General features: G+C 45.3%; 16 protein-coding genes, 1 long non-coding RNA gene and 1 pseudogene across 52 annotated transcripts; 10 read left to right on the top strand and 8 right to left on the bottom strand.

Annotated features, from left to right (window-relative positions):
• Positions 1-5,745: 5,745 nt before the first annotated feature.
• Positions 5,746-22,826, top strand: LOC133489420 (homeobox protein Mohawk-like). 2 transcript variants are annotated; one of them, XM_061798460.1, is made up of 6 exons: positions 5,746-6,298; positions 7,162-7,321; positions 7,416-7,569; positions 8,509-8,775; positions 20,224-20,257; positions 20,364-22,826. In XM_061798460.1, the coding sequence occupies exons 1-6, from the start codon at positions 6,126-6,128 to the stop codon at positions 20,695-20,697; spliced, it is 1,122 nt and encodes a 373-aa protein (XP_061654444.1). In that variant the 5' UTR covers positions 5,746-6,125; the 3' UTR covers positions 20,698-22,826. The 2 variants fall into 2 exon arrangements, with proteins under 2 accessions (XP_061654444.1, XP_061654443.1); XM_061798459.1 differs by having other exon boundaries at positions 5,747-6,298; positions 8,470-8,775.
• A 1,553-nt stretch (positions 22,827-24,379) lies between these two features.
• LOC133489174 (ras-related protein Rab-18-like) lies at positions 24,380-29,375 on the bottom strand. Its single transcript, XM_061798007.1, has 7 exons — positions 29,163-29,375; positions 28,771-28,826; positions 28,615-28,676; positions 28,222-28,294; positions 27,867-27,985; positions 26,094-26,160; positions 24,380-25,544 (listed from the first exon to the last, which is right to left on the bottom strand). Exons 1-7 carry the CDS (start codon positions 29,228-29,230, stop codon positions 25,369-25,371), a joined length of 621 nt encoding a protein of 206 aa, XP_061653991.1. The 5' UTR covers positions 29,231-29,375; the 3' UTR covers positions 24,380-25,368.
• A 1,262-nt stretch (positions 29,376-30,637) lies between these two features.
• Positions 30,638-32,206, top strand: LOC133489217 (patched domain-containing protein 3-like; annotated as a pseudogene).
• A 58-nt stretch (positions 32,207-32,264) lies between these two features.
• LOC133488471 (ATP-dependent zinc metalloprotease YME1L1-like) lies at positions 32,265-39,198 on the bottom strand. Its single transcript, XM_061796348.1, has 18 exons — positions 39,025-39,198; positions 38,030-38,161; positions 37,773-37,953; positions 37,186-37,278; positions 36,993-37,102; positions 36,447-36,597; positions 36,127-36,210; positions 35,830-36,003; positions 35,557-35,709; positions 35,341-35,473; positions 34,991-35,053; positions 34,790-34,902; positions 34,526-34,681; positions 34,262-34,413; positions 34,054-34,180; positions 33,914-33,987; positions 33,716-33,802; positions 32,265-33,624 (listed from the first exon to the last, which is right to left on the bottom strand). The coding sequence occupies exons 1-18, from the start codon at positions 39,055-39,057 to the stop codon at positions 33,481-33,483; spliced, it is 2,160 nt and encodes a 719-aa protein (XP_061652332.1). The 5' UTR covers positions 39,058-39,198; the 3' UTR covers positions 32,265-33,480.
• Positions 39,199-39,847: 649 nt separating this feature from the next.
• LOC133488474 (acyl-CoA-binding domain-containing protein 5-B-like) lies at positions 39,848-46,202 on the bottom strand. Of its 3 annotated transcripts, none has more exons than XM_061796355.1 (14): positions 45,711-46,200; positions 45,429-45,549; positions 45,026-45,149; positions 44,736-44,808; positions 43,767-43,914; positions 43,635-43,667; positions 43,313-43,468; positions 42,996-43,211; positions 42,464-42,555; positions 41,556-41,709; positions 41,229-41,431; positions 40,754-40,801; positions 40,540-40,655; positions 39,848-40,457 (listed from the first exon to the last, which is right to left on the bottom strand). In XM_061796355.1, the coding sequence occupies exons 2-14, from the start codon at positions 45,511-45,513 to the stop codon at positions 40,445-40,447; spliced, it is 1,461 nt and encodes a 486-aa protein (XP_061652339.1). In that variant the 5' UTR covers positions 45,514-45,549; positions 45,711-46,200; the 3' UTR covers positions 39,848-40,444. The 3 variants fall into 3 exon arrangements, with proteins under 3 accessions (XP_061652339.1, XP_061652340.1, XP_061652341.1); XM_061796356.1 differs by having other exon boundaries at positions 41,556-41,685; positions 45,711-46,199; XM_061796357.1 differs by lacking the exon at positions 40,540-40,655 and having other exon boundaries at positions 45,711-46,202.
• LOC133488472 (abl interactor 1-like) lies at positions 46,050-65,800 on the top strand. 6 transcript variants are annotated; one of them, XM_061796353.1, is made up of 11 exons: positions 46,051-46,514; positions 52,619-52,786; positions 55,111-55,287; positions 57,110-57,124; positions 57,387-57,493; positions 57,818-57,958; positions 58,813-58,923; positions 58,986-59,245; positions 60,648-60,734; positions 62,645-62,830; positions 62,930-65,800. In XM_061796353.1, the coding sequence occupies exons 1-11, from the start codon at positions 46,206-46,208 to the stop codon at positions 63,103-63,105; spliced, it is 1,737 nt and encodes a 578-aa protein (XP_061652337.1). In that variant the 5' UTR covers positions 46,051-46,205; the 3' UTR covers positions 63,106-65,800. The 6 variants fall into 6 exon arrangements, with proteins under 6 accessions (XP_061652335.1, XP_061652337.1, XP_061652333.1 ...); XM_061796349.1 differs by having other exon boundaries at positions 46,052-46,514; positions 58,813-58,913; positions 59,030-59,245; XM_061796352.1 differs by lacking the exon at positions 46,051-46,514 and adding an exon at positions 46,553-46,763 and having other exon boundaries at positions 58,813-58,913; positions 59,030-59,245.
• A 2,387-nt stretch (positions 65,801-68,187) lies between these two features.
• Positions 68,188-76,261, top strand: si:ch211-252f13.5 (uncharacterized). The gene is made up of 6 exons (XM_061796291.1): positions 68,188-69,092; positions 71,087-71,292; positions 71,377-71,535; positions 71,720-71,872; positions 71,999-72,065; positions 72,500-76,261. The coding sequence occupies exons 1-6, from the start codon at positions 68,477-68,479 to the stop codon at positions 74,068-74,070; spliced, it is 2,772 nt and encodes a 923-aa protein (XP_061652275.1). The 5' UTR covers positions 68,188-68,476; the 3' UTR covers positions 74,071-76,261.
• An 809-nt stretch (positions 76,262-77,070) lies between these two features.
• Positions 77,071-87,725, bottom strand: LOC133488448 (annexin A13-like). Of its 2 annotated transcripts, none has more exons than XM_061796292.1 (12): positions 87,389-87,725; positions 83,518-83,714; positions 82,334-82,409; positions 81,966-82,060; positions 81,716-81,886; positions 80,887-80,920; positions 80,601-80,680; positions 80,325-80,393; positions 78,915-79,016; positions 78,745-78,820; positions 78,483-78,595; positions 77,071-78,087 (listed from the first exon to the last, which is right to left on the bottom strand). In XM_061796292.1, the coding sequence occupies exons 1-12, from the start codon at positions 87,549-87,551 to the stop codon at positions 77,968-77,970; spliced, it is 1,296 nt and encodes a 431-aa protein (XP_061652276.1). In that variant the 5' UTR covers positions 87,552-87,725; the 3' UTR covers positions 77,071-77,967. The 2 variants fall into 2 exon arrangements, with proteins under 2 accessions (XP_061652276.1, XP_061652277.1); XM_061796293.1 differs by lacking the exon at positions 87,389-87,725 and adding an exon at positions 84,349-84,490.
• LOC133488445 (metabotropic glycine receptor-like) lies at positions 85,042-121,514 on the bottom strand. The gene is given in 14 exon segments (XM_061796284.1): positions 85,042-88,835; positions 88,919-89,076; positions 89,079-89,474; positions 90,012-90,255; positions 91,090-91,236; positions 92,599-92,704; positions 93,920-94,058; positions 95,749-95,987; positions 96,552-96,661; positions 99,641-99,709; positions 100,457-100,668; positions 102,816-102,918; positions 114,321-114,426; positions 120,358-121,514. Coding segments are annotated over 14 exon segments (3,738 nt in total). The 5' UTR covers positions 121,128-121,514; the 3' UTR covers positions 85,042-87,896.
• Positions 121,515-123,300: 1,786 nt separating this feature from the next.
• Positions 123,301-134,787, top strand: dis3l2 (DIS3 like 3'-5' exoribonuclease 2). 6 transcript variants are annotated; one of them, XM_061796286.1, is made up of 20 exons: positions 123,301-123,388; positions 123,748-124,521; positions 124,585-124,715; positions 125,221-125,274; positions 125,448-125,549; positions 125,689-125,821; positions 127,751-127,812; positions 127,924-128,153; positions 128,231-128,404; positions 129,214-129,293; positions 129,399-129,511; positions 129,671-129,778; positions 129,918-130,151; positions 130,301-130,380; positions 131,489-131,672; positions 131,797-131,883; positions 132,047-132,436; positions 132,779-132,883; positions 133,285-133,389; positions 133,564-134,787. In XM_061796286.1, exons 2-20 carry the CDS (start codon positions 123,765-123,767, stop codon positions 133,663-133,665), a joined length of 3,231 nt encoding a protein of 1,076 aa, XP_061652270.1. In that variant the 5' UTR covers positions 123,301-123,388; positions 123,748-123,764; the 3' UTR covers positions 133,666-134,787. The 6 variants fall into 6 exon arrangements, 5 of the variants coding, with proteins under 5 accessions (XP_061652270.1, XP_061652271.1, XP_061652272.1 ...); XM_061796287.1 differs by lacking the exon at positions 123,301-123,388 and adding an exon at positions 123,395-123,639; XM_061796288.1 differs by lacking the exon at positions 123,301-123,388 and having other exon boundaries at positions 123,395-124,521; positions 132,047-132,194; positions 132,306-132,436.
• A 1,132-nt stretch (positions 134,788-135,919) lies between these two features.
• Positions 135,920-158,047, top strand: LOC133489060 (unconventional myosin-VIIa-like). Its single transcript, XM_061797748.1, has 50 exons — positions 135,920-136,046; positions 136,235-136,264; positions 136,401-136,502; positions 136,595-136,747; positions 137,906-137,974; positions 138,050-138,165; positions 138,274-138,401; positions 138,540-138,682; positions 139,410-139,523; positions 139,783-139,936; positions 140,348-140,424; positions 140,524-140,643; positions 141,074-141,216; positions 141,317-141,527; positions 141,605-141,740; positions 142,364-142,530; positions 142,603-142,743; positions 142,842-143,000; positions 143,361-143,453; positions 143,678-143,772; positions 144,023-144,107; positions 144,207-144,308; positions 144,738-144,854; positions 144,928-145,149; positions 145,237-145,455; positions 145,542-145,697; positions 145,974-146,036; positions 146,117-146,241; positions 146,389-146,515; positions 147,895-148,014; positions 148,118-148,291; positions 148,412-148,639; positions 149,215-149,382; positions 149,518-149,635; positions 150,251-150,377; positions 150,461-150,612; positions 150,711-150,892; positions 150,989-151,098; positions 151,326-151,441; positions 151,768-151,921; positions 152,005-152,160; positions 152,337-152,442; positions 152,512-152,625; positions 152,725-152,812; positions 152,892-152,989; positions 153,065-153,250; positions 153,346-153,462; positions 154,808-154,891; positions 156,241-156,360; positions 156,452-158,047. The coding sequence occupies exons 2-50, from the start codon at positions 136,253-136,255 to the stop codon at positions 156,542-156,544; spliced, it is 6,360 nt and encodes a 2,119-aa protein (XP_061653732.1). The 5' UTR covers positions 135,920-136,046; positions 136,235-136,252; the 3' UTR covers positions 156,545-158,047.
• A 1,403-nt stretch (positions 158,048-159,450) lies between these two features.
• Positions 159,451-179,393, top strand: LOC133489056 (serine/threonine-protein kinase tousled-like 1-B). 4 transcript variants are annotated; one of them, XR_009791803.1, is made up of 23 exons: positions 159,451-160,036; positions 161,185-161,306; positions 161,867-161,935; positions 162,888-162,963; positions 163,045-163,088; positions 163,181-163,270; positions 163,354-163,428; positions 163,546-163,638; positions 164,001-164,111; positions 164,273-164,436; positions 164,523-164,714; positions 164,798-164,864; positions 165,225-165,322; positions 165,423-165,504; positions 165,596-165,687; positions 165,764-165,853; positions 166,340-166,509; positions 167,007-167,142; positions 167,233-167,344; positions 168,144-168,251; positions 170,282-170,556; positions 173,653-173,763; positions 179,254-179,393. XR_009791803.1 is itself a non-coding variant. In XM_061797735.1 (21 exons), the coding sequence occupies exons 1-21, from the start codon at positions 159,940-159,942 to the stop codon at positions 170,432-170,434; spliced, it is 2,235 nt and encodes a 744-aa protein (XP_061653719.1). In that variant the 5' UTR covers positions 159,451-159,939; the 3' UTR covers positions 170,435-173,624. The 4 variants fall into 4 exon arrangements, 3 of the variants coding, with proteins under 3 accessions (XP_061653719.1, XP_061653718.1, XP_061653720.1); XM_061797735.1 differs by lacking the exons at positions 173,653-173,763; positions 179,254-179,393 and having other exon boundaries at positions 163,187-163,270; positions 170,282-173,624; XM_061797734.1 differs by lacking the exons at positions 173,653-173,763; positions 179,254-179,393 and having other exon boundaries at positions 170,282-173,624.
• Positions 174,943-182,029, bottom strand: gorasp2 (golgi reassembly stacking protein 2). Its single transcript, XM_061797740.1, has 10 exons — positions 181,559-182,029; positions 180,855-180,935; positions 179,619-179,822; positions 179,462-179,548; positions 179,236-179,366; positions 178,280-178,412; positions 178,077-178,203; positions 177,524-177,628; positions 177,103-177,228; positions 174,943-176,577 (listed from the first exon to the last, which is right to left on the bottom strand). The coding sequence occupies exons 1-10, from the start codon at positions 181,619-181,621 to the stop codon at positions 176,372-176,374; spliced, it is 1,263 nt and encodes a 420-aa protein (XP_061653724.1). The 5' UTR covers positions 181,622-182,029; the 3' UTR covers positions 174,943-176,371.
• A 1,245-nt stretch (positions 182,030-183,274) lies between these two features.
• Positions 183,275-197,306, bottom strand: LOC133489057 (glutamate decarboxylase 1-like). 2 transcript variants are annotated; one of them, XM_061797738.1, is made up of 17 exons: positions 197,170-197,306; positions 196,506-196,614; positions 194,908-194,964; positions 193,702-193,839; positions 193,150-193,392; positions 192,538-192,628; positions 189,312-189,424; positions 188,994-189,109; positions 188,205-188,284; positions 187,405-187,459; positions 187,195-187,311; positions 187,054-187,118; positions 186,538-186,616; positions 186,272-186,421; positions 186,083-186,190; positions 185,915-186,004; positions 183,275-184,851 (listed from the first exon to the last, which is right to left on the bottom strand). In XM_061797738.1, the coding sequence occupies exons 2-17, from the start codon at positions 196,579-196,581 to the stop codon at positions 184,678-184,680; spliced, it is 1,752 nt and encodes a 583-aa protein (XP_061653722.1). In that variant the 5' UTR covers positions 196,582-196,614; positions 197,170-197,306; the 3' UTR covers positions 183,275-184,677. The 2 variants fall into 2 exon arrangements, with proteins under 2 accessions (XP_061653722.1, XP_061653723.1); XM_061797739.1 differs by lacking the exon at positions 194,908-194,964.
• A 1,734-nt stretch (positions 197,307-199,040) lies between these two features.
• On the bottom strand, positions 199,041-204,947 carry erich2 (glutamate-rich 2). 8 transcript variants are annotated; one of them, XM_061797745.1, is made up of 6 exons: positions 203,747-204,947; positions 200,279-201,143; positions 199,770-199,852; positions 199,618-199,691; positions 199,491-199,548; positions 199,041-199,425 (listed from the first exon to the last, which is right to left on the bottom strand). In XM_061797745.1, exons 2-6 carry the CDS (start codon positions 200,302-200,304, stop codon positions 199,133-199,135), a joined length of 534 nt encoding a protein of 177 aa, XP_061653729.1. In that variant the 5' UTR covers positions 200,305-201,143; positions 203,747-204,947; the 3' UTR covers positions 199,041-199,132. The 8 variants fall into 8 exon arrangements, 6 of the variants coding, with proteins under 6 accessions (XP_061653729.1, XP_061653731.1, XP_061653727.1 ...); XM_061797747.1 differs by lacking the exon at positions 203,747-204,947 and having other exon boundaries at positions 199,041-199,290; positions 199,354-199,425; positions 200,279-203,712; XM_061797743.1 differs by lacking the exon at positions 203,747-204,947 and adding an exon at positions 201,235-203,706.
• Positions 204,948-212,051: 7,104 nt separating this feature from the next.
• On the top strand, positions 212,052-217,085 carry LOC133489243 (kidney mitochondrial carrier protein 1-like). Of its 6 annotated transcripts, none has more exons than XR_009791846.1 (9): positions 212,052-212,215; positions 212,299-212,446; positions 212,598-212,692; positions 212,788-212,873; positions 213,726-213,821; positions 214,144-214,268; positions 215,238-215,483; positions 215,790-215,870; positions 216,237-216,251. XR_009791846.1 is itself a non-coding variant. In XM_061798129.1 (9 exons), exons 1-9 carry the CDS (start codon positions 212,152-212,154, stop codon positions 216,276-216,278), a joined length of 861 nt encoding a protein of 286 aa, XP_061654113.1. In that variant the 5' UTR covers positions 212,052-212,151; the 3' UTR covers positions 216,279-216,415. The 6 variants fall into 6 exon arrangements, 5 of the variants coding, with proteins under 5 accessions (XP_061654113.1, XP_061654110.1, XP_061654114.1 ...); XM_061798129.1 differs by having other exon boundaries at positions 215,238-215,361; positions 216,237-216,415; XM_061798126.1 differs by lacking the exon at positions 214,144-214,268 and having other exon boundaries at positions 215,238-215,361; positions 216,237-217,085.
• A 2,552-nt stretch (positions 217,086-219,637) lies between these two features.
• Positions 219,638-229,885, top strand: LOC133489315 (uncharacterized). 5 transcript variants are annotated; one of them, XR_009791872.1, is made up of 3 exons: positions 219,638-221,088; positions 221,251-221,447; positions 222,262-229,885. It is a non-coding gene; the product is annotated as an uncharacterized LOC133489315 (long non-coding RNA). The 5 variants fall into 5 exon arrangements; XR_009791871.1 differs by having other exon boundaries at positions 219,638-221,447; positions 222,262-227,183; positions 227,293-229,885; XR_009791868.1 differs by having other exon boundaries at positions 219,638-221,447; positions 222,262-227,505; positions 227,985-229,885.
• A 3,392-nt stretch (positions 229,886-233,277) lies between these two features.
• On the top strand, positions 233,278-244,874 carry ednrba (endothelin receptor Ba). 2 transcript variants are annotated; one of them, XM_061796891.1, is made up of 9 exons: positions 233,278-233,606; positions 235,536-235,982; positions 236,975-237,087; positions 238,608-238,812; positions 239,303-239,452; positions 240,370-240,503; positions 240,570-240,678; positions 241,353-241,517; positions 242,025-244,874. In XM_061796891.1, the coding sequence occupies exons 2-8, from the start codon at positions 235,569-235,571 to the stop codon at positions 241,488-241,490; spliced, it is 1,263 nt and encodes a 420-aa protein (XP_061652875.1). In that variant the 5' UTR covers positions 233,278-233,606; positions 235,536-235,568; the 3' UTR covers positions 241,491-241,517; positions 242,025-244,874. The 2 variants fall into 2 exon arrangements, with proteins under 2 accessions (XP_061652875.1, XP_061652874.1); XM_061796890.1 differs by having other exon boundaries at positions 233,284-233,606; positions 241,353-241,534.
• The last annotated feature ends 1,881 nt before the right edge of the window (positions 244,875-246,755 follow it).

The raw sequence follows: 246,755 nt of genomic DNA, 5'->3' as shown, positions 1-246,755 counted from the left end.
TGGCACAGGTGATCTAACGCGATATTGGTGAATTTGATCGGTGCACATGCAGGCACACCGATATGCGCGCTCCTTGGACGTGTGTGGTGGATGACAGACTTATTTCAAGAGCGGGCATCGAACACTCTGAATCATTGCAGAAATCAATTCTTTGCGTGCATTATTATTATTGTCATTTTTCTTAATCATCCCACGTACTGGCTGGTACGCAGCTAGGGGGGTGTGGGGGGGGATGGGGGTTGGGGGTAATGGACACGAACGAATGATAGTTGGTTGGGATGTTCATGTTTGGACGTATTAAAGTCACCAGCTCTGTCTGTAACATTGTCTGTTGCCACACGGCCAGAGCGGTGACAATGCTCCAGTCGCACACAGATCACTGCGTCCTCTTCCGCATATTGAGAAGTCTCCATGCCATACTATTGCGCTGCTTTTAAAGGGAATGACAGAAGCTGCTTCGATTGGACGGGATTTAAGTTGGCTGTCAATACGCGCAGCCGTCCAGGTTTTAAATGTGCTGGGGGTACGCCGGTCCACAAAATGACCAAAACCGGGTCCAGCCCGCCTCCTCGCAGAGTTTACGCTGAACGCAGCGCTGGATTTAACCTAGTCACAAAAACCTTCAGTATTTAAGTGGTAAGAAAGATGGCGGGGTAGCGATACATTAGTTGCGCAATATGTCTGATCCCCAAAACGCTCCAAACAATCTGTCAGAAGAAAAATCTCTCAGCTGCCAGACGGAAAGTCCGATTTCAGCGCAACGTGGCAGCGTAAGTTCATCACGACACTGACAATCTGCAGGCGCCCTCTGAGATCATAACGGTGCCATGAAGACAGCGGCCCCATCCAGTGAAAAGCCGCTGTTGTATGTTCGCTGCAGCTCCAACTTCAAACACTACACAGAAAACTATGATGTCAGTGGGTTTCGGATCATTTGGCTCAATCCTGCTCAAAAGTAGGAAAAAACAAACAAGATTAATGTTAAACAATACGTTCACCATTGAATGATATTAAACACAACTTACGACAATGGGGCCTGAAAGTGTAAAAGATTTTCTGTTTTGTGTAACAGAATAATAAATAGATTAACATGAAAATGTGTAACCGCAAAGGAGAAGAGCCTTATTCCCTTCTGCATATTCTGTAGTTTTACCGCTGAAGTTTGGCTCACAATTGGGCCCGTCAGCAAACTGAAGATAGATGCTGCTGTATTAATGTCACTGCATTAGTTAGGACTGCATGTCTCTTGTTGCATTAATCACTCATGCACAGAAAAGAAAATCATGGCTCAAATGAGCACTGTCGGTCGCAGCAGCTTGGCAGGCAAGCTACAAGAACTGAATATGGAAGAAAGAAAAATAAAAAAGAAAAAAAGACAACTTCCACTACTCTGGAAATACTTTTTACAAGATCTCAAGTTCTTCCACACCAAACTCATCAAAATGCCAGGCATGTGCACAGACATTTTTGGGGACAAGTGCTAAAGCCAAAAAAAAAGGCCTCCATCACCAAAATTATTTGTACAACTAAGAAAAGTGCTGCCTTTAACTTGGGTCAATAAGTGAATAATGCTTTGGACAACTTGGAAGCATAGAACTATCCAAAAAGTATTGTGAAGGTGCAAAATGGAGATTCAGGGAAAAACTAATTCAAGAATGTTAAGCCTGACCCATATTTAATTTCAAAGTTGAACAAGAGGGAGCGGCTGAAGAATTGTGTCCATAAAGTGTAAAAACACAATTCATCAAAATGAAGGTAAACTCACAATAAGCAGACTTTCGCCAAAACTCCTGTAATATCTCCTGAGATATGAGATTGTACAGAACCCAAGTTGTTGTATTTTCTTTTTTTTTTTGTCAAAACATACAAAGCCTGATCCACACTTTAATCTCTGTTTGCCAAAAATATGTTTTCCTATAACCTTCCCCATTTTTTTGTAATTTTGACAGTCAAAAGACAGCAGAGGAAAGTACGATGGTGCTTTTGCATAAATGTGCTGACAGATGTGCACAAATCTCAAGAAAAGCTAGAAAAAAAATGAAAGCTCTTTTTGAGGGAGGTGTAGCGACAGAAAACTGACAATTGCGCAAATACAACATAAATGAATCCGTTTGAAAAGTAAACCCTTTAGCCATTTCTCAGTGAACATGAGAACAATTCTCAGCAGCATTGCAATATCAAACGCAATTATTTGAAGAATTTCATTTTTGTGAGCTGAATGTCAAAATTTGCAACAGGTGCTTGATCCTTTATTCGACCAATATGTTTCCAATGACTTGATTCTATGCCTTTCTGTGATTCTTCGAGTCTCTCTCTTGATCTGCTTGTTAGAGAACAGGTTATGCAAATATTTCATTTTAGGTTCCTCCAGAAAATGTATCCGAAAGCTGTATATCCGCCACCTCCGACATATATGTATATAAGTCAAGTACGTTTTCATCAAAGTAGGCGTGGAAGAGGGTCTCGCCCAGCTTCCAAATGAAATTCAGGTTTGTAAACCCGCGGTTATGACTAACAGGTCCCAGTAGATGGCGGCGTTGCATTGCCTTGAATTTGAGATCAGCACAGCTTTTGAGTAGAAGCTAAAGATTAGGGTGTGAATCTCTGCTTGTCACGTCAATTATGAGGAGAAATGTAAAGTCGTTTCTGGCACCTTACACTCGAACGGCGTACGAGTATGGTATAAAAAGTACACGTGTATATGTGTGCTGGTATATGAGTCTACGGTCGGTAGTAGAACGTGTGTCGCGATCGTGAGAAAAGATCATGCAGCTTACGGAGTGAATAGCGAACATCGTGTAAAAAAAAAATAAAAAAAGCCACCGACATTCAGCTCGAGTCAGCGTTGGTCGCAAACCTATTTTTATTTTTTTACGTTGTAAATAAATGACTATGCTGTCATCAAAAACCCTTTCTCAGTCTTGTTTTTGTTGTTTGACAATTTGAGGTGTCACAAAAGCAAAGAAATATTCGCGTCAAAGTCACTCTTCTGTTATTCTAGGCTTTTTGGTCCGAAACCCATGTTCTACTGCTGATTACTACGTTTGCATGTTCTCCCCGGGCTTGCATTGGTTTTCTCTGGTTACTCGAGTTTTCTCCTCCATTCAGAATAGAATCGAGCTTTATTGTCACTGTCACAGGAATTACGAAAATCACTTGGGTATCTCCATATTTGCAGCATTGAGGTAAACAAAAAAGTACCCATATAAACAAAAACATGCATTGAAGACTAAAAGGTGTTAAGGATGAACATGAGTACTTGTTTCGGTGCCCTGCTATTGGCTGGCATCCAGTCCAGGGTGTACCCCACCTCTCGCCCGGAGTCAGATGGCATCGGCTCCAGCGACCGTAACAAGGATAAGCGCTATAGAAAATGGATGGATGCTGAAATCTCAAGTACTGTTATAAACACAAAATATGTTCCAAATAAAACTGTCTCCTGTCTTCTGTCCAAGTTTTTTTCTCATGCGAAATCCAGAAATCTGCATGCAAGGGAAGTTTCAGTGCAACTTTTATCACTCAGTGATTTTCCTCTGCTGAGATGAAAAAATATATGCTGCAGCTCAGTTATAATATATTCTTTTGTCAACTAAGAGTTTCTGTGTGTTTTAAAAAAAAAAAAGGATTATCCGCAACCGTGTTTGTGAAACGAACACCACGTACACGTTGCATCCTATCCAGACAAGAAGAGATTCTGGATGTCTTTGCACAGCACTTTTTTTTTTTTAAATCTGTCTCTGGGCTGTTGAAGATGGGTGTGTTCCCTGCTAATATCAACACACAAGCACAAGCCACGGAGCGTGTCACAGAGGGACGAGACTAAATGGTGCGGAATAGCATGTAGCAGTCTGACAGCTGCAGAGGAATGCGAGTGGAGGAATTTACAATTTCCCGAACAGGGACGGGATGCGCCTGGCTGGTCCATGTGTTTTTCAGCTTTGTTCGCTATCACACCTGGAACTGGAAATACCGCTTGAACTGTGAACCACGACATGAGTCAAGTCAAATTCATGCAAGTGCTCGCTCGTATTAAAACACAACTCAAATATTGTCATGCTGAATTGAACACAATTAAATTATTATTTTTTACGCTATCTTCGGGCGAGAGGCGGGATACACCCTGTACTGGTCGTCAGCCAATCGCAGACAGTGACTTTCTCAAAGTAATATAGCTCATTACATTTTGCTGACTTTTTGTAATTTGCAATGAATGCTGCAGCAGGACTCTTGGATGTTTCCTCTAAAAATGTGGACTCAAACTACGGAATTAACCACATATTTGTTCTTTAGACAAATAATAAACTGATAATGTAATGATGAAACGTAAATACATAATAAAAAAACGTGTTTGTTGCGTTATATGTGTACAGCATGTGGAAAACATGATACCATGTTGACCTAATGACAAATGTGCAAAATTGAGACAATTAGTGAATGACATAGAGTCAAAAATTATTCCGATGAAATTGTTCAAAAGTCATCGTTCTTCAATGTGTTCAAAAGTGTAACCGAGTCGAACCTTTTCAAAATCTCAGACAAGCAAATAGATTGCACCACAAGGTGGCCCTTCAAGGTCATGTTTGAGACTACGGCGGAATGGCACAGAGATAGCCAATCACAAGCATTGGCTTTAGAATGAGGAAGTGAAGTGGAAAAAAACAAAATCTGAGCTTTTGTGGCTATTTTTCCAATTGTAATTAAAATTGTAATTATGGAAGACATGTTTAAGTAAGAATTGACGTGCGTGGCCGTAGCACAATTAACCAAAATTATTATTATTACAATATATGAGGATGGGCGGTACGGTGACCGACTGGTTAGCACGTCTGCCTCACAGTTCTGAGGACCCGGGTTCAACTCCGGCCTCAGAACTGTGTGGAGTTTGCATGTTCTCCCCGTTCCTGCGTGGGTTTTATCCAGGTACTCCGGTTTCCTCCCACATCCCAAACACATGCACGATAGGTCGATTGAAGACTCTAAATTGCCCGTAGGTGTGAATGTGTGTGCGAATGGTTGTTTGTTTGTATGTGCCCTGCGATTGGCTGGTGACCAGTTCAGGGTGTACCCCGCCTCTCGCCCGAAGATGGCTGGGATAGGCTCCAGCACGCCCGCGACCCGCGTGAGGATAAAGCGGTACATGTAATTAGTTACTCCAGTGCCCAGTGTCTATCATAATAAATTAGACTCACTTGTTTTAAAGTGTTAGGTTCCTCTTCTTGATTGAATTCACAACGTGTCGCACCGCTATGACGTCACACTACGACACTACTCACCTATCCCCATTCTACCTACGGACCTCGATGCGGTAACACAAACCAAGTCGGGGCTCCACGTCCCAAATCATACTGAAATGATATGTCGCGCTTTATGGAAACAGCTCAAATGCCCCCCCTCCTCCCCAAAAAAAGAAAAGCCACATTGTGCAGACTGCAGACAGTGCAAAAGATTCACGGTTCCTAAACCCCACTGCACATGGTCGCACACAAAATAAGCAGTGTTATTTTCCAGTGCTGGTGTTGACATTACAATGGCCCAATTTGTTCTGAAATTCAGGATTCACCGCCTAGCACGAGGCGCTGCTTGGTGGTTTTGCTGCTTATAAGGAAACTTGTAATTCCAGCTCCCGAATCCCCCGGTACAACATGCGATGTTATTTGCTGACACGATTGTTGGTCAAACCGCAAGCTGCGAGAGGCTCGTGTGCCTCATGTCGAAAATATGAGCTCATGAACAACTGCTCCACAGCAGACAAAATCTAATAAGCACGTTTGCCGTGCAATAGTTTGCATATCTTGGGTTGCTCCTGCTACTGCTCAGTGAGGGTTCCCTCAGAGTGGCGATTGGATGGTGGGAGGACCAATGGGCAGGAGTGGAACAGGTTATTTGAACTCTCCAAAGTGCTGCTCAACAAAACCAGACAACATTCTCTGTTACTTTTCAAACATTTTTCACTCTGTAATTGGAACTGAAGTCCTGCCACCATCTTCAGAGAAAAGACGGAGGACTATTTTCACCATTTTTGAGTGACTTTCAACTTTATCCAGAATGGGAGTCTACTGCATCTATTTATTTCTGTCAAACCTCCGTTGCACCTGTTGATTTGGGAGAAACCTGCTTGCTTGAGAATGGACTCGGTTGTGGGGATGGCATCTGATACGCTTCTTCATTTGGAGGATGAGCAGAGGAGTAGACTGAACTGTGTCGCTCACAGCAGTTTGGCAAGTGCTCAGAATGCAGAACTGCTCCCGTACCAGCCGACCACTGAAGACGGCTCCTCCATCAAGTACAGAAGATATGGGTACGTCCCTTTTCTTTTGGAATCACAGTTTTTTCTGCGTTGCACGATTAAGATTAGTATTTCACCAACCTCCTCGGAGCCAAGCCACATATTTTTTCATTCAAACCAACTCACGGCACACCACCAGACAAAAACGTCACACAAAATGTACACAATGGTTAATTCCCATCTAGTGCACAGGTGTCAAACTCAAGGCCGGGGGGCCAGATCCGGTCCGCCACATGATTTTACGTGGCCCGCGAAGGCAAATCATGCGTGTCAACTTCCATGATTCTTGTTCAAATCTGTAACCAAGATTACAAATTGCCATATTTAGTAAATAACATTGAGATATTGCAAGCATTTTTGTGTTACCAAATATGAACAGTAGTTGAAAAACCCATTACCATTGATTTCTGATTCCAAAACTAGTTTATAAATTTCAGGTGCAATAATATGATGAGGTGATTCGCCTTTTAGGCTGTTACAGCCGAAGAGGACAAAAAAAAAAAAAAGGAGGTAATTAAAGTTTTTGATGGTTTCACAGTCATACTGGCCCTCTGAGGGAAACCGTAACTACAACGTGGCCTGCGACAAAAATGAGTTTGACACCCCTGATCTAGTGGATGAAGTTACATTTTTCTGCCTGACACTGGCGTAGATAGATGAACAAAGATACATTATTTGTAGTAAATAAAACATTTTGGGCCCAATCAAGTGGAATTGGATAATTTCCCGCAGCACAACTGTCAGGGCACCCTGCTGTGCGACTGCACTCTGGTTGGGAAGCTCTGGTTTAGAATATGGAATTGTCCTGAAAATGCACGGCTGTGTTTCTTCTATATTCGATTTTGTTGTGCACAACTACTTCAAAAATCCCCCAGGTCTCGCTTGGGTGGGGTCAAAGTTCGCCACAAGAGACAAGTGCTGCAGGACATGGCCCGACCTCTCAAACATTGGCTGTACAAACACCGGGACAACCCGTATCCCACCAAGACTGAGAAGGTTCTATTGGCTCTGGGCTCTCATATGACTCTGGTACAGGTGAGGCAAGAAAAGCAGTCAAGGGAGAATGTGGGAGAACGTCCGGCAAGATGTTGGCGTTCATTCACTTTTACGATCGTCCAAATCTGTTTAGGTGTCAAACTGGTTTGCGAACGCCCGACGAAGACTGAAGAATACGGTGAGGCAGCCAGACTTGAGCTGGGCCGTAAGGATCAAACTATACAATAAATACATCCAGGGAAACGCCGAGAGACTGAGTGTATGCAGCGATGACACCAACTCAGATGGTGAGGACAACTTTTACCGTATCTAATCGAATTGATATACTTTAGCCAATGAGATGCAGTGACATCTGGTACTGGATAAACTATGATGACACCCAGTAGAATGCTTATGATGTTCATGATAAGAAAATACTATTCCACTTCAAGAAAAATAGGAGTACCGATTCAACTCCTTTACTTAAGTACAAAATGTTTTTACTGTCAATTATACAGTATACCATACCTGCTTTTAAAATTTGACAAAATGAAAACAAAACAAAAAAAATTTATTCTCTGCACATAAAACAGTTCCAGTTGTTTGATGTTCTTGGCAAATTCTCTCAAATAAGGCCCCAAGAGCTCAATCAATAAATCAATCAAGACCACGGTTGTCTTTATCGCTCTCTATTTACACGTCGTGCTGCCCTCTAACGGAAGTTGAAAAAGGTTCCCAGCCTGTTTTGACCAAGGTTTGAAAAGTACAGATGTCCGTTTTGAAATGTAGTCAGTAAAAGTAAAACGTCTACAGAAAAACAAATATGAACAGATACCTGAAAAATATACTTTAGTACAGAAAGAAAATATTTGTACTTTGTTACTTCCCACCACTGTGTTAAGCAGAGGTAATAATGGCTAGCTATAATTAACAAAGTACGCAAATGATTAGAAACACGTCTCAATATGAGGCAGCGCAGTTCTACATCACTTCGAACAGTCACAATAACAAACATGTTAAATTATGACCTTCTGAAAACTGAGCAATATTTGTAAACATTGATATCTGGAATTGGTACTCAATAAATCCTGCACGTGTACCTAAAGTTGTGGCTGCTGAGTGCATTTGATAATGTGAACAATTTCATATGAAACAAGTGCCCGTAGTCAACCCTTAGGATAGCTTTTTGTCTATGTGCTTTGCTGCAGATGACGAGTGTCGCTTACAAACGCCCATCTGCTCGTCAGACATGTGTGGGATGAAGAACCAGGCCGGCGTTCTAACAGTGGCCGACCCGGCCAACGGCGCCTCGCCTCCGTCAAAGTACAAGAGCAGCTTGCTGAATCGTTACTTGAACGACACCTTGCGGCACATGATGGCGGCGGGCAAAGCGGAAGGCGTCGCCCTGAAGAGGAGGAGCCACTCGGAGTCGTTCAGCTCAAACGAGTGCGACCGAGACGCAGTGTCCCCGGCGTCCTCCTATGACGCGGAGACCAACTTTATCTACCAAATGGGTGAGAGATTCCACAGCGTCACGCATCATTACCATTTCATTCACACTCAAGGATTTCTACGGTAATTGCTAGGGCTGTAACGATACACCAAAGTCACTATTGGGCACGTATCACGATTTCTGACCCACGGTTCGATACACGATTCGATTTTTTGAGTGTGTGTGCGTGTGTGGGGGTTAAAAATAAAATGAACAGATTGTCATAAAAACAATGGACTTTTTATTACAGCCTTTGTAATTCCAGTACAGTATCCAGCATTTTCCACAAAGTCCCGGGCAGTCAAAAAGTAATGAGCAATGAATTTATTTCAGACATTTTCACCATTTGTAGTTTAAATACTTTTTTGAAGGTTTAATTTAAAAAAAAGTTTTGTTTAAGCCTGTCCTCTTCCGGCCAGTTATTTTGGAACTGTCATTGCTTGATGTCAATCAGAAGCAGAGAGTCGTGATTGAATTTCTTGCTTTGGAAGGGAAACCACAAAATATTTTCAAAAGCCTGAAAAATGTGGATGGGGACGCTGCAATAGGCTAAATGACAGTCAAAAGGTGGGTGTCCAGGATCAAAAGGGAAGAACAAGAGCCTGCTCCGAGTAACCTCCGTGACAAGCAAAGGAGCGGCAGACCGTCTTCAGCGGTCAATCCTGGGAATAGTGCTCGGGTCCAGGCCCTGATCACAGAAGATCGTAGAGTCACCATTGAAATGATGACATCACCATCATGCGTCATCATGACATAACCCTAGCCCCATATATATTTTGCAGCCTTTTGAAGAAAATGGTTAGTGGTGGGGCGGAACGGTGGACGATTGGTGAGCACATCTTTAGTTCTGACGCCCTGGGTTCAAATCCAGCCTCGCCTGTGTGGCGTTTGCATGTTCTCCCCGTGCCTGCATGGATTTTCTCCCGGCACTCTGCTTTCCTCGAGACTTTACACCGATCTGATCGGTATCGGCCGATAATTACCATTTTATGCTGATCGGCTTTAATGTCATAATTCGCCCATCCGATCAATGACGTCATTGATCGGCTCCGCAAAAAGACATTTACTCCGCGTCGCCATCGTGTACAGTATATTTGAATCCAAAAGCTGCTTTATTTTTAGCCTTGTCGCGTGTCTTTTGACATAGCACTGTAACTGTAAATATCTGACAGCCAATAAAGTTATTTAAAAAATAAAATAAAAAAACATGTCAGGTGTGGGACAGACAACACGCAATGCCCGGATCAGACCAATTTGGTCTTTCACGATTGCACTATGTCAGACTACTGCAATAAAATCTTGTATTCCAATACCACTACATCCCGTCTTTTACGATCACTGGGCTTTATCGTTCTCACCTCAAACGCGACCGGATACACTCGTTACCACGACAACAACAATCGATGGCGTCGTGTGTATAAGAACAAAATGGAGAAAAACATGTGCTGGTGGTCACCGGTGCTCGGGAGAGGACTTTAATTCAAGGCTTGCTTGAGGTATGTTCACGTACGGTACTTTTAATACGATACAGCTCGCAAGCAGGCAACAAAATGTAATGTAGCCCAGCAAGCTAGTGCCAGCACTAACGGTTGTAGCGTCGTTCTGTCCAATCATGCTCTAAAGTTTCGGTGTGTGTGAAGTAATGTAATGACAGTAAGTTAGCAGCCGTTATTTCTGTCATCTTGTAATGTTGGTTTGACCTGACTGATTAGAATACATGACCTGAATAAAGAATACTCTTGTTAAGGATACTCAGTATACAGTACAGAAGTATTTAAATAGACACATTGCTCCATCTTGGAATCGGATCGGTGATTTATTTATTTTTTTAAACTCGCTGATCGGCCCCAAAAATCCTGATCGTGTAAAGCCTACTTTCCTCCCACATCCCAAAAACATGCATGCTAGGTTCATTGAAGACTCTAAATTGCCCGTAGGTGTGAATGTGAGTGCGAATGGTTATTTGTGTATGTGCGCCCTGCAATTGGCTGGCGACCAGTTCAGGGTGTACCCCGCCTTTCGCCCAAACGTAGCGAGGATGGGCTCCAGCACGCCCGTGACCCGCGTGAGGAGAAGCAGTACAGAAAATGGATGAAATGGGTTAGTGGTGGTTCCCCTTCCAAAGCAAGAAAGGGAATCAATGCTCTCTGCTTCTGCAGGGCTTCCAATGATGACCTCATTTCCAAAATTTTAAGTACAAACCATGAAAATTTCAGAATTAAAAAAAAAATAAATAAAATAAAATAAATAAATAAAAATCTATATATTAGTAGGTTAAATTAAATTAGGCATTTTTTTATTAACATTCCAAGATTAAATTATATCAATAATGATCATAATAATAACTGAAATAAGATTTTTTAAAATATAAGAATAAGCTCAAAATATAACAATTAAGCTGTCATTTTACCTGGACATTTTTTGCAATATTAAAGAACAAAATCATAACAGTGAAGGCATCAAAGTAAACCTATGTTATGTCTGCTTCCTTTAGTGAATCTATACCAGTTTTATCAATAAAGTGCAATTTTGCAGACATTTGTATCTACAGTATTCAATAATCAACCAGAAGTGTTGTAGTTATTAGCAATGGTGAATATACGTCAGGTGTCTAGAAAGAGACAACACCGATTTTAGACGCTTGCATTTTTCTCCACAGGAAATTTGGCACTCAGTCATGAAAGTTACAACATTTTGTCTTAAAAAAGGAACATTTCCTCACAAGATTATGCCTTTTTTATTGTGCATAAGTTTTAATGAGTTAAGTTTTCTTGAAAATGACATTTTCCTTATATTTTTTTTTAAAGACGTACGTAATTTGATTTTTTCTTGCTATTTAAAAAATATATTCTCCTAACCTTTTCTTAATTTTGCCATTTTATTGTGGCCCTAACACTGCTTTGTTCACACTTGACTCATGCTTCTAAGTCTAATGAAAGTTCACCAAGTCTATAAGAGCAAAATACTGTAGAATTTGACTCCTCATGGTTCCGTGGCATTTGTATATTCCTGGTATTCCACTGGAAGTCAGTAGCAACGCAACAATCATTAAGTTTGAACAATTCTGACACCTTGGTGCCCTTTATGACGAACCGAGTCCTCAAAAAGGCAATTCTTTTTAATAAACATTACGAATAAAAAAGTCCTGCAAAGGCACAAATCCTTCATTTTACATTTGGCTGGAGTTGATGCTGGCTTCTTCTACTGTACACTGCAAATATCCTTTCCATACACGAGAATGTGCCATTTGTTCCGCATCAGCTTCTTGCCATGGTGGAAATGTCCCGTTGGGCCTCAAGGACAATTACACAATGTCTGAAATTTTATTTTTCCCCAGAGTGAGAGGTGAAAAAAACTCAGCCAAACTATCAGAAAATGGAGCAGTTTGTCAGCAGGGCACACAAACGTCTCTCAGAGTGACAAGTCGGTTTTGAAAGAAAACAGCTTGAGAGTATTCATCTCCATTTGGCTCCATCCCATTTGAGTTCGCCGCTTGAGTCGTGTACACGTTGGCCGCCCGTTCCTCTCAGTTCTGCTTTCCGACTCACTCGCATTAAAAAGCTACATTTCTGGAATTGTGAAACCACTATTCATTGCTTACAACAATGCGTTAAGTTGCGTTTTTATTACTCTCGGGCCCGAAACACCCGAAAACAAATAAATCATTCCAGCCAGAGGACTGTTATTTAAGTTATGGTCGGTGAAAACACTTCATCTTCAGGAAACCTCGACTTCAACCTCAGATTTACACTAACTGATAATGTGAAATATGGACAACATAATAAAAGGTATGCAGAGCCAATAGGTAAAATGCAAAAGTGTACCATTTGCTGCTTTTATTTTTATTTTTTTTAACTAAAATGTCACTCTGTAAATTTGGATCATCACCACATTGGACTGAATTAATCATATGCTGCATGTCCACCACCCTCATCTGTTAATTACAATTAATTAATTTCTGCGCTCACAATGTTTAGGCAACTGTAAAAAAATAAAATAAAAAAAATTGTGGATCAGTACCAAAACAAAAGAGTATGTTTTTTTCCTATCACTTAGTTTTCAGATGTATTTTTAATCATTGTTCTTTATCTCAAACATTCAAATAGCTTCTTAGAAGTGCAAAAAGGATCAAGTTCTGAATAAGACCATTTTTAGAATATTTAGTCATTTTCGCATCATTCTGCTACCAAACAAAAATAAAAACAATCCATAGAAGAGGTTATTAGACACTTTAATCCACTATAATCATACTAATGGGAATATGTTTTGATAAATTAGACATTTGAGAAACCAAATGATGCTTTTGAAATCATTTATGACTTAATGTTTGCTGTAAAAAAAAAAAATTAAAATTAAAATAAATTTTTTTTTAAAAAGAGGCTAAAGTTAGCAACTGAACTACTTAGCCTGGTAAAACTGAAAGTCAATCACAATTTTGTAAAAGAACAAAAGGAACAGTTAAACATTTAAACTCACACGTTTTGGATAATAAAGATGCCAAATAAAGTTTTTTCCCCCCGACACAATGCTAAACTAAGCTAGTTAGCTCCTGGTCACATAGCTTCATAGCAACTCTGCACTGAATCAATGGTAATACGTAAAAGTATTCCCCTAAACGTCAACCTCAAATCATATTTCTTTTGGACTAGTCTGTGCTTTCTTGAACTCATTACCCACTGTGGCAGCACTGTTGAAATGTTTATGAACACTTTTAATGTAGCCCTGCTGGTCGTGTTTTTGACTTTTTGCAACCTAGCGCGGATCCTCTACGGAGCTGAAGTTGAAAGTCAGCTTGCCAGATTCATGACACCATTAAAACACATCGGTAGCTCGAGAAGGCTAAAACGGTCACGAAACGTGAACAAGTGATGAGCGTTAAAGTGATGGCACTACTGTACTCACAAGGTCACTTCAAATATTCAATATGTCTGGATTTCACAGGATGGAAACATCATGTTACCTCACATTTCCATATAACAACTAAGAGTGTTTATATTACTGTGCAAGATTTGGGGCTTACACCACGGTTAATGCCTCCGCTGAAAAAGCCTGGAGGGTCGTCAGTGTCACTGGGATTGTGTTTTATAAGACAAGGAAAAACCTGTTTGGACTAATGCCTGGCAGCACAATGCCCAATTTTTTGTTGAAAATGAAAACACGTATGCTGAGCGGGGAGTTTCTTGCTCACGAATACAAATACATATGCACTTTGAAGAATTTGATTCCAGTGACATACCCAGAACAAGGTAATAGTTGGACAAGAAAAGAATTGAATGCACATTTGATAGTCCAGGCATCCATCCATTTTCCTCCGCTTGGTCAGGTCGTGGGGGAAGCAGCCTCAGCAGGGAAGCCTAGACTTTCCTCTCCCCAGCCACTTCCTCCAGCTCTTCCGAGGGGATCCCGAGGCGTTCCCAGGCCAGCCGGGAGACATAGTCTCTCCAGAGTGTCCCGGGTCGTCCCCGGGGTCTCCTCCCGGTGGGACGTGCCCGGAACACCTCACCGGGGAGGCATCCGGGAGGCATCCGAATCAGATGCCCATGCCACCTCATCTGGGTCCTCTCAAGGCGGAGGAACAGCGGCTCTACTCTGAGCCCTTCCTGGATGACTTAGCTTCTCACCCTATCTCTAAGGAAGAGCCCGGACACCCTGCGGAGGAAACCCATTTCGGTCACTTATATCCGGGATCTTGTTCTTTCGGTCACGACCCACAGCTCGTGATCATAGGTGAGGGTAGGAACATAGATCGACTGGTAAATCGAGAGCTTCGCCTTTCGGCTTAGCTCCTTCTTCACCACAACGGACCGATACAAAGTCAGCATCACTGCAGACGCCACACAGATCCGCCTGTCGATCTCCCGTTCCATTCTTCCCTCACTCGTGAACAAGACTCCGTATCAGGACTCCAAAAAGGGTGGGTACTCTGAACTGCTGTTTGGTGCATAGGCACAAACAACAGGCAGGACCCGTCCCCCCACCCGAAGGCGGAGGGGGGCTACCCACTCGTCCACCGGGGTGAACCCCAATGTACAGGGAGGCAATAAGTATACCCACACCTGCTCGGCGCCTCTCACCGTGGGCAACTCCAGAGTGGAAGAGAGTCCAACCCCTCTCGACAGGACTGGTATCAGAGTCCAAGCTGTGCGTGAAGGTGAGTCCGAATACATCTAGTCTGAATTTATCGACCTCGTACACCAGCTCGGGCTCCTTCCCTCCCAGAGAGGTGACGTTCCAGGTCCCTAGACCCAGCTTCTGTAGCCGGGGATCGGATCGCCAAGGTCCCTGCCTTCAGTCACCGCCCAGCTCATAATGCACCCGACCCCTATGGCCCCTCCCACAGGTGCTGGGCCCATGGGAAGGGGGACCCACGTTGCCCTTTCGGGCTGTGCCCGGCCGGGCCCCATGAGTGCAGGACCGGCCACCGGGCGCTCGCCTTCGAGCCCCACCTCCGGGCCTGGCTCCAGAGGGGGGCCCCGGTGACCCACGTCCAGGCAAGGGAAACCTAGATCCATTTGTTTCTTTCTTCATAGGGGTCTTTGGAGCTGTGCTTTGTCTGGTCCCTCACCTAGGACTTGTTTCTCATGGGTGACCCTGCCAGGGGCATAAAGCCCCAGACAACTTAGCTCCTAGGATCATTGGAACACACAAAACCCTCCACCACGATAAGGTGACGTCTCAAGGAGGGGCATTTGATTGTCCAGTAAGTTGAATTCAAACACCATCCATCCATTTGGTATAGCGCTTATCGGTTGTGCTGGAGCCTATCATAGCTGACTTCAGGTGGACACCGTCAATTAGTTACCAGCAAATCAGTGGCGTGTAAAGGGTGGGAGGGTGGTGGAGGGCGCGGCAGTACATAGGGTCAATAGGGTCATGGCTGATCTGGAGCCTATCTCAGCTGACTTTGGGCAAGAGGCGGGGTACACGGTGAACTGTTTCTCAGCCAATACGTAGAAAATGCCCAGACTAGGCATCCTTTAAATGCCTTCTGGCTTTGCCCTAGTGCTTTTTATACCCTCCTATGTGTTAGCATTACAACTGTTAGCATGTCACAATTGTACCAATTCTCATTTACAGAGTAATGTAAAAAGAAGAAGCGCCCGGGGAGCATTTCGGGGTATCGGTGTCTTGCTCAAGGACACCACAGCCGTGAGTCCGGAGGATGTTGGCGGATGGTCCCGTCGGGGTTTTGAACCTAGGTCCCCCACGGTGGCAGGCGATGATCTTAACCATTGGGCCACGGCTGCCCTAGACTAGACTTTACGCCGATCTGATCGGTATCGGCCGATAATTAGCATTTTATGCTGATCGGTTGATCGGTGTTCATGTCATCATTCCCCGATCCTATCAATGACGTCATCGATCGGCCCCACACAAGACATTTAACACCGTGTCGCCGTCGCGTATGAATCCAAAAGCTAGTTTATTTTTAGCCTTGTGGCGCAGTACTGTAACTATCTGATGGCCAATAACGTTTTTTCAATCTTGTCGGTGAAAAAACACGTCGTCGGTGTGGGACTACTTTGCGGTGTCTCAGACAAACGACACGCAAGTTATTTGCAGTCTGTGCACAACTGAAGTACGTCATGGGGAACGTCATCTAAATCAACGGCAACACAACTAATTAGATCGGCCACCTGAAGAATGTATACGGGGAGGAGCATGCCGCGTTCAACTGACGCAAACTCTGGACAACACCCGTCCATATAGCCGGCACAGTGAGAAAGTTAAAGTAAGCATGTCATGAACAGTATTTATGAAAGTAATTTAATTGCAATAAAGTAATTTTCATTACAGTAAGTTAGCACCCATTATTTCTGTCATGTAATGTTGATTTGACCTTAACTTATGTCAGAGGCCAATCCTTGAATGCCCCCTAGAGGTCATTGATGTTTTAACTTTTGTCTAAAATGCTAGAGAATAATTTTGAGCTGGGATGGGCACGCGGTACAGAAAATGGATGGATGGATACAGTACTCAATATAAAGTACACAAGTATATACAATAAATGAACAAGTCATGTAAATGGACACATTGCTCCATCTTGTGATCGGATCGGTAATCGGTTATCGTTTTTTTTAAAACTCGCTGATCGGCCTCAAAAATCCTGATCGTGTAAAGCCTAGTAAAAACCTTCATGAATGTACCTCTATTATTTCATCACTCAGAATGTTATCTTGCCATATTTTAGCCTACCTACTATATTAGCATGCTATTGGTTCTCATTAGAAATAGTATGCAACCATGGGGCACAATGTAAAATCCTTATCTACGTATCTCAGAGTTGTCTTAGCTCCGATTGCTATATTGCTAAATGTTAGCATGCCAACTGTTTGCATGTTGGCATTTGTCCAATTCCACTATATGCAGATTGTCACGTGACCAAACCCAGAACCCAGGTTAGCTGACAACCGGTGTATGCTACGCTAACGAGCGTGACTACAGGTTGATGACACGATTGTTTGAAGCCGAACTTGCTAAATAATTTTCCTTATGGCTAGTATCTTTGGACAAAAGTTAAATATATAAAATGTATCATTGTATGATATGATATATGTAAACATGATTGAAGCCATGTCATGTGGTGACTTCTTGTGTTCAACAAAATACAATGTAGACATTTAAAGTTACTACGGGTGCTCTGTCCCAGTCCCATTCTGCCAATTAACCGAGCCAGGAGGAAGTGCTTTTACCTGCTTTGCCGAATGTGGATTTAGGTTTTGCTTCGCATACTGTATAAGGGGACAGAAAATGACTACAGGGCACCAAGCCCCCCTAAAATAGGCCTAGCAATGCCACTGGTATAACTGAAGTAGTTTCTGTTCACAGAAAGACGTAGAAATAAAACAAAATACAATTGTTTCATCTGTTTGATTCGCAAAAAAACAACAAGGCATAAAAGGATAAATCATAACTACTGTTTTTATTTCAATTACCTTGTCAAGAAATAGCCTGGCCAAATTCAGAAGTTGTGAAGTAGTTTTACAGCGCTACGGGACAATTTACTATATAAAAAACCAGCGCGCCCTTTCATTACCCTTGCTGCAAGTTCCCCATGCAGTAAATTTCAAACTGGCAAGAGGTAGAACAATGTTTTCTCGCTGTATAAAATAAGAGGTTCAGAAATAGTTTCTTGGAAAAGGATGTTGTGGCTAAAGAGAAAAAAATGCTTGAGGACATTCAGTAGCGAGAAGAAAAAAAAAAAACAGCGAAAATTATTTACTGTCAACTGTTACTCTTGACAGCTGAAGAGATCCTCGATGGAATACTTTGGGATGTGAGCACTTCAATGTTTGATCTTTGGCCTTAAGGTGAGATTTGATCATCTTATTTGGACTTTAGCTAGATGTGGGGAGCAGCGGCTGACCTAGTGGTTAGCACGTCTGCCTCACAGTTCTGAGGTCGTTGGTCCTTCCTTCCTGTGTGGAGTCTGGAGCTTGGGTAGGTTTTGTCTGGGTCTGCCGGCTTCCTCCTACATTCTAAAAACATGCACGTTAGGGTCATGAAAAATAAATTGTCCGTAGGTATGACGGTCAGTGTGAATGGTTGCTTGTCCATACTGTTTGTGGCCTGCGATTGGCTCGCGACCGGTCCGGGGTGTGCAGTGCCTCTTGCCCAAAGTCAGCTGAGATCAGCACGAGCCGAGCGATTCTCAAAGTGTACTACGCGGGCTCCCTCTAGTGGTACGCGAATGAATCACTGCCCAAGTACAGTTCAGTTGTATTTAACTTTTAAGTTCAAAACATTTGCCTTAACAGTTTGCTTTAAAATGTGTATTAAGGTACAATTTGTTTTCATCTTCTGTGCAATACCTTTTAATTAAATCATTACTTTGGTAGAGCTTTTTCCTAAAATTCTCAAGTTGTTGCTTACAACATTAAACATAACTTTGTCTCATGTTTTGACTTTATTCTCATAAATTACAAAGGTTTTTAATGTAATATAGCAAATTTCTGGTTGTTTAATTGGGATTTTTTTTCTTTTTTTCCATTTGTCATACATTTTCCTTATATTTCTTGTGGTATTCCATCTTTCGTCTCAATCATTTTTTTTCATATTTTTGAACGCGGTTGGATATTTGGAGGTGGTCAGCGGGGTGGAGGTGTTGAAGCGTATTTAAGGATGTATACCATTATTACTAAAGCAAGAAACAATTAACAAGCAAGCAATTAATCCTTTACCTCCCAGCTATCTTCGGGCGGGAGGCGGGGTACACCCTGAACCGGTCGCCAACCAATCGCAGGGCACATATAAACAAACAACCATTTGCACTCACATTCCTACCTACGGGCAATTTAGAGTCATCAATTAACCCACCCTGCATATTTTGGGGATGTGGAAGGAAACCGGAGTGCCCGGAGAAAACCCACCCAAGCACGGGGAGAACATGCAAACTCATAAATAATAAAAGTACACTGTACTCACCAGTGATGCGTATTATTTATAGACAAGCTCCATAATCTTTTGCTCCTCCTATTGTGTTGGTTCGTCAACGCTACCTAGCTAGCTAGCTAGCAGTCACAACTAGCAAGTTTGTGCTGCTCTCCAGGTGAAGCGAATAACCTCTTTGACCGGCTGAAACAAGCTAGCCGCACTGTCCTCACAATTTTCACAATTTTTAATCATGTCCAATATTCGTCCGTCTTTATGGCACCTGTGCAATTATTGCAACTCAATCATTGCATTCGAGGAAGGACGACATCTGGTGTTGTTCCGATCAATCAATCAGAGCGAGGACGGGAAAATGCAGCCAATCAGAGGACGAGAAAATGTAGCGTGACTTCCCGCCCCCGCGCTTTGGAGCAAAAGATGACAGCTAACAAAACAGGTGCACGAATCCAAACGAACATTTAAGCAATACAAGTCATGAGCACCCAGTCACGATTCATACAGAAAGGATAAGATAAAGGGAAAAAAATATTAAAGATGGAGAAGGTTATGCTAGATACAGCAACATGCAAGGGGCGTGAGTATTCATATAAATACATTTAAAGGAGTGCAAGTTTTAATTGTATTCAAAACCTTTTGTTTGTCAGAGTACTTGAATGACAGGAGGCATTTTCGGAACTCCTTTTGAAAAGCAGTAAAGCACAGCTTTCTTCCAAAGCATTTACAACAATCAATGTGATATTTTGACGTCAATAATAAAAAGATTTATTAACCAGAATGTCTTTTCTTTTTATATCTTCAAAGAGGCCAAATAATACATTCTTCCAAGCAAGCGCGACAGTCCTTTGAACATTATTGTGAATAAAATCAAAGTTTTTGACCCCCCCCCCGACCAACACACACTGCTGTAATCACCAATTAAATAAAAACATTATTATATGTCAAAATAATAAAGTATGATTGAGGTCACAAAAGTTTTTAAATGTGTTGTAATGTTTTGAACAGTGCCCTATATAAAGTAATCAATCAAGGTGAATGTACGGTAAATTGATTCATGTAAATGTCTTCTTCTATCTTGTAGAGACTTTGGACTATACATCATCGAAATGTGACAGGTAATTATTAATTGCACTCAAATCATCAGTCTCAGGGTTGTCAGTCAAAGCAATCCAGTTTTGTTCTGTTTAACTTCATTTAGTTTTGTTTCTTGCATTTTCACAGTGGTCAGCCTCACGAAAGAGCTCAGCAGAGTGAAAACAAGCAAGACTGGCGAGAGATCAACGCCGCCGTGGCCCTGACCAGCCTGGCCCACGGGCAGAGCTGCAGGAGCAACAGAACGCCGCTCGGCACTGCCGCGGGGCTGAGCTGCCGCAGAGAGCCCCTGTCCATCACCGGGACCAACATCCCCCGCAGGATGCCCGTCACGGTGCCCGCCTCGGCCCTGAGGCAGAGCCGCGGCGCCGAGCGGTCCGCTCTCACCAGCCGCATCATCCGGAAGTCGTCCCACATCTCCGAGGTGCAGACGATCAAAGTGGGCCTGGCTAACAGCGTGTAGGAATTCAACGTCACCGTGTGAGAATAACGGATGCCTCAAGGCAGCCTCTCAGACTATTCCTTTGTAAAACTGTATATATACATATATGTATATATATACACACACACACACACACACATATATATATATATATATATATATATATATATATATATATGTGTGTGTGTGTGTATATATATGTGTGTTTGTATATGTGTGTGTATATATATATATATGTGTATATATATATATATATATATATATACACACACACGCACACACATATGGGTGTTTATTTGATTACGGGCCTTTTTGTGTCCTTGATGTTAAATTTAAAGAAAAAATCTATTTAAATTGATTTTTTCAATAACCAGCAGTGGGCGTGCCTAATTCTTGATTTTGATTCTGATTTCTCATCATATATACAAAACATTTCAAATTCTGTCTTTTATTTTTGCTAAAATATGTGTGTCCCTTAAAGTTGCCACATTGACCATTTTCAGATCAATAAAGATTTATTCAAAATCTGATTCTTTAATTCTCCACGTCATTTTGTCTTGTCACTCAAGCGCATGCTCCGGCAAAGAGAAGTCAGACATTTTCATAACTGGTTTTTCCTCATTTGTACCCTTAAGTCACATAATATTTTAATTGCATGTCATTACCAAACGACTTGTAGTGTTAATATGTTTAAAGATTTTCCTGTAAAAACTTGATAATCATATAAAATGTTGTACAGGACTAGCTAGCTAAAAGAAAAAAATTAAGATAACTCTAGCAGCATAGCACAGTTAGCTAAAAGCTTTGAAATGTCATTACCATCACAAGATTAATCAATTTTGAATCAATATGCCATTGTGGCGTTAATGACATCTCTCGAGGGTATCTGACAAAAAGACAAAATTTAAAAAAATTAAAATCTTAAATCAATATATATGGACATGAACAGATTCTGAGTCACAGAAAGATGACAATTAAGGTCAGGTACATATAGTTTTTTTTATGTTATTTTTGAGAAAAATGAAAATCAAAAGTGCCCGAAATCAAATAAACACCCATATATAGTCTACAATGTTTTTGTACCTTTTTTTTTTTACAATGTTGGTCATGTATTGTTATTGTGTTCTGTTGTAGTAATTTAACTTCTTTGAGACTGGATCATCATCCAATGCCATTAATTTGTCCGCAACTTTCTAATAAAGTCATTGTGAAGTCTCGTCATCAGTCGTGATTTACAAGAACCATTACTTTTACAATGTTGTTATCCTTATAGTACTGCTCCATCGCATCATCTGGAAAACTGTCCCACACCATACAAAGTTATTCCAAATTCATCACGAATTTGGAATCCATTTTCTCGAAGGAAGTAACGGAAGCATGTTCAATGGTCTTCAAACTAGCTCAAAAACCTCTTAAATTGGGGCTCTCGTACAGAAAGGTACCCTGTACGTGCATGAGATCTGGTTTGGTTTATGCAAAGATATATTTTCTGCAACTGTATTTAAGTTCCCCGTTAAGAGCAACCTTTAATTTAATAAAGTCCTGGTGTATTACCAAAAATGAATGTTCATTTCCATGGAAAGTTTCCAACTTCAACATTGCAAGTTACTTTCCATATTAATAAATTGCACACTTAACACTAACCCGGTAATGAATGCGTGAAGGGAGATTGCTGCTAGTGGGAGGTGAGTTGACCTCTTGACTAGGCATCTATTATTATTGTTACCTCTCCCTTTGCGATCATTAGTTCCCCTCTGTGGTGGGCTCCCAATAGAAGTCTTAAGAAAAAGCAAGGACCTTTAGATGCTCACTGAGCTGAAGTCTCACAAAATATGGCGGTGAGAACTCCTAATTGTACAAACTTCCATGTTTTCACTCCCCTGAAATGTATTGAAACCTGGTTGGGAGCTCGCGTACTTAAGGTTTGTGATAGCGGCAATTTGGAGGCTAAAGGTCACGTGAGAGATCATCATGGCTGCCGCGGGAAATTAGCCACTTTCACTTTATGTGTCCGAAAATGATTATCTGTTAAAAATAAACATATCTCCTATCTTTGCTCATCTATCAATATGTGTCGTGTCGAGGCAGAACAACCAAATGCTCTTTTCAGTAGATAAGTTGCATAAGTTAAAATAAATCTGTTACCATTTATACATAAGAATAAGTCAGTTTTGGATTTAGCTATAAACACCCACAGCAAGTTAAGTTGTGAGTAAATTGAGACATCCTCGTCATTAGTTCAGTATTTGTCATTTTTGTGCCATTTTTTGTTTGGTGGTGTGCTATGAGATTTTGCGAATGTCAAATGGGTGCGTTGGCTTCGAATCAACACACACGTGGTGAGCACGGCTCACAGTTCTGAGGTTTGGGGTTCGAATCTCAGCTGCCGACCTCTTGAGTGGACTTCACACGCTCTCACCGTGCTTGTGTGGGTTTCCTGCCGGCTTCCTCCCACATTGCAAAAACGCGCGTTTGTCTAACTGAAGACTCGAAATTGGCCAAAGATGCGAAGGTGAGTGTGAATGCTTGTTGGTTTATCTACGCGCGTGATTGGCTGGTTACTGCTCCAGGGTGTACAGTACTTCACTTGTCGCAAAAAGTCAGCTGCGATGGGTTCCAACTCACCTGCAATCTTAATGCTGAAAAAAAAAAAAAAACGCCTCAGAAAATGGATGGATGTTTTATTTATAGATATGGGAGCCCTACTTTGTTGCTCAGCGGACCATGACAGTAACTTTTCTTTTTTTTGATTTAGAAAATAACACCTTTTCATTTCTCTACATCAGGGGTGTCAAATCCATTTTTGTTGCAGGCCACATTGTAGTGTGTTACAAATGTGGAACCATATAAATGTATAATCGCCTCATGGTATTATGGCGCATAAAGTGAAACCTCGGTTTTCATATGCCCTTGTTTTCAAATGATTCTTTTTTTTTTTTGTGCCTAAATATTGTCCCAGTCATCCTACAATGCTTGCTATATATCAACGTTGTAAAAAGTGAAGACAACTTGAAATTTTGGTTGAGAAGAACATGAAGTAAACTCACGTGATTTGCTTACACGGGCCATGTGAAATGATACAGCGAGTCGGCTCAGGCCCCCGGTCCTTGAGTTTGACACGGGTGCTCTGCATGCATCCAGCATACAAGTAAACAATCAGTGCACATAGACATGCATCCAAAACAGAGGTAGATTGAGGGGGCTGAGGAGTTTAAGTGCCTTGCTCGAGAGCAACGCTGTTGTTCTAAGGAAGCATCACACCCAAATTCCTTGACTTAGGGCTGGTAGCTGTTTGGTCTGCAGCAGTCGTCCGGACCTTATTCTCCAACCTTTTTCTGCCTACTACCTGATGCTTGATGCTACTACGTGACGCCGGCCAACAATAAGACGCTGCCACGGCTGATGACAATGGAGGAGGAAGAAACGCTCGCTACGCTGCGTGCTCCTCGAGTGCATGCGAGCACATCTTGACGGCAAACATCAGCTGGAAATCACACATCAACCACCGCAGTTACTTGACTAAACATCATTAGCAGGATCTTTTCCACTCACAACCTACTTTTTTTTTTTTTTTTACATTTTGTACGAAGAACATTCGCAGACGTGTACTCATCAATTCAAGCGAGTTGACTGTGGAACGGCAGCCCACCTGCTCGTCATTAGGTGGGCCTTGAGAGCAAATGGAAAGTACATGACAACTAAATAATAGTGGAGCATGACTGCCATTTATTTCTGTTTGAAACAGTACAATCTTGACAACACTGCAACACTACAGCGAATGTCAACCTTTGTTAAGGCAGGATTCATTGTGACATGCTTGCTTTTCAAACTACGATGCAGACGGCGACATTCCCCGAAAGGTTTTGGGATAAATGAAAACAAAGTTGACAAATGTTTACACAGCAGAACAACAAAGCGCTTGGGAATGATCTTCCATCGTGTCCGAACCCGTCACCTGGAAGACTAATGTGGACCACATCACACACACAAAAAAAAGTCCAATCTAATTCAATAATGATTGAATCTACTTGGTGAAATGATAAATAAGAAAATAGTAAGCTAAGCATTTGTAATAAAGCAGTTGAATGCCATTGTTTCAATACATGTCTTGTATCGTAAGGTCCATATTGCACAACTAACAATACAGTTGCACACAAAATTTTTTGTAAGACCAAGATGATTAACTAGTCTGAGGATTCGATACTATACAAAAGAAGGGGGGAAAATCAATGCATTCTGATATTAATAATCTCATGGATAAGGCCATTAAATGAACATTAACTGAGTTAACAGTAAAAGGTGTGTATGTATGTATGCACAGTGTTATGGAAAAGATGAAAGCTTTTCATGGCCAGAGGTGAAATGAAGGTTATCCAACCCCGGACAAGGTGCAGCTACGCACACGCGAGGATGGGCGACGTCACCGAAACATCGGTTCAAATGATCGGCTACGCTGCCACATTCGCCGTCGTGTAGCGCGACCACGCGTGTTCCACACCCGCTGGCGTACGTTCATCTTTAACTATGCTTTCGGGTCCCAAAGGCTACGTTTACCAGATCCATTGAGTGAAACAAAAACAAGTGTCATGTGCAAAGAGTCCACCCCTGCCCTCTATCTTACCAACTCAGGTGATTTATCTAGTTGTTGGTTCTGGACTGCAGTCCTTTTTTGTTTGTTTGTTTTGTGCACTTTCAAGGAATGGAGCAGTATCCTCCGCACGCCCTGCCGGCGCCGCCTTGCTCCTGCTTCGCCAGCCGCAGCGTCTGGCCCTGGCCTTCGCTCTCCCAAAGCCCTGGAGTTTGGAGGATCTTCTCCACAAGCTCCTCAAAGGCACACTGGACGCCATCTTTGGTCTTTGCACTTGCCTCTGAACAAAAAGGAAGGAGGTTACCGAGAAATCAAAACAAAACAATCTACGTAAGCCTTTAATGACAAAACCAGGGAAACTATTCCTTCAATGAGCAGGTTTTAATGAAAATGACATTTAAGGAATGGTTAAAAACGAGACATGATGACTCAATTTAGGAAGCAAGAGACATGCGGCGGATCAAATCAACAACATATTCTTGCCTGGCTGGGCCACAGTCACTCATTAATGTTGCCGCACTAAAATGGAAACTCCAAAGCAAAGTTAACCTAATTTCCCACAGAGGCCAAGTTTGGATATGAGAATTAGGAATTCGGGAACGCGTGCAGACATGTATTTAAAGAAGAAAAGAAAAAAAACATTGAAATGCTAATCATAATGCAAATGATCTGGCGAGGCTGCATCCAAGCTAAAGGTCAAAGCAGCACAAATCAGGCCAGAAACACAAATCAAGAGCACGACTTGCTGAGCGATATATCGAGCCTTTTCCAACGGACACAATTAGACAGGCCTGCAGATCTATTCCTGAACTCCAAAACGAACACTTACCGATAAAAAGCATTGAGTGTTTTCTCGCAAACTGCAGGCCTTCATTTCGATCCACTTCAGGGTCATCCTAGAAACCAAACACAAGCGATCCACATAATTGCCTGAAGCTACATTTTTTAAACACTATCTGCTTGTGAACAAAAGGCGCCAGGATGCTTCCGGGTGGCAGAAAAGTGACTGACTACCGCTGACCTGAACCAAATATACCTTGAAAGGGGTAGGGGTTTTTTGTGGGGGTTTTTTTCCTCCCCAAAAAATCTAAATGAATCCAGTGGAACGTGCGAGTGAGGAGGCTGTGGTCGCAACATTTATACACAATTTGTGAAGGGAGACTCCAGACCTCTTTCATTCTTTTCATTAATGGATGTTTTTATGGTTTCGTTTTGTATTGTCCTCCCATGGGCTCACCACCTGTGGGAGGCCCCCCCCCCGCCCCTCGATCAGAACCCGAGCGGTGTTCTTTTATTGGACTTCTGTGCTCACCACGGATTGTCCATAACGAACACCATGTTCAAGCATAAGGGTGTCCACACGTGCACTTGGCACCAGGACACCCTAGGTCGCAGTTCGATGGTCGACTTTGCGGTCGTGCCATCGGACTTGCGGCCGCATATCTTGGACACTCGGGTGAAGAGAGGGGCGGAGCTGTCAACCGATCACCGCCTGGTGGTGAGTTGGCTCCGATGGTGGGGGAAGATGGAGTCCTATCGGTCCTGTTTGGCCTGCGGGACTCCTGAGGCAGCTGATGGGTACCGGCTGGCCAAGCGGAATGCAGCTTCGGTGGTCGCTGAAGCAAAAACTGGGAAGAGTGGGAGGAGTTCGGTGAGGCCACGGAGAAAGACTTCTCCGGACGGCTTTGAGGAAATTCTGGTCCATCATCCGGCGTCCCAGGTGGGGGAAGCAGTGCAGCATCAACACTCTGTATAGTGCGGATGGGGCGCTGCTGACCTCGACTCGGGACGTTGTGAATTGGTGGGGAGAATACTTCGAAGACCTCCTCAATGCCACCGACACCCCTTCCCATGAGGAAGCAGAGTCTGGGTTCTCTGAGGTGGGCTTTCCTATCTCTGGGGTTGAGGTCACCGAGGTGGTTCAAAAGCTCCTCGGTGGCAAGGCTCCGGGGGGAGGATGAGATTCGCCTGGAGTTCCTCAAGGCTCTGGATGTTGTGGGGCTGTCCTGGTTGACACGCCTCTGCAACATCGCGTGGACATCGGGGACAGTGCCTCTGGATTGGCAGACTTGGGTAGTGGTCCCCCTTTTTACGAAGGGGGACAGAAGGGTGTGTCCCAACTACAGGGGGAATCACACTCCTCAGCCTCCCTGGTAAGGTCAATTCAGGGGTGCTGGAGAGGAGGGTCTGTCGGGAAGTCAAATCTCAGATTCAATAATGATTATTCATAATTTTGGCCCGCTCTATGCTCCTCATACAGTATACTGAGGGCTGACAATAAAAAGCTACTACACCATAAATCAAGTGGATGTCTTTTTGACTGACACTTCACAAATTCAAACTATGGTGATAAAGAAGAAGGCTAAAATCTTATTCTAGCCATTTACTCTTTTTTTCAATTGCTCTATCTTGGTCAAATGAGATGTAAGGCTTTGTTTACTAGTGGTGCCATCGGCGACAGCTCCGGCTTTTGCCACCCGGAAGTCCATGTGACGTCAAGGTGAAATGTCCTGAATAAATATGCTTCCATATTTCGAAGTAGAAGTGTCCTAACATCATGCTTACACACAAGCCAAATGTGGAAGTTCATCTTTACACTCACCCTATCAATCTTGTTGCCGACAAGCATTTTGACAATATCATTGCGAGTTGTGTAGGTTTCCAGTTCATTCAGCCAGTTTTCCAGCCTTGTGAAGGTGTCGCGCTTTGTAACGTCATATACTGTCAAACCAAAAGAAATAATCAATAGAAACAGACAGCCAATCCATGACATTAAATTTGGACACGTCCTGAACTTTCCAACATTAAAATGTATATATAATAAGAGTGACAGTATAACAGTATAACAGTATAACAGTCCTGTTATGCAAAAAGGATTCAACATCAACAAAATGCTATTAAACAAATAAGGCATAGGGATTGCTTGAGTGGGATAACAAAAAAAAAAAAGTACTTACCAAGTATGACTCCCTGGGCACCGCGATAGTAGCTGGGTGTTAGCGTTCGAAACCTTTCTTGTCCAGCTGTGTCCTTTGGGAAGAGGGCAAGATAAGAAAAAGACAGGTACACACCATCCTCTGTATAGTAGTATTATTCATATTGTAGCAAGATAAGAGTCTCTCGCTGCAAAATAAAAAGGGGGAGTAGTGACATTCTAAGGTATACGGTCTGATGTTAAAAAAAAAAAATCCTATCAAGAATATTCCATCTCTAAGTGATGAAAGTTTTGCTCCATTAATGTGTACAGTACTGTCCGATGTCGCCACCCAGTGGACAGATGTTGCGTAGCATCATGTTTTTCATGAGGTTACATTTAAATAAAAAGATGACAACATAACGATCCGTCTTACCCATATGGCGAGTTTTGCTCTATTTCCATCTATGGCTAGTGTCTTCACTTTGAAATCCACACCTTAATCGTTCGGCGTGAAACAGGCATAAAAAGAGGGCTTTAGACGAATCCGAAATGTTAACTTATAAACATGGAAAACGTGAGTGAAGTTTACCTATTGTCGCTGACTGCTCTGGATCAAATGTGTCTTCTGTAAATCTCAGAAGAAGACTGTCAGTAAAGGAAATACAGGTAATATGAAGACAACGTACTAAACCCTTTAAATGTCTTATGTAACAGGTGGCGTTCCAACATGTTGGTTGTGGGTAACCATGAGGACCATCAGCTAAAATAAACCCGCAGTTTATATTTAATAAAAACAATAATAATAAAAATGACAAAATATATGTTTGGATCTTATTATACCTCAACCACACTTTTGGCCAAGTTAAATGAAAAAGAATAATATAATAGTATCAGTACGTGTATGTCGAAACAGCCGCTAATAAACTAATGTCAACAGACTTAACAGGCTAAGCTAACAAGCTAGCTGAGGCCACAACAAACCTGGACTTCCCCACTCCACTTTCGCCTATTATCAAAAGTTTCAGAGTTGTCAGCACGTCGTCATCCATAGTCCGATAAAACGCTAGTTAGTCAGGCGAACTGCTACGCTTTTAAAAACAATGTACGGTGTGCTTGTCTTTTGTTTGGCAATTTCTCAATTCCGCTGTGGATCTTTTGACAGTCTGAAGACAGCGTGCGTAACTTCCGCCCAACGTTTGCCTCTGACGTCACCGATAAACGTCGATCACACGCAACGGTCCCCGATTCCCCCACAGAAACATTCTTCTGGAATTCACAATTAGATGAGATTAATTGGCGCAAAACATAATTATGCCCCTTCCAGTTCAGCATTTCGAGTAAAGTAAGAGAACTTCAATTGAAATACTTCAGAAATACCAACAGTTTGCAATAGCACAATTTCCAGGTTCAGTGCCTTGGATACTAAATGCACCTTTTGTAGGATTGAGTCAGAGACAATTACACATTTGGTCTGTATCTGCCCTGTGTCATTTAAATTTTGGAGGGATTTTGAGAAACGTGTAAAAAAAAAAAAAAAATGAACATATCATCACAGTTGGTCTAAAGCAGCGATTCTCAACTGGTGTGTCACGGACCCATTTTAGAGGGGTCGCGGATAGCTAGTTAAAAATTACATGTATTCATATTCAGTTTTTTTTTTTGGGAGGGGGGGTGGGGGGGGGGTACTGTACAGATGCATACCAAGTTTCCACATGATACATATTTGGTAAGCAAGAGGAAATCTTCCTCAGTAAACCAATACAGTGCTGCTGTGGGTGTCATGGCTAGCAATATGCTTTTGGCGGTATGTCAAACTAATTTGAAATGTTTTTTAAAAATATAACATGCTGTACATCTGTCTTTAGTGGCTTTTTAAAAAAAAAAAAAAAAGCTTTATTATTCTTTAGAATTAGGTCACGACTTTGCAACAGTAGGAAAATGTGTTGATAACCACTGGTCTAAAAGATATTACAAGATTATGCATTCAATCTAATGTTACTGATTGACAGATTTTACTTACACAGACAAAATGAGAATCTCCAAATCTTCCAATATTTTTGGTACAATTGAACACAATGTTAATTGTCACACACTGGGAGAATCACCGGTCGAATGTCCGAGAGGCCCAAACATGGAGCAGTGAAGTGCAAAGACCCGAGGGCCAAAGCGGCGACAGTAGCAAGCATTGAGCAGACTCACTGAGGCGTACTGCACCTACCGCCGCTCCCCAACGCCCACTTTGATTGAACTGCCCCCAAACCTTTTCCCACTGTTATTCATTTCAAAGGAGTACAACACTGTTATCACCTAAAAACAAACAAACAAAAAATAGCCCGCTGCACCATAAATACAAGTGCTAGTGAGTTTGCACAACCCAATACTGTAGGTTAGAACTCAAACAGGAAAAGTAGTAGTTTGTAGGTTTTTTGTAAGCTGTTGAACCAAAGTCAGCAGCAATGGCCAGATGCCACACGGACTGCATAGAAAGACCTTTACGCACATGTTTTGGGATGATGGGCGCTTTTATTGGACGACATCCTCGGTGGTTCCTCATCGCCCCACTTGTTGTCTCGGCAGGTTCGGGTAGTGGGTTTCATTTTCTCAAGGAGAGGCTGTCCAACAATATTGAAGAGCAGTTTACTTCTCTCGACAGCCAAGCCAAGGTGGACAGGAAATACATCCGAGAGACGTTTGCCGGAAACGAGTCCATGTTTTCACCTTTAAGACTCCGCACAAATGGCCACGATGCATCAGTTATCGCAGTGTGTGACAGGAATATTCTGACAGTGGAGACGCTTCAGGACATCTTGGACCTGGACTTCAGAATTAGCGGAATGGTCTTTTGTGATGGGATCCCGCTACTCTAACGACCTTCTGGAAATCATCGTATACAACGCTATCAACAGAGACAATGTCAACTTGCATTATCCTTGGCATCACACTCATTTGAGGGATGATCCCTTGCACCTCAGTTTAGGGGGGGTGGACATTTGAAGGTGCAGAGTTCACTTGTTGAAAGTGCAAAAGCCATTCAGCTCCGTTATTATTTACAAGAGGACGACAAAAGCAAACTCAACCTGTGGTTGGAAGGTTTCATCAACTAGCTCGCAAATGAATCGTCTAGCCAGCAAAACATCATTGGGAACACCCACCGACCCTAATGACAGCCAAAGAACAGGAAGCTGCATTCGAGTTTTATCTTGACAAACTTTATAATGCCCACATTCGACTGACATTTCAAAGAAGTATTCATTTAACACTTTTTTTTTTTTCAACAATCTCAGCATAGGATCTCAAGAGGCTTTCCAATCCAACCTATCCCGTTTCGTACAAGTGAAGAATGAATTCGGTCTCGATATCAACCGGACGATTCGGGGCATCGCGATTTTTCATTCAGACGCTGAACAAAACCTCAGCGAAGGACATGATGGCCGGACTCGGGCAAAGAGCAGAAGAGTGCCCAGTTGGGCTTGTGGCGTACCACCCGGCTTTCATTTACTTGGACCAATACGCCGTTATTTTCGACAGCACCATTCAAAGCACCCTGGTAGCTGTGTCGGTCACGCCGCTGGTCTCATTCCTCCTGATCCCAAGTGCCTTGTGTTCCGTATGGGTGGCGTTCTCCGTCTGCTCGGTCAGCGTCGGTGTTTCCGGCCTCATGTCTCTGTGGGCTGTCAATCTGGACATGTGCGTCGGTTACTCCGTGAATTTCTCTGCACATATTTCTTACGCATTCGCCTCCGGCCCCAAGAGAAAGCCACGCACGCTTTGGCCCATTTAGGCTATCCAATCATGCAAGGAGCTTTGGCGACTGTTTTAGGGGTGGCGGTGACCTCCTTGTCTGCAAGTTATGTGTTTAGAACTTTCTTCAAGATTGTGTTCCTGGTGATTACATTTGGGTTGATGTTCATTCCTGTTTTTCGAACAATTTTCTGGAATTGGTGTGTATGAAAGTTAAATACATTTTCAGTATTTTGTATTTTCATGTCTGCAAAAACAGTAAATACATCAAGAACACATTTTCTTCTTTCTGGGCTTTTGTGTGTCATTTCTTGTAGCCACATCAATTCCATCAATCAAAACCAGTGTGCACACGGATGTTTTATTTTTCATACATCTATTTACAATTCTCTTCTTAGATCCCACTCTTATATACAGCTCATCATGGGCAAAAGCCCAGAAGCAAATGCACCATCCACACTAAAGGGAAAAATGACAAATAAAACAAAAATGGACATTTCCATCCATCCAATTTCCATAGCCCTTCTCCTCACGCGGTTCACCCTCAACTGGTCGCCAGCCAATCACAGTAAACATTGACAGATTAACCAGCACCCCACAAAATGAATCACGTTTGTAAAAAGCTAAAAGTGGGCAGAAAAAGATTGTGCTAATATTGGTTGCTACTCACTGAAACAACAAAAACAAGCAAAGCCTTGCTTTTGCCACGCAGCACAATTAAGTTATTGGTTACATGATAGTTTGGTTGACAATGCCATTTTCCAAGTAGGCTACCAGTAACTACTGATTACTTTCAAGATGTGTAGCGGACTACAAAAACATACACAGTTGCTTTTCTTACCACTCAGCAGCACTTTTAAGTCCCATCTGGACACACAACCTATTCTTTGTGTGCATTTTAAAAGTGCTGTGATGAAATGTGATTTCATAAAAGACAAACCATACACACAGTGCATTCCCCCAAAGGCCACCTCATTGAAAAAAAAAAAAAAGTAGAAACAGTTGTTGAGTTGATGTTAAGCCAATCATACATGAAGCCATCGAAGGTAAAACGAGGAAATAAGTACAGTACCAATCAAGAACTGGATTGGCTCCCGATGCGAATGTTAAATGCACATGGAGCTGAACTTAAATAAGGTCATTCTTAAACAATAATTTACAAGATAATCACATGCTCAGCAGCTTTTCATGATTGTTGTGCGTACTTATTTACATTCATGTGCCAACTGAGTGCCCTGAGCATGAAAATGTCGTTATTTACTATTGCGCCAGCACGATGACTCAGTGTATCCAGGAGGAGCTCTAAGCACATGCAGCAGACACTTTTTGAATGCACGAGTTTAAAATTGAGCACACTTAAAGCCTTGAAGTAAATGAGCATTTAAGCACTCACGTGGGGATATTATAACATTACGTAACAGTAACAGAAATCAAGATGGGACATCACACCACACTAAGATTTTCTAACACGTAGATTCACATCTCGTTTCCACAAGCCCCGAGGAGTCCCTTAGAAAACCAAAACCAGGCCCACGTCTTTGTGTTTCCCTGGTGGCTTTCATCTGGTCTCCAGGGTCTTTCCCTCCAAGACCAGCTGAATCTCTTTGGCATCCAGCGTCTCATACAAGAGCAGCGCATCAGCGAGGTTCTTGTGCTCTTTGGCATGAGTCCTCAAGAGGACTTTGGCTCGCTCGTAAGAATCCTGGTCAAAAGACGACGATGGCAATTTAGAAAAGGTAGTCGGACATTCTGGTCAGATTTGAATCAGCTTTCTTAAAACAGAAAGTACACACCCTCAGTAAAACTCTGATTTCATGCTCCACAGCTGCTTGAGTCTCTGGACTTTGTTCTGTCATGTTCTTGTAGGTCATCACACCCAACTGCGATTCAGATGAGGAGGACAAATGAAAACACATGAACACGCATCACAAATGTACAATCGGGCAATAGCACAGCCTTCACGTTTGGGTGTTTCTTTCAAATCAGCTCACCTTTTCACACATTCCAAATCTTGTCACCATCATCTTCGCAATCTTGGTGGCACTATCAAAGTCACTCGATGCTCCTTGACAAGAAAACAAAGCAATGAAGATGCAACTTTGTCTATCAGTATTCTGATTGCTATTCTAACCAGTGGTGATGAACTCGTGGCCAAATATGATCTCCTCTGCGACTCGCCCGCCCATGCTGACATCCATCTGAGCCAGCAACTGAGAGCGCGTCTCACTCCAGCGATCGTTCTCCGGCAGCATTGACACCTACAAGCATGATGATGATGATGGCGAGGAAATCGGAGCTATTTTCATGCAGAACATAACTGTTGAAGCGTATTTTCCTACATGTCCCAGACTGGGGCCCCTTGGCATGATAGTGGCTTTGTTGATGGGCATGGCGTCTTTGGTGTAATAAGCCACAATAGCGTGGCCCGATTCATGGTATGCTGTGATGATCTTGTTTTTCTTGTCGATTTCAGCACTCCTCCTCTCGGGGCCTTAAAGGATAAAAAGTTGAGAAATGAAGGACAAACAAGCAATGGTGTCACGGGCAAGAAATGTGGCACATTGTCTTCTACTTTGTCGTAGACCCCCGATAAGTGGACTCACCCATGAGGATTTTGTCCTTGGCAAACTCCAGCTCCTTCATGGTGACCATGTCTTTACCATCTACTGCTGCCTTCAGGGCAGCCTGGTTCACCAGATTTTCCAAGTCAGCGCCAGAAAAACCCACAGTGCCGCGTGCGATAATCTTGGCCTCGATGGCTGCAATAGAATTCCATTGGTTAAGCTACAAAACCGTTCCAAGGATGCTCGATCCCTGACAGCGCCTGCGTAAAGTAATACAAAGACTTGCTGATTTTCATTTCACACCTGTATCCACTTTAATCTTTCTGAGGTACCAATTGAGAATCTCCGTTCGTCCTTTCACATCTGGTTTGGGGACAGTGACCTGCATGTCAAATCGTCCCGGGCGGATCAGAGCACTAAAAGAAGACATTTGGCAGGTTATAAATGGTTCCTTTATGCTCGACCTCGACAGGCGACAGGTTTTTGTATCGATTGCAAACATACTTATCTAACGCCTCGGGGAAGTTGGTGGCGCCGATAATGATGACTCCTTCATTGGGTTTGAACCTACAACATAAGAAGAAAATAGAATTTTTTTTTTTTTTTTTTTTTTTTTTTTTACACGACTAGGTCACTATGGTAAATTCATGCGAGATGTTTATCTTTGGCTACTTCTTCCTTCAAACAAATCTGACAACCATCTACAGCAATGCGTATCATTCCAGTTTTATGACGCAAGTTGCTGAAGCCAAGAATTCAAGTTAGCAAGAAGCAGAATATAAGCTTCACAGTTTTAGACTGCCTCTTAAAAACGACAGCCATTCAAATGAATACTTGACTATTCAAGCGATTACCCATCCATCTCAGCAAGCAGTTGGTTGATGGTTTGTCGAGAGTAAGGATGCATGGGAGACTCAATCCTTTTCCCACCCACACTGTCCAGTTCATCAATAAAGATGACGCATGGAGCATTCCCTTTCGCCTCTCCTGGACAAGCGCAATAGGAAGAGTCAACCGTTGAGTGTGAATGACGACGTAAGAAATTTAACATCTTCAGTACGAAGACATACTGAAAAGATTCCTGATGCGGCTGGCTCCGACTCCAACAAACATCTCATCGAACTCAGACCCTGAGGCATAATAGAAAGGAACATCTGCTTCCCCCGCCACCGCTCTGGCCAGTAAAGTCTTTCCAGTCCCTGGTGGGCCAACCAGAAGGACGCCTAGAGGGAATTATGTGGAAAGATGAAGGAAGGAAAAGAAGGGAAATACAGATATGATCCACAAGCACCCAATTCACTGACTTGTGAAGCCATTATAATGGACAATGGATTTTGTCTGACCTTTTGGCAGTTTTCCACCCAGGTTCGTGAACTTCTGGGGGTTCTTCAGAAACTCTACCACTTCCTGCAGCTCATTTTTTGCTTCCTCGACACCCTTGACATGCTCGAAGGTCACATTTTTCATCTGGACAGGATCCACTGAGGAGTCTAGGCCTGTTGTGGTTCGGAACCGCACTGTGAAAAATGGTAAGTTTGAAAATCACACTGCACGACATGTAGTCATTTTATTTCAGTTGACTTATTGGATATTTTTAGGGTTAATATGTTGCACGAGTTTGAAAATGAGAGACTCTTTACCTGATATGAAGGGGATCTTGGAGATGCCATAGAGCCCAACAAGAAGCACGGCCAACAAGATGAGTCGATTCCTTCTCAGGGAGTCTAAACAGTTGGATGCATAGAGAGATCAACTTTCCACACGGTTTCTGTGACATTGGCGCAGACAATTATTCTGCTGTGGCCGTCACACAGTATCCGAGGAACCGAAACATCGTGTGTGCGCGCGCGCGCCTACACAGAAACGCAGCTTCACACAAACAGATAATTCGATAACGGGCTATGAAAATGACTATTCTGCCTAGAAAAGAATTTCACGTGATTCATCAGTTGCAGCTTGCCTTGTGTGCGTTGAGTCAGGGTTTGGGCTTTCAGAAAGCCATCCGCAAAGCCCCTCTTAAAAGCATCCTGCTGTCCATCGGGAATGTTCACCATCTTCGTCAGACTGTCAAGACTTTCCATATCGATGCCCTTGTCACGTGTCAGGAAGCCCTATTAAAATTAAACATTTACAAATAAATAATACTATACACATTTATTGGATCTTACATATACTGCAAGTTGACTTCACATGCAGGAATGAAACTTAAATGAGAAGATAATAGAGAAGAGGGTTGCTATTAGTACTAGGAACACAGTTAATTAATTTGACTTTTTTTTTTTTTTTTTTTTTTTTTTCCTCCAGCAGACATGCCAGGACAATTTTCAGGGAGTGCCCTCACAGAAAGAATTACTCTATTGGAGAATAATTTCAACCCGGAACGACATGCTTCAAACGTGCGCAAAATGTTTGCATCATTGTCAATTGTAACGTCATTGAGAATATGTTGGTGCGGAAAGGTAAAAGTCCATCATTCATAAGAAGACAGATCTAAGTAGCGTTTTACCTTCATGAAAGATGGAGGGAAACCTTCTGGTTCGACTGGGCGCTCAACAGCAGACTGCAGTCTTTTGGTTTTGCGCCTTAATGTTTTAAAGCCTCTGTGCTGGATCCACACTTGGAAAATAACACAATTCACCAGGTATAGCTACCTTCTTTTAAACAGTGCTATTCTGCAGCAACTGATGAGGATGTGTCACCTGAACAGTGTTGCAGCTCTGTGCAGACTGACTGAAGAGGAGAGGGCCTCTGCCTGGAATCAACTGGGGCTGACATTCCAAGATGGGGAAAGCCTCGCAACAAGCACAAGTGCTGATTAGTAACATAACACGGCCTTTCTGTGACTAGAACTTCTGGAAATGGAGGTGAACTTCAAATGTGTGTGCTTGTCGTTTGACAGACCTCAAATTCTATGATTTGTAGCGATACACATCATTTACCATATTTACATTTTTTAATAATTTTTTTACTCTTCTTTACACATTACAGTACAATAAAGTACACTTGGGGGGGGGGGGAGTACTTCATTTTCAGTTGCGCACGATTAAAATGTGGTAAACTAACAATTTTCCCTTCTTTTCCTCAAAAATAAATCATAGATATTAGTTTAACACATTTTGATCATGTGCAGCAAAGTACATGTTCAAATAAAGAAAAGTCAAAGGATTTCGTTTTTTATTTTTGAGTGTAGAATTTGCATATTTGAAAAAATATATATATATAATTCCCTAATATGTTGTTCTTAAGTGGAACAATGTGAACAGTGATCAGTCAATTGAAAACTCACCATGCTTGTTTCCAAAAAAGGAGTGCGTGGAAAGGTGGGACGTTCGCCACATTGTCCGACTAGCGACGACAGCGGGCGGCGCGTCCTGTAAATTCAAACGTGGTAACACCCGAAGCGCCAAGTCATTGAGCTGCCGTGTTCCCAGGTCTGACAGGCCGAGGTCCCGGAGGTTCCACAGGGGCTGCGCACATCACTTGCATCAAAAAATGTCATACTGACCAACACGTCAGCGTCCGACCAAAAGCGTACGGTTTTACCTCGGGGTAACGCGGTTCCGACTGAGAGGCGTGCTCGTGGGGTGCTCTCGGCCTGCCGACGGCGCCGCCGCTTCCAACGGAGATCTTCAGCGAGTGGACGACGTTGACGAGCTGACTCAGGGGAACAGTCACCTGCCAGTCAAAGAAAACAAGAAAGTTGAATGTTTGACCATTAAAAGAAAAGCTAACAACTCCACAAGAGTGGTTCCTCATTCACCCTCCCGGTTTGATACAATCGGTATACACAGTAGCTGCCTGTCAGTGGCAGGGAATGTGTTCGAATAGGAAATAAATTATAAATAAATAAAATAAATTGCGCTTCTGTCTGGCAGACGGACAAAAAAAAATGGTTTTAGGGCTAACATGGAAAGAACATTTGAAACCCTTGATATTTTAACGTCCATATACTAGTACACTCTTCGGCCACACTGGTAAGACAATTCCACGCACTAGTAGAACGATTAGGGCACATTAGTCGAACGAATGTCAGAGTAGAAACTTTTTATTTTATTTTAAACCACTACTATGCCCTAATTATATGAAATAAAATCTTACAACCGCTGTGTCACACTAGTACCAATACTAGGCTCGACTAGTAGTCATGTGTCACACACTAGCAGCCTCCTGGACCCTTGTAATAGCATCAAAACACTTGCACTAGTTGATTTGCCTCACGACGACATGATTTCGTTCTACTAGTGTGCAGAAATGCCATACGGTTTTGGGAAAAACAAACTAGCAAGACAAAGTTGTCGCTTTATTAGTGAGGACAGAGCGTTCGCGTGCGTGTACCAGAAAGACAACTGTGCTCGCGTACTTTAGGCCATTAGCTCATCTCGCTTCTCTCACGAAACCGCACAATCGCAGCAATATTCTCATCATGTGAATAAAGCGCTTTGAATGAGAATTCAACTACGCAGCACAAAAATGGAAAGCTACGGTGAAGGTTAGCTGGCTAACAGGTTCAACTTGGGAAAAGCTGCTCGTTTCCTTACCTGTGGTTGAACGGCCGTCGACAAGGAAAGCATTTTAGGCCACCAATCACCGCCAAAGCAGACAAATGAGCTTTCTTCACACTTGCTGTCTCTTGAACTTTCACAATTTGCGTGCAAGCGCGACAGCTAGCATGAAACATGAACAGCCGGATATGACGTCACTTATTTTACTGCAAGGTTTTTGGGGGGGGGGTTTTACCTTCAAGTTTGACATATGGCTTTTTATTCCCCCTCAGGTCTTCACATATTCGTCAATAGATGAACACGATTATTATTGGAATTACAATCAATAAAGGCTCAGAAAATAATATTCTTCTCCTAAGCGTTTACAACTGAAGGTACACTTGTTTGAACAAATATCATGACAACAAAAAATAGCAAAAATAAAGAGTTTAAGAGCCTGATATCTAGCCATTTTCTACGATTTGCCTGATAGTAATCACTGCTATACAATGAAGCTTAAGCATGTAAAATAGGACATCAAGTATTATGGAATCTGCTATATTTTGTCACGTTCATTCTATTCTTCAGGTAATATACCTAAACATGGTGGTCTAATCGTTTCCCCCCATAACAGCATTTGTGCAGCAGTAGCTGGCCTACAAAAAAAAGGCAAAGTAGAGTAATTGAGCAGCAAATATAAACCATCATCTATTTTGAAGACCGGCAGAGAACCATTCCCACTCCCGTTCCTAAAAGTGTAAAATGAATAAATAAATTTATAATCCATGTTCAAATCAAGAGTCAAGCCCACCCGTTCTTGCAGTGGCGAGAGTCGAATATTAGCTACAGTACATGGATGCTTTACAATAGTAAAAGAAAGTACACGCAACAGTTTCTCTTTATTAATATAATGTGTTGTACACACTTTTATAAAGTCAATGAAAGTGGTCCATTGCCAGTTAGGATACCCAACTCAAACTGGCAAACACAGCCACTATGTTACTTTAACTCGGACCACCTGTGTAAAAAGCATGAATCAACCAGAAGACAAAACAATTGATGATGTATACGTGTTCACTTTTGACTATGCAACTGACAATTAAACAAGATGTAAAATTGTACATGAAGATTGTCTTTACTTTCTTCCATTGAACATAATCATAATCTTATATAGTTGTTTACAAATATGTCAGTGTATGGTTCCCTTGAGAGAATTGAAAGAATACAAACAGGTGATCCTCTAGGACAAAAGAATTTATCGTTTTTTCTCTGTTCCTCAGATAAGCGATAATGTGCTGTGGTGCTGAAATTGAGCGATGATTCATCAAGCACTCACAAACTTTTCAAATCTGAACTCCCTCCCCCCCCCCCATGTTCACTTCCTAACCCTATTTCCTCCATGACGCTTCATCAGGCAGAGAAAGAAGAGTGCAGCTATTTCACCCAGGCGTCATGATGATGAAATGCAATGATTCATTCAAGTGATTTTCCTGGAACAAGAAAGCAGAGTTTTACAATGCTGTAAAGCAAAAACAAAAGACCAATACATTATAGTCTATTAAAATCGGTCACCGTCTCTTTCGCTGTGATAAAAGCTGGACCAGACCATATGCAACTGCAGGCCAAAGTGCTGTCACCACAACGGTAATTGGGGAACGGTCAAACGGCCACCAAGATGGTGTCAAAAACTGTAGCGACAACCAGAAAAATGTACTAATATGTGGTCCCAGCCACAACATCCCCTGACAATCTTTTACTTCGACACTGGCAGAAAATATCTTCATACCTTTTGTGCTGCAGGTGGAGCATCTGCACACCTTGGTGATGATCTTGACTTGAAATGTCAATAAAGAGAAATGTAACAGTAAACAAATACACCAATTGGGCACGTGGCCAATCCAATGACATCCAGCGCGCACACACACACACACACACGCGCACAAAAAAAAAACATTTGTCAAAAATTCAATCACAATGATACAGTACATAATTGTGTTCAGTTCTACAACACTGCAAACTACCACCAAAAAAAAGCATAACAAAATTAAAGTTGAATACCGATACTATACTATCGGTTGTCTACTGACACAACATATAATATATACATTCTATTCTGATTGATGACAGGACGATTAAGTGAAATAAAGTCAACTCATTGAGTTATCAAGTTTCCCCCTTATAACGCGGCCGTAGTATTTGTCACCGACTTTGTGGAGCACCACAATGGACAACACATATTGGTTAAAGAGTCCGAGCTTTACCTGTGCCGCAGTGAGGCCCTCTAAAGCGCGCAGCCGATGCAGCACATCGGCCATGTCGTCCTGCAATCTCACAAGAGCCGCAACTATTTGCTCGTTGACGTTCCCCCAAGAAGCCTTGCTGCTGGGACGAGTGCATTGCGACACATTGTTACAGGCGCAGAACCGCTGCTGAGAACTGCCAGCGGTCTTTGGTGACTGACGATCTGAAAGCGAAGCCAGAAAGTCATAGCTTAAGCTACATGTGCAGGCTCGTTACGATGCTGTGAACTGGGATCTAGGTAAAGTCTAGGCCAATTATATTGTTTTGTTGTTGTTGTTTTTTTTTACCTCGAACAAACTTGTGAGGTTCTCTATGGTAAGAATCTCCTCGGAGTGAACAGTCTTCTGCTTTAAGGGTGGAGGAGCTCTCAAACCAAAGATCTTGCTCCTTCACCAAAGCAGGTGTTGATCCACCTGACTGGATTTTGGGTGCAGACACAATCTTGTTGGAGAAACGTGACATAATGTCAATCACAGTTTAAGTTGCCTTTAGAAGCCAAAAGGTGCTCAACAGCACCAAATCAATTTGACATTTGTCGGCATGCACACAGCGTTGTCCCAAAAGCTGAGGAAAAGATGACAAGTATTCAGACTGTGTGGACATCTTAGTTTATCTTGACACGTCCATCCATCCATCCATTTTCTGAGCCACAAGGGTCACGGGAGTGCTGGAGCCAATCCCAGCTATCATCGGGCAGGAGGCGGGGCACACCGTGAACTGGTTGCCAGCCAATCGCAGGACACATATAAACAAACAACCACCCGCACTCACAGTCACACCTCCGGGCAATTTAGAGTCTTCAATCAACCTAGCATGCACGTTTTTGGGATGTGGGAGGAAACCGGAGTGCCCGGAGAAAAGCCACGCAGGCACGGGGAGAACATGCAAACTCCACACAGGCGGGGCCGGGGATTGAACCCCGGTCCTCAGAATTGTGAGGCAGACGCTCTAACCAGTCGTCCACCGTGCCAATCTTGACGGGTATTCAACTCAATTTATTGTGACTTTAAAGTTCCTTATGTGTTACAAGTATCTCTGACCTGGTGGAGCATTTTCATATCGCTGTGGACTGAGCTTTAGAAAGAGCATGGTGCGCTATTAGCTGTGAACATTCTCAACTCATTTTCAGACCTAAGAAAAAAAAACGTGCAAATTTCCCACATTGTGCAACATAATCCTTTAATGTGGAACAAACCTTCTCGATGGCGGGATGATCCATTGAATCACAGAACTCCTCATTATCGGAGTCTGCCAAGTGGCAGCTCTTCTTACCAGCATCAGTGTGATCTAAAACATAAACATATCACACTGGAGTTCATCACGTGAATCTGATCAATCGGCAAATCAATCCGAAACTGTATGACAACAATACATGAATTAAAGGAAGCAACAAAGATAAAACAAACATTATGCTTTCTATTTGTTTATTTATATGAAACAGCTTTTAGTAGGATACAGTGCCAAATAGAGCCATAATCAACATAATTGCTATATTTATACCTGTCAGTCAAACCTGAGAATGATTTACATTATATCCAAGTATGTGAGGCCAAATTTTGGCTATACTGTAATTGGAGCTCTTGTATTGGTTGCTGTAGCCATTTGGTCTATCAGCTGTCATGAATATGTTCAATGCTGCAAGAATTTAAAAACAAAAAAACAAACGGCACAGGAAAACGATTTGTTGATCCAGTTTATCCTAACATTATATGAGAAGGAATTGTTACCCGTCAAGTGTCCATGAAAGTGCTTGCAGACGGGGCTGCACGTGCTGAGCTCCTTGGAGTAGGCCAGCTCCTCCTCCTCCGCCGCGCTGTTCAGGGAGCTGTGAGTCCCGTTGGTCAACGACGACACGCTGGGCTCCGAGCTGCCGCTGGATCCTCTGGCGTAACGCCGCCACCCCGTGTCCTGCGCTGTGTGCCGCCTCGACCCCGGGCTCCGCTCTGGGACAAGAGTGCCAAGGAAAGCCGGGAATCATCGAAAAGTATTTCGCGTAAATCCCCTTTAAGCTACAAATCCGCTAACTCTGGCATAGCGGTGATACCTTTTCCATCCGGCTCGTCTTCGTCGTCGTCACTACTTTCATTTTTTCTCAGATGTTCACGACCATCGTCGCATCCTACCGCCTCCTGTCTGTTAAAGCTCATGCCACTTTCTTCTTCTTGAAAGTTTTGTATATCATTCCACAGATCTCCGTAGCCTGTAAAGGGACACGGACAAACTTCTGATTAGAAGAAGCCCCAACACGATGCATATCGTTTCCGGGTTTCCACAGTTGGTTTCACGTCTACATCTAACTTTTGGCTTTGTGCACCAGTTGATTGTTGACTTGACATTGACATTTACTTGACACTAAAAATGCTTGCCTTCCATTGCAGGTTTCTTTGGCTCGAACAGCTCTGCAGTTCAAAGAGAAATTTGGGAAGAAAAGAAGTCACGAGTAAGTGGACCGAATGTGAAGACAAAGGAGGTATTTGCATCCTGAGGAAGTTTGACACCTGCTTGCGCTGCGAAAGCTCTTCTGTCCAGCTCATTCTCCTCAGCGCCATCCTCTTCCTCCTCCTCCTCGTCCTCTTCCATGATGAAGTCGCCAAGCTGCCGCACCAAGTCAGAAACCTCACTCGAGATTGGCATGGTCTCCAAAATCTGAAATAGTGGTAGCAGTTGTAATCATTTTACAAGTGGAGCGAGTATATGAATCGTATTAAACTGTGCTTAGTAGATGTATTGGGCTACCACCGCCCACTTACATGACGACGTGCTTAAATGCGGACTCTCTGTCGTTTTCAGTAAGCTCTCGACATGCTACCATTTTGACCAGAAATGAGAATTTTTAACTGAATTCATCCTTTTACACCCAAATCATTCAAAACATCAAATTCAACTACTATCACATGTTTCTGATCAGGAATGCAAGTCAATAACTGTAATTTGACATCTTAATCTAGTCTTATGTTTGTTTGTTTGTTTTTTGTGAAACAATAGGCTACATAAAACTCATGGTTAAAAATAATAACCATACTTTAGCATTTAAAAAAAGATTTAAAGCTTCTACATACTGGTGTATTAACACGACATAAACAAAATAAAGCTGGTAATTACCAACGGAGTTAATGAAGGGCAGCTGTAATTCATTTAAGCACTGTATGTGTATAGAATTTCTTTTTAAAAAAAAAAGCTCATTACAAACCATGAAAAAAACTAAATACACAGCTCTCACGTAAGCCAATACAATTATTAAAAAATATGGACATGGAAAACAAATCTATAATCAATCTTTGTTTTGGTTAGTCAGTTGACAACAATCTTTGGTTGGAAACTGACGTTCTGTTTTATAAACTGACATTTAAAGAAGGCTAGAACTTGAAGACACATTTGATGATTTAAGGCAATGCTGAACTAATATTATTGTTTTTATTGCTACCGTAGCAATTTATGAAAATTCATGAAAACAACAAAATGTGTACCAGCTGGATGTTTTCAACATAATTCTTCATGGCTTCCTCCTTTGTCATGTTTCCTAAAGCGCTCCATGCATCCCTGGCAAAAAAAACAAACAAAAGCAAGGTTAAATCTCATCCAGCTAAAAGTTGTACTTATGATCATTTTCTCGGAAGCCAAATAGCGGCCGCAGGAAAAACTAATTCCACTTTGGTGCAAATGGAAAGCGTGTTCATGCAAAGTTGGTGGATACTGTATACATCAAATATTGACTTAACTGCATGTCAACTGAAACGTCAGTTTTAAAAGTGCTTACCATTTGTCTTTTTCACGTGACTCCCAGAAACCAGTTGGTCTCGTAAAGGTGCAAGGCCCCACGGTGGCTTGCTTATAGTAACTACAAAACATCAGCATCATGTCGTCTGACAGTTGGAAAGGACCTAAGAAAAATCAGTGCAAGATGGACATTGTGAATTCAAATCAAAGTCTATAGCAAAGATACAACACGCGTGCGCTCGGGGAGTTGTGATTAGACTTTTAATCAGCTTGATACACAAAAGGCGAGCTCACTGAAAGTGCATGTAGGTCAGTTTGAACCGCCTACTACTACTACTACCACCGGTACTGCTGTTTACATAGAAACAACTACAGCATGTCACTCAACAAACAACAATAAGTAATAATGTCAATTGTTTCCCATGATGTAGAGAAAAGCCAACCTTGTTTGGGCAAGCTCCGGATCACTTGAACCGCAGCAGCAAATTTCGCCCGCAGGGTTTGTCGGTCCTCTCCGTCGGGCGCCATGGTGACCGTCGACGACAACGCGAGCGTCCTCCTCGCCTTTCAGCGAGAAACCCAACACGGACAAAACAATGTCATAAAGACGAACGGTGCCTTTCATTTGTCTATAAATAACCTCCTAATCAATACCTCCTATTTGAGAGCCGCTTTGTCGAACTAAAAAGCTCGTAAAAATGTATGTGACCTATTTTGTAACTCACCGTAAAATGTACTCCTTTACTCCTTGAATATTTGCAAAATGTTCCAATGAATCTCCGCTCGTAGGAACCAAACTAGGAGACGTACAATACGGCACCATCAGCTTGGGAAACGTAGTTCTTTCTTTTTTCTTTTATTTTTGCCTTGGGAAAAGGGGCTTTAAACCGCAGTCATTTATGGGAAATGTAGTTCTTTTTTCTTTTTAGCAAATAAGCTTGAGTCCCACAATGCCTTGGGGTAGGGGGCTTTAAACCGCAGTCGTTTATGGGAAATGTAGTGCATTGACGCAGTGCTGTTTGGGAACGCCGGCGACACGCTATATAGTTCAATTAACTAAACCAAATCAAACGGCATTACGATCAAAGGCAAATTAGTATTGTTATTATTATTATCTGAGCCAATCTTTGCTGTTTTTTTTTTCTTTGTTTTTGTTTTTTTTAACGTAGTTGCTCCGACTTCGTAGCGGCTTTCGTGCATCGCAGGCTTCGCCCCCCCCAATGTCAGGCGGGGGTGGCCTTCCTCCACCTCCACCTCCACCTCCTCCTTCCTCCTCTTCTTGTTGTTCTCTCGCTCGCTCTCTCCCTGCCTCGGCCGCACAGCAGCAGCAGCAGCAGCAGCAGCAGCCCCGCCTCGCCGAGCAAGCGGGCAGCAGGCAGCAGGGAGAGCAGAGCAATGCAAAGGGACGTAAGATGGCAGAGCTGCAAATGTTGTTAGAGGAGGAAATCCCCGCCGGCAAACGAGCTCTCGTGGAGAGCTACCAGAACCTTTCTCGGGTGGCGGAATACTGCGAGAACAACTACGTTCAGGTAAATATGCATAAATGCTGACGATGTTGGCGGTGCTGCTCGAAAGAGGAGCGCGCGCCGGGACAGGAAATGGGAAAGCGTCCTCCGAGCGATTCGGCGGCCTAATGTGGTGTCAGTGAAAGCAATACGACCTTATGGCTCCCGTGGTTGTGCCGAAAGCTGCTTGTGGAGGGCGTGTCGTCGTCGTCGTGGCCGAGCGTTTGACGACCCAACGTGCTGCTCCTGCTCCCGTTCGATAGATACAATAAGGTGCGAACAGGTTCCCCTTTGCCTTATTGTAACGTTATCTATCGTAATACAGCATTTTGTTGCGTTTGAAAATGCTGAGCTCGCATCTGATTGTTGCGGTACACGTACGCGAGCAAAGCTGAGATGCGTTTTCGCCTCACGATTACACACCGAATACCCTCACAACAATAAATACATGTCTGATTCGGATCTCCTGCTAGTCATGGACGTAGTCTGCCACTGTTGCGAGATTGCATGTTGATTGTGAGGGATGTCCAGTTCGTGAGAGGTCTGCTGCCCATTTGGTTACGTACACAGATGTACTTCTTACTGTATTTCATGAGCCAATGCCAAACGGCTTTTGTGTAAGAATACGACGCATGTCTAATCTTTTTTTTTTTTTTTTGCCCTTTTTGAGTTTCAATGAGCTAACCGAATACCAGGAACACGTCACACTGTGATGGAGTGCGGTTCCACAGCACTGCGAACTGCAGCCACAATGATACACGAATGAAAGAAATACCGCTTCGACAATATCACTGAGAACTGAGCATTGTCATCATCAAAGCATCAGTACACAATTTGTTTTGGATCTCATCAGTGTTCCTAATGTGTGCACGGCATAAATGAATGGCGTGGACATGTTGAAATCAAATGCAGTTGATGCTTCAATTTCAAGTAATATATTTAACTTTTCATGTATAGAACATTTCCAAAGTACAGTTTAGTTGTATTTAACCTTCAAGTACAATACAGTTTGTTCCGATCTATTTAGGTAACATTTTTATTTGACTTTTCTGTGCAATCTAATTGAATTGAATTATTAAAGTAAGTTTAAGTCTTCTTACTTTCATATATTCGCACATTGCGTTAATGTCAAAACGGTTACAGTGGCTTACAATAATATGAAATATACTTTTTAAGAAAGAATGACTGAACACTTAGGCCTGCTGCACTACTGTCATTTATTTCTTGCTCATAATGGTGACATTTGGACTAAAAATGTAAAAAAATAGGCCATGACTCAACAAGAGATTATTTTAGTGAAATGTGCAAGTGTAACTGTATGTGTCGCCCGTCCCTGGCGGGTCTTTATGATGTCGACTTGATAGGAGGTGAGTCCAAATACTGCACAGCAGCAAATCTCAAGAGTGACCAAAAAAAAAAAAAAACACCACCTACTCAAAACCACAAACTCCAAACACTTGGAGGAGCTAAAATAAACTGAACCCTCAAACAAAAGGCAAACACGATCAGTACTCCAAATGAAATTGTTAACTAAGCCTTTTGCTTCTTTTGCGTTTTCTTCTCACGTTGATGATGTAATGCCTGGCCTTCCAAGACGAAAAAAAAAAATCATTATCTGTCTGAATGTTGATGAATGCTTTCATATCATCAAGAGGAAATGTCAAATCCCTGACAATCCATTCCGCCGAAGAAAAATATTTTCCTTAGATCTTTACATGATACTTTCTTTATTTATTTTGAAATGAACGGTAAAAGAACACAGATTTGAAGTCGGTCCCTTTCAAAGGCTGTAATCCAAATATAGCAACACTGAACGCATTTTTTTTAATATCGACTTTGACTTCTTCTTGTACGAAAGTATCTTTATAATAGTGTTCTTTTCAACTTTTTTTTCATCATATTATTGGATGCTGCACCAGCCATTAATCACAAATGCATATTTGTGACACAAATGTGCGGGCATGTTTCTATAAAAGGAAATAATCCTTCTGATTGGCTCCCATGATCTCTTCTGACTCACAGGGTTTCCACTTACTGACTTGCAAACTTCTCACATGATCTTCCCTTGTTTCATTGGACTCGACCTTCTATTCTAACTGGAGCTCCCACAAAAGCAAGAATAGAAAGCGAAAGACCGCACTGTGGGGCGGTGGTTAGCACGCCAGCCTCAGGGTCGAGCGGTCCCCGGGTGGGTTTGAGCCTCGAGGTTCGATTCCTTTTGACTGGTCAAACGGAGCCGGGCAGCCACGACCGCACGCAAAGCGAAAAGTGACTCATTTACGTGAGCGGCACGGTGAAAGACTGGTTAGGACATCTGCCTCACAGTTCTGAGGACCGGGGTTCGAAACTGTGTGGAGTTTGCATGTTCTCCCCGTGCCTGCGTGGCTTTTCTCCGGTTTCCTCCCGCATCCCAAAAACATGCGTGGCAGGTTGATTGAAGACTCTAAATTGCCCATGGGTGTGAATGTGAGTGCGAGTGGTCGTTTCGTTCTGTGTCCTGCGATTGGCTGGCGACCGATTCAGGGTGCGGCCCGCCTCTGACCTGAAGATAGCTAGGATGGGCTCCAGCGCGCCCGCGACCCGCGTGAGGAGAAGCGGTATGGAAAATGCATGGATGGGCGGATCATTTATGTGAAGCATGTCGGTGTGTGACTCGCAGTGAGACTGCTGGTGGCTTCACAGACGATGAAAAAGAACAGCTGGGTCATGTGACGTCATCTTTGCCCAAGATTGTCCGTGATTTTTCTCGGTCCGATGGTGGAAAAAATACAATTCAAATAGACTTAAGAAGAAGGAAAACCAACAATGTGCGCTAAGCATCAGGTGTCGGTGCTGTGAAGTGATAATGGGTGAAAGCGGCTTATTTAGCGTTCATGAGTCTGATGGTAGGGGGCAAGAAGCTTTTCATGGGGCGGAAGGTTCTGGTCAGGGTGGATCGTAGCCTCCTGCCTGAGGGCAGCGGCTGCAACAGGCCGCGTCCAGGCTGTGCGGGGTCAGCCGTAATTCAACCCGCACGGCCCGGGGTCCAGGAGACGGACAAGTCCTGAACGGATGGGAGCCAGCGCTGCAGTCTGTGCCCGTTTGTCCCGGGCAGCGGTGCCAGCGTACTACCCGGCGATGGAGGAGGTCAGGATGGACTCGACGTAGAACAGCACCGACATCTCGGGCGTAGGAAGAACAACATCCTCCGCTGGGCCTTTCCTGAAAGCCACGATCGCCACGATCGTCTTTGTTGTTTTGTAGCTGCGAAGCTCCAGGTTGTGGCGGTCGCTCCGGGACACCGGCCACTCCGCCTCCCTCCCGTAGGCCGACTCGTCGTCGTCCGGGATAAGCCCGATGAGGGCGGTGTCGTCCGCAAACTTGATCACTTTTACTGATTGGTGTACATGGAGAAGAGCCGGGGGGAAAGTACACAGCCTCTAGGGGATCCGGTGCCGATCCGCACGGGTGGCTTCCGGTCCGTCAGGAAGTCTGTGATCCATCTGCAGAGGGAGTCTGACACGTTGATCTGGGAGCATGAACTTGAAAGCGTTTTAGTTGACAAGAACTCTCCTTTGAACTTGTGCGGTGAGCGTCAACATCCATCCATCCATTTTTCTGTAGCCTCACATTGACCAACTGACTTTGGGCGAAAAGTGGGGCACAGTTACAAAAAGAGTTCGTTTAAGACCATTTCTTGTGGCTGAATTTGCCCTAGTTTGTGTCACTTCAAAATCAGTGTTGTTCAAAAGTCATATTCTTGGGAAATTTGAATTTCCATATTAAGTTCCACACCAGTTAGCTCAGTACAGTAGTTTGTTCCCCGATTACTTTTATTCCATTAATTATTTGGAAGTCGCCAATGTATTCTTTTTGCTTTATTGCTCAGTGAATGTTTTTTTTTTTTTTTTTTTTTTTGTCAATGTCTTTCTGTCTCCAAAGTGTTCTCTGTCAATTGACTTGACTGTTGTCGTACTCGAGCGGCTCCAACTACCGGAGACAAATTCCTTGTGTGGTTTTTGGACATACTTGGCAAAATTCAGATGATTCTGATTCGAATGGACTTTTACATGGTTCATATTATTCTAAAGTAACATGACTCTTACTTGGGTACAATTTTGGGCTACTCCATCTCTTGCCCGAGGTGTTAGTGGGCGTGCAAATGCCATATATTTGCCAGAAATAGATAGATGTTTTTAGTAGATCCAAACAAAGTCGTCATAAATGCAATGCAGCGGAGCGCTTTTCAATATGATATTTATCCACAATTGGGGCATGGCATGCAACACAGCAGTGCTGGCGTCAAGAGTCCAAAAGTCTGTCTGGCAATGTGACAACCTCAACCTTAATGCCCAACGAACAAATAATGTTGATACCATTAGACTGACACACATTTCAAATGCCGATAGATGATTCGTGATTCGTTATGATTTTATGGCATTTAAACAACACTGATGGGATTTTAGATTAGAGATTGAAAATGAGGCACAGGATAATCCCTGAGCCCGAACAGAATAACATCAAATTCAAGTGTTGGAACCTTTTACAAAACAGCAGGAATGTTGGATAATATGTTCATTTATTCTTTTTAGCTGCTGCAAAAAGATGAATTGGTTCTTACCCTCACATACTTCATGTAACGTAGCATATGGACGAGTGTCTAGCATATAAATGACCACCAAGGGTTCTTCATTGATTAATTCATGTTGGTACATTGATTTACTTTAAGTTTGCTAGAATTGTTCAAGCTGTATATTCCTATGCTTATGGTTGCGGTTAACTAACATAAGAAAATATTCCCCAGGCTTTTGTCTGATTATACTCGGAAGTCGGCGCAGATATTTTTGTGTTGAGCCATCAAACGCGTCAGTGATGCATCGGTGTGGCGACCACTGCAGAAAAAGGCCAATCGATTTTTGAAATGCATTCATCCTGAAGCCAGCAGTCAATTAATGTGTCATGACGGAAGAGTAGATTGTTGTTGTTGCAGTTCCGAAGGTTATTTAATTCAATCATCGCTGTCTGATGACAACCGTGCATGTTTTTTTTGTTTTGTTTTTGTTTTTTTATAGAATTGCTGTGTGGTGTTTAAATATATTGAAGTGGACAAAATCATAACTCGTGTTTCCACAACATTGCCTCTCTAGCACTGATGTACCGTATGAGTGTTTGTAAAAATGTGTCACAAGATAAAACGGCGTGTTTCCACAAATCTCTGGTTGTCAAATCAGTGATTTGGGGTTCGGGCTTTCCATGGATTGGAGGGGTGGGGGGTTGAGGGGTTAACCGTAAACCTCCATGAACTCGAGGGTTTCCATGGGACAACATCTTAATGTTGGCACCTTTTATGGCTTGAAAGTATCAAGTTCCTTTTTTTTTGTCACCAGCGATCTAAATGGTAAAACTATTAACATTTGCACATTTTCCTTTGGATTTCCTGTGTAATTTAAAAAAACAACAACAACTTATTTTTAATATTTGTGGCACTGTGGCTTAATTGGTACAAGAATAGGAAGTGATTCATGAACAAAAAAATAACAACAAAATTGTCGTACATTGAACTTTGCAGTCCTGCTGACAGTTCCCAAAGTAAAAAAAACAAAACAACAAAAACCCCTCAAAAGAGTAGAAGAGTGTGTATTCTTGTTTTGCCTTCAAACTATAAATATGTCTTTCAGTTCCTGCAGCTATTTAAAGGCACACGGAAACAGATGGTTGAAGGTTGCGATTCTCTGCAATGTTTTGGCATTCCGGCTCGCTCGGCTCGACTCCCACCGCGCACCTGCCCCGTGTTGTCCATCTGGGAGATTCTCAGAGTAATTGTTACCACTCACATTCATCAAGTCGTGGTGCTTGTGAAATCTTGACGGGATTTTCCAAGTAAAACAAATAATATACCGTCTACTCGGACACCGGAACACTGGAAACGTTCCTTGCGCGCACGCAGGACTTTCACTTCATTTTCTCCCATCTGTACCCCTTGTTCGTATTCAATCACTTTCCGTACCGCTTCCCCTCACGCGTGTCGCGGGCGTGCCGGCGCCTATCCCAGCTATCTTCGGGCGAGAGGCGGGCTTGCACCCTGAACTGGTCGCCAGCCAATCGGAGCCCTGGCTTATTTTCTCCTTTGCTTCCTTCTCTTTGTTGAGGCTCAAGACAAGAGGAAGGCCCTGGAGGAGACCAAGTCCTACACCACCCAGTCTCTGGCCAGCGTGGCTTACCAAATCAATGCCTTAGCCAACAATGTGCTCCAGCTACTGGACATTCAGACCTCGCAACTACGACGCATGGAGTCCTCCATCAACCACATCTCCCAGGTACATGCACCGCACCTCCCTAAAGTATGTATTTATACGAGCAGCAAAAAGACACCGCTTTTATTAGTTTCCTCTGGCAACTGTATTCACAGTATGTTACTGGCGACACCGTTACCAGTAAGTTCCAATTCACGTTCGCACACTATATGAACTAATTCATGAACTTTTGTTGATTGAACTGGTTCAGGTACAACACTGCTTATCATGCTCCAGACACTTCAGTCTCAAGGTCTTAGCTTGTATGTATCGAAACACAAGGATGCCCGTGCCCCCCCCCGCCTGGCAAGCAGTCAAGGCCCCCTCCCTGTGTGCTTCATTAAGCCTGTCAGGCATGAAGTGAAATCCCGGCACAGGCACTCTCGCTTGCTTCGCATTTTCAACTGCCGTTTGACACCACAAGCTTTAATGGCAAAATGTCTTTTCCACAGATGCGTATTGCTACAAAGCGATAAAAGAAATGGCTAATGTATTTTACACTTCTGCTGGCTGGAATCTCAGCCTCATCGTATTTCTCTGCTGGGAAAAAAAACCCACTGGATGAATAGTGAAAGATATAGCCAGCAGTAACTTTCAAGGGATAGGGGACACATTTCTCAAGGAGTGATTCGCTTCCAGCGTATGCCACATATCCTCACGAATACATTGAAATGCTGGCTGAGCTGCTCCTAGAAGACATCATCATCCTTTGAATGGTCAACGAAACGTCTTGCGAAACCCAATACAGAGAAAATGAAGTTTCCGAGGCAGATTTATCAGTCGCGGCTCCCGACAGCTGCACTGTACCTTCTGTTGCCACAAACCGACTGCACCGCTTGAGCGCTTGATGACCAGCTGTTAATTAGGGTGCAGAGATGACAAAAGAAAAGCAGCTTCATTTGAGAGCATAGAGGGCATTGGTTTGTGTGCGTTGCAAGTTTGAATTCAACTGCAGTGCAGCTGAAATGCCGACAGAATCCCGTCCTGACCTCCAGAACTGGAGCATGGATGCAGTCCTTCTGTTTCTCGTTTTACCTGCCCCCCTCGCCTCTTCTTGCAGATCACCAACAGGATACGGGATCTACTCAACCTACAGTGGATAGAAAAGGTCTACACACCCCTGTTTAAATGCCTTGCTTTTGTGATATAAACAAATGACCAAAAAAAAAACATAAATGAGACCGAGATAAATCATTTCAAAACTTTTTTACACCATTAATGTGACTTACAACTTGTACAACTCAATTGGAAAAAAACAAAAAAACCTTTTTGAGAGGGGGCGTAAAAAAAATAAAAATAAACTGCGATACTGTGGTTGCACAAGCGTGCACACCCTCTTAAAACGGGCCGTGGCTGTGTTCAGAATGAACCAATAACATTGAAACTCATGTCAGCACACACCTGCCAGCATTCAAAGTGATTGTATGAAAGTCAAGCAATAGGGCCTAAAATTCATATCATGATCAAATTTGAATTGCTGCCTATCCTCGTTGTGTTGCTTGGTATATTTTAATGTCTTGGAAATTTGTTGGTACCCTTCTCCTGACTGATACCTTTGAACAATGAAATCGCTCTGATGCTGCGGAAGCTCTCGGCAGACCATGACGTCTGACTACAAAAATGTCAGGAAAGGCATACTAGAACATCTGAGCTTTTGGGGGGTTAATCAGAAGCATTGGTGTTATTGGTGACAGGTGTGTACCGACATCCATTTAACATGAATTTGAATCTGATTCCTAGTTATGAAGAGGGTGTGCAAACTCTTGCAACTACACCATCCCAATTGTTTATTTTGACTTTCAATTGAGTTATAAAAGAGTTATACTGTAGGTCATATTAATGGTGGATAAACATTAGGTCTTATTGTTTATATCCCAAAATCTTGGCATTCAAACAGAGGTGTGTAGACCTTTTCTACCCACTGCATCTTGATGACAGTGAAAGAGGAAAGGGTTTTTGTAGCACACAAGTTCTAAGGCACTAAGACACGCTAAGTCCCTCTGCTTCCAATACGGACCTGAGCTCATTTATTGCGGAGATGGAAATGCATATCAAACGTCATCTTTTTCCTGCGCTCATAAGTGCCAAAGTAAGTGACGGAGAATATAGACGTCACTGCGGTGGCGGCAAAATTGGTGATTCAGGTTGAAGGTTGCTGGAGTGTAATAGTTAATTGTAGAGACCCAAGGTGTGGAATATATTGAAATAACAGCAGAATAGGAACAGGAAATGAGGAGCGCTCTTCTTCAAACACATTATTGAACCGGCGACATTAACGTGGAGAACACGAACGGACTCGTTGAACGGCTTTCCGGGTCACTGTGAATTTCCTGCTTTCTCTCCCGCAGACGGTGGATATTCACAAGGAGAAGGTGGCCCGTCGTGAGATTGGCATCCTGACCACCAATAAAAACACCTCTCGCACCCATAAGATCATCGCCCCGGGCAACATGGAGCGGCCTGTGCGCTACATTCGAAAACCAATTGATTACACACTGCTGGATGATGTGGGCCATGGAGTAAAAGTAAGATTCCTTTGGCTAATTCCCATCTGAATAAGGTTAATGATATTTCTTTCCCCAAAAATCCCACACTTCATTTTCATACTGAGAGGCTTTTGATTTAACACGCTAATAAATGCGCCTCACAATCGGCCTTCACAGTGTGTCGAGGAAAGAGTCATCTTTGCCAAATGTTACCCATCCGGAGAAAATGTTCTGTCGACTATTTCCTGCCTCATGCTTGATGTGTATTCTCTCTCCACATGATCCATCTGCTCCCCCCCCCCCGCCCCCTTTGCTCATTTTTGACAAAACTGTGTGTGTGAGTGTGTCCTGTGAATGTGTCGGCACAGTTACGTGCATTGACTGTTGTGTCATTTTGTCTTTCCCCCGCGGCGCGTTTAGTTGGTCTCATCATCCGGCTTTTTGTGTCTTTGGTTGTCAGACTTTCAAATCAGGGGCTTTCATTTCGCTCTTGGGAGAGCTCACCCTCAGACGGATTTGGCATCCCTCCTTTTATTCAAATGGATCTAGTCGGGACTGCTGCAAATGATCAATCTAAGCAAAAGATTTTTCTTACCATGCTACTATTTACAAAATATTGCCAATCTGGGCTGGCATGTTTTGTGTGTGGCGCCATCAGTCTGTAGCATACACGTGTGTTCTTTTCCTTAGCTACACTATCTTTTTTTTTTCTTGTTGTCTTCCACTTCTACGTTTTGCACCTTTTTTCTCTGATTTGTTGGCTGTTTTATCGGATGGGAGAAGTCGGGGAAACTACCGCGACAAATACGGTTGTAATGATAATTAAAATTCAAATGAAGTAAAATTAGAAGTGGTAATAGTAACATTCTGAAATGTTATTATGGTTTGGCCGGCCTGGCAGCGCCGCGCATGGCAGCAGCCGCCCGTTGGCGTCTGAATGTGCGCGTGAATGTGAGGTTTTGTAAAGCGTTTTGGGCACCGTCCGGTGTACATAAAGCGCTAATGACTGTTAGTCCCTTTACCATTTTCATCGCGAAGAAATGATTTTGCAAACTAAATTTGTATCAGATTATTTGATGGAATAATCAATAGAAAATGCATTCTGAAAATATGAAATATTGACAGCCTTCGTAGAAGCGCACCTTTTTTTTTTTTTTTTGCTGGAGGTTGCCAGGGTAACATAAGTAGCGGCACCTAAGGGTTCCGATTGCTTGCTGTTCTGAACGCGTCATTGCGTCGCTCGGGACCTCACTGAGCTTTACTGACGCAGTTTATTTTTTGTACTACTTCTAACTAGTGACATGACTCACATTGTGTCTGAAGATATCATCAGATCGTGATCCTGATCGTAAAGCTTCGTATGGCCGTACCCGTTAGTTTAATTCAGTTTGTTTAGTTGCACTCTTGAGTTGTTGAAATATTGTTGGGAAACTGGAACAGCCACTGTACTTTGTTCCTTTTTTTGGCAGAACAGGACAATCAGTTGTCAAGTGCCACCCCAGGGTTCTTGGCACGTAGAACGGGAGGCCGATAAATCGAGGAGTCTTTGAGAGGCCAACCTTTCCCTGCCAAAAAGAGAAACGATTTGTTTCCCAAGTTTGTGCTTGAGTTACTGAGACAGCCAGACATGATGCTCCTTTTTCCTTCAGTTTGTTAGATCCAAACGTCACTGTTTTAATCGGCGTCACTAGAATGGACCTGAAGCTGAACATGCTGTCGTATAGCAACGCATACCGATTTGCCTGCAATTATTTTATCACGGCGCCTCACTGAATATTGCTGAAATAAATGACCTCATAAACCATCAACCAACGAACATATCCCAATTTCTGTCTTCTCTCCTTTTTCCGCTTGCATTCAGTGGCTTAAAGCCAAGGTAAGAGATCGTTACCTTCATCTTCTCTTTATCTATTGAAACTGCATGCACTCACAATATTCATACAAGCGTTGCATGTACACTTTATAGGGGCATTTTGTTCATGCAGTAGGCTCCTCCCTCCTAGCCTCTTTGCCTTTTTGAATAACAACTGTATAAATGAAATGTTTGTTCAGCGATTATAAGATGATGCGACCGCTCAGTGTTAATAGTCACAGACGAGGCACACGGAAGTGCCATTCAGAAGTGCCTTTTTCTTCAGCAAAACGGGAACAATGCCGCAGGACGAGGAGGAGGGACGCTGTCGAGGACCACTCCACCAACCCAGAAACCCCCGAGCCCCCCGATGGCCGGCCGCGGTACCTTGGGGTAAGAGTTGAGACAAGAAATTGTGTGCTAATAATGGAAATGTTTTGTACATTCTGCGTGCTTGCTCATGAATGATGATCCATGCCTTTGTACTGCAGCTTGAGGTAAATGAAAGGTTTGCGTAACCAGGAGCAGCTATCAACAAGTACGTAGTATCTGTAGCAGCTCTTTAAGTCTCCTTTCCTACGTGTGGGTGATTAACACAACATACAATATTATTGAGACTCTCTTCTTAAAACAATGAATTGAAGGATGGATCACCTTCATATTCATTTACTGCAGAAGGAGTTAGTTTGACCTCCGTAAGCGTTTTTCTTTGCCTAGGCGGAACACGCCCTACAAGACACTGGAGCCGGTCAAGCCTCCAGTGGTGCCCAACGACTACATGACCAGCCCGGCCCGGCTGGGCGGCCAGCAGAGCCCCGCGCGCACGGCCTCGCTCAATCAGAGGCCCCGGACGCACAGGTACAAGTGACGACATGAGTCGACTAGCCGCCGCTATGGCGACGATCAACTGATCGCAGTCGTCAACAATCCAAATTTTGGTTTGTGGCAGAGCTGACCACATCATTCACGTGTGTGTTGGTTTACACGTAGAATGTTGGTGCAGCATTGCATTGCATGATGCCAAGGGGTTATTACATGAGGTGGGCTAAATATGTATAATAAAAAAAAAAACACCTGGTATTATACGATTATGTTCCACCATCCAATCTGTAGTGACAATAATGGCGTTTGATTGACATTAAAAAGCAAAGGCGGCATAATGGACTCGTAGTTAGCTTGCGCCTCACAGTTCTGAGGTTCAGGCTTCGAATATGAGCTGTGGATGTCCCGTGTGGACTTTGCACGTCCTTCCTGCGCTTACGTGGGTTTTCTGCGGGTACTCTGGCTTCATCCCGCATTCCAATAAATATGCATTTGAATTCAATTGTCCATAGGTGTGAGTGTTATTTTATTTTTTTTTCAATGTGCCCTCTGATGTACTGGTGACCAGTTGAGGGTGAGGCCAGCATCTTGCCCAAAGTCAGCTGGGATAGGCTCCAGCCCACTCGCGAGCCTAAAAAATGCATGGATTCAAAAGTGATTCCTTTGCCAAGATATTTTAAGCTACAAATGACCCTTCTTCAATTTGGTGACACAAAATCTTTGTTGAGAATGGCAGGAGCCCAAACCCGATTCATCATCTGCCAAAGCCGAATCTTTTGCCACAGTGACATGTGTGACGGCAGAAAGAAAACGTTGTGATGGGCTGGCTAACGTAGTCTTTGCATTTTGGGTCACACATCCTTGAAATAGTTGTAATGCTTCACCTGCAGTGGCAGCAGCGGCGGGAGCGGTGGCAGGGAGAACAGCGGAAGCGGCGGAGTGGGTGTCCCCTTGGCGGTCCCGACACCTTCTCCTCCCGGTATGGGCCAAGGTGAGTCCTTGTGACTCTTTGGAGTCTACTGAACGCGAATATGCCAAAGATGCTCTCCGACGTAAACGAAAGAGCGCAACCTTCCGGCTGTACGGCTGCTATTCGTGCTCCCGCAGCGGCGACGTCTTGCGCCTCCGTGCCGCAAGGCCCCGGGCTGGGGCCCATCCCCATGTCCCAGTTTGGCACCATCTCCCGGCAGATCTCCCGTCACACCTCCTCCACCACCTCCTCGGCCTCCATGGTGTCGGCCACGGGGACGTATCGCCGCGCTCCCTCCGCATCCTCTCAGCAGCCCCACATTAACGGGGGTCCGACTTTCCTGCAAAACTCCGGTAACTGGGCCTTTCATGCTTTTTTCATTAGCAATACTTAGTCACTGTGTGTTTTGCCAGAAATTTGGTGTGGAGAATTTCCTGTCCTGCAAACGAGCTCAAATATCTGATGTTTGGTGTTTATAATTGCTGTTTCCGTTTGAAATTTGAATTGGCTATCTGTTACAGCAGAGAAAGGAGGCAGTTCAGGGCATCTGCTAAAAAAAAAAAAAAAAAGGAAACTCAGACATTTTGTTTTCTTTTTTCCTCGGAGAAGAGCACAGTTTATCTTGGCAACATCACTCTGAGCCATTTCCCTCTAATGGCTTGTCTTGCAGGACAACATAAAAAGGACAGGGAGGAGGTTTTGTATCTCATATGGGAAGAGATAGTGACCCAGTGCTGCATCGGCGGCCTACCAAAACTGGGACACCCTCTTCGAGATTTGGAAATGTCTTTACAGCTAACAGACACACACACAATACACACTTGCAGGTGAAGTGTGCAGTTTTTAACCAGGGACTGACCCAAATGGATTTTTGGAGGCGGATGCCGATTCTGATATTTGGCAGAACAAATTTCCAATAACCGATTAATCGGCTGATTCATTTAAAAATCGAGAATCTATACATAAATGCTGAAATTGACCAAAAACCTGCTATTGTTGTTTGTTTGAATGTCTTATGTTGTAATGTGTTTCAAAGAAATATATGTTTAAGCGGTGAGCTGATTAATCGGTCTGGTCCTAGCTTTTACAACACAAACGCTCAGCTCAATGATGTTTCCTGACTGGAGCTGTTGGTGAATGTTCCTCTACAGGGATTATGTTCCATTTTTCATCATTTATTAGTCCATGCATGTGTGTGTGTGTGTGTGTCACTATCTTTGCGTGGCGATCGCTGTTTTGTTTTCACTACCCGTAGATTTGTTTGGGTTTGGTTTGTTTGTTTGCAGTTTACTGTCTACGTGATCCAAGTATGTTCTCAGTCACGACATTGGGATCTTTTTAAATGTCGATAATGTTTCAGAATGATCTTTCAAAACTATCTTTGTCCAGCCCCCTTCAACGACGACGTATTTGTATGTGTATATGATCTGATTAGATTTTGATGTTTCGGATCCAGAAGAAAGTCTGGTGTAACTTTTAAAGCTTTTACGTATTAAATTGCAGTCATTCACTCACTGATTTTGAAATGTAGTTTGTCACCATGTAGTCACTCTGCAAGGGTCTTAGACAGAATAGCAGCGCTTCCTGCGCTCACATGCTTTTATTGTTGTGACCTCACCATGCTTCACCGTTCACCCTTTGGCGTTCCGTCGCATTCACGTGGTTGCTTCGCTCCTCACTTGTCCTGTTCTCTGTCCACCGCATCGACATTCTATTCGCTGCTGCCTCTTCTCATCTGTTGGGTTGCCGCTCTAGTGTCGGCCGCGCCTCCGCCTCCTCCGATGGTCCAGCTGACACCGCAGATCCCTCTGACCGGCTTTGTGGCCAGAATGCAGGAGAGCAGTAAGTACTCAGTCAAGATGTTGCCGCTGGCTGTTTGACTACAGTAAACATGTACGAGCAGACTCACTTACGTGTCTACGATGTACGGTGGACCCGCGGTCAGGTACCTTCCCTATCCCCCGAGAATAACGAAAATCCGTGGATAATTGACGGCCATTAAAATGTCACTGAAAAAACAACAACAAAAAAATACATATATATATATACACGCACACACATAAAATGGCGACACGGTGGTTGAGGTTGCGGGTTCAAATCCGGCCTCGCCTGCGTGGAGTTTGCATGTTCCCCCCGTGCCTGCGTGGCTTTTTTTCCAGGTACTGCGCTTTTCTCCCGCATCCCAAAAACACGCATGCGAGGTTGATTAAAGACTCTAAATTGCCCGTAGGTGCGAATGTGAGTGCCAATGGTCATTTGTTTATCTGTGCTCTGCGATTGGCTGGCAACCGGTTGGGGGTGTACCCCGCCTCTCGCCCAAAGTCGGCTGAGATCGGCTCCGGCACGCCCGCGACCCCATTGAGGAGAAGTGCTTTGGAAAATATAGATATAAAATCATACCATTTTAAAATTGAAAAAAATCCCCAGATGGGTAAATCCGCAGGTGCCGAGTATGCGGGGGTCCCCTGTTGATGGAACTGGAACACACGCTTACTTACCGGCCACAACATGCAGAACAATGCAAACTTGAAGAAAAAAAACGAATAAATAAAAGCCGGAAGCAACATTTGAACCCCAGATGAGCTAAGTGCTCCATTTTCATGCTGCTCTCTGATAGCTCGTCATCATTGAAAACATTGAAACTGTGTTGGAAGTTGCGGCCGCTGCGAGTCGGCACCTTGCCGCCGCACTCTCTGTGCGTCCAATGTTTCTCACTATCCACAAGCTGCTTAACTTTGACTCTGCTTGCTTGGAAACGTTTTTTTTTTTTTTTTTTACACTCATACCTTCGTGTGCTGCGTCCCTGGGATGTCTGTCTGTCGCCATGGCGATGGATCACATAAAGCTGGCGACCTGCTCTATCTCCGGCGAGGGCTGGAAATGTGGCCAGAGGCCAGTGCCCCGATCCACCCTCTGCCTGTCTGTTGAAATACACTTTTCTGATAATCGTCCCTGGTGAGCATTGCAGGAAAACAAATATAATACAACACGGTACACTGTACATCTAATAGACTCCATGAGTATCTGCTTTTTATAATGGGAAGCAGTGTGTTTTGTTTCACAATGTCGGTGATGTATTCATTTTACAATATTTTCTATTGTGTAGTAGTGTACAGTGCATGATACTGGGAGGCACCAGCACTAGTGATGCTGTAACATGCCCCAGATTTGAAATCAATTCACTTTGTTTCCCTCTAGTGAGCAGAACCATCACTGCATCCTACTTCCAATTTGTCAGTCTGCCACGAGGTTGCTGCAGATTTTGCGGGGGTTTAATATTGTGAGACTAAATGGAATGTGATATAAGGGCTTACTTATCATCAGACAAAATATGGACGTATGGACTTTTGGTATCTTTGCCCATCCTCAATGCACTGTTTTATGATGCCTAAAGTGCTGTTAAATGACTTTGACAATCAAAAATCCATCTCTCCATTTTTTATGGCGCTCGCCCTCATTGGTGTCGCAGGCGAGTCGACTTTGCGCGAGAGTCGGGGTACGCCCCGGACTGCTCACCTGCCAATCGCAAGGCAAACGTGCACAAAGTAGCATTCGCACGCCCGGGCCGTTTAAAGTCCTCCATTGACCTAACACGCATCCTTTGGGATGTGGGAGGAAGCCGAAGAATGTGGAGAAGCAAGAAAAAAAGCTTGCAATCCGAAGGGAAATGGATGAATAGATTGGCTGTAATGCGAGACAAAGCGCGTGAAAACATTGACATTTTCTGTCCTTGTGCTCTTGTTCACCTTCAGTAACAGACAGCCCAGCTCCACCGCCGCCGCCTCCGCCCGAGGACTTGGGCGTCTTCGAGGAGCCCTCGCCCCCGCCTCCTCCTCCGCCTGTCGACTATGAAGAAGAGGAAGCCGCCGTTGTCCATTACAGTGACCCCTATGCTGATGGAGATCCCCACTGGGCCCCTAAAGTCTATTTAGAGAAAGGTACCCAGAAACAACTTGTAGGTCGGAGCCAATACGTTTTGGTGAGCGTTCACTTCCTTTTGTTATTTAGTTTTTGTTTTGTTTTCTGCCGTTTTGTAGTCGTGGCCATCTACGACTACAGCAAGGACAAGGAGGACGAGCTCTCCTTCATGGAAGGAGCCATCATTTATATTATCAAGAAGAACGACGACGGCTGGTTCGAAGGCGTCTGCAACGGCGTCACCGGACTCTTCCCGGGAAACTACGTCGAGTCCATCATGCACTACGCAGATTAAGGGGGGGGGGGGCAAAACAGGCTCTGAGGTAAAACAGTGAAGATGTACAGATGGAGGAGGTTTTCCAGCTCTCATCTCTCCGGTTCGATGAAGTGTCGTGGCAAAGTCTTTGGAAGATATCATTTCTGCTTGATAGAAGCACAACGGCTGCTGAAGTTTTGTTAGTTTCCACCGTTGACGCGAAGGGAGGAGATGAAAGCATTGCGCACGGTGGCGGTCGGCGCCACTTTTGATTCCAAACTTCAGCTCTTCGCCGCACGACAAATGACAAGGCAGAATATTTGAAAGTGTTTGTGTTAATATGTTAGTGCAGCACAGCCAGTATGTTATTTGCAGTGTTAAAACAAAGTTCTTCCCCAAGGTGCTGCATCACCGAGAAAAACAAAAGAACATCTTATCATGGTGTTGCACTGAAGACCCTGCAGACTGGCCAAATCCTAAAGCTTTTCCTTCTACTCCCAAAACATCCATTCTACCTTATCAAAACTGGGAGGGGGCGAAGCATCACTAAATGCATTTCACACACGACTGAATGGCAAAACTGTTTCGTCGGAATCAAGAAATGTTAGAGGAAAGAAAGAAAGCTCACCTTTCAGGGATCAATGGGATATCACCTAAAACACGCAAAACGTTATTGGGAGAAAATCTGAAGTGGAAAAAAAAAATCATCCATTTTGTCGTTGACTTTTAGGAGAGAGGCAGGATGCGCACAGGACTGATTGCCAGCCAATCACAGGGCACAGATTGACAACCATTTGCATTTTACATTTAACCTAGCACACGTTTTGCCAAAGGGAGGAAATCTAACTTCCCGGATAAAAACCACAGAAATGTAAAAAGCACAGAAATGTCCCAGCCCAGAACCTTGCCAGGCAGATGTGCCACTAATGGGGGGGGGGGGGGGGGGAATGTTTCACCGGGCACCAAATCGTTTCAAAAAGTATTTTTGAATGTTTTAGAGGATATTTTTCAGATCCCTCAAAAAATGGTCAACTAGGTTTATGTAGAAATACAAAAAAACAACAGCTCCTTATTCTGCTCTCTAACTTGTACATAAAGTGTAACGTGAGAAGCTAACAGTACAGTAAAGTGCATTCGTCTGTGTTTTTTTTTTTTCCCCCCCCCCCTTGTGGTGCCAAGAGTAGATTATCCGTTTTGTTGATTTTTGACTTGAATGTGCATTGAGTGCCGTCGAACGTCGACGGTGGAAAGCGTCCTTCATATTGCTTCATCATCGCCGCCGCGTAATATTACTAACGTGCTGTCCAGCCACTGTAGCAAAGTTGTGTCTTGTCTTGAAGTATGTGAAGGAGTCAAGTGTGTGTGAGTGAGATCACCACGTGTGTTGCATCTTCCACGAGCTACTTGTTGCCTGCTGGTTGAATGTTTGCTGCTGTGGTGCTTTACATCGGTGCTTAACAGTAATCATCAAGCCAAACGACCTCAAAAATCTGAAGAGAAATGGAACAAGTTCAACAAGCCTTGCCTTTTTTTTTTTTTTTTTTTTTTTTTCCTCTCTCTCCAGGGGGTGAACACTCAACCATTTTGATTGTAATCTTCTCTCCATTGTCGCGAATGACACAAACTACACATTGCGTGGACAAAGGTTTTTGGGACACCCTTTTCCAAACTATTCCCACCCACTTGGATGTGTCTAATTCACTGAGACGTTTGTCTTTGCCGTGTCACGAGCTGCGCAAAAAAAAAAAAAAAAAAAAAAATCCCCAACGCATCACATAACATAAGGTCTCTTTGCATAGTTGCTGCGATTCAAAACAAACAGAAATGCCTGAGCTAACTTGCTTGCAGTGCTGAGCAATGAGGAACAGAGTTGCCTTTCATCAATATGATTACCTATGACATACTATACTACAAAATACTCACACAAATGTGGACCTTTGATTTCAAATAAGATTTGCACATCTGTGTGTAAAAAAAAAAAAAAAGGAACACAGTGACCCTTTGCAAAGCTGGATTATGCTTTAATATATATATATATATATATATATATAGTCACGGGGTTTCAACCTCCAGTGAGTCTAATCATCATCAGAATTCTGAAAAACATTCTAATTCTGGATAAAAATGTTACTTTTCAAGGGGGTGAGGGGCTTAATTGTGAACTTTTATTCATAAAATGAGCAAAAGTGGAATGCCTTTTGTTATGAAAAAACAACAAGAAAATGCTGCCAATTCAGTATTCATTCATTCACATGCATGCATGAAGGTTTCTAAACATTGACACTGATGCATCCCATTCATGATTGTATTTTTCCATCATGCGGTGACTTGTGTGAGGGGGAAAAAAAACCCAACAACTTTTCTATCTTTGTCTTTCTAGCTTTGCATTCCACTTGTTTTGACGTCCGCTGTATGTTTTTGAGCAGCGGACAAAGGTTTGCTCACACTTTGTATGTAAAGGATTTATTTATACTTTTTCATAGAGAAATCATGGGACAACCACTAATGTGCAGAACTTTGTAATGTTGATCATCTAACATCATCATCAGGTCCAGATGGCGATTTTTCATTTTATTTATTTGTGTGTGTCTTTCGTATGATGGGGGGAAAGTGGCAACTTTCGTGTTCATGAGAACTGAATATTTGTCTTCTCTCATTTTGTACATAGGATGTGTTCATTGAAATTCGTGTACAGTCTTTTTGTAATAAATAGCTGACTGCAAGACGATGTTAATTCTTGAAAAACTTTGACCTCAGTCATTTTATTCGCATAAATGCATCGTGTAGATTGGAATGTAGAGAAAACTATGAAGAGAAGTGGAACGAGAGGACAGTGGCGCATTTTGACTGCGCCAGGGCCCGTGGTCAAATCCAGATGCGGTGACCTCGCATCAGTGTGTCAACCTGGAGTTTTTCCATCTCAAAAAGGGGAACCGGCCCATTCCCAGATTGGTGAGCTACGCTCCAAGCCATTTGCCCCCATGGCCTCTTGCGACCTTCTTCATCTTACGTGGTCAGATTTTGAGACGGAATGACCCATGCGCTGCCATGCTTGCATATTGATGAGAACTGTGGCCCAACAACAGCAGAGCAAAACTAAAAGATATTTAAATATGCGTTTTCACAGAACTAATTCATAAAACGGTTAAAAGTGGGACGGCAATGAGCTCCATTCCATTTCGGATTAAGAGGAGCGGGTTTCTGCATTTGCGCAAGTGTAAGAGTGCATGTGAGCCGCAAATGGGATATTTTACAGCATTTGCTATTTCTCCATTCAAAAAAGCTCAAAACAGAGTTCAGTGGTGGCACCAATAAGACAAGTGGAAAAAAAATCAAGCTTTCAACATGTGGAGCCTGCTGACAATCTTGCAGGGTGCACAGCTGTTTATGATACAAACTTTTTTTTGAAGCTTTTTCAGATTTATTTATCGTCGGTATCCCATGAGGTCATAACAACTCACAGACAATGAAAGGACTCTAGAGATTCTAACGTTCCGCTATTGATGCTTATGACTTACAAAACAAAGTAACGTGTCAAATTCATGACTTTATTGTAACGTGTCCTGCCAATATATTTCACAATAGTGGAATTTCTGTTTATTTTGCTTTTGAAACACGCATTTGCGGGAAGAGCACAATCGTGGCCACAGATTCACCCAAGGAAATGTATTCTGCTTTTTTTTTTTGGGGTGGACTTGATGATTGAAGTGTTATTCTTAATCGAATCATGAACTTTGGCCACCCTGCGAGTGTCGGCGATGGCGGCCCACGCTATCACGCGGCTTTCACCCAAAGGTGTTACTCGATCGGTGCAGCAATCCGCAAGCGTTCTGCCCGTCTCCTCCACATTCTTAACAAAAAGGTCTTTACGTATCAACAACGCAACACATTTTTGGGCATAGGCAGTAAAGATTTGTCATGGGTGCAAGTTGGCACGCGTACACGTTCTGTCGTGCTGCTTATGCCACAAACGCGTGTTCCTTACAAATAGGGCTTCGTTTCAAAGACTCTCCAACGGCATAAGAAACTTGCCGAGGAGAAGCTTTGTTAAAACAGTGAACGAATCTGCCAAACACACATTTCTGAATCGTTTGTTTCACGTTTGTGCCGCGTTGTGCTAAAAATCGCATCGTTCCCTGAATACGACTCAAGTCACGTACAGCCTTGAAAATGTTCCCTACCTTCTTAGGGCTCGCTGTGTTTACATACACTATAAACACGTGGCCCATTAAACTAGAAGATGGTCTGATGAGATCCATATGAAAGCAGCATATTTACATCAGTCAGATGAACTTTCACCTTTCAAGTGAATCCTAGCTGTGTTTTCTTTCATTCGTCACCTGTCTGTGAGCAGCGGCAACCACCGACCACGCTCGCATTCAAATCACGCCGATGTTTTCCCTTCGAATCGTTCGGCTACTCGGCATGTGCGGCCTGCTTGCCCCGAGCATCAGCTCATCAAAGCGCGTTGCTTATAAATCCCGTGCTCTCATTAAGTAGATTGCTGCCGCTCTCTCGCTCTGCGGTCTCACACGGGAACCGACAACAGACGGACGCCAAAGAGCCGAGAGCCTACGATTGAGGAGGCCCTAAGTGTTTCCTGCACTGCAGTCAAATCAACATGTTTTGCCTTTTCTGCAGTTGCAAGCTTCTCGCCGTTTTCTCGTGAACTCTGCACTGGCTGCTACGAAATGTTGCTGATGGGACCGAAAATGTAACTGTCGCTAAGCGAGAGAGAGAGAACAAGAGTGACAGAAGAGAAGAGAAGTTTTCAACATGACCAAAAAGATTGATTCTTTTTTTTTTTTTACTGAGAAGTGTAGGTCAAGAAAACAAATGGTTTGACCCTTCTTCTGCTCTTTTCCACGAAGAGTGCAGGACAAGCATTCAGGAGTGTTTTGTGTGAGGTATATGGGAAATGGATTGAGTTTACAGCAATCTTCTGGAATAAAATGTAGAGTTTACGAGGAAGGTATTTAAAAGGTGATTTCACCGCCGGATGTTTTAAGATTAAAAACCAATCCGAGCGATATTTCGTCTTGAGGACATTCTATGCACATCTCTTCACCAAGCGCAAAAGGCGTCTCTGAGTGTTTTCTGTAATCTGAAGCAGAACGGCCCCAAGCGTACAGTATGTTTTGCGGTGTGACTTGGCAGCGCGGCATGTCCGGGAAAGCTACGGGTTAATTTAAGACTGGAAGCAAAAGCTGTTGCCAATTAGGAGCAGTGAGCTCCACATGTGGGCCATGCGTGCGGCTTTCTCCAGAAGGAGCAAAAGGGGGCAGAGACCACTGAGTGCAGCGGAGCTCCAGATCACTCGCCGTTACCGAGCCAAGATAAAAGTCACCTGAAGGATTAACGGAGAAGACCGAGATAACCTTTCGCACGGTCTTCCTTTCGGCACCTCAACATGGCACGTGTGGCCGCTATGTTTTTACTCGGTCTCACTTTTTTACTGAGCAGAAGTGAAAGCGCTTCCGAAATGTGCCGGGGGCCTCGGTGCCTCCCTCGCCGGGGCCGGAGCGCGGCACAAGGCCCGACGGACACTCGCGCGCCAGCCTCCGGACGGCAGCTTCGCCTCTCGACGCAATCCGGGCAAGGTCGAGCTTACCCCAGTTACCGCCGGCAGGATGCCCGTTACGGTCTTCACCAAACCGACGCCGACGTCCACCGTCAACACGGAGGCTTCGCGCAACCGACCGGTACCGACGCTACGAGAAGGACCGACCCGAGAACCGTCACAGCTGAGGTGTTTCATCCCGGCTGCGCGGGCGGAACCTGCCCGACCGCTCGTCGAGCGACAGCCGACGGCCGGGATGCGTCACGACAATGCAAAGGGAACGAGTGTAACCTGGATCTCCGCACGCGCCAGAAACCAAAGCCTTGCGACGGCTGCAATACGCACAAGGGAGAAGACGGGAGACGGAACTCTTCGCCGCTGCACGTAAGAGACGGAGCGACGCAATTTACGGAGGAGCGGGCAGAAGGCGGCGCACTGATACAGTTGACGTGTGACATGAAATCAGGTTTGTATCCAAATGATCGAGACACCACACACTTCATCGTATAAGGCCACAACAAAAAATGCGTCCTTCGCAAACACAAGAATGTTGACGTTTGACTGAAAGTGTCAGAGAGTTATTCATTTAACAATGGAATTAGTGGTAAATAACTGAGGATTGCGACCTTTGTACAGGGAGAGCGTCCATTCAAAAAAGACACAGATGGGTTAATAATTCAATTGGAGACGAGACCGTTCCGAGAAAAGTAGGTTTGTTCCATACTTTCGTTGGTAAATTGGTTCATGATCAATTTGAGTGGGAACTGATGGAAACCTGTCAGAATGGTGCTCTTTTGTTTTGGGATGAATTTCATAGGGAGCTCTCGTGAGCAAGGTGGAGGATTAAGAAAGGAGTCAAAGAGTATGTTTCAGGTCTCTCAGGAACTCAGAAGGATTCAACATTCCAGTACACTTCAAACCTGGTAACTCCCTGAGACAAAGACTGGACACTCCATACCCAGAAAAACAATCTGGTTTCAGTGAGTCATGCGCTACTAATATTGGAAAGCGGCCAAGCAAGCACTGAGTAGCCGCATGTCACAATACAGACGGGCTAACGCTTTAGGTCAAGACTTCTTCCAAGAGAAACGGCACTCCTTTGAGGAGACAAAATGTTCACTTTATGGAGAGAGAGAGAGAGGACAGATGGTTTGAAAGCGGAGTGAAAGAGAGGCCGTCCACGTGAAGGTTGAGAAACCATCTCGAAACCGCACCCTCTACCTCGCGCATACAATGCCGTCCTTTCGCCCCTTCCCAAAACACTCAATAATTTAGCCTCGAACAAATCCCACGGTCGCTTTTGACCTTTCACAACCGTTGTTACAACTGAATGGGATATTAACGAGGGCGGGCACAGGCCTTTCATCGTAACGACTGTTGTTTCGCCTCCCAAAAAGAGTGACGCCCTTTGTGGTTGGGGGATAAATAGTTGGCTTTTCATACCAACACTCAGGCTAAAGATGTCCAATCTCGCCGATGTGCATGAAATGATGAAGCCCGCTCCGATGAGAGGTGAAACGTCTTGTAAGACAACCACAGTTGTCTATTTCGGTATTTTTTTTGTTTTGTTTGTTTTTTGCAGCAGCAGTTTTCAAAGGTGAGGTGCAAATTGAGGAAATAGTCAAGTCGGGTTTATTTGTAAAGCCCTTCATCACAAAAGAGTCTCAAAGGGCTTCACAGGGCCACAGGTGGCAATGATTGGTGACATCCCATAATCAGGCAAGGAAAAACTCAAAACCTCATTTGGGGCATGGGAAACCTTGAGAAGGGACCCCTGATGGGCGGATCACCCTTCCAGGACGGCCGGGCTGCGATGGATATCGTGTGGGCAACATTTATCGCATGGTCTGGTGCTGTACAATGTTCATAAAAGTCCATTTAAGATGAAGTGCCGCTGGTAGAAAGTGGTTGGTTCTGCCTCTGGAGCCGGCCCGCTCGGTCGCAGCGGAATCCTCCAGAACGACGACTCCGGGGAAGTGGTCCACCGCAGATCTTGGTGCAGAAATACAAGCCCAATTCCAATGAAGTTGGGACGTTGTGTTCAACAGAAATAAAAACAGAATACAATGATTTGCAAATTGAAAAAAATGAAATCTAGGTTGAACGTGATTTGCAGATCATTGTATTCTGTTTTCATTTATGTTTAACACAAAGTCCCAACTTCATCGGAATTGGGCTTGTAAAAGAAAACTTTATTTCACTGCTCAGAAGCAAAACTGATCACTAATTCCTTAATTCCTCTCACGCTCACTTACACTTTGCAAAGCCCCATTAAACAACATTGTGTTCACAGCGATGTTTGATGCCTTTTTGTGTCATGAATTTGTATGAACTTGTTTGCCATCAAAGACTGACAGAGTAGCGTACAGACTGATCAGTTGCGGCTGATCAGTTGGGTGTATCGTCTGACCACATCGGTGGGAAAACCCTCAACGGGGACCCTTCCCCCTCTTGCTGCAGGGAGCAACGTTGTTCCTTCTGACGACGCCGTCATCCTGCAGCTGCAGCTGTCCGAGGACCAAGACGAGCTCGTCGAGGCCTTCAAGGGTCAGCAGGAAGAGGTCAAAGTGATGCATCGACTCCTCAGCGAACAACAGGTGGAGCTGGTCCACCAACAGAAAAAAATCCTGATGCAACAGAAGAACATGCAGGACTACATGGAGCAAGTCAGAAGTTAAATCGAGCATGTTGTGATACACGCCGGAAGGACATCACTTGTGTTTGCTAGATTTGTTCTTTATGTGTTGTAGGTCAAGGCACAGTACAACATACTGTTGGACACAATCAAGCAAATGTCTATGCAGAACCTCCAGGAGGAGCTGGACGGTCACAGGCAGACGGTCCTGAGCGAGTCGAGCGGACCCCGTCGCGTTCAGCACAAGGTGGACATGGAAGCCAGTGTCATGGAGGTCAACGTTTTCTTCTTACATTTATTTTTGAAGAAGTCTTCGTCTTATTATAGTCTAAGTCTTGTTTTCTGTGTAAACGCATTCGTTTGGACGAGAAATAAGACAAATATTCTTGGCAGGTTTTTGCAGTGTAGTCGTAGTGAGTTGCAAATTTGGACCAATGTGTTCGTTCGATGGCCACCAGGTGGGCCGTTCCCTCGTGGCCTGTGGGAGCTGCGGCCCTGAGGAATACTGCGATTTCGCCAGCGCTCATCCCCGCTGTGACAAATGTACCGTCTGTCCTGCCGGCTTCTTCCTGCTCGCGCAGTGTTCCGTCCACGCGGACAGAATCTGTCAGGTGAGAGCGAAGCGGTTTGCGGGGCGGGCCGCAAACCGTTCAATGGCTCCGAACAGAAAGAAAAGAAACAAGTTTTGTTCATTTGGGTTCAACGGCGCACGGCTGAGTTTCCTTTTGTTGTTCCAGGACAGAGATGAATGCCTTGAGCTAGCGGACCTTTGCGAAGATCAACATATATGTGTCAACACACCAGGTAACGCTGACAAATGACCGACACGCAGAAGGCACAATTTATAGAATATGTATAGAAATATTGCCATATCAGATATATTTGGTTGTTTTACTTTTAAATAAGGGAGATGAATTTGATGAAGTATTGGTAGGTCTGTGTAAATATTTTTGCCACATCTGTGAATTAAATATTGGACGGTCATAAAGGGAGAGTTTCTGCTGCATTTTTTTTTTTTATGAGATTGCCCGGATACAACCAATGAAATGTCAGCTCACGTAACGGCAATTCATTTCTTTTTTTGCCAGCGTGTTGTTCTGGCAGATATCTAGAACGCCCGCCTACCATCATGCATGTTTTGAAATGTTCATAATCGTTTCCTATTGAGGCAGGACTTTCACATCAGCTTATCCATAAATGTTTTGAATGGTGTTCCTTGTCTTCCATGTTATTCCCAGGTGGATTTAGATGTCAGGGAATGACAGCGCGAGAGGCCAGAAGCGGCATGTGCGGCCACGACTACTTCTACAACTTGGACATGGATGAGTGTCAGGCCTGTGCCGAGTGTGAAGGACAACCAGCGACATCACCGTGCACATTCACAACAGACACTGTCTGCTCCGGACCTTCTACTGGCGACAATGTCCTCTCTCTGTCCTGGACTGGAGATGTGAGCCAACCCGTCGCCAAAGGCCACGCTGTGAATCTGGCCTCGCCAGGCGTGAACCTTCACATCCGGGCAGCAGGCGACGCGGGCCCGGCGGCGGCCGAGGACGGACGCCTGCGGCTGAAGAACCACGGTCTGCTGTGGCTGGACGAGAGCCTCTCGGTCGACCACGGCTGCCGCAGCTTTGTTCAGGCGTGTTTGCGTATGAGCGTCCCCGACGGCTCTGAAAGTCGCGACCTTAGCGGCGTCAGGATCGAGCAACAGGAAGCGAGGTCGCTCCAGGGCGTCAGCCTCAGCGGGGTGGCGGAGGTCGCCCCGGGTCACGTGATCTCCACTTCCCTGTGGAGTGCTAACCACCACTGCAACCAGAGCGACGGTCTGCGGCTTCACGAGCCCTCGGCTGCTTCTCTAAGCCTCTTGTGGCTCTCCCACGACACCGGGGCCGTCGCCGTGACGGCACAGGCCGCGCTGTCCGCTCACTACCACACAAACCATCGCCCTAGCTTTCGTATCACCTCCACTTCGGACGCTTACGTAGTTGTGCCGACTCACGACGGCCGTGGGATACGTTTTGCGGAAGGTGGTAGCGTGCGCTTCGTATTTCAGCAGGCGTTGTACTCCATGGGCCAGGCGTGTGTGAGTGAGGGTTTCCAGGTGTTGGCCTACCTCAATCGTAACGGTACGGCTGCGGAGCTGTGCCGGTCCTTCAAACCGGGCGTCCACTATCGCGACACATCCATTTCTCTCTCTGGAGCGACGGAAGTTGGTCCCGGAGACACACTGGCCTTTGAGGTTCTGTCTCCTGCCCAGTGCAACGTCCGTTTCTTCAGCGATGACACCGGCATTAGTGGCCTCAGCTTGGTTTGGGTTCCTGCTGCGATCTCCTCCTCCATGTATGCCTCTGTGGCTCAAAGCGGTCTTCCTTCAGGAGCCGTCAGAAACAAGCCTCTGTTCTTCAGCCGGACCGGTACCGAGGTGTCCCAAATGGGGCTGGCCGGGAAGGGCTCCGCAAATTCCAGCCGAGATTTTGTCTTCAGAGAAAGCGGCACTGCCAGTGTAGCTCTGGACCTTAAGCTGATTCACTCCTGCAGCCTGGTCAAGGTGACTCTGCTCAGACTAAACGACCCACAGACCCCTGGGGCGGCCTGGGAGGCGGGGGGCGCGCGACCCGTCCCGCTGGCCCGGCAGGTGGGCGGACGGATGCCCGATGGTAGCCGGTGGGCCGGTGTAAGCCTGCGGGCGTGCTTCCAGGTGCAGAATGGAACCACAGTGTTCTTCACGCTGGACTGCGTGCGAGGACGAGTCAACCAGGTCAGCCACCACGCAGGAAGCGGAGTGTCACTTCTCTGGGTGGCGGCGTAACATCAGACCTTCTACCCTCTTTCAAGTCACGATAAGATCTGACAAATTTCATTATCAATTCCATGTTTGTTCTGCCTTTCCTTTGCAGCTATACCAGCTTCAACTCTAGACTGTTTCAATGGGATTTTTGTTCATTTATCCAGAAGGACATTGGTGATGTCACCAATGAATGACGACGATGAAAGTGTTTAGGGGGGTTTAGATCAGGGCTCTCAAATTCTCCCACACTATGCTCGTACAATGAAACAGAACACAAAAGGGTTTTCGAGAAACAACTTGTGCCTCCGAAGTTCATGTATGGAACCGTTTATGAATCATTTGATAGTGACACCAGAATGCAGGCAATGAATAGATGAGCGTTGTACTTTTTAGCTTTATACTGTATGTTCATGCCCAGGTGCACACAGGTGGACAAATTGAATTGATTGGATCGATGATAAACTGTCTGCATTAAGATCCATCTGTCCATTTCGAATACAGGCTTGTCCCGATAAGGGTCACGGGTGATCTGGAGCCTATCCTTTAGGCGAGAGGCGGGCCAAATTCTGGACTACAGCCGCTAGTCAATGGCAGGACGCATACTCGCATTCACACCTTTGGGCACTCTGTAATTGACTTAAGAATCGAGTTTTGGAAATTTGGGAGGAAGCCGAAGTACCCGGTGAAAACCCCGAGTTGGACGTCCAGCCACTAGCTCACTGTGCTGCCTGCCATTAGATGAGTGATTCTCACCTGGTGGATCCAATTTAATTTAGACTCCATTTTGGGTCCCGAGTCCCCAAAGAAAATTTATTCGGATTTGGATTTTTTTTCCAGTACAGTACAGAGGTGTGCCAAGCTCCCACATGGAACGTATTAGCTAAGCCACAGGAAGTGTTACTTCCTTGTTCTCTAGCCACTAGTTGACTCTTTAAAGAAGATTGCTTCCTCACTTATTCTGTCAGAAAAAGATTTCCCAAAACAACACACACACGCACACACACACACACACACACACACACACACATTGCTATCACGTGCAAAGGACGGAATCTAAAATGGAAGGAAACATCCATTTTCTTTTACCGCTTATCCTCACGTGGGTCGCGGGCGTGCCGGCGCCTATCCCAGCTATCTTCCACCAGCAACCATTCACACCTACGGGCAATTTAGAGTCTTCAATCAACCTACCGCGCATGTTTTGCGGATGTGGGTAGGAGAAAAGCCACGCAGGCACGGGGAGAGCATGCAAACTCCACACAGGCGGGGCCGGGGATTTGAACCCCGGTCCCCAGAACTGTGAGGCACATGTGCTAACCGGTCAAGGAAACAGAAAACTTTGATATTTTGCTCACATTAAGCAAACACAATTCGAAAAACATTGTGATGAAGCCCTTTTGTTGCCTTTAGGCTGAGGCATGCCACCACTCCACTCTCGGTTTCTGCGTTTGTTAGCCGCTATTACGTTGTCACTTTAGCATGTTTCAGGAACCGTTATAAGAAATCATGCTGTAGCATTGTGTAACAAGAAGGTGGATTTATCGTCTTGTATTGAAGTAATATAGCCAGAGAACCTTTCCAATGTTCTGGCCACATTTCCCGCTGTCACATACATTTGTCGTGAACATGCGTTTCACGTTACATGTCACATTTTCTAATCTACTGCACGCCTTGCTTAATGGCTGGTACCGTCAAAATGCAAATGTCATGGGGAGGCAGCGTATTAGGCCATGTTAAGTTGTACCCATCGTTTATCACAGCAAACATGTATTAGGTTTATATTTGATAGGGAGGGAAATCAAATAAATCCATTTGTTGTACCCGTTTCCCGCCACTACGCTTGGGAGAACATTCCAGGTGGTTCCAATGAGACAAGAATTTAGTTGCCAAAATGATATTTCTCAAAGCCCCGGTGGCCCTCCGACAAGCTCCGCATTCCCACGGTGCTAAATCGCTTTGGCACAAAATTCAAAATCAAACGTTCTCAGGCTTATGAAAACCAGCGGTGCAGTCGATGTTGGCAAAGACCCCCAGGTCGGTGTGTGTGTCCGTGCTATGAATTATTCAATAAATCCAAATTTATTCGAGGTGCATGAATAGAGCCACAGGGATAAGAATAGTGCTGGCCAGCTAATTGGCCCCTCAACTTTGGAATTGGAGTTGTTTTAACGGAATGTTCGGGTCAGAATAAAGCTTTTTTCCAAACAGTTAATGCATCCAAAGAGTCAGTGCGCGTGTAAGTCAAAACAGGAGACAAAAGCCAAGGTGGAGTCAATCACTCCTGGACAACGATGGCTGACCATTTCATTGTATGACAAAGTAATGGGCCCCCTAAACCTAAGAACTGGTTGGGCCACCCTCAGCAACAACTGCAATCAAGCGTTTTCTAGAACTGGCAATGGCAATGAGTTGCAAATGTTCGTCTCTTCAGTCCATAGAATATTGTCCCGAAAGTCTGGAGATTCATTCAGATGTTTGGTTTTTTTTGGGGTTTTGAGAACGGGTCCAATATTTTTCCACACCATCGCAGCTTTTAAAAACCAAACCCTTGCAGTCTTTTGCTTAGCACGTTTTTGGAAATGTTATTTTAAAGCTAAAGGAATGAATACCAATGTATGCACGCCGCTGTTTCTTCTGTGTAAGTAACAAAGGAACATTGCATGATAAAGTAGGAGAGGCTGTGCTGCAAATACCAAGTCAAGAAGTCCACGTGCAACTAACTTGTCCATCTGGTCGTCATTCTGATAGTTGCCATTTTTAATTCCAAAAGCACTGACATCTAATTGATGACGGTGTCATAGCTGCAATGAAATGACGGACCGCCACCGAGATTGTGTTCAAAGTGAGAGGCAGACTGACATAAGAATGATTTATTCCTTTGGACTTTCCAACCCTGCAGGTTTGGGTTTTAAATGCGCGAATTTCTGCTTTCATTTCATATTCCGCACTCTCATAAAAAGGAAACGCGTAATCCATTTCAACAGTGTCAATACTAGAGGGTGTAAAGAAAACAACTTAATATTTAGTTATTCGTTTTTATTTTCTTCATATATTCCACATTTTGCTGCAACAGAATACACCAACATACTTTCTATCGACCAGGGAGTGAATTAAATGTGTGCCAATGCAACGGTCCATTAGAGCAGCCACAATCATTTTCGATTTAAATAAGATACAATTGCAAACGTAGACGTTCACGTCTCGCTCAGAGTTGTCGCGGCACTGTCCCGAAAGCACGACTTCTCCTCGGTTGTTCGGCATTCGACGTGAAGCTCAGCAACCGTGTGGAAAATTGTTAACGTCCAATATAGTGAAATGAGGTCAGGAAATTGAAATTTGTCAACTGTGATTAAAAAGATGCCAGGCGTCTTAAACGACACACTGTGCACCGTTTGGCAGTTCGAGCGGAGTTACTGTCGTACGGGATTCAAATCGGCCAGGTATGGGACGTGATCATTCCGGCGTCCGTGTCGAGCGCTGCGGCCGTCAATCGTTTGCTGACCAATGAGAGACAATCTTTGAGGCAAATTGCAATTCATTTGTACTGCAGCAAAAATAAAATGGCTTCCACACAGATGGCGAGACAAACGGAACTGACGCATATGCTGGATGGCAGATGTATTGACTGTACTTTGGTACTTACTAATACATGTACGGTTCGTGTAAATATTTATTCAAGTTGCCAAAAGCTACTTAATGCATGTATATAGAATGACGGCAGTACGAAACTTTCCACTGAATGCAATAATGTCCGAGACCCATTACACGGCAGAGTGCGTTTTTTGGTCCGTGCTGCAAAGACACACGAGAGTGAAATGTGAAAGCGAGGACGATGGCGATGGCAAGTGTGCGGGAGTGAAAGCGAGAGGCGGGTGCATGACATTGTTAAATAAGGCCAGAAGGAAGAAGAAAAGTCGTTCAGTGCAAGATCTCCAGGAGGAGACGCTTGAAGTCTCCGGCACACTCGGCATCCAGGGCCTCTTTTAAGGTGACGTCGTACTTTTCCAGGTACACGTCCTTCACCGTCTCAAGGTCAATCTGGTGGACAAAGGCGTCGTCAGCATCGTAAGCAAAGCGGCGAGCCGCACGACCGCAATTTGTACACGCGACCTAAAAAAAACGTTGTCCGTTTAGTTTTTCCGAAGGTTTTTTTTTTGAGGATGATGGCCAGATGTTACATTCTGGAAAAGATCCATTTTCCAAGGGATGTCAATGTAAATTGGGATTTCCACCAGCCTCGCGGAATAATTCAACCTTTGAGGCTCCACTGATAATTCTACTGGCTTTTCAACAAAACGACTTCTGCTGATGCTGAGCATATTGGCTCCTTGGGATTATTCAGTCGTGTTAATAAAGCGACGCTGCAAACCTGCATCATAAACGTACTCATATTGTAATCGCAGTGCAACGTTGACGCAATGTTGTAGACGCACCTCCGAGCGACCCACGATCATGCGGATGAGTGTGTCCTCATCGGTGCCGAGTCCCTTCATAGCGGCATTAAGGCGCCGGGCGAAGTACAGCTGAGGGTTCTTGGCACACCGAACTGGATAAGGAGACATCAGTATCACCGTTGTCGTATTAATTAACAGACATAAAGTGCTCAGTTTTGAAAATGCGATTGTGCTTTCAGCCCTAGGTCTGGTCTTGAAAATGACTTGCAGTATATTCACCGCAGCTTTAGTACTTGCATACCTAGAGTGACATAACAGTCCTTCAGAGTTCCTGTGGCCTCCGAGTCAATCGTGTCCAAAATATCCGTCCCCGATAGCTTGAATCGAAAGACAAAAATGTGAGACTCGACTGAATCGGTATTAAGATCAAGTCAGGTCCCGGTCCGGAATGCGTGTTTGTGCGCTTCTTACCGCCTCGTAAGCCTTAAAAGTGGCCTGAAGCTGCACGTAGTTCCTGTGTGTGAGGACGTAGCTGAAGGTCGACTCGTCCGTGCCAAACATGCCTTCTCCTGCCTGGTGGTTACAAACAGACGACAGCAGGAAATCTGGAGCTCATTAAGAGACTTTGGCCCGTAGTGCTCGGGGTTCGAGCAAAAGCAGCACTTCCGGGTTCATTTGGGGGCAGTGGGAGTGAGAGCAGGTACAATCGGGCCCCGAGATCCCACATTTACGGAGATCCCAAACACATCATCTACGTAGATTGCCATCTTTTCTTCCGGTCCAAATAGCCGGCGCTAAATTCTGCCAGACTGCACACGTTGCTGGCAACAGGTGCAAAAGTGGTGGGAGACCACCATATTGGGGAAAAAGGTTTTGCGCTTGAGGTAACTGATGGTTTTCACCATGAACATTTTGGGGGAGCGCTGCAAGCACAAAATGAAGTGATGGAATTGGAAGTGTTAGTGGAAGAGGCAAACTAAGGAATGTATCGCTCTGATCATTTTTGAGGTAACCGGAAACCGTATAAAAGTCATGTTTTGTTTGTTTAAACATGCTCCGAGTGAGTGGCAACTGCACGCATCTGCCCATCCTTTGTAAAATAGAGTTCAAAAACTGGAAAGAGGCCGACAACAATATGTATGCATTTAGCGACATAAAATCCGCCACTGCAGTTCCTCCAGTGCTAAATTCGTCTATTTGCTTAAAGTCTTCCTAAAACGCACAAATTGAATTGCGATCATTTTGCGCATTTGGCGGACAATTTCGGGTGCGCCCGGTTAGCACATTAGCTTCCATGCGTTTGTTTGAGCAATCGAGTTTGCGCCCGTTTTTGCACGTGCAAACCGTAAGTAAATCAGACCCTTAGTGAGCAGTGCGGCTACAAGTAGTTTGGAGGCTGACAAACTAACGTGCTAGCTTTCAGATGCTAAAAACATTTATTTATCCATTATTAGTATAAATAAAGTAAGGCTACTCTCCTTGGCTTTGTAATGATTTTTTTCCCACTGCAACCGCCATTTTGACAAACATTAGCTTTTTTAGGTTCTTTTTGTGATGGTTTCCGTTCGTGTTCTCAAACTTCAAGTTTCTACTTGAACATTTTTAGCCATATGCCGTATACTTAGTACATCGTGATAACATTTGTCTGGAATCTGGTGCCGGAACATACAATATTACTACTTCTTATTCGATGACCCCTTTATTGATCCTTTGTGGTGGAGCGCTGGCAATGTCGGCGTACCTAATGAATTGGCCGGCGACGGGAGCATTATTCCTCACCGTGCAATTCCCCCTCGGCAAAAAGCAACACTTCGTCTGTCGTGGAATCGCTTTGTGATTTCAAAATAAGCCGAGTGTTCTTAACGCGTTTCCAAAATGTACCTCGAACAAAGCCGCGGCGTCCTCTTCGGCTAAACCGTCGTCGGCCTCGAAGCCCTCGTCTCTGCTCGCCTGCGGACAGGTTTCGTGATGAAGATCCAGACAATTAGTGAGAAGCGCAAAAGCCAAAGCTGTAGATTTGACAAACACTCCCACAAAGTCTGTGGGATCGGCGTCGTCATGTGCAACGCGTTATTCAAGGCGCGGCTCCGTGGACGTGACTCACGCTGTGCTTGTCCCCGAGTCGGTGAAGAAGGGGAATAAAACGTGCTCAGCTACCTGCAGGAGTGAGATGAGGAGGTTCCTCACGTCTCCGCCCGTGTCGTCCTCGATGTCGGCCTCCAGATCCCGTCCGTGCACTACAACATTACGCTTGATTCTTAACAAATAGTTACTTATCCTTGTAAAATACATTCCAAAACGAATGGCAACATCAGAGTTATACTACAGACGTGTGGAATACGCAAAGGCGGCCAACGTTTGGCCTTGAAATCAACACTCTTGAGCGGCGTTCATCATCTGATCGGAAGAACGTTCGCACAGTTGATCCGACGAGAGAACCTACCCTGGGCGTAGGCCTCTTTGTAAGCGACGATGTCCTGATGGGGAAAACGAGACAGAAGATTTCATCAGAAACATTCCAGCTGTCCAAGTCCATGTCCTGTAATCTTTTGGGAGCTTTACTAGCACTTGTTAACTTCTGGTTTCAATTAGGACGAGTCTCGGATTGTGCCATTTACGGCTCTTTCCGCCGCATGACGAATCGTGCGTATTCGCACTTTCGCTTGGGAAGAAATCTTATTTAATCGCGCTTGGACAGACGCTATTTACGCAAGCATCTAAGTGACATGAAAGCCTGAGATGACCGTCACACTTCAAATAAATTCGTTCCAATGTGTTAATATTCTTGTCCAATTTTAGGAGGGGGGAGGAGGAAAAAAAAAAAAAAAAAAAAAAAAAAAAAAAAAAAACTCATATACCCACAGTATGTTCCATTTGTCATTAAGACCTTGCAATGTTTATATAGGACAAATCGTTTCTGCATTTTCACCAAAATCAAACTGGTTGTTCCCAACCCCAAATAGTAATACATGCAATGCTTTTTGAAGTCGAAATTCTTTGCTGGAGCTAACAAATAGCTTGACATTTAAACAAAAAAGGACATTTGACTTAAACAAAAAGTACGATGCTAGCCTCTGGAAATATGACGAGTCGGTATAAAATACTATTTTGCTACTTTTCTACTGCTATTGAGTGATTTGTAACCGCAAGTTATTTGGATCCCACTTCAGTGAGCTTGCAAGAGATGATTCGTCACGTTGTAAGAAGCCCGAAAGGATACTTGTGCAACTTTAGTGCAATGCAGAAGTGCTTGGAGCATATTTTTGACAGACCTCATTAGTGGCCGTGCACAGGATCTCCACCAGGACGGCTTCGTCTGTGCCCGCCCCCTTCGTGGCCTTCCTCAGCTCCTTGGCGAAGTAGACGCGAGGCGGGTCCAACATGGCCGTCGCGGCCTTCTCGAAGCTGCCGGTCAACTCCTTTTTCAGGACCTCGTCCAACTCCTACAGGAAGAGTACGAGAGCAGCCGTTGCACGACGCGCCGCTGTCGGCGCCGGATGAGGACGGCGTGCGGGCACTCACGTCGTCATACTTCTCAAAGTAAGCCCGCTTGATTTCCAGACGTTGGACTGACGAGCGATTGGCCAGTATTTGAATAATGGCCTCTTCATCCGTACCTGGAAGGCCGACATTTGTTTGTGCAAAATATTGCCTATAAATGACTTTGAATAAAATGACACTTTTTTTGAAAACATCTGAAGCGGATCTTGCCAAGCGCAAGATATGTTTGCTTTCATTGAAGAGCGTTCAAATGAACCGAACGTGAGGAAGCCGGAGTACCCCGAGAAAACCCGAGCGAGCACGCAGCTCAAAAGGCGTTGTCTATTTTTTTTTTTTTTTTAACACTTGTAAATATGTTTTATATGATCCCCATTCCAACACATACTCACCTAAACCTTTGCATGCTTGTCGAATAGCTTTTATGTCAGCTGTGACGTCAAAGTCCTCAAATGGGACGACTGTAGGCTAGAAATGAGAAAGGGACCAGAGAAATTGTATGAAAAAACAGGATTCATTATTGGCAGCTGGGAAGAAAAGAAAAAAAAAAAAAAAAAAAGATTTTATAGCATCTAACATGGACCTGAACACAGAGCGCATTTGCAAAGACAACGCTCACTGAGAGAGATTCATTTCTAGATATTGCGAATACAGTCGAGAGACCAGCGAAAACGCCCATTATAATTGAATAAGCTGGGATAAACCACCAATGGGTTGATTCCGCTGAAAAACACTTTTTTTTTTTTTTAAATTCAATAAATGGCCGCATGTCAAACCTGGAGAATGCCAGGTCAACTGTATTGTGCAGATGTCTACAACGGCACTGCATCATTGTTGGCATGAGCTCAAAGAATAAATACATAAATACACATTTAAAAAAAAAAAAAAAAAAACACACCTCTCAGTTTGACAGCATCCCTTAAAACTGAATATGATCATGTTAGTAAAGGTTGAGGGTTTTTTTTTTTTTTTTTTTTTTTTTGGGGGGGGGGGGGTTGCTATTCATCTCAACTTCAAGCAAGTTGTGACTGGGCCGTGTACGAACTTCAAGTCAACAACAGAAGAGTAAAAGCGTTGCTGCCTCTCGTGAGCGATCCTCATCCCGAATGAAACCGGAGCAGCTCGGGCGCTGCTGAGTCATCGCCGGGAGGGGCGCCCGCCCGCCTCCACCCACCCACCCACCCATCTCTCCTCTCCGTCCATTCAATGCAGCGTTATTGATTGGCCCTTCTCACAAATTCCAAATGATGGCTGCTCTGCGTCACCTTTGCAAGAAATGTGCATCTTTTGCAAACAAGTCATTTTAAGAGACGATCCAGCACTAAATAGAACCACGTTTGTTGCTGTAATAAGGTAGAACACTGACCCCATGCAACTGTAGCTGCAAAAAACTAAAATACAATCCACTTCTCCGTGCAAGTGCAGACGTCGAGCACATTTGATAAGCACCTTCATATTAAAATACTAAAAAAAAAAAAAAAAAAAAGTGCAACCAAAGCTGAAAAGTACGACGCCCAAGTGACCCCCTGAACGCCCCCCGACGAGATCGAGTTGACATCAGACGAAGTTTTCCTACCTGCACGTTGCCCATGTTGTGTGTTGACTCCCAAAACACAAGGCGAAAGGTGTTGCGTGTGTTTGTTGGGCGTGTGTGGTTTCCTGTGCCGAGGAGGAAGAGGAAGAGGATGATGATGATGATGATGACGACGCCGGGGAGTGCCAGGTCCCGCAGAGAGAGGATCTGCCCTGTCCGGTACTGCAGGACTGACGTCACTACAGCGTATTTCAAAATAATAATAATACCAATTTTTCAAAAAGTGCAACAAAACAGAATATGATCGCCGCTATAACGGATGACGACTGTACTTGGGCTGCTTTTGTCACAAGCGTCATAAATACATGGGCTCGTTCTATTATTCCACCAGAGGGCAGCAGAGCGCCTCCAAATATTTGGAAACACTTTGAATGGAGCTCAGATTGCTTTGGAGGAAATTGACGCAGCAATTTTTGGGGCCCAGAAAGAAAGAAAACCATCGAATTCGCTCTAGAAATGAAGAATTAAGATTATATCCTGGCAGAATATCATTCATATCTTCCTGTGCATTGCGGAGTACTTGTGCTTCCTGACCTTTTTGGAGTCAAAACTCAAAAGGACAAATTTCGGGATGAACTTCAAATGCACTGGCGACACCTTGCAGTTGGAATTTATTTGAATTTGCCGTTCAGTTGCGCGAAACGTCGAACAGTTGGACACGTGCTTTCAAATGTTTCGAGAAAGCCAAATGAAATTGGCGCGTTTTAGGTTCACCCGGAAATTTCCCCCAAAAGCGCAGTAGCCTCAACTTTTTGTGAGGAGTCTATTTGCCATTGGAAAAACCATCACGGCGCAAAGCTAAAGAAGAAATACCTCCAAAAGTACGGCAAGCATTCGCGACAGGAGCTTCAGAATTGGAACAAGGAAAGCTCGACAGGTGAGCGACATGTGAAGGATCTGATTGGTCGAGGAGCAAATGCACACGCCAGATGGAAAGGTCAACAGGTGCAACTTATAACGAGCTAAACAACAATTAGCTTAGTTCACGTGAAAGTGAAGGTCATACCCGTGCATAAAAGTCAACTCAACTCGAAGTCGGTGGGTTATAATTACAGTCGATATTTGTTTGAAAGACACTTGGAGGCCATACATGTGAAACAATCAGAGGTGGGAAAAAGTATACACATACGCTAATTAAGTAGAAGTTAAAAAAAAAAATTCCAATTCTGGTAAAAGTAGACGCACTGATTCAAGTAAAATCAGCGGCGTCCAAAATGGACGGATGGATGGATTTTCATTTTAATTCATAAGTGAGACAGATCAGTGAACACTGAGTTTTAATAGAAATATTTCATTCTGAACTAAGAACATTGTATATACATGCAACACAATATGAAGAGTCACATAGAAATACTTCCACGTGGGTGCTTGAAGAGTCTGGAAGCATTTTGGGAGTGAAACCAGATCACAAGCAGAAAATACTGAGCAAAACATGGATTTAAGGCCCGCTTTAGAAAAACATGAGTGAGAATTCAATGGTTATTTGGTTGCAGAAACACACAAAAAGTGAGTTTGCACATTCAAAACGACGAAAAGTCAATGAGCAGTGAGAAATGAAATGACATTTTATAGAAACACCGACTTTGATTTGAAATATAACTCCTCTTGCACATTCTCTTCATTTGTGGATGTTCGGTGAAGTGGCTCTCGCGTGAATCATTTAGCGTGACGACGGCTAGCGAGATTGACTCTTGATGATGTCACAGCGACTCAAAAAGAACTACGCCATGTACAGAATTCAAATGTAGGCAAACAGACTTAACAAAGTGCAATCGGAATGTGAAAAAGTGATAGAAGTCATCCAGTATTCATCGTATTTTAGTACTTGCACATCGTGAATGGTTAGCATGTGCGTCTGAGATTGCAATCCTGGCTGGGCTCTCCCTTGTGCTGTGTTTTCACGTTCTCTCCGTGCTACGATCCTAATGAGGACAAGTGCTAAATTTGGTCAAAATGTACCATAACGGAGCGGAGGGTAGAAAATGATGCGGGACGTTTTCAAGAAGAGGGCACAGTTACGACATAAAAACGCAAAACAGACCGTCGCGGATGCGTTCCACGCTCGTTTATAACTGCAAGTTGTCTGCAATATTTGTGTATGTCATCAATACATAAAACATAGTAAGTGCACAAAAGGTGTGCATTTCCCGTGGTGCACTAGGAGACAAATAGCGTAACAACATGAATAATTCCACACTTGCAAAAAGTCAAGCCGAATACACTCGGATGCGCCGCATGCAATTGGGCTTTTCCAAGGTGCCAACGGACTGTAGAAGAAGACTGGACAACAATATTTTCTTATTGCCGTGTTCTTCTAAGCACACACACGCCGTCATCGTCATGCGATGAATAAAGTTGTTGGGTCTTCTTTCTAATAATGCTTTTTTTGTGTGCAGTTTTAGGATTTAATGGACTGAAATAAGCTCCCGCTAGGACCAGTGCGTCATCAGCTCTTCAGGGAAACCTAAACATCGAAGTCCAACAAAAGGATCGGGCGAAGCATTCATTGTTGTGTCAACGAGATGAAAACAATGCAAGTACGATTCCCGTTCCCTTGAGTAAAAGAAATGTGGGCTGCGGAAAAGATGAACAGTAGCAATGTGGCAGCTTAAAAAGTCCACTGTGATACAGTAAAACTGTTCCGTGCTTGACCTAACGGCCAATAAGGACAAAAAAAAATAAAAAAATAAAAAAATGAAACGAGGAAAAACCGGCGCTCGGGAGTCAGCTGTCCATTCAAGAAGAGCTTGAGGTGTGCTCACGTATTTTTAATGCGACACGGCTCGCAAGCGGGCAACAAAATGTTCTGTAGCCTGGCAAGCTAGTGCTAAGGCTAACATTTGTATGTAAACATGCCGGTGTTCTGTCCAATCATGCTCTGAAGCTTCAGTCAACATTGGTTCGCGCGCGAGAATAAATGTTAGAGAATGGGCAACCGAGTATGTTGACAACGGCAAGCGCAGGAGGCGAAGCGCCGGTCGCAATCGCAATCCTATCGGTCGACACCGAGGTGCGCTGTCGGAAGAGTTTTCGTTAAAATGTTATACTACACGGAAGATAGCCCAAAAATCGAACACGCTAGACTTCGCATTTGGGCGTCGTAGGTCCAAATCGTTGGTCGTGGATTATGTCACACTGCAAGAAGCTTTGTCGTGCCGACCAAATATGACGGGTCCAATCCGGGAAATCGCCCGCGATCGTTAATCGGGCCAATATCGGGGATCAAATCCTGTAGTCTGATCTCGGCAAATCGGCAACTTGCAAATGTTTGGTTCGTTTTCATGGACATCGGTGGGGCTCGGTCAGCAATAAGCGTAACTGCCAGTTGAGCTAAAGGAAACATTTGTGGCCCTGGTCCCTGCTCACGCTTTGAAATGAAATGAAAGAATGTGCTGAATACAATTTAAAAAAAAACAACAACAAATTCATACAATTAATAAATGCCATGAATGAATAAATACAGTGAAGCAATTAAGACAATATAGCGTGCTTGCGTGTGTTTTAAGTGTGCCCCTCTGACAAAACCCCTGGCCCCGCCCCCCTTTTAAAATTGGTCTACAACCGCCACTGTCTGAGATAAGAACAAATCGCATTCAAAAACCTAATGCACAAATAATGTAAGCGCTGACAAAATTGTTTGTCAAAAGCGGTAGCCTATTGGCCTTACATTAATCCGTCACTCATATAATGTTGTTGGATTCAATTCTTTCTCAGGACTTTTTAAACAAACTTTGTTTGCGTGCGGTCGAGCAAAATATTCCATGATTTGTTTTTCATTTACGTAGTAAAGAAGTGCGCTGCCGCTGCTGCGAGTAAAGAAAAGACATTTCACTCTCACTCCCTGTGGCGTTACCTTCAATTGAGAATGCTGGATGATATTCCGATTGGCAACTGCGCCACGGCCTTCCTATTAAATTGCCCCGTCCCTCCAACTGGGCTCCAGTCTCATGTCCCGCTCTGTCGAGCGTGCAACGTTTACTAAGAGTTGGGAGCATAACCAATACGCATTGATGCATTGTCACGATTCGATGGTCCTAATTGAAGAAAAAACACAAAACAAAAACAATTGTCAAAGCACTTCCGCTGCGCCGCCAGCCACTTTGGATGTGGCTACGGCTACGGAAACATGCGTGAAAAGTGCATGGAAAGCAGTGACGCAACTTATTGGTGACCGCACAACATCCAAAATAGTTTTGCTCGAGCACGTCGCAAACACTTGTGCTGAAGAACGTACTTCGGGGAAATGCCACATTCCCCGTGAACGGTGTTGACGCCTTTGGGTTCTTCGCCAACATTCGAAGCTTCGCACGGTCGTGCGCTGCAAGTCTGTGAATACAAATAGGAAATAATGACAGCGGTCATCATGCCCTCTCTGCGGGGTCTTGGTCCTCAAAGTCCCAGGGACACACGTCAGCCATTTTTGGACCGCTGCCGACTGCAGCTTTGTGATAGCGCTCTTTCTTCCTGTCGCTGGAGGTTTTAGTCTGAGCAAAAGTGCCGTTTATCTCTGCCCTCCTGACCTCTGCCTCCTCTGGGTCTCTGCCGGAGCTGCAACGCCGCTCAGAGACCGCCCCGCCGCACTCGGATGACTGGCTAACACGCCTTCTCTCTGCCGGCGGCTTGCTGGAGGAGCTCCGTCGTTCCCGGGTTTTCTCCCTCCCTTTGTCCTTGTCCGCTTTATGGTTGGATGAGCAGGAGCCTTTCCGTTTCTTCTTGCGTGCGGAAGGGCTGCTGAAGGTCTTCTCCTGCTCGGGCGAGGCCGCGCCGCCGTAATCCCACGGGCAGATCTCGACCATCGAGGAGGGAGGCTGCAGTAGGCTTCCCGTGGACTTGGAGTGGTCCGAGCGGAGCGCCTTGGGCTTCCCGTCCGTCGGTGTGACGCTCTTTTTACGGCGGATTCTGTCTGGGGAAATGGACTCTGAGACCCCGGCGAGCATGGGCTGCACATCGAAATCCCAGGCGCTCACATCCGGCTTGAGGGGCAGAGGCGACCTGGGTCCACGAGATTTCCGTGTTTCCCTGCTCTCCTCCCGTTGTCCTCCTCTATCCTTGGAGCGTCGTCTGTTTGAAGGAGACTGCCCGCTTTTCTGCTTCTGCTGAGACCGACTACATTTTCCGACGCCAGAGCTGCTACTTCCTCTTCGCCCTGCGTCGGTTTGCTCTGGGGCGATGGACACGTGCTTCTGCGTCTTGGCTTCCGATGGCGTCTGAGGCTCCTCCATCTCCCAGGGACCGACTTCGGACACGTCGTACAAGTTCCTGCCGGTTTCAGAACAAATGGATGGCTGGCTACCGCTCACCTAAAATCAAGCAAAAAGAGAAATCGGCATGCAAAATATGAGCGCCCCAACTATTTGTGCCCTCTCACCCGTTTAGAAGGTACCTGCTGCTTCATGATGCCCATCTTCATGGGTGTCTTGGAATACTCCACGGACTGGCTGACGATCATTTTGGGATAATGTTCAGGAGTTTCGTCCACCTCGGATAGCGTCCTCCCCTCCTGCCCCTTCAGACCTTTTTTGCTGGCGTCCTCCGCACTCGCGTCTTGTTGCCCAGCCCCGGCATCTTCTCCTTGGCGCTGGCGATCACACTGAGAGACTTCTGCATGATGGAGGTCCGCAGGTGCACGGGTTTCTTTTCGTGCGTTAAGTTGTGAACGCTCGCCGACTTCCAGAAGAGCGGAACCGACTCGGCGGATCGGGCCGGTTCCAGCTCGGATGGCGGGGCGGCCGGTTCCAGCTGCTTTTTGCAATGTTTGCGGCCAATGAGAGAACCGAGAAGAGAAATCTCTGCGCCGTTACCCACTGGCGTCATTTTGTCCCCTGCGGCGGAGCCACTTTGACTTCCGGTTTCATCATCTCGGTCACAAACATGATCATAGCTCAGCGACTTCTGCAAGCTTATGACTTTGTTATTGAGTGAATCTTCTCGAGGTTTTCCTAAAGGGAGATTGAAAGCAAGTCAAATTCTTGACGTTTGTGAAAAATCCTGCTCTCACTTATGATGTCATTTATAGGTTAATGTAGGAGCAGCAAAACATTTCAGGGGATCAGTTGTAGGTTTTTGAATCATCCCATACACTGGCCATCACGCAGCCATGGGGGTCGGGCGGCGGAAAAGAATGATGGTTGAGGGCATATGGATACAGAGGTTCGCGGACATATCTTAACACGCTTCCATTGGACAGCGTTGAATTCGGCTGTGATGACTTTAAAATGCGCCGATGTACGCCGGTCCGCAAAATTAGCGAAACCGGGTCTAACCCATCTGCGTGCAGAGTTGCGCCACGCGCAGCGCTGGATTGACAACAGTTCCGAAAATAGAGCTTGAAATGATTACTCGTTCCAGTACTCGCTTGGATGAAATGATTTTTGACGATTACCACGTGTACTTTTCCCTATTGTATTGTTTTGCTAAACCTAGCTAAGATGGATTGTAAAGAAGCCTGCAGTAGAGTTGGAGCAGCGAGATCTCACCGTGCTGACTCGTCTCCGTGTGGTTTCTCCTCAAAGTGCTGCGGTCGCTGCCGTGTTCGCTGCCATCTTCTCGGCTGCACTGGCGGTGTAGGTGCATGGTCTCGGGGATCTCCGTGATTCTTTTCATCAGGGTACGGCCGAGGCCCTTTTTGGAATTGCGTTTCTTTTGGAGGTGAGGGTTGTTGGCCAGCATCTTCTTGCGTTTGTAGACTTCCAGCTGGGCGTAGAGCTTTTTCAACTCATCCTAAATAAGAAAAGGAAATGTGGATCAATCCAAATTCTTCTGTACATATATAAAATGATGCTTATTTTGGAGAACTATTACTATTGCAACGACTATCTTTGATGTCGTAAAAAATGCCAAATGATTGCTTTTTTTTTTTTTCAGATCGCTAACGTTTGAGTAAAACTGCATTCAGTCCACTTGTCTGACTTCCGTGAAGACAGTTGGTTCAGTTCCCTCTCAGTGATGGTTATCTGTCTCTTTTTGTGCACCGAGCATCTGCCGCCTTTCACCCAAAACTCAGCTGGGATGGGCTCGAGCATCCCCGTGAACCTCAAGAGGATAAGCGGTGTACAAAAGGGGTGAATGAATGAAAGTACGACCGTCAATGGAACGGCGGCGAGAAGAACCAACATTGCTTTTCCACTAATGAATGGCATCAACGACATTGCTGATACATAGCAAAAGGGATCCAACACAAGTGCTGTAAAATTCTAAGTTCTGTTTTCATTCAGCTTGTTGGTGAGTTATTAATTGACAAAGACTACATTTACTGTATTCTGGTGTATATACTGTGCACTGCTCTAGAACTACGCTGCAACCTACTGGGAGCAGTTTCTAATTTTATGGTCATCTACATTACAGGTGAACATTTTAGAAGCATCTCACACTAGGACACATGGAGACTGTCACCACGGCAACATACAAAACATTAGATTGCACAGGCGCCGGTGTTCAATCCCTACTGTCCTAAATTAATTGTCTGCAAAGATCCCTTACTTGTGACCTTCTTCTGCATTTTGAAGCGGCAGACAAAGTGTGCGAAACCAACTGCAGGCGGACGCGTTTCCTCACCCGTATATCGTCGGGGTCCAAGCTGTGCTCACTCCAGGCCGAGGTGATGCTGTTGTTGAGGTAAGAACCAGATCTTCCCATGTCCAGCTCCTCCTCATAAACCTCAGTGGCAACATCGTCCCGAGCCTGAGTCCCTTTGGACAGAAACTAAGACAGATAGGGAGTGCCACAAAACTAGAAGCACACACTTCCAAAAAGAAAACACAGGAGCACTTATTGTACTTAAATCGTACATCGTCCGAGAAGGTAATCTGAGGTGAGACGGCCCTGCGCAAGCGATCATTTCCTGCAATTAAGACGTTACGGAGATAGATCTTCGGAAATTACAAAGCTGAAATTGAATTTGCTGAATTTGGACAAATGAGCCATTTCTGCCAATTATTCGGAAGCGCAGAATGAAGACAAGGGGCACAGACAATATTCATTTGAATATTAAAATGAAAATAGCGAAAGAAACATTTTGGCCTGACTGAAGCACAACAGTTTTGTTTTTGCCATGTGATTCGATAAATATAGATTCTGAAGTGGCACAGAGGTATGCCGCTATATTGCATTATTGTTATGGTATTGCTGGTTTTCGTAAGTGCCACGTGATGGTGGTGGTCTGCCTTAGGTAAGCACGGGAGCGTGGACTTCAGTAACAGAAGACGCCACTGCTGAGGAAATCGAGGGGCGTCATTGGCAGAGCTTGGAAAAAAAGAGATGACTCTTTTGGAAAGGTTGCAGATCGAGTAACAAGCACTAGTGTTGTACTCATTGAGATTGCTTTTGATCTTGGGATCTTTCTGCCAATATGAAGTCAAATAGGAGAGACTTGGAATAGGAGATGTCTATTACTCTCTTAGTGATATCCAAATATGTGGCGATGGTGACGAAAGCTTTGAAATTCTATTATTCATACGGCGGGAACTTCAGAAATGACCTAAAAGGACGATTTTGTTTTGCTTGAGCAGTGAAAGCCACAACAAAGGCAGGCCCACTATTTGCAATATTTAGGCCAGACTGAGAAAGCGAGGCCGCGCGAGCGCAACACCCTCCCTCCCGTTGCGCATCGTTATCCCGGCGTACTCGACTGACTCCGACGTCTGAGGAGCCTAATTAAGACCGAATGAAAGAAGCGGGAACGTCGACGGGGTTCTGCTTTCATCACACAGCGGGGACGATTAAATGTTTTCCGTCAGACATAAGAGATTGCGTAGAGAGACGCCCACGGGAGTGCTTAGCGAAATTACAATAATGACTAACGCTGTCTGAATAGGTTTACGGCACAGGCTGCAAATGTGCTTCTCTATACTTTTGTGAGCGGATCTTTCAGATCGCTCCTGTCGCATGAGCTCAAGCCGATGCGCGAACTGTTGCGATTGATTGGAAAAGTCATTACACTTGGGCAGGGAACTTGAGATGATTCATGTGCAATAATGAGCCAAACTCTTCCTTCGAGCTTGGAACAATCCGCCGAAGCGGAGGTGGTGGACAGGGGCTGATGAAGTTCAGATAATGGAGCGATACCTTTGGAACAAGAAGAACTCCCACGGTCACGGTGACGGTGAGATGAGTGTGAGCGAAGATCAGCATCAGCATCCAGTCAGGGTGAAGGCCCGGCGCCACGGAGAACCTGCAGCAGCGCAACGCAACGCAAAGATTCGGTTCAACCGCGCTGTCGAAGTTGAAAGTGGAAAGAGTCGGAGAATTCCAACAACGGCGCACGCCGTGTTTCTCCGTCTGTACGGGATGCTTTCGGAGCTTACGTACTGTTCATTTTTTTATTCGGGGTTCAAAGGAAAGGTTAAGGTTTAGGCAGCGGTTTGACTACGTTTGTTTTCAGCGATTATTATTACATATTATGGTATTGAAGTGTATCTAATATGTAGATTTACGTTAACTACACACTATGACTGTAAATTAAGATTTTCATCAGTAATAGTAGTAGCAGTTTTAGTATTTACTTTTACATGTATGTACTGTATACAGCATATGTGTATATTAAATCATTTGGGTTGTATTGCACTTATTATTTTCAGGTTATTTGGATTGAATTGCACTTTGAAATAAACAGACACAAGTTGTGGTTCCCTCGGATCCAGACCGAGCATATCCCCGTGATTGTCGTTTATCGCCGAGGTTACGATGCAGACCACCCCCAAAATGGATGAAATCCGTCAAGTAGCGACCGAGTACTGCATTTCTACACATATTTTGAAGCGTCTGCAGTTTCCGTGATGTGAATTTAAAAGGCGGGCCTGGCCCGCTGAGTGAGAACATCCAGATGGTCGGCTCTTTCCCGGCTTTAGTTGAGGCCGCCGGCAGGTTGGCAAGAATGCGCTCGTGTTTACTGTATTTTCTGACCTTTTGTTCAATGAAACGATTGAAAGAGCCATTTACGCACATACAGTATATTCTATCTGGCTTTGACTGCAGATCACAATGTCACCTGCGAACAACGCGGTCCACGGTCCAAAACCGTGTTGCCCGAAGTCCGATGGTGTCCTGACACCTGACGACTTTGAAGCTGATGTTCCTGACTCTGTAATGGTAGAAAACTCTACAGAGGTTTTTCATTTCATATGTGAAACCTGATTCTGACACCTGAGGATGTCTCAAAACGTCCACCGTACTGAAGAGATGGCGAAGTCCAGACTGCAAAACCTAGCTGCCAGCACGAGTCAGTTACTCGCCGACTGGCGCTGAACAAATCTGAGGTCGACCAGCTTGTTGGAACGGATTGTGTTTCGAACGCTGCCGTTTGACTGTACGGTCAGATTCTTTCGCAATGTATTGTCCTTCTTCTAAGGGTGTCTGGTGTGGTTTCGTGACAGTTTTCCGCACTCACCTGATGAGGTGGAAGACGGCCGATAGCAGGAGCTCATTGTAGATGGCCACCGTCATGTAGCGCGGCTCGTGGAAGGCGGAGTGAATTGTTCGGACGGCGTAGCACAGGTAGACGCCCCAGAGCAGGAACAGCAACTCCGCTGCGAAGCAAAATCGATTTCAGGGAATTGGAACGCTTGCGCTATGTTGACTGTATTGTGCAAATGAATTCAGTTGCTTGACAAATATATTTTGTTCTCGCTGACTTTGGACAGGTTGCCAGCCAATCACAGGGCACATACGTATAACGCAATACGTATGGGCAATTTCAAGTCTTCGATTCATCGAAATTGCGTGTTCCCGGAACGTGGGAAGAGGCCGGGGTACCGGCAGAAAGCTCGCGAGCACAGCAACTTGCAAACTGGATTTTATTCAGCTCGATTTGAGCACGAGATAGAATGTAGATTTGAAAGCTCCTCGTTTGTAGTTCCTGCATTCAAACTACATATCGAGTCATCTGCCAAAGTGAATGAAAACAGCCACAGCGCAGGTTATAAGGTCTTGATTTACGCTTTACAGAAGACAAACGGCACTATTAACTGTGCCAACAAAAAAGTATTTTTCAGTGCTTCGGGTCTATTAATAGTGAGGAATAGATCAGGTCTCCATAAATCCATAAATTGTATGCTACTTTGTCTCAGGATGCCTCGGGAGCTCCTTTTGTCGGATGCCAAGCACAACAAATTGTTGTTGCTTTGCAAGTTGCAAACAAAAGATTTCTTTTTAGACGCATGAGTGTTCCCTTGTCGGCAACATGACAACAGAGGCAAAAATCGTTGAGGTCATTTTCCGGGTGGGACATTTTGCGAACGAGCTTTGCAGGGGGGCTTCCTGTTTATAGCCTCGACCCATGAGTGCGTGCTGACTGGTTGTCATAGCAACTCGCAGCTGCCCTCATTTCCTGCCCGGCGCACACTATGCGCATGCGAATTACGGTGAGATTGTTTTTATTTCACGCCAGTCGTTCCAGTCCGAGGCAGCCGGGGTGTGAGATTCCGACAGCTTCTTCCTTTCCATCTGCAGGGCTTCGCTCTTCTCTTCTCTTTCCTCTCCGATACCGTAAATTAGCGCAAGTGAGACATGTATTCGAGTTAGCAGGATGATCTGACATTTTTGCACAGGCCATGCTTTTTTGGAGGAACACGACGTCGACTTGGAAATATAAAACGAGACTTAGTTGGTGTTTCCATCCGACTTGTCCTCGATGGAGCCGGAGCCCGTCGCGGCCGGCATTGAGCGAGTGGCGGGTGTAGTTTGGACCGCTTGCCAGTCAATCGTAGGGCGTACGGTTCATCCTTCGTGTCCTCGCATTTAGTAAAGATACATATCGAGGGAAAGGAGAGCCACAGTCGCGAATATGCTTTTCAGCACATTTCTTGAACGGCAGGTGAACAGGAAAACACAAACACAATGGGTACGCTCCCTCAGGAGCCGCTGTTGGCCACAGCTCATGCCCGAAAACTCACACGCAGACTCATGGACGTTACACTCAATGCCACCAGGCCCCGCCTCTTAAAGGCACAGACACTAATATGCACAGTATTTTCGACACATTCTATGATACAATAATACATTAACAACTATTTAAAATGTGTTTTTTAAATGGGTTTAAGTCTGTTTTAATATGTTTAAATGTGTTCAAAGCGTGCGTGAGGCGGGGTAAACCGATACATCCATTCATTGTGTGGCCTCTGCGTTGAGGTCTGGAACATATTCTCCGCAGTAAACAAGAGGTTGAAGCGACCTCCGACCTCGCGATTGCTTCTCCACACACATTTTGAACTCACTCACCGAGAGCCATCATGTAGTCCCAGCGGTCCAGCAGGCACATACTAAACTGCAGCCCCTCCGACGAGAGGCCGGCTGCGATTAAGGCCCGACTCGGCTCGGGGTTCTGGCACACCGCGGACGTCCAGGCCACCAGAAACCACAACACCACCGACAGGATTATGGTCAGCATCCTCAGGACCCGCCAGCTGGTCACGTAGGACGCCCTTTGCGCCGTACGTGACAAGAACACCTTTAACACTCTGCGTGGGAGCGAGAGGACACGGCGGCAGTGACATTTCTATGGATGTTCTCTTGAATTCGTGTTTTGTGTTGAAACAACAAATAGGGATTACTTGTTAAAGGAGGAATTCAAATTGCTTTTTGATTAATAAGGATTTTGCTCATTGGAAATTTCACATGGGGCTCAGCCGGTGTTTTCTTGATTTATTTTGTCATCTTCGCTGATCCACATGATGTTCATACATCTATGCAACGACACCCCGGCCAAAATGAAGAGATCGGAGTCGGAGATAAGCTCGTCAAGCGCAGCAGATAGACAGATATTCAAAGGCATTGGGAGCAGCTTGCAAGAGGTCTGCCAGCTCGGGAGATTGTCAAATTGGTACATTGGCCGACCGGGCCGACCTCTCGCTCCTTTCTTAGAAACGCTCGCGCAGAAATAAAGTCTGTGTCTGAGGAGAGACTTCGTCTGCCAGCAGAAGCTCAACACGATGCGAACGGAAATGTAAACGTGCTGCTTCGGTGCGGGGCCGGCAAATGTCGCGTCATCGGAAATAAGACGAGAAGAGCTTCCGGGACTTTACCTGTATAGCTTGAGGACGACGGTGCCGTACATGATGGCGAAACCCAGCAGGCGAACCCATCTCAGGAGAATGCAGCGGAACACACTGGGGTGGAAATACAGTATCATGACCTGCACAGAAGTACAACACACAATCCGCACCGTCGAAGAAAAAACACGCATTAGTGTAAGAAATTAAGCAATGCTCTACAACACATACAAATCCAGAGATGGAAATGTTCATTTTTTTATTGACTGAGGAACACATTTGCAATCAATACATGGATTTTAGGTTTAATAAATACAAGAAATGGGATGGGAACGTCGTTCTCAGAATTTTATGAGCACTGCTTTGGATGCTGGTGTCGTGCTTGGCAAAATCATTTTTCTTTAGAGGCGTTGCCATGGCGCCGGCACGTTGGACGACTAGTTAGCATAGCTGCTTCGCAGTTCTCAGGACCGGAGTTCAAATCCAGGCCCCGTGTGGAGTTTGCATGTTCTCCCCGTGCCAGCGTGGCTTTTCTCCCGGCGCTCCGGTTTCCTCCCACATCCCAAAAACATGCGTGGTAGGTTGATTGAAGACTCTAAATAGCCCATAGGTGGGAATTGCGCGTAGTCAAAGCAATAAATCAGAATTTCATTACTGAAGGACCACGTATAACGTAACAAACTAACGTTAAAAAAAAAAAAAAAAGCGACGACAAAAGGGGTGACATTGAGAAGTTAACAACTATGTAAGGATTTAGCAATTTAAGGATGTGGACGGCACCACGGTGGAAAGGCAGACGCCAAAACAAAATTAAATCTCCCCACTGAATCGAACCTTCACCAGGAACGAAACGAAATCGCAGAAGTACTTAATAATAAAGTTAAATAAAAAAAAGACTCCGGACAAATGACCAGGAAGAAACAAAACCACGGTGGTACGCAAAGGAATAATGCCACAAGTCCCTCCAGCCACGGCTGCGCCCACAAACCTCGCTGATTAACATTAACGCCCAGGAAACTGAAAAACAAAACACACTCAGGCACAGCAGCAGGAAAATATAACAGACTGAGCCCCACAGGGAACAAAAGAAACACCAGTCCCAAAGAGTCCAAGTCCGTTTTTGTGCTTTCTGCGCATCCTCTTTGTGAGCGGGGGCCTCATGCTAGTCTGTGGTTTGCATTTGCATCTTTTGCGCTTTCTCTGTCTGTCTTCACAGCTGCCGTCCTTCTCGCCAGACGACGCCCCATCCCCCCATCCCCCTCGACAATAAATCCTCTCTGCAAATAGCAGGCACGACGAGACCGCTCTACGCCTGATGCCTACAAAGTATGAATCTTTACAGCCTCTTTAAACGCACTCGTTGGCCAGCTTTCATTCTGTCGACTCGAAACAGAAAGCGTGTCGCGCCCTTTCCGCAGCGATACCTCCATCCACTAAGTCACAGGGGACGGCGCAATAAAAAGACACATTTTCATAGCACCCAGAGGGAACGGGGGCCCTCTTCGGTTTGCAGCCGACCAACCGTGCCTCCCGCATCAATTAATCAGCAGATGTGCCGTATTTTTAAAACAAGCGGCGCTCCAACTTGATGGGACTTTTTAAAAATGCATTGAGCACCAGAAGGGAGCAGCTGCACCGCTCTCGGCTGAGGACGCTTGTGACGGCAGCAGACGAGAAACAAAGGGTATTTTCTCGTACTGTCAAGCCGGTATCTGGTGGCAAACGTCAAGGTGAGATGAAAAGGGAAATGCTTGAAAGGAGAACGTGGGCAAAGAAAGGTAGAGGCATACTTAAATGGCATCAGGAAGTGTAGACAAAAAAGCACAGAAAGGAAGACACCCTGCGAGTGGGCACACACGAGAGTGGAAGCAGATTTGGGGGAAGCTATTTCTGGTATCTTTTATGCAAGTGGGGAACAGAACGGATGGATGCAAAGTCCAATCCGTCTCCAATCCAATAGGCAATATGCAATACTTGTACTTCGGGAGGTATTTGAAGGGCGACAATCCCCAGTTTCCCTCAGATCTATGTTACTGTGTGTGCAGATTCCCTCCATCGGTTTGCGAGCTTCCGACGCAACAAAGCAGGTTTAAATGTGAACTCGCGCCTTGAGACGTTCTCATGTCGTCGGATACTGGCTTGACAGGAAATTCCTTTGCATTCACCGTAGTGGAGCGCATGATGATGTTTCTGATTAGCGTTTATCTTCTCCAGCAATCACTTCTGACATCTATGTTAATGCGACAAGAAACCCAGTACTCACTACTGCGTCTGCTTTAAATGTTTATCATCATGGTGGTGAAATACCAGTAGAGTATTGTAAAGAGGTGACAACAGAATTGTTCCTCAAAACAATGCAAGTATGAAAAGGACCAATACATGAGTCTGGCAGGAAAATCAACAGCAACAACAATAACTCTGTATTCTGTATTCTGACTTGTGAAGGCCAAGTACGCAACACAGACATCACATCATCAATTGCTGCATGCGTCCGAATACGTCCGGCAAACAGCATGTTTGCCTCAACTTTGCGTTGCTTGGTTACAGTTTTCCCTGACACGCCTTTTCCAAGCAGCACATTACACTGCAAAAAAAAATCGAATATCTCAAATCTTTTTCTGCCAAGATATTTCTTCTTACCGGGCAGTGCAGAGTAGTAACCGAGCACTTGCTTCATGCGTTTTCCCCTTAAAAGATTATGAGTAAGTTTAGCATACAATCATTATTTCTTGCTTGTAAGCCCATTTTTTGCACTGTTGTTTCATGAAGTCGCCTCCCCGGTGAGGTGTTCCGGGCACGTCCCACCGGGAGGAGACCCCGGGGATGACCCGGGACACGCCGGAGAGACTACGTCCTTCGGCCTCGGGATCCCACCGGAAGAGCTGGATGAAGTGGCTGGGGAGAGGGAAGTCTGGGCGCCCCTGCTAAAGCTACTGCCCCCGCGACCCGACCTCGGATAAGCGGTAGAAAATGGAGGGATGGATGTCGTGGCAGCAGTTTCACACTGTCAGTGTAAAAACAGTGAGACGCCATACGCACGTACAAACCCACGCAAACAGTCGAACTTTGGGCAAATAATGAAAATAAATCGCAATAGCCGACTGGAAATGACATCTACTTACAGGGAAGTAGAGCAGCAAAGCCCCAAACAAGATTGCCTCCAGCAGAATGAATCCAGATGTGCGGATACTCTGAACGTGAGGAAAGACAGAGTTGGCTCGTCAGGAGCAATAGTTCTAATAGTTATTGCACAGTATGATATAAAGTACATTCCGGATGAAGGTCGGGTAACTTGGGTGGCTTTGTAGGTCGGTAGGTGCTGAGTAGTTAGATAAGTAGATGGGTTTAAGTCGGTGGGTTGGGAGACTCGTGACTGGAAAGTTGGTGTCTGGAAACTGCTAGATTCATGCTAGGTGCATTGGTGGGAAGGGGGAGGTATGTCGGCAAGTAGATTTGGGGATAAGTAAGTCGTAGTCAGCGGCAGATATAGGCAGGTAGATAAAGTATGTGGTTGTCGTAGGTAGGTGGGAAGGGTATACCGAGTAGTATGTGCACTGAAAAACAGAGTCCTTTACGTTTACTTAATTTGAACATGTACATCGGTTGCACATGATTGGAATGTGGGTAAATTACATCAGTGGACCCTTTCTTAATTATGTGCAACCGATGTACAGTGCGTATGTGTGGAACGGACGGTAGGTCAGTAGGTCGGTAAAGACGGTTGAGTATTTGTACATACGTATATGTAAATAGGTAGGTAGAAAGCTAAGTATGTGTTTGAAAAAACAAAAGTAGGTCGGTGGGTTCTAGGTAGACGTGTACAGTATCGAGGTATTTGTAAGTCATTATTGGTAGGTCTGTTGGCACCGGTCGGCCCTTGCGGCTACGCAGTACAGTTGAAGGAGTCTTGACAGCGGGCATGTGATTGATCCGCTTACCTTACTTCTCCTGAAGTGGTAGAGCGCCACCATGCCGGCCAAGTCCAGCAGCACGCACAGACCTTGGAAGGAGGCGGCAGCCAGCCGCAGGCCGCCGTCCTCCCGGGCCACGCAGGGCGTGTCGTCTCTGCAGTAGGGGCAGCCCGCCCGGCAAGGGAGGCACTTGCCGGCCGCGTCGGAAACTTCGTCTCTGCGAGAGCCCCGCTCCGTAGCTGGCGACGCAAGACGCCTCGGTCAGACGCTAAGATATTGATGGCGAAGCTCGTGGACGCCCTTCGAGGATTTCTCCACGCTCCTTTTGATTTATTTGTCCGAGTAGAGTCATTTGCGTTTGCAGTGACACTCGGAACGAGTGGATTAGCTTGAATTGATACGTTTCACGAGTAGCAGTCAACAGTGCAATAAATCCGAATGTCACCGCAATTATAACGACCAAAATAAAAGCTTTAATTAGGGAGATTAGGGAACGATGAGCGAGAAGAGACGAAAGCGTTGTGACACTGCGTTCCGAATGGATTCGTCAAGTCTGTTCACCCGGATTGCGTTTGCAGCATATCTGAAAGTGTTCTGGGGGTTACTAGACTTACTTCTAATGTAATCCATTCGAAAACAAATGAAACCGATTCCTTCGGCAACACGTCTGTTGAGGCCAGATTAGGAGTTAGCCTTATTTGCTCGGACATAAATCCTCCAATTTCTTCACTGACCATCTGCAGCACTAATGTACTTTTCCTAGTTTGTGGGAGCAAACTTTCAACTTCAGTACTTTTGACCTTTTCCGTGGTGAATTCACACTGCAGGGTATACAGTACTGTATATTTCAAATATATGTATGCATTTGTTGAAACAAAGTGGCTGACTATTTGAGCAACACGCGAGGTTCTTGAGCACATTTCTTCTGTTCTTGTGTGTCATTCGATTTCACATGCGGCATCATTCGCACGTGATCATCTCTCGCGTCCTCTCGTCCTCCTGGCCTGTTGCTAGGGAACAATGCAAAAATCGTTTCCCGCACCAGTATTGTGTCTCTGCACTTCAGGTGTGTACAACAGTTTCCAGGACCTTAATAGAGTGTCTCTTCACAGTAGCCTGAGGACCTCTGGGCTCATATCATGCTGCATTAGAATAAAGTCCGCTTGCTTATACCCCGTTCGGGGTCGCGGGAAGCTCCCGGATCATTTCGGGCGAAAGGCCGCCTGGTTGACAACCTTTAACACGCACGGTCACACCACCGCTGAGTGGGAATTGAACCCCCCGCCGGACGGACGCAAGTCAGGCGAATGAAGCAGTACACCGACACAATTGTTCAAAGACAGTGTAAGCAAGATGTGTTGTCAATTTGTGTTGAAATTGTAGTCGAAGCAATTCCGATGATGTGTAAACGAACAGAGGAATTCGGACTTCCTGTGATTCCGATGCCACCTGCGGCTCCCGCTCATCAAAAATGGTGGAAATACGTCCAAGTTGCTTCGTTGCCATTATATACAGAAGCCAAATCTGCGCTTAAATAAAACATTCAATATGACTTCATTTAGGCAAAATTATCTGCCGATAGAAGAGGAAAACTTGATTTGGGAGGATTAAAAACAAAACCAACAATGTCTTCAAACGAGTGTTTTTAAACTAAACTTACTCATAACGAGTCATAAAGTCTCAATGCCAATTAAACAAATCTGAAGAAGGGGTTATAAGAAAAAAATGATGACAGCAAATAAAATGTTCGTCCACAAAAACTGCCTGGGAAGAAGAAATATTTTGGCAGACAAAGAGCAAACATATTTCACCTTGATTTCAGATATTTCATCTCAGTTCAATTTTAAAAAAAATGTATTGTCTACTAACGCAGCCCCCATATACATATCTGACCCCCAGTCAACACCAGGTCATCTTCCGCAGTTGAGTAGATGAACGTCCTATTCCGAATGATGAGAGCACAGCGTAACAAATCAGTTGTGAACAAGGTCGCTTTTGCATTTTCCTGATGATAAAGATGCTTACAAACTCAAAACGTGCATAAAACGGTGGGTGTTTGAGATGCTCAAGCGGTGGTTAAACATTTTCCGTGTTTTGAGCTGTTTGCAATGCCATCTACAAAAAAAAAAAAGGATTTCTGTTCAGGGGTAAGACATCATAGCTTCACATTTCCGCAGGAGCCAGAACAGGAATGACTGCATCCTGAATTTTCTAACGTCATAAACCGGCGCGATGTCCCTTCCAAGTCGGAACAAGAATATCAAACAAAAATGTATGACTATCAACAATTAAAGGAGCAGTTTTCCCACAAATCCTGACAGGCTTGTGATGGAATAGAAATGTGACCCGGAGCTATTGTAACAGCAAAGAAAGATTTGGAACCTACTTTTAAAGCCGTTGAGTGCCACACGGCTCGGATGGTAAAATCCTCTCCTGCATTGGCACTTATATTTGTCCAACACAAATCCGTGGCCAGCGATGGGCGTGCACTGTGGGACGACAAAACACATGCAAATGCTGATCACACTTTCAGGGAACGACGCTTATCCACTTCTTTCGTTGCGGTTGCAAAAAAGCAGAGAAAACATACAACCCCAATTCCAATGAAGTTGGGACGTTGTGTTAAACAGAAATAAAAACAGAATACAATGATTCGAAAATCATGTTCAACCTATATTTCATTGAATACACTACAAAGACAAGATATTCAATGTTATAAACATTGATAAACTTCATTGTTTTTAGCACATCATGAACGTAGAATTTCATGGCTGCAACACGTTCCAAAAAAGTTGGGAAAGGTGGCAAAAAAGACTGAGAAAGTTGAGGAATGCTCATCAAACAGGTGTTTGGAACATCCCACAGGTGAACAGGCTCATTGGGAACAGGTGGGTGCCATGATTGCTTCCCTGAATTGCTCAGTCATTCACAAGCAAAGATGGGGCGAGGTTCACCTCTTGGTAAACAAGTGCCTGAGAAAATAGTCCAACATTTTAAGGACACTGATCCTCAACGGACAATTGCAAGTAATTTAGGGATTTCATCATCTACGGTCCATAATATCATCAAAAGTTTTCAGAGAATCTGGAGAAATCACGGCATGTAAGCGGGAAGGCCGAAAACAAACATCGAATGCCCGTGACCTTCGATCCCTCAGGTGGCACTGCATCAAAAAACGACATCGATGTGTAAAGGATATCACCACGTGGGCTCAGGAGCACTTCAGAAAACCAATGTCAGTAAATACAGTTCGGCGCTACATCCGTAAGTGCAACTTGAAACTCTACTATGCAAAGCAAAAGCCATTTATCAAAAACACCCAGAAACGCCGCCGACTTCTCTGCGCCCGACCTCTTCTAAGATGGACTGACGCAAAGTGGAAAAGTGTTCTGTGGTTCGACGAGTCCACATTTCAAATTTTTGGGGGAAATTGTGAACGTCGTGTCCTCCGGGCCAAAGAGGAAAAGAACCATCCGGACTGTTATGGACGCAAAGTTCAAAAGCCAGCATCTGTGATGGTATGGGGCTGTGTTGGTGCCAATGGCATGGGTAACTTACACATCTGTGAAGGCACCATTAATGCTGAAAGGTACATACAGGTTTTGGAGAAACATATGCTGCCATCCAAGCAACGTCTTTTTCATGGACACCCCTCCTTATTTCAGCAAGACAATACCAAACCACATTCTGCGCATGTTACAACAGCGTGGCTTCATAGTAAAAGAGTGCGGGTACTAGACTGGCCCGCCTGCAGTCCAGACCTGTCTCCCATTGAAAATGTGCGCCGCATTATGAAGCGTAAAATACGGCAACAGAGACCCCGGACTGTTGAACAGCTGAAGCTGTACATCGAGCGAGAATGGGAAAGAATTCCACCTTCAATGCTTCAACAATTGGTGTCGTCAGTACCCAAACATTTATTGAATGTTGTTCAAAGAAAAGGTGATGCAACACAGTGGTAAACGTGACCCTGGCCCAGCTTTTTGGGAACGTGTTGCAGCCATGAAATTCGAAGTTGAATATCTTGTCTTTGTAGTGTACTCAATGAAATATAGGTCGAACATGATTTGTAAATCATTGTATTCTGTTTTTATTTCTGTTTTAACACAACGTCCCAACTTCATTAGAATTGGGGTTGTACAAAGATGTCGGCAGATATGTGAGAATAACAAGAAGGAGGCAAGGGACTGATCGGCAGATGACAAAACTTGGAACATGTTTTGTGCCTGTTAACAGGAGGAAGAAGTGTTTGGAAATGTCATCTGACACAAAAAGATGACAGGTTTTAGTCATTTATTCATATATGATGGCAAAAATAGCAATTTGCTGAGCCTGAGCATGCTCTCCTGACAATTCTAAAGGACAGCGGAAGCGCTCGACACCCCAGAAGACAGAAAAAGGTCAACATTTGGGGCAAAAAATGATTCATCAGGCATGGCGAAACCACATATCTTTGGTATTTTCTTTGGCTTTTGGGGGCCCGTTTGAGTGAACAAATCAAATGTGTAAAATGAAATGTATTTTTGAGCGCCCCTAGGCAAAGTACGACCCGTGGGCCACATCCGGCCCGTCCGCAGTCTCTGACCGGCCCTCGCAACCTTAATGAAGTCAAAGTAAAACGTGCAGTATGGGCCGCTTTTATTTTGAGGCGCCCGTGTGTCGGCAGTGCACGCGAACAAGAGCAACTACGTGTCAGTGTTGCCAACTTAAGAGATATTGTCGCTGGATTTATTGACTTTTCCGACCATTTAAAAAACAAAAACAGAGTGGCAACGCCAACTGTGGTCCTCAGGTTAGCAACATTCTGATTTCCTGCGTGGCGGAGGGACAGTGGCGTGCCCCCAACGTGGTTAGTTTGATGAACTTGCTAAAGTTGTTATTGAGTCATCCAAATTCTGCTCTTCTGCAGCTATAACATGCCTGATGTCAGGGGAAATCACGGAGCTTTGCCAAGTAACAGGGACACTAATTCCTATCTAAATGACGAATTAGGGCTCGTTTGCACAATTCGAGCTTCTGCATAATCGCAGCGCGGTTTCCACCTCTACAAGCTTACGCAGGATCTGGAGCCCAAACACTCACGTTGGCTTGAATGCGCAAGTTGCAGACATGCAGTCAAATTAAAGCTGCACTAAATTTGGCATGAATGTTCATAAATACTGCAATCCTTCTCTGCGGGGAGGATGATGTGGGCAACTAAATTTACACATGAAGGCTTGCTCGACATACTGTATCACTTCATTCTGTGTCCAGATTTGTCCTCTGCTGATTCTTGTGCTGTGGCCAATTTGAAAAGGTTAAATGTTTGCGTGTCTGGGTGCACGCCACATCGTTTGCAATACCAGCAATGATTCCAAACAAAGGATGAATTGGACAGATGATAAATGGCTGCGATTGGCTGGAAGGATGTTAAACATGGATAGCTTTTCAAAACATTGGAATTTGCCTGGCTGACATTGCGTTGCGCAAGTGTTCAGTGAAATTATTATTTAATTTTTTTATTTTATTTTGCATGTTATAAGCATGTCATTGCGAAAACACAGTGTTTAAAAAAAAAAAAAAAAAAACGCTGTTTTGAGAATAGAAACGTGTGGACAAAAGTCCAAAAGGCATCGAAAAATGTGTGTTTTAGAAAACATGGCCGCATAAATTGAAAATTGTAAGACGTTTTTTTTTTTCAGTAGGTTACTTCTTTTTACACTTTTATTATGGTGCCTGATCATTATTACTCTTACTATCAAAGTTAAGAAGTGTTTTGTTTATTGTATTTTCATTTTAATTGTGACGTTAAGAATGGTCAAATGTGACTTAAAAATTGACGGAAAAAAATACTTCACTGCTCCTCATATTACATTTGTGTCAAATGTTATTGTTGACAGAACGGATTAATAGACTGCAACATAAATAATAATAATCATAATAATAACTCAGATTTATATTTTGCCTTTCAAGGGGCCCCCTTGAAAAGAAAATCAAAACCTTTACAAAACAAAACACCAACAGATATTGCACAGAGAAGTGAGCCCAGATCTTGAGGGGATCGTACTAAAAACATTTAGGTGACAAATAAGATGCTGTGTTGGATTCATACTAATATTAATGTGACTGAACCTCTAGAGTGCCTCTAAAGCAGGGGTTTGTCAAACTCAAATTCACGGTGGGCCAAAACGAAATATTGGGACAAAACATGCATTCAATTCTGTTATATTCTTTGTTATAGCCACGTTGCTCCGCACACGACAAACAGGTTTGTTTTTTACTTGAGTGAACAGATAATCTGCCTGTCTTGGAAGTGAACTTTCATTTGGCCATTTTTGGGAAGGGGGATGTGTAAATTTGCTCGAGGAGACCGGTAGCATAGTTGCTAACGACTGCACCAGAAAGGGAAGGGGCGCCCGCCGGTCGAGACTGATGGGCCAACACACTAGCAAAGCATTCTGGGATTTGTAAAATTAGTGGCGCATGTGCTCTCATACATATTTGATATGGTCTTGCGCTCCAAATATAATGACATCGTTGGCCAAATTCGGCCCCCGGGCCTGAGTTTGACGTGTATGCTTAAAAGCATACAATGTTCGTCGTCTTATCACCAGGCAATGCCACGCTTCCCTTCAAGACTGTACACAAAGCACGCGCATACAAACGGGACAGCAAATGCTTGTTTCCAAGGCTTGTCTCCTTTTTCTTCAGGCGCAATGAAAAAGCTATAAAACGGTCGTTTTAGGCAGTTCCACTTGATGGATCCCCTTAATCAGGTCAGGTCGCACTCGGAAAGTGAGATGTGAATTAATCATTGCACTTTGCATACAGAGGGGCTTTTAATCCTTAACTCTCCAACTCTTTGCGCGCACGCTGTAAGGCCGTATTGTTATTAACACCTAGTGCAAAAGGAAACTTGTCTGAACGTAACGTTTGCTGCTGAAAAGACAAAAACAGGCGCTTGTCGCCGAGAAGTTGAGCACTTAGGCATACAAAAAAAGTAAACGTGTTGATGTAAAACACGCGACATTAAATGCGGTTACGCATACAACCGGTGTCCGAGCGTCCGACAATCCGACTTTCCCCGTTTCTGCTCTGTGTCGATCGTGGATCTTCTTCTTGCCTATGTCTTTTTTAGACCTTCAGCTCAGTTGTAGCAAGCCAGTCCAGTGTTTCATTGTCCTGGTTAAAAAAGCTTAGATCGCCATATGGTGGCCGATGTTTGGGGCAACTGGTGATGATGTGTTCCACGGTCTGCAGGGGGTCTCCACATTCACACACTGTACGTGTGGCCCCACCTCTTCATCGACACGCCAAAACGTCCCACGCCTCTCCTCGGGCGATTGAGTGTTGATGGATAACTATTTTTGAAATCAGAAATCAAGGATAATAGTTTGTTTAGTTATTGCTCAAGTTAATGTGAAGAGGGGTTCAGTAAGCAAAAAGTGCTTGAAATCTTGGTGAAGATTTTAGCAAGAATCATGGAAGTTGCACCTGATTTTGAAAAAGGTTGAGGGTACGTGGACCCAAATGCAAACACCAGGTTGGGTTCGGTGCCCAGATTTCCAGTCAAACTTTGCGAAGAAAAACGTGAGGGGAAAAGGCAAGGCCAATAAACGAAGAGGATCAGCTCTTATGTGAGGAGCGGTACCAGGTAAATTGTTGGGATGTGATGTTGAAGGACAACAAAGACAAGTTTAAATACGTCAGGTCATCGGAAGAGGGACTCTTCTGTAGTTGGGAGAGCGTTGTATTCGGAGATACGCTAAGGTTAGCTCGTTTTTTTTGTTCGAGAGTGACTCACAGTCATGGCTGCATGTTCTTGCTTTGCTCAATTAAAAATGCAAGATAGTCAAGGAAAACGAATCAAATAACTCAAACTAAAATTGGAAAAACAATGTCGTTAACAAAATACAAAAGACAAAAAGAAATTAAACGTAACTGTAATGGGAAATGCAAAACTATTGCAAGTCCGGTCACCAGCGACAGGCCTCTCGTTATTGCCTGACAATCAACGATTGCGAGTTACGATGTTCTATACTTTTTTAAGTTTTTCCAACTCAAATTTAATGTCAGTAATGAATGTTATACTATTTCAACAAAGATACTGAATCTGCCCCCTCCCACTACCATTTCGGATCTGAATATAAATGTTCCCGTTATGTTATCAAGCTAAATCAACTTTTTCCAAATTTAAGAAGGATAATTAATCGATCTTTTATTTTATGATGGGTTTTAATGGGAAATAAATGAAATAAAGTGTTTTGTAGAAGGTGAAATGACAAATATCAGTCAAGCGATCAGCAAGCAAGCAAGCAAACATCGGAGAAGCACTGATGTGAATTGCTGTTGTTTTCAACTGCATGAGGTTGCCATGGTGACAGCAACTGCTTTCGCATTTCCCGATTGTGACAAGGATCTTGCTGAGAAAGCGATCTTCCATCATCCCATGGTAGTTCCCTCAAAAAGATTGGACAACCTAGAGGAGACGTTCCTCGCATTTTATGCACGTGACACAATCCGTCGCCCGCTCATCCCATTTGGAATTTCTACATTTTGAAGTTGAAGTCCGAGCCGTTCGACTGCAAAGCCAATCAAGGTCCGGCAGCCCTTAAAGATCTGGATATTGTATGTCGAACGCGGACTTGTTCAAGCGACAGGAGTATCGCTAGTTTCTTGCAGCGGTGCGGGAAAGAGCCACATATGTATAGGTGATTAATTTTTCAGATTCAAGAAACTCACATCACTAAAAATACTTGCTGAGCTGTCGTCGGAATTCATTAAATGCGTTGCTCTTTGCACCAGCGTTGCACCTCTTTGTCGGAATCGAGTTTCCAGTGAAGGAAACTCCTTAAATTAGGTGTACTAGGACTGGAAGGAAATGTTGATGATAACTTTTGACTTTGGAAATTTAAATGTTGTTTTAAATTACAAAATACATGTTATAAAAAGCTCCTCCTTGAGCTGTCGCCTTATGGTGGTGGAGGGGTTTGTGTGTCCCAATAATCCTGGTCGAGAAGTTCCGAATAGATATAGTCGGGCTCGCCTTCACACACAGCTTGGGCTCTGGTACCAGTCGAGAGGGGTTGGACTCTCTTCCGTTCTGGAGTTGCCCACGGTGAGATGCGCCGAGCAGGTGCGGGTATACTTATTGCCCCCCGACTCGGCAACTGTACGTTGGGGTTCACCCCGGCGGACGAGAGGGTAGCCTCGCTCCGCCTTCGGGTGGGGGGACGGGTCCTGACTGTTGTTTGTGCCTATGCACCAAACAGCAGTTCAGAGGACCCACCCTTTTTGGAGTCCTTGGAGGGGGTGCTGGAGAGGCTCTGCATGTTGTGGGGCTGTCCTGGTTGACAAGCCTCTGCAACATCGCGTGGACATCGGGGACAGTGCCTCTGTATTGGCAGACTGGGGTGGTCCCCCTTTTTAGGAAGGGGGACCGGAGGGCGCGTTCCAACTACAGGGGGATCACACTCCTCAACCTCCCTGGTAAGGTCTATTCAGGGGTGCTGGAGAGGAGGGTCCGTCGGGAAGTAAAATCTCAGATCCAGGAGGAGCAGTGTGGTTTTTTGTCCTGGCCGTGGAACAGTGGACCAGCTCTACACCCTCGGCAGGGTCCTCGAGGGTGCATGGGAGTTCGCCCAACCGGTCTACATGTGTTTTCTGGACTTGGAGAAGGCGTTCGACCGTGTTCCTCGGGGAGTCTTGTGGGGGGTGCTTCGGGTGTATGGGCTACCCAACCCCCTGATACGGGCTGTTCGGTCCCTGTACGACCGGTGTCAGAGTTTGGTCCGCATATCCGGCAGTAAGTTGGACTCGTTCCCGATGAGGGTTGGACGCCGCCAAGGCTGCCCTTTGTCACCGATTCTTTTCATAACTTTTCTGTTCATAACGTATTCCCGGACGCTTCCCTAGTGAGGTGTTCCGGGAACGTCCCACCGGGAGGAGACCCCGGGACGACACACCGGAGAGATTATGTCTTTCGGGATCCCCCCGGAAGAGCTGGAGGAAGTGGCTGGGGAGAGGGAAGTTTAGGCGTCCTTGCTAAAGCTACTGCCCCCGCGACCCGACCTCGGATAAGCGGAAGAAAATGAATGAATGAATGAATGAATGAATGTTACAAAAAGCTGTGATTTTAAAGGGATTAAATCACATGCTGACAGATGGAGAAATCCGTCCTGCCGGGCTTCTTCTCTTTTCTGAGGAGTTAATTGCCTTTCAGAAAATGCAGTAGGAGTATTCAAGACCACATGAAAAGGAGAGTGTGATAACCGAAGACAAAAACCAGCGAAGGAAATTGGTGCATAAATAGTCATGGAAACAGAAAGCGAGGCAGCGCGGGGTTTAGAGTGGGTAACCCTCTTTGGCTGTCATCGCAGTTTACACTCATTAGCAGCACTCGGCCTCTGAAGCCCTTTTATCTCCAGCGACACATTTTCTCGAATGGGCTGAGACAACAAACACACGCATGCATATGCAAACACACGCGGCCCCTTTTGAAGCTCACCGCACTCGCGCATGATAGAAACCCCTTATTCGGCTACTCATTCGACTCGTCGAGTCCCGATCGCCAGAACGAATCATGTCCGAGCTGTTGTATAATTACAGGAGTAATCACGTAAGAGACGACTCATCCATAAATGTATGAGTGAGTGTTTAGGTCACGTGACACATCCCACTTCCTCCACAGCCTTTGCTGGAACAAAGAAATAAGAGGGGAAAAAAACAACAAGGCACTGAAGAGCTTGAAAGAAAAAAAGGATCATATGTGGTACAAAAATCCAGCCAAACCTGAGCTGACGCCAACCTCACGTCATCTATTTTGATGTCGGTGGGCCGGCTGCGCGATTTCTGGTTGCCCGGTTGCGTTTGCGCTCGCGTCAGTGTTACTATGCAGAGTTGTGTTTTACATGCAGCTCCTTTGTTGCGCCAACAAAGTTATTCAATTGTAAACACTGAACTAATAATGCTTGACTCTTGCTTGACTTGCAAATGTACTTACTCAGGTGGTTACACAGGTTTCAGAGCATTTCATCGTTCTGCCTGTCACTATTGTCTATGCCCTGGAAAGCTTGTTGACTCCAACCGTTTCATAGTGGGCATAATGGCGCGTTTACGACTTGCGACGTTGCCCTAACGCTGCCAAGCAGAAGAAGTGACAAGAGCTCGCGGTTCAATGAGACACCATGTCTCGAGGACGAGGCCAAGTCACACTTTCTCGTCGGGAGACGTTAATGGAACTTGAGTGAGGAGTACGTACTGTGCAGAGCTCAGATGCGCCATCGCGTTCAAAAGAAAGACCGCATTGTTATTCATTCGCCCTGGGAGACTCGAAATGAGCCTTGAATTGACTTCTCAAACAATGTATTTCATGAGAAAGAGGCTTTCTGTTGCTTTGCTTGGCTCAGAAGTTGTTTTAACCGAGCAAAGTTCCACCGAAGTTGTTTACTAGTGCGCTTGACAAGAAAAGTGTCTCCCACACGCCTCGCTTTCTTTCCAGACTCGGAAAATCATCCAGTTCGGGCTGTTGGAATTTACAGATCGTTTGACCCGAGAAGCAAGCGATGGGAACCCGAGAGAAACATAAGCGGGAGCGACACACAAAAAAGTGAAAAGACGAGCTAATCCCCATCTTGAAAGCAGCCCTGCAAGCAAGAGCTGAAACTGACGCGTTATGATGAGGAGTCATTATTTTGAGTAGTTTGCCTCGGGTGTCCATTTCACAGAGTGTCTTTGCATTTACGAAAAGCAAACAGGGAGGCTCATGTCTCAGTTGTTTGGAAAGCAAACTTTCACTTGGCATTCTGACCGGCTTGTTTTTTTTGTCAATTCCTTTCATGTAATATCAAAGAAAATTCAAACTGAGACACTTCCTCATTTAACTGACATTTCAACCTGTGTTTCCATCATCGACAGATACCAGAACACAGTTAGAATATGACGTTATCAAATCAAAGTTAATGGGCGCGTTCATAATGAAAATATTATCGGATCTGCTTTCGGAGTCTAACCTCTTTGAGGGCAACCTGAGAGATGAAACTCCACGTGCGGTGGACAGCTGCCATGCATCTTAATTCACCCCGGCTGGAAACAAATCATCTGCCGGCTTTGATTACGTTACGAAATGAAATTATCCGTGGCAAAAGTCAAATTCGTGGTATTGTCGATGTAAGTCCTCCCTGACAAAACATCTTTGGCTACGTTTAATATTTGAGTCAAGCACAAAGTCTTGAATCTCGCCTCCCACGTTTCTACTCAAAAAAAGATTAACAACAGTGATGACTAAGTTGCCACTGAATCACTGCAAAACGTTGAAGCATCATCATCATCGTCGTCGTCATCGTCGGGGGAGGAGGAGGAGGAAGAGGAGCGTACCAGGTGGGAAAACGTGGAATGTGGTCCTGCATTCTTCCAAAGCGACTCCCGCCGGAGCGACCCACAAAGCTACAAACCAGCCAGCCAGCTCGGTATGAAATTAATATGTATAAATACACATTTTAAAAAGCATGACTCATAATACCCTCGAAAGGGATTTTGGTCATTTGTGTCTAAATACAGAACATGAAATATGTTTGAAGATAAGTCCTGAACATACTGAGAACAATCTAGTACTCAATTGTTGAGATAAAGCTGAAGCATCTTTTCACCATTTCAGTGGTCCAGATTTTGGGGGCGTGGCTAAAACCGAGCCCAAGTACGCGCGTTGGCTTCCTGGCATGAGTCGGCCCTCCCCAACTGTAGAAGTACTGAGCGCCTTCATTCCATCAGTGGCAAATCGCCACAATTGTTATTGAGTAATAATAGCTTAATCCATTTCCACCATTACAGCATGTAGTTAGTGAGCTAAAAACAAAAAAATGCATCTTCCCTCAAGCGTTATGTGTTTTGTGTTATTTGGGCTAAAGTGTCTCTGTTGTGTGGACCCACGGACAGTGCTAGCTCCCGCTAGTTAGAGATATAACCTACTACCAATCAGAGCAAAGCAGGCTAACCCATATTTAAATTGAGGAGAGCAGTCATCCGGTAAGAGCAAAGCTTCATTTACAAAATAGAATATTAATGAGAAATTCAGTCTGCCAGGTGTCTGGGACCAATTAGAATACGTTGAAAAAGGGCATCCTGGGCATTTCCAACCCAAATTATCGAGCTCGTACTTGCTACCCGCTCTAAAAAGCAGTGCAATTGCATATAGATGCCACGAGATGGCGGCAAATCACTACTTACTATTTGTGGCCATAAGAAACTCCTCAACTCACTTCAACATATTGCCACCAGGCAGCGCCAAAGCAATACTGCTATTGTTTTGGCCTGAGTTTTTCAGCAAATAACTGAGGGTGGGCTCCAAAAAAGAAAATCTGCAAATATGCAGCTGAGCAGATCAAAACATAAACTGCCCCACGAGCCAAATGTTAAGACCAAGGAAAACGTAAGGCGGGCACACAGACGAAGAGCACGGTCAATTATTCAAAGCATCTTGACGCAATCCATTACACTGCATTTATTCTACATCGCATGGCCAGCGACAGAACTCCTTATTCTCCTTATTCAGCTTCCCCACACTCCTATTAACCTCTACCATATTCACAAACACTTTCTTAAACACATTTGAACTCTTAAACATAAAGTCATGCACAGTAATACTTCTATGTAATATCTGTTTGAATAAAACTTTTCTTTTGTTTGTTTGTTTACAGTGTTAATGTTTTAGGCTAGAAAGTGTTTATTTTACCACAACGACAAAATTACAGCATACACTCAAAAATCACAAGATATGGTTAATTATGAGCAATATGAATTTTCCCAAAAATCTACAACAGTGCACAGTGACTGTGCAATATAGCGAGGGAAGACTGTAATCGGGGTAACTCAAAACAAAATCAGGAAAACGATCATTACAGGAAACGGCACCTACTTCCATACTGGTAAGATTGCAGCGATGTGTCCCGGCAAACCAGCCGCGGTCGGAGCACTGGTCGATATCCACGTCCTGCAAGTTGACGTCCACGCGGACCGCACCCCTGCCGAGGCGATAAGAGCACACGAATCATGAAGGAAAGAAAGAGGACGACAGAGTAGCTGTGTCAACGAGTGAAGGAAAAGAAGCATCGAATTAGTGCGACTAATGAAGTGTTGGAAAAATACATTTATGAGGAGAGAACGTTAGCCTCAAGTGAAGTCATGTCAAGAGTGTAAGAAGGAAGCAAAGAAAGCGTGGAAATTAAAAGTGTGGGGGGGGGCAACAAAGGGAACAAAAGGAACGCTTGAGCAGCCTGAAATCCTTTTCAAAATTCAAATACATCTTCCCACACGTGGGACTTTGTTTTCTTGTCAGTACGACACTGCAGTAGTATAAAGACATCTTCATTCAGGCAATATGTTACTATAAAGGCTGGGACAAAACAAAAGGTACAAAAAATCAACTTGTTGACAGTCTCGGCAGTGGCAGTTTCCGGTGTGCGCAACATGTGCGGCGGCACAGGCTGGCAGCGCCCACGTGCCGGAAGATGATGCGGTGCGCAGCCAGCCATCGAACGCCGCCGCTCACATATCTTCGGATTGCAACTTTGCCTCAAGCTTTTTTCCCCTTTTTTAAGATTTGTCTTTCGCCAACAGCGGGTCTCGCTCAGGGCGCCATTCAAGCTCGGACTGGCCGTTAGCAAATATTTTTTTTTAACTGGAGGCCTGCTGTATCAAACTAGGAGATTTTGGTGATAGGTCATCTTATTTATCTGCATGAGTGTCAACATAATATTGACAGGTCTCAGTATGATGCCACAATAATAAACATATTGTTCAATTTATAACTGACAAGCTCGATTAAAACAGCATTTTTATCTTTGCGAGATTTTTTTTTTAATTCAGCTCTTATTTTAGATCGTATGACATGGTGCAGGAATACGAAACGTTGTTGTGGTCAGTGAATGTTTTAAACCAGCCGTTGTATAAGTACAAAGTGACGTCATTTCGTTTGGCTGCTCAGTTGTGACTTAGCTGTGCTTAGCGTCCATAACAAGGCCCATTTAGCACTCCAGCGTGCGGTTAGCAAGCTAACGATGGCGACACCCCGAAAATGTCACAGAACAGCTCGGTGACGTTTTTTTAAGCTCCCAAAAAAACGAGGAAATAAACAAGCGATGGACTGACTTTTTAAAGACGCGCAGATGGCGAACTGAACATCAACACCGCCGGCCGACTCCGCAGTGCGCGTTTTACGCCGGATAGTTTAGTAAAGTTTCACCGGAGACAACACGGGTAACTTGATCCAAGCGAACGGGGCAGTGGTGAGCGTCTAAGTACCCGGGCTCCCTCCGACCGCGCCGCCGCCGTCGTCGGGCGCCGTGTTCGGCTGTGTCATTATGTCGCCGACAGACAACGGGGGTAAGTTGACTTGTGTGCTTATTTTCATGATTTGACTTGCTTCCTTTTGGCGCATCCCTTCGACACGCCCGCAGCGTCTGAGATCTTCTTATTTTGAAGCCTGATTTTATATACTTAGCAATTTCTTTGTATTCATTCAAATTTGTCAGGCTTGTTAACATTACTCCTCTCTGTGGTTTGTCGAATTTACTTGCCACTTTTTTGGGGGCCTGCTTAGTCCCACTTTAAAAAGTACTCATGTGTCTTCGTGTTCCAAAAAAAAAGTCCTTGTGTGAGGGTTTGAAACGGGCCTTTCTCCTTTTGTCTTTAGTGTGGCTGTGGATGAGCCTGACACCCGCTGTCTCCATCTGCCTGCGGGGAAGTGGCACAAACAAGCATGGGGAGAGGATTTCAACACCACCTCTCCTCCTGAGTACACAAGCAGACAGAATGAGATGTGACCGCTTCATATGCATCGCTCTCTGTCATCTGTCAAGAGCTTCATGTATTGGGAATTCTTCAATTCAAAATGGCCTGTGCGGACAGTAAAAAAAAAAAAAATACAAATGGGGACATTTCACAAGAATAAGAAGGGAGGCTTGAGCTTTTCGGTCCAGACGTTCTATTTTTAGAAACGTCATCACACCGCTGCCATGTCCGGAGGAGGCGGGCGAAACATTTCCAGCTCACGCGAGAACATGAGAAGGGAAGACATGAAGTGTGCTCCGAGCGGCGGCGCTTCAACCAACCAACCAAAGCTTCGTTTTCATTGTCAAACTGCTGCAAATCGCCATTACTCGTAATCATTAGGGAAGCAGGGGCCCGTGAAAATAAAATACCTTCTTAAAATGATCTTATGACATTTATAGAGATCGTATGATTTCACTCAAATGTGACTGAGGCCTTTATCTACCGAAACTACACAGGATACGGGACCTTTTGTCTGTAATTCCATCTGTTTCACAAGTGCATTTTAATAATACTGCTTAATTGCAATATTCAAGTCAGGCGTCCCTCAGGGTCCATCAAAAATTAGCAAATTTAAAAAAGGTTGAGCACCACTGCATTAGGGTACACAAAGCCCTCCTTGGTGGCGCTTGAATAATAACTGCTAAATTGGCAACGTTAGAGGCGTACACGTGCAAACTTGAACAGTTTCTCGCATGTTTTAAACATAAAACAGCCCGATTCTTTATTTCAGGAGACAAGTGTCTAATAATACACATGCAAGTCTAACTTGTAACCAGTGTTGGGGAGTAACTCATTACATGTAACGAGATTACATCATTTAATGACAAAATGTATGTCATTGTGATCCATTACATTGCTGGGAGAAACTGTGTATTTAAATTGCCGACACTTGTGATTGGCTCTCTCTGGTCATGTGCCATTCTGAAGTTGTCTCAACCGTGACATATTTTTCCAAATATGACCTCGCAGCGCCACCTTGTGGTGTCATCTATGAGTTTGTCTGAGATTAGGAAAAAGATACATCAAAGAACAGTAACTTTTGAACAGTTTTCTCTTTATAATTTTGGACTTGTTCTGGAACATTCTGGGTTGTCGTGTGAAGCCATATTGTCTAAATTGTGCACATTTGTCATTGGGTCAATGGGGTATGGTATGGTGGTTTTCCTCATGCTGTACACATATAATGTACATTTCAGCATGTTTTGTTATCAGTTTATTATTCACAAATTTGTGGTTAATTCCCAGTTAATTGAACCACTTTGTTCGAAACATCCAAGTGCATGCACTCAAATTAAGAAAAGTCATCCAAATGTAAATCCATTGTAATGAGTTATATTACTTCGAGAAAGTCATTGAAATAGTTTTTCAGGAGGCTCATTTGTAACCGTCAGCAGCTTCTCGACAATCGGATGAAAGATTTTGTTTGAAGTCGCGGATGGCGAGTGAGTGCGAATACTTGGTAAGGGCAAAATCGCACGTTTCAGCTCAGCAGGTCGCGACCCCGGTGAGGAAAAGCGGCTCAGAAGATGGACGGATGGATGGATGGAAATCATCATTTGGCCACAACAATGTAGCAAATATGAAGGAAGACCTATACTGCCTTTCCTTCAGGCTTCCTTTCGGATCAAACTGGACCACAAGCTGTTCGATACACTTCAACTCACGCTGGCATCGGTGGCCAAATTGCCGCTCTTTATCTATCATCCATTATTGTTTGCTCACACTATTATCGATGCCTGCGCCCCTCTTTGCCAGATGAGTGTTTAGACATGCATAATTGCCATCCACTCACACAAAGGCCGCTGGAGGGAGGCATAAAAAGCCTGCGCTGCTCCCCACAAGTGGCGCCATCATGAAGACGGGCCCAGCGGTGCTTTGACACGAGAGCATTTGAAATGAAAAAGGTTACCGCTTCTTCTTCACCGTCATATACTTCAGTATTTGCACTCAGCTCATATAATAATGTTCACGTAATATACAATGTGGTGTCTTATGGCAGTCATATTGCTACAAATTCTAAACTTTAACACCATAGCATTGTTGTAGTACAACCCCAATTCCAATGAAGTCGGGACGTTGTGTTAAACACAAATCAAAACAGAATACAAGGATTTGCAAATCATGTTCAACCTATATTTAATTGAATACACTACAAAGACAAGATATGTAATGTTCAAACTGATCAACTTGATTGTTTTTAGCAAGTAATCATGAACTTGGAATTCCATGGCTGCAACATGTTCCAAAAAAGCTGGGACAGGTGGCAAAAAAGACGGAGAAAATTGAGGAATGCTCATCAAACACGTGTTCGGAACATCCCACAGGGGAACAGGCTCATTGAGAACAGGTGGGTGCCATGATTGGCTAGAAAAGTGCGTGACAAAATAGTCCAACAGTCTAAGGACAATGATCCTCAACGGACAATTGCAAGGAATTTAGGGATTTCATCATCTACGGTCCATAATATCATCAAAAGGTTCAGAGAATCTGGAGAAATCACTGCATGTAAGCGGCAAGGCCGAAAACCACCATTGGATGCCCGTGACCTTTCGATCCCTCAGGAACACTTCAGAAAACCAATGTCAGTAAATACAGTTCGGCGCTACATCCGTGAGTGCAACTCGAAACTCTACTATGCAAAGCAAAAGCCATTTATCAACAACACTCAGAAACGCCGCCGGCTTCTCTGGGCCCGAGCTCATCTAAGATGGACTGACGCAAAGTGGAAAAGTGTTCTGTGGTCCGACGAGTCCACATTTCAAATTGTTTTTGGAAATTGTGGACGTCGTGTCCACCGGGCCAAAGAGGAAAAGAACCATCCGGACCGTTATGGACGCAAAGTTCAAAAGCCAGCATCTGTGATGCTATGGGGCTGTGTTAGTGCCAATGGCATGGGTAACTTACACATCTGTGAAGGCACCATTCATGCTGAAAGGTACATACAGGTTTTGGAGAAACATATGCTGCCATCCAAGCAACGTCTTTTTCACGGACGCCCCTGCTTATTTCAGCAAGACAATGCCAAACCACATTGTGCATGTGTTACAACAGCGTGGCTTCGTAGTGAAAGAGTGCGGGTACTAGACTGGCCTGCCTGCAGTCCAGACCTGTCTCCAATTGAAAATGCGTGGCGCATTATGAAGCGTAAAATACGACAACGCAGACCCCGGAGCGAGAATATACATCATCGAGCGAGAATGGGAAAGAATTCCACCTACAAAGCTTCAACAATTGGTGTCCTCAGTTCCCAAACGTTGATTGAATGTCGTTCAAAGAAAAGGTGATGTAACACCGCGGTAAACGTGACCCTGGCCCAGCTTTTTGGGAACGTGTTGCAGCCATAAAATTCGAAGTTCATGATTATTTGCTAAAGACAATCAAGTTTATCAGTTTGAACATTCAATATCTTGTCTTTGTAGTGTATTCAATTAAATATAGGGCAAACATGATTTACAAATCATTGTATTCTGTTTTTATTTATGTTGAACACAACGTCCCAACTTCATTGGAATTGGGGTTGTACATGACAGTATATGACTTTTTACTGAAGCGACTTTTTTTCAAATCTTGAAATGATGATATTTATAGTGTTGCTATCCCGGGCAGCACAACGGTGCACGTCGTTGGCGCGGAAACGGAATCTGTGAGTTTGCGGCTGCACCCTGTGAATTTTCTCTGGCTACTTCCTCCAACATTCCAAGAGCATGCACGTTCGGTTCATCGAAGACCCGAAATTGCCCAAAGATTTGAATGTGAGTGCGAACGGTTGTTTGTCTACATGTGCCCTGTGATTGCCCGGTGACCACACTTTGGGTGGAATTGATGACAGAGAGGGGAAAACAACAACAAGGCTTTTTTCGTCCAGGGCAAGGGGGCAGGTGCTGTAGCCCCACTTGGGTTCTGTGTGTGCACGTGCCTGGGTATACTGATATCATGCTGATATTGACTGTATATTCACGATGATGACGAAAGTCACTCCAGTGAATGCAATGCTTCAGATAGTTTCGTTTGTTATCCTCGATGTTATGAGTATGACGCGTGCACATGCAGACACTCTCCTCTTTGTTCTTTGCGTATTTTGTGGTTCTCCGGTGCCCGATCCCTCAGCAACGTTCTCTCACCTGAATCGGAGGCCCGAATCTCTCTCGAGTCCGTAGAAGCCGGCAGACAAGGTGAGAAGCCAAAAGGGCACGAAAGCCCCGCTGTCGCACTCCAGGTAGGGCGCAGACCACTTGATCTGCTCCTTGTCCAGAAGGTGAACTCCAGTCTTGGGGTCCGCCCTCCTTCCGTTGACCCAGCCGGACCGATCGGGGCTCCCGCTCTCCTGCAGCAGCACCTCCTGCTCGCTCCTGGTCGCCTGCAGCGAGACGTGCGTGCCGGGCGCCGGGGAGTCCCCGCGGAAGCTCACCGCGGCCCTGTGGATTTTGGGGTCCCCCTCGAGCATGCTCCGAACCAGCGCGCGATACCACCGAAGGTCCCGCTGCCAGGTGTCCTCTCGGGAGCTGTTGGCCTGCAGGATCGTGTTCAAAAAGTTGGCGGCGTGCGTCACGGTCTCCAGGATGCCGTGCAGCGAGTAGTGCGAGGCGACGCGCGCGCCGCCCCGCAGGCTGCTCAGCTCGTACCTCCGCGAGCACTTGACCTGCCTCAGCGCCGACGAGTCGCCGCTGTGGAGGAAGGCGGTCACCACCCTCGGGAGGTCCTCCTCGATTTTGTGCGCCACGACCGTGCGCTCGGTCGCCGGCCGCTGCTGCTGCTCGGATGCGTCGATGCTTTGGGCGCTGCTCAACGCCGGAGGGTTCTCGTCTCGGTGGTTTTCCGACCACTCCACGTAGCCGTAGTTGGAGCCCATAACGAGCCCCGTTTGCAGAAGCAGGACGAGGAGAGCCATCATCCTCCTCCTGCTCCTCCCCCTCCTCCGTCTCCTTCTCCTTCTTCTTCTTCTTCTTCTTCTTCTTCTTCAGGGACCGCGAGGAGTAAGTGTTGCGAGCAGGTTTAAGGAGCGCAAACAAGAGGATGTGCCCTGCACGATGACGATCCCGCCGCCAGTATTTGCCCACTTTGCATTGCGCTCGGGATCTCCTCGCGATTGCTCCTCAAGCCATTCGCGCTCCATGTGAGAGGAGCGAAGAAGAGGCAAATTCTTCTTCGAGTTCCCCGCTACAAACAATAACAACAACAACAAGAAGAAGCCACCTGAGGTGTCGCCCAAACCCACCGCTGTGCGTGTGTGCGCGCGCGCGCGCGCTCCTTTCTCACCGCCAGTGTGCCGGAGGTGGGCGGGGCGTGGGAACGGACCGGAGCTGTCCGGTTCTGAAAGGAGGCTGCGATAGCGTAATAAGACGATTAGAAATGTTTGCTGTGGTCGTTTGCGACGTGGTTCGTCGGAAGCGCCATTTTCGTACAATTTGAATGTTCTTTTGAAAATCAATTCACGTCGCGAGTCTTTGCATTATTGCCGGTTGTTATTCATCCCAAATGTGTAAAGTAACCTTTTGCAAACGTTGAGTGCCAAAATGTCCCAAATGAACGCTCCTGATTGGCAATCCTGTTGCAATCCACCAGAGGGATCTGTGACGAGGCAGCCATTTTGCGTTCTCACAATAATAGACAGCAAAATAAATGGCATTATTTCGGACATACGAATGAACATGTAGGAATTTGCGAAAGTGTGGGAAGTCTTCCATGACTTTAACCTTATTACGATTGTTTAAAGAAAAGCGCGTAATGGCTTTAATGAGTAGTTTCTGCGATTTTGAAGGGCAACACGTAAATTGTGTTTGTCTTTCCAAGATGCTGCTGATACTGATATCGTCGTTTGGATTGTTATAGGAATAAGGATGTGTATGTATCCGTATTTCTGACTTATGTTATCATAGTATGGTTTTAGTACTATATTGATGTGCTATAGGATCATAAGAAAGTAGAGATGGGGTAGGAGTAAATACGTTTGGCTTTTCCAACGTAACTTAACGCAAGTTGATTTCATGATTTATGTTGTTGTTGTTGTTGTTTTGATGTTGCTTTGAAACACGTTGGGGAACTCAAGCATTGCTTGACGGTGGACGCCGTTGTCATGGCAGTAGAAAGTGACGACCGCGGAGCTCTCCTGACACGGCGCCCACCCAAAGCGATAATGAAGACACGATTACACGGGATGACGCGAGACTCGAGCAAAGATGGCGAACGCGGGCAGAAGCAGACAACACCTGCGTGCGATGAGCGCTCCTGACCCTTCGATTTGATGTCCTCTTTTTCTACAAGCTGCACCGCCTCTCCTCGCCTCATGAATATTTCAGAGTCATTTGCTTCTTCATCTGCATGCTTCGCTTGGCTTCGTGCAAGCCGCAACCACGGCAGAGACTCGACTGCGACAGCCGTCTTAACTACTCACGCTCTGCTCGCGCGGAGGAAAAAGGGATTTTTGCAAGCAAGATGCATTTGCGCATCACTTAGAAATATGCTGATAGTTTCTCAAGGATTAACCAAAGAGTTGCCCGTGAGTTTTCGGGCCGTGTTTATGGGCATTTTCTTTGTTTGGGTCAAATCAACAGCCGTGTCTTACGCAAAAGGACACATTTCATTGCACCCCCACTGCTATGACAATAAAGGCTATTCTATCCTCTTCTATTCTAAATGTGCAAACAACAGATTGTGAAGGAAAAGTCATAGTAAATGGTCAGTTCGGCCTTAATTTGGTCCTGCTCTTGTATAAGAACCGATTGGTTCACTACGAGATTGAAAGACAAAATAAGCAAAATCAACATATCAGAAGATACTTTCTTACACACAAACGCACATCAGCGCACACGCGCTTTCATTTTCCAGCATCAAGTTTGCTCATCGTTCACCAAGTACGTCTAGGTACAATAATTGAAGCTTTGCTGCCCTCTAGAGGTTTTCGTCCCTGTTAAAATGTCACGTTTGCTCGACTGTCAGTAGGTCCAGCTAATCATTGACAGTTTCAAACAATGCGCGAATAACACGTTGTTGATCTTGAAATATAACCAAATCTGCCTTAGTACACTTCGAAAAACACTGGGACTTTGGGGGGAACTGAAAGCAGTATTTCCTACAGCAGAAAGGTACCCTGAACGCTACCACTTGTGACGACACCGGAAGTGTTTGTGTAAATCAAGCTAGGAGTTTCCGTCCGTAAGTGTTAAGTAAATCTTTGACATATCATCATTAAGTTGTTGTTTTTTCCCCCAACATATTTGGGTGTATTATGCTACCCTGTACGACGTCCACGATGAAAGTGATATAGCGCAGAAGTTGGATAAATCGTAACGTATTGTCTCAAAACAAGGCTAACGCGCACTAAAGTTAGCTGGGAAAGTGTACTTGTAATCATTTGGTCCATCGGCGCAGTACGTCCCAAACTTGTGTGAAAGAGAAGAATGCCAGTTGGTATCTCTTTTAACCTCCTGGGTTTAGTGCAGTGTGTATGCGACGTTTGCTTAACAAATACGATGACTGCACGGTGACTCGTGGTTTCCCCCATTTATCCTCAGAGCCATTTTTGCAGCCCATGGATTCTTCTCGGCAACCCAAGAGGGCCAACCAGAAGCAAGAGGCGAAAAGCAGTCCAGCTGAGTCGAAAGCGCCCCGTCGCAAAGATGCCTATGCCCGGCTTCTGAGCCGTCACCGCAGCAGCACCTTCACCAAGTATCTGGAGCAGTTTGCCAAGGAGTCGTCTCTCCCAATGGAAGATAATGGACCGAGCGCACTCCTGAAAGGCCAGAGCGACAAGCTCAGCGTACCCCCGCTAAAAAGGGACCTGATGGCAAATCATCTGTCTGATTCCAGTGACTTTTCCCCTTCTCCCTTAAAAGACAAAGGCGATGAGAGCGCCCTTTCGGTGTATATGGTGAAATTAAGCCTTCAAAATGCACAGCGTGACGGCGAAAGGAAGCCAGGTGTGTCTGAAAAGCACAGGAAGGCACAGAGACGGGATACGGCCACGAGCCAGGATGGGGACATCGAGTCGGGAGAGGAGCTCAGTCCCTTAGGCCCGAATGACTCCAAGAAGCAACAGCGGCAGCGGAAGAAAACCAAAGACTCCAGCAAAGAAAACTCCTCGAAGGATGCCGGCCCCTTTGTTGAAAATGTCCTCAACAAAGCCACTTTCAACAAACCCGAAGTCGAGGACATAAAGAAGACAAAGAAAAGGAATCTGCCCAAGCAGTCGGAGGAGGGGAAGCCAAATGTTGGAGTGTCAAAATGTTCAGGTGACAGTCACAATCCCAAATCCCCTCAGGATTTCATCAACCCGCAAAAAAACACAGGTACATTAGGAGTCGATTCTGTTCTTCCTGATCTATGTATTGAGAAAAGTTGATGTTTTTCAGCTTCCGGTGCCAACTCGCCCGCAGACAAGAATAAGAACAAAGGAGGCAGAGGCTCGCGGAAACACATTTTTGAACCCTATATGACATCCGAAGAAGTTTCTCATGGCCTTAAAAGAGGAGAACTGATTCAGGTACACCTGTTGTTTGGAAGTACTGTACAGTCGTGGAACAAAAATGATTAGAGCACCCTTGTTTCTTTAACTTCTTGTTCATTTTAATACCTCGCTGTTTGTCCCAGTGATTTTTTTTTTTTTTTTCAAGGAAACCATGAAAAATATCAATTCTTAAATTAAACTTGTACGCTCTAGTTTTGTTGCCGTCATGACATTTGTCCAAACAAGTGTTCCTTTAGTTGGGCCAGGCATTCAAAATGAACAAAACACTGACGAAACGAGGGTGATCTCATCCTCTTTTCCATGGCTGTACTTCTCCTCAGATTGTGGGAACATTTGCAAACAGGGATGAAACTAAAAGTATGTTGTACATGAATAGAATGTTCTTGTGAGATGCTAACATAAAAAAATATATATATATTGACTGCGCCCTGCCAAGTGCAGTGTGAAAAGGCCTTGAATGTGCTGCGATGTGATGTGACAACAGCAAGATTATTCTGTGCATATTGTTTTTTGCCCTCAGGGACAATTGCGAATCAACCCCAAGAAGTACTATGACGCTTTTCTCCCATCCCCTGTAAGTGAATCTTTGCAGCATTTGTTGGATGGGGCCAGTTTACAAATATTTCGATGACTTTCTTGTTGTTAAATTGACTTAGTATAACCTTATGAGCGGTACTTCGCTGCCAAGTTGTAATGTACTGAATTATGTGCAAAGAAACCTTTTTTTTTTTGTTTGTTTGTTTGCAGGATGACACTCGAGATATATTTTTGGATGGCATAATTGCTCGTAACAGGGCATTAAATGGAGACATAGTCGTGGTACAAATCTTACCACGGGAACAATGGAAGGTAGATTATACTTCCTTATTGATTCCGCCACGTAATAGTTTCAATCCCCACAGTATAAATCTGGACGGTAACTGTCACAAAATGGATTAATGACCTATTTGTGTCTTTAATGAATAAATCTCAAAGATTTTCCATGTAGGTTGTGAGGTCCGACACTGACTGTGAGGGAGCCAGCGAGTCAGAGACCCAGAAGGGAAACCCGGTCCAACCAGCCCAGAAGAAGATGGTGCGAGCTCCACGGGTTTCTGTCGAAGATCAGCATCGTGACCAGGGTGAGCTTGCAGACGGAGGTCACGACCCTTAGGCCACGTTCACACTGCAGGGCATGAGGCCTATTTTGGATTATTTTTTTGTTCAATCCGATCTTTTTTATGCAGTCCGTTCACAATACAAAAACAAATGCCCCTTCTATTATGGACGGAACACGCCCGGGACATCACACATATACGCGCACAAAACCGGACGTCACATTGCGCGAGGCAGCGCTTATACCCAAGTAAATACCATTTAGGGGTCACCACAGCGCGTCATCCTTTTCCATGTAAGCCTATCTCCTGCATCCTCCTCTCCAACACCAACTGCCCTCACAACATCCATCAACCTTCTCTCTGGTCTTCCTCTCGCTCGCTTGCCTGGCAGCTCCATCCTCATCATCCTTCTCTCTCTCCACTGGACGTGTCCAAACCATCCAAGTCTGCTCTCGCTAACTTTGTCTCCAAAACATCGAACCTCGGCCGTCCCTCCGATGAGCTCGTTTCTAATTTGATCCAACCTGGTCACTCCGAGAGGGAACCTCAACATCTTCATTTCCGCCACCTCCAGCTCTGCTTCCTGTTGTCTCTTCAGTGCCACTGTCTCTAATCCGTCCATCATAGCTGGCCTCACCACTGTCTTCTAAACATTGCCCTTCATCCTAGCAGAGGCTCTTCTGTCACATAACACACCTGGCACCTTCCTCCACCTGTGCCAACCTGCTTGGACCCGTTTCTTCACTTCCTGACCACACTCCCCATTGCTCTGGACGGTTGACCCCAAGTATTTCAAGTCCTCCACCCTTGCTATCTCTTTTCCCTGTAGCCTCACTCTTCCCCCACCACCCTTCTCATCCAGTCACATATATTCTGTTTTACTTCCGGCTAATCTTCATTCCTCTGCTTTCCAGTGCATGCCTCCATCTTTCTAACTGTTCCTCCACCTGCTCCCTGCAAATCACAATGTCATCAGCAAACATCACGGTCCACGGGGATTCCAGTCTAACCTCATCTATCAGCCTATCCATCATCACTGGAAACCGGAAGGGGCTCAGGGCTGATCCCTGATGCAGTCCCACCTCCACCTACAGCACACCTCACCGCTGTTCTGCTGCCCTCGTACATGTCCTGTATTATTCTAACATACTTCTCTGCCACTCCAGACTTCGGCATGCAGTACCACAGTTCCTCTCTGGGTACTCTGTCATAGGCTTTCTCGAGATCAAGACACAATGTAGCTCCTTCTTACCTTCTCTGTACTTTTCCATCAACACCCTCAAGGCAAATCTGATGCATGTGTGGTACTCTTTCTAGGCATGAAACCATACTGTTGCTCGCTAATACTCACTTCTGTCCTGAGTCTCGCCCCCACTAATCTTTCCCATAACTTCATTATGTGGCTCATCAACTTGATTCCTCTATAGTTCCCACAGCTCTGCACATCACCTTTGTTCTTACAAATGGGCACCAGCACACTTTTCCTGCATTCCTCAGGCATCTTCTCACGGACTAGAATTCTATTGAACATGCTGGTCAAAAACTCCGCTGCCACCTCTCCTAGATGCTTCCATACCTCCACAGGAATGTCATGAGGACCAACTGCCTTTCCATTTTTCATCCTCTTTAATGCCTTTCTAACTTCCCCCTTACTAATCATTGCCACTTCCTGGTCCACCACACTTGCGTCTTCGACTCTCCCTTCTCTCTCATTTTCCTCAACCCCGTCGAGACGGATCACTTCAACACGCGGGCGTCCTTGACACTAATTACTGCGCGACTTTCTCATTTAGACAGAGCTTTAGCGACATTTCGGAAAGCGCACAAAAAGTGCAAATAGGTCAAATTGTGACTAGTGAACTGCGAATATGCAGGCCGGCGATTTCTGGACTGCGATTGAGTTGGAATCCAACACTCAAATGAAATAAAACAAGTTGTGTTTAATGTTTGTAGATCATCTGGAAAACAGCTTTCCACCACAGTCCAATGGTGAAGTACTTCAAATGACTGCTAAAGTGAGCTTTCTACTTTCGTAATTATTATTATTATTATTTTGAATCAGATATCAATTGTGGTTTTGATTATGTCTAAATTCTTTGACACGCTCCTTCTCATCGTTGCTCCAGGTGGTGTACATTGTTGAAAAGAAGCACTCAAGGGCTGTGACAGGCTCCCTGAAATTTCTACCAGACAAGCCTTTCGCCATGTTCTCCCCTGTGGACCACCGCGTCCCGAGGATTAATGTTCCGCTAACTGATTGTCCGGAAGACTTTAGCTCCCGGCCGGCTGATTACGCCAACACACTTTTCATCTGCCGCATCATCAACTGTCCGGCTGACAGCAACTTTGCAGAAGGGTAAATATTGCGGTGTCTAGTCTGCACATTGATTATGGTGTTTGTTAACGACTCTCCCGTACTCTGCGTTCCATCAGTCGGCTGGCGAAGACGTTGGGCCAGGCTGGAGAAATCGAGCCAGAAACGGAGGGCATTTTGTTAGAGTATGATGTCGATTTTTCAGAGTTCTCGGATGAAGTGCTTGATTGCTTGCCCAAGAATGTGCCCTGGACTATCCCACCTGAGGAGATGGCCAAGAGAAAAGACTTAAGGTGGGACTTGTACAGTGGGCTATGCTTATCGAGGGTTCGGTTTAGGACACGGTTCCGTTCCTACGACACAAACGTAACCCGAATTTCTATGCGAGTTGGAACACACGTAATCGCTGCCCTATGCGAACGCAGTAGTAAAGTCATAATTGCAGTAAATAGATACACTGCCCCCCAGCACATATGTGATGGCCAATTTGCAGATTCACGTTTGCGGATTCCCTCCCATTATTCGCTGAAAAAACTCACCCACTTGCTGTTTTTTGGTCAGCCCAAAGCAATAAAAGTAAACATCGGAAACGTACTGCAGTCCAAATTATTTCGCACGTGAAATTTTTTTCAGATTTTGGACGCAAATGACAGCGTAATTTTCAAGTCATCAAGCGTTCGATTAGAATTGAAATGTTTTTTAACCTTAATCTTTTTCAAAAATAAACAACTTCAATTGTACTGTTTCCAATTATTATGCGCAACAGTGTTTCGAGACGTTTCTAGGTTTAAAGAACTGAAAATAGTCATTTGTCGAATTTGCAGCTGGGTCATATTTGCTGACTCTGCCGACTGGGTAGCCCATCTGCCTCACAGTTCTGAGGTTGCGGGTTCAAATCCGGCCTCGCCTGTGTGGCATTTCCATGTTCTCTGCCTGCGCGGGTTTTCTCCGGGTACTCGGCTTTCCTCCCACATTGCAGAACCACGCATGCGAGGTTCATTGAAGACTCTAAATTGCCCGTTGGTGTGAATGTGAGTGTGAATGGTTATTTAGTTGAAACATTTATTTACCTGATGAAGAATAATTGGGCATTCATGTGTAGGAAGGAGTGCATCTTCACAATTGACCCAGCGACCGCCAGAGATCTGGATGATGCCTTGTCCTGTAAACGGCTTCCGGATGGTAATTTGCACTTTATGAATTATGGCTTCTAATAAATGGTGGTGTTGAAGCACTTCCTGGGGTTTGGCAGATTGCTCTGGAGGTATATTTGTTTGTTTCATACAGGGAACTATGAGGTGGGGGTCCACATTGCGGATGTCAGTTATTTTGTGCAGGCGGGGAATGCTCTGGATAAAATTGCGAGCCAGCGAGCCACAAGTGTCTACCTTGTACAAAAAGTGAGTAACCTAAATGATTAGTCGCTTAAATGATCTGGATAATTCCCATAGTTTGACAGCTGAAAATTTATATCAGGCTAGCTACTTGGCCGTTTGGTCCACAGATTGGATCATCCACTGTTGCTTTTCAACCGGATCTTGTTCTTTGTGACTATCCAGGTCATCCCAATGTTGCCAAGGCTGCTCTGTGAGGAGTTATGCAGCTTGAACCCTCTCACTGACAGGCTCACCTTCTCCGCCATTTGGAAAATCACACCTGAAGGAAAGGTATGTCCACAGGAGAATCATAGCAGTTGTTGAGGTGCAGTGAAGCAGACGGTAATAATTCAAACCAAAATGTTCATGTATTCACTTGCCGTAGTCTTGAGATCAGTATTATATTTCTGGTTCCTCTTCCTACGAACAGATTCTGAGTGAGTGGTTCGGCCGCTCTGTGATCCGCTCGTGTGTCAAGTTGAGTTACGATCATGCTCAGAGCATGATCGAGGCCCCTGAGAAGACATTTGCTGCCGAAGAACTGCCTCCTGTGGACCCTCAGCACTCCATTGACGCGATTCACCAGGCGGTGCTGAACCTGCATTCCATTGCCAAGAACCTCAGAGCTCAGCGTTTCTCTGGAGGAGCGCTCCGACTGGACCAGGTTAGTCCTGGTGGGCAGACCGCCAAACCTTTTTTTTCTTTTTACGAGGAATTAGAGGTGTGTGATATTGAAGGATATGCGTTTTTAAGGTTGGACTGCATGTTTCTCACATTTAACCTAACCACTTACATTTTTTGTTTTGGTTCCAGCTGAAACTCTCTTTCACTTTGGACAAAGAAACCATGATGCCGCAAGGCTGCTACATCTACCAGTACAGAGATAGTAACAAGTTGGTATTTGTGCTACAATATCTCATTGTATATTTGCTAGATTAATTACTATCATTTCTTATGTATGTCATATATTTTCTCTCAAAAAAATCATCCATATTGCGTATAATAGATAGGAAGAAGGAAAATGAAAAAACTTCACATTGATTGTAGATGTATAGCAGTACCTAGGGGTTGTGAAAAAGGTGTATAAAAATGTGAAATAAAAGAGCATGTTGTTCGGAAGTTAAGCACATCAAAAACGAACGTTTGGACCACATTAATCGGCCCTTAGTTCCGTCGGGGAATTACGTCAACCAGCCGCCACAGTGCTTGCATTCCATTATGTACTGCAATGTCTAATGTTACAAATGTATATATAATACAGTACATTTTTGCTGCTCACTAAGTACGACAGCGTCACGGGAGCAGCCATATTGATATTTGTAAACGGTCTGGAGTGTAGCAAAGCGCAATCTGATTGCATTTCAGAACGCATCCCATATCGTATTGCTGCCACATCTGTTTGATGACGGCATCAGAATTAGCGTCTACACTAGACAACAGATTTATTTCTTGTAGCGCCACTTTACGGAGCACATTTCCCAAGTTGACAAATGGCGACGAAAAGGACAAGTTACTCTGCTGCTTTCACGAAGAAAGTGATCACTGTTGCCGTTAGAAGGGAACCGTTAAGAAGCTCGGCAGTTTGACATAAAGCAAAGCTAAAACTCCTAACCCGGTAAGACGACTATTCTTCACTGTTCTATTAAAATGCTCGGCTTACCGTATCACTGAGCATTGATTTGAGTCGATCACCGTCTTTGTTCTTTGCTAATATGAGAACTCGAGTAGAAGAAGACGAAGAAGAAGAAGCGACACAAACAATTTTGAAAAACCTGATAAAATGCGGCTCATAATTCACGTTTTGAGAATGGATAGCAGCTAATCGATGGTGTGTATTATACATAGGTAGAAGGGAATTCCTGATTTTGGTAGAGCGTATTGTACATGAGAAATTACAGTGCTATTTATTGTACGGTGAATTAATATTATCTTTCAAGACATGAATTTATCCAAATGGGACCAAGTGTAAATGTCAGCTGCCTTTTGCCCCCCATTTTCTAGGTTGGTTGAAGAGTTCATGCTATTGGCTAACATTGCCACAGCGCACCATATTTACAAACATTTCCCTGAGCTAGCGTTACTCCGACGCCATCCTCCGCCCAAGGCGAAGATGGTGGATGAGCTACAAGAGCTGTGTGACCAGCTGGGCATTGACATTGACCTTTCTTCTGCTGGCGCCTTAAATGTTGGTACCCATACCAACAATACAAATAAAACTGTTTGATGGTTACAATTCCAACACTATTAACTGATCAAGTCCAGTTAAGTAATTGAAGTCTTTTCACGTGTGTGTTTTTCCAAACATGTAGAAGAGTCTCCTTTCAACTCTTGGTAATGATGAATATTCCATTGCCCGCAAAGAAGTCCTCACCCACATGTGCTCCAGACCTATGCAGGTTAGCTTGTTTAACTTGATGGCTGCTGTTTGTCAAAAAGTGAATCAAAACATTTGCAGTGTACCGATGTAACCAAAACATGCCACTTGCTGTTATGTACCAGCCAGGCGTGTGCTGGATTTATGGATGAACATTTGTGTTTCTCTGAACGATTGTTTTCCAGATGGCATTATACTTCTGTACAGGTGTCCTCGGAGAGGAAAAGCTTTTTAAACATTACGCCTTGAACGTTCCTCTTTACACTCACTTCACGTCACCCATCAGACGCTACGCTGACATCATTGTGCACCGACTGCTGGCGTCTTCACTGAGTATATGCTTTAAACACTGCTTGTGTACATTTCCCGTGAAAGCAGCAGGAAGTATTGTCACGTTTTTGCCGGCGCTTTTCGACGTTTTCTGCTCTGTATGTTTTCATCCAGAGTGCTGTCCCATGTTAGAGCTGTCAACAGAGGAAGTCCAAAAACAGACCTCGCGCTGCAATGAGAAGAAGACTGCATCTAAACGAGTCCAGGAGCTGAGCTCTGAGCTTTTCTTTGGCGTTTTTGTAAAGGTCAGTAACATTCTGGATAGTGCAGTCACACCTTTAGGTGCACCTGTAAACTCTAATGAGATCCAATATCTTACAAAGTGTATAAGGCTCCGTTTTCAGAGGGGCATTCGACAATATGTTTCAGATTGTAGTTCCCACTAAAAGTGTGTCTTTTGGTTACATTATTCAGCTACATGAGAAGGGCCAATGATTAGAAGCAGAAGTGAGAAACAAAGATTGTCCCGTTATATCATTTTGAGGCTATATTTTGGACACAATTGTTCCTTTTTCTGTCTTGATAGTCCATCCATGAGAAGTAGGACATTGTTCGTATCATAGTCATTTTGCGGCTTTGTTCAACAGGACTGCGGCCCCCTGGACTCCGAGGCCATGGTGATGGCCGTGTTGGATCAGTCCTTCGATGTGCTGGTTCTGCGCTACGGGGTGCAGAAACGCATCTACTGCAAGGTTACTCACCATATATACTTTCAGCGTTCACATTTGGTGCACATATCCTAAAACCGTTTTAACAAAGGCCATCTTTAATGAGGGCAAGCGCCAATCCGTGAACTGCCAGCCGCCCGGAGCAAATACTCTGGTTAATCGTTTCAAACTGGAGCGTTCCGATCAAACGCCTGAATTATCTGACACGTCTTAACCGCTGATGAACCAACGTCATCTACTCTCGCTTCTTGTCCACCCGGAGGCCACACCTTTTGGAAAGCAATGACATGACATGACAGCTGAGCCGAATGTGCGCTACTGGATGATACACTCCGTGAATGATAAAAGGGGAGAGGCGCGGTGCACAGGAGCCTCCATGGAGCGTGATTCATTTCAACGAAGCATTTTGTTTCTGTGACCATCAGTCTGTCACCGGCCTGACCTCGTTCCACCATCGCAAGGTGGGGAAGAAATCCGAGCTGACTCTCCTGTGGACGCCAGAGGACCCCCAGAAACCTCCGGTCGAGCAGGTGAGAAAAATCGTCTTCGTGGAGCCAGTGAAAAAGTTATATAGCAGTTGAAGTGAATATTTATATCAATACAAAATGCCGTAAAGGCCAAAACGGTGAGCAGTGAAGATGCGGTGAGGATTCTATCATTTGGTGCAGCGCGCTGATGAATTGTTGTTGTTGATTTCGCCACAGGTCATTTCCATCTTCACACTAGTGGAGGTGCAGCTCAAAGCAGACAGCGTGCCCATGAAATACATGGCCTTACTCAAGAGGCCCAATGCAATTGCACCATGAATACTTGACGTGTCACGTCAGCAGGGTTATCGCGGAGACGACCGTGAGCTGCAAAACACCAAGGAATTCTGACATTGTGACTTGAGCAAAGGAAAAAACCTGGAACGCTCACTAATTAATCATGGTGTGTGTTGTATTAAAGTGTAGTCAAGTCGATAAAGTATACATCATAGCTTTTAGATGTTTAGTTTTATTTAGTCTCATATACGTTACAGTCTTGGGATACAGAAGATTCTTTAGGTGAAATATCAAGAATTGTGAATTTGTACATTTTGAACCGCTTTTACTAATTCAGGTTAACACCACAGATGGTGTTTGCACACATCAACTGGTATTTAACATGTATTATTTATGTAAATCCTCATTTTACACAGTGAGACCAGTATTTTTCAAACTGTCACAGTTCATAATCTCATATTTGAATTGACATTTCTTGACAATAGGTTCTACAAGGCTGAAACCAAGCTCTTGTATTGCTTGTCTGTCAGACTCGGCTAATAAAATGAATCATTTATTCACTCCTTGATTTCATTTTAAGATTTGGAAAAGACTTGATAGCATATAAATTGCTGCTGAACATGATTGTCGGTTTTGCGCTCTTAATTTGATGCTGGCTAATGCTAGCTTTTTTTTATGTGGCGATTTTTGGAAGTTATGTGATTTTACTTTTGAACAAGCCTCTGTTATGCTTTATAAGTACCTCAAAAGAGTTCGTGCTGTATTTAATTGAACTGTGCCATTTTATTTTCAACAATGATTCTTGTTTGTGCCGTTTATAACATGCATTGCTTTGGTTTTGCTGCAGCGTGAGCTTTAAATGCGTTTTAAAGTTTAGGGAAAAAATGTGTTCACTTGACAATTAACTGGACTCCCTTTGTATTTTAGGATTTGTGTCATTTTAGTACTTTTGGTCTGCAGTATCATCATCGTGTGTAACTTTATTCTTGCCAGTATTCCTAGCGCACTTGTGTTCCTCTGCCATCCTACGAAGGTCTTGGCTGTTTTCACGGCAGCCATTTTGTCTATTTGATTTACTGTTATTATGGTAGCAAGCATGAGAGCGGTGGAGAGAAAAAGACCAATCTTTTATCTCTGGATAAATAAATGCATACTTGGAAATGGTTTGCCTGTCCCTCTTTGCAAAGATAGAAAACATTCTTGTTGTTATAAGGGAGTGTCTACGGTCAACAATCGCAAACAATGTGCTACTCAACAGGAGAGTCAATAGTGGTAAAATTCCACACACAAGATGCCCTCACAAGCTGAGATGTTTAACACTTTACAAGGAGGAAGTATACTCAAATATTGCCCAGACGAAATGGGTGATTCTGATGTACTCATGCACCTAAATAAACTTAACGCCCTATTATCAAAGGTTGTGTGAAGAAAGCAGTTTGATGCCGAAGTACAGTAGTCGAAGTCCGCATACCTTTATGCAACCATTTTATTTTAGGTCTTAATTCTGTTGCTAATGCCTGCCTTTTTTTTTCAACATAATTTTGCAGGTATTCTTGACACAATTGGGTAAATCATTTTCTTTTGATTCCATTTTATTTTATTTTATTTTATTTCATTTTATCCCATGTGCACCTCACAAACACAAAGGAGCAATTCTGGCGTCATGATAAACGTAAGTGGGCAAAAGGTTCATCTTTATATCCAACGTCATCATGCTTCAGTAAAGCATGTTATCATTGCCACACCTATACACTCCAGGCAGCAATAAATCCAACAAATGCCATTACCTAGTAGTGCCGGGAACAATTCCAATTTTATTTTATGCTGATCTTGTTTCAAGTTCAGTTGCATTTTTTTTTCCAAGGTCAATTTTTGTGTAATGCTCAACATGTTTACGATAACATATGCTTTATATTTTACAGCTACATTAACTTGTGACGTGTACATTCAACTGATGGCTTCTGGAAATTTACAGTAAAACCAAATCAAATCAAACTCTAGTGGTTACCAAACCAATATGGCCACTGATAACAACAACACGGATGCGCCCAGAAGAGAGTTGTGATTCCCTCTTTGTTGATCAGTCTTATCTCCTATTTACATCTTTATTGCTTCGACAATCCGAGAGATGCTTGACAGTCACGCCTCATATATGCCGCGAGGGTCCAAAGTGCGCATATAAATTCACTACGTAGGCCGCAGCCTCATTATAAGATGCGTAATTATTCCAGTGGAAGGTAACCGCCACCTTTTTTGCCCTACTTCCTGCTGGGCCTGTCAGTACAAAGTCAAAGTGCCATAAAGACTTATGTGTCCGAGTGTTTCCTCCCTCTCCGCAGTGAGCATAACATAACAGAGAGAGCAACTCTACAGAAGGCTCCAATAAGGGATTTCATGAAGATACCTGATACAGCAATTGAAAGGTACGCCTGGTTACATTCTATTTCGCTACGAGCGTGAACAAACTGAGCACCAAGTGATCTGCTGACCAATTCTTTATTGTGAACTGTTGGCCTCATTTTATGGATAGATTTTGTGTTCCGGCATTGCTCTGAAAATGAAAACTCTTTTGGTTATTATCTTACGTCAGTTTGTATGTTCTGGATGCTAGGAACATTGCAAATTGGTGATGCTGAGAAAGGTGAGACTGAAATACCCAAAGTTGCATTACGGTTCTCAGTTATCCTGAGAAATATTACAATATATGATGATGTATTATTATAATATACTATGTTATGAATTGATGTCGTGATTTGAATCGTGCTTGCTGCTTTCAGGGGGAGTGGGTTTGGCTGGACTCGGACACTGCAGTGCCCATCGGGGCTAGGGTCAAAGTAACACCAAGCGGTCAGCGCTTACTGGTCGATGATGTGGGAAAGGTAACCCCTTAACAAGCATTTTGAACATCACCAGTGACGTCGAGTCACCATTAAAACCGCTGTGTCATTGAATGACCTACTTTCGATTCCAGGAGCACAGTCTGTCGCCGGAGCAGGAAGCCTCCCTCAAGATCATGCACCCTACATCAGTGGAGGGGGTGGACGACATGATCAAACTGGGGGACATGACAGAGGCTGGCCTACTACGAAACCTGCTGCTACGCCACAAACAAGGACTCATCTACGTAAGATACACAAGAGGCCTGTGAAGGCCGGTTAAATTCATCCACACCAAACTCTCTCATCCGTCCGTCTCTTTATGGACCTTGCTTTGTGCACTGGTGCACTGACAAGGAAGGGGGAATCCCCAAACTGTTTGCCTGTCCAAAACCTCTTTGTATGCTGAAGCATTCAGTTCCTTTCACTGGCGAATATTTTGGACATTTCCCACTTTGTGGGAATAGTTTGGAGATGGCCCCTTCCTCTTCCAACATGACTGCATCAGTGCACAAATCACGTTTCGTAAAGACACCGATGAACTTGACTGGCCTGCACAATCGTGACCCCAACCCTACAGAACACTTTTGGATGAATTAGAGCGGAGATTGAGTGCCAGCTTTTGGCGGCCAGCATCAGTGTGTGACGTCACAAATGCGCTTCTGGACGAATGGTCATAAATTCCCCAAAACTCACTCGTAAACCTTGTGGGAAAACCTTCCCAGAAGAGTTGAAGATATTGTAACTGCAGAGGGTGGACCGTTGTTATATTAAACCGTATGGATTAAGAATGGGACGTCACTTAAATTCATATGTGAGTCAAGGCAGTTGAGCCAATACTTTTGGCAATATAGTGTACTTGAACTCCTCCACTTGGGGCAGGAGCTCAGAGGTCACGCCAACCTTTTCCAACTGAGGACCATGGCCTTAAATTTGGAGGTGCTGATTCTCATCTCAACAGCTTCACACTCTCCAGCGAGAGTTTAAGTTCATGGCTTGATGAACAATGGAGGTGCGGAACATGGCTAAGACGGACTCTGTGTCCCCCGCCTGTGTAATGTTTTCATCTCATTATAACTACATGAATTTACACATTTCTAACATAAAAGTGAGTTTTGTATTGCCTCAAATGTATTTGTCATAAAACCTTAATGTGTTGTTATTTTTTCTTCAGTAATAGAATTATACTTTTACTCAGTTACTTTTCTCGTGTAGGCTACTGCGATGCGATTTAAAAAAACACACACAAAAATTCCCATCGCTCTGCAAAAATAACGTTGCTGTGTATCATAGTCAAAAGTCTCAGGTAGATCTTATAAAAGCCTCAATTCAAATGAACTGAGTGCATTATGGAACTGCTCGGACTTACTTGCACTACTTAAGGTCTTCTGATACTTATCCTCCAGACTTACACAGGCTCAGTGCTGGTGGCGGTGAACCCATACCAAGTCTTTCCCATCTATTCAGATGACCAGGTGAGGCTGTGAGCACCTTAGTACCTTAGTGATTGCCACATATTTACACATTTCCACATGATTGCTGTCCTTCAGGTAAGACTGTACCGTGGAAAAAAGCTTGGAGAACTCCCTCCACACATCTTTGCCATCGCGGAATCCTGCTACTTCAACATGAAGCGCCATTTTAGGAACCAGTGTTGCATCATCAGGTTGGATTATTGCTCCTTAACAGAAACCTGAAGGCAAGATCACGGAAAACAGCCAATGGGGATTGAAAGTGTTCTCTCTCTCTCTCTCTCTCTCTCTCTCTCTCTAAGTGGAGAGTCTGGAGCAGGCAAAACTGAAAGCACCAAGTTGATCTTGCAGTACTTGGCAGCAGTCAGCGGTGAGCTCTCTCAACAGCAGATTGAAAAACAGATCTTGGAGTCCAACCCAATATTGGAAGGTATTGCAACACTTAAGACAATTTGACTTTCAACTCTGCAGGGATCTTCCAACTGCGATGCCACGCATGTATAGTTCACCTAACTATTAGATCGTTGCATATGTGAAAACTTGTTTTGTTGAATCCTAACTTTCCAAGCTTTTGGAAACGCGAAGACCATCAAGAATGACAACTCCAGTCGTTTTGGAAAATATTTGGAGATCTTCTTCAATGAGGGTGGCGTGATCGAGGGCGCTCGCGTGGAGCAGTACCTGTTGGAGAAATCTCGTGTCTGCCGTCAGGTGAGGCGACTATCTTCGACGAAGCCACATGTTATCAGTCCACGGGGTGGGGCTGCCAGCGGAGCTCTGGAGATATAGGTACACTGAGCTGTCCGCTTAAAGCCACTCTCATGGTGCAAGCGATAAGACATTGCTGCAGAAGGGGCTGATTATAGATGGGCGATAATAAACCCATAGTTCCTCACCAAAGTATGGCCCTCGCATCTTTGTCAATGATATCTTTTCATGGGACAATACTGAAGAAATGAGTCAGTGCACAGCTGGTATATCAGTGTCAAATAACACGAAATAATATCGCTCTCACTCGGTCGGAAGTTTCAATATGGCCAAACATTCTGGGAGAGACAAAAAGAATTGTTGATGGAAGGCGGAGGCGCACAAAGTCTCTTGACCTTCATCAGCTCCGTGAGTGGAAAAGGATTCCGGTGGCAACCTGGTGAACTCCGTACCCAAGAGGGTTAAGACAGTGCTGGAAAATAATGGCGGCCACACAAAACATGCTGACTTTTTCATGGAGGGGTGTACTCATTTTTGTTGATGGCGGTTTAGAGCTGAGCGGCTGTGTGCTGACTTACTGCGAGGGGACGGTCCAGGAAATGTACGGTTCCACAATCTGCACACTGACTGTTTGAATTTGTGCCAAAGCTTAATGTCTTCAGTGTTGCGCTTGAAAATGTAGAATAAAACATGTAGAAAAATGTGATGCTCATTGTTTTCTCCACCGCAGGCGCAGGAGGAGCGAAACTACCATGTCTTCTACTTCATGCTGGCAGGAATCTCAGCAGAAGAGAAGAAAAATCTGCATCTCCAAAATGCTAAGGACTACATCTTCCTTACCAAGGTACTGCATGATACTGCCGAATGACACAACTTTTGTTAGAATTCTTCGTACTTTTGGCTTTAAAAAGTGAATATTTCTTTCAATCTGCACAAACTGGCACTTTGTTCAGATTTCCAAGCAAATTCCCCCCTTGACGTGAACCGTGTTTGGAAGAAAACGCTTGCCCTTCCTCCACCCTTTATGACCTGTACGGGAAATGTGTTCCGCTACCGTTGAACATTGTCGCCTGTCAAATAAGTACTACTGTTCTATATTACAGGGGGGCTGTATCACATGTGAAGCCAGGGATGACGCCGCGGACTTGGGGCGTATTCGATCTGCTATGAAAACTCTGATGTTCTCAGATCAGCAGTGTTATGAGATTCTCAAGCTGCTCGCAGCTATATTACACCTGGGAAACGTCTACTTTGAAGGCAAGTGTTGTTTGAAATATGTAATTGTCATGTCATTATCAAACGGGGACACACAAAAAAAAAAAAATCACGAGCCAGTTAATATAATATTACCCTACTGCAGCTACTGAAAATTGTCAACGAAGGATTCCAATACAGTAAGTAAGTGCACAGAATGAATATAGCAAGCTGTGCCTTTTTGATTTAACATAGTTTCGCCTTTACATTTGGCCCCACGGTGCTTACACATTTGGAGAAAGAAAAAGGATCCCCACACGTTTGTAGCCGACAAGATGTTGGCCGATGCCCCATTTTTCTTGACTCTTAATTCATAATACCTTCCAAACGTACGGGAGCATTTTGGGGAAGGCCAAGCAGTGTGACGATGCCCCGATATTCTTCTCAATCATTGTGTTCTGTTATTTGCCACAGCTAACACCCAAAATAACTTGGAAAGCAGCGATGTCAGCAAATCGGAGCATTTCAGCATTGCTGCATCACTGCTCGAGGTTTGTCTTGTCTTATCACCTTCGGGAGCTGGCTCAATATGCAACTGCTGCAGCAACAGAGATATATCCCGTTTGTGGAATTCCGCATGTTTCGCGCAGGTCCCGAATTCCGTGCTGGCCAGCAGTTTGACCCATCGTTCCTTTATGACCAACAGAGAGCGGGTGACCAAACCCCTTGACTGTGAGCAGGCCTCTGCATGTAGAGATGCCTTTGTAAAGGTCTGAGCCACTAACACCGACTCACATTTTTCTTTTCTCGATGATTTTTTTTTTTCTTTTTTTAATCCCTGTTGCTGTGTATTTTCCACTGTAGTCATCTTGTGGCATCTTGAATTAGGTTTCAGCCCCGATGAGACAAAAGAAGTCGTTCCTTTCTGTTCTATTGTGGCATTTATAGGCAATTATAATTCTATCTAAATATATTCACATATATGCCACAGATGCTCTCCAAAATATTTTGCAAAGTTGAACCGTTAAGAGTAGAATTTGTTATAGCATGTGTAGGTGCGAGCAGGTGCCCTAATATTTTGAGTATAACCTGTTACGAACGATGATCAAGGCCTTTTTAGTCATTCGTTCTCCTTGCACGTAAGTTCGCATTCAACTTTAAGACCTGATTGAAAGTTGATGAGTATGTTTTGTCTCTCAGGCAATCTACAATAAACTCTTCGTGTGGATTGTTGGGAAAATCAATGGTGTCATCCACAAAAGGATTGCTGGCAACCCCAAATCATCATTTCTGTCGATCGGCCTGCTTGACATATTTGGCTTTGAGAACTTCCAGACTAACAGGTCATAAGACTTGCACGACTACTTTGCATACAAAATAAAAGCATTTTATAAAAGTCACCTCCAGAATTGAATAAAAATCCCCTTTTTTTTCCCCCCTCAGTTTTGAACAGTTGTGCATAAACTTTGCAAATGAGAAGCTGCAGCAGTTCTTTGTGGGTCACATCTTCAAGCAGGAGCAGAAGGAATATCTGAAAGAAAACATTGTGTGGAATAACATCAGCTTTGTTGACAATCAGAAGATTCTGGATCTTCTGGCCGGGAAACCCTGCAACCTTCTGGCTCTGATCGACGAGGAGAGCCACTTTCCAAAGGTGGCGTTGTACTACATGTATCTGCTGAAACGAAATATTTGTCCCTGTTTTCAAGTTATTGTTGTGGTGCGTGGCAGGGCTCAGATCTGACGATGCTCAGCAAGATGAATGGGCAGCATCGTGGAGACGAGACCTACATCCCCTCCAAGAGGGAACGTGACACTGACTTTGGGATTCACCATTTTGCAGGCACTGTTTATTATGACTCCCAAGGTAGGCAAACAAACAAATTGTCCACATCCAAATCAAGAGTAAGGGCTTCATCTTCATCTACCATTACATTTGTTTAGCACTTTATATAAAAACCTGACGGAAAGTCAATGAAATTCTTCCTTCAAAGCCTAAATATAGCCTTGAAGTCATTCGAAGCAGTGTGTTCCAACCTTCACTGAGCCAGCGCACATCTTTGATATTTTTACATGACAAAAATCAACACCAAACAAATGTACAGTATATGAAGATCATGATGATCTGCTCTCAATTTACCGAGGAATGTCCTTGCTCAGTGTGAAACCGGAACCCGTTCACTTGAGCACAAAGCAGTTCTTGTTTTATTAATTGCGCCTCCTGCCGTCTAGTGGAGGAGCAATTCATTGTTCGCTGTACATCGCTGGTGTTGATGGATGAAAAAAGAGAAATCATACGGAGTTAAAAAAAAAAAAAAAAAAGATGGTTTTCCGACCAGATAAGTGCGTTGAGATCATTTCCCACGACACACCTAACGATCACAGTGGTTGGGAATCTCGGAGTTAAACATACCTAAAAGTGCCAAAATGAATACATTGGGCCCCAAATGTTTGACGGTCAATCTTTTCTTTTTCTTGGTTTCTCTGAAGGGTTCCTTGAGAAGAATAGAGACGCTGTAAGCTCTGACATATTCAAAATGGTCGACATGTCCTCCAACAAGCTGCTTCAGCAGATTTTCATGGTGGAGCTTTCATTCAATGGAATCAAGATGACAAATAACAAGAGGGTCATGATCACACCCAGGAATTCCATGCGGGTATGAAAACCAAATCCATGTCTTGTAATGAACAACACCTCTTCATTCCAAAATGTGTTATTGTTGACGCAGTCCCCTACTGACACCCGCAATCAAGTGCCAACCCTCAGCGGTCAGTTCCGGAAGTCTCTGGACGCCCTCATGAAGGCTCTCTCTGCCTGCCAACCGTACTTCATCCGCTGCTTCAAACCAAACAACAGCAAGCAGTCCGAGGTGCGTACCGACATTCGCCCGTTTAAATTCTTTCCTAAGTGTGAATCGTAGAAGATGTATTCAGTCTGCTAAAATCCTGTTTGTTCTGCCACTCTAAGGACTTTGACCGGGAACTTTGCATGCGTCAGCTGAACTACTCTGGCATGATGGATACCATCCGCATCAGGGAACTGGGCTATCCCGTTCGCCACACCTTTGCCGAATTCTTGACTCGCTACAGAGTGCTCTTGAAGACAGCCATCTGCGACCCCAAAACTGTTAGTCACATTTCACTGCTCATTTAAAGCAGATGAACTGATTCCAACATATGTTTATTGTGGTGATTGTTTGAGAACCGCCGCCGCATCTTCCCGTACCGAGACACAAAAACTGCAAACGACAGCCACAGTAATAACCTTGTTGTTAAATTCGAATTCAGTCCAAACTGGACATTATTATCTTTTTCAATGCGGAATATTGAATGGGGCTTTTTGTTTTGGATCACAGTAGACTGAGCAAGTTTACCTAATGGAGTGGCCAGCGAGCGTATGTGTTTCTGCTTCGTGTAACATTCGCCGCGGATGAACGGCGGCGGCGGCTTCCTGTCAGTATTCATCAATGGAATGTTCTCTCCGCAGAACACAGCTGCCGCCTGTTGTGACGCCATCTGCCAGACAGCGTTTGCAGCACCTGACGAGTGGAAAATCGGGAAGACCAAGATCTTCCTGAAGGTTCTGAAAACCTTTCGTTTAGCACGTTTTGCATTTATCGGTTTGTATGTTTTGACAGTATTTTCACGCTGGGTTAAATGGTCTGCTCCGAAACTAGATCTGCATAATCGCTGAGGCGTTTTGGGGCTTTTCAGTTCTTGCTATTTTTCAATATCTGGCAATCTATAGCAGAGATTTCCCCGACTAATGATGAAACTGCAAATAGTTGCTTCATTATTTTCCAGGACGCTCATGATGCTGTCCTGGAACGCCTGAGGGAAGAAGAGCTCAGCATGAAAGCTCTTGTGATCCAGCGATTCATGCTGGGATACAAGCACAGGTGCAATTTTCATTCCGAATATAGCTCGTATAAATCAGGATAGGAATGCAGACAATTTGAACGGACAATACAAAATAGTGTTTATTCACATGTTTCTAATGTTTTATCCCTCTAATGTTGCAAAAATTGGCACAAAAAATAAAGAATAAATGATTCCTTATTAGAGCTCATGGTCTCGCTTAACTCAAAGTTGTGGCCGGTGAGGTTACAGCGCAGCTCCAGAGTTCTTATTGCTTTGCATCTTTTTTAGACGCTCTTTTCTGAAGAAGCGGAGGGCGGTTGTGGTGTTGCAGAAAAACTGGAGAGCTTACAGGGAGAATAAAGCAGGAGAAAAGGTCCCGTTTTCAACATCGTAGCTGACATTCTGCTGTTATTTCGGCACCTGCAGTCAAATTGTCTCAAACCATTTTTCCTCCCACTCTTTCTCGAAATAGCTCCTGCGGGGTTTTGAACGCCTCGTGTCAAAGATTCGCGGTCGGAAGCGTCAGTCCCTGTATCAAAGGCAACGAGCCGCAACGCTCACTTTACAAACTCACGTATGTAATCAAGATCATGCTTGCACACAATATGTACCGATCTGCTCTATTGTTTTAGTTAAGCGTCACATTTTGGAGGAAATGTCTTTTGGAGTTCAGCATTTTCAAATCGATTTTTGAATAGACAATGTACGTTATTACTTCCGGGGCAGGAGGTTTACCTCGCTTGTTAGCAGAATAACTCGAGCGATTTCCCACGAAGGCAAAGTGGAACTCTTGATTTACATTTATGTGTGGATCCAGATTGAGATGTTTGTCATTTGTCATCATGAAAGGTGCGATCTATGAAAGACGGTGGACATAATCGGCAACTTCAGGACACAGATATTTGAGTGTCTAGCTTTGCAGTTTCCGTTTTGTTTGGGTCTAAAGCAGCGTAAAACATAATGAACTCAACGTGAGATGAGTAATCCCTGAGACCTCGTGTAGGTGCGGGGTTACCGGGCGAGGAAGAGTTGGAAGCGTAAGAGAGAGGCAGTCATACTGCTGCAGGCTTACACCAGAGGACTCCTGGCAAGACGGTCCTTTCCGGGATTGAGGGTTGAGGTACATGCTGAACCTCTTGGAATTAAAAATAGGCATTGTAAGATTTCTATACTCCGTCGAACACTTATACCAGGGCCTCGCTGAGCTGCATGCACCACAGGAGCGTGAAGCAGAAGAGGACATTGCCTTGGAGCTTCAGCGGCAACTAGAAGAAGTCATCATTCAAGCTCAGCGAGCCGATGAGGAGCTGGAGCCAATCAGTGAGGTGGATTTGGTGGAGGATAAAAGCGGCGTGCCGCCCGTGCCTTTTGTGACGGTTACGTTGTGCGACGAATTTGAATCAGAGGAAATGGAGGTTTGATGATAGCTTCGGAAATGATGTCGATCGAGCAAACGCGGTTCAAACTGTACAGGCTAACATCTGGTCATTGGAACTGTGCAGAAAGCAGAGACCAGGTCTGAGATAAGCATTGCGGCCTCAGACACAGCGACCCTGACGCCGTCTCTCGAAGAAGAGGAGGATGACTTTGAAGATTTCACAGAGGAGTTTTCCTTCTACAACTTTAGCATTCTTCACTTCCAGGGCGACGTGAGCCACACGCACATAAACCAGAGGCTCAAGAAGCCTCTTCTCCAACACGACGACGAGGGCGACACATTGGTGAACAGTCGAACGTGCACTTTGCGTACTCCGTCTTCCAGGATTTCTTTTGCTCTCTGCGGACCTCCTCTGTCATGTCTATTTAGGCGTGCCTGACCGTATGGTGGATTATACTCCGATTCATGGGGGACCTGCAGGAGCCCAGATCTCAGGATGCGACTTCTCAGGTCTCCCTCAGCATCTCTCGCCATCTGCCTCACAGGCAGGCCAGGAGGCTGAGCAACCTGGTGGGACTCGACCAGGTAAGTGAGCGAGAGTCGCAAGCCTTTCGTCTAATCGCAGAACCGGGATTTTCTATTTAGTACTGAGTGTTATTAATTATGATCCAAAATGAATGTAAAGGCCACGGAAACATTTGGAATCGCTGGACACTTAAACCTCCACAGAGGGGAAAAACATCCATCCATCCATCCATCCATCCACCCATCCGTCAATTTCCGCACCAGGGTCACGGCGGAGAAAAAGATTTCACATTTTTTCTGCATTCATACAATTTGGTTTTGTCACTTACCTCTTAGAAAATACTAAGGAAGAACAAGAAAAAACATGGAATCAGGAAAGCCTCTGCTATTCCTGAGGAGGTTAGTCCACACGCACGCTTCCATATTTGAATTGTGTTTTTGTTGATCATTGAACCATTTCCTTTGACTCAACAAACCAGCCCGAGAACGTCACAGAGGATGAGGATGTTTTGATCGGAGAGGGTCCGACACTGGACAGGCCACTTTCCCCTCTGGAAAAACTGCACATTATTGTTGGATACGCTCTGTCCAAACGAGGCATAAGGTGAGAGTATGGCGAATCGTCCCAATGGCTTCTCAATGGCTCAGACAAATTCCATTTTCAGATCATCAGGAAGCTCCCCCAAAGCAGACCTGCAAAAGAATCCTCGATTCCTTTATTTATTTATGTTGATTTGATTGTTTCTCACAGAGACGAGATTTACTGTCAGATCTGTAAGCAGCTGACGCAGAATAGAAAGAGAACGAGCTGTATGCAAGGATGGGCCCTGCTCTCCATCTGTCTGGGGATCTTCCCCCCGACTGACCTCTTCATCAAGGTCAGCTTCTGCCCATTGATTGCTTGAAATTGCATTGTGTGTCAACTCTGAGAGATGTTGTCGCTCAAGGCCACATTCAATCCACTGAGGACCACGGCTGGATTTACACTGCGGGTCCAAGTGCCCAATTCCGATTGAATGCGAATATCCAATATTTTTGTGTATGTATTTATGTGGACATTTCGAGCGACACGTAGCCCAGATGACTGTGTTTACACTGATGGAACGCATCAAACAATCCGCTTCTGCAGACGCCAGAATTTCACGCGAATAACCCCACAAGCATCAACAGTGGGCAGGTGACAACAACAAAGTAAGCAACCATACATACGTGCACAATACAAGTATTAAACATTACACACTGTTTAGTTGGTCTGGGCTGACTCTTTCCAACCACTGATTTTTAATGACGATAACATCCACATTACTGCACCGGCAATATTTTGTCTATTTAGACCATATTTAATTTTCGATGGTTTTTCTGTGGTTTTCCACGACTTTCTTCATAGTCTGAAGTTGCCATACATTTCATGAGTATTTGGTGCCATTGCCTTTAAACTCTGACTTGGGTCAAACATTTTTGCATCTCCTTCTACAAGCTTCTCACAATAGATGACAGCAATTTTGGCCCATTCCTCCTGACAGAAGTGGTGTGACTGAGAAGTACGTTTGTAGGCCACCTTGCTCACACGTACGTGCCTTTTCAGGTCTGCCCATACATTTTCAATTTCATTACATCCAGTTCATTTCCATTTGCGCCCAAGCGTTAACTTCCCGGCTGATGTTTAGAAATATTCCTTCAGTATTTCACATAATGTTCTTTCGTCATGATGCCATCTATTTTGTGAAGTGTACCAGTCTGTCCTGTCGAAAAACAACCTGATGCCGCCACTACGTATCTGGTACTTATCAGAGTCCAATCTGAAGGTACTCAACTTTTTCTATTTCCGTTGCCATGACGCATATCTGAATTGTGGCACTTGAGAGCCAAAATCTAAATTGTGTCACGGCAACCATGCAGTGTAAATCCAGCCCAATGCGCAAATGTTGCCTGTCACATGAGCAGCTGCGATGGAATGGTTGCTAAGTGCGATGATCTGCTGGCATGTGCCGCCTTTTTGCAGTTCTGCACATCATTTCTGATTTCCGAACTGGCGAATAGCCTATCATGTAATGAAGGATAAAGTGAACAACACTCAGTAAAATGTATTATATAATGCCAAAGTATGTAAGTCCAATTAAAATCCCACGTGTTTTATCTCCACTCATCATTCGAGCTGCATGCTCAACTTTTCCCAGTCTTAACTAGCTTCTCTACCGCAGGTTTTTTTTTTCTTAAAACGAGTACTTCATGTGTCGTATTTCACTCTTCCACACAGTATTTGGAGAGCTTTGTCCGCAGGGGGCCAAACGGTTACGCGGAATATTGTAGAAAGCGTCTGCATCGCATTAAAGCCAACGGAGAAAGAAAAGAGCTGCCCTGTTGGTTGGAACTGCAGGTACATGCTGCCTTGTCTCGAGCTGTTGAGTTGTGGAGGTGCAAATGAATTGGGCAAGTCTTCATTCATGAACAGGCTGGGCTGTCCTATTCCCTGTTGACAGGCTGCCAAAGCCAAGGAGCCTATCGAAGTGACTGTGACTCTGACAGACGACAGGACTGTCAGCGTGCAGCTGGACTCGGCCTCCACCTCTGCAGAGGTCTGTCAAGCTGCGGCTGACAAGATTCATCTGCGAGACACTTACGGATTCTCTCTCTACATTCGCCTCTTTGATAAAGTGAGCTTTACTTCCTCCGGTCAACAGGAGAGGGACTTCTGTGACGGCCGGCTTTGTTATATCTCATATCGACCTGAAGCACACTTGCACACGTGAATCATTTTGACCTTTTGACCCCAGATGTGGTCTCTGGGCAACTGTGGCGAGCATGCGCTGGATGCCGTGTCTCAGTGCGAGCAGGAGATGAGGCGACGGGGCAAGCAGGAGAAGGACACCCCTGTGCAGTTTACCATCCGCAAAGAGCTGTTCACGCCCTGGCACGACTGCTCTGAGGACTCCGTCAGCACCGATCTCATCTACAAGCAGGTCATTCAGGCCGTCAAGTCGGGAGAGTACACTAGTGAACAGGTGAGGCTCTACACGCAATACATTATAAACCGCGATTGTAGAATAACGCAAAGGACAATCACAGGCCCTCACGAGGTACACTTGCGCAATCGCCCGCGATCCCGAAAATTCTGCCTTCACGGTGATTGAGTTTTAACTCTAATAAATGAGTGTGCAGCCCCAATCATTACACTTTGGGACTGGTAAAGATAATATTACCCGTATGTCCTCGGTTGACCCTCTCAGTGAAGGTAATCATTGAACTATTTCTTTGTTATAGTGCTCGCATCTTACAGTTTATTGTACAGCTCTCATGTGGTCGACTGAAATGGAAAAAAAGCAAAACACCGCTCAGTTTGATACAGGGCAGTTTAACATCAAGGCACACTACAACTGCAGTAATAATGAACTTCTGTGACTGAATCAAAACATTGTGACATATATGAAGTTAACACATTTAACAGGTTTAGACTAGCAAACATCAACAAAACTGCATGTGCATTTTCCTTTTGTTACCTGCATACGTTTCATATTGTGTCCCCCAAAACCATAAAACACTTTTTACGTACTCGCTCCAATGACATTACGCCCCTCAGGAGGATGAATATATCCAGATGGCAACAAAGCACTACTTCATCCAGTTTGGCGCAGCATACAGCAAAGAGAATGTGCAGAGGGTTGTTGAGGACTGCATCGCTATACCTCTGATTGAGAACAAGTCCATGGCAAAATGGATCCAACTCATCAGCTCAGCATACTTGCAGGTAAGATAGACGAAAATTGTACTGCCTGACCCTCACACCCAAAATGTAGGCGTGTGCGTTTCTGGAGCATATGTTCCGATTTAAATATTGAGTTGAGCAAGACCTAATTTGAAATGTGTGGTCCTAACCTCCCAGGGTGCTTACACGAAGGGGACCATGAGCAAAGAGAATGTGAAAGGAGAACTAGTTGCCAGCGCTCGAGTGGATTGGCCGCTCCACTTCTCCAAGTTTTACGAAGTTACGAAGATGTCAGGTCAGTCAACATGCAGCATATCATCACGCTGATTAGAATCTTCAGCGCCATTCTTTCTATCTCTAGCTTGCAAATGGCAACTGAGTATGTCGCATTATGCTCCATTTATAACCCAGACTTTGTATTATGACTTTCCCATATTCAGTGGTACTTACGAGTACTACTTGGTGGCGGCCAACTCAACCCAACTCAACTCAACTCAACTCGCTTCACAGCAAGCAGCAGTTTGGCAAAAATTAGTGAACAATTCTTCCAAAAAGAGCCTTCAAACTGTTTACTGCCACTCTCACTGTCAAACGAAACACCAAAGAAAGACAATTAATTGTTCTGTATTTAAAACGGCCACATAACTTCGGATATATACTTTATCCTCTGCGACTAACATTACCGCAGCTTACTAAGTCCGTTGTGAAACTTTTCTTCACGTTTGTCTCTATGTCGGTCTTATACTGCGTCGTGGTGGCCAAAGCGCACACACCAGAAGGCGTACAATGTGGAGATGGAATGGATTGATGGCATTTGCAGTCATGTCAATAGGGCAAGATGATTTGAGGTATTATGGTTTTGAGTGACCATTGCGGTCACGAAACGAATAAAACCATTGAACATCCACAGGACCCACGTTGCCCAAAAGCAGGTTTGTCATGGCTGTAAACTGGAGCGGCATCTTCTTCATGGATGGACAAGACAAGAAACTGCTCGAGCTACCTTACTTGGAGGTACAACAAGTCACGAAGTTGAGGTATGCTTCAGGCTTTCCCTCTTTGCTGCCAGTATCATCATTTTTTGGCAAGCTCTGATTTGTTGTCACGGCGGCCTTTTAAGTGAGCAGTCGGTGAGTGTAGCCACAGTTCGAGGCGAATTCGTCCTCACGTGTGGCAAAGCTGATGACATGGCTGCACTTGTAGGCCAAAACCTGAGTGGACTACGAGCCCGCTCGGCGTTCGCGCTGGCCCACCATGATTGCAATAAATCAGGTAGGAGTCGACAGCATCATTTTAGAAACCTTTCCTTTTAGACGCGCACACGCACTCACATGAAGAACCTTTTACCGCTGTGCTTCTCCCTCCACCAGATGATCCCACATTCCTGGTCTGTAAACAAGGAGACCTCTTGCTGGTAGAAAATGATCGAGGGTATTCCTCTGACAAGAACCTGGTCAAAGCTACAAATCAGAAGACAAATATCAGTGGTGCCATCCATAAGGACGCATTTACGTTTCTCCCAACTCTCAGCAGACCCACGGATGACATGCTGGTATTGTATCTTCGATAAGATTTGATTTGACAGAGAAGATGACATACAGAGCCTGGGGAGAATGAAGCCTTGTTTGCATTTTATTGACCCTCTCAGGAGCTGCTCAGTCCAGGCCAGAGCAAATCATCCGCGGCACAAAGTGGGCCCCAGAGAGAAGAAACTGTTGCTCCTGTCTCTTTACGAGAGTTTGCGCTTGACAATTTTCGGTGATATGTCTCTTTTTCATTACAAATCAATGTTGCTAATTTTAAGCCTTGAGAGCACATATGTCAACCTCAAGGCCCCCTCTAATAGCTTTTATTTACATACTGTGGACCCCCACACACTCGCAGTTTGGCACTTGCAAATGTACCTGTTTGTGGATTTGTTTTTCCAATTTCATTTTTATTATATATCTCTAACCCCGTCTCACTGTGTTTCCCTTCTGTGGCAGACCTCTAGGTAAAGAAAGGCTATGGGTGCGTACCAAAGAACTGCTGAAGCAGCCACTCATGAAGAGCCTGGTCCGCAACTCTGAACTGAACTACCTCGCCTGCAATGCTTTTACTGATATCCTCCCAACCACGTCTGTTTCAATAACATAATGCAGATTGTGTTGAAAACCTTCATTTGAAAGTATTGCGATGTTTTCCCAGAGTGTGGTCAACCACTACTATTGAAAATGATCCGTCCGTTTTCTCTTCTGTTGGCTATTGTGAACTGGGCCTGAAGGGAAACTTGATGATGCACGTGAATCACTTTGCAATGGTTCTTAAAAATAGGATCCATAGCAGCCTTTTATTTTATAACAAAGAATCCTCCTTTCTGGAACTTATGAAGGGACACCGTGTGATTCTGACTGTAGGATGAGTTAAGTCCTTGACCTTGGTTGCCACCTATTTTGAAGTACATGGGTGACTACCCCATCAAACAGGTCCGCAGTCCGATAGAGTTGACTGACCAGATCTTCGGGCCAGCTGCGCAACACGATCTTCTGCAGGATGAGATCTACTGCCAGATCATGAGACAGATGACCAGTAATGGCAACAGGTAGTTGTGCCTGCGGACGTTGGTTTTTATTGCCGTCACGTCACTAAATTCCTAAATGCCACCGAAACATTTTGTCCCTGCAGGTTGAGCATGGAGCGTGGCTGGCAGCTCATGTGGTTGTGTTCAGGGATGTTCCCGCCCAGTCAGAATTTGATGAGACACACTCAGCGTTTCCTGGAGTCACGACCCCGAGAACCGCTGGCTGCAGGATGTCTCCAGAGGCTGCAACAGATGCGCAGGTCAGACTGCAGATGAAAAGATACTCATCACATACGGACATTTGCACAATCACAATCTGCATACAATCAGTTCTCCTCTTGCAAGTGCAAGATGCTACTGAGTGCCGGACGTAGTTTGAAGTTGTCAATATGTCTACAGTAGTAACAGTTGTCTCCTGTCTGTTTTGTACGCTCAGTAAGGAGCCCAGGAAACATCCTCCTCCTCTGGTTGAAGTCGATGCCATCCAACAGAACAGCACCCACATTTTCCATAAAATTCACTTTCCAAATGACACAAATGACGTAAGCCGCAACACACTGCTGTAAACCTGGGGTTTTTCCTGGTTTTCACATAGAACTTGTACTGTTCAGATATTTGAGGTGACATCTACGACTACAATCCAAGATCTGTGCTACAATATTGCTTCTCAGATCAAACTGAGCTCGCCCGATGGCTATGGCCTCTATTTGAAAACACCAAATAAGGTTTGTTTTTTCGGTTTTCTGTGCAGGTTTGGTCTTAACTTGTATACAAGGAGTGGAAAGTACTTTGTAAAATGTTCAGTAATCTTCTTTTAACTTCAGATGCTGAGCTTGACTGAGCAGAACTATTTCTTTGACAGTTTACGGGAGGCAACTGACGTTTCAAAGAAAGGGAAGAAAGTCAGAGAAGGTAATGCAGGCTACAGACACACTCTTTTCATTCTGTATTTATCAGCTTCTCTGTTTGTAATAGACATTTTTCTTACCAGTAAACTTAGCCTACGCTCTGATTTTCAAGAGGAAGCTCTGGTTTAATGTGATACCAGGAAAAGACTTGGTTGCAGACCTCACCTTCCACTTCCCTCAGGTATCCAAAGTGCTCTCCAATGTCATCAACCATTTTCAACTTGTAACTTGCATATTCTTAAATGCTGTCATAAAGGAGCTGCCTAAATATCTGCTGGGGCATCACAACTGCAGCAAAGAGGACATGATCAGACTCGGCGGGCTGCTTTTCAGAGCCAAAGTGGATTCTGACAGGTCACAGTTTGTCATGATCCCCAAAATGCTGAGAGACTTGGTCCCTGCGGACCAGATCAAAAGCGCGTCCCCTGAGGAATGGAAGAAGGTAACTGCGGGTGGAAAGGGAACATTTGAAAGTCTTACCAAGTGAATATACATACATCCCCATCCCCCTCTTTCATGAAAATTCTTTTCTTGTAGCACATCATGTCATCGTACAACAAGCAGAGTGGCATCACAGTGGAGGAATGCAAAATTGCCTTCCTGCAAGACATATCAAGCTGGCCAACCTTTGGCTGTGCCTTCTTTGAAGTGAAAGTAAGTTGTAAGCATGAGTTATTAGTGTGCAGTACTCCCTCGCTATATTGGGGTTCACTTATTGCGGATTGAGTATGTCACAGATATTGTTATAGGTCAGCGTAGTGCAGATACTCACCTGCACATCTCTGGAACCGTTTTATTGGCTATATATGACTTTAATGTGGCAACTAGTGCTCGGACTTGGGACGAAACAAGCGATGATCGAATTAATTCTCTTTGTTTTACTCCTTGTACTATTCCAGAACTATAGTCCAACAAGTGAGAAGTCTAATTTGATTATTTGAAAACGATCTATTGAAACGGTGAGAGAGGACGCGGGCACATTTTTACTTTTGACTGCCGCATTTTAGCTACCGCGGTTCCATAAATAAATGTTTTTCTTTTTCATTTAAAATGCGTTACTTCACAAAGCTCCTTTGCAGTATTTTGGCCACAGGTTGCATCTCTGCCTGGTCTGTTTTGCGCTTGTCGCCGCCACGGCTGTGTGCCATAAATCCTCGCGGACCAAGATGCCGCCTTTCCAGCTAGTAGTTAGCCTGCTGGCTACATAGCCGCTGTAGCTTCACGGCTCACTGTGTTGGATTAACATTCTCCCATTAAATCTTCCGCCGCGGTCCCTTTCTCCAGCGAATAGCGATGCTCCCGTTTCCGTTTTGACTGTGTCCGTGAAGCTCATCGGACTCCGAGGCTAACAGAAACCCTCCTTCGGCCATGACACTGTTTTTTTTTTAAACCTAACTTTATGGAGTGCTCTGTGAATCCACAATGTGTGCGATGTGTCAGTCACCAAATTGATTGAGGATACAAAGAACATGCTGAGAAAGCCACTGTTTAAAACACAAGCCACAGTCAAGAGTTTTATGAAATAAATCCACAAATACCAAACTAAGCCCGACAAATAGCTAATGCACACACTTATCACAGTATCGACAGGAGCAAATGTAAGTAAAGAGCAATATTTAGCTTGATTTTCTACAACTACAGTACAGAAACTCGCCTGTTCACACCATGGCCACACGGGCTTTTGTTTACGTCATTCAAGCAGATGACAGTTGCCTTTAATAGGCATATGTTTGTGCAGTGTGTGTGGCTGGTGAGCTCAAGAGGACAAATAAAATACCTGCACCTTTATAAGGTATCACATATTGGCATTAAATTGGATGTATGAAAAATTAATTGATATGATAATATAATAACAAATAATTGCTCACTACTGCACGGATTTCATTTATTTTGGGGGTTTTCTGGAAGGTAAGCACCGCGATAAACGAGGTTTTACTGTATATGCAAATTGCCTGGTAAATGTGCGCATTATTCATGATGATTATTTCCATTTTTGCAGCAAACGTGTGAGTCAAGCTACCCGAGTCCAGTTTTGATTGCCATCAGTAAGCAAGGTGTGAGCTTAATAGACCCAAAGTCAAAGGTATGCACACTAGCGCTCACAGATGTTGGACAATAGGGCCTGGCTCACAATCTCTATTCTAATTCATGTCAAAGGAATTTGATGGGGTTGAGGTCAGGGTGTTGAAGTTCTTCCACAGCAAACCTATCCAACCTTGTCCTGATGGATCTTGGGGGCACAGTCATGCTGCAATAGAAAAGGGCCCCACAAAGTTGGAAGAATGGAATTGTGCAAAATGCCCAGCCCAACTTTTTAAAACTGAATTCTGTTTTGGATCTCATGATATTGTGCGGGTGTACATCATTTTGTGACCACCTGTTTTCATTGCGCATTGAAGTCAGGTTTTTTCATCCACGTAATGTTTGTTCAATTCCTAATCAGTAATCCATCACTTGCAGTTTTATGATTATTGCTTTTGGTTTTTTTTATCATTTCATCATTGCTGACCAAAAATGACATATTAACAGTGTTGGGAAGATGACTGGAAATGTAGTTGGTTACAAGTACAAGTGACCCTGTTGAAAATGTAGTAGTAGTCTAACAAATATAAATATATATATATAAAGTAATATAACTAACAAATGTAACATTGGGTTACATTTTGATGACTTTTCTTGATTTTGAATGAATGCAGCAACAGAATCCTTGGATGTTTCCTCTAAAAAAATGGATGAAAACTATCATTATGTTGGATTTTACCACATATTTGTTCTTAACAACCCCAATTCCAATGAAGTTGGGACGTTGTGTTAAACATAAATAAAAACAGAATACAATGATTTGCAAATCATGTTCAACCTAGATTGAAGATATTTCATGTTCAAACTGATCAACTTGATTGTTTTTATCAAATAATCATGAACTTAGAATTTGATGGCTGCAACACGTTCCAAAAGTTTGTAGTGCATTCAATTAAATATAGCTTGAACATAATTTGCAAATCATTGTATTCTGTTTTTATTTATGTTTAACACAACGTCCCAACTTCATTGGAATTGGGGTTGTACACAAATAATAAACTGATAACAAAACATGATGAAATGTAAATACATTATACAAAATGTTTGTTGCATTATATGTGTGGAGCATGTGGAAAACACGATACCATGTTGACCTAATGACAAATGTGAACAGTTTAGACAATATCACTTCATACGACAATACAGATAGTGTCTTTTGCGGGTATTTTAATTTTTCATGGAAATTTCCAAATGCAACTAATTGAATTACGGTACATAATTTTTGCCCAGTATTGTAATGGATTACAACTACATACATTTTGTAATTGATTTGCGTCGTCTCGTTACATGTAATGAGTTACTCCCCAACACTGCTTATGAACATATTTGGCTGTAATATGAACCTCGCAGGAGTTGCTGGTCATGCACCCTTTCAGCCGCATCACAGAGTGCCACAGCGTAGGCGGCTACTTCCAGATGACCATCGGCACCTTGGTCAGAGGGAACGTCTTTGTCTGTGAAACCTCACAGGTGAGCGCCCCGCGCCTGCGTGACGGTCGCTTAGCATGTTGAATGTGCTCTCAATAAAACAATTGCCGATAACTGTTGTGCCGTGTTCCAGGGCCACACAATGGAGGACCTTCTCAGATCTTATGTCAAGATGTATGAAAGGCAAAGGCAGGCCTTTCGATCGAGAAACCACATGTTTACTTGAGCTGCATGATTTACAGCATATACGCGCCAAAGTAATTAAGAACAAGAATATTTACAGTAAGGTTTCATTTTGCCATTTTCAGCATCTTCTTCATTATAATTCCAATTCATACTTTGTCATTTTGAAAAAAACAACAAAAACAAATATATATATATATATATATGCTCCTGTATAGGTTTATCAAGACTATAAATTATACAACACAATAAATGTATTTATGTCTCAAACAAATTGTATATCTTCAGCAGTCATTTTTTATTCACTTCTGTTTTAGCCATTTTTTGCCGAGTTCTTAAAGGGGACATATTTTGCCGAACCAACTTTTTCTAGTATTTGGGATGTAATATTGTCTCTATGGTGCCTAAATTAACATGTGAAATATAAAATAAAATCGTCCACGCATTCATGAGTTTCAGACGTTTTTCTGCCGAGAGGCCTGAAATCAGGTCATTGGAATTTCTCGAGCTTATCTACGTCACTAACAAAGATCTCCGCCTACCTCTCCACTCCCGCGCCAGTGCTGTCGACCTAACAAACACGTGCTCTCTCACAAGTGTGTCTTCTACACGCAGGCAACCAATCAGCGGAAAGGGGGCGGTCTTAGCCAAATATGGACAAAGCGGATACAAAACTGGGTCAAACAGAAGTAGCTGTCAGAGGGGCCTTTTCTGGACCCTCGTATGACAAAACCAAGGTGTTTTTTTAAATTATATTGATACTTTTCTACTAAGTCCATGTTAGAGAGTCACGATATGGAGGTCGAAATAGACAAAATACACAACCTTTAAATTGTTAGTATACTGTACATAAAACCCTTTTTTTGCCTCAAGCTACTCATTCATTCTTTTTGATACACAGTATTGATTAAACATGCACTACTTGCCACTTTAGACACCAAATCTTTGCCCTTGTCATTCAGTACATTGAACTGCGCTTCTACAACCGCAAAAACGAACGTGGTTAGGATGATCCCCATCTGGCAATGTCCGTTAAAGTGAGCATAATCCTTTGAAAGCAGAATTTTTGATGCAGCTTTTGTACAGAATCTTAACTTTGCGGTCAAATATTTTCAATTGTTCATAGAAAGTGTCCGTTTTTCAGGCATTTTGTAAAATGTCTGACAAAATGTCCCGAAATGGCCTGCCCGCAGCTCGGGAGGACATCCAAAAGTGTGTGCTTGTGTTGCTGTGGATTATAGTCTAAAATAGTACTGTAGTCACTTTATACAATCCTCCTCCTAGCTTTAAGACTATTGCTCTGTTACCATGGAAACCATGTGCTCCCCAAAAAATCATGTTACCATGGGCAGGTGCTCATGAGGTGCAGTATGTTATTAATTGGCAACATGAATGTACAGTACAAACAATTGCATTTTCAAATACTGCTTTAGTTATTGTGCAAGTTGTATTTAAATGGAAACACTAACTGAAACTTTGTCTTACAAAGGTCATTAAAGGAAGAAATGGCATCCAAAGACTTGACTTCTGAAACCTTTTAAATTGCTTTTATATATATATTATACAAGGAGGCAACAGGATTTTGGGTGCACTGCACCAAATGTGGAACAAAAGACGTAATGTTGCCCGAGACACATCGCTATAGCATCCCACCTGCACACCCCTCCCGCCCTGCAAAAAAACTTACGTACATTAGTAGACACAAATGTCTCACCAAAAGAAATAGATCTTATTCATATATTTTGATCAATAATGGTAAAGACATGTCCATTCGAAAATCAATTAATTTGACTGATCTGAGTATTTGAATCATTAGCAGTTGTTGTCCATCAAAAGGTTATATTTGTTTTGTAGAAAAACGATTCTAAAGTAATATTTTATTGCCAAAATGTCTTTCCCGTTGGGTGTCTGAAATGACGTTGAATGATTTGTGAAGATGCTGATGACATTCTTTTGATATGAGATTTTTCTCCTATTGCTTTTTGCCTTAAAAGTAACACAAATGCATCTGAGTGTCGAAAGAGTTGTTATTTTTCTTTCTTGTTACTAAACGGTCCTCCTTTATCACTCCAGCTGTCTTTCGCGTTAATGCCTCATTCTGTTGGTGCAATGCACCAGAGGGATCTGTCTGCGGAAGTGGCAGGATGAGGCAGCCACTTTGCAGTAGCAGACAGCGAAATAAATTCCGTTATTTCTCAGGGATGAACGAATATGTATGAATTTGTGAAAAGTGTTGGAACTATTGCTGGTTTTTACCATGATTATGCTCATATGAGGAATGTAACAGGTTGAATGAGTAGTTGGGATTATTGATGCACTTGTATCCACAGACTTTGAAGGGCAACACGTCAATTGTGCAATTTACACCATTTTTATGAAGTTGTTTGTCTTTACCGTTATGCGAGAAGTGTATTTCAGTGGGCCACCACCATTTGCTGTCAATAAGGGTTGCCTTTACTATGAATACCTCAACTTTGAACTCATCACTAACTTAAGTAGCCTAAGTGTGGCTGTTTCAGCATTTACCCATATGAAACCAAGGCGGTTTAAGGAAATTGGTAAATAAATTTTGTAGGTGTCTTTGCTCTTATTGATCAAAACATGGAAATGACCCATATCCAGTATTTGAAACAAACTGTAACCGTAACCTCTGTGTCTGCGTCCATTTCACTTCCCGTGCTGTTATATAGCGGACAGTTTCCGTTTTAAGATTCCCACCGTGGCCGGCATTTTCCCTGATTTAACGCAGAGACGGGAAGCGTTGGAGTAAAATACAAAACAAAGATTATACATCTTAATTGTAATGAATAATTCTATAATAAATGAACTGATTTTCAATTGTATTGTTCTTATTTTTATTTTCATGAACTATGTTTATGTGGCGCGCATGTCAGTTTCATCTCGAGTTCCTCAAGAACTTTCCGCCATTTTTGTTGTTGTCGTGTTGTTCGTTGATGTTGCGTCGTGTGGGTTGTCGTTGTTGCTGTTCTCGGGTCAACGCCGAGCGGCGCCTTCCGGCGAGCATCGCGCTGTTGTTCAGCTGACAGAACTGATCCCAGACCAGTGTCTCCTGTGCCGTCTTCTCGCGCTGGTCTCGCGAGAGTAGCCGCCTCGCTGCTGCTGGAATCAAAGCCCCGTTCGAGAAGTGGATGCCGCCCGCCCGCTCGCCTGCCTGACGGGCGTTCACGCGTTCTCTCGCTCGCTCGCTCGCTCGTTCGCTCGCTCGCTGCGGTCACCATGCGAAGGTTATTCCGCTGGATCCGCTCCGGCGTCGAGCCTCCGAGGCAGCCGCTGCTCCCGTTCGACTGCAGCGTCGGCGACGTGGTCTAGCGAAAAGAGCTCAGGTCGCCTCGTCGGGCAGGTGCGAACCGATGGAAGGCAGCTCGGCGTGTCCCGGATTGACGACGGCGGCGGCGGCGGCGTGCGCCAGGCGGCTCGATGAGTGTCCAAAGTAGCAGCGGAAGTTTGGAGGCGACGCCATCTTGGTCGCCGACGATTTCGCAACATTTGACGGCTACCGCCAAGCTCAACGAAGGTAACCCTTCTTCTCCCACGGAGCTCGACAGGCGCGGCAGGCGGACGGCTCGCCGTCTTCCTCCGCCAAATGTGCGCCGTGCGTTGTATGCGAACATTCGTCGGAGTGGAAAGGCATGTCAAGTTGGCTGATGTTGAGAAGCCAAACAAACGTCAGCTGTCACTCTCCTTCGTGTCCGCCCAGACAAACAAAGGCAGCGCAGCGCAGCGCTGTTCTGTGTTGTGCTGCGCTGTGCGTCCCTTTCCTTCTTGACGTTTGGACGTGTCAGTTGGCCAGCTGGAGTTCAATTCCAAAAGCAACTCGGCGAGTGCGCTGCAACGCGAAATTGTTTCAAACAATCACGCCTGTCTGTTGTATTTACTGTGTGGTTGAAATAGTGTTGACCTTACGTTTTAAGGATTCGTTTGTTTGTTTGTTTGTTTGTTTGTTTTTTCCCAGAAGTGATACGGTACTGATTTATATTTGATAGACCGGGACAGTAAATTTGTACAATATAATGTCGAGTCACTGTCAAGTAGCCCAAACACAAACACAAACACACAATGGTTTGTCCTGAAATAACCTCGAAGAGGCCCTGTTGTGTGCTGGTGTGGTTTGCTGCTCGACGCTTTGCTCAAGTCCGTGATCCCTTTGAGGGTTTGCCCCCTGTGCCAAGAGCTACGTAGAGGCAGCCAGATAATCATGCCAACGCCTGCGGCATCAGTAGGCGCTGGCGTGCTCTCCCTGGAAAGAAATGTCACAGATCAGCTTCTTTCCTGTTGCGGCTTTACAAATGGAGGATATGTTCACGGAAGGCGCTCAGGACCGTTTGGCCGAAGAGATGCCACTGGATTGCGACTCAATCCGAACCGCTTTTTAGTTATTACCATGTGTCATACTAGGTCAGTGACGTAAAGGATGAGACGCACTAGTGGCTGGAATGATTTGTATTTGGAAAATTAGCCCGGTCCTGCCGTCTCCTGTTGCGACAGCAGCGTCGCATCCCGATGTCATCGGTCATCATCGCATGACGGCGCATCTTTTAACGAGCCGCCTAATGTCGTTATTTCTTCCTCTGTTCGTTGTCTCTAACGCCTTCTGTTCGTCCTTTTGGAGTGTTTTTGTGTTTTTGCACGTGTGACCTTACTGCGCTGTCGCCCTTGCGCCAGGCCCCATGGAGGAGCTGCACAGCTTGGACCCCCGGAGGCAAGAGCTTCTGGAGGCCAGGTTCACAGGAGCCGTCAGCGGCAGCACGGGAGGCAGCACGGGGAGCGCCAGCGGCGGTGCCAAGGTAACGGCACGCCACGCCGAGCAAGTAGACGCGGGGACGACGACGACGACGACGCCCGAGCCGGCTGCGCGGCCCTTTTCTGCAGCCTGTTTCCATTTTAACCCAAAGACTGTTAAAGAAACAAATTCATTGTCAAATCGTTGAAGTCTGCGAGTTTGCGAGCGGGAACTTGTCGAGAGCGTAGAAGTCGCGCGGCTCCACCAGAGTTATCCCGACGCCAGTTCTACCCAGCCTACGACTACGAGCTATCTTTACCTTCCAAGTGGGGATGAGGAAAATTCCTAGTTGCGATTATACCTTTCACGGACAATGGCGAATAAAGCGATTTCTGATGTTTTTGCTTTAAAAGACAAGTAAAATCAATCCAAATTTCCACTATGAGGGGGTGGATTTCAGGTGCGCGCTCGTGTCTACGTGCGGGTAAAAGGCCGCGTGGCACACCTCGTAAGTGAGCAGTTATTTTGCCGTCAGACATGTCGAGGACGATCTTTGTTTTGTGTTTGTTTACCCGTCGCGTGGTCACTTCTTTTCCTTGACTGCTCCTTTGCGCTTGTGCGCAGGGTCTCGCCAACGAGTCTTCCAACCACAGCTACGGAAGTCTTGGCTCATCCAGCGACAAGGAGTCTGAGGTAGCTGACATGCTTTGTCTATTCTGCTGTCACCATCATGTTTGTCATACGAATGAGTTGCACGTAACAAGAGCACGCTGCAAGTGCGCACCTCCACCAAGGCGGAAACATGTGACTTTTCAGTCTACTTGGGAAGTAGATCCCAAGTTTTTCAAGCGTCCCGACATCCGCGGATTTGAGGTGACAACACGAGAAGGCACGCGGAGTTATTTACTGTTTTTCATTTAGCTGTTTTAAATGAATTCGATAAGTGGTTTTTTTTTCATCCATATTTACTGTACTGTAATTCTGCATAGCATAAATTTAGCCATAGACTTCAAATTCCGGTTACGCCGTAAGAGAGGTTAAGTGAGGACCCTTGGACCAATTCATTTTTTTCCCGTTTCGCTCCCTTGGTTCCGTCTGCTTTGAGGATCCTCGATCAGCACAACAAGCAAATGACGACCCGCTTTGACAGAGGTTATACAAAAAATGTCATCGCGTCCACGTTTTCAATCTGAATCAAATTCAGACGAAATTTACTTTCAATGCAAATAGTTGCACTTTGCGATGTGCACATTTGAAGGTAAATAGTGATTTCACTTCATCAATGCGTCATTGTGCACACAATTAAAAAGGACTTCCTTGGACTGTAGTCACACATAATCTAACCAACAAATGGACCCACAATGTCAAGTGAAATGAGGTAATCAACCACAGAAGTACAAAAATCAGTGGGTCTGATTTTCTGGGTTTTTTTGCACTCGAGGCACTTGTTTGTCTGCCTCTCCCACTACCTGCGCATTTCTTTTGTTCTTTCTTTCTCTTCTCTGATGTCGAAAGAGGGAGCTCCCTTGGCTGCTCAGTATGTAGTCTCTCTTCCTGTTGCAAGCCGCCACAGGAGCTTTTGTTAGGTAAACCTCGGGGGACCCCTAAGCATTTTCTCTCGTCCTCTGCGCGTGTCGACTTACAGACCCCGGAGAAGAAGCACTCCGAATCATCCAGGGGGAGGAAAAGGAAGGCTGACGCCTATTCGGAGAGCAGTCAAGGTGAGGGAACCTGCACAAGTCGGTGGATTTTGAAGCCCTTTTATGCCACTGGCAATGTGTTTTTTCTGATTCCTCATGCAGGGAAGTCTGCTACACGCGGACCCAAGATCAGCGACTACTTCGATGTGAGAATTTCTTGATCTGTTGTCACTGTAAAATGAGATGCTTGTCGTTTAGAATGTGAGTCAGAACGGATGATTTTCTTGTCTCTGCAAAGTTCCAGGGTGGAAATGGCTCCAGTCCAGTTCGAGGCCTGCCATCAGCTCGCCGCTCTCCACAGAGCTCCCACTCGGCGCCTGGCTCAATTGTAAGTGTGAGCACATGTTATATACACAGGTTGAGAGCGTATGTCATCACACAGTTTCATAACAACAGCGCCGTATTTTGCAGATCCGCCAGAACAGCTCCTCCCCCACCAGTTTATGTTTTGGGGAACACAATCCCAGATCCAATAAATTTGTCCAGGTATTCTGAAACATTGTCCTCTCACACACGGGCACCTTTCTTCTCCAAGCTTTGCATCTCCTGTGTACTATGTGCGTAGTCCTGAAACCAAATGGTCCTTTTTTTCTGCAATCTTAGACGGAGTTAACAGGACTGAAAATTGTTGCTCTTGAGAGCAACAAGAGTCTTGACCTGGAGAAGAAAGAGGGACGAATTGATGATCTTCTCAGGGTGGGTTGAACGTCCAACGCCCTCTGCGTTACCGACAGACACGCGTTATATGGACAAAAGCGCAGCAAGACATTTTGGAATGGTCAAACTTGGGCGGTGGGAAGTGAAGTAGAGAATGCAGGCGAGGTCCATAAAGACTTGGTGGGAAGGAGCCAGCCTTTAGAGACCTTTGGGAAGAACTAGAACCGGATTGTGAGTGAGGCCCTTTCTGAAGTCCAAGAGACAAATGTTCCCACGGACACACTCGAAGGTCTTCTCTAGACGTTGCCACGTGGCTCAACACTTGACTTTAGTCCATATGATGTCTCTGTGTAATCATTCACGCAAATGTGTTCTTTTCACTATCCTTTCATCCCTAATAGGCCAACTGTGACTTGCGGCGGCAGATCGATGAACAACAAAAACTCCTGGAGAAATACAAGGAGAGGCTCAACAAGTGTATCACGATGAGCAAGAAGCTTCTCATCGAGAAGGTTTGTAACGTCCTACCTTGAGCCGCGTCGAGCTATTGACTCAGCTTCCCGCTTTTAAAATATTGAAATGCCGTTATTATGTCTTGATTGTTTTGACAACTAAATCTTTCTTAATTTAGCCAAAGCGAGACATAGAATTATGTACTTAAACGCAATGTAAGTTGCTGTCAAGCTCATCATTTGGACAGAGCACCCAGGAGAAGCAGTCATGCCGCGAGAAGAGCATGCAGGACCGCCTCCGTCTCGGCCACTTCACCACCGTCAGACACGGAGCGTCCTACACAGAGCAGTGGACTGACGGATACGCGTTCCAAAACTTGATCAAGTAAGAAGCCGTAAACGCAGCCTTTATCTTGGGTCGATGCCTGCAGCAGCAGCAGCAGCGCGTAATGAGCGCGTGGCTGCATGCAGGCAACAAGAAGGCATCAACCAGCAGAGAGAGGATATCGAGCGACAGCGAAAGCTGCTCGCCAAGAGGAAGCCTCCGAACCCGGCGTCCCCCTCCCTCTCCGTGGCCTCCACCTCTGAGCCCAAGCAGAGAAAGACCAAGGTGGTCAACGGCAACGATTCCGACCCCTTCCTCAAGCCGTCGCTGCCCCAGCTGTGAGTTTTACCGCCAGGAGAGTTGTAATCGACATTCATCTTACCGAGCTTACTTGGTCAAAATTGTCAATATTTTGGGTTAGATTGACCCTTGCTGAGTACCACGAGCAGGAAGAGATATTTAAGCTTCGCCTTGGCCATCTGAAGAAGGTCAGTAGCAAAAAACAGCCGATGGTTGAATATTGAAGTCGAGCCCGTCCGATTGAATCGCCAGATGTAAATAGACAAAATCGGCCGATTCTTTTTCTTTTTCTTCTTTACACATACAACATAAGAAACAGATGACATTCAAACAAACAAGCACAAAAATCCGCCGATTTTTATTCCTTCAACCGTCAACATGTTTTGTTATTAAATAACGCTTAATACGTACGTGATGGCGCACATTTCAAATGACTCAAGCCAAATGCCGCAGTTTTCCCCTTGTGCGCACGACGCAGTTTCCCAAAAGTTCAGTTATGAGGGCCAAAAAGCTCCAAACAGTTGGAACTCGTGTTGCGTTGCGTACAGGAGGAAGCCGAGATCCAAGCGGAGCTGGAGCGCTTGGAGCGTGTGAGGAACCTTCACATCAGAGAGCTGAAGAGGATCAACAACGAGGACAGCTCAGCGTAAGTCCAAACTCCTCCGTTCCGTGCCGAAAGGAATTTGCATCGCAATGTAGGTCCAAACACAAGTTGTCTGAGAAAGTGCGACCGCCGCCACCCGCAGGTTCAAAGAGCATCCCACTCTGAACGAACGCTACTTGGTGCTGCACTTGCTGGGCAGGGGCGGCTTCAGCGAAGTCTACAAGGTGAAGTCTTAACGGCGGCGCACCGCGCGTGTCTTCCTTTGCGTTGCACACGTCGCGATACAAATCCGTGATGGTCTTCTTCACCCGACAGGCTTTTGACTTGTTCGAGCAGCGCTACGCAGCTGTGAAAATCCACCAGCTCAACAAGAACTGGAGGGAGGAGAAGAAGGAGAACTACCACAAGTAGGCTCGGACTACTTTGGGATGGGACGCGCTCGTGCACAAAACCAAATGCTGTTTGTCGTTTGTTGCCTTCCAGGCATGCATGCAGAGAGTACCGGATACACAAACAGCTGGACCATCCCAGAATAGTCAAACTGTATGACTATTTCTCCCTGGATACCGACACGTGAGTCACCTCTGACCTCCGGCTGGCTCCACCCCGCCCCGCGCTTGTTTGTCATGCCACATGGACTTGATTGTGATTTGTAAAGCGTTTAGTCATTGCAGATTTAAAGAGGTACAGTTCGAATGCAAAGGACTCCGACCTTTTGTAAAAAGTCCAGAGTAAGTCCTGAGCTGTTATGTGCGTGTTTGGCCACACGTACAAGTGCGACCGTACAAGTCGCAGCAAACATTGCTTTTGTCTTATCACTCTCGGAAGGAGGAAATAGTGACAGCAGTCACAGCAACGAATAATACAAGTCGTAGGGAAGACGTGAAACCTCAATGCCAGAGTCCCTCCCGCGTGCTAGTTCTATGACAGATCGCTTGCCCGCTTTGCTCTTTCTCATCTGGTTTTATTCCTCGCCAACAACTGCCATTGCTTTCTCTCGACCCTGTCCGACTAGAGTTGACCCGTAGTTCTGTCTTTTCCTCCCTCGGCCCCCGTCAGCTTCTGTACAGTTCTGGAGTTCTGCGAAGGCAACGACCTGGACTTCTACCTGAAGCAGAACAAGCTGATGTCGGAGAAGGAGGCTCGCTCCATCGTCATGCAGATTGTCAGCGCCCTGCGCTACCTCAATGAGATTAAGCCTCCCATCATTCACTATGACCTCAAACCTGGTCAGTTGAATTTGGAACATGCCAATAAGTTGACTTTTAACACTTGAACGCTTCCCAGGTGTCAATGACATACTTTCATCCAAATACGCCGAGGAACAAGAATTACACAATTACAATTCTACACTTTACACAGGATATTTTTGTATGTTTTGTTAGTTTTTAGGCCTCCCAGAACTCAGCCTGTTTTGCCGGAGCTCATGGAAATGAGCCACAAATTGGTTTGACTTGGTTGTGTGACGTCACACTTGATGGGGAGCAACCTTTTGCAGACAAACGATTAAAAAAAGTGAATTTCCCATAGTATGTCCCATTTCAGGCAAGCTTCATGAGCAAAAACCTGAAATCATTTGGTTTGCAAACATATGCATGCATGAGTTTGTTGCAGATGTAATTGATATATTACTTCTGTACTGTCGGGGTGGATTTGGGGGTCCTCTTGATGAGTTTGTTTTCTTCTCAACCACGATTTATCCTGTAAATTTTACCAAATGCTGCAGGTAACATATTATTAGTGGACGGAACTGCATGCGGAGAAATCAAAATCACAGACTTCGGCCTGTCGAAGATCATGGATGATGATAATTACGGCGTGGACGGGATGGACCTCACATCCCAGGGAGCCGGTACTTACTGGTAAAAGTCACACACTCCAGTACTGCAGTACAGGCTCAGTCCCATCAGGGCTTTGGACTCTGTAACAATAATGTGGGTGTGTTTTTCCAGGTATCTCCCTCCAGAGTGTTTTGTGGTGGGGAAGGAGCCGCCCAAAATTTCAAACAAGGTGGACGTGTGGTCTGTGGGAGTTATCTTCTTCCAGTGCCTCTATGGGCGCAAGGTAAAGAAAATGAACACATCCATGGATGGAACAGTGATAACCAACTGGGGGGAGGGGGGGGGGTAAAAAATGTTTGAAGGGCTCATTTACAGTGCCGTGAAAAAGTCATTTAAGTAAGTAAAAGTATTTTCTCAAATTCTTTCATTTTTTTGCATAGTTTCCCCACGATAATGTTTAAGATCATCAAAACAACACACGAATGGGTGGTGAATCAAATTGGCATTGGAGTACCTTTTCACACAGGGCCAGGCAAAAAGTTGCCCAAAATTAAAAACTGACTTTTGTTTATTTGTCTTATTGCTGTCTGATATTTACATTTGTTTGATGATCTTAAAAATTCACGTGTGGAAACTATACAAAAAAAAGAAACATTTGAGAGAGGGGCAAATACTTTTTCGCTGTCATGTCTGTTGACCCAAAGCCTGCTTAGTAGTTACACCCCATCTTAGTAGGTTGTAGTCTTTAAAAAAAAAAAAAAAAAAGGTTGATTTGAATTTTAAAAAATATATAAAATATCCAGAGGCTCTTTAGAAAAAATGTCCTCTGTGGCTGATTTAAACCCAATGAATTTTATAGCATGACTCTTTGTCGAAGACATTTTTGCTTTTACCCTAATTGATAAATGAACACAATAAACACAAACCAAATGTTGAAACATTAGAAAAAAACAGACGCGGTCAGATGTTAACGGGCCGGACTCCCAAATGTTGCATTGCGTCCTCTTGGTTTAATAATTGCCACTGAACGTTCTTCAGACCTGTATATACCTGTTGTGATTTAGTTTTGTCTGTTTTACCAGCCGTTTGGTCACAACCAGTCTCAGCAGGACATCCTGCAGGAAAACACCATCCTCAAAGCCACGGAGGTCCAGTTCCCCGCAAAACCACAGGCCAGCACGGAGGCCAAGGTTGGCACATGTGCACGCTACACTCGCTGGCTACTACGTTACATGCGTCCAATAAAAGAGCTCGATCATAAATCTGCTTTTTAGCTCCATTTTGATTGAGCTAAAAAAAGTGTCGATTATTATTATTATTATGGTTAGAGTTTGCAGTGGTGTAAAAGTGCACCATATGGTACTATGGGGAGACTTCATCTGGAACACAGTCTGAGATCTAAAGTCCCCTACAAAGTACTGGAACGGGAAGGTCAATTCCTTTTGTTTTTGTTGTATACTGAAGACTTTTAGGTTTCAGATGTAAAGATGAAGATGAGAAAAAAGTTCATAATTGCAGCTTTCATTTTATGGTACTTGCAGTAACTGCATCGAGGTTGCGACCCAATGACTTCACCAGACTGTTGCAGTCTTCATTTGAAATGCTTTTCCAGGCCTTTACTGCAGCCTCTTTCAGTTCTTGTTTGTTTCTGGTGATTTCTCCTCTTCAGGAGGTAAAATGCATGCTCTATTGGGTTAAGGTCCGGTGATTGACTTGGCCAGTCTAAGACCTTCGACTTTTTCCCCCTGATGAAGTCCGTTGTTGTGTTAGCAATGTTTTTTGGGTCATCGTCTTGTTGCATGATGAAGCTCCTCCCGATTAGTTGGGATGGATTTTTCTGTAAATTGCCAAACAAAATGGTTTTGTGGACTTCAGAATTCATTCTGCTGCTACCATCATGAGTTGCATCATCAATAAAGACTAGTGAGCCCGTTCCAGAAGTAGCCATGCAAGCCCAGGGCATGACATGACCTCCACCGTGCTTCACAGATGAGCTTGTGTGTTTTGGATCAGAAGCAGATCTTTTCTTTGGCCTTTCCGTCCCTTTGGTTGAGGTTAATCTTGATCTCATCACTCCAGAAAACGTTGTTCCAAAACTTTTGTGGCTCATCTCTGTACTTCTTTGCAAAATCCAATCTGGCCTTCCGATTCTTTTTGCTGATGAGTGGTTTGCATCTTGTGGTACGGCCTGTATATTTGTTCTCTCGAAGTCTTCTTCGAAGAGTGGATTGTGATACCTTCACACCTGCCCTGTGGTGGTTGGCAGTGATGTCACAGACTGTTTCCTTTGGGTGTTTCTTCACAGCTCTCACAAGGTTTCTGTCATCAACTGCTGTCAATACCCTTGGCGGACCTGTTCAATGTCTTTTGCTCAGTACGCCGGTAGTTTCTTTCTTTTTCAAGGCATTCCAAATTCTTGTATTGGCTGTGCCCAATGTTTGTGCGATAGCTCTGATCGATTTTTCCCTCTTCTCTCAGCTTCAAAATGGTTTGCTTTTCTCCCATTGACAACTCTGGTCTTCGTGTTTGCTTAACAGCAAATGCAGTTTTCACAGGTGAAACCCAAAGCCAAAAACAAGCACAATCTAATGTTTAAGCAATCAATATAAAAGGCAACACCTGAGCGCCTAGAAACACCCGTCAGTCACATATTCCAAAACTTTTGCTCACGTGAAAAGTAGGTGGCTTCAAACAAAAGGTGCTCTGCCCTGAGTTGTTGATGTAAATTCTATGAAATAAAAGCTGCAATTCTGAACTTTTGTCTCATATTCATCTTTTGATCTGAAACCCAAATGTCTTCAGTACACAACAAAAAGAAAGAAATTGACCCTGCTGTGCCAATCAATACCTTTGGAGGTGACTGTATATTATCATGTGCAAAATTCAGTGAAATATGGGGTATTTTTAGGTAATTTGATCAATAACGGTAAAGACGCTTTTTTGATGCCGCCTTGGGTTTTCTATGGGTAAATGTTTCCCATGCTAAAACAGCCACGGTTAGTCCTATTTTCGAAAGGGTTTTGCTGATTTTCAGATTTTAGGCATTCATAGTAAAGGCAGACTGCGAAAGGTGGCGGCCCACTGAAATACACTTCTTGCATAACAGTAAAGACAATTGATTTTCCAAATGAAATTCTTGTCTTTGCCGTTATTGATCAAGTGATATGAAAAGGAGCCACGGAGGCGTTTTGTCGTTGTCTAAATCAAAGATGTTTTGCAGGCATTTATCCGGCGCTGCCTGGCGTACCGCAAGGAGGACCGCTTCGACGTGCACCAGCTGTGCTCCGACTCGTATCTCCTCCCCCACATGAGACGCTCCAACTCGTCCGGCTCGCTGCAGCCCGCCGCCGCCTCGTCGCTCGCCGCCTACTGATTGGCTCTCGCTGGGATCGACGGAAGCGTCTGGCCACTCGCAGGCAGAATTAAACGGCAGTGGATTTTCGTTTGCGGATTTTTAACCAGAGCTCTTCCAGAATGGATCAATAAGCAAAGGAGGTGAATGAAAGGGAAATCTTAGCAAGTAGATGGGGAAGTCGCGGACCGTCGTGCGCCGGTTTTAACTACGAAAGAGGAAAATCGACTACAATCGAGGCGGAGGAACACAACGGGGCTTTAGTGCACGATAGTCATGAAGCCCTCGTGCGACTTTTGAACAGCTCGCAGACGGCGCGTCGCCGGCCGCGTGAAGCTACGTCAGAAAACCGCCCGGCGCCTCTGTGGAAGGGACTTGGACAAGTTTGTGTGCCCGAGAACACAAAGGATGATGCATCTCATTGTTGGAGGGGGGGGGGGAAAACAAAATCCAGATTTAAAAAATAATTTAAATAATAATAATCATCTGTTGTTGATTTGCATTTCCCCTCCAGTTTGCGATCTTGCCGCTGTCGCAGGTTTGTTGCGTTTCAACAGCAAGAGTTCTTAGTCCTCATATTATCCATCATGGCTGTCTAGGAAAAGTCGTGCACCAGCCTGGGCTTAGCAGGACAGAACTGACGACCGGATCTGCCGGCCGCTGGCAAATACATACGGAGGCTTTGCCCTTCCTCCCAGGGGCTGACGTTGCGGAAGCTCATCTCGTTGCTGCTACGTGTGTTGCTCTTTGTTTGTAATGCGCGAATGGCTTTTGGCCTCGATTCACTTGAATCGTTGGACCGTGTGGATTATTGTTTCGCAGCCACGTAAAAGTCTGACGTTTTAAGGAGCAGGAGAGGAAATGCTCTGATTGAACAGAAAAGCAACTGCAAGCAAAGTCGCTGCGCCCTTTGGAATTTTTCAATTTCTGCATAAATTGGTCATCAAATGTAATTGCATTTTCATCTAAACCACAAGAATAAACAAACGGCCTGCTTAAACTAATACTACACAAACAATGATATGGTTTCATATTTTTTATACAGCATAACAAACATTGACAGAACAGAGAGGGGAAAAGCAAGTGAACCCTTGGCTTTAATAAGTGCTTGACCCTTGAGCAACATAACCAAACGTTTCCTGTAGTTGCAGATCAGCATTTTGAACCGTTCCTCTTGACCAAACTGTCGCAGTTCCGCAAGATCCCTGCAGGGATGTCTGCTGTGAATCGCTCTCTTGAGCTCAAGCCACAGCATCTCAATGGGGTTGAGGTCAGGACTTGGACTGGGCCACTTCTGAAGCCATTCTCCTGTCGATTTGCTTCTGTGATTTGGATCCTTGGATCCTTTCAGCACCCCTCCTCTTTTGACCTGCAGCTTTTGGACAGATGGCCTCCCGTTCTTCTGCACAATATCTTGAGGATGAAACTTGTCAATTCATTTTTCCATTGATTTTTTTTTTTTTAGCAAGCTGTCCAGGCCCTGAGGAAGCGAAGCACGCCCATACCATGATAGCCCCTCCCCCATGCTGCACAGTTGGGATCAGGTTTTGATGTTGCACAATTGCTGCCAAAGGGTCATGGGTCAAGCATTTAATAAATCCAAAGGTTCACTACTCTGTCCTGTGAATATTTTCAATAAAAATGAGAACATTTCTTTTATGTGGTATTAGTTTAAGCAGACTTTATTCTTGTGACCACAGACCAAATTTGATGACCAATTTATGCAGAAAGAAGAAATTCTGGCGGTTTTACATACTTTTTCTTCCCACTTTAGCTATGAACGTCTTCAGATATTTTTGGGGAGTCGATGCTCACGTGATGATGACGCCATTCATATTTTTCATTTGTTAACTCGCTGGGAGTGCAGCTGTTTGCCTTCAGCCTCCAAATACAAGCTCGGTCTCCCCACCAAAGACATTTGCTCCCGTCGCCCCAGCCCCTCGACCCCCTCATGGAATCAGACACCCATTCAGACACCTTCACAGCCTCGCAGACAGTCGGAAATTGTTGAAGTCTAGCAGCAATTTACGTAACACCACTGCAGGGTTGCTACTCGCTATCCGTCGTGTAACTTAAACACATTTTGAAAAAAATGTACAGAATGAGGGAGTGCTTTATCAATACTGAATTGTTGCTCGAGTTTGTTTCGTTCTGACTGTTGTGAGGCAGTGAAGGGGTCTGAGTGCGGTGTGGAATGAAGGCTTGAGCGAAACACTAGTGCTAGTTACTTGGGTCTGACCGATAAATTGTCCGATATTACCCCTTTTTTTTGAATTGGCAAAAATCTGTTTTTGTTTTTTCATCTAACACATTACAAAGATGAAGAAAAAAAACTAATCAATATGACCCAAAAAAATCGTTAGGGTTTTCCGATTATTCTCTGTTGTAAAGTGAAACAAATAGATGACAAAAGCTCGTCCTCGTTTCGTCGTCAAAGCAGACGCGACAGTATTCCATCCATCCTTCCATCCATTATCTGAGCCGCTTCTCCTCACGCGGGCGCGCTGGCGCCTAACCCGGCCGACTCTGGGCGAGAGGCGAGGTACACCCTGAACTGGTCGCCAGTTTTTGGTACGTTTGCCGATAGATTTGCATGTTTTGCGAGTGGGCGTGCTACCAGTCAAATATCTCCACACACTTGAGGCACCGCTGCTCTGCGCAGGCCTGTCGCATTCAGCCATCAGTGTGGCATCAGTTGTGTTGTTGACTTCGACTACTCCAAGCCGCAAAGGCCAGAAAGAGAGAGTTTTGTTATTTAACAAAACCAAAAAACCAGTTTGACTGAAACATCCCCAGAGTGAAAGTAACTCATGCAATCCGTGTCCTTTCACCCCCCACCCCTTTTTGGGAGGAAGCAGACACGCAACCCTCTTGTTCAGTTGCCAGCATGACGTGCAAACCTCCTTTCATGACGTTGAATGCGTGTAGACGGACGTCAAGCGCAGCCGTTCGGACGCGACCTCGACCGGCGCTCGGCCGGACCGTTGGAATGCAATAACGATTGCCGTCACCGTCGCGGTTGCTGCGGCCGCCCGCAAGTGTCGGTGACGAGCTGGCAAAACGTTTGAGATTTCGAGTGACATTCAGGCTTCCTTCGAAAGTATGGAATTGGATTTCATGAATTTACATGTCTGGAAAAGTATGCAAAATGTTGTATGGAAAAATATTTATCTTTCCAAGACTGTTATGACATCTCTAACCAAAAAAATTGGATCTGTGTGGTGTTGTTTTTTTTGAAGGTGCTTGGCTTGCATCCCGTGGTTCCGCATGAGACGAGCAAACGGAGCAACCTGACGCAGTCCGATTTTCTGCAAAGGGACAGAAATGAGCAAATTTAAAAACAATAATGAGTGAGTGAATTATTTCATTGATTTGGTGATGAATTGAGCGAAAAATGATGACGGAAGCCGCACAAAAAGCGAAAACTCCGATTGAAAATCAACTCGCAGACGAGAGGCACGAAATCAACACACAGAAAATAACAAACTGGGCGCTTATAACGCCGAGACGCAAAAAGGGAAAAATATGAAGTCAACACGTCACCGTTGATGTTCGGAATGAGACCTGCGGCAATTTCATGACGAAAACCACAGAGAGGACAAAAAGCGTGGCCAGCCTGAGACCTGAACAGATACACAATATGGATGTGGAATTAACAGAGGTAGGGTTTCAAATTAAGATTTCAAAACGAGTAAGGTTTGAAAACACGGTTATGGTTTCAAATTAGGGTTTTAAAACGGTGAGGGTTTAAAATTAGGGTTTACAAACCTGGTTAGGGTTTCAAAGTAGGATTTTAAAATGGTAAGGGTTTAAAATTAGGGTTTCAAAGTAGGGTTTCGAAACGGTTAGGGTTTGAAGTTAGGGTTTTAAATTGGTTAGGGTTTCAAAACAGGATTAGAGTTTCAAATTAGGGTTTCAAAACAGGGTAAGGGTTTCAAATGAGGGTTTCAAAACATGTTTAGGGTTGCAAAAATGGGTTAGGGTTTCAAAGCATGGTGAGGGTTTCAAAACAGGGCTAGGATTTCAAATGAGTGTTTCAAAACAGGATTGGGGTTTCAAATTAGGGTTTGAAAAAGGGTTTAGGGTTTCAAAGGAGAGTTTCAAAACAGTGTTAGGGTTTCAAATAAAGGTTTTAAAAAGGGTTAGGGTTTCAAATGAGGGTTTGAAAACGGTTAGGTTTTCAAAACAGGTGAAGGGTTTCAAACCAATTTTAGGGGGTTTGAAAAGTGCATTTGGGGTTTCAGTTTCCAGTCTTCAATTCATCTAGCATGCATATTTTTGGCGAGGACGGATTTGAACCCAAGTCCTCAGAACTGCGAGGCAGACGTGCTAACCGTCTACGACTGCATTCATTTGTTTGACGATGGAGGACTCGGACTACTAGCGGGCTCGAAGCCATCTGGGGTCCGGTCTGGGTTCTAACGCCGCGCCGGCGCTCGTGCATGTGTGAAATTCTGGACAAAAAGCACCAAAGGGAGAAGTGGCCATCGCCCTCGCAACTCGTCGTCAAGGGTCGAGAAAGCAAGACAAACATTTGTTTGGCTTTATTGCTTGCACTCGGCATACCGGCGGAGATCCGTTCAGTTTCATTGTTTACAGTGACATCTTGTGGCTAACCAGCGGAACTTGTAACTCGGTGGAACGGATTGAATCGAGTCGCTCCTGAGCACGTCACAGCTGTGCATGGAACGCATGCGAGCAGACTTTGACGCTAGCTAGACTGTACATAAAAAAAAATAAAAAAAGCATTTCAAAATAACAATTCAAAAAAAAAAAAACAATCACACTGTAATGGTCATCAATGACAACCTCTTTGGAGCAACTCAAACCCAAAGTCTTCAGCGAATTCTTGGTGAAAACACCTTCACCGTTATTTATTTGAAGGCAGTTCTGACTTCGTTTTGGATAAATGTGCAGCTGGACAAAAGACTCGTTTGAAACAAAATGTTACATTAAGAAGTTCTAGTTGGCAGACGTTTAAGTTATTTCAGGGACAAAATGTCTCGAGTGAAAAAAAAATGTCATGAAAATCCACCAAACCCCAATGGACTGGACTTGATAAGATTCTTAAAAAGAAGATCCAAGTCTTATCTCGCTGAAAATGTAGACAAAAAGTTCCAAGCGTCAAATGTTTTCCCTCAAAGAAAGAAAGAAATTCACTGTAAGATTTTGCATTTTTGCAGTGTGCTGGGACGTCTCAAATTCATCATCGAGTTCAGTAGTTCAAAACAAAAAGTGAATCTCGCATACAATTGTAGAAATGTACGGACAATACACTTCACAAGGCAAATTCCTACCTCACTTCTATATTTCAAATCTTTTTGAGTACGCTAATACTCAACATTTCTTGAGACTGAAATATTTCAGTGCGTGTCGAGAACCAACACAATTGGACGATATTCGGCTTGTGAAGTCAGCAAAGCAAGGCTGCACAGAGATTCTTAATTATGGAGCATTTTATATAAATTCACCTTGTACAATGAACGTCCCAAGATTAGTAGAACACTCGCGGATTTGCGTTTTCTGTGTTAGGCCGCACGGCTGACGACGACGAAAGGCTCGTTTGCCCATATATTATGGAAATTAAAAAAAAGGAGATTGAATGAATACTTCAGTGAATTCTGGAGCACGTGCTCAAACTTAAAACAGAAGAAATGACACAGCAGAAAGGTGGGGGGGCAAAAAAAAAATACAATCAAAAAATGAAGTCACAGAAGTCAATGGCAAAGTGAAGAGTTATTGAAGGCAAGCTGCAGCGCGACCCGCTCCACTGCAACGCGACGACGCGACGCTCGCTTTACCGAGACGTGTTCCGGCCCGGAATCTCGGACCGGGTGCGGCCTGGCCCTCTCGGCCGAATAAATAGAAAACCGAACGGAGAAAGACCAACGAGAGAGGAAAGAGAAAACGGGCCGTGTGTTTTGGTCGGATGGTTTAACAGCGATACGCGTTCGCAGGTTACGAGGATGCGGGCGTCGTCGCCGCGGGAGGCCGCAGTTCCGTCACGTTTGCGGCGTCGCCCGCGGACGTCGCGGCGGCGGAAGCGGGCAGAACGGGGGCGCCGCCCTTAGGCAGGAGGGGAGTCAGCTGGGAGGGCAGCATGGCGGGCAAAGGGGGCAGAGGCCCCAGGCCGGGGATGTTGAGGGGAGCCGACAGAGGAGGAACTGCCAGGGAAAATAAAAAAAAATCATCATCAATTACTCAACTTTCGGAATGTTGTTTTTTTTTTGTTTTTTTTTGCATGTTTTCAGTTTTCATGTCTTTCTTCAAAGTATATCTATGTTTGTTTTTTTTGTTGGAAATAAGTTGCGTTTCTATCAGGGCTCCTTTGCAGACCCACTAGAGAGACCTTACAAATGTGTTTTTGTAGTTTAACCCCTTCTACCCACTTTAAACACATTTAAAGCTCACCGTTTTCAATGTGTACCCCCACTAGTCTAAATACGGTACAGTGGAGCCGAGCAAACCTGGAAATCGGGATAGCGGACTCCTTGCGTATGCTACGATAACTTGCAGACCTACAGGTTGATGACACGACGCTTTGAACCCAAAGTTGGTTCAAACCGTCGTGTCATCAACCGGTTGCTCAGGTGCGTAATACGTAATACGCTTCCACTTGAAGGTGAAACCTTACTGCAAGTGTGTGTTTTATTTGTTGCGTCAGGATGCCGACAGGAGTCGTCGCGTACCCGCGGTTCCGGCCGGCATTAAGTTGCCGCTGCCCGCTAGTGAGATGGCGCCGAGGTCCGGGAGCGGCAGGTTGAGATTGGGAAGGTGGGGAAGCGGAGGCAAGCCAGCCGGGAGGGGCATCAAGCCTAAAAGGAAAACGAGACGCATACTGAAACAGGACCTTGTTGTTATGGCTGATTGCTCTGTTAAGTTAAATACAAAAAGAAGAAAGTATTGTTAAAAAAAAAAGAAAAGTCAAATGCTCTGCCTGTAATTCATATCTTTATTGTTGTAAGCGTTGACACCATTCATGTGATTTTAATACTTATATATATTTTTTTTGATCGATTATTGGAACATTATTCTGCCAAACATTGGAATCGTCCTTGGCGTCAACAAATCCCTACCGCCTCTTGCCGCTGTACGACTCAAGCGACTCACCTGGTAACGTGGTGGCGGGGTTGAAGCTGGCCGTGGCAGGATTCAGGGGCGCGAGGGGGCTGAGGGATGGGCCGGACGAGGGCAGCAGAGGGACGGTGGGCAGACCTGGCGAGGAAGGAGCCGCAATCGACCCGTTAGCCACGCGAGCACACTTTCGATCGGCACCCAATGACAACGTTGAAAGATCACATTTGCCGAGCCGCTTTTTTTTTTTTTTTTTGAAGCACACACTACAGCTGCTGTAAACTTCAAGTTCACAAATACATATTTTGTTAAAACTCCACTTTAAGCCTCACACTCAAGAGAAATGCTACAATAATTGCAAAAAAAAAAAAATGGACTTGAGAGTAGCAGCGGGAGATGAAATTCAATTGAAATTCCATACGTTTTCATCGTCTGTCAGCCTCACAAACGATTATGGTCTGTCGCCACAGCAGCACGTTTGAGAAAGTTGAACTATTTTCAGACCTCTCCTTCACCAAATGTGACCGGTCAGAGTGAGTCATAGCTACCGTAAACTGAAATTGAACATTTGAAATTGTCGGGACTTTACCCGTCTGCAGCTCGCTCGGCATGGTGGGGGGCGGGGCTGTGCTGATGGACAGGCCAGACAGCGAGTCTTCAAGGCCGGGTGGGAGCGCGGGGTCACTGCGAGGCGGGGTCACGGCCGACAACTGGACCTGAGCAATTGTTTCGTCATGTTCAGACATCGCCCCTCCCGCTTGTACAAGTTCAATGTTAGGAAATATTGAAGACCTCGGTGAAGCCGTCCTTCAGAGGAGCGACGGGCTCGCCAGAAGCGTTTCCCGGGAAGCAGATCTTCTTCCCCTCCTCGAAAGGTCGCGTGGGAATCCTGTGGAGGTATCCGTAGCCGATCCCGCATCCGAGGCTGCGGCGGGCGGGGCAGAAAAACGAAGTGTCCCACTTCACTTGAGTGCTAGCGCATCTGAAGCTCACTCGTAACTCACATTTTGGCTTGCAATAATAAACCAACCGAGCAAGGTCTCATAACACGAAAAACTCATGAGATCCGGTTGTCTTGCTAAGATAAGAATTATGCCGAAATACATTTTCCCCAACTATATATATATATATATAATATATAATTAATTATTAATTTTAATTATCGGTGGACCAGCCCGGACACCTCATGTCGTGTGCGCGGGGCTCGCGCTATTTTCCTAAATATATCAAACGGATATTGTCCTTAGTTTATGATTACCAAACTATAAATTAGATTGAATGTTTTGCATTACTGCTTGCAAAAGGCGCTTCGACTGACTGCGTAAGCAATAAACAGGCTAATTACTTCCTCTGTTTTGTTCGTTAGCAGCCGAATTGAAGACATTTTCTTTCTAATTGGAACTTTGATCCTTCCGGTGTAGTAATGCCCCAAAAGTCCAAAACATATTGCACAGATGCCGGGTGATGGGACTAAGTGGTAACCATAAAGACAAAAATATTCATTGCAATTGAGCATTTTCAAAAATAATACCAATAACTGATCGTTTGAATATTATTATTACTATTGATCATGTGAAATTTTCATACCGTTTCATCGGGGTGCTGTTGGTGCTATCTCTGCCCCCCCCCCCACCCCACCCCTCAATTTCGGAGCATCAACACGTCTAGACATGAGCATGTTATTCCTCTTTTGGAAGAAAACATGAACATCTTGCATCGGTTTCATCTGAGCGCGTCAAGTGTATTACCTGCCCTCTCCTCCCCAGGCGCCGTTGGGTGTGATGACCACCTCTCTGCAGTTGTCGGTGTCGGTGTTGTACACGTAGAGCTTCAGGCCCTTCCCCTCGTGGCTCTCGATCAAGGAGAACAGGTCCTCGGACTGCGCGGGAACGCCACACGATCGTCGGGACCGGGTGAAGGATACAAACGCAACACGCGCGAATGGCGAAGACGAAGACAACACCGCTAACCCACCTCGTTCATAACGGTGTCCGCGCCGATGATGTAGTCCGTGTGCGGCCTCAAACCGGCGAGGGCTGCGGGGGAATTGGGCTCCACTTCCTATGAAGAGCACAGCGAGGGAGCAGTGGGCGACGTGAACGAGACAGCCGCAACGGTCGGGTTGACGTACCAGAACGTGCCAAACGTTCTCGTTGGCTCCTTCGAAGCTGCAGAAGCGAATGGAGACCCCGAGCAAGCCCTGGCCCCCCCACAGGTTGCTGGGTGTGACTGTGGACTCCCGCAGCTCCAGCGTCTTTGAGGAGTACACCAGCATCTTGACCGGTTTCTCCACACTGGCTTTGAGTAGGTCCTTCAAGGTGTCATTGTCCTTGTTCTTGTGATGCAGAAGAAGAAATTAGGAAATGGTGTGTGTGTGTGTGTCCATCGCAGATCTGTTTGGTTGTTTATGGGTTTTTACAGCATACGGAAAAAGTCCACATTTCGAGTTGCGCTCCTTCACTGCGGTACCACGTTCTGCTCTACTGTACGTGATGGAGTGTAGTTGAGAAGAAGAAAAGGCAGAGAAGGTCCCAAACTGAAGTCCCGAAATTGTTGTTGTTCCCAAAGGGCGGCTCGAGTACATACATGCCCGTGCTCCGTTTGTCTTATGCGAGGGGCTGAGCACAATTTCGTTGAACCTAGTGATAATTGATTTTTTTCCTGAAATGTTCACTTCGAAATACTTGTTTGAAGGCGCATTTTAAAAAGTTCTGTTTAAGCCTGTCCTCTTGCGGTCAGTTATTCTAGAAAGGACGTTATTGTCCGATTCCCGTCAGAAGCGGAGAACTGCGATTGAATTGAATTTCTTGCTTGGGAAGTGGAACCACCGCTAAACATGTTCAAAAGGTCGCAAATTGCAAATTGTTAAGTTCATCTCGGGCACTGATCCGAGAAGGTCGTAGAGTCACCACTAAAATCAAGTCGAGTTTATTTGTATAGACCAAAGCAAGAAATTCAATCACAGCTTCTGACGGGCATCCAACAGTGACCTCGTGTCCAAAATGGCTGACAGGAAGAGGACAGGCTTAAACCAAACTTCCTTTTGAAACAACGCAGCGCACGAGCCATACAATATTTGATTGACAGGTGAAGGGCCCATCTCCAGCGCCCACGCAGTCCTGCAGCTTGTGGCCGGGCCTAATTTTACATACATGGTGATTTTTGTTTTTTTATGAATTCAAATTTGGCAGGATTTTAAAAAACACTCTTTAAGTTATAATTAATATTAAAACAAAAATGATGGCCTCTCCAGATCACAGCTTTTCACTTTTTTGCGTGCAGGTCCGGAACGTGTCGCCCTGTGGTGAACGGCGACAGGAGCTTGCTTTCTTCTGCTTCACGTTCCACTTTTTTTAACTTAACTTACCAGTCGGGTGTTGTTGATGGAGACGATGAAGTCAAAGAAAGGCTCCAGTCCTGCTCGGTGACCCGGAGAGTTCTCCTGAACCTGGGGGAAAAGACAACAAAGAGGGATGCTAAAGAGTCCATCAGCTCTTGGACTTCTGGTTTGGCTGCAAATCCGTCCTGGTCAGAAGGTAGTCGAAAACACTGCAACTCAGACTTCATGGAAACATTTAAAGATCCACATTTTTTTTTTTTTTTAAACTGCTCTTTTGTTTTGTTTCGTCAAAGCAATGGCCTCCAACAGTCAAGGTTAGCATTTAGCATCGGGATGGCAACACTGAAATAAGTCTTGAGCAGAGAGAATCGGACAATTGTACGCGTTTATGGGCAACTTTTAAACACTGTGCATTACGTAGGCAAAGGGTCCACATTTCGAACGAGGAGAGTTTTGTGTGAAGCAGCTTGACAGGTCTCATCGTGAGCAGCCGCGTAGCATGTAGCATGTAGCCAGTTGCTAACTTAGGCTCGAACAGCGACCACAGGACACAAAACCAAGGCCGAAATGTCATGTCCCCGTCCCGTTTGTGTTTGCCGTGACATGACTGCGCCGCCTCGGCTAGCAAAAGGGGCGCTCGTGCTAGCAGGCTAAATGCTCGGAGCAGGATGAGGGCAAGAGCCGGGATGTGCGCGGCGGCGGCGGCGGCGGCGGCGGCGACGGCGACTCACCCGGAGGACGTGGTAGCCCTCCGAGCCGCCTCCCGGGATCTCCACGCTCTGCGAACCTCCCATGCTGTCGCGCACTCGAGGCTTTTGCGATTTTGCTGATTATTCCGAGGACGCGACGACTTGGACTCAGCCGGTACACGTCGTCAAACATCCGCTGCGCATGCGCCGTAACGTGGCAGGAAGTGACGTCAAACCGCGGCCTGTCCTGTCCTGTCCCAAATAGCCGCGAGCGTTCCAATAGCAATGTGGCACCACAAAGCAACATTTGCGAAGAGGTTACCATATTTGGGATGACACTATATTATAATGTCGTGTGCTGAAAATGTATTCAACAGTGGTCCAAAGTCTGGAAAAGTGTGGAGGGACTAAACAGTACAGTTGTGAAAAGTCGAGTATAACATATCTGATGGTTGTTTGCTCGACTTACTCCATGAAGTGCATTTGTTTCTTGTTTCTGCACCCTTCAAACCAATAACCTATGACCCGCCCGTCCGGGGGTCCAATCCGGCCCGTGGGGATGGAACACATTAAGCAAAGTAACTCTCCGCTGGAGGTCGCACTAACGACCGCCACGAAACCTTTCCAAAAGGTGGGGAAATGTGTTTAGGGTCATCGAGGATGACGTACGACGGCGATGTCGTCAATTCAACGGCGACTCTCCGATCTTCTGGGGTCAGGGCCTCGACCCGAGCGCTATTCCCGGGATGCTGCGCCGCTCCTTTGCTTGTCACCGAGGTCCCTCGGAGCAGGCCCTTGTTCTTCACCTTTGATCCCGGACGCCCACCTTTTGACCGTCATTTAGCCCATTGTAGCTTCCACGTACACTTTTTGAAAATAGTTCTTGGTGGTTCCCCTTCCAAAGGAAGAAATTCAATCACGGCTCTCCGCTTCTGACGAACATCCAACAATGACCTGATTTCCAAAATGGCTGACAGAAATGGGACAAGCTACTTCAAAAAAATAGACCTTCAAACAAGTATTTCAGGGGAGAAAATAATTACTATGAGATGAAATTGGGCTCATGACTTTCTGACCGCCCCTCTTAAGTTACATGGCAAAATATTTCCTTTGAAAAATATAAAACCGTTCTCCAATCAGGTTTTCAAGTTTCACGTAACAAGTATTACGCTGTGGCATTTATGGACCTTCGGGACCATGAAACCTGCAACTGCATTAAAGCCTCCACCACTAGAGGGCGCAAGCCTTCCGTTCTTCACGTTGAGCGCCACAACGGCTTTGCCCTTCCATATTTTAATACGGTCGTTGTAAATGTTATGAAACGTGATGCTAAACCCTTTTATAATATCTCATTTCGCCCTATAAAATCCGCGATGCTGCTTCCCTGGACAGTAAAAAAAAAAAAAATTTTTTAAATAAAACTCTTCAAGCACCATCTATTCCTAAAAGCGTCATAATAATAATAATAATAATAAGTGGTTAAGAGAATGGATGATGGATGGATAATAATGTTGTCGAATTCAAGAGAGAGCGATATATATGTGAATCGAGCAAATGTGATTTTTAAGAAATAGAATTTGCAGTACACTGAAGAGTCATATGCTGGGAAAAGAGAATTAAAAAAAAATGAATCCCTTATTAATATCATCGAAACAGAAATGCACCGCAATCTGACAGAGCCTGGAGCTAGACAAAAACAAGCGTGTGTGTGTGTGTGTGTGTGTTCGTATTATGGGGCAAAAAAATGTAAGACAGCTATTGACGATTCAACAAGTCATATAGGTTTATTAAACTTTATTAAACATCTTATGAGAGACGCTGTGTTTTGTCTTTTGTTAAAGTGCCTCCAGATAATCTCTCGGTAAACATTCCTTTGCAGCTATATTCATCTCCAAACCATTCTGGTCCCATACAGCAGTTGCTCACAACAAAGTGTTTCAATGTGATTTGTGCAATCGTTCGGTTCCCATCAACGTTTCGTCAATATCTGCTCGTACACATCCATTTACAATGGAGGAAAGAAACGGGAAACTAGTGCAAAGACACAAGAGGAGCTCCTCAAACAAGATATTCAGTGGAGCTCCCATAATACTGGAAATACATTGAATATGTACTACAATAAATGTACTATGTTACAGTAAATGCGTAGAATTCAAACAGATAGCCTAATTCGTGCGAGCCATTCTCAAGAAGAAACTACATTCTCACACTCCAACGCGAGGAAGGTCTCCATTTGGTTCTCCGTCCCATCGGAAGGCCGCTCGGCCGCTGCGGACATTCGCGGAAATAAACGCACAATAGTAATTGCATCGCAGTCGAGGGTCACGTGTTACACACATCTAGAAAGTTCTATATGAGGAATAATTCCGCTGGATTCTCTTTCTTTGGCCGACAAAGTCACTATTATTTAAATTACCAATGATTTACATAATACAAATTATCACCATGTACTGCACATGAAGATACACTTACATTAAAATACCTGAATCTGTATACAATGAAAATGCAATATTTTCTATCTAATCCAATATGAATAAATACTTTTTAAGAACACATACCGGTATCGCGTGATCGCATGAAACAGACAATGAGCCAGCATTTGAAAATCAGAATCACACACATAGAATAATAACCTGTCCGACTCTGAGAATATGACAGACTTAAACACTTCCTCTCAGGATTTGACTTTGAATTGCTATCCTGTGCACATATATTAATTAGCTTATGTTTCATAAATACCATCCCTAAAATACTTATCCAGTATATATTGTATATGCACACCTGCACTCTGGTATACGGAAGAAGAATTTCCTGATGCTTGTCAGGTTTTGAATTGTGCTTCTCTGCTTTTCGCGCACACACGCACACATTGAACAAGAATCTAAATGAATTCAACGACACAGGATTGAACGTACGCAATACGAGACTTCCCAGCACCACGCGTCCATCACGTACCTGCAACATGTGGCTATAGAGCTAAAGGAGGACAAATGTGTGCACGGGGAGCGGGCGGGGCCGGGGGGGGGGGGTCTGGGGGGGGGGGGGGGTGTGGGAGGGGTCTTGCAGTCTTCTTGTTGGGTCTCTCCTCAGGTGGGGAACAGTCACAATGCTGCGCTTTAGAAATACAACACATAGAACACTGCGGCGGTGCTATAGGAGGTCTACAGGTCATGACCCAGCCTCTCTATCTCATCAATGAGGAAGTCGATGTCAGATTGGGTGGCGGCGTGGTTGGACACGACCATACGGAAGAAGTTGACTTTGTTTCCCTGAGGCTGGTAGCCCACCATGGTGGTCCCTGACTCCATCATCATGGCCTTGATCTTCGGTGCAACCTGCGGGCAATAAACAAAGAAACAAAACAAATAAATCACATCAAGTGGGTAAGGATGGAGAGCCTGCAATGAATGACATTTTACCATGATGTCACACATACAACTGGGTGGCAAAAGTCCAATGGATATTCCGATGGCGCCACTACTCAACAAACCCTTAGTGTGGATGTCATTTGGAATTATCCCCAACAAGTTCAACCTTGGTTGAAAAAAATAGGCTAAAACACACTTAAAATCTCTCAAATGCATATGGAACAATGTGTTATGGTCCGGTGAAACCAAGGTGGAACCGACATACAGAAATTCAAGCATTAAGTTTTTCTTAAAACTGGGCTCTTAGTCAAGGTGGGGGGAATTATGAACAGTTCCTTCGTCAAGGTGGGGGAATTAAGAACAGTTCCTCAGTCAAGATGAAGGGTATCATGAACAGTTTCTTAGTCAAGATGGGGGAATTATGAACAGTTCCGTAGTCAAGGTGATGGGGAATTATGAACAGTTCATTTGCCAATGTGGGGGAATTATGAACAGTTCCTTAGTCAAGGTGGGGGGTATTATGAACAATTCCTTAGTCAAGATGGGGGAATTAGGAACAGTTCCTTAGTCAATGTGGGGGGAATTATGAGCAGTACCAAATGTACCACATTGGCACAATTCTTCAACCACATTATGACAGCTGTTTATTTTTTATTTATCCTCTGGAAAAGATTAAAAAATATGTCTTCAGTTGTACAGGTATAGGGCGCATTAATGGTGGAAAAGGTTTTGAAAGGATTCATCTTTGTATCGACTTTGTGTTGACTTTTTGTATGTCTTGTGAAAACCAGATGATGGAGGTTTGGTTACCTTTAGAAGAGGCCAACAGGCAGTCATTAAAAAAAAAAAACAAAAAAAAAAAAAAACCTCAACCATTTGGGCTAAATCTGTCGTCGTCGTTTCAATTCAGGTCAGCTGTCGTCAATCACTTTTCTGCCACTCGGGAGAACCCCGGCGGCGATTGTTTACCGACATTAGGAAACGGTCGACTGCACTATCTCCGTGGTAGCAGTGTTGACGTGCGTCTCACCCTGTGGAGCTTTTCCCGCCTCTCCTCACTGTCGGGCATTCCTCGGAGGCTGGGCGGAACGTACCAGAAGCAAACGTTGGTGTGCTGGGGCTGCAGACAGAAGTAGTCACAATTACTGGACTGGATGCGGAAGCAAATATGGAGACATACGAAATGAGGGCGGCTTACCACGCCATCAAACACCATCTGGTACCCCTCCCTGTTCTTGATCTTGTTGTACAGGTACTGAGACAGATCCAAGCACCTGTCTATGTGCTGCTCAAAGCCAACGGTGCCCTGTGAGGGGAAACACAGCCTTAAAAAGAAGCAACCACGGTGACATGCTATTTTGGATGTGTGCACACTTCGTCCTTTCACCTTGGCCTTCCACATGAGCCAGAACTTAAATATGTCGACATGCCGGCCACACTGAATGGCTTTGTCCCCGGTGTCGTATGTGACGTCGTACTGCTTGTCTTGTTGGAACAAATAGCCGGCACACATGGAGTTGCAGCCGCCCATCAGTCCCTGCGGCAAATGCACATACGTTGCAATCTCAATCTCTGTTCGCCTTTCCTCAAGACATTGCTGGGGGAAATATCAAGATATCGATGCGACAGCGACACGGCGTGTGAGTTCTCTACCTTCTCTCTGACCAGGATGGCTGAACACTGCAGGGGCACGCCCATCATCTTGTGAGGGTTCCATGTGACAGAGTTGGCCCTGCGAAGTTGAAACAGGACGTCGCAATCATCGGACTGGGAACATCGCCGCGACAGTACGTGAATGAAGCGCACGACAGAATCCAAGAGAGGAAAGCTCAGTTTCGATTGACACTGTCTGCGAGCTCCTGTATTGGCCCGTTTACAAACGGTCCATTGCTATTATTCACGTAGTTTGCGGCAGTGGAGACGAGTTCTACATTGTTACCTACTTCCATGAAATAGTCCGAATATTAAAAAAAACTCCTCAGTATGATGGCGTGTACTACGACAGCACACAGCAGTAGTATTGTGTATGAAGGACTATAGATGGATATAAATGGAGGGGCCATCCATGCGCAAGTACTACACACGTGTTGCGCATGCACTGAAAAATGGATATCAATCTGTTTTTGCCGACTCGATGTAAAAGTTCCCCATGTATGTTCATGAAATTACCTCTCGATTCCATTGAGCTTGTGGCGGTGCTTCCTGGACATCAGCAGACCGCCGCCCCACGCTCCCTTGCGAGACAAAACAGCAAAACAATGACTCAGCATTGCTGTTGCGAATGATGAGAAAATGATGTTGGAGACTTACGTCAACGTGCAGCCACAGGTTGTACTTCTCGCAAATGTCAGCAATCTCATTGATGGGGTCAAAGGCGCCGTAGACGGTGGAGCCACCTGTGGCGTTGACAAATAACGGCACGTAACCCTGTCAAATGGAAACAAACGTGAGCCTTTGGCACCACACGATCGAGGAAGGAAAGGGAAAAAAAACAGCAGTAAAGTAAAACAAAGACCCCACCTTCTGTTTAGCGTCAATGATCTTAGCCTCCAGATCAGCAGGAATGACCCTCCCCCTGGAAGATTGGAACACGACACCTCGTCATACCTGAAAGTCACTGCGCACTTCCTTTTTCTATTTTGTTTCAGGTCTCGTGCGGACCGATGTGAGGACCATCAGCATTTGACAGCGCAGCAGGCCTTGCAGTTTCTGGAAGCGTTTCGCTCCCTTGCCGATAGCTTGCCAACTGACATTAGAGCAGTGTTGGAAAAAAAGACGTTTTTTCCGTCTCCCACTGCAGTTGGATGGCCGTCACATTGCTCCAGCTCGTAGAACATTGCACGCTATCCGTGGCAAGCTTCTCCAAATAGGATCTGCTCTTGACAAACCGCGTGGCAAAAGGCCTGCTACTACTACCTCTGATGAAAACACTGAACTCTCGGTGTAGCCGTTTGCGCAAAGCCAGGGAAAGTCCATCCAGAGGCCTGCACTGGAACGCAAAATAAAAGCTTTATCCAGACAGACTTTAGGTTGTCGAGCGTCATAATCTTCTGCACGAGGCCTTTCAACAACCCGAAGTCGGCACAGGTGAAGCTTTATCAATTTCGGAAGCATCGGCAGAAGCGAATGTTTGTTGAGGCTGAGACGGGAGACTTTCCCTGGCTTTGCGTGAACGCCTGCTCTAGCAGTTCCATGTTTTCATCAGTGGTAAAAAAAGGAAATGTATAAAGACCTTTGAGACATATATATCTATATATATATATATATATATTTTTTTTTTTTTTTTTGTCTTTTTACATGCAATTTGTGCATTACAGTACCTCTCATCTGTGCTCAGCAGAATGACGTTCTCCGTGCCAAAACCCAGAGCAGCACCCGCCTTCTTAATGGAGTAGTGGCTCTGCGGGAACAAAGGCAGGCCATGAGGCTCTCGCCGCTCACTGGCACCCATGCGTCCATTTTCTGTCGCGCTTATTCTCACGCGGGTCGCGGGCGTGCTGGAGCCTATCCCAGCTGTCATCGGGCAGGAGGCGGGGTACGCCCTGAACCGGTCGCCAGCCAATCGCAGGGTCACTGGCACAAGCGCTCAAAAGGCCATCAAGGGAACGCGGCACAGCGGCGCCGTTCTCAAAGGCAAAACATCCGCCCGCAAAATGGGTTCATTAACACGGATTGATTTCATTCATTAAGATGATTAAATCATCGGCTCGTTGATTTAGCATAAATAGGCAAAACGATCCAAATGTAAACTATTAGAAAATAATTGGTTGATCAATTTTAACAAAACTATTTCTAAGGATGGCGGCACGGTGAGAGACTGGTTAGCACGTCTGCCTCGCAGTGGCGAGGTTGCGGGTTCAAATCCGGCCCCGCCTGTGTGGCGTTTGCATGTTCTCCCCTGTGCCTGCGCGGCTTTTCTCCGGGTGCTCCGGTTTGCTCCCACTCCCCAAAAACATGCGTGCAAGGTTAATTGAAGACTCTAAATTACCCGTAAGTGTGAATGTGAGTGTGAAAGGTTGTTTATCGCTATGGGCCCTGCGATTGGCTGGCGACCAGTTCTGGGTGTACCACACCTGTGCGTGCGTGCCCGGTGGTATCACACAACATACATGTTCCGATGTGAAGAGAACCAGTCGAGGAGCAGAAGACATCCCCTTGGTCTTGACCTCGGGGAAATACTTGTAACGTGCGATCATCACGCTGTACATGTTAGAAATAGCGCCCCCTGTTGAGGAGAAGACACATCGATGTGTGCAATGAAACTGGCTCCTAAAACTGACACAAACCTCAGTTCAGGAACAATGTTCGCAAACAAAATTGCTTTACGAGCAAGATTTTACGAGCGTACCATGTCACCTATTTCATCTACAGATATGTATCGCTATGTTTCCAGCGGGAAAAGTTGTTGCGGTTGTTTCGTGGCTAACCTGGCGAGAAGAGGCCGTCTCCCTCGCCGCCGGGCCAGCCGACCATCTCCCTCATCTTCTTCAGGGTCAGCTGCTCCATTAAAACAAACACAGGCGCGATCTCGTAGGTGAACCTGTCAATCATCCCAAAATGCTCGCGTCAGCACATCGTGCGCCATTGACAACCGTTTTCCTATCGTTTGAGCGAGAACCGCTGAATTTCAATTCATTTGACTGATACGAGCGTTTGGATTATTGGCAGTTGGTATCCATCATTGTTTCTAAGGGCCAAATATTTTTCCAACTTTTGAATCCCAAAATGTCTTTTCCCCAAATGATGTTTGATGATGCGCAACATGTTTTGCGACCATGCTAATGACATTTTGGGGATATATCGGACGAACACGATTGCATCTTAGTTTCTTCCTCCGCCGCTTTTGCAAATGTCACTCGAGCTGTCTTTAGCGTTAACGCCGCCGGAGAGAGCCTCGTGATGTCGTCGCGTCACATTACCGGAGTGAAGTGCCATTTAGCAGACAGAAAAATAAATGCCGTTGTTTATAATGAATCCGTATGAATTTGTGAAAGTCTTGCACGTCTTTACCGTTATGACGATTGTTTCAAGACAGGAGTGGAACGGATTCAATGTTCATTTCTTCTGTTTGAAGGGCAACACGTGGAAAATGGTGCCCTTTTAATGAAGCCGCGTATGTCTTTACCGTGATGAACGTTTTGTCTTTGCCGTTACAAAAAGAAGTGTGTTTCAATGGGCTTCTTGAAAATCGCGCAAATGCGCAATTAGAATTTGGCGCGTGTCTTTACCATTATTGATCCAAAACGCCCCATATTTAGGGAGGAAGAAGAGAGTTTTTGCATGCATGCACACAAAGAGGGGGCAGCGTTTTCCTCCATGATGAGCTTGCTCCATAATTCCCATTTGCGCTCGTTTGCTGACGAGAGCTCATTAAAGGAGCAAACATTCACATTCAAATGGCCTCCGTCGTTTCATTAAAGCACACAATGCGGCGATGGCTATCTGTCGATCCGGCCGACCTCACTCACAATTGTGAAATGGGGGGGGGGGGCGGATTTGACAGCTGAGAGGAATTCGGTGCGTGTTGGGCGGAGATAACGCGGCGTGCGCGTGCGCGTGCGCCGTGCCGGGTGCGACAGAGAGAGAGAGAGAACCCCGCTCACAAATGAATTCCCCGGAAGTCTGCTTGAATGAAAAGACAACGATTGCAAGGGTGTGTTGCACAAGAAAAAGAAGTCCACCAGGAGAGGAAAGTCTGTGTCGCGAGGCCACTTGCGGAAAAAAAGGTTTTGGGTTTTGGGTTTCGGGAGGAGGCGAGATAAAGGCCGCGAGGAGAAAACGAAGAAAGAGGAGGACGCGGGAAGGGACATGAAGGGCGTAAAACAAAACAAAAACAAACAAAAAAACAAAGGCACCAAAACGCGGAGGGGGGAAAGCGGGGCGAAACAAAACGTGGAATGACATGATGAGGACATGAACGACATGAACATGAGGCTCGTTTACAAATCATTTGATCAAATTAAATTCGGTCAATTCAAAAATGGATCTCAATAAATCCGTTAAAAGGCACGCGCGCACGTATTTCGTCGAATTGCTGCGCTTTCTTTGACGCCGCAGAGTCCGGGCAAATGGCGGCGGCTGATAAAACACAAACGCGACTTCCACGAGCCCAACACACTCGTCATAACGCTAAAGACATCTTCTTTCGTAGCTCGGAAATAGCAGCGTTGCTAACGCGAAAGACCACGTTTGGAAACGAAGCCACAAAAGGAGCTTTTTTGTGCACTAACGGGCGCTCGTGTTCGTTTCCACGGGAAAGGACAATTAAGCGACAGGCCCAAAATGTCCAAAAACGTCAGCGGCATCTTCGCAGAACATATTGATGATTTCAAATCGCCGAAACGTCATTTTGGCATTCATTTGAATGACTTCCAAGAATTCGGTAGGCGACAGGAAATTATTGATGGTGATTGATCAACACGCATGCAAATGAGCCATTTCTCAAAGGGTAAAAGGGACGAAGGAACATGGCGTCGTTTCACAACCCACACCAAATGGGACGTCGTCCAGCCGCAGCAGACAAGAAACAAAAGCTTTTCCCAATTCTCTTCCGTCGGTTGCACGGCGCCATAATGACGATAATGGCGATGATGATCCCAATCAGAGGCAATCGTCGCTCTTTTGAGGGTGCAAATGAGCCCTCAGTCACCTGCCCGTCTCCGGGGAGAGACCCCCTAATTGCCCCCCATTACCGTCCTCCGGGGCGCCCTTTATGTGACTGACCCCGCCACACCAGCCGCTTTCCACGGCGGGCCCGCTTGTGCCCGCTCGTGCCCGCTGGTGCCCGGGGACATTGTGTGACAGCGAGGGGCCCAGCTGGCCGATCTGCCGAGATCAATGGGCCGGAAAGCCTTGCTGCTGCCTTGCTGCCGCCTTGCTGCTGGTGCGAGCGCGCGCAGTCCTTCAAGAAGGGATGTGCAGATAGAGAAGCGGGCGCTTTCATCTTTCGAATATTTTTGAGAAATTGTAATTGTTCATAAGGAAGCAAACATTGTAAAGTCCTATTTTTCAAAATGCGAATGGCAAAATGTCTTTACGGTTCGCTGTCCCGACGTGTTTTCCGGTGACATTTTTTGATATGCCGGATTTTTCTCCGATTCCGTGAAAACGAGCACGACATCTGGCATCGTATTGTCATTTTTTTCCGTGTGCTCCTTCTCTGTCGCTCGAGCTGTCTTTAGCGTTAACGTCCGGCTCGACTCGATGCGGAGGAGCGACTCCTCGGCATCGGATGACGGCATCGGAAGCCCGTCCTCCGCGAGACGCGGCGACGTAATAGAGATCACGGATCCCCTAACACAAATTCTGTCCGTGAAGGCAATGAACACAATCGGTGAGAAAGGGAGTCCAACCCTCACTGCAAACCGATTCTCTTTTGTACTTCCTTGATCCCAATTATTTCTCATTGTTTTCGTTTGCGTTTTATTCATGTAAAGCGGCAAAAATAGGCCGCTCACCTTTGGCGAAGTGCGAGTCTTCGGTCCTTCTGCCGTCGCGCAGTGGCGTGAACGTTTTTTGTGGGGAGCGGAGCGAGCATGCGCCGCGACAAGCGGGAACTCGATGCCTCCGCGCGACCGCGACCCGAGATCAATAGGCAATCTAACCTCCCCTGAGGCGGGACGGAATGAGACACGCCGCGCGTGTGTGACTTACATGTTGGTGTTGGCGGCGGACGTGAGCCACTCGCCCGCCAGGCCGATGATGTCCAAACCTGACGACAACTGGTTGAAGAAGCGAGGGTGACCTGGAAGACCGACAGACACAAAAGCAGTGCAACCGGGTGAGGTCATTTCACCACAAAATGACATGAAAATGTGTCAAGGAATGACAGTCGCTTTGGGAAATTGCCACGATTACAGTTTTAGTTCCATTTGAAAAATCGCCGCCAAAGCTCTGATTTTTTTGAAAAGGTTTGACTCATATTTACACTTTTGAACACATAAAAGAACATTGACTTTTGAACACCTTCATCTTTATAATTCGGGAGTAGTTTTTTTCTCTAATCTGCTTTGTTGAAGCGATAGTGTCTAAATTGTGCACATTTGTCATTAGGTCAACATGCTATCATATTTTCCACTTTTTGCTTTTTTTGTCGGTCTGTTTCCGCAATGGAGACCCGACAACCAAAAGGTGGCGGCCCAAAAGAAATTGTTGAATTCCAAAAAAGAAGCTTTCCCAGGTGCCTTCAGCGTGATTGAGGGAACGATGTGAAAAGGAGCCACATATCGGTGCAGAAGGTCCATTTTGTGCGGTTCTTGGCCGTACCTGTGCGGACTCCGTATTTGAGCGTGTCCCTGCAGTCCACCAGGATCTGCTCCAGAGACTCGGGCTGGTCGGACAGCTCCAGGTTGAAGCCCTCCATGCCCTCCAGCAGCTGGTGAGGGTGGTGGAAGTCCAAAACCTTGGTGGAGCGCTCGAAGGTCTTCTTCACATAGTTGGTCAGGATGTCGACCACCTCCAGTAAAAACTGCATGGTCGCTTCTTCTCCATTCTTGGCAGGCAACAAGTCTACAACAGCCAGGAAGAAAATAAATACATAAATACGATTTCTCCCTAATAATAATCATTTCGTAGCAGTAAAAATATATATGTATATATATATATCTATATTTTCACACTAGTTTAACCTCTGCATACATATATGGCAAAAGATGCAATTGCTCACGCAAGGCGCATTTTAAACAAATCCTCCTCCTCCTCATCATCATCATCATCATCATGATCGTAATAATTAGCTGCACTAGCGTGAAATGATGATCGCAACGAAACACAGAAATATGTTTGTCCAGTGTGTAAGAAATGCGGTTGGCGCGGCACCTCGGGCAAACAGGTTGGAGAAGTCGGTCTCGGTGCGTCGGAAGCGGGCGTCCCTGTCGCCGCTGTTGTCGCAGGAGAGCAGCTTCTTCTGAGCCAGTCTCCCTTTCTCCTCCAGGCTGTTGGTCTTCTGCAGGAAGCCTAAAGCGCAATGGCACGGCTTAGGAGCGGCGGCGCACGAGGTATCGCCGAACATTTCCATGGCGCAAAGATTTCCGCAACGTTTTCACTTTGCACTTTGCGGTTTTCCGGCCAAGCGAAGGAGGTGTGACGTTTGAGTCGAGTTGCGCTTCGGCATCATCGCCACATTTGTGCTGGAGGCCCAAGCGAGCCCGGACTAGATAGAGAGTAGACCACACCCACCGCGCGCGGGCACGGGCACGGGCACGGGCACGCGCGCGCCCTGACCGACCGGACAGCTTCGGCCCCTAAATTGGCTTCATGAAAGATGGCCGCGTTTGGCCCAAGATGGCCTTTCGAGGCCCACAAGGCCCGCTAAATGTGCGACAAGGAGAAAAGCTCACGAAAATCGCCATTTTCGATCATTCGGACAATTTGCCACGAGGAGAAAAATCCGATGTTGCATTTTGCAGAGGATTTCCCACAATCGATATTTGAAGCCGCGAAGCCCGAAATCCATTCCAATGTCTTTTCACTAATTATTGTCTGCAATCCACAAGACATTTTTTGAGGGGGGGGGCAAGCATTCCTTTTCTCATGATATACAACGAAATATAATTACTTGTCATGTGTACTTGCAAGAATTGTTTCTTCCCCCAAAATAGTTTTGGTGCATGCGACTGCAGGATTTGCCAAATGCATTTCTGCGCGTGTGTGCTTTCTGGCATATTTGCGTGTGCTGTCTGAAAAGCTTTGTGGCCTGGCAAAGACGCGGAACGGGGGGGTGGGGGGGGGGGGGGGCGGGTCCAGGGGCGGTCAGAGTGGGCGAGAGGAGCTCTCATCGTCGGTGCCAACGGGCTAATGTCCACTGACCTTTCCGAGACGCTAACGCGCTGTGACACTGTTGTCGGCCACGTGCTCTGTCGCTCGGAGAAACAACGTTTGCACGGGAACGCTCACCGGACACTTTTCTTTTATTTTGATTGTATTTTTTTTTTTTTTTTTTTTTTTTTATACAATCGTCGTAAAAGAGGAGCAGATCAAGGCCACGCTGATCATGATATTTCTTGGATGCAGGAGACAACTTACCGCAGATCCTCGTGCCCAGTTTCCGTGTACAGCCATGCATCCACGCATATTCGTAGGCTACAACAGAATATAAACCTTTATTATAAACCTTTCAGTTGCGGCGGCGGCGGCGGCGGGGGGCGGCGGCGACGGCGGCGGCGGTTTGACGCGAACGCGCTCGGTGAAGCACACGCGATGGAATCGGAAGAATATTGCAAAAATTGCAAATGTTCTCCTTCCATTCGGGAACACAGTTGTCACTTCTTTGGTCCTTTTTTTGTCCATGAAAAGCTGCCAAATCATTGGCACAAATATTATTGGCTACCTTGAATTATGCATCTTTATTTTCTTTTTTTTTCTCTATTTGGACTTATTGTATTTAAAGGATTCCTGTACGCTGGACGAGTCAGAACATTTCCGAGCTATAAGGCCAAATCAATAGGGACACGCTGGCTCAACACCCGTGAAATGAGCTCGCTAGGAGGAGGGGGGGGGGGGGGGGGGGGGGGGCGGGGAAATTAATTGAGTAAAACCTCGCACATGTGCGACTGGGGCGAGCTGCTGATGCTCGGGGAAGTCTAGCAGACACTTTTTACAGGCCCACGCGTGAGCGGAGGTCACGCGGGGCCGGTGGGACCCGATGCAAAGCGCCGCAAGCCTGCACGGCCGTCAATCGGAGGAGGGGGGGGGGGGGGGGGGGGCAAAAAAACAAACAACAACAAAGAAACTTGTACAGCAACAGCAATAACACGGGGGGAAAAAAAAATATTAAGATTTTGGGGGATGCACGCGCGCACACAAGCCATCGGGAGCGAGATGACGCATACGGCGGACGTCGTGACGTCATCCAGCAGCAGCAGCGGCGGGGGGCGCGACGCGGGCGAGTCACATGAAAAGCAGCAATTTGAGCGCATGGCTGCAATCTGGAAAATGTCGGCGACCGTCGCACTGCAACACGCTCAGACATGGAGCAAGATACAGAACGAAAACAAATCATCAACATATCGGTTGCACCTGCTTGAAAGGTGGGCCACCGACGTCACTTTCCGACAAAATAATCCCATAAGAAATGTTAATTGAGCACCTTTGAACGATGTTGTACGGAAGCAAATTCAAAGCACTTTTTTTTTTTTTTTTTTTTTTTTTGGAGGGTTAGGCACAAAAGTGGAAAAAAGTCCCAAACGCGTCCAGAACATGCTGACGCAATCTAACATCACCTCACATCGAGTTTGCGCAAGAAATGTTTTTGGGCTTTGTTTTCAATATTCAAATGTATATGACATTTATATTGCTCATTTGAAAATGATATATGAGTACGAAAAGTAAAGCTCCAATGTCACATGATGTCCTCGCCTGCACGGCGCACTGCAGACGGACGGACGGACGGACGGACGGACGGCTGCTGTCTGTTTTTAACCGCAGTGATTTATGACGGAGCCCACACAGCCGATGACCCCCCCCCACCTCCCCCCCTCCCAACCCCCTCCCACTCCTCCCCAGACGGAGAAGGTGGGGCGAGGCGGGCGCGAGTGGAGAGTGCAGCGCACTTTGAGCAAGGCAGCCTTTTCTTTTGATTGTGGGCGAAGTTGCATTTCTAGCAAGGTGTTCTGCGGACGTACTGGTGGTCGAGGGCCTTAAATTGCCGCTGCCGGGGTCCTGGTCCCCGCCGACGCTCCTCGCCTCTGCCGCGGCCATCGCGTGCGCTCGATCCGGTCTCCCGAGTTTCAACTGCAAACCAAGCAGAACAGCGACAACGATCAATCTGCAGCCGTCGAAAACAATCATTCTTATCCTCATTGTGCACGTGGCGCGCACCGCTGGAATGATTTCACGCGCGATGCCAGCTCGGCAATTTGGAAGCGCAATTGCGCACCGGGGGGTGGGAGGGGGGGGGGGGGGGGGGGGGGGGTGCACATTTCTTTCCTGTCGCCTTGAAAGCCTCATTTAAAAAAAAAAATAAATAAATCATAATAAAAGTCACCGGAGATAAAACGTGATCATTTTTTTATTCCATCAGTGTGAAACATATAGCTTGAGTTGATGGAATTAAAAACGTCAACTGCTGATAAATGACCTCCAAAAATGTTTTCATTGCACTGAACGAATATGAGGGAAAACAACAACAACAACAAGAAGAAGAAAACAAAACAAAAAGGGACAATTGGTCGGTTGAAATCAAGCCGACGTGTGAATCATCTTTTCCAACTGAGCGAGCGTCCAATCTCTCCGCGCGCGAGACGCCGCGAGGGCCGACGGGAAGGCGAGAAGGCGAGACGTCGTTACCGGCGCGCGGGAGCAGAATCCGCAATCGTCGACGCTGAAAACGGAGGCTCGCAGGTGCTGAGGTGCGCAGACGTCCCGAGTCGGCAGCCGGCACTGGCTGCCTCAAGAACATTGGACGCCGTTTTTATAGGCGCGGCGGCGGCGGCTGCCCATTGGTCGCTCGCGCGTGAGTCACACGACATCGCCGTCGACGAAGACGCCAAACGCAACAAAAGTTCATCAAAACGCGAAGGTGTGCGTGCGCGTGACCTTGGGACGACGACGCGTCGGTTTGGGACTTGTGGGACTGAACCCAATCCGGATTCTTCCATTTTTGATTCACTTTTGCCAATTGAACACGAGCTCCAATTCTGCTTCATTACCCAATGGGAAAACGTTTGCATTTCTCATAGGCCGATCCCAATTGGATTTTGGAAGAATACAATTCCCAAAATAAATAAAAAATAAAAAAATATATATACACATCTATTTATATATATATAAAAACTCGGTATTGTTGCTTGAATGTCATTATATTTGTTTCATGTTGTAATGTGTTAATGTGTCAAAAATAAGAGACAAAACTCTAAAACTTGATTTTTTTTGCATATTTTCCGGGAATGCTTGTTTGAACGTGCGACGTTAACTGGAGTTCGTATCGTCGTGTCGCGTAACCCGCGTCGCCCGCAAATGAACGCGGCAGGATGTTTTGTGGCGGTCGGAGGGGCCGCGGACGCAGAATGGCAGCCGCGCTTGCGTCAGACTCCCCCCTGCGCAGGTCGCTTAGCGCCGCCGCGTGTGAATGGAATATTATGATTATGATTATTATTAGCGCAACACAAGTGATGAAAAAAAAATACAATCACCAATGTCCGTGTGGGCCGATTGTTAATGAAACACAACCGTCATCGGCTAGGAGTAATAAGTTTGACTTCTTCCCACTCTTTTTCAATTGTTTTTCAACTTTTCCCGTCCTCTGTTTTGTTGTTCCTTCAATGTCACTTTCACACGTTGGAAATAAAGAAATCGACAGTTTTATTTGCTTTTCTTCCGTTTGTCTCTCGCTCTCTCGCGCCATTTTATTTCTTCTCCGCTATTGTGCGCAGTCAAGCCATACCGGCGGCGCAGACAATAATATTGGCCTTCGTGACTTTCGGGAGTTGGCAGCACACCGCACGCATCGTCGTTTTTTTTTTTTGGGCCCGTGCCCTGAACTCCCCTTTCCGACCGCGAGACCGAGATACCGCAGAGGACGCCGCCTGGCGACGGGCGCCTTAGCGCCCTCACTGCCATCCTGGCGCCTGCGTGGCGGCCCATTTCTTTTCGACAGCTTGCTTAACTTGCTGCTCATCGAGAGAAGATGGAAAAAGGCGCTAATGCGACTTAGCGAACTTTTTCTTTTTCGGCCTTTGATCCTGGACACCCACCTTTTGACTGCGCTGCGCTGCTGTTGGAGCTTCCCCGCGCACATCTTGCAACCTTTTGAAAACGTTTGGTGCCGGTTCGCATTCCAAAGCGAGAACTGCAATTGCAGCTTCTGACGGGCATTCGGCAATGACGTTGTTTCCAAAATAGCTGACAGGAAGAGGACAGACTTTTTTTTTTTTTTAACTCCAGCTTCAAACTACAAACTGTGAAAATATCAAGTCAAAATGGCATTTTAATCATAGGCCCTAGACCAATCATAGACCAATGAAGCGCCGGCGAAGACCGACGGGACTGGCCGGGTTCCGCTCGTATCGCACGTCCCGGTCGGTCGAGGCCGCGCCGACGGCAAACCGTCAAAACCGATATAACGATCTGTAATATATCACGAATTTGTCAAATGTGTCGGAACTATTGCACTTGTTGAACAATTGCATAAAGACAAAAAGAACGTCGTGACTTCCACGAGTAGTTGAAATCCTTTATGCACGTGCACCCGCAGTGTTAATTGTGCAATCTTTCCCGTTATTGATCAAACGACAATAAAATGAGGCGTATGTCAGTCCGCCGGCTTTTCTTCCGCGCTTTCGGCGTCCTCGTCCGACGGTGAAGATAAGCAGTCTGAATTGTCAGAGGATTCTTCGTGGCTTCCCGAGTCCTCGTCCCCGTCCTCATCGTCGGTATCTCGGCGGGCGCCGTGCCGCTCCGCCCGTTGCTCTGCGAGGAAGAACAGCCTCCGCCTTGCGAACCGCCACTTTCGACTTGACGTTCGGTCTTTACCTTGCAGCAGCTTCTTCCGGATCAGAGGGAGGAACTCCGAAGCTTCCGGATGTTGCGGTTCATAGATGAGAACTGAAAAATACAGACAGCGTCAAGAGATGCGACACGTGGCCGGATGCGGCGCGCCGGCCACCTACTCGTCCGGCACAGCCTTTGTGCCAGCCGGAGGTCGCCGGCCGTCAGAGCTCTGAGGAACTGAATGCGGACATTCGCGTGACGAGCGTTCCAGTTTGAGGGGCGCGACGACGCCAAGTCTCACTTCACCTCCATTTTCACTTGCACCGGAACGTCCAGGTCTTCATCTGCATCCGCCTCATTTTCCTCCCCAGGTGTCGCTTCTGTCGGTGGACGACATCATCATCATCACCATCACCATCATCGTCATCGTCACGATGAGCGTATTTGGAATTTGCGACCTGCTGGCGGGCGTGCGGCGTGCGCAGACGTGACGTTTAGCTTGCGCGGCTCCTCCGCTGCCCGAAGTGCGCGCCCTTCGACCCTGAAAGCGGAGGCAAAATGCGGCCGAGTCGCTTTCCTCGGCGCTCAATTGATTTTCAATTGTTTGTATTGTTTCATGATTGCCCGGATATTACAAAATGTTTGGCACAACTGTATAGTCGTCGTCAATTTGAACCACTGTGAAAATAATACGCAGCGAAAGTTGGTCATAATTCACAAGCGACATTCTGACACGCAGCATAAGCGCGAATCGAGTTTTGTTTTAGCTAATTGCGACTGCTAGAAAGTCAAACAACGGATGATCAACCGATTTGACATTTGTTTTGCAAAGCTGTCTCACGTTACACTTTCACGCGTAAACGAGGAAATATTTGAAATAAGCTTGTTTCCAACCCGGAAATGAACGTCATTCCGGTTTATGAATTTGCATCTCCGTCATTGTGAGACAAAACAAGAGTTTGCTTACCTTTTCCCGGTTGACATGGAACTCATTGGACTTCTACGCTACGCGAACAAAATCAATTGAAGCATGAGCGGAATTTGCTGGCGTGGGTCAAGCAAAGCACGAGCGCGTAACAAAGTCGTGACGCGCACAGGTTGCCATAACAACACAACAACATTGGCTTTCCCGACTAAAGGCTGCCCCCTGTGTTGAAGAAAATATCGCAACTAGGAAAACATTGAGGAAGCTTTTGAATTGCTTGAATTTGAGAGGATTTGGCAGCACATCGTCACGGGGGAGATTTTGCACTCCGATGTCCGGCCTAGAAATGAGGAAATCGTGATTATTGGGATCATCATTATTATTATTATCATCCACAACTCTTTCAAATCAACCGTTTATTATTATTATTATTATTATTTATATTGTATTTGAATACTCTTTTTTTTTCAGTTTTTTTTTTGTTTTTGCACGTTTACGTGAAAGTTCAAAACGAGCGAATTGGAACGATTTGCATTGTTGTATCCCGATTTTCTTATTGCAGTTATGAAAACTATGTATTTGATGACCTTGCAGATATATACTACTTGGTTCAGTCACATGTCCACGGACGGGACGGACTTCATTTCGCCTCCTAATTGCTGTGTGTGTGTGTGTGTGTGTGTGTGAGGGGGGGGCCCTCCGTGCGGCGGCGTTGCTGTATTAGCAGGTCAGACGCTCGCTAATGTCCCATCCATCGACACACGAACGACAACAGCGCGAGCATCAAACTCGACTGTTGCACGGCAAAAACTCTTCTGCCATTAAAATGCAAATGAGGCAAATACTAAAACGATGCTCCGATAGCGTCATCTGGTTTTAATGGGGCCGAACAGCAGCTGCTTAAAACCTGCACACAAACACAAAAATACACACAATGAGGCACAAATCCATCAGAGCCACACAGACGCACCTGCCGTACAAATTTGATGAGCAAATACCAAATATATTCCACCCAGACGACGCGGTAACAGAATCATTTCACACTTCAGTGAGCCTCCGCAAATTCAAACCTGCGAGTGTATTAGTGCGCCGGCGTTGCGCGTGCGCCTTTCCGTAGGACGAGCCCAGAGGCCATCTTGAACACAGAAGCAAAGGGCGCTTGACGCGTTGCCGGCGGCGCCGCCTCCCCAAGTCGTTTGGGAAACAGGACAAAGAAGCGCTCGACATATTGTCCGCAACGTCGCATCGTTGATAGGGAAAGCGTTTGCCATACATCGTATGCGTATGTGGCGTGGCGCACAAATGCTGCACGCAATCAGCACGACGAAGTATATGACAATTCGTCCTCGTGCTCAGAATAATAAATGCAAATTACCATCAGAGCGGCCTGGAGAGGATAATTGCTCAATTATGTCTCCGGTGAGTGCTTGCGCGTGCGCGTGTGTGTGTGTGTGTGTGGGCGCTCACGTGCATGTGTGTGCGTGCGTGCGTGTGCGCGTGGCACAGAAAGGTTTTGGCACACGTCAGCCGCTTGCGTCGCTTTCAGGCTACGTAAGAGGACGAGGCGAGATGTGACAAGTATGGATCCATCGAACGACACCGTTCCAAATTTCCGCTGCGATCGCCGAGCAAGGCTAATTAAAGCGTATGATGTAAGCGCGATTCCAAAACCCATCTACTCGAGATCGAGACCGGGTCTGGCCTATAAAACTAAGGTCAAATGTCATTTCTTTATTTACCCAAATGCCTTGTCTTGTCAAATGTATTATGCTAGCTACGGCGCCGTGAAAAAAGTATTTGTAATCCCGCTGCTTACTGAACAAACCCATCGTGTGCGCTTCTATAATTTGAAGGCGTCCGATCACAGGGCGAGTGGGCCTCATAACCGATTACAATGTCCCTCTGCGCATTTCCTCTTGTCTTGGGGGAGAGGCGGCTGAGAAGACGGCGAGCAAAAAGCGCAGCTGCAGGCGAAGATGTTGAGGCAGATGGATGGGACGCGGGGAAGGAGCGAAATGAAAAAAAAAAAAAAAATGAAGAAATTCACAGATGATGAGTGAGGAAATGAGCAATGAGCTTCTGAAGGGAAGACAAATGGGCTCGCGCGTTATTTCCCCGAAACGCAGAAACGCTTCAGAAAGCCAATGAGATGTCCCCAAATGATGTCTTCCTGTCAACCCAAAATGCAACTTTAACACGCCGTCCTATTCGAGTTCTATTCCCTTCACTCTTCTCATGGAAAAGCCGGAATCGGATATGAAGTCACGTCCCATTCATGTGACTCCGATTGACAAGTGATACGCAATCTGCAACGTTCGTCCAGGAGCGCGCACGCTCGGCCGACCGGAGTTTTCCTCCATCCCCCTCGTGAAAGCGAGCGTCGTGCTCGGAGAACGCGAGGTCGTGACATTCGGATTCGACGGTCGTGCCGTCGACCGAATCGGAAGAAAAGAGAAGAGACGCAACAACGGCGACGTCGAAGTTCATCCGTCGCTACGAAAAGGACAGATGCAGGTGCGCTACTTGAACTTCACACTTCAGCTCAGCGATATCCGCTCAAACTTGAACTCATCGCCAAATTGATGAGACATTAAAATACAGACGACGAAACCAGAAGAAGAACGAGGCTCAGTCGGGAGAGCGGGTCGTCCGGCGTCCGAAGGGTCGGCGGGGTTCGAATCCGGGCTCCGACTGTCCGCGTGGTCGAAGTGCCCTCGGGCAAGACGACGGATCCCTCTGGCGCATGGCAACGACACCACGAGGCTCTCTCCAGTGGCGTTCCCGCGAAAGTCGCCTCCGAGAAGAACAAAAAGACGCTTTTGTGCTCGCAAAACTTCATTTGCATCTTCAGAAAACGGGAAACTTGACTTTTTTTTTGTCGCCATTCAAGTTTGAAAAATATTTCTTGTTCTTTGAAACAATTCAAAGCTTCGGACGGCGAGCGACCGCCAATCATCCGAATACTCAAATGAATTGATTTTCATTCGTCAGATCGTGTCGGCATGTGCCGCAGTACCGACGGGATCGTTTTCGCCCATCTCTTACTTCCTCTTCCTCGGTTGAGCGACACTCGAAGCTCGGCGGGCACAACAAGGCCGAGAGCGAGCCAACCACCGAGATTGGCCGCCGTTGTGATATCATAACACCAGACGGCGTCAAGAAAATGCGGTCGGCCGAAGGAAGAACACGCCGCGGTCGTGACGCCGTCAAACAGAAGCGTCGAGCGGGTCGCCGTCCGTCAAGAAAGATGGCCGCTCTCGTCCGTTGGCTTCGTCGCCCCAGTTGCCGTTTTGTCTCTTCTTCCTGGGCGGCCGTAAAAAAGTCGTGCGCGCCGATAAGAGGTGAGGAGTAAACCGACGCGTCGGCGAGCGGACGGCGTTGAATATTTCACCGGGAAGAAGAAAGCAGCGCATCCATCATTGTGACGGAGGCAGAATGGAGAGAGACCTCCCTCTGTTATCGCCACACACACACACACACACACACACACATGCGCTGTCAGAGACTTACAGTGGAGGAATTGAATCGTGGCCTCGCTGGCGCACAAACACGCCCATACATCTTTCTCTTTCCGCCGCGCGACTTCACCTCGGGCTCCCGTTTGCCCGATTCCCGCCTTTTGTCTCCTTCTCCCGCTGTATTGAAAGTCTGTCAAAGTCCGGCGCAGCTCCAAGGGGGCCGGATGGCTTTGCGAGAGTATGACGCTCAGGTGCGAGGGCGGTACGCTGTCGTGTGCATGTAGACGTACCGTATAGAAATTGCGTCATGCCTCGGATAAAGAACCGGCTGACGGCCGTACGACGCTCTCTAATGGGAAGTGGTTCAAGCTTAAGCGCAAACCATTTGTCAGGATTTATCGAGACGCTCGGCGAGGCCCGAGTCGGAACTAAATGCCGGCGCTGCGTGTCCATGCCTTCTCCTCCTTTTTAGTCTCTTTGGGTACCAAATGATCCTGGTGAGCCGACTTCGGGCCAAAGTTGGGCGGCGGGGCGCATATTGCGACCCAGCTCGACAAAACGGGCTCTACGGCATTTCCGTGACTTTAACATCCACGACATCCTGTCGCGCAACTGAAAAACATCCCGCGTCCATTTTCCTGACTGCTTCTCCCGTTCGGGGTCGCGGGGGAGCGTTGCGCGGTCTTCTTCTTAACCTTTGCGTTTGGCACTCGGCTCGGAGTGAAGTAGCCGCAGGAATCCAAAGAGAGAGCTGAGACACGGGCAAAATATGTGCATCCTTTGACGTGTGTGGAAAAGATGAAGTCAGTTTGACCGGTTGGAGAGCTCGCAAAAAATGTCAACAAATTTGTCTTTTACGAAAGGCGGTCTCATCAATCTCCTGGCCACTGCCTATGCAGCGGGTTCAACCTGAAATTGTTGGCCAATTACATAATGTGCACCCTCAGAATATATTTGTAAAGTTGGTTCAAATCAAAAGTAGACCAATCAAAAGTATGGATAATCAAATCTGTCAAACAAACTCGAAACAGCAAAAGTCGAATGTCTGTGTTTTCCAAATCTCTCAAAAGATTCCTTTTCGCGACGGATCGGCGATGACCTCTCGACCTGCGCAGGAGAACGCGCAGGCCGGCGAGCGTCAGCGCTCAGGCGTCCGTTGCGGTTCCGACTGCAAAAAGGCAAAATGAAAACTCGTCTGGCCGTTTGCTAGCTAGCGGGCGACTTCCCAGTTTACGACAGATAGAAACATTTGCATTGCTGAAAAGAGAGATTTTTTTTGGGGGGGGGGGGGTGCAGATGTCGTGCACGTGCAATTAACTGGCGCTTCCCTCGAGTCTCCCACCGAATGTTTTGCGTCCGTCCAAAGTCACGTTCTCCAAGCGAGATGAGCAGAGGTTATCCCAAGGTCGCTGAAGAAGTCTGTTTCTCCATTTGAGTCCGATTCAGCTTCATAAAACGTAAGCGTGGCGATCTTGCCCGTTGTGTTGTATTTGATTTTTTTCGCCGTCGTCATCATCATCATAATAATAACAACGAGCCGAATTTGTGTGCGCGCGTATGTCTGTAGTACCGAAGATCGATTGACTGGAAAATCATAATTGATCATTCTTTTCTGCTTCTGGTGCACCTGAAGAACACATTTTGTATGCGGGAGGGGTTTGCAGTCCCCTTCATACGCACACACAACTTCACGCACGCGCACGCACACACACACACGCTCTCGCCCTTCAACACAGACCTATAATTTGCCAGATGCTGTGAACTGCCTGTTACTATGGCAACTAGATAGGAGACTTTTTCGTTTTGCTCAATTTTGGCATATGGATGCATAGACACACAGACACGCGCGCGCACACACACACACACACACACACACACGCTGAATGTTACGAATTGTAAATCTGCAGCAAAATGGTTGTTCACTTGTGTCGTCAAGGGAAACCATCAATGGTCACTTGACATCATGAGAACGTGCAGGTGGTCATTTTTGAACACACGCACATGAAATAAACAGAATCAATAAGTGGTTGGGTTGAAATATATTTGCGATGTTTGGCCTCAACGCGACGTCTGGCATTTAAACAACATGTTGGAATGCTGTATGAAATGCAGATATTTCCAGGAAACGAAAGCGCAAGTCATCACCTACACTAAAAAAGGGCCAATAAGAGGGGATTAGCACGCACACACATTGGTGCAGCTGGTTGGGGCTGATAAGGGTTCAAGGAAAACACAAAAAAAAGCCAATGAGGGATCTGTTTGGGGGAGGAGAAGAACATTTTTGGGGGTGGCCGGGGCGACACTTCAAAGTTGAGAGGCGTGCGTATGTGCGTGCGTGCGTATGTGCGTGCGTGCGTGCGTGCGTGATGCTGCAGGCTGGTTAGGGGAAATGGCAGCTCATCAATAAACAGCATGTTCACACACACACACACACACACACCCATTCCAGCATGTGGTATTTTTTTTTTATTTCAATTTTATTTTTTTAGGATTGTAATTGAAAATGAGCAGCTTTTTGCGAGCTTATTTTGAGAGAATTGAGAGTAGCTCAAATATGAAGAAAGATGGAATGTTTTTTAAAATCGGAAATGGCTTTACCACTAAAGAACAAACGGTGGCTAGTTTGTCGCATAATGTACAACATCATGTTAAAAAGTACAGTTCAACTATTTTGCTGAATAACGGTGTCGCGTTTGTCCTCGCGTCGCCCTTGTCGACGCGGGAAGCAGGGCCGCCTAGGCAAGTCGACGACGTCGGCCGACGACAGAAAGCCTCTCTCGACGCCGTTCTGCTGTTTTTTTTTTGTTTTTTTTTTTGTCAAGCTTGGCAAATTTCTCTCGAAGCTTTCAATGTGCTTTGAGGGGAGCGAACGGCGGGGAAGGAATTGACATCAATCTGCATGGCTAATGTGCTGTGCAAATCGAAGGAGTGACACCGTGACTTCCCCCCACTTTCTCATGGGGAATATAATACAGCAAGTGTGACCTCCAACTAAAAATGTAATGGCCTGATAAATCTATTCATTTGCTTTCATTCAGAGTGGAAAACAAACTGCATTTGTCTGTGTAATTGCCCATGAGCAAGAGCGATGGGGGGAGAAGACCAAAGTGTGTACAAAGAGAGGGAACAAAAGCGAATGAAAAAACCAGCGCGGATGGATCCATTAAAGCATTGACGAGCCTACCGGCCGCGTGTTGGGCTAATTGTTACAAGAAATGTTTGCTAAATGTGCAAATGATTGTTCGAGATGTGCCTTGAAAAGACGACGTTAAAGATACGAACATTGCAACGACAAACGTTTTTTTTGTTTTACAGCCCGCCGTAAAATGAAATGTTGTATCGAACAGGCTTTAAATATGTTGCGATGATCATTTGAACAGCGAGAACTTTGCATTGCTCTTCATCAGGGGAAACTCACTTGCTACGAATGAACAAATGAGACTTTGCATTTCCAGTGCGCAGCTAACAGATAACAACACGAAGGCGCATGCGATGCCAAGTCACAACCAAGAGATTGGAGTCGGCGTTAATTCAAAGCCTACCAAAAACACATTTGGAGCAATCGAGTCTGTCGCTGGATGAGTTTCGGATTGGATGAAAAATGATTTTCATTTGTGTCATAAATGCTTCCGCAGCATTTCCTAACATTATTTTCCAAAAACTTGGGGGATGACTTTGCCTGTACTCGAGGCTTCTAAACTCTTCAGCCATTAGTTGACTTTCTTAACACTGTTGAGACTTCATAAATTGCAGTAGCTGCACAACTGACCTCTTGCATGTCAAATAGCGAGCCCCCTTGAGCGCCACCGCTTTGCCCCTTTGATTGCGGATTGTTCTTATTCAAAACCTGGAGTCCCTCTCCTTAAAAAGCAAAGACCAAGTCCAAAACCTTGGTGTGCTGATCGAGTCCGACCTGACTTTCAACAGTCATATCAAATCAGTTCCTGAAACTGCCTTCTAGCAGCTGAAGAAGATATCCAGAGTAAAAGCTAGCATGTGCCAAGCAGACCGGGAGAAGCTCACCCAGGCTTTTAGTTCAAGTAGACTTGACTATTGTAATGGTCTTCTGACTGGGCTCACCCAAAAAGAACATTAAACAGCTGCAGCTCATTCTGACCGGAACAAAGAAGTCACAGCATATTACTCCAATTCTAAAGTCTTCACACCTGCTTCCAGACAGCTTATGAATAGATTTAAAAGTTCTGCTACTGGTCTAGAAATCGCTAAATGGTTTAGGTCCTGAATTTGTGAAAGAAATCCTCATGGAATAAAAGCTTTATTGTAAAGTGCTGCCTAAATTTGGACGTTGTAAAGATTTGGTCAGGCACGAATCCAGCAAGACCATATCACACGTCAAGGTCTAAAGAGTGGACCTTTCGCACGTTATCCAGCCGTCGTTGTGCCTGGCTGAGCACCGGCAGATGTCATGTGACTTTGCTGCTTCGCACTTCATTCGCATCCCGTCCGCCGGCTCCGAAGCGGCCACTCGGATTCTTGCCTTTCCTTTTGGGGCAAAAAAAAAAAAACAACCAATCGACCCTGACATAACAACAACTGACAAATATTGACATATAACATATATATATATATATATATTTACATATAACTGACATATAAGATAGTTTGGTTGAAATGTGTAAGAATGGATCACATTTACGAAACATAAGGAACACAAGTCATACAGAGGTCACGGGGTGCATCGACAAGCCCGCCTGCAACGTAGCAAAATACAAATAAACAAAGTCTCCGTTTGTTTGACCGAGAGCTACAAAAAGGATGATCAGCTCACGAAGCTACCCGAGCGGACATTTTAGCCGCTGAGGTTAGCTGTCGCACACGAAAGATCTTTTCTATTTGATACATCCAATTGTTATGAGGATATTAGCGGGAAATGAACAATACGTAAGCGCTGAACTCCAGAACGTCAGCGTCTCTTCCAGCGACGGCCTCGGCGGACTTCTTACGACGTTTGCGTCTGACATCGCCTTCGTGTTCTTCATTTTCTGCGGACCTTCGACGCACTTCCTGGAGTTGAAAATGTTGCTGACAGGAACGAAACCTTGAGGCTCGGAATGCTTGGTGGACAAGACCAACGCTCTCGAAGTGACACACACAAACATGCACGCCGCGCACACACAAGAGACGCGGAGAAATACGGGTTCAGTGCACAGGACAAATAAGGAGCTGCACAAGTAAATACGATAAAAAAAAAAAAATATGCAAAAAGATATTAGTGACGCATGAGGACGCGGTGTGATGTTTTATGAAAATGTATTTTTGGGATAGAATTAGCTACCCCCAAAAAACCCAGCATGTAAGCGTTTGTGTAACACTTGCGTCACGATCGGCATCCAGTCTGAATACGGGCAAAGCTGCCAGCCAATCAGAATGCAGCAAGTTGCCTCCCCAGCAATGAGTCCTTGTGCTTAGAGCAGTGGGGGGCGGGGGGGGGGGGGACAAAGCCGAGTGAGTGGGGGCACGGTAAACAAGTAGGACAGGCACACACTAAGACACACGCTAACTATTGTGGACAAGCCTTCGCTTTCCATTAAGTTCACTTCTGCCCCGAGGCTGTGGTAAAAATACTCCGCCGAAAAGAGAGAGGGGCCGACGCAACATCGCCGTGTACGGCCACGACAAAAGGAAAGATACATGGAATAGCGCCGGCCGACTTGTTCAATTATCGGCAGTCAATTGAAACGAGGCCTTCCTTCCTAAAACCACGTCTAGGCCAGGCGACAGAAGGTTTCTCCGGGGAGGAGGAGGGAGAGAATCAAAGCGCGAGTCGTGACGTCCCCCCCCCGACGAGGACGCCAATCAAAGCGCGAGTCGTGACGTCCCCCCCCCCGACGAGGACGCGAGTGGGCGCTGGAAGGCTTCAGCGTGAGAGGCCAGCACATCGATATACACTTGCGTGACGCTAGAAAACAAGTCAGAAAATCCAAGACTGACTTCCACATTTCCACCAAACATGAAACTGTTCTCGTCGGCCCCGTTCCTTGCGTCGGCCAATCAGATCCATCCAGCCACTCGTGTCATAAGAGGCTATGCCATAGTCGCCGTCAGAGGGTGTGCGCACTTGCCCAAACACACAGTTTCCGTTGTTTATTTTGATTTCTCCTCGCAAAAAGATTGAGTTGTTCAGGCTTTAGGTCACATTCACGGTGGAAAAAAGTTTTGAAATGATTTATCTGGGCTTCATTTTCTAATATCCCCCAAAACCTGGCATTTGAACAGGGGTGTGTAGACTTTTATATCCAGTGTACACGGACACAACAGACGTTTACTGCTGCAGCGACTCTGGATCGTGGCAAACGCAAGCGTGCGCAAGCACTGACACCATTCCCAATCGTTCACTTCGTGTGGAAACGTGTACACGGTAATCGCAATGATGACATTTTGTGCTAACGGTACAAAAGTAATAATTCCTGCGTTGTGCGTGAAAGGCACAGCAGGCTTCTGTTGGTTCTTTCTTTCTTTGCGGGTATCCCCCCTCCTGATCGCAATCTCAAGCTGCTGTGGACAAATTGATACATGAGATGTGTGCAATTTGCCCTGCGACCGACCGGCGACCAGTTCAGGGTGTAGTCCGCCTTTCGCCCGAAGTCAGCTGGGATCGTTTCCGGCGCCCCGCGACCCTAACCGGGAAAAGCGCTGTTGAATATGGACGGATGTGTGCAATTGTCGGAGCGCTCAACTTCCCCCTGCTTGTTGTTTCAGCTAAATGTGCAAGATTTGCATCGGTCTCACGCGGTCGTCCACGCTCGCGATGATCACGCTGACGAGCGCGGCGATACGCAAAGCTCCCGTTTCTCCTTGCTCGTTAATAATTAATAACGAGGGCAATGCTGAGCTTACTGACCCATTGCAGAGCCATTCCTCAAACGATACAACAAGCATATGATATTCATAAATATGCTGTAGACGAATGCCTCCTCGTCAGGAAGGACGAATGTTGATAGGAAACCGATAAGCTGGCATTGTGGCATTAACCGCGCCAGTATATTCTCTGTGAAAATCTTTGGGGTCAAGCATTGGGCACACACATTCTGCCAGGCCACACTAAATCAAAACCTACAAAGGGCAACACGACACACGCATCCATACTTCCTAATTAGATGGATATATCTGTGTCTGTGTACACATGAAGACACACAAATAAATAGAAATCCGGTGAGGCCTGTTCACAACAGGCCGCGCGAGATGGTCGTTCGATGGCACTTGTGTTGTACTGCCCTCTGCTGGCTACAATGTGCAACTACGATACCGCCCTACCCATTCAAAATACGTCGACAATTATATTACCTCTTCGTGTTTAGTCAATTAACTTTGCGTCATTAAGTACCTGAAACGATGCATTTTCTCTTTTAACATATGTTGAGGAAAATGGCTGGCTCTGCTATAGAGATGACCTGAAATACATCTTTGAAGACAAAATAGCGTGCGCAGTTTATCATCCTGAAAAAGTGGGGAACGTTTGTGTTGTCAAATGATTCAGAGCAACACGCGGATCACTTTGAAGGAGCTTGAAAAGGGAATTGCAACAGCGCCCCCGTCTGTTTGTGACGGGAACGAACCTCCTCACTACAACCGCAGGAAAGGAAGCCCGAGAGGCTCGCAAAGAGGGGCAAAGAGGGCCAAAGAGGGGCTTACTGGATCTGGAAGAGGAGGGACGACCTGAGCTGGGCCAGGGGGGGGAAAAACGAAAAAGATGGCGGCACTTTACATCGTCTCTGACCTCTGACCTTTGTGTACAGTGCAAAGAAAAACCTCTGAAATGTCACAAAGACTTCGGTTCCTACTTCCTAATACTTCCTGTATTTTGGTCCTTGTGCCATTAGAGGCTTCAAATTTGTACTTGTACACAAAGTTGCAGGAGAGGTTTATATACAGTAGACTCGTGGATGACTTTTTATTCTTGTTGCTGAATTCCAGGAGTTTTCAAAACGGAACTTTTGTGCACAACTTTCAATGTATTCAGAATTTGTTCATCATCCCGAGAGTCACAATTTTTACAGGCTCAACGTTGAGAATGAATGAGCAAACGGAAAGACGTGAGCGCTTTTGGAGTTTGACAAGATGGCTTCACGTGTCTTGTTGTTCTCAAAAGCGAATGAGGTCGCGCCCGCTCGTCAAAACCTTGACACTGACAATCACTTTTTTTCATTCTTTACTTTTACTCAAGTCAAGGAGTCAAATGATTATTTGACACGGGTATCTTGCCAACGACTAGCATCGTAAGATTTCGCGAGCGTTTGAAGCTCGTCCCAAGGGTTCTGTTGCCTAGCAACGCCAGTGGGCCGGGCCACTTGGAAGTGTAGTGCAGCGGTTGGCCAGTAGGGGGGGGGGGGCGGAGAGGCGCGGTCTCGCTTGTCGCGCACGCGCCCGCACATCTGAAAAGTGAGCGCCCCCGCCCGGCGAGCGTTCGCTTGTGGTCCCGCCACGTTTGCGAGCAACATGTCGAGCGTCAGCTGGAAGCCTTTCGTCTTCGGCGGCCTCGCTTCCGTGACGGCGGAATGCGGTGAGTGACGTGACGTGACGCGACGCGTGGCTCACCGGTTGGCCCGAGCGGAAGCCGCGACGTGCTGCGTTTGTGTGTTGCAGGCACGTTCCCCATCGATCTCGCCAAGACGCGTCTTCAGGTTCAGGGCCAAGTGGGCGACAGCAAGTACCGCGAGATCCGCTACCGAGGCATGTTGCACGCCATCGTCAGGATAGCGCGCGAGGAGGGCGTCCGGGCGCTGTATTCGGGGTGAGGCTCGTGCTCGTGCTCGTGGAGTCGAGTCGACTTTTTCATGCGCAATTCGAGCGTGTGGCGTTTCTCGGAAACGTTGTCACTTCCTGCTAACGAGCACACCACCTCTCGTGTTCCCTCGCGAGATTGCCAAATGTGACGTTTACAGGATCGCTCCCGCCACGCTGCGCCAGGCGTCCTACGGCACCATCAAGATCGGCACGTACCAGAGCCTCAAGAGACTGCTGGCGGAAAGGCCCCAAGGTGAGGCGCGCGCCGGACTCGGACGGGGCGACCGATCCCTTTGCGAGCGACACACGTCAGAGCTGCGGCCGGTCTCCCTTCTGTCTTGCGTCCAGATGAGACCCTGGCGACCAACGTGCTGTGCGGCGTTCTGGCCGGAGTCGTCTCGTCCTCCATCGCCAACCCCACGGATGTGCTGAAGGTAGCGGAAGCCGAGACCGACCGTTCGAGTCCCTCTGAGGACGAAATCCAAAATGAGATTTTTCGCTGCTTTTCGCTCTCGCGCGCCTGATCTGGGTCGCGTCGACCGGAAGATTTGAATGCATGACCTATGAAAAGAATCGGATGCTATGCGATACAGAAGCGGACTCAAAAGATGGAGATGCTTTTGTTTACAGACGATCACGGAGCGACTCGGCTTTCTGCGGTCAGGGCCCCACGCGTGCGACATCTTCCTGCCGGCGCCCCACAAAGTCCTCCCGGGTGGCTTATTAATAGACCGGAGCCTCCCACGACTCAATTTAGTCTTCTGCAAACGATACGCCTGCAGGAATATGATTTGCGTACGTTCACCGCCGGGTAACGGCTCGATCGCCACCTGTGCACACAATGTCTTTATTACGGCTAAACTGATAGGGCGACACGGTCGTGAGGCGAGTTATGTCGAGCGCAGCCCGAGAAACGGGAAGCGAGTCGAGCTCGGCCAGCTGAAGATTACGGCCGTGAAAAAAACCAAAAACGCCTTGTAGCCTTTTCTTGGCGCCTGTGAAAGCTCAGCCCGCCTGCGTGCTCGCCTTCTTTTGGCCTTCATCCGGTAATATGCTTTATTATCCTTTAACCACCAACGCCTAGAATTTACTGGGAGGAAAGTCTGCTAAAACAGCATGGGAAACGCCATAGATGAGCTAACGAGAATGAGCATTATGACGAGCCTTCAAACAACTGCTCCACACGGCTCAGCAACATGCATGAATACTCGCCAACATTTGCTCTCTGGTTTGTGGTGACAACAAATATTATTCATATTAATACATTCAAACGGGCTTCCTCTCAGATCCGCATGCAGGCCCAGGGACGGGTGATCCGAGGAAGCATGATGGGCAACTTCATCAGCATCTACCAGCAGGAAGGGACCAGGGGGCTTTGGAAGGTACGACCTACTTGACGTTTCTGCCTCACTTTTAGCCGTCGGCGTTCGCGCGAGGTCATAGAAATGCCATGTGTAATATCAGAGATGAAGTTTGTTTTTGGGCTACGCATTCGAAGAAAGCTAATTGGATCCATTCGTCACGGTGAGATTTCATTTTTAAGAAATACACAAGAATGAAATCAACCGAAATGAGTGAATGGGGGGGGGGGGGGGGAAAAAAAAAGAAAAACATACTTTAGTTTGAGCATTCCTGCTGCCAACAAGCCTTTTCTTTTGGAAAGCTGCTGTTGTAATCGACGGTGATTTCGTTGTTGGTCGTCAGGGCGTCTCTCTGACCGCCCAGCGGGCGGCCATCGTGGTCGGCGTGGAGCTGCCGGTCTACGACATCACCAAGAAGCGCCTGATCCTGTCCGGTCACATGGGCGACAACGCGTACACGCATTTCTTGTAAGTGAGAGTTGGGGGGGGGGGGGGGTGTCCTTCTGCCTCAGCTGTTGATTTTGTCACCAAGAGGAATTTGGAAAGCACAGCTCGCACTTGAGTTGTTTCAAGGTTGGCAGCAGATCAGCGGACGCCGGACGGCGGCGCCCGCTTCGAGTCTCGGGTTCTTATCGGCCGCTGTCGCTCGACAGCGCGCCGTTTCCGCTCTGCGCGCTTGCCGTCGCTCAACATTCTCGTCAGACCAGTAAACGCTGCGGACCACCTGTAGGTCTTGGGCGATTTCGAGGGATTGGGCGTCATTAGATATACAAACGAAAGGGAGCGCAACCGTCGTTTTCATTTGCTTTTGACAAAGGAACATGTCGGACTGCCGTCACGAGCCAAGTTTGACCCATTCAAAGCAATTGCTTTCATTTCAAAGTATTCGTTCTCAAAACACATGTAAAGTATTTGCGATTCGCAAATTCACCTATGGGCAGATTTGAACCCTATCCTCCGTTATTTGCTGAAAAAAAATAATAAAAGTTTTCTTTTGCTGTTTTTGTGCTCAGGCCAAAGCCCCGTGGAATATAAAAGTAGCAGTTTGGCGCCATCTTGTGGCATCTGGGCGTCATAGATCTGAGGGGCTTCATTTAGTCAGGCTGTCATATCGATTTTTGTGGCACGTGACGAAAGTGCGAGTAGAATTTGAGTCCGAATTGTGTTGTTTGCGGCATTGGTGGCGCGAGACGAGGTGCCCGCATGAAGGCATCTCGGGATGAGTTTGGCGTGTACGAAAGCCAAAGCCCTGACCCCGACACCGTCACAAACCTTTGGCATGAACTCGAACAGACATTGTGATCCATCGTCACACTCAAATGTTTTGTGTCACGAAGCAGTCGCCGGAGAAGCCGAATTCCGCCGCGACTCCGAAGAAGCGTCGAAATGCTGGCAAAATGGCGCAGGACTAACGCCGCCCCGCTTTGTGGCACGCAGGTCCAGCTTCGTGTGCGGCCTGGCGGGGGCGCTGGCCTCCAACCCGGTGGACGTGGTCCGGACGCGGATGATGAATCAGAGAGGAGCGGCTTTGTACCAGGGAACGCTCGACTGCGTGCTGCGGGTCCGTCTGTCCCCGCCCGACAACGAGACAAACGCAACACTCGACGCTTTTCCGCGTGCACAAAAAGCCCAAATGTTTCTCTTGGATATTTGCCACAAATCCGTCTCCATCTGTTAGCAAAGGTTTTGAGGAGCATTTTATTTTTACAGTTTAAGCCCACATTTGCGCAGATATTTGTTGCTTTTATTTAGCAGCTGACCTCCGTTTTTAGTTCCGTAACAAACAACCAAGAAACACAGAAAATTATTTTGAATGTAGAAATGAGGAAGAAGTGTTTATTGAAGCTCCATAATTCTGTCATAGATGTTCCTACGTGACAAAAGCTTGAAATAAGGAAGTGCGCATTTTAGAGCTAAATGGAAACTAGTGATAAGCGGTATACTATATTCGGTTTGTTGTCTTTTTTTCAGCCCGACTTTATTTTTCAGACGTGGCGCTCGGAGGGTCTGGTGGCCCTCTACAAGGGCTTCTTCCCCAACTGGCTCCGCCTGGGCCCGTGGAACATCATCGTATCCTTCAAACGGCTCATTCGCGCTGCGGATGTGATGCGCTGGTTCCGGAACCGCAGAAATTGCATTCAATGTTTAACTTTACTGGCAATTGGTTGCCAGAAAAGAAGAAGCGGAATTTAAGCAGTGTAATATTAAATCTGCGTCTCATTGTTATCATGGACGCTCACGTGCTGCAAGTCAAATATATCATGCGCTCGCGTCATTTCCAACGTCAGGAGAAAGTTGCCACGCGGCTTCAAATCCAAAGTTTGATTCAAGAACATCAATTGTTGCAGTCGCAGAAAAACGACGAAAGACTACAAATGTCATCGGATGACAGAAGCTGTGACAAAAAAGATTTGCCTTCCTCGACTCCACATTCAGTTCTTCCTCACGTACGAGCAGCTCAAGAAGATCAACGTCTGAGCGAGCGAGCGGAAGAGACGAAGACCGCTTCGGAGGCGACCGTCTCCCCTGTCGGCGGGAACCCCAGTTTGCCGTGGGAAAGAGGTGCACGTGTGTGTGTGTGTGTGTGTGTGTGCGCGCGCGTTTGCGTGGGTTTCCTCAGGCCTGCCGCCGCAAAGACGGCCGGGGACTTTTGCACGTACTTGAATGTGATATTTGAGCTCATCCAAAGGCTTGGTTTCGTTGCGGTTCGCGTACGGCCAGGTTGCTTTTGGCACGAGGCGCTTCGGGAGGCCTCCGCGCGTCGCGTCACGTCGAGTGCCTTCAAGTTGCCAGATGGAGAATGTCGCACGAGTCGCAGGGCGGCTGACAATCACCGCAGTCGTTCCGTCTCAAGGAGGGAGTGAGGAGCTCGCAGTTTGTCGCCGCGCTTTACAAAGGATTTTTTTTTTTTTTTCTTGACTCTAAATCGAGAATCCAAACCAAGGAGACGCCGGTTTATGTTGTCAGAAGTTAACTTAAAAGTCACTCCGAGTTCACCCAAATGTGAAAGATTTGATGATCGGGCAGCTCGCCGACCTTGCGTAGTTTCATGTTCGTATCTTCGATTCATAACCGTCTTTGGTTTACTGCTTATTTGCACTACTGCCGCTGCATGCGACGCCTGTTACAGTCGAGTCAACGTTTTTGCGCACGGTGCTTCCGTTGAGGAAATGTTTTATACTTCCTGGCTTTTCTGTCTGAATGGCCAAATTACGGGCAAACGTCATTGTGTACCTTTTTTAATGTCGCTGTCAATGTGAAATAAAAACCAAACTCATCAAACAAGCTGTCGTTGTGCTATGCTTTCACCACTGCGTGGCGCTGTGTAGCTCCATTCACCTTCTGACCCAGGTAGCTGTGGAAGCTTGCTCCCATCTAGCACAGTCGCTTTCTGAGGGGAAAAAACACGCGCATAACACCAAACATCCGCCTATGAATTATTCACGACATTTGAACGTGTAATTGTTCTCGTTTCGCTGGGTAAATTTCCAGTTTCCTCCGCATCAGAGCTGTTTAGATGCTGACTGCTCAAGGGAGCGGCGTGGGAAACATGCCAGCGAACGGAACGGCGTGTTGTGTTTGTGTGCCTCGCTTGCTCCTTTTATTTTGGGAGAGTCGCCGTGGGAGTTGTTGTGAAAACTTCAAGGAACCCACCATAAGTTGCACTTGTCTCTTTCTTCTGGATTCCCGAATTCTTTTCCACAGAACAATCCGAGCGAGCCCTCACCTGCAGCGCACAAGAGCAGCTCCCATCTTTGTTCAATCAGGGAACAAATTGAGAAAGGCTGCTAGAAAACAAGGGAACACAAATTTGGCCCCGACGACACCTTGGCAGTCTTCTACACGTTTGGCCGTGAAGGATTCCAGCGGTCGCATTACGGGCTTGATTTGCTGCCTGGCCCAAGGGTGCAGGCAGCTGGCGCTATTGTGTTCCAGGGCTCAGTGAGCTTTTGTGTCAGAGACATAAAGCTACGCTCTGGTCCAAAACGCCCAACACTCGACTCCCGTTTTTTTTGTTTTTGTTTTTTCAGCCGCTGCTCGCATGAAAATGGGGCCCGCTCCGAACGGGCTCGCGTTGCTCCGCTCGGAGCGACCGCAGTCAGCGCAACGCTGAAAAACAAACCTTTTGTTTTTCTCGGTACTGCTCGTTGTTGCAGCAATTTAGCACAGCCTGCTACTATGTTACTTCTCAGCTGCGGGATGCACAAATTACACAATTGAAAAAATACTGCGGGTACTATTTGAGGAATGACTATAATTTGTGTTTAGTTTGTGTAATTTGTGAACTTGTTGTTCCATCTCTGTCGGGCCAATGCTACATTATTGGCGCACTCGCTGTGTAGCCTCGCCACTCTGTGCTACTTGCATATCTGTTGTTGACCAATACTGGCCACTCATGTGCTTGAGAAGTATCTGCACCATTTGCACAATTGACACTATTCCAGATTATTGCACTACTAGTCACTTTAAACTGCTTACATTTCTTGAAGTCTCTGCGCCATTTGCACAATGGTCACTGCACCAGACTATTGTTCTATTAGTCATTTCACTTTTGGTCAATTGCCCCCCCCCCCCCCCCCCCCCCCCCCCAAAAAAAAAGTATCAGCATTAGCCCATTACTGGTAACCTTTCATTGCTCAGTGACTCTCCGAACTTTGTTTTTTGTCTGAAAAGTATTTTCTGTCAAATGTCTGTCTGTCGCACTCGAGCGGCTCCAACCACCGGAGACAAATTTCTTGTGTTTTTGACATACTTGGCAAATAAGGATGATTGTGATTCTGATTCTCAACTAGCCGGGCTTCCTCCCAACCGCGCCGCTGTCGTCAGGCGCCGTCTTCGGCTGTGACATGATGTCACCAGCAACGAGGGTAAGTTGACGCGTGGTGATTATGATTTTTAGTCCACCACTAACCATTTTAGTTTTGAAGTATAAGCTATCACCCCCCTCAGTCTGCTGGATTCCTTTTGGCACATCCATTCGACATACCCGCAGCGTCTGGGAGCTGAGAAGTGGCCCTTTAGTTTTCATTGCTGAAACCTGATTTTATGATTACGATATTACATTTTTTTTTTTTTTAATTCATTCAAATTTGGCAGGCTTGTTAACATTGCTCTTCTGTGTGGTGTGTCAAATTGACATGGCATTTTTTGGGCCCGTTTAGCGCCACAAGTGAACGGCTGTCACATCATCCATCCAAACTCTTTTCAAAGTTCGAAGAGCCATGAGGCATTCAGAAAACAAAACCCGTGTATAATAGCGGAAGTCAATCTGCGCACACTTACCTCATGCTGCTGTCTTGCTTCTGCAATGATGCATGGCAGCCATTGATTTGAACAAAACAAGCCTTCTCAAATCAGAATCATCTTTTATTTGCCAAGTATGTAAAAAAAAAAAAAAAAAAAACACAAGGAATTTGTCTCCGGTAGTTGGAGCCGCTCTACTACGACAACAGACAGAGAACACTTGGGAGACAGAAATACATAAGAAACATAGCAATAAAAGGTTACCAGTAATGCCGGTACAATTTATAAAAAATAAATAAATAAAATATATATATATATATTTTTTTTGACACTTGTGCAAAAAGATGCAGAGTTCTCTAGCAAGTAGAGCAGTTTGAAAGGACTCCTAGAAGAATAGTCCGGTGCAATGACCATTGTGCAAAGGGCGCAGAGACAAACAGGCGCATATTCTTTATCCTGGGCGAAGAGCGACAAATATTAATTGATGCAGTTTAAAGTGACTAGTAGTGCGATCATCTGGGACAATGTCGATGGTGCAAATGGTGCAGATGCTACTCAGGCACATGAGTGGCCGGTATTGGTCAACAACAGATATGCAAATAGCGCAGAGTGGCGAGACGACTACAGTGAGTGCACGAATAATGTAGGGGAGCATTTCGGGGTATCGGTGTCTTGCTCAAGGACACCGGGGGACGTTGGCGGATGGTCCGGTCGGGAATCTCAAAATCAAATACGTCATCAGACAACAAGCCTCAAATCACTACTGAGTCTTATTTGGTGTTGTTAATGGAACTACGGAATAAGTGCCAACGTTCGCACTTGCGCTGCATTTGTATTTTCTGGGCTCTCTATGGAAGTATCCGACCGTATTTTCCTGCGCCATTGTATCTTAGTTTACATTAATGCCCGAGTCGGAAATTGGCCTTCATCCAAAAATTCCAAACAACAAACTCGTGGTTGACCTACATTCACACAGCAGTGGAAGATGCTTGAGGTGGACCGGGGGGGGGGGGGGGGGCAGGATCACAAGGATGAGCCGCCGGTAATGCCGCTCCGATTGTTCTATTAAGACGAAAGGGGCCAACGCGGCGACTGTTCAACGAGATAATGTGAGAGGAAATTTACAGCGCATGTGGGTCGCTTTCTTTCATCCTGCGGCTCCAAGCGTCACTTGCGAGACGGACGGCTCACTTTTGAGCTTTGTTCTCCCGCCGATCAGAGTTGCTTGATTGCAGATGGCTAAAATGTAGAAACCGTTTCCATGTGGCCTAGACTAGCACGGTCTCGGAGTTTGCGGCTGTTACTTTTATCATGATGATGATGCAGTTTACGGTGGTATGGAATTGCTGCGTTGTGACAATGTGGTATTTTGTCTTAACGTCATGTGCTTGAAAACTGACCTTTATAAAACAGACTTCTCAATTCACAACACAAAACCCGCTGGTTGAACCGTCGTCATTAAAAGCCAAGGAGATTTTAGCAAATCTTCAGACATCAGTTTACCGTCGACGACTTTCGCTCAGTAAGCCTTAAATGCATCAATTCCATAATCGTGTGCTTTTTGTGGGGCTGGAGGATGATGCCGCGCCACAAAGTAGCTTGTTAAGCTATTGTTCAATCTTTTTAAAGGGGGTTTGTTTGCTAACAACATTAAATGCTTATTACAATATCTCAATGTTATTAAAAGGGAAGAATATCAACCATTTTGGTACAGATTTGAGTGAAAAAGTAGTAGTAGCACATGCTTTGCTTAAGTGGACCGTGTAAATTCACGTGGTGGGCCAGATGTGGCCCCCACGCCTCGAGTTTGAAGTGTATGCATTAGCGTACCAAACGACAACTCGACACATCAGAATATGCTCGAAAAGGCCATTTATTTCCGTACTCGCACATGATCTCAATCCATGAAACACTTGGGCAAAGTCCTGCCTAATTTCCACATTTTGACATTCCGACGTTTTGAATTGAACTCGCCAACTGAATGAAGCTTCTGCTACGATTGGGATTGATCGCGACGCACCTCGACCTGACAGCGGCCTTCTGGGTGAGTTGAAGAAGAAGAAGAAGACGAGTTGACTGTTGACTGTGTTTGAGTCTTCCCATTAACGCTTTCAATGTTTTGGTTTTTACGCTTGCATGATTTAAGGTTGTTCAAGTGTACAGTTAATAAATGTTTTAGGATTGTGTGTTTTTTGCCGCCCTTGAGGACTCGCACGCTTGCCAGAACTAAGACGAGAGCGTGCCAAATCCTCCGCATCCCGGTCGCCGCCTCTTCCGGCGGGCCTCGGGCCGACGCCGACCCGGATCGCAGGGCACCTGCGGCAAAAGGAAAACCTTTCAGGTTCACATTCTACACCTCTTCGAAGAGCGGAGATTGAGTCCACGCTGGCGCACGAACGTCAGGTGAGCCTGAGGCAATGCCAGCCAGCTTTTTTTTTTCCTCTTCTCAAGGAAATGATCACGTGTGTTTTATTTTCAGTGTGATGCCATTCCACGAGCGGTCTTTTTCATTTCCTGTGCATTTTCCACGCAAACAAAAACAAAACAAAAACCTGCCGCTCATCTGTTGTGGTATACAACTGACTGTAAAAAAATCTTTTTACTTTTTACTTTTATATGCAAGTACATTTCACAATCTCTAACTTTTTTTTTTTTTTTTTTTTTTTTTTTTTTTTTTTCCCCCCCATTTTGCTGAAGGAGCTGAATCAGCACTTGTTATTTATTTTCCTTTTTAAATCAAGGGTGTGGGCACCTCGGACCGAATGTGCATACCCATTCCTTTTTCAGTTTGTTGTCTTGCAGCTTTTTTGGTGTCTGAGTGGGCACCGCCCTTGTTGTGTGATGTCAGTGTTCTTACTGCGCACTACATCAAATTTCCCGTTTCCTCGTCAGAATGTCATCCGTTTTACGACTTAGCAGTTTTCCGGAATGCAGCACTGGCAGCCATATTTGGCCTCTCCGAGCCAGCGAGTCTTAGCGCGCTGATCTGCCGATGAAACAAAGGCGTGCCGTGAAATGAAAGGAGCGGAAAATGGACAGGGGCATGCGTTTTTGTTGTTGTGTTGCCAAAAGACGGTTTACAGAACAATTACGTCACCCAGTCCAAATCTAGCAAATACAGAAAATCAGCATTCAAAGCAATACTGTTCTGGGGGAAAAAAAAATGCCCTCAAGTGGAAGAAAGCTTCAAATTAAAAGGACAAACTTATCTTTGCAGATGCTAGAGGGGAGAAAAAAAAGCAGCACGGCAATTTGAATCGCAACCACGGCGAGTCGAGGATCAGACGTTTGAAGGTGCTGAGGTCCCGGCCAGGCAAGATCAATTCACGCAATTTCTATGAAAGAGAAGCATAACACTTTTGGGAGAAAGTCTGTGACTAATCCGTCAAATCTGATAAAGGTTATTTCAATGTTGAGCCAGAGCAAAAGAGCATTTCTAAAACAAATCTACTGTAACCGCATGCATTATTTTTTTTTCTGCCTAATGGCACCGTCGATCTGTGCCTAGCTTTATTTCTGCTGTATGCGGATGAAGATGAGACATTTGAGTTTTTCCGGGGAAGATTTTGTGCATGGTGTTTTCCCTGCCTGTGTAGATCACTGACATCAATCAGCAGCTGAGTCTGATTAATAAAGGTAAATTTCCGATGTTCCACATTATAAAGCAAGAACAGTGACTAAAGATAGAACAGTGACTACCGCAGCAGAATCATTCTTTGCAAGAAAATGCACCATCCCGCACCGCAAAAAAAATAGCATTGAAGTTTTCATGTCGCGGCCATCGTCGTCCCCTGACCGCAACCCCATTGAGAACCGGTGGAGCATCTGCAAAAGGAAGCTGTACGTATGAGGGTGGACAGCAGTACACCTCCAAGCGGCATCTCTGGGAGGGAAGCCTTACATCCTCAAGTGACATCCGAACAGAAACTATCAAATTACATGTTCGATGGCTGTGAAACGAGGCGAGTGTGGTGAAGGACCCGAGTGCAAAACACCGAACCGCCAGAAAAGTTGCAAAGGATGTTGATCATTCATTCAAGATCAAGTGTGACGGGTCAATTCAAAGCCAGGATGCAGTGCACTTTAACGTCACGGTCGAGAGGGTCAGGCTTTGAAGATAGCTTTGTCTTGGCCAAGGTGATGCAATGTTCCGCAATCCACAGACAGCAGTTCAGGAAATGCTCGGATTTCACTGTCGTCTTAATTCACGATTCACGGGGAAACTCGCACCTTGCCGTCCTTGTCGCAGAATCCCCAACAGCCACGGAGCCAGAAACGGGCAAACGTGATACGGCCCAACTCCCACTACGTCGTGTTTCTGCGTCTTGCATGTATAATGTCCGACACGCTGACCCTGATTGCATCATCAACGAGGCTTGAAATGGCTGACCGATTGGCCGTCTGTCATGGCAGACCGTGACAGGATGAGAGCATTATTAAGGTGCTACTGAAGCGGCAATGGTGAAAAGGTATACGAGTGGCCAACGTTCCAAAAATCCCATCAAGTAGGCTTCTAGCCGTTTTTGGCTTGCGTGGCTGTATCGTGGCTAGGAGTCGCATCTTTTGTGTTTGAGATTGTTTTCTTCTGAATTCACATTCAACTGGATGCCACCAATGACGCAAACGGAGGCTAAATGCCACTGTCGGCACATTTTTGACGGGATCCTAACTCTACTTTTTTTTAGCTTCAAGTCCTTCAATTTGTATCTGTAAATTAGTTGAGTCTTTCTGCAACCAGAGATAAACATTTGGTTCGTGACCAAAAAAAACAACAACACAGGAGTTGTTTTACTATGTTAAAATGACTCCCCATAAAAGGAAACCAAAATGACTACGCCATTGTATTTAATAGTTACATCAAGCGGGAAGACACACAATCCAGCTTCTTCCTCAGCCAAGCAAGAGTCACATGTCTTCTGTTCTGAAGGCATGACTTGAAATGTCACAGTAATCTGCCGAGGGAACATTTCTTGCCTTGTCGACTTGGAAACTTGCCATCTAACCGCATTCCCTTCCCCACAGGTGCCATCTGACACAAACCGGAGCAAACGGAACCGCCGAAAAGGCGACTCACGCATGAATCCAACTACTGTTCAAGCGCTCGTAGATTCATTGATACTATCGCAGTTTAAAAAAAAAAAAAAGTTTTTGTATGTAGGTCATGTGCAGTGGAAGAGCGCTGCCAATCATGTGACTATCGAAGATCAAATGTGCGCTCAAGGACACATTCATTGTGTCTTGTGAAAAGAAAAAGAAGATCAGAGAGAAACGCCATCTTGAGCTTTTCATCTTGCTCTTAAAAGGCCAATTGTTCGTTTGTTGGTGTCCGCACGCATGCGTCCAAACTCAGAGCAACGGACTAATTCATAAGCAGCAGCATATGGCGACAAGTTCCTGATATTCCATTCGTCATGTTTCAGTGATTAGTATTTGTTCAAAAGGCTGTTCAAATGAAACAAACATGTGCCATAAACACATGTACTCCTTTTGATTTACTTTTTTTTTACTAGGATCATTTACACACTGGCATATAAAGACGTAAGGATTTTTTTGGAGAACTTGCGTAATGAGAAGCATGCATCACCAATCGGCTTCCAATTCTCCTCTTCCATTCCCCAGCGAGCATCGGCGGGCTGTCGCGTCATCGGCGCGAGCGATAAATACCGTACCGCTTCACGTCTTCGCGACACGTGCTACAAACGACAAACAAATTCCGGCGTCGCCACGGCCTTTAACTGCAGTTTGTTGCTCGATAAAAGCGTTGCAAGTTGTACGTTTTTCTGCCCGAGGGAGCTTTGGGCATACGTTGGGTTCAAAACTCAAAAAGCGTTTCACAGCTTTTCCACTACACGGTGAAAGCGGCAGGAGCTCGCTCGGCCCTTCTCGCCTCGCTTCGCGCCGGCCGTGCTGCACTTTCAAATATTACAGCTGCTGCGACATTGCTGCTTTGAACGCCTCAATTAGAACGATACGGGCTAACGAACCACTCTGGAGGAGGACGAGGCTCTCTTGCTTTTAGTGCAGGTTGAAAAGCACTGCTAACGAGTACAGCTGTGCCGAGCTGCATATTTTATGTGCAGCAGAAAGGGTGCTGTTTGTTTGCCGGAGAAATGTTTCCAAGTGGAAAAGTGCTGTTTGTTTGCCGGAGAAGTATTTCCAACACATTCCCCGGCTCAACATCAGGGTTTCATTTAGACAGGGCAAACACTAAATGGACACAGATGGATTGCGCAGTTGCCGTTTAATAGCACCTGTATTTTTGTCAATGGCGCATCTACGGCGGGTGCAATTTCTGGCGTATCCTGATTTTTGTGTGAGCGCGAAGCTCGCTGCGCATTTCCAATTTGGCAGACCGATCTGCGACAAGCTGGACATTTCGGCGCAACCAGGGTGTGTCTTTTGACAATTTGGTGGCAGAAAGTCTTAGCCCGGCACAGTAGGTAGACCAGCTGGCCTAATACGAGTTTGGTGAATTGGATCGGTGCGCAGGCAACAGATTCGCAAGCACAGCGGACGGGCGGTAGATGCCAGACGTAATCCATTCATCGAACGCTTTATTATTATCCTCATCATTGGTTTTTAAATCGTGCCACTGGCAGCTAACAATCGGGGCGGGGATAGATGCGTGATCTCCGTGAACATATTTAGGTTGCCAACGATCATCAGCAGCTCGTTGTGTACTTAATCAGCGTAGCCGCTCAGCGGCCGAGAGCAGCGACGACGCGTCATCCTACGCGCAGAGACCGTCATCGCGCGGCATTTCAAGGGAATGAGAGGAGCCGCTTTGATTGGACACGATTGAAGTCGGCTGTGTTGACGCCACGGCGGCGCAGCCCGGCCTTCTTAATACGCCGCCTCGCGCTCGTCTGTGAAATGACCACAACCCCGTCTAAACCGCCTCCGCGCAGACTGACGCCACCCGCTGCGCCGGATGTAAGCCGGTCACAAAAAGAGAAGTCTTCTGGTTAAAATGAATAAATAAATAGAAGTTCATGCAATAGGCTGTTTGTGTATGTCGCAGCTTACACACACGAGAGAAGGCGGGAGCGTGATAATCAAATTGCAACCCAAGTTAAGTTACAGATGAGGGAAAAAAATTGAAGTCAAACATTTCCTCATTGCCTCGTTGCAGTAAAAATGCGATTATACTGTGACATTGTGTGCGTGTTGTTTTTCTGGGGGGAACCTTCTAAACCGTAAACAATTTCAAATATACAGTACATCCGGTAAGGACTTGGTGCGACAGTTAATTTGCACAGCTCTGATTTGTTTGAACTATTTATTGCTCGACATCCCAACGAAGCACCTTTGACAAGAAACGTTCTCCCTTCTTCTCCCGGACGTGGACCTCAGCACGTATATACACGTCTAGGAAACCAATTTCCCGTTCACAATGTTCGTTTCCGCGCATGGCAACGTAGCATAGCGCAAGGCCGCTGACTCATCGGTCACACAAAGGTCGCCCACAATACGTACAGGTACAGCAAAGACCAAGTCAATCAAATACTAAAATCACTTTTGATAACACGAAATCAATGTCATGAATATGCAAAACAATGTCTGCAATATGAATCATACAATATTCAGTTACAATGATGTCTTGTATGAGGTTAACTTTAAATATCACATGTAGGACACGACTCGACGGGCGCCTTCTTCACGCGCGAGAGAAATCCGAACAGAGGTTTGGTTGTGAGAGCAGATTTGGTTAGGTCACACAAAAATAAACAGCTGGAAATGTCGCTCCGCACACGCACACACAGGAAAAGTACAGATTGCATGGAAACAAATCTTTGGTTTTTTTTTCCCCCCGTCCTGCATCCGTTTGTGTGAGTGTGAGCGTGTATGAAATTCTGTGTCTATGTGGGGCGCGTCTAAAAAAATAAATACAAATAATAATCATCCCCAGCACCACGGACCACTCGATTAGTGGAATAAGAAAGTGGAGCAAAAAAAAAAACTGTTTGTGGCTCTTGTTGAGTTATCACAAAAATAGAGGTCATGTTAAGTTTTTTTTTTTTTTTTTTTTTTTTAATAAAATGACCTGATAAATTTAGTCACAAAATGTGTCACAATTGAGATTTTGGTGGTGGTGGCAAAATGCGGAGGCAAGATGTAGTGGACTCGAATGCCGGCAAGGTGGGAATGCAGTTGTCTTTTTTTTTTTTTTTTTTTTTTTAAACACACTAATAAAGAATAAAGACACTACAATCAAAAACCTAACCTGATACGGGAATCGTGACTTCAGCAATAACGCGCCAACACAAACTGAAAGAAAGCAGGGAAGCAAATACAAGTGAACTAACGCGACAACGAGGCACACCTGGACTTGACGCGGCTGATCGGGAGACGCGAGGAACAGGGCTGACGAGAACAGGCGGAAGCGAAAACCTAACGAGCGCGACGAGACTTCAACGTGGAACACAACGGGACACAAGATGGAAGAAAAGGACACGAGACGGTGTGCACACAACTACATTGTCTTAGTTGTTGCCTTTTTACTTTCCGTGGTATTTTTTTCCCCAAAAAAATTCCCCCAAGTAAATTGTTCATTTTCCCATTCGTATTAAGGTGGAAAAATGAAATGATTCATTTTGGCCTCAAGTTTGCTATCACAAAAACAACAGGGGTGTGTAGACTTTCTATCCACTGCAGATTGTGATCGTAAGAGTAATGAAACGTTTCTGCCGAGATTTGTTGTGATTTTCAACTTGTCCCGTCGGGGTTGACCACAGCGAGTCACTCGCAAGAAGTTTTTACAACGCCAGATGGCCTTCCGAATGCAACCCAACCGTTTTTTTTTTTTTTTTTTTTTTTATCCGGACTTGGGCACAGCCGCGGCGGGGAATCGAACCCGCCTGCAACGTCTGCACGCAAGGCGGCAGCGCCTTCCTGCAGAGCGCCATTGAGGCAAATGTCGTCCTTGTTGTCTCTCGGCAGATGAGGACCAGCAGACTCACGTGCCGATGGTTTGGGGCGGAAGGGATGATGGGGGCCAGACGGAAATCGTGTCGCGGGAACACATGCGTCACACCCACAATGTGATTGGAAAAGGTTCAGCTGCGGAGGAAGGCCCAAATGAAAGCAGAAAATCCGTTTCAAGCGACTCGACGTGCTTACGTTGATCGATTAGGCCGCAAAATGTTCACATGAGCTGTATGGAACATTCCATAGGTGAACTGATGAATTCTTAACAGGTGAGAAAATGATGTCCTCTTTCAGTGGCTCTGTTGTCAATTATAAAGATTATTGCTTTAAAACAACTCAAGCCAACAAGAAAGAAAAAAAAAAAAAGAGGAAAAGAAAATCGACACATTATGGTCAAGTCTATTGGAGCACAATTTCAAAATATGATCCTTTTGCGCAAATCTTTGAGTCCTCTGAGCCTCGTTTATCAAAGAGTGCGTAAAACAGATTCGCACGACCGAAATGTTGAAGGTGTGTTAGTGCGAAAATAATCACACAGTAGTAAGTAATCAGTGTTGATTAATCCTACCTGTTGTACATTTCCACACTCGCGGGCGCTGAGCCTCATTTGCATTGGGAAACGCCTCCAAACGACCATATATGGTAGCGGCAATCCTTTTAAGAAATCCAAAATCATGGCAAAGAAAACGGAACATCTCCGAGACCGACACTGAAGACACAAATGACGTGGGAGAACGTATAAGCCCTGCTGTGAATTGGATCCAAGAAAAGAAATGGTCGTGCTCACACTCGATGCCAAAAGACGGCAATGATCTTTGATTAACTGGAGTAGGACAAGCAAGCGCTTTCACCTACGACTTCTCGGTGAGGGCATGCGACGTCTAACCGAGAGAGGACAGGAGAGGAGCGGATGTGGGAAATAAGCAAGCATGCTTAATAATCTTTGTTTTATCAGGATCCATGTTGATTTCGGCCAGTCTGTCACGATTCGAGGCTTTTTGGTGTGTTGGCGGCAAAAGGTGAACCCGAGTGCAGGGAAGCAGGAAGGATGGATGTACTCAGGAAAAAAAAAAAAAAAAAGATTGTTTCAAAGAAGGCAAACAAGGCGCGTGGAAGCAAACACCAAATCAACAAAGTCCCAAAGACAAAGTTCAAAGTGTCAAACCAACATTGGGAAACGAAACAAACAGCTACAAAACAACAAGGCGACTGACGTGACGGCTCTCCGGAAATACGACACGTGACGACAACAACGATCCGACGCAGAATGAACAAACTCGGGCAACTAAATGCAAACAAACCCATCAGACAACGAGGCGCACCCCGGACGAGACACGAGTGGCCGGAGGGAGCCGATGGGTTGACACCTTTAGAGGGCTGACGGGACATGAACGTGAGACACAGCGAAACTTGACAAAACCACAAAGCAAACTCAATCTCATCAAAGGCGCTTTTGTAACACAATCATCAACAAGTACACGACAGTAGTGTCAATGAGAGCATTTGAGTAGTTAATGAGAGCAAAACACGTGCGTATGAGAGTGTTTGAGTAGTTGTGTGTGTGTGAAAGCATTTGAACAGTAAGTGTGAGAGCTCGTCATGTGAGATGTTGAAATCACAGGAAAATCTGTTATTTCATTACACTTGCTTTTTCTTTTAATCGGATAAACAAACAACTACAAATGTTGTTCATAAAGTGAATAAAAAGAAATAACTCACATTTGGCGATCTGTTTTTCATTGGACAACTACATAATGAGATTTGAGATTTGATTTTATTTTTTTAATTAAATGCACATTAATGAACACTGATTTGTGTAAGTGTGACGCAATTAGCATAGAGCTACTTGACATTTGTGGTCCATAAAAAACAGACGAGACCTATCAACAAGTGCATAAAATCATTCAATAAATCACACAATGTGCCTCACTTGTTAAGTGCTTCAATGTGTTTGTGAAGCGCTAGTTTCTTGTAATTATTTCGACATAAGTCACTTAAAATACATTTGCAGGAGAGTCGAGAAGTCTTGGGCCTCGACCAAGACATGCGGAACGATCAAAGATTCACTCGCTCGTTCACGATAAACAGTTGAAGGCTTTCCCTCCAAATTTCCTTAAAAGCGCCAGTTGACTCAAGATCAGCAGCAGAGGATGCGACGATGCAATTACAGTCACGAGAAGGGGCACACCCTACATGACTTTTTTTCAAACATTTCTACAATAACTAAATTGTAGAAATTGCATAATTAAAACAAGCGATAGAAGAGGCAGTGGACCTTCAAATGAATTTGTGAAGAAAGCTTCTTTAATGGATCTAATAAAGTGTCAAGTCATTCTTCCCGCAGGACAAAGGCCAACTGTCCTCTCGTGACCCTTTGAGAGCAGGACACACGCGACCTCCGTGCGCTGCCGGTGGGCGTACGATCGAGCGCGGAAGATGTGCCGTGTGCCCTCGTGATGACACTCAAGGTCATAAAGTTGTAACAAGATGAGCCTTTGTCAACGGGCAATCTGTAAACGAAGTGCCTTTACAAGAAAAAAACAGCAGTTCAGTAAGAAGCGGCTGCGAATGTTCGGCCTGTATTTTCCTGGTTTTCGTGCGAGCGCGAGGCTCGCTGGCAAGATGCGCCCGGTGGACTGGCAATTTGGTGGGAGAAAGTCGGTCTAAATGTCTACATTTGATTGGGCGCACGCATCGGTCCGCGAACATTTTGAATCGCCAGCAGTTCTCACCAGCTTATTTTGTATTTGCTCCGGCTAGCCGTTCGAGTTGCTCCGGTCGCGCACGGGCGGCCGCGACGACGCATCGTCCTTTTCCGCACAGAGACGTCGTCATCGCCGTGGAGACCGTTTTTGCGCCGCATTTCAAGGGATCGGGAGGAGCCACGGTGATTGGCTGCGAATGAAGTCGGCCGCAGATTGAGCGGTTTTGCCGAACTCCGCCGGTCTACGAAATTACCGACATCGCTCTAACCCGCCCCTGGAGCACAGTTGCTGAATTTATACTGGTCACGAAAATTGGGCCCTTTATTTTGAAACCATTGGGCCATTTGTCCAATATAGAATACATTTACTGGACTGCAATTGGAAAAATAACTTGCGAATCGGTAAATCCGCTGAAATGGGAAATGAGTGAAGATGTTTGGGTGTCTCAATGTGCCCTCAAAAGTTGCAGTAAATGCAAAACTCGGGCTCCTAAGAAGCGCTGGAGCGCGAATGCTGCTCTGGTGCTTTCTGTGCTTTTGTGTGTAACGGACGTCTTTGCGTCTTTCTGCTTGCTATAAAGAGCAAAGGTCTGAAATAATGGAGGGTGTGTGCGAGGGTGTTTCATGGCTGCTGGGCTGAAGGCCAGCTCACAAGGCTCATCGACTCAAATATTCGAGCACATGCTGAAATTGTAACGTTTCACTGAGGCGCTTAACGGGTAATGTGAAGCATCTGCGTGCAGTTCCAAGGTGGAGCAACACTTTTCACCGCCGTGGAATCACAGAGGGAATATTTTCGGATCGACGGTATTTGGCTTAGCGCCGTCCTCCTCTCTCAACACCTGACCTGAAGTTAAACGGGGTCGGGCCTGGACGCGAGACTGGCCGGCGATTCGACATCGTCGGGGTTTCGACGTCGCAAGAATAGCCGAAGGCTCTGGGTTTGAATCGACGTGATGGCGCCGTGCTCGAGTGGATAAAAAAGAAAAAAAGACGTGCGCGCTTGCTTCGTTGAAGACTAAATTGCCGGAAGTGTACATGTGCGCGGGAATGGTTGTTTGTGTTGTTGTTTGATATCAGTGATGGCTTTTGTCTTCTGGAAAGCTGCTTACTCTCAAAGAAAGAACACGACTTTGGCAAAGGCTATGACCCAGGATGTACAGCAGCGATACAACATTTATATTCTATTTTGATTCTAATTTCTCTTGCGAGGGCCATGTAATAAAAAAGCAGACCAAAAAAAAAAAAGAATAATCATCATGCAAAAAAGACACGAGTCAGACTTCTCCCAAATAATGACTTTCCTAAACTTGGATTTGGATCAACAATGTTATTGAAGTGACATTTTCCCAATGTACTTTTATTCGCGTGTACTTTCCGATACTTTTTTTAAGTTTGTATATGGATATGTGTACAAGCTCTTTTACACATCATTTGCTTACTCAGAAACTGTTACTATCATTATATGAGAGAGCATCTATATTACATAGGTACTCACTAGTACACATGAATTTTGCAATTGAATGACTACATCACTACAACCTACTAGATCTGGTTCGCCTTTTTATACCCTGCATCCCTACGAAACGTTTCATTCTTGTCACACCCCTTATGAAGAATGCAAATTATTGATGAATACTAAATACATTCGATTATATAGTTTGCTCTAAAAAGGCTACACTTCATTTAAAAACTGCCAAATCCAAGTTTTCACAGACCTTGGAAGTATTTTGCACTCACAATAAAGCCTTTGTACTGGCAGCATGATAGTTGGAGCTGTTTTTATTTATTTCTTTCTTTATTTTTCCCCCCTTAGATGGAACTGGTGGTTTCGTCAAGACAGGGAGATTTATGAATTGTTCCAAATACCTGTCAATTTTGGCGCAAAACATTTTTTTCATCAAATAAGATGGTACGACAAATCGAACGCATTCAGCCAAAGGAGCAAAACAACTTCGCTCTCAGAGCTGAGAATGAGATCCAAGTAAAAATCTGTGGGGTGACCTGAAGAGAACACAATCAGACCAAAAAAAAAAGAGTTACCTTACTAACAGGCCCCTGCTAAAATAGATTCTCATTATTTTTTTTTAGATTTTTGTACTTTACCATTTTGAAGATCTGTTTGTTGAATATTGTGTAACTAAATGTGCATCTGGTTGTGTGACTTGTCTTATGTTATGGTCGAGCATTACAAGCAAGTAAATAACTTGGCAATTATTTTCCTTCTTCTTTCGAATCTACCAGATGATGATGGTCTATGCTTTCGCTCCAGCCACTTATCTCAAAGTCTTTATTTGTGTTGTTTGAGCACGCTGTACGTGAAACCATCGGTGTCGTTCGACGACATCAGGCTCCCACGGACGGTAGAGCTGATCGCAGGGGAAACATCTTCCTGTATGTGCAAAGAATTAGTTGTTTGTTATTCTTGCTAACAGATAAACAAACCCGACACACCATTATCCCCCCAAAAACAAAAAAACACCTCTCCATTGGGCACTTTCACACTTAGTGGAGGTAACAACAAAGGTTTTGAAGATTTAAACACAAAAAACAATTCCCTATATTTGAATTTGGATTGTACTCTTTTCCTGTGAAAAGGGCAACTAGCAGTTGTCCTTCCTCTGCCTTCCTCCACGCCTCCTCGAGATCAAATGAGGAGTGGTTGAGGAGCCAAGATCCAGCCAGCTGACTGAGCACACGCAGGCTCAGCCATTAAGTGGACGGAAGAGGATGAGAGCGCTTCTGGGGAACAGATCCGGAGCTTGAATCCCGCCTGACGAGGCAAGCTGCTGTCGGAGATGACCGAGCTGTCGCTTCACCGACGGCCTCCCTCAGATTTCAGGAATTCATCTCCGCTGTGACAGGACAGCGGGGACATTTGAACTGAGAAGTTCGGATTGTGGATCGTTTCTACTTCAGCAAGGAACAAAGTAAGTCGGAGCTTTGCTAATTGCCAGGGGTGTCCTAAGTAATGACATTTTGTGTGTGGTTTTGCTTTTGATAACCTGTTCAGCTGTTTGGCCATGCAAAATGGAGGTTCTTTCTGCCTTTTTATGCTGGAAGTTTTTCTGTGCAACAGGGGAATTAGAAAGAGGCCCTTTGTGGTTGTTTGCATTGTGATCAATATTGGAAACTCAGTCAGACACAACAAGGGTTGTCAGGGGACAGACAAAGAAAAGAGTACAGTGCAAAAATGAAAAAAAGACAAGCAGCAACAGAGAATAATAGCAGAATAACACAGTATATGACTACAATAACGTTACATCGGAGTCAGGTTCTTATATGTAGAGGAAAGGCAGTGTGACACCCTGTGACATAGAACACAACTACTAGCAAACAGGACAGGACGGGTCAGAACAAGACGGACAGGATGGGTTGCGATGGGACGCGACGGGATGGGTCGGAACAGGACGGAACCGGTAAGAACAGGACGGGACCGATCAGAACAGGACTGGACTGGTCAGAACAGGACGGGACAAGACAGGACGGGTTGAGTCCGGACAGGACGAGTCGGGCAGAATAGGACAGGTCGATTCAGTACGGGACGGGTTGGAAAAGGACGTGTCAGAAAAGGACGGGTCCGGACGGGTCAGAAAAGGACGGGTCCGGACGGGTCAGAACAAGACGGACAGGATGGGTTGAGATGGGACATGACGGGACGGGTCGGAACAGGACTGAACCGGTCAGAACAGGACAGGACCGGTCAGAACAGGACGGGACTGGTCAGAACAGGACGGGACAAGACAGGACGGGTTGAGTCCAGACAGGACGGGTCGGTGCAGAACAGGACAGGTCGATTCAGTACGGAACGGGTTGGAAAAGGACGGGTCAGAGAAGGATGGGACAGGACGGGTCAGAACAGGATGGACAGGATAGGTGGAGATGGGACAGGATGGGTCGGAATAGGACGGGACAGGTCAGAACAGAACGGGACAAGACAGTACGGGTCGAGTCCGGACAGGACGGACAGAATGGGTTGAGATGTGACAGGACGGGACGGGTCGTAACAGGACGGGAGAAGACAGGATGGGTCAAGACAGGAGAGTACAGCACGGGTCAGGACAGGACGGGTAGGAACAGGATGGGAAAAGACAGGACGGAACAGGATGGGACGGAATGGGACGGTACAGGACGGCACGGTTCGGGATGGGACAGGACTGGTTGGGACGGGACTATTAGACGTGTTCAACTGTTTATTTTATATGCATGTTTTTCTTAAACAATTTGTTAAGCCATCTGTCATACCGATCCTATTCAGCATCAACCTGCTTTAATACAGGCCTCTCAACGTTTTAACTTTTTAAATAGAAGAGGATAATTTCTAACTAAATTCAGCCTTTCATACCCAAATTTGAGCCGACTCACTCACTGTACATCTAATTACTAAAAAAAAAAAAGAAAGAGAAAATCTAGGAATGCAAGTAAATAAACATCATCTGAATAAAGATTCAAGAAATAAAATGCTTTACAATTGTTATTATTTTTTAAAAGAATTCACAAATAACAATCATCATTATACTTCAGCATTCCAAATACAATTTTGGTAAAACAGCCTCCCCATTCTGCTGCATGAAGAAACAACGCTAACGTTTGAGTAATTAATTATGCATCACGGTGGTCTAATTTGTGTAATTTGTGTGTGGGCAATTGGTTTATAGTATATTTGTCCTAATATTGTATATACTGGCCCCAATGAATGTGAACTGTGAATGTAGGTCTAAAAACAATACCGCTGCACTTCTTACATAAACAATCACTCCACCAACTGCAGTTCTTGACTTTGTTCATGCAGGATGAATGAAGAATAGGAGCTGAAGTGTGCACCATCTGTTGAAGTCGCTGTTCTTTCTCACTTTTAGGCATTCACGTCAAATAGCCAATCAAACGCCAGGATGAAGAAGAGCTTTTACTATTTGGGCTTCCTCCTGCTGGGCCTTCATTTGCTAACAGCCAGCGGGCAGCTGGAACCCCAAAAACAAATGCCCCCCGACCCTCTTACTGCCACACAAAGACGTGGGCTCGTCGAGCGGGACGTGCAGGGTCCAGTGCGGCCCAACATCAGCACGCCACGCCGTCGATTGCCCCCCATGTGCAGTGCGCCCACAGAAATCCGTGACACATTCAAATACATCAACACGGTGGTGTCTTGCCTCGTGTTTGTGGTGGGCATCATTGGAAACTCCACACTTTTACGGATCATCTATAACAATAAATACATGCGCAACGGGCCAAACATCCTCATCGCCAGCCTGGCTCTTGGAGACCTGCTACACATCGTCATTGGCATTCCCATAAACGTTTACAAGGTGAGCCCGAATGTCAATTCCAATTTCAACTACTACTACATTACTCCCGTAGAGATTATTATTATCTGATGCGAATACATACTTAGATTTCAGTGTTGGGCCGATGAAAAGTACTTGGTTACAATTGCACGTGACTCTTGGTGAAAATGTAATAGGAGTCTATTTTATTTGGTGACATTTTGATGACTTTTCTTCATTTCGAATGAATGCATCAACTCGACCCTTGGATGTTTCCTCCAAAAAAGAAAAGTGGATGAAAACCATGGATCATTACTTGGCAATTAACCACATATAAACTGATTACAAAACATGATGAAATGTAAATACATGATAAAAATGTGTTTATTACATTATATGTGCACAGCATGTGGAAAACATGATCGCGTGTTGACATAATGACAAATGTGACCAAATTTAGACAATATCACTTCATGCGACAACCCGGAATGGTCCAGAAAAAGTACAAAATTATGAAGATAAAACTGTTCAAAAGTCAACGTTCTTTTTTGGTGCTTTCTGTGCTGCAAATCCTTTGGACACTTTTAAAGATTTACACTGGCATGACAAGTGCGCCCATTTCCAAACCTGAAGGGGGATTCTGCATAGCTTTTCTTAATGTTATTATTTCCACTGCTTCCTGAGCCCCTTCATTTCCCATTTTGTCTCCGGCATGTTATTAGGCGAATAGTTTGAATATTTTGAATGTGCGTGCGTGTTTCTGTTTTCCATGGGGAAAAGTGTTTATTTAAGTGAAGGGGGGGGGGGAGGTCACGAATCGAGCTGCCACTCCAGTCCCAGGCTTACTGTACCTCACAAACGTCTGACAAAAAACATGGCCGTGTTTTTCGAGGGGTCCGACACCTGAGCACAATGAGGCTCCCACGCGTGTGGAGTCTGCAGTGCCTGGAGCTGGGAAGAACAACACAGAGCGGAAGACTCGGCTTTAGTTCCTCCCGTGGTTGAACTCTGACCCTTGAACTCTCTCCCCGCAGCTCCTCGCAGAGGATTGGCCCTTCGGGGTGGCTCTGTGCAAGCTGGTGCCATTTGTCCAGAAAGCCTCAGTGGGGATCACAGTGCTGAGTCTGTGTGCGCTGAGTATTGACAGGCAAGCCCACCTCTCAAACACGCGCCACCTCGCGTACCCCCTTCGTCCCGCTTCTCACGTGAGCCTCTATTTTCATTTCCTTGTGCTGCATGCATCAGTGCTGAGGGGGAACCTTGTCCAGGTAGTGAACTCTGACATTGCACCTCTGACTCCCCTGTAAATGCATAATTTGTACACGGATTACTGGATGTGAATTATTATTAGGTTGATGGACTTTTGTGCACTTGGCAAATTTTACTTGCAACGCACCAGCCGCTGAGAGTTCGGAGCCGCTCAACTTTTTTCCTAGCCGCAAAAAAATGCATATTTTTTCCCAACCCAAATTAGGACTGACGCAAATGATGATTTGGATAATCGACTAGTCACCGATTTATTTTGGCAATGAGTTGACTAATCCGATCAAATGCAACTTGTAGCTCAAGCTGCTGTTATACAGCCATCATTAACTTCCAGCTCGAAGTGTTTGCTGTATGTGCAAACTAAAAAGGAAAATCATTACGATAATAGTATACTTAACTTTTAATAAACTTCACCGCTTGTACCAGCATTCCTGACATGTTTTATGATGTTTAAGAAGATGATAAGATAAAGAAGGCAATACTATGGCCTTCAGCATTTGTAGCTGTATATGTTCGGTGCACTAAATGAAACCAAAAACTATGCACAATCACGTTCAATCACAAAAAGGGGGACTGGGAATAACTGAAATGTCAGTGAGAATATTTTGGGGCTCTTTTCAAATGTTCTGTGTTAGCATATGCTTTGCTGTTGACAAAAAAAAAAAATATATATATATATATTTAAACCTCAAGAAATTCGGTTGAGAAATGAGTAAGTTCTGATGATGTTCAATGCCCCTTTGATGGGAACGTTACCCCCACCAACATGGCCGCCACGTAGGCACGGCGCTTAGCCAGGTTGCTGTGTGCTAAGGCTAATGAAATCGTCATCGTTAGCCTTAAGCTAATGTTAATTTTTACAGCTTTAAGCAAGTTGCTTCACTAGCGGCAAACTCGGCAAATAGCCGACAGAGATGACCGTCCCTGTCGGTCAGTAATCGAATCGGTCGCAACGTGCTGGCTGTTTAGAGGCTCGACTTTCACTGTTGCGCTGCTATGAAAGGCAAATTGCGTCTAGCAAGGTTTGCGTCACTTTCCTCGAGTATTTTTGGGGAAATGCTCAAACTTTTGGGCTCCGTTGCTAACGGCCACTAGCCCCAGCTTACGTCGGTTAGATCACGGAAGGCCCGAATGAGCATTACTGCGCACGTGCATCATCACGGAAGGCAAACATCTAGTGGAGGAGTTTCATGTTAGGGTCAGATGACAAGATTTTTATAACTCAATCAGAGCAGTTCACAGGTAGCTTAGCAAAGAGGGAACAGCAACGTTGTACGTGTTGCGCAACTAAAACTGCATGTATTGCACATGTAGAGATTCGATCCAAAGATACCCCACACGAGTTGTTCTTGTTATTTGTTAGTTAGCCGCCCAACTCATGTGATGCGCCGGATCCGTCAGGTATCGCGCCGTGACCTCGTGGAGCCGAATCAAAGGGATCGGCGTTCCCAAGTGGATGGCTATCGAAATTGCACTCATCTGGATATTATCCGTCGTGCTGGCTGCGCCCGAGGCCGTGGCTTTTGACATGATCACCATGGACTACAAAGGAGAGCACTTGAGGATCTGTTTGTTGCACCCCATGCAGAAAACAGACCTTATGAGGGTAAGCCATAATACACGGAGCTTCACAAACTCTGTTCAGAATCGGAATCGGAATCGTCTTGATTTGTCACTGCGTCCAAAAACACCCAAGGAATTTGTCTCCAGTACTTGGAGCTGGCACAGCTGCACACATACTGCTGACCTGCACGTGCACGCGCACAACAACACTTTGTCAGACACGCCACAAATATATGACGATGTCACCTAAGCCAAGCACACGCACTGCCGCGGCGACAGTTTCCAGGTCGGGCCGAGGTAACGTGAAAACGTGTATCGCGGGAGCAATCGCTTTCATTTGCGGCGCAAAATACCGAAATGTAAATCGAGCTTCATGTCATCCATTGCTATTCAAATACCGAAGTGAAATGTTTTGCGTAAAGGGAGTGTGTATTTGACACACACCCAGGTCACAAAGGCTTGCTGATCATTTATTCCTGGCATCACAAGTTCTTTTGGAATGCGCTGCTGACTCTCCGTGTGATTCTCCGTAGTTTTATAAAGCGGTGAAGGACTGGTGGCTGTTCAGTGCATATTTCTGCCTGCCGTTGGCCTGCACTGCCATTTTCTACACTCTGATGACCTGTGAGATGCTGAGGAAGAAGAACGGCGTTCAAATTGCTCTCAGTGACCACCTCAAACAGGTTTGTTCATTGCATACGTTCGCGTGGGATTCTTTTCAACTGCCCGCTGGGTGCAGAGGAAAGAATTGGCGCGATTGCGTGGATTTATTTGACTGTCGATGCAAACTGCAAACCTCTGCGATGGAAATTCGTCCTGGCAACATGATTGTACTCGCTACAATTATTATTATTGTTATGATTATTTTACAAGTCCATGTCAGATTTCTTGAGACAAAGTTGTTTCAGTTTGTCCTCGACGTGTGCATAATCCCCGATCACAGTGATTGTGTTTTAAGGTGCAAAACCTTTAGTCACAGGTACAGGAACTGAAAAATATAGTTTTATGCTTTACAATTAAATCAACTCATGAAGACCTGAGTATTTTTACCATTCCATTTTCTACACGAGCATAATAATTCTCAAATGATCCTTAGTCCCCATCACCACAATGTCCTATGCGTTTTTCTTCACTTTCAATTTGATTCCGCGGGCCAGATTGTACTCCATCGTGGGCCGGTTTTGACCGGCGGGCCGTACGTTGGACACCGCTGGTTTGAACCACTCAGATAAAGTTTCTCCGAATCCCATTAAAAATAATATATCTTTTTTAAAATGATCGAAGTTTCTTTGCGGTCACTCGAGGAAAAGAAGTCATCCCGAGTGGGTTTGGCACCAAAATGTCCTTTTTTTGGTTTTTTTTTTTTTTTTACTTCACGCAACGGTAAAAAACACAAAATGACCCAAATAAGACTTTCTTCGCTCCAAAGCGGAAACCAGACCGGAGAATGTGCCCTCTTTAGATAATTATGCCGTTGTACTTCATTCCAGCCGAACACGAGACTTCCACTCTCGTAAATCTTTTTGATCAAAATGCGCTTTGTGAGCCAGAAGTCATCATGGGACTCCCCAAAAGAAAAACATCTTGTTTTTGTGAGCAGCGACGGGAGGTTGCAAAGACTGTGTTCTGTCTGGTTCTGGTCTTCGCTCTGTGCTGGCTCCCCCTCCACCTCAGCCGCATTCTAAAACTCACCATCTACAACGAGAAAGATCCGAACCGCTGCGAGCTGCTCAGGTACGTGATGACCACACGAAAGTCAAGTGCGGGATTCATCATACAAGTCATCTCCGCATTTTGCAGCTTCTTTTTAGTCTTAGACTACATTGGCATCAACATGGCGTCTGTCAACTCCTGCATCAACCCCATCGCCCTCTACATGGTCAGCAAGCGATTCAAAAATTGCTTCAGGGTAAGCCAAAGCTTCATCGCAAAATAGTCAACACAGCCCTGTTCAAATGTCCCCTTTTTGTGATATAAAAATGTTCCATGGTCCGATTAAACCAAGGCTAACTTTTGAGCCTCGATTCTAAAAGATCCAGTACGTTTTGGCACAAACACGGCACTTGGCCGCACATCACCACAATCAGACAAGTGAAGTGCGGTGAAGTTCGGTGGTGGCGGCGTCATGCTTTGGCCTGCTTTTCTTCAGCTGAATTAGGAACAGTTCCAAGGAGCAGTCGGTGTTGGTGCAAAATCTTCAGGCTGTCTGGAAAAGCCTACTAGAGCGTCTGAAAATGTCGGGGTGCTTTAAACGGTGGCAGATGTGTGCTGACTCCCTTTTCCTTCTGAACACAGCCACATCCAGCTATAAGAGGGTGTGCACACTTGCGAAACTGCATTATTTCACTGCTTTATGTTGCCTTTCCCTCTCGAAGCGATGGAGAGAAAAAAAGATTCCATGGAACTGTACGGGTCCTAGGTCACATTCATCGTTGAAAAACTTTTGAAGTGATTTTTATTGGTCTCTTTTTTGTTTTTTGTTTTTTTTTTACATCACAAAAAGCACGCCGTTTGGACAAGGGTGTGTAGACTTTTGATATCCACTGAAGGTTACTTATCTTCTCCCAATCTGACTCCCTGCAGTCCTGCCTGTGCTGCTGGTGCCTTCCAGCGGAGATGCCGATGACGGACGACAAGCAGTCGTGCGTCAAGCTGAAGGTGACCGAAAGAGCTTCCGACCAGAGCAACTCTCGCGTGACCAACAAGTCCACCACGGCCTGAATTTCGGAAGCTACTCCCAAAAACCAGGTCAGAAGAACGACAAGGTTTGTACCAGCCGACGAGGCCCAGGTTCATCCGCAACATCGCAGGAAGTCTTCAGACTCCGAATCAGCTTAATTAAACTCACGAAAGCACAAGAGCCGTCAGCTCTGAAGACGGCAAAATCGTTATCGCTCAAAGCGAGTAGGTCGCGCACGTAACGCTCCACCGAAGCAATTCGAGGACGACGACGACGTGTTGTATAAGGACCTCACTGAAACCGAGAGAAGAAAAAAAACACGCCGGTGGGGGTTTGAGCTCAAAACAAAGAAAGTGCAAGTACGAGATGTCCGCACGGTACACTAGTACACGGTATGTTGTCGGAGGTTCCTCTGACGACACCAATCGCATTTGATTATTGCATCGCAGTCTCGGTTCATTGTCCCTCGGACCCCGACAAAAGAAAGCAAGTACCATAAGGGGGAGCACTGCTTACGGAAGGTCTACTTGGAGAGGTTGTGTGGATGAATCCTTTTTTTTGCCTTTTTTTTTTAGGCGGACGTGACTTTTCTGGCTCTCAGCCCGGGTGACGACAACGACAGCATTGCGTGGATTGACAGCGTGAGGTTACCTTTGTGCCACTGTGTTGCTTCTTTTCAACTTCTGACTGTACTACTGATGTACTATTACGGTGTGAAGAACTTTCAGCTGTTTTATTATCGTGTTTGATATTATTGAGCCTACTCTTTCAGGTTTTGTTCATGTTTTATCTCCACATTTCAATCTGCTTCATTGACGTTGAGTGCATGGGACAGGTGGTCAAAGTTCTTCAAATAAACATAGTATGGGTAGCTGTATACGGGTCATTTTTATATCATTTGATTCATAACGGTAAGGACATGGTCCACTTCATTTTCATTTTGAAAATCAATTCGAGTTTTGGAATTATTGGCAGTTGTTATCCATCAAAAGTTCCTAATTCATAAAATTGGTCATGCTGCGAAAATGTCTTGACCGTTAGGTGTCTGAAATAAACTTTCGTGATTTGCAACATGGCGGCACGGTTAGAGCGTCTGCCTCGCAGTTCTGAGGACCGGGGTTCGATCCCCGGCCCCCCCCCCCCGCCCCCCTGTGTGGAGTTTGCATGTTCTCCCCGCGCCTGCGTGGCTTTTCTCCGGGCGCTCCGCTTTCCTCCCACATCCCAAAAACATGCATGCTCGGTTCATTGACGACTCTAAATTGCCCGTAGGTGTGAATGTGAGTGCCAATGGTTGTTTGTTCGTATGTGCCCTGCGATTGGCCGGCGACCGGTTCAGGGCGTGCCCCGCCTCCTGCCCGATGACAGCCGGGATAGGCTCCGGCACGCCCGCGACCCGCGTGGGGCGAAGCGCGACAGAAAATGGACGCATGGATGGTTTGCAACATGTTTTTCTGAAGATGCTACTGACATTTTTCGATGACTTAATTGAGCTTTTCCAAGAAAACTAAGAGCAATGCAATTTTGGTTCTTTGTCATTCAAGTTGTCTTTCGCGTTAGCGCCTCATGCCGATGTCGCAATACGCCAGAGGGATCTGTGATGAGGCAGCCATTTTGCATTCACGCAATAGCAGACAGCAAAATAAAAGCTATTTCTGAGCTACGAATGAATATGTACGAATTTGTGAAAGTGGCGCAACTATTGCTTGTCTTTACCGTTACTACGATTGTGCAAAGACAAGGGTGCAATGGCTTTAATGAGGAGCTTGGATCATTTCCGCACTTGTGTGTGCAGAGTTCGAAGGGCAACAAATTGTGCAACTCACACCATTTTTTTTTTTTTATCAAGCCGTTGGTGTCTTTACTGCACTTTTGTCTTTATAAAAAGTTATAAAAAGAAGTGCATTTCAATCGGGATTGCCTTTGCTATCAATGCCTAAAATTGGAAATCATCCAAAACATTTTGAAAGTGGGACTTTTAAGCGCGCCTGTTTCAGCATGCGAGAAAATTGAACAAATGATATATCAATGACCCATACAATGTGTGTGTGTGTATATATATATATATATATATAGTATATGTGTGTGTTAAAGTAGTCTGTTCGTGTAGATGGTAAATGTTTCAGCGTTGTCTGTTATTGTGTCCGAGCGAACGCGCTTGTGTGTGATTGACTTAAGCGTGAAGGCAGGCCGCATCATATGATGAGCGGGCGAACACAGAACCTTATTGTGATCTCCCTGTCTTCCTCTCACTTCTCAATGACACGCGCGCACGCAGATCTTTGCGGCTCTGACTTGGGAATGTTCCCGCAGGCTAATCCAGTGTCACGCATGTCACATGAACGGCCGCGGAGCCAAAGAAGCTCTCGGTCCTGTGATCGCTCGGCAGCCCTCCTCCTTCTTGTCTTTTACCTTTTCCAGGCCGAACTCTTGGCATTCCCCAAAAGTCATAGAATAGTTCATATAAATAACAGACAGTCGTTGTTTCTCCCTTTGTTTTAATGCAATGCAATAGTGGGGGGGAAATACATATTTGATCAACTTTCTTTTTCACACAAAACATTAAGAACAACTTCAGAATTTTTAAGAAAAACCGAATTTGCTTCACCTTCTCATCTACATGTGTGGAATATAACTGCCGATTGTATGTATCTAAAGGCACAAAACTCTAAGTCACGTGTATTTGGGAGGGACAAATTTAGTATTGGACTTTAATATGAAATGAATCTCGGAATAATTTGAACCCCATTTTCCCAAAACAGGGACAACATCTTGTTCTTCCGATCTGTTCCACATGCGCCCCAAATGTGATGCTAATCAAGGCTACGGAATCACAATCACAATCATCTTTATTTGGCAAGTATGTCCAAAAAACACACAAGGAATTTGTTTCCGGTCGTCGGAGCCGCTCGAGGACGACAACAGAAAGCCCGTTGGCGGAGAACACTTTGGAGACAGAAAAAAAAAACAGTCCCTGAGCAATAAAGGGTTGCTTGTTATCTGGTAATGCCGGTACATTTAAAAAAAAATTTTTTTTACAATTGTGCAAAACGATGCAGAGTCCTCTAGCACTTTGAGCACCAATATTGCAATATTACATTTGCATATACATATACATATACATATACATTTGCAATAAGAAAACAACATTTGGGAGGTCTACAGACAATGTGACGTAACCATATGTGGAGTATTCCTACATTGTCGTCTGTGGGTTTATAAATGCAAGTATGATTGAAAAAAGCTGGAAAACAATTCCACTGGGGGATCAATTCTGGGCAAATGTATTTTAGGATATGTTGGCAAAAGTATGCAAATAATGTCAACATGGGTAGGTCTCAATAGTTGTTGTTTTAAGAGCATACATGATTGCTGTACATTGCTATGATAATAAACATGAATGAATTCATATGTTGCAGTGCAACTGATGAACCTTGTTGTTCAGTTTGTTCGGTGTACTTTTTTTCCCCAGACAACAATAGTGAGGCGCTCACCAAAATGATATTAGTGCAGGCTGCGAGTGTCCGCTTAAAGACTGAAATATACAACTTAAGCATCGCATACATTTGCCTGCTGTTGTTTTACCACACACACATACACACAATCGATTTCCCCCCCCCCCCACCTACGCTGTCCAACTCCAAACATTTTTCACATTTTCTTCCCGGACAAGCTAACATTTGCTTATTTACACAACCTGATTTGCTGACGACTTTCCAGATTATTCAGCTGCATTTGACTTTGCGCTCGGATATTTGGAGAAGCAAGAAGGTGTCCTTCTGTTAACCTTCTGCTGAAAGATGGTTTATTGTTGGACATTTAAGCGCTGGAAGATTTAAAGGTGAGAGACATGAGCTGTCTCAGAGGGGGGAGAAAAAAAAAACACCCTCCTTTTACCTTCACTGGCTCTGGAAGTAAGTTTGCCTTGACTCGGGGCCCACCCCATCTGCCAGAAATGCAATGATTTACAAGTAGAGCTGACAACAATATACTGGAATCCTTCACATCTTTTGATATTCAGTCCGGGTTGATGCCTCAAGAAGTCTGGCAGCAACATTTGGGAGGAACAAACGCAGTACGCTTCCAGCAGGGTGCAAGCGTACGCGCACACGCCTCAAAGCCGCTCAGCTATTTGGACGCACTTCAAGGGGAAAAAAATGGTGAACCGATGTTGAACTAAGCTCAAACAAGGGCCTCGCATTGCCCAAAAGCAGAAAACACAACAACTATAAAGGCAACATGGATGTCGGATGTTTTGCACACATTTGTAATATTTTCACACTGTTTGTGGTCCAGACTTCCCACGTTCAATAAGTAACATTTTTTCCCATGCGGGGAAGCAACAGATTCCAAAACACAGACGCGCGCGCATGCACGCAGTCCAGCAGCAAAATGAGGCAAAAGGAATTCATCCGGCTGACATTCCGTGGCTTCCTGAGCATTTCCATCCTTTATCTCTACATCAGGAGATGTTCTAACTTTTCAGCTTTTTAACCAAAAGAAGACTCACTTTAATTAAATAGCAGTTTATGTGAAAAGCCAGTCATGGCAGGAAATGAGCAGGAGAAAAGAAGAGCAGGTCAACGGGGGGCAATTTGTGTCATCTGCTGGCCACATCTGGGATGAATGAAATCCAATGCAAACGGCATATTGAACATTCTGCCTTTAAGAAGAGAAGAACGTTTTGTTTTGTTGGACACTGTCAGAAAGGTTTAATAATGTTTATCCCGAAATTGCTGTCTGCCGTGTGTAAAACTGCATCAAACTGAGAGCGGATTCATTCATGGAGCTCAATCAGATAAAAGCGCCTCAAGTTGAATGTTCTATAGTACCTGGAAAATGGAGGTTTGCATATTTGACAGCCAGACTGTTTGGCTCGCAAGTATCGTGTGCCAGATTTAAAAAAAATTGCAACCCCACATTTTTCATGATCAGAATCATCTTTATTTGCCAAGTATGTCCAAAAAACACACGAGGAATTTGTCTCTAGTACGACAGTAGGCAGCCATTTTGACAATACTTTTGAGACATAAAAACACACTACGGAGTCACTTTAATGGCAAGATGGAAGAAGCTGTGGGAATGTCTGCTGCTTTTAGTTGGCATCCATGAAGGAGCTGGAAGAGGTGGTGACCAGGATGTGGAGGCTCCAAGAGGATTTTGCATGCGTCTTAGTTCTGGCAGCGTGCAAGTCTTCAAGTGCGGGTAGCGGGGTACTGACGGTTTTTACGGCAGTCCTGATTGTCCGTTGCAGTCAAAGTTGGTGCTTTTTTGAGGCAGCACCAAAGCAGACCCTGATGGAAGAACAT

Source organism: Phyllopteryx taeniolatus, chromosome 14, assembly GCF_024500385.1.
Source record: "Phyllopteryx taeniolatus isolate TA_2022b chromosome 14, UOR_Ptae_1.2, whole genome shotgun sequence".
NCBI classification, from domain to species: Eukaryota; Metazoa; Chordata; class Actinopteri; order Syngnathiformes; family Syngnathidae; genus Phyllopteryx; species Phyllopteryx taeniolatus.
The sequence above is the reverse complement of the archived record's forward strand: the minus strand, read 5'-3'. Positions and strand labels throughout refer to the sequence as shown.

What these genes read in the sequence shown, in the direction of transcription:
- LOC133489420 (XM_061798459.1), top strand. Translation starts at nt 6,126, where the DNA reads ATGGACTCGGTTGTGGGGATGGCATCTGATACGCTTCTTCATTTGGAG. An exon ending in CTCATATGACTCTGGTACAG is followed by an intron (nt 7,322 to 7,415) that starts GTGAGGCAAGAA and finishes AAATCTGTTTAG; the next exon opens with GTGTCAAACTGGTTTGCGAA. An exon ending in ACATCATCGAAATGTGACAG is followed by an intron (nt 20,258 to 20,363) that starts GTAATTATTAAT and finishes GCATTTTCACAG; the next exon opens with TGGTCAGCCTCACGAAAGAG.
- LOC133489174 (XM_061798007.1), bottom strand. Translation starts at nt 29,230, where the DNA reads ATGGATGACGACGTGCTGACAACTCTGAAACTTTTGATAATAGGCGAA. An exon ending in AGTGGAGTGGGGAAGTCCAG is followed by an intron (nt 28,827 to 29,162) that starts GTTTGTTGTGGC and finishes CTTTACTGACAG; the next exon opens with TCTTCTTCTGAGATTTACAG. An exon ending in ACACTCAATGCTTTTTATCG is followed by an intron (nt 25,545 to 26,093) that starts GTAAGTGTTCGT and finishes CTTTTTGTTCAG; the next exon opens with AGGCAAGTGCAAAGACCAAA.
- LOC133488471 (XM_061796348.1), bottom strand. Translation starts at nt 39,057, where the DNA reads ATGCTTTCCTTGTCGACGGCCGTTCAACCACAG. An exon ending in TCCCTCCATCTTTCATGAAG is followed by an intron (nt 36,598 to 36,992) that starts GTAAAACGCTAC and finishes TAATTTTAATAG; the next exon opens with GGCTTCCTGACACGTGACAA. An exon ending in AAATCAGAGTTTTACTGAGG is followed by an intron (nt 33,625 to 33,715) that starts GTGTGTACTTTC and finishes TCTTTTGACCAG; the next exon opens with GATTCTTACGAGCGAGCCAA.
- LOC133488474 (XM_061796355.1), bottom strand. Translation starts at nt 45,513, where the DNA reads ATGGCGCCCGACGGAGAGGACCGACAAACCCTGCGGGCGAAATTTGCT. An exon ending in AGCTTTCGCAGCGCAAGCAG is followed by an intron (nt 43,668 to 43,766) that starts GTGTCAAACTTC and finishes TTTGAACTGCAG; the next exon opens with AGCTGTTCGAGCCAAAGAAA. An exon ending in ATCATCCCGCCATCGAGAAG is followed by an intron (nt 41,710 to 42,463) that starts GTTTGTTCCACA and finishes TTCTCCAACAAG; the next exon opens with ATTGTGTCTGCACCCAAAAT.
- LOC133488472 (XM_061796353.1), top strand. Translation starts at nt 46,206, where the DNA reads ATGTCAGGCGGGGGTGGCCTTCCTCCACCTCCACCTCCACCTCCTCCT. An exon ending in GCGAGAACAACTACGTTCAG is followed by an intron (nt 46,515 to 52,618) that starts GTAAATATGCAT and finishes CTCTTTGTTGAG; the next exon opens with GCTCAAGACAAGAGGAAGGC. An exon ending in CAGAGGCCCCGGACGCACAG is followed by an intron (nt 57,959 to 58,812) that starts GTACAAGTGACG and finishes CTTCACCTGCAG; the next exon opens with TGGCAGCAGCGGCGGGAGCG.
- si:ch211-252f13.5 (XM_061796291.1), top strand. Translation starts at nt 68,477, where the DNA reads ATGGCACGTGTGGCCGCTATGTTTTTACTCGGTCTCACTTTTTTACTG. An exon ending in GACGTGTGACATGAAATCAG is followed by an intron (nt 69,093 to 71,086) that starts GTTTGTATCCAA and finishes CTCTTGCTGCAG; the next exon opens with GGAGCAACGTTGTTCCTTCT. An exon ending in TGCAGGACTACATGGAGCAA is followed by an intron (nt 71,293 to 71,376) that starts GTCAGAAGTTAA and finishes TATGTGTTGTAG; the next exon opens with GTCAAGGCACAGTACAACAT.
- LOC133488448 (XM_061796292.1), bottom strand. Translation starts at nt 87,551, where the DNA reads ATGCATCAATGCGTATTGGTTATGCTCCCAACTCTTAGTAAACGTTGC. An exon ending in ACTTTGAGAAGTATGACGAC is followed by an intron (nt 81,887 to 81,965) that starts GTGAGTGCCCGC and finishes CTCTTCCTGTAG; the next exon opens with GAGTTGGACGAGGTCCTGAA. An exon ending in GGACTGTTATGTCACTCTAG is followed by an intron (nt 78,596 to 78,744) that starts GTATGCAAGTAC and finishes CTCCTTATCCAG; the next exon opens with TTCGGTGTGCCAAGAACCCT.
- dis3l2 (XM_061796285.1), top strand. Translation starts at nt 123,681, where the DNA reads ATGCGACGTTTGCTTAACAAATACGATGACTGCACGGTGACTCGTGGT. An exon ending in TGTGCTCCAGACCTATGCAG is followed by an intron (nt 131,884 to 132,046) that starts GTTAGCTTGTTT and finishes ATTGTTTTCCAG; the next exon opens with ATGGCATTATACTTCTGTAC. An exon ending in AGAAACCTCCGGTCGAGCAG is followed by an intron (nt 133,390 to 133,563) that starts GTGAGAAAAATC and finishes ATTTCGCCACAG; the next exon opens with GTCATTTCCATCTTCACACT.
- LOC133489060 (XM_061797748.1), top strand. An exon ending in AGGAGAGCCACTTTCCAAAG is followed by an intron (nt 141,528 to 141,604) that starts GTGGCGTTGTAC and finishes GGTGCGTGGCAG; the next exon opens with GGCTCAGATCTGACGATGCT. An exon ending in ACCTGGTGGGACTCGACCAG is followed by an intron (nt 145,698 to 145,973) that starts GTAAGTGAGCGA and finishes CTTACCTCTTAG; the next exon opens with AAAATACTAAGGAAGAACAA.
- LOC133489056 (XM_061797734.1), top strand. Translation starts at nt 159,940, where the DNA reads ATGAGTGTCCAAAGTAGCAGCGGAAGTTTGGAGGCGACGCCATCTTGG. An exon ending in TACCGCCAAGCTCAACGAAG is followed by an intron (nt 160,037 to 161,184) that starts GTAACCCTTCTT and finishes CCCTTGCGCCAG; the next exon opens with GCCCCATGGAGGAGCTGCAC. An exon ending in CCAGCGACAAGGAGTCTGAG is followed by an intron (nt 161,936 to 162,887) that starts GTAGCTGACATG and finishes GTCGACTTACAG; the next exon opens with ACCCCGGAGAAGAAGCACTC.
- gorasp2 (XM_061797740.1), bottom strand. Translation starts at nt 181,621, where the DNA reads ATGGGAGGTTCGCAGAGCGTGGAGATCCCGGGAGGCGGCTCGGAGGGC. An exon ending in GCCGAGCGAGCTGCAGACGG is followed by an intron (nt 177,629 to 178,076) that starts GTAAAGTCCCGA and finishes CTTCCTCGCCAG; the next exon opens with GTCTGCCCACCGTCCCTCTG. An exon ending in AATGCCGGCCGGAACCGCGG is followed by an intron (nt 176,578 to 177,102) that starts GTACGCGACGAC and finishes TTTCCCTGGCAG; the next exon opens with TTCCTCCTCTGTCGGCTCCC.
- LOC133489057 (XM_061797738.1), bottom strand. Translation starts at nt 196,581, where the DNA reads ATGGCCGCGGCAGAGGCGAGGAGCGTCGGCGGGGACCAGGACCCCGGC. An exon ending in CCATCCTGGTCAGAGAGAAG is followed by an intron (nt 186,422 to 186,537) that starts GTAGAGAACTCA and finishes CATTTGCCGCAG; the next exon opens with GGACTGATGGGCGGCTGCAA. An exon ending in GGCTCATGTGGAAGGCCAAG is followed by an intron (nt 186,191 to 186,271) that starts GTGAAAGGACGA and finishes TTCCCCTCACAG; the next exon opens with GGCACCGTTGGCTTTGAGCA.
- erich2 (XM_061797745.1), bottom strand. Translation starts at nt 200,304, where the DNA reads ATGAGTTCCATGTCAACCGGGAAAAG. An exon ending in TCCATGTCAACCGGGAAAAG is followed by an intron (nt 199,853 to 200,278) that starts GTAAGCAAACTC and finishes CTCCGCTTTCAG; the next exon opens with GGTCGAAGGGCGCGCACTTC. An exon ending in ACAAAGGCTGTGCCGGACGA is followed by an intron (nt 199,426 to 199,490) that starts GTAGGTGGCCGG and finishes TGTATTTTTCAG; the next exon opens with TTCTCATCTATGAACCGCAA.
- LOC133489243 (XM_061798126.1), top strand. Translation starts at nt 212,152, where the DNA reads ATGTCGAGCGTCAGCTGGAAGCCTTTCGTCTTCGGCGGCCTCGCTTCC. An exon ending in GCTGGCGGAAAGGCCCCAAG is followed by an intron (nt 212,693 to 212,787) that starts GTGAGGCGCGCG and finishes TCTTGCGTCCAG; the next exon opens with ATGAGACCCTGGCGACCAAC. An exon ending in ACCCCACGGATGTGCTGAAG is followed by an intron (nt 212,874 to 213,725) that starts GTAGCGGAAGCC and finishes GCTTCCTCTCAG; the next exon opens with ATCCGCATGCAGGCCCAGGG.
- ednrba (XM_061796891.1), top strand. Translation starts at nt 235,569, where the DNA reads ATGAAGAAGAGCTTTTACTATTTGGGCTTCCTCCTGCTGGGCCTTCAT. An exon ending in AGAAAACAGACCTTATGAGG is followed by an intron (nt 238,813 to 239,302) that starts GTAAGCCATAAT and finishes GATTCTCCGTAG; the next exon opens with TTTTATAAAGCGGTGAAGGA. An exon ending in TCAGTGACCACCTCAAACAG is followed by an intron (nt 239,453 to 240,369) that starts GTTTGTTCATTG and finishes TTTTGTGAGCAG; the next exon opens with CGACGGGAGGTTGCAAAGAC.